This window comes from Gallinula chloropus, assembly GCF_964237585.1.
Source record: "Gallinula chloropus genome assembly, chromosome: 5".
Lineage (NCBI taxonomy): Eukaryota > Metazoa > Chordata > Aves > Gruiformes > Rallidae > Gallinula > Gallinula chloropus.
This window is the reverse complement of record NC_140090.1, coordinates 50,253,370-50,532,676: the sequence shown is the minus strand read 5'-3', so window position 1 is coordinate 50,532,676 and position 279,307 is coordinate 50,253,370. Positions and strand designations below refer to the sequence as shown.

Here is a 279,307-nt window from a genome sequence, read left to right as displayed (position 1 = left end):
TTTTAGTTGTAATTTGTTGACCTGTTGCCTATTTGAGGAAAGAATGCAGATACCCTGTGAAAATGCCAAGAAGTCACCGCAATTTAGAGTGTTATTTCCCTTTCACTGAAGTTAGTCCAACCTGTCTGTGATAATATCTAAGCACCACCTGCAGTAATGAGACTGGCATAGCATTATTCAGAGCACACACAAAGAATAAGCTGCTGTGTTTTGTCAAGAGCATATTACAATCTCTGCTGTAACTAAAACATTTCATCTTGTAAAATGACTTGAAAGTACTCCAGGAACAGAAGTCTATTCTCCACAAGGTCATACCAGAGTCAGAAGTGACTTTACCTAGGGTTCCCCACCACATCAGCTGCCCAAATCAGAACTGATACAGGAATAACCTATTCAGTGGCATATAGCTGAGTACTGATCCATTGAGGGCTTCTAACACTTGGACTAATGCCTTCAATCTCTACCCAAAGCAAGGGACAACCAAGGAAGAGCATATCACACACTGGGATTTTCTCCAGCATTTTCCCCTCCAAGTTAGAAAAAAAATAAACTAACCACCAACTCCCCAACAAGAGCTGCAGAACCATGCTGAGATGCATTGAGGTAGGGAAAAAACCTTGCCACCTATCTCTGAGGAGCCATTTATGTCATCTCCATCAGTACAAAAGCTAATTTATAGATAAGTAACTTCTTGCTTTAGCATCATATTAGACAAAGAGTGTGAAGTGGGTTGGATTAGTAAAAATTTTCTCCTATTGGTTTTAATTTAGCAAAGAACAAGAAATAAAAATAAAAATAAAGATGCTTTCTAATGTCAAGTGTTTGTTCTACCTTGTAACAGCAACAGTTTCATAGAAGCATAGAATGATGTTTCCACTTTTGAGAAAAAAAAATTTGGTAGAGAGGGAAAAGGGGAAAAAAAGGAAAAGGGGGAAAAGGGAAAGAATGTACCTAAAGACGTAGCAGCAGTCTCCAGAATTAATGAGTGGAAGACCTGCAGCAGGGTGAAATGAGGACACCACTCTCAGCTTCTCCATTAAAATGATTTTTAAGTTGATATCAAAGAATTAATTTATTCTTCTATTTTCCGCTGCTATTTCTTTCTCCCTTGCAACTAATTGAAAAGCCACAATTGAAGGCCACAAAGGGACAGCAGCAGCCCCTCAACTTTGAAGTTATTTTTGAGTAAAAAGAAGAAATCCTATGCTATATTTATAAAAAAAAAAATCAAAGAAGGGATCTTTACATATTGTGGAATATATTAAGTGGGAAGAAGTTGAAGAGCTCCATCACTGCCCTCAGTATTCTTAAGAGCTGACCTGTCCTTTAATTTAAGTTAACAAGTTCCACTTTGAAGAATTTCCTTTCCATTTCTAGAGCGGCTGTGGCAGTGCTAAGCTTCTCAAGAGACACAGCTCACTAAGAATATAAAAAATGCTGCCCTTTTCTTTCACACATAAAGGTTTTTTTGGGGGGGGACGATGGGAGTGGGGAGTTGTTTGATTTTGACTTAATACGAACTTCTTCTATGATTCTATGATTCTTGGAAGAAATAAAGTAGGCTTCACTGAAGGAAAATGCAGCAACCACATTTAGAAATATGTATCGCAGGTACTGGCAAAGGGTTTAAAAACAGAAGCCAGAGCAAAGCTCTGCAAAGTTGTTGTGCTGGTTGTTTTTTTTCCAAATTGGGGCTTAGAAGATCCCTAAGCACACTTCAGAAAGAGCATATCTGTGAATTTTAAACATACAAATTAATTGTTCTCCAGCCTGTTTTCCTATAGACTTTTGAAACAGACTCCATAAAGAACAATTACGTGGATCTGGATTTGCTATAGACATTTGAAACAAATAGACTGTATAAATAATGACATTTACACATACCCATATTTAAATTTCATCTATTTACGGTCTCTCTGGTCAGAAAATGCAATGCTTTTGTTATAGGAACACTGGAAAAGAAGTCAATGCTCTGCTGCTGGTAATAAATAAGTCAGGCTGCAGGCAGATCCAGGAGGAGATTTTGTTCTAGCTGACAAGCTTGCTGGCAACCAGAAAGTTGCTCGAAGCATCTTTATTCTACAAATTGCAAGAAGAAAAGCCCATTTTCTTTGTAACACACAAATTACTAAGGGCAGGTGACAAGAAAGGCATGCACAGCTCATTGATTATCTAGAACACAGCAGCTTACTAGTCTGACAACAGCAGTTTTCACAAGTTGCTTAAGCTTCTGCTGGGTGGTTGCAGAGGGTAATTAGATACAGCTCTTCTGTACCTTCTACAGCCCATTGCACGCTAATTTTGAACACAGCTTATCTTCCTCTTCTTCCAACCCCCACCCCAACCACGTTGTGGTGAAGTATGGAAAGCATTATGGGATATAAAAGGCTAGCAAAATAGTTAGGAATTTGGTTAGACTAAACATTAAGGACACGAAAGCAAGAATTAGATGAAAAGTAAAGCAGCAAATCAGGTATTTAATCAAAGAAATACTCCCTTCATCCATCATTCCCTGCAATTAAGCAGTAGATTGCTCGTTATACTTTTCTAGGGAAAATATGCAGAAGACAAACAGACTTTTAGAAGTACTGTAAGGTTTTGAGTTATGGTGCAATACATAAATCTGAATTCAGCTCACTGGTTACTATTGTTCCATAGTCCTCTTGTATCAACTGATGAAAAAGATTATGAAGCTCAAAGCTTTCCATGCAATTTCCAGAGTATATGGAAATAAAATTAAAAGGTAAAGAACTAAAATAATAACCAGAGAGACTTCTAAATCATTTCTTCACTTGGCTTCCACCAGAACTGTACGAGAATACTGAAGTCATCACATGGACACACCGTTAGACCAAAAAGATACTTTAAAAAAAAAAAAAAAGAGCAAAAGAAATTTCTTTTCTTCTCATGTAGTCCCATTCAGCTCAATGTTTTGGGTGGGGAAAAAAATAACTGGAGCACAGAAATATCTTAAAGCTTACAGAGTTTAGGATCAATAAAGAACTGTCATCTCCTGTCCTTCTCTACTGACACTCGTGTTTCTCTCTCATAGTTTCACCGTTCTCCCATGTAAACCCTGCCACACAGGGATCAGCCTTTCCCTGTGCCAGCATCCAGGCCCATCTCCTGCCTGTGCCAGGCAGAGATCCCAGCAGGTCTCTGCTCGGGAAACCCCTGCACATTTTTGGCCATCCCATGGGTAAGGTGGAGGGGAAGTTGGGTTTACCCTGTGGATTTGGCAAATGGCTCTCCCCTCCGCCCTGCTCCTCATGCATGGATGCTGACATGATGAGTCTCCTGAAGTAATTGAAAGTTGAGTTCCTGCAGCTGCTCTCACATGCACCCCAGTGACACCAGCAACTCCCAAGGCAAAGCTCCATTCACATCCCGGAAACAATGCTGAATTAAGCAGCAGCAGGCCCTGAGTATTTCCTTGTCTTCCTACCAGCTTTCAGAAAAATTCAGCTCTGATCAGGATCCTTTAACACTGGATCATAGAATGTATAAGGTTGGAAGGGAATTTTAAAGGCCACCTAGTCCGACCCCCCTTCAGTGAGCAGGGACATCTTCACTAGATCAGGTCACTCAGAGCCCCATCAAGCCTGAACTTGAGTATCTCCAGTGATGGGAGATGTATTTTCCACCACCTCTCTTGGCAACATGTGCCAGTGATCCACCACCCTCCTACTGGAGAACTTTTTCCTAATATCCACCCTAAATCTCCCCTTTTTGAGTTTAAAACTGTTACTCCTTGTCCTACTGCTCCATGCCCTCAGGAACAGTTCTTCCCATGCTTTCTTACGGGCACCTTTTAGGGGCAGGAAGGCCGCTACAAGTTCCCACTGGAGCCTTCTCTTCTCCAGGCTGAACAATCCCATCTCTCTCAGCCTGTCTTCACAGGAGAGGTGCTCCAGCCCTTTGATCACTTTTGTGGCCCTCCTCTGGACACGGTCCAACAGGTCCATGTCCTTGTGTTGAGGGGTCCAAAGCTGGACACAGTACTCCAGGTGAGGTCTCACCAGAGCAGAGTAGAGGGGCAGAATCACCTCTCTCCATCTGCTGGCTGCACTTTCTTTGATGCAGGCCAGGATGCGTTTGGCCTTCTGGGCTGCAGATGCACATTGGTGGCTCAAGTCCAGCTTTTCATCCACAAGTACCCCCAAATCCTTTTCCTCAGGGCTGCTTTCCAGCACATCATCTCCTCACCTGGATGGATAACAGGGATTATCCCAACTCAGGTGCAGGACCCTGCACTTGGCTTTGTTGAACCTCATAAGGTTCACCTGGGCCCACTTCTCCAGCCTGCTCAGGTCCCTCAGGATGGCATCCAATCTCTCTGGCACGTTAACTTCACCACCCAGCTTGGTGTCAAATTTGCTGAGGGTGCACTCAATCCCACTTTCAATACCATTAATAAAGATATTAAACATCACCGGTCCCAGCACAGACCCTTGAGGAAACAAGATCATCTCTAGGCACAGCTGACTCCCTCACCACTTGGCAGAATAGCCTAAGGCCCACACTGTTATTGCTTTACCAGCCGGAATCCTTGCACGTGCATCTACAGTCCCCTGGGAAGAGGGCAGCATCTAATGAAAAGCAGACGGTCAGTGAAAATTCAAAGCTTAGAATTAAGGGTATTGACAGAACCACAGCTTCAAGCCTCCATCTAAATTACCAGCCACACGAGCCAACCCGTGCACACAAAGCCAAACTGCAGACATGTTTGAGTTAAAAACCATCTTTGAACAGGCTGGAAAAGCATTTGGGGGGAAAAGAAAACAAAACCATGCAGAGGGATTGTGCTTATCTGCTGTTGTTAAAATTTTCTGAAGTATCAGAAAATACTGAAGTATCAGGGGTTTTTTCCATAATATCCATAATACAAGAAGAGTCAGTAAATCAGGATAACTTGGACTGAACTACTGAACTTTTCTAACCACAAACCCTGGGGAACAAGTGTAGCACGCAACTTTGCCATATATTTCCTCTTTTTTTTCTCATGGTTTTTGGCTCAATTGCATTTGTATTTTTATTACAGGTATATTTCACCCCTTTCCTTTTTCATAGCAAAATAAAAAGGTACCAAGTATTTAGTTTCACAGTTCTGGAAGTTATTTAGTAGAAATGCTGACTCACGAACACGCATTTCCTTCTTTACTTGAAGCAAAGGAATTAAATACTGCAGACTCTGCTCTACAGCAAAACCCCAAATAAACAGGGAGAGAGGGAAACTGCTTTACCCTATAACATCCATACGTGCCTTCAAGGTTCAGCCAAGCTTTCCTCCATGCCGCCATAAGTGCTAGTCCTATTCTTCCCCCAATTCATGTTAAGTACTTCAGCGTGCTTGCATCTTTGCTACAAGAGATGAAATAAAGCAATTAATGAGGAACAAAGCAGTCTAGGAACTGCTGGGGGTAGAGGGGAAAGATGGATGAGGGGATGCGGCTTCAGGGGAATCTGTGCATTCAGAATATGCCTATTAAATGCACTACTGCACAGCTCTGCAAGTAATTACAATTAAATTAAGTACAATTAACTACAGTTAAATTAATAAATACAGTTTGATTTTTTTTCCTGACAGTGGATTATGGTTTTTTTCAGGTTTCTATTTTATTCTACTTGTCTTGCCTGCATTTCCCACTCCCATCCATTACCTGGCATGAAATGAAAATTAAAATTATGTCTTCGCACCCAATATTACAGCCTTCAAGTAAAAAAAGCTAAAATACTTTGATGCTCACATCACACAAGCTTGTCAGTAAAAATACTTTTAGTTTCCGAGGGATGATTCTTCTATCAAAGACTTAATTTCTGATGGTTTGGGGTTTGATGACCAAGACTTGATGACAAAGGCTTTGGAAAACAGCAAATCAAATTTCTCACATACACCAAAGAAAACGATTACAAAAGGGGTAAGAGATTTTATTGGCATTCCTGATGATGTAAGGCAGGTGACATGAGCATAAAACAAAAAAGGTTTGCATTTCCTAACGGTTCAGAGATGAACTCATAACCTTCCTTCATGCTTCTCTCATATCAGTAATTATTTGGGGAAGGAACAGCCTGATGTTCTGACACGTTACAAAAATAGAAAGGCAATGCCTAATTTTAAGGTAGGGACCAGGACATATTAAAGGGTTATGTTCAATGCAAATCACAGCTCGGGAGTGAGAGAGAACAACGCTGACACCAAGTGGAAGAAAACGCTACCAGCTGCATCCACTGTTGCATCCTCTGAGATGCCTGAAAGTCTCTCAGCGCCATGAGTCTCAGGTTTAGGTGTTGCGGGAAACTTTAAAAACACCAGAGGAAGATCACAGAGGTTTTCTGAAAGCAGAAATCTGTATTACCCTAATGCATAAGATAACAGCTGACTAATTACAATCCTCTTCCTTGCAGCGTAGCCCATCTCAGTAAGCAAAGCAGCCACCCTGAGTACAGCGGGTGTTACTCTCCTTCAGGAATTGCACATAAAACTTGGTAATTTCCATGAACCTGACTCCAGCAGAGGCTTTTGAGATGCTCTGTTCGGAGCAAAACTGGAAACGGCTGTTTGCAGACTGAGAGGCATCAAAGGTGAGTCTCCCATTAGTGAATTTCTGTACAGCACACCACCTTCAAAGCATATCTCCCAAGCCAGGAGAGGCCTCTGTCAGGGACCAGTTTTAGAAAGACCTTCCCCTCCCACACACTTCATATCAGTATTGAATGTCAGCCACCGGTGTAATCAACTACTGTGATTGCCTGAGCACTGTTCTTATTGATTGCATTAGAGAAGGCAGGTGATTTCACCTGAAATCACTGGATTTCAGTCTGACCAGCTTCCCTCTTAGGTGCACAAGCTGCTCCTCATGGTAAAGCATAGGTTCATGTCACAGGTAACAGACCTTCTCCTGACAATATTCCCTCCTAGTGTAGCCTTCCCCAGACAAACACGAAATTAAATTATAAAAATCTACATAGCGGGAGAGGGGGAAGAGAGCAAAGCGGAGAGCAGCAAAACCCAGCAGGCCATAGTGCTGTCACACTGCGAGCCCTTTCTGTCCCAGAGCACTTGTACAGCACATTGAGAGAGACCCCGAGCAATGCTGGAGCGAACATTCCATCAGTGCCATTCCCTCCACAGCCGGCAGAGGGAAAGGAGAGCCGGCACGCTTGCCGTTTCCAAGTTAGGGATCTCCGGTACAAAGGAGAGGCTGCTGCAGGTCACAGGCACAGCACAGAAACAGCACCGCGCTCCATCCACACCCCCGTTCCCCACGCTGTCTGCAGAAAGACCTAGGAGTAGGAACGAGTACCCCAGCCATACCCACTTCGGTTGTTTTAAGTCATACTTGTCTAGGCTTCAGTGGTTTCTATCAAATCCTTATGCACAGAAGTCAGTAAAGTATTCCACACTGTTCTTCCGGGGGGGGGGGGGGGGAAACAAGTCCCAAATTCATAAGGGAAAAGAAGCCCATCCTTACAATCTATTGGCCACAACTTTTGTAGAGATCCAGGTCCTTCTTTGAACCTCAGCTGTACTGCATTTTTTTCATCCAGTCTTCTGGTTTGGGCAACACTCAAGTACAAAATTAAAACTTTATGTAGAACAAGTCTGTGCTTTAGCTAAATTCACAAAGATTAGGGAAAATACTTTCTCTGTGGAATAGGAAATAACAATAAGTAGTATTTCTATAATCTAACAACAATTCCTACAGAAACAATGACAAATCTCCCAGCAGTGCACATGGTATGCACAGGATCTGCAACATTTACCACAAAACCCAACTAAAAGTTATCAATGCTAAGCAAAGAACTTAAGTTAAAGAAAATAATGGAAGATCTGCAACAGTTTAAACTTAGGAAAAAAATTCTTAAGAGCCATAAATAGGAACTGGAACTACATTCCCCCGTGTAAGAAAAGTTTTGATGAGACAATTTGGTCTGAGCTGGAAATTTCAGTTTACTAGATCATGAGATAATATCTGTTAGCTTGTTCATTCTGAATGGTTTCAACTAATTCCACAAGCATTACCATGGGGTTAGCAAAGGAAAATGTCAGTCGAATTGTTACTGTCCTTGAAATTGAGGACAGCCCATTTGAGAGACTGCAATTCTTTTTTATGCCAACTTCTGATGAGACAAGGCACTATTATTTTTTTCTTCACAAAACAGGGTTAATGCCAAAATATCCTTCTCCTCCTTGAAAAAGGATAAAAACACAAGACTGACAAAGTTCTCCAGACCACAAAAGCCTTCCCGACAAAACCATAATTTGAGTAGATAAAGTTGCACTGTTCCAACTCCAAACCACACAGCTGTTTCAGAAATGCAGTCTGAGGTGTCTGTGGTCAACCTGCAGGTCCAGGATACTATCCAGCTCTGCTTTCCCAGCCCTCCTGGATCTCTGCAATCCCTTTACAATGGGGTTCCACAATTGTAGGGAGTAGCTACATGGGATCCAATGAATAGGCAGTCCCTGCAGCCTTTTATGTAGAATGCATAAAAGGACAAAGGGAGAAAAGAAAACAAAAAGTGAGACTCATTTCCTCAGCATGTAGGCTTTTCTTCTACTGAATCCTATGCTTTGATGGAGATGCATGCAATGGTTTAGAACCACAGAACCTCCTGAGCTGGAAGGGACCCGTAAGGATCAAGTCCAACTCCTGGCTCCACACAGTGCCAGCCAAATCAGAGCATGGGACTGAGGGCATCGTCCAGATGCTTCTTGAACTCAGCCAAGCTTGGTGCTGTGATCACCTCCCTGGTGAGCTTGTCCCAGTGGGCAACCACCCTCTCAGTGAAGAATCTCTTCCTAATACCCAACTTAAACCTACCCTGACGCAACTTGAGACCATTTCCTCTCACCCTATTGCTAATTACTTGGTAGAGGAGACCAACCCTCACCTCACTACCCCTTTTCAGGTAGTTTCAGAGAGCAATAAGGTCTCCCCTCAGGCTCCTCTTCTCCAGGCTAAAAAAACCCAGTTCACTCAACCACTCCTCATAAGACACATGCTCCAAACAAACCCTTTGCCAGCTTTGTTGCTCTACCCACTCCAGCACCTCAATGTCATTCTTGTAGTGAGAGGCCCAAAAATGAATGGAATGATCCAGATGAGGGGATTGAATACACCCTCAGTAAGTTACACCAAATTGTGTGGCAGTGTCCACTGGCTTGAGGATCATAAGGCTCTGCAGAGGGATCTGGACAGGCTGGATTGATGGGCTGAGGTCAACTGTGTGAGGTTCAACAAGGTCAAGTACTGCGTCCTGCACTTGGGTTGCGACAACTCCATGCACTGCTACAGGCTTGGGGAAGAGTGGCTGGAATGCTGCCTGGCAGAAAAGGAACAGCAAGTGTTGGTTGATAGCCAGCTGAATATGAGCCAGCAGTGTGCCCAGGTGTCCAAGAAGACCAACAATATCCTGGCCTCTATCAGGAACAATGTGGCCACAAAGTCACGCTTCAGTTTGTTTGCAAGACAAAGGTAGTGTGCGTAGTTCAGGAAGGATTTATCAAGGATTATTTGTGCAAAAAGGAAACTCTTGGAGTAGATGCAAAAAATAAAAATGCTGTAGTGAAGTTCCATCTAGAATATAAGATTCAGAAATGAGGGCAAACAGCACCACAAATTGCTGTTAGCCAGGTTTGGTTTATGATTTAATTCCATTACAGAAAATAAATTAATCTCCCACACAACTAGTCATACACTCCAGGTTAAACACACAGTAATGCTCCTGGCATTTCAAGAATCAATCTTGCCCATCTCAGTCTACAAACAACACAACTGAAGGCTAAGCCAGTGCCAGCTGTTTGGCATGCCTGACAAGTTAATATGGCTTTAATTTGTTAAAGCTCAATGAATTAGGGTAACATATATTGTTGAAGAAGTGGTAGAGGAAAAAAGGGCACCTGAGCAACAACAACAACAACAAATGTCACAGGAATTAAGTAGTCCAAACACAAGTATCTGTGTGACTGCTTTAAGTTATTTGATGAGCCAAGAAAAGCAAGTTTCATTTCCAGGAAGCACCGAGGGATCTGAGCCAGCTTTGCCATTTCACTTTTTGCTTGCTTTGCTGGAACCAGAACATGCACTTCTAACATGTTTAGTTTGTAAACCTAACTCTGATGTTTCCAGCACAGCAGACTTTGAGCAATTGTTATACTACGACAGATGAAGGGGACCTATCCAACGTGCTGGGTTCTCCTGCCAGAAATGACAAAAACAAGTTCAGCCGCAGAATACTGAATTCCCTCCTCGCCCACAGATGGGATTTCTTTCACAAGCTTACCTCAGAGCAGGAGAGTGCCTCATGGCTATGCCTGAACTGAGGTTTTTATTAAAGAACTGGAAAGGATCTTTTCAGCAGAATTCTCTCCCACATCCCCGCAATCTCAGACAGGCTGTGATATTTTGCAGAATTGCAGGGAATGAAGTTGCTTCTAAAACAAAAGCACTGCAACGGAAAGCCAAGTTTCCTGGTTTCTCTAATACCTTTCAAATTCCCTTTAGCTACTGGCACTTCCAGTTTTGCAAGCAGAAACAGATATCATAGGCTAGCTAACATATTTCATCTTGCCTGCTCACTGGAGCACAGCTTACAGGAATTCTCAAAGACTGTAGTGACATGGGACATCTTCAGAGGGTAAGGGAAGCCAGAGGCAGGAACTACGATACCTTTTTCGTGTGAAACAATCCTAGCTTTACATCTGGGGCCTTGTCCTGTAATATAGCAGGAATATTTCAGAAACACCCTTGTATCAGTGTATTCTGCTCTCCTTGCCTACAGCTGTAAAGGATTTGCAAGAGAGGTTCTAAGGAGCACTGCAGTCTCAATATTCACTTTGGGATATGTAATGTACCATAAATACTGAATTTGACTTTAGAAGTCTGCTGGTTTTCCTTAACAGAGGAACTTGGAGAAAGACACCAGGAAACGAAGGAGCTGCAAACACAAGCGGCGGCATCTGCCATGGCATGCAATGTAAAGCTCTTTCATAATCCTTCACCTGATCCGGCACACTGCTAGCAACTTAGGCATGAACTGCAAGGATGTGTGGCAACTGCATGGTGCACTACTAAAGTGTAGGTTTTGCTGTAACATTTCTTCCCTGTCTTTTTCTAAAAAATCAGTTTCAAGTTAAGCAGCAATGATACATCACATCACAAACTGAAAACAAGACTTACATTGACCCCCTCCTGAAATCACAGAATCACAGAATTGTAGGGGTTGGAAGGGACCCTGAGAGATCATAGAGTCCACATCAGTATTTGTCTACCATGTTTCTTCCACCAGAAGGTTCTTGACAAAAAAAAAAAAAAAAAAAAGAAAAAAGAAAAAAAAAGGAAAAAAAATGAACCAAAGTACTGAAAACCTTTAGAAAAGAATATGCCCAAGGAGAGGCTGAAACATACCATGTGAGTGCTGATGAGGTGAGAGGTGTTTCATGTTACCAGTTTTGCTTTCCTGCATCACCAATGTATAGTCACACACAAAGAAGTGCTTCCCTTGAGGAAAAATCCATTGGCTTTGATCTAACAAATCTCAGCATTAAGATATTTCAAACTGAAAAACTTGGGATTTTATTCTTGACCTTTTACTTTTACACTGCTTTTTTTTATTTTCAAAATCGAAGTTTTAAACAGTTATGCTTCCCCTCTAGCTTAGGCATATGATGAATATTTACATTTGTAGGTTCCAACCTAATGAAGCACTTTTGATCACTTGCTGAATCAATTAACATAACTTTCTTACCTGGAGGCCATCTGCTTGTCCCTGTGAGAAACAAGGGTTCAGGTCAGCCAAAAGCATCTCGTGATGTTGAAGCAAATACAGCAGGAGGCTGTTGTAAAGCCTTTGTTCTTCACAAGCCAAGGGACTGGCTGGGATCCTAAGAGGAGAGGAGATCAGGGAGCTCTCAGATCAGGGCTTAACAATAAACCACACAGGGAATCCCCTGGTACCCAAGATAATTCAACAAAGCAGCCAGTTGGGCAACTGGATAAAGCAGAGTCCCAGCCTCATGTCCAACAAGCAATTGTTGGGACAGAGACTGACTTAATCTGGTGGGTCCGCAGCACCAGGAGCCTCACAGTGACAGAGCCCCAGTTTGCTGCAGTTCGCAAGAAGTGCATCTTTGAGGCAAAATAGCTAGAATCTGACAGTAACTCAGACATGAAGTTCATAAAAACAGGGATGAAGAGGACAGAAAAAGCTCCAAAAATCTGCCATCATTCACTGGCATCTGGGCTGGAAAAGAGTTGGTTTATTCTAGCCTAGTTTATGAAGGTGACCTTTGATGTGTAGGTCTTATTGCCAGAACAGCCTGGAAAAAACACATAGGTAAGAAACTGCTATAAATGCCCGGAGGGCACATCATGGATGGGGACTTCCAGATGCTCCCATTGACAGGTTATTTTTTGGTTGCTTTTTCCTCTTACTCTCTTTTATTTTTTTAATAAACAGTAATTGAACTTGCACTATCCATGCCAGTAAACTAAGTTGCTGCAAATTGACAGAAAGAATAAGTGAGTAGAAGCAAACAGATGGTTGGCCAGCATCCTCGTGCTCTCATGTGATATTTACTTACTAGCAGCAGAAATCTTTTTACCAAGATGAGGTGTAAGAAATTACCCACAGAAACCCAAGTGACATCAGCTGAACCTCCGATAAAAGCAAAGCAACACATTCTCCTCGATATTTACAGAGACTCCCAGGACATGAAACATCTTACAAGAAGGATAAATGACAACAGAAATAGGAAGAAATCAACAGTAGAAGCTGATAGAAGAACGGAGATTAGCAAAAATGTCTAGGGAGTAGCCAGCCTGATCACTTGATCTGAGTTATATTTTTGGTTCCCTTACCTACAAGGGGGTGAGGACAAGAAAGGTGCATCATGCAGATATATGTTAAGACTTAAGTCTCAAAAGGTAAGATAAAGATGCCAGAGTCAAAAATCAAAAAGGAAAGCAATGTGAAAGGTGCTGGTGGAGCAACTTAACAGCAGTGAAGATAGCTTAAGTAAGTGTCATGAGTGAAGAGTAGCATGAGGGAGGAAGGCTGGCAGAAGAAATCAGAGGAGCTGTTCTGCAAAAAAGACTAAGGTAAACCTAAAACATTTTACTCAGTTATGCTTTTTCTGAAACATACCTTCCTTTCTTATTCCCACTTTGGGTCCCACCACCAAGGACAGGAAGCATAAATACTAATACGTACAGTTCAAAGAATTTGAGAGTGGAGATAAAGGAGTAAGTTATTCTTGCACATGCATGCATTGCACAGAAGCCCGATGCAATAGTGAGCAGGGCCTAATGGCAGAAGATTGGCAGTCAGTGCAGTCCTTGCTGAGTGAGTGTGGGGGGTCAAGGGGTAGATTTTTGGTCAAAGCCCTTCAGCATCAGTCTTCTAGCTGCATATGTTTGTTATAAGTACCACCACACAACTAATCCAGACACCAGGAAGTGCCTCATCTGCCTACGCTCGTTTACTAATTTTAGCATACAGATATTAATAAACTTGGGGTTTGGTTGTAGAATTGGTTTGTTCCATCACCGTTACTTGATATCCTCCACAGTGAAGCCTATTCTCAGTGGAGTGAACAGAATCATTTCTATCACACTACATGTTGGAACGAAATGATCTTTGAGGTGCCTTCCAACCCAAAGCATTCTGTGATTCTATGAATCCTGTGAAACCTGCTCTAGGTGATCCTGCTCTAGAAGGGAGGCTATACTAGATGATCTCCAGAGGTCCCTTACAACCCGTAGGAATCTGTGAATGTTGTCTGATTCTTCTCCCTATATATACTTTACCTAAAGCACAGATCCTTTTACTTATATAAGGTTACAAGCCGGTACGTCTGGTGATAAGCCCTCAGAGCAGGAAAGCAGACACAAACATAGTGACCTATAGAAACAGCAGCAAGGTTTAAGAGCATGCTTCCCCTACCCAAAGCCTGGTATAGCTTTTTAATATGCTTGATACCAATTTTGCCAAATATATACTTTTAATAACTTGCTTGGATTGCCATACAAAAAAGAAAAGAGTGAAAAATGACCAGGCTTTTTTTCTACCGCATAGAAAATACTAATTGTGAACATACACATTTTGCAAAGCGGCCTTGTGTTACAGTTCACATTAAGCTGGAGTGGCTCTGATCCACTGAAACAAAGCTTTACCAGTTTAAGACAAGAATAAACATTTTAACACCCTCTACTGTCAACATGAAGGATAGGACAAAGAACCAAAATGTTCCAGCTTCATGGGAAAACCCTCCATTGCTACATCACTCCAGGCTGTCCCTTCTCTCCACCTTGCCTTGCACAGCACAGCACTCCCACCTTCCTTTTTCAGCATCCAGTTAACACGTTGGCTCACCATCATCCCAAATGTACCTTGCCTAGTTTCAGCCAAGCCCTTACTGCTTGCAAGCTCACCTGGCCTCTGCTCAGATGCCAGCTTGCATCACAGCAGCAAGGGTAGAACGAGTTACTTCTCTTTCTCAATAGAGGAGAATCCTTTCTCTGCTGTTACAAGGTCAAAGTCAGGCTCAGCTTCTCACAATCAAGGCTCACAATCAAGGCTCACAACTAATTAGCCTCCCCAGGCAGCACTTAGATGGGTTAAGAAAAGAGCAGTTCTCATTCAAGATTTCTCTGTTCCACATGCCTGTTCTCTTCACATTGTTTCCTGCTTGAGGCTGGCCCTGGACAGTTGGTGCCTAACAGGATGACGGTGGTCAGCCAGCTCACAACCTGTCCCATCTGCCCATAAATCCCTACACAAACATGTAACTTCCAAAACGCTGCCCTTACTATTGAACATGCAGTTATGACCGAAAGCCTCACCGAGGCATGGCCTAGCAGCGCTGCTCAAGGTACCTAAATAGAGAGTCCTCACTTGAACAGGGCAGGTCCGAACACAACAGCTAGGTTTTCCAGAGTCATCAAATTCACTACACTTTTAACAGGAAAGCAGATAGGAACTGAAGAAGGTTCTGATGGGCTTTGTGCAGGCAGCTGAGCAGCCGTCTCAGGTTTGCTATGCATTCTTCTTGTGTGGATTTTGTGCTCCGGGTAGGGGGTGGAAATTACATAAATATTCCTAATGATAACACAGTTTCATCACAGGCATTATTACAGATCTGAGAGAAGAAACATTTTAAAATACATTAAAGCAAAGTAAAGAATAAATATGTCCTAAATAAAGAATTTGTACGTTATATCTTGACAATTTTCACCCATTAAAGGGTGCCATGGATTTTCCAGGTATTCAGTTTTATATATGCTACTTCTGCTATTCTTCCTGTTCTGACACAACCATCAAACACTTTCTGCTTTTTTAATGGAATTGCAGGCATTAGTCACGTACCTGAATCCTTAAAGCTGGTTTTAAAGACAATACAGTTGTCAGCCTTGACTCTCCCCTGAGATTTTACATATGCTGTATGATTCTCATTAGGAGGAATAAGAAACTGTACCCTTTCAGCCCCATATCATCTTCATTTCCTGACTAATTGGTCACTCTTAGTCTCAAAACATTTTTGCTCTATTAATATGCAACTGTAGTTACACAAGAGCTGCTTAAAAACCTAAATTGGGGACACTTAGCATTTTCTTGGTTCTCCTTCCTCAGAGAAGAATTACAGGACCAAGAAAAAAAAAAAGAGGGGGCATTCCCAAGCAACCCCATTTGATCAGCAACCCAGAATTAGTACAATAAAGTCTCCTGCTTTATTAGAACTGAGATGACAGTACTGCTAAATAAGTGGCAGCTGATGCTCAAATTTCCTAGAGATGCCCAGGACACATCTGAGTAGCTTTGATATTGTGAATCACATCCCTAAACAGCAAATTTAGCTACGAAAAACAGGTTTCATACAGGCCGAGACCCATAGTGCTCAACCTTTTAACGATAGGCATGGAAAAAAGGGTGGGGGGAGGAAAAAAATAAAGAAAGAAAGAACAAACAACAACAACAAAAAAAAACTCAGCAGGACTGTTCAGGGTAATAAAAGCTTGCAAAAAAACTCCAGATCCTTCAGCAGAGACTTCCATAGCATATGAAAATTACTTTTATCTTCTTTTCCTTTTCTTTTTTTTTGAGTGCTAAGCACAACCATAACTTGGCAGTCAGCAGACAAAGTTTGAGCAAAAGATATGTGTGATCTTACCTACAGAACCCACTTACTTGTATGCAAACACCACCTGAATTAGTTCTTACTCAAAAATCACTGGACAGAACTGTCCGACTGCATTGGCTCAGCCATGATAGACATGAATAGGGAATCAGACAGTGTACTGCTGTACGTCTTTATCTTGGCTCTGCATTTTTCAGTGCTTCATGGTGCTCCATGCACTGCTGTCCAAGATGACTACAAGAAAACTAGTAAAAGCACTAAATGGGAACAGGAATGTACAAAAAGCGTCCTGTAGACGGAAAAGTTAAGTACAAAGAGAGGCTTCAGCTTGGAAAAGAAAGAAGTGAGGCAGTGGTTAGGTAAAGGCACAAGCAGCATTACAATTTTAAAAATTAAAATGTCTTAGTGATGAGTAAGGTATCCAATTTAAAAAGAAAGCATGCATAAAAGGTATTTTCTGAAAGAATACAGGACTAGAATGCTAATGCCTTGTCACAGGATGTGGGGGAGTCCAAAAGCCTTAATGAATTCAAAAAAGGACTACAGACAAGTTCACAGAAGACTGATCCATAAAAAGCAACTAAACACCACTCTCAGATTAAGGTAACTTAAATGTTTGCTAATAGGAAGGTGCAAGGAACACGTTATTGTCTTGGTCAGAGAAAGGATGGAAGCATGGAAGGTGCTCATTCTGTACCTTGGAAAGTTTTTAGCAAACCAGTACAGATGATGTCTGGAAAAACAGCCACCAGCAGTTCTTTCAGAAAGAGTTTCAGGAGACTGGCCACAGAATCAGCATCTCCATCATAAGGTCTACTTTTTCTCCTTGATCGTATTTCTCCTTCAATTCCTTGATTTCATTTACTGAGCCACTGATTCAAAATATACCAATGTGCTGCAGACCCGTTTAAGAGAAGATATGAAACAGTGAGCAACAGTTACATTACCATGCCTGCATGATGAGGACCAGATCTTAGAAAGAGCTCCTCTAAGAAAGCATAACAACCATAAAAATGGACTTTTCAGCAGTTACAACTGAAAAGTACAGCTTAAACAACACAGCAAAACTTACCAAAGACTTCTAAGTACTCTACCAGCCGTGTCACACAAAGGGAAGTCCACATTGAGTGGCAACCTGCACGAGGGTTTCCAGAGAAACATCAAATGTGCTTCTTTCTTGGCTGAAGTGTAGATCTGGGGAGACTTTATTTGTCGTGTGCCTGATTTGAATAGAAGATTATGATGTCTGGGGAATAAAAACAGGCAAGCAATAAGGAGAAAGAGATATTTTAACTATTTTAAGGTCCACATAAAAGGACCCATAAAAGACCACTTTGACTTCGCTCTTCCTTTACCACTTAAAACACCAGTATTTGTAGAGCTGAGAAAGGACCTGCAATGGTGTAAAGCCTCATGAAATCCACTCACACCCACACTCAAAGGAAACAGGGAACTGGATGAAGGCAGACGCCCTGTTTAGGATGGGGAAGGACTGCTAAATCTCTTCTTCATGAAAAGCCTGGACAGTCAGGACAAAGACCGACCAGGCACTGACACACAGCCTTTCTTTCAGGCCTACGAAATACACAAAATTTCTACCCAGTTCACAAAGATAAAAAAGTGGCAATAGTCACGGAGGAGCCAGAAGTGGAATTTAAGCCACGGCACAAGTCACCCTATTATTGCACATTTTTCACCCCATGAACCAGTGCAACGACACACACAAAAGACAGTTTGAAAAACCCACACCTGGGAGCTGCTTTTGATCTTGTTAGGACAGAGGGGCTGCCCTGTATGTGTGCTGAAAGGTACATGGGGTATTGCACCGAGTGCCCCACCATGGCACGGCAGCAGGGCTGGGGGGCTCTGTGAGGAGAAGCGAGCTGCCCTGGGCTGGGCACAGCCAGTTCCGGCAGGTTCCCGGGCACCTCAGCCCCAGGAACAGCACCTCAGGAGGAACTGTCACCCCACACAAGGCGCCCTCACTCCCTTACCCTGGGTGCCCCCCTCTGCCCACCCCACTTTGCCTTCCGAGAAGGTGACGTTCGTTACCCGGTGAGCTACATTTTGCCTGCATTTTCCTACCAGGCAGGTTGCACTCGCGAAGGAGAGGGCCTGTTTCTACCACACATTTTTCACCATGCAAGGAGAGCAAAAGTCCAAACCACCTGGATTTACCTATTCCACATCAGGAGCGGTTAAACACTACCCAAGTTTCCTTTTAAAGGGAGGGGGGCTTAATTACTCATAGCATCCTCCAAACATGTTCTCCACCCAGCCTCCTCTTAAACGTTACTGCTCTGCTTTCCTTTTTTTTTTTCACTCTTTTTCCTTGCAGCTCATTCACTCTAGCTCAGAGGGCTGAGGTGGGTTTCCCATCCCACCTCCTCACATCTTTGCCATGGTCGTGCAGGTAGAAAGACAGGATGACTCGTGGGGTGTACTTTTTATAAGCTCTTTCCGGAAGATAGGAATGCTTACTTCTGGTGGCTGAAATTGTAGTCTGCACAGGTGGGCAGTAGCACATATCCTCTTTGAGTTGCCAGACCTCTCAGGACAACTTCTCCACAGCTGAGTCGAGGGAGAAGGAAAGGCTTTCTTCAAACAGACAGGGTCAGCCAGCCACCTTGTCCACTGTTGTTGCGTCTTCCTTTCCCCAGTCTATGATGGCCAGGGAGCTGGCATATGATGCTGGTGCACCACGCACAAACTTGCGTCACATGGTGGGGGGAACACCAGACCTCGTCAGGATCAGTGGGCAGCCGTGGGTCATCAGGATCATAGTAGACCATTTCTCTCACAGCGAACTCCCTCAAATACTGAATACCCCACCTCATGGTTGTCCACTTGCCTGTCCAACACACAACATCTTCAGTGAATGGGTACCTTTCCCTTACACTTGATAGAAGTTGCCTCCAGAGGCTGAAGGCTTGGGGCTTCTTTCCAGTCACCTTGTCAATGCCGCCTTCTCTCAACAGGGATCCCAGCTGCCCGGCCTCCCTGCCTTCTAATTCCAGGCTGCTGGCTCCATTATCCCAGCATCGGAGTAGACAGCTGATAATGTGCTTCCCTGGGAAGTGGCTGAAATCCTTTTTCATGTCCCTTAGCTCACTCAAAGACAAAGATTAGGTTATAACCTCCGGTATTGCCTCTTCCTCAGGTTTTCATGATGGTCCCGCTTCATCATCATCTTTCACAATGCAGACTGATTTCTTAGTGTATTTCTTCTTCTGCGTAGGGGCGACCGATACTGATACTGCCACCCCTGAAATGTCAGACCTAGGGAAAATCTCCTGGCAATATTCTTAAAACAATTTCTTTTAATACTTAAAACTTGAAGAACATTCAGGAGAATGAGCAACAGGCACATGCTAGTCTGAACATCCCAGGGATAATCAGAGTTCTTAAAGGCTGTTGCAACAAGTCTGAAGGAAAAAGGGGACGAGGAAGCATCCCCCCCTTTATTCCCCATAAATTGAGTGCCCTTATTAAATAAAACTACGTGGCCCCAGAGTTGGAGATGACAGACATGCCACATAGTGACGCTTTAGGGGCCTTGTTTAGCAGCTGTTGAGAAAGCCAGAGCAGTCCCCAGGTGCAGCCTTATTGCTCCTGAGCCTGCAGCTCTGCCAGTTGCTGAAGGGAAGGATTAGGATCCCTCCTAGGAGCATTACCTTCTTGCACCTTGTTCTCCTCTCTTAATCTCTCAACTCCCTCTTGGAATTCAAGCCTCCGAGCTGGGAGAAGAAAAACGCACATGCTGAGCAGGAATTAATTCCCGAAGCTTTGGATTTAATGCCTGAAACCAGATCTCTTGTATCAAGGGCTGGGAGCATCTCCCCTACCAGCAGGAAAGGCTGAGTGACCTGGCGCTACTCAGCCTTGAGAAAAGAAGACCGAGAGGGGATCTGCTCAGTGTTTATAAATATCTGAAGTGTGGGACACAGGGGGAAATGGCTAGCCTCTTCTCAGTGGTCTGTGGGGACAGGACAAGGGGCAATGGCCACAAGTTGGAGCGCAGGAAGTTCCACACCAATATGCGGAAGAACTTCTTCCCGGTGAGGGTGACGGAGCCCAGGGACAGGCTGCCCAGGGCGGGTGTGGAGTCTCCTTCTCTGGAGATGTTCGAGCCCCGTCTGGGTGCCGACCTGTGCGACCTGTCCTAGGGAACCTGCTCTGGCAGGGGGATGGGACGCGATGGTCTTGGGAGGTCCCTTCCTCACCCTTCTAAAAGAGCGAGGTGCCCGCTCTGTTTCCAGCCTCCCACCCTCGCCCTCTCCTGGGAACTGTCTCTGGGAGCCTCGCCGAAGGGGAGGTGCCCGGGCTCGGCGGTGGGGAAGGGAAGAAGACGCTGACGATTTCTGCAAGCACTTGTCTGCCGCATCGCTCGTGCCTGGAGGTTTTCCCGGCGTTTGACCGCTTCCCAGGGGCGTCCGGACGCATCTGCGTCTCTGCCTTTCCCTGCCCGCGCAGCTCTTTGCTGCGGGGCGAGGCGCCCCAGCTCTTTGCGGCGGCGCTGCCAGCAGCAGCCTTCTCCCGCCCCCACGTTTACCGGAGCGGGGATAAATCTTTCCTCGCTTTTCGCTTCACCCGGACAGCCCGCCGGGAGCGGAGGCGGGGCCGGGCGGGGCCTCCGTGCGGGCGGTGTCCGGGCCGGGCTGAAGGCGGGCAGGGCCCAGAGGCGGCCCGGGACGGGACGTCGCCTGGCAACGGGAGACGCTCCGCCATGCCCCGTCCGTCATAAACCCGGGTACGCGGACAGCTTAACCTTAATCCTAACCCTAACCCTAACCCTAGTTGGGGCGATTTGGTTGCTGGGGCCCGGGAGGACGAGGAGCGGGAGCGGCAGGAGAAGGAGAAGGAGAAGGAGACGGAGAAGGAGAAGGAGAAGGAGAAGGAGAAGGAGAAGGAGAAGGAGAAGGAGAAGGAGAAGGAGAAGGAGGAAGACTGCCAGCTGCCCGTCCCTCCTCTGCTCCCACGTCCCCTCCAGCAGAGAAGGTCCCCTGCCCCCCAGGCCCGGCCCTGTTCCCAGGCAGGGCAGCAGCCATGGCGCCGCTCAGCCTGTTGCAGACGCTGGACATGGCCATCGGGACACCCGTGGTCGGGTGCGTCAACTACCAGGAGCTCCACAGGCTGCTGCGGTCCATGCTGGGGTACCTGCGCCTGCAGGACCTGCCCACCCTGCAGCAGGGCCACGACCTCTGGGGGCACCTGCCCACCGAGGAGCACCCCAGAGAAGAAGAGGGACAGGCGGGAGATTTGGGCACAGGGCATGAGCTGCTGGCGCCCAGGAAGGACTTGCTCCAGGGGATGGCAGGCAGCTCCCAGATCACGGATGTGGCCGCCGACCTGGGGCAGATGAAGGATAAGATAGAAGAGAATGAGAGCGGCATCGCCCAGGTACAAGTCCCTCACAGTGCCCTCAGTGCTTCCCCGACAGGTGCCCCCTCCTCTGCTGCCCACGCCACCATCGTGCTGGCCCCTAGCTGGGGCTGGGCAGGACCCTGCGCTGTCCCTGTGCTCTGTGCAGACCATAGCAGGGGTAAAGGTCCAGGGCCCACGGGAGGCTGCCCTGGGGCTCACTCCCACCCCCCTCTCCTAGGCTATGGCGCTCTCCCAGGATCTTCTTGAGGAGGTGGGCGGGATAAAGGCGGCCCAGTCCCACATGGCAGAAGAGGTGCGGAAGATCCAAGAGGCGCTTGGCTTGGTGAGTGCTGTGGGGAGGGAGCTGAGCCCTTGCACCCCTCCCCAACACTCACCACATCACCCCCCGCAATCCCTCCGTCCCACAGCCCTGGGGAACCCCCTGCACCAACCAAAGTGATGCTGAGGCGCTGCCTGACCAAAGAGTCATCAAAAAAAAAAAAGAAACGGGGGAGGTGGGAGGGAGGAAAGACCAGGATCTGCCCCGTGCAGCAGAGCTACAGCCCTGCATCCCTCTGCCTGGTGCCCCAGTGAATTCACCAACACTCCTTTTCAATCCCGCTCCAGGGAGGCTTATCACCGGGATTGGAGGGACCAGGGACGCAGCCTGGCTCCCTCGGGCTGCAAGCAGGAGTGCAGCGAGCATCGGTGGCCCCTGAGCAGTGGGCAGGCGCTGCCTCAGGTCGGCCAGGGACATCTGATGCCGATGCCACCAGCACAGAGAGGCAGCCAAGGTCCCCTGGGCTCAAGACCACCACCCCAGGGAGTCCAACAGAGGCCCCCTGCACACAGACCAGCACCCTGGGATTGCAGCCAGAGTCACCCGGCAGCCGGACCACCAGCCATGGGATGCAGCCAGGGTCCTCCAGCACCAGGACCGGGACTTCAGGCCCCCAGCCACAGTCCCCAGGCATCCAGACCACCACCCCGAGGATGCAGCCAGCACATGCAGGGACCCAAGAGGAAGGAGCAGTGGCTCAGCCAAGCCACCCTTACGCAGAGCCCGACCTTCCTCCTCAGGAAGACAAAGTCCTGGCCGAAGCCACCCCTGGTGCTCTGGCAACGCAGAGGGATGCCAGAAGCACACAGCTTGCCCAGGCCGAGCAAGCAGCAGCAGGGACCCTCTGTGTGGAGACAGAGGAGGGTCTCCTACAGATAGGGCAGCTTGGCCACCTCTATGCTGCCCTGAAGGAGCAGGTGTCCCAGCTGGCAGCCACTAAACTGGACCGCAGTGAGCTTGAGAAGCTGCACCAGCCTACGCAGGAGGCAGGTGGGAGCCCTGGGGATGCTGGCAGGGGGCTGTTTGGCATGGGGACACCCTGGATCGGGGGCTCAGCATGCTCAGAGCCTGACCCTCAGGGCGAGACCCCCTCCCTGGCACTTTGTCCCCTTTGACCCTCTAGACCTGGAGAGCATCACCAGCATCCTGGCTGACCTCCAGGGCCAGATGGCTGACCTCCAGAGCTTGTCCAGGGACCTGCAGCGTGAGCAGGGGAAGGTGAGCCGACAGCAGTCCCCGAGGGGGCTGTGGGGTTGCCGGGGGGCGGATGGACACACAAGTCGTGTGGGGAGGGGGCATCCCAAGGGCCCCTGTGCTGGGAGGACATGGGGGGCTGTGCCCTGACTCGGCCACCGCCGCCATTCCCAGATCAGACAGCTGGAGGATGCCATGGCAAAGCTGGGGTCAGCTGGAGAGGACCGGAGCAGGGATGGCCGCGACCAGATCACTGGGAAACTCGGGTAAAAGGACGGGAGAGGGTTCCCTACCCCATGGCGCTGCCAAGGAGCATCAGAGCTTGGAGGGCGAGGGACACGACCCCAAGCAGCCCCATGGAGGCTAAGCCTGCCCGTGCCTCTGTCTCGCTGGCCAGGTCCATGCTGCAGGAGATAAAGAATGAGCTGAAGGAGCTCGGCGAGCAGCAGATGAAGACCAAGGCCACGCTGCAGCGGGTGGTGGGCCAGGAGACTGAGCAGCAGCAGGAGCAGGTGAGGCCAGGCTGGGTTCCCACCGCCCACCTGCTCAGTGGGGTTGTCCTGGCTGGCTGGGGCCACCAAACCTCCACAGCAGCTGGGCTTGTGGCTGCTTCCAGCCCATCCCCAAGGCGCTTCCTTCTCCCCTTCCTGCAGCCGAACGAGCTGAGGGTGACTGGGGAGAGCGCGGGGCAGGAGCCAGCAGAGGTGCAGGCAGCATGCCCTATCTGCAGCAAGGACATCGGGGCACAGGTGGGGCTGCTGCTGCAGCACTATGAGAAGCTCCAGGAGCTGGTGGACTATCTCATGTCCCGGCCAACGGTGGGCAAGGCAGTGAGGCAGCTGCCAGAGAGGAGCCAGGTAGGGAGATGCTGGCTTTGGGGGGGTTGGGAGGGTGCTGCTGAACCCCTTGGCTGGTTGTGCTTCCCTGTAATGTGGGGGAGCCCCTCGCCACGCCCCAGATTGGCTTGTACAAGTCAGCAGCACAGAGGGAAAGGAAGCTTTGAGACAGATTGTGCTGCTGACCCCGAGAACCCGCGGCCTGTGGCAGCGCAAGCCAGGTCTGTCCCCCAGGGGCAGCTGGTCCCCCCTTGCCCAGCACTGCCTCATGCTCTTCCTCCCTGAAGCAGGATAGGGAGCTGATGAAGTCCCTCCAGGCCACCGTTGTGCAGATGCATGCGGACTACGCGAAGCTCAGATCCGTCACAGACACCCTCCTGGGTGACCTTCACCAGAAGGAGAGAGAGATCGAGGTGGGTGGCAGAAGGACAGAGCACCCTCCAGGCAGACCCCAGGCTGGGGACTGCAAGGGATTTGTCCCACTGTCTCCCTGCTGGCAGCCCTGTGGAGATTCCAAACGCCTTGGCTGGAGGGTTTGGAGGGGAGTGGAGAGGCAGAGGGTGCTCGGATGGCCGGGAGGCAGCTTTGACCCTGCCGCGGCATCATGGGGTGCTTTCTGCATCCGCAGGCTCTGTTCCGCTCCCTGGAGAGGCTGGAGAAGGAGAAAGCGGACAAGGAGCAGCTGTTTCTGGTATGACCTCGAGAGGTCCTGGCACCTTGTCTCTTGGGTGCTCAGTGGCAAAACCTTTGGCTGGGAGGAGGGAGAATGTCCAGCCCCCTTCACCAGCGGGTCCCTCCGCTGGTCACTCTTGTCTTCCCCGGGGTCCCATCACTGGCCCAGTGCGTCGTGCCTCCATCCTTCCCCCACCGCTCTCCTGCCTTTGACCCTTTCTAGAAAGCCGACAGAAGCGCCCTGGCCAGCAAAGTCAGCTGTGCCCAGTTTGAGGCGTGGATGGAGCAGCTGAACAAGATGAGCCAGGAGACGCTGAGCCGGGTGACAGGCCTGGAGCAGGGCTCGACCCAGGTCCAGCAACAGCTGAGCCACAGGATGGACTCCAAGGTGAGGGGTGGCTCGTCCCCACCCTGTGCAGAAGTGGCACCTTCGGGACTTGGCAGCCTAAGGCAGCATCGCTCCGAGGGTCCTTGCCCCTAGCTGTACCCCCGGGCACCGCCCCGTCCCATGCCGAGGTGCTGTCTGAGGGAGTGTACCCGTCCGCAGCTGGACCGCGTGGAGCTGGAGCCTTTCTGGCAGGAGCTGGAGGAGCGCTGGAAGCGCAGTCTGGAGCAGCTGCAGGAGAAGGTGCTGACGACGGCAGCTGGCGATGCGGCAGGAATTAAGAAGTGAGTGCGATGGGTGGGGACAGCCTGGGGACGGTGCTCGCTCCGTTCCCTCCAGCTCTCCCGGCCGGTGTCCCCGTGGCACCTTGGCACGGGCAGTGTAGCCAGCGAACGGTGCCTCGTGCTCCCACCGGAAGTGGGGTCCCCGCATTCGAGGGGCAGCGAGGAGGAGGAGGAGGAGGCACCTGCGGGACAGAGCCCTCCAGCCCTTTTCTTCCCCACCCCCAGGCAGCTGCTGGAGCACTTCCACTGCGTGTCCTGTGACCGGCCCCTCAGCATGCTGGTGCCTGGCCCGTGAGTAGCAGCACCCGGCACCCGTGGGTGGGATAGGGGGGTTGGGTGCTGGTGGTTCCCCACCGTGCCAGGAATGGGGGTTTGGGTGTCCTCCTGGGGGGTCTGGCCCAGCCGAGCCCACTCGCAGCCCCACCTGGCAGTGAGGGCGACCGGAGCCCTCCCTGGAGGCAGTTGAAGGGGGATGCTGTCGGGTACCAGCCCGTGGGTTTTGGGGCACTGCCCCAGGCTGGGGTGGATCGTTTGTTCCCTGATTCTCCCCTGCGGATTCTGTCCTCCCCAGGAAGATCGCGTCCATACCATCCATGCCAGCGCTGCCCCCCCGCTTTCATGGCCGCCCCCCCACCATCATCGAGCTGGAGCAAAGCCAGCAGCATGGGCACAGGTAGGGGAGATGGGGACCCAGACCCCCGGGGTGCGGGGTGGCCCTGCCCCGGCGAGGGAGGGCTCTTCCCCGGGGCGGGACAGGGCAGCACAGTGGGGCAGAGGTGTGTGTGGAGGGTCAGCTGCACTTGCCCCAGGTCTGTGAGGTTTTGCAGCCCACCCTGTGCTGGCCCATCCAGCCCAGCTTGCTGTCTGATGGTGCCGAAGCCTTGTGTGATGAGTTGTGTGCGTTGTCAGCCTGGCCTTGGATTTTGGGGGCAGTCGGGTCCATCCTCTGAAACAGGTTGCTGAAATGAAGCACCCTGGCGTAGGGTGACGCATGAGGTGCTGCGGGGCCGAGCGCTAAGCGTCCCCATGCCCTGTCCCACAGGGAGCAAGCGGACAAGTGCAGGTACCCCAGCATGCCACAGCAGTGTGGGGGCCTGCACGCAGTCACCCAGCCACTGCCGCGCTGCCAGCGCTTCCAGCCTGTCCCGCCCAGCACCCCACGGCTGCACCCACCCCGTACCCTGCTCCCCATCAACACAGGGATCGTGCAGGTAGGAATACAGACTGAGGCTGAGAGGGTGATGCTGACCATTGGAGGGGGGCATGGGAGGGAGGGGATCCTTGCCTCAGTTTCCCCAGGGAGAGCTTTGGGGGCACTGGATTTGGCTCCAACGTTCAGCCAGCTGCCCTCTCCTTCCCAGCACCATGCGAGGAAGCTCTGGGCTCGGGATGGACACATCTACAGAGACCAGACAGACGGGCAGCTGCCTGTGCTCATGAGCAAGGAGGGTACGGACACGGCACACTTGGGGAGGGGATCCGGCTGGTGTTGGCAGGGAACGGGGTGGGTGCGGCCCTGGGGTGGGAGGGAGGGGGGTCCTGTGCCTGCAGCCAGGCAGGGTGGGATGGGGAGGGCAGGTGCCCCTGCTGCCTGCCCTGTCCTGCATGGGCAGAGCTGGCCACAGCCGGTGCCTGCCCCTCAGCTGCAGGGGGGATAAGCCCTGCCCCTTGCCCCCAGGTACGGATGCCTCACGGGAGCACAGACCAGCCTCAGCCGCCAGCCACCTCTTGGAGGCATCGGGGCTCCTCCAGGTCCAGCGGGCCGGATCCAGCAGCCCCCAGGATGGAGGTTCTGCAGTCACACCCCTGTCATCCTAGCAGCCGAGAAGGCAAGCGAGCAGCTCCACCAGCAGCAATAAAGGGCATATTTGGTTTTCATTTCCTCTGGCTCCTGAAGTGCGAAACTAGGGCCTGGTGTGGTGTTTGGAGCCACTGCGAGGTGGTGGCTCTGTCACTCCAAATGCCATTTCGCGGGAACTGCAATGAGCGTTTTGTCTCCAACACTCTGTGTGTTTGATGGCAGAACCAGTCAAGTTTTGGGAGCTGGCTCTCACCTCACAAGGGGCTCGATCCCACAAGCTTCTGCGGGGCGTTGGACTGGGGCCCCCATCTTCCCAAGGCTGCGTTGTAGTGTTGCGTGGCTGGGTTCTGGTGGAGAAGGGGGGGCTGCAGAGATGGCTTCGTCAAGAAGCTCTCTACGGACCCAACGGACCATCAGCGACGGTCACAGCACCTCTGGGAATCACATTTCAGAAGTAAAATAACACTGTCTTTCTTACTGAAGATGTAAGAAACTCTGTAAATATTCAGAAACGCTGAGCAGATCCCCTCTCAGTCTTCTTTTCTCATGGCTGAACAGCCCCAGGTCACTCCTCATGGTGGAGAATGATCTCTCCCTGGCCTTGTCTCATCTCCTAAGCCTCTCAGTATATATTTTCTCCCCTGTCCAGCCATAAAGAGGAGTGACAGAGTGGCTTTGGTGCGAATCTGGCCTCCTGCCATGGTCAAACCAGCACAGGCTGGAAGGGCCTGTCAAGTCTTGATCTCTAAGCAGCCTATCTGCCCAAGTGGACATGGTGCTCATGTGGGCTCCTCATCTGATTAAGCCATCTGGACGTTGTCCCTGCAAGGGCAGCCCCTCAGCCAGCAGCCATCGGGACAGACAGGATCCTGTCCTGATGCGACACAGAACAGGGACCAGCCAGCGGGGCAGAATTACACATAATCACTGAATCACAAGGTTGGAAAAGTCCTTTGAAGATCATCAAGTCCAACCATTCCCATCCTATGCTAAACCATATCCCTAAGTGCCTAATCAACCGTTTTTTTGAAGACACCCAGGGAAGGCGACTCAACCACATCCCTGGGCAGCCTGTTCCAGGCCCTGACAACTCTTTCATTAAAAACCTTTTTTTCTAATACCCAATCTAAACCTGCCCTGGCACAGCTTCATGCCATTTACCCTTGTCCTATCTCCTGTCACCTGGCTGAAGAGACCACTGCCCACTCTCTACAGCCTCCCTTCAGGTAGTTGTAGGTGGTGATAAGGTCTCCCCTCAGCCTCCTCTTCTCCAAGCTAAAGAGCCCCAGCTCCCTCAGCCGCCTCTCACAGGATTTGCCCTCCAGCCCCTTCACCAGCCTGATTGCCCTTCTCTGCACTCGCTCGAGGATCTCAATGTCCTTCTTATTGTTAGGAGCCCAGAACTGGACACAGTACTCGAGGTGTGGCCTCACCAATGCCGAGTACAGGGGCACAATTACTTCCCTAAACCTACTGGCCACTCTGTTTTTGATACAAGCCAAGATGCCATTGGCCTTCTTGGCCACCTGGGCACACTGCTGGCTCATATTCAGCCTGCAGTCACCCAACACCCCCAGGTCCTTCTCTGCCTGACAGCTCTCCAGCTAGTCTCCCCTTAGCCTGTAGTGCTGCATGGGGTTGTTATGTCCCATGTGCAGCACTCTACACTTGGCCATGTTAAACTTCATCCGATCCCTCTGAAGAGCCTCCCTACCCACAGGCAGATCAACATTTCCTCCTAGTTTAGTGTTATCTGCAAACTTACTGAGGGAGCTTTCAATCCTGTCATCAAGGTCATTGATAAAGATGTTGAATAAGACTGGACCCAGGCCTGAGCCTTGGGGGACGCCACTGGTGACCGGCCTCCAGGTGGATTTGGTTCCATTCACCACCACCCTTTGGGCCCGGCCATCCAGACAGTTTTTAACCCAGATGGGAGGGGAGAGGGCTGTGCCTGTCTCTTCAGGAAAGGGTCCTCTTGCATAGTAGAAAGGTCTACTCTGGTCACTGACAGCCAGATGGAGGATGCAGATGTCCTCTCTGACTGTGCTGAACACCCCCTGCTTCCAGAGGTTGATGCACAGCTCCCTCAGGGCCTTCTCCAAAGACTGGGGCAGGGAGAAGATCATCTCCCATGCGGCCAGGGCAGCTCTGTCAGCAGGGGTGCCTTATCTTATCCTCTGACTGCCAGGCCAAAGGAATACAGTAGGACGTTCTCAAGGAGCAGGGCCTTCCACACCAGCATGCTGTCCAGCCAGGCCTCCATGGGGCTGGTCAGGGGCCTGTCCCTCACCCTCCAAACTCTGATGCTCTTTGGCAGCGCCACTTGGTAGGGAACCCTCTCCCGTCCTTTTACCCGAGTTTCCCAGTGATCTGGTCGCGGCCATCCCTGCTCCGGTCCTCTCCAGCTGACCCCAGCTTTGCCATGGCATCCTCCAGCTGTCTGATCTGGGAATGGCGGCGGTGGCTGAGTCAGGGCACAGCCCCCCATGTCCTCCCAGCACAGGGGCCCTTGGGATGCCCCCTCCCCACCCGACTTGTGTGTTCGTCCCCTCCCCCGGAATCCCCACAGCCCCCTCGGGGACTGCTGTCTGCTCACCTTCCCCTGCTCACGCTGCAGGTCCCTGGACAGGCCCTGCAGGGAGGACATCTGGCCCTGGAGGTCAGCCAGGATGCTGGTGATGCTCTCTAGGTCTACAGGGTCAAAGGGGACAAACTGTCAGGAAGTGGGTTTCGCTCTCAGGGTCAGGCCCTGATCCAGGGTGTCCCCATGCCAAACAGCCCCCTGCCAGCATCCCCAGGGCTCCCACCTCCCTCTGGCGCAGGCTGGTGCAGCTTCTCAAGTTCGCTGCGGTCCAGTTCAGCCAGGATTTTGGCTTCCTGAGGAGGAAGGCTGGGGTCTGTGTCACGGTGGCTTGGCTGAGCCACTGCTCCTTCCTCTCAGATCCCTGCATGTGCTGGCTGCATCCTTGGGGTGGTGGTCTGGATGCCTAGGGACTGTGGCTGTGGGCCTGAAGTCCTGGTCCTGGTGCTGGAGGACCCTGGCTGCATCCCATGGCTGGTGGTCCGGCTGCCGGGTGACTCTGGCTGCAATCCCAGGGTGCTGGTCTGTGTGCAGGGGGCCTCTGTTGGACTCCCTGGGGTGGTGATCTTGAGCCCAGGGGACCTTGGCTGCATCTCTGTGCTTGTGGCACCTGGCCGACCTGAGGCAGCGCCTGCCCACTGCTCAGGGGCCACCGATGCTCGCTGCACTCCTGCTTGCAGCCCGAGGGAGCCAGGCTGCGTCCCTGGTCCCTCCAATCCCGGTGATAAGCCTCCCTGGAGCGGGATTGAAAAGGAGTGTTGGTGAATTCACTGGGGCACCAGGCAGAGGGATACTGGGGAGGGCTGTAGCTCTGGTGCTCTGCTCCCTCTTTTTTTTTTTTTTTTTTTTTTTTTGATGACTCTGGTCAGGCAGCGCCTCAGCATCACTTTGTTTGGTGCAGGGGATACATCTGCTGCTCACCGAGCTCTTTCAGCTCATTCTTTATCTCCTGTAGCACAGACCTGGCTAGTAAGACAGAGGAACAATGTCCACTTGGGCAGATAGGCTGCTTGGAGAGTAAGACTTTACAGGCCCTTCCAGCCTGTGCTGGTTTGACCATGGCAGGAGGCCAGATTCCCACCAAAGACGCTCTGTCACTCCCCTTTATGGCTGGACAGGGGAGAAAATAAATACTGAGAGGCTTAGGAGATGAGACAAGGCCAGGGAGAGATCATTCTCCCCCATGAGGAGTGACCTGGAGCTGTTCAGCCATGAGGAAAGAAAACTGAGAGTGGATGTGCTCAGTGTTTATAAATATCTCCGGTACCTGGCGTGCCTCATCCCCCGTCCCTCTTCACTGGATTTGTTGCCTGCAGAGTTTCAGTTGGTCAACGACTCCAGCCTTGGGTCGGCTGGTGATTACTGCATCAGTCCTGCAGAGAGCTTCTCACTGCTTCTCACAGAAGCCCTCCTGCAGCCCCCGCTTCTCCACCAGAACCCAGCCACTCAACACTATAACGCAACCTTTGGAAGATGGGGGCCCTGCTGAAGTTATTCCTCCCATGGTGCAGGACCCTACCCCTTTCCTTTTTGAATATCGTAAGATCACCCCTTTCCCATTAAACTGCTACATTTTTCCACTGCTATGTCCTGGTTCTGGCCAGGCCAGAGCCAACCTCCCCAGGCAGCCAGCCCAGGTGAGCTGAGTTAACCCAGGTTGCTTCCACACCACCTGAAATTACTCCCCCATAAAAGGGGCTGGTTGTGGAGGGGTGCTCCTGGGTGCCTCCAGAGCAGAACTGAGAGTGGCCAGGGTGTTGGATTGGTACTTGTGCTACGCAAAACAACTTTGTTTTATGCAAAGTTTTGTGTTATCAATGGCTGTTAGTGTTGCTGGCTGTTACTGTTCTACTTTCATGGTGCTTTTGTCAGCAAACTGGCCTTCTCCCAACCAGTAGAGCCTCTGTCTGTTTCTCCTTTGGGAGCGAGCAGGGTGTAGTGCTCAGCAACTGGTTGGTGCTGAACCACCACAGTGTGTCCTCCGGTAGGAAGCTTTTTTTTGTCCAGGTTCTGTGCTTGCATCAGAACAGTCTTCATCATGAGTACAGGCTGGGGGGTGATATGATGGAGAGCTGCCCTGCAGAAAAGGACTGGGGAGAACTGATGGATGAACAGCTAGACATGAGCCAACACTGTGCGCTTGCTGCCCAGAAGGCCAACAGCATCTTGGGCTGTACCACAAGAACTGTGGCCAGCAGGTCAAGAGAGGGGATTCTGTCCCTCTGCTCTGATGACACCACCCTGCAGTGCTGTGTCCAGCCCTGGAGCCCTCAGTACAGGAAGGATGTGGACCTCTTGGACCAGGTCCAGGGGAGGCCATGAGGATGATCCAAGGGCTGAAGCACCTCTGCTCTGGAGGCAGGCTGGGAGAGCTGGTTCAGCCTGGAGAAGAGAAGGCTGTGGGGAGACCCCTGAGCCCCTTCCAGTCCCTGAAGTACCTACAGGAAAGCTGAAAAGGACTGTAAGGGCATGGAGTGGTAGGACAAGGGGGGGATGGTTTAAACTAGAGCAGGGCAGGTTTGGATGAGACAGGAGGCAGAAGTTCTTCCCTCTGAGGGTGGCGAGACCCTGGCACAGGTTGCCCAGAGAGGTGGTGGAGGCCCCATCCCTGGAGACATCCAATGGATTGAAGCTCTGAGCAACCTGCTCTAGTTGAAGGCGGCCCTGCTCACTGCAGGGGTCGGACGGGGTCCCCTTGAAGGTCCCATCCCGCCTCACGCAGCCTGGGATCACGCAGAGATGCGCCGAGTCTACCCGCGCACGGCCGCCCCGAAGGGGCTCCCGGCCCCGCCCGCACGCTCCGCTCTACCCGGAAGCGTTTGGTCAGCGCGGCCGGAAGCGGCGGAGCGCCGGGGCCTGGCGGGCTGCTTGGGGCTGGAGCGCTTGTGCCATGTCGGCTGTGCCGCTGCGTGTGTGAGTGCGGCGGGACGGGACCGCGACGGAGATGGGGCGGCCGCAGGGGGCTGGCGGGGGAGGAGGAGGCTGCGTGAGGCGGGGCGGTGGCGCCGCTGACGTGCTGTGTCCCGCAGGCTGGCGTGTGGCGACGTGGAGGGACGGCTGGAGGCACTATTTGGGCGCGTCCGGGCCATCCAGGGCAAGAGCGGCCGCTTCGACGTAAGGCTCCGAGGGCTCTGGCGAGGGGGGCTGGGGTGCCGGGACACTGAGTGGGGCAGGTCCGCGTGGCCCTTCCGCACCCGGCGGAGCCTGTCGTGGGAGGGGACGGTGCGCGTCCCCCTGGGCTGTGGCACACACCGCCCCCGCCCCGGGCTGGGTGCGCGGAGGAGCCGTGGAGGAGCTGTGAGAGGGGCCGGAGAGCGCGGGAGATGTCCTTATGGGTCCCTTCCCACTCGGTACGTTCCCCGAACAGTTTCCTTGGCAAGTTGAAGCCCGCCGGCGTTGCTGTTACGCCTTTAACACTTGCTGCAGGCGGGCGTGTAGGACCCCTGCGCTCTACGCAACAGAGTGGTGCATCGTGGGGCAGGATAGCGGCTCAGTGCAAGAGCAGCATCGCGGGTCAGATGGCAACTCCTCTCACTTTTATCTGCTGTCTTTAGATGCTTCTGTGTGTTGGGGATTTCTTTGGCTCTACTTCAGAGACAGACTGGGCAGAGTATCGCACAGGGGCCAAGAAAGGTAAGGAAGGTGTTGTTGCTCCACATGCTGGTAGTTGTGCTGCTTCGGGACATGCTTTGGAGTCCAGAAGTCGCAGTTAAACAGTGTAATCTTAAAGTGGTTAAAGTGAAGTAGGAAAAACGCTATGCAGGAGGGAAAGACAGGGTTTTTTTGAAACAAAACTCCCTTCTGCCACACTCTCGGACTTGGGAGAAAAAAAATGCATGTGTCCAGGTGGCCTGGCCACAACTTGGGCATCAAGATCTGTGCCTGGGTCACCTGGCCAGCTCCTTTTACAGTCACAGAAGAGACAGAGGATTGGTGTCAGGGTCTTCTCTGTCCTTGCCTGGATGTCTTAAAACTCCAGATCTATTCCTACCATAACCTCCTTGCAGTTTCAGGCTGCCATGCAGGGCAGTCCTTGTTTTCTCAACCTGGACAGGCTGCAAACCTCTGTGTAGATGTTTGCGGTGTTTTGGTCAGCCAGCTCTGGGATTCCAGTGTGCCTGCCAGTGTGTAGCCTTTCTTCTGCCACTCCTGGTGCTTCCCTCGCAGAAATTCCTGTTTATGTCCTGCTTGTGCCCACCTCAGACCTCTCTGCAGTGTGTAGTAGTGCTCTTAGACCTCTCTGCATTTGTGCCCGAGGAGAAAGAGGGAAAGCAGAAGTGCTGGCAGGTTGAGCATCTCTGTCCTTCAGCTGTGGAGATCAGAAGGCTTTCCAAAGGACCAGGGTTTTCCCATTCCTCCTCAGTCCCTGCAGATCTTGTGCTGAAGAAATTTTCCCAGCCCTGGATATGGAAAGTTGTATGTGAGCTTCTTCGCACCACACGCCTCTTGTAAGGGAAGTGTTACTTCACAGGCATTTGTAGTGTTCCTCTTCAGTGCCGCTCTGGTTTTTGCCCCTGGTATGAGGCAAGCCAGAAAGGAGGTGGAACACTTGTCTTCTATTTCTTCTCTGCTGCTATGTCACTCCCCAACCTGTTTGTGTGTCTACATGAGCTGTCTTGAGAGAGCCAGTCCTGTTTGTGGCTGTGGACTTAAATATGATGAGATGTGCTGTCTTGTGTACCTGTTGCTATGAGAATACAAGGACAATTGTTACTGGTTTAAACTTCGCTCCCTGAGGAGTGAAGGTTCACCTGGCCAGGGTGAAAAGTGGGTGTTGAAGGCTAAATCTTCTCTGCACCTATGCATTTTTGCTTGTCCTCACTTGAATTGTCTTTACTCTTTGCACTATGGAAAAGAATCTTTGTCTGTCACGTAGATACGAACAAGAGTCATGTAATTTTGTTTAGGTTTTAAGCTGTTCATAAGGTTTTCAAACTCTGCTCAACGATGAGAAAGCAATCTCCTGTGTCTTCTGACTGTGGGAGCTGGAACTTCAAGCAACAGCCAGACAACAGCTGTAGCAGAGCTGCTGTATTGCTGCTGCTTTCCTTTCCTTGAATAGGAACCTATTGCTGTTTTTTCTTCACTGAAAAACAGGACTTGCTGACCAGGTGAACTCTGGACCAGTTTACTGGTGTACTGGTCTGCCAGGAAATCTACAGGTGTGTTTGATATTGGTCATTGCTTTTTCTAACTTCTGATAGCTTCAAAAGATTTGACTTGTGCTTTTATTGGTCACCTGGCCATAGAGAAAGGAAAATGGGCTTTCCACTGCTTTTTAAAACTTTTTTTAATTACATGCACTACTTCTAGGTGAAGTCATGCAGCAAGTTCTTCTACCAAGTGAATCAAAGAGCTGGTGAATGTGAGCTTTTCCCCCCAAAACATCAATGATTTGCGGTTTTCTATGTGAATATAGATCAGCTTAAATTGATCACCAGGTGTCTGTCTGCTCTGGTATTTACTTAGCATCACCCAAGGGAAGACTTGTGTTTCTAGGGCTAGGAATCACTTCAGAGCTGATCTTACGTAGGCAGTGTGGAGCAAGTTGTAGTTAAAGCAGAGGTTATTCTCTGCTGGTGCTGTACGCATCTGTGGAAACAGGAGGCTTGGGGACTTACTTTGAAGGAAGGTTTCTTCTGTGCTTATTGTTCCTTGAGACTGTGGTGGTTTGACCCTGGCTGGAGGCCAGACACCTACCAAAGTCACTCTATTGTTCCCCTTTTCAGCTGGACAGGGGAGAAAATAGATACTGAGAGGCTCAGGAGTGGAGATAAGGACAGGGAGAGATCGTTCCACAATCAGCATCATGGGCAGAACAGACTCAGCACAGAATAAAGGAAAGAAACTCTCTAATTTATGGCACTGCCCTGCAACCCCAGTGACACCAGAGTTGGTGATGAGAAGCGTGGTCAGATCTTAAAGCACCTCCCCCCACCCCTCCATTCTTAACAGGCTTCACTTTAGTCATGATTTTGCTCCCTTCTTCCCCTGCATTGTGGCACGGGGAGGGGGAAGGAACTGGGGGAATGGAGGTTTCAGTCAGTTCCTCAGGAGTTGTTTTGTTTCTTAGCTGGGGAGGGGGGGTGGCGTTCCTCACACTCTTACCCTGCTCCAGTGTGGGGTCCCACCCACAGGAGAGACAAACTTCTTGGTGCCTGCACAGTTTCTTACATCTTCTCACTCCCTTCTCTAGCAGCAAAAAGCAGCTGCCAGTGGTCTTTTACTTCTTAAATGTGATTCCCAGAGGCGCTGTGACGGTTGTTGATGGGCTCGGCCTCGGTCAGCTTTGAGTCCAGCTTTGAGCCCAGCTGATGGTTCCTCTGTGGGGCCTGCAGAGAGCTTCTCACAGAAGCCACCCCTGCAGCCCCTGCCTTCTCCTCCAGAACCCAGCCACGCAAAGCCACGAGAAGCACGCTGCAGAGGAATGGTGTTGGGGTCTGTAGGAATGGACGGGACCTGCTGCGATTCCCTGTAAAAGTGGCCTGAACTTGTACTAATGTGCTTGACTCCAAACAGACTTGGCACATGTGTTTTTTCCTTCCTCAGCTCCAATTCCAACCTACGTGCTTGGTGCTAATGACCAAGAGACCGTGCGCTATTTTCCAGACGTCAGTGGCTGCGAGTTAGCCGAGAACATCACATACTTAGGTAAGGCTGCAGGTGGTTTGTGGTCAGGGATGTGTATTAGCCTGGTGCTCCTCTATGAACGTTTTCTGATCTTCCCATTTCAAAGCCTTTCCTTTTTTTTTTTTTTTTCCTGGGAGTTTTAAGGTGGCATTGCTTGCTATTGGGTTCAGACTGGTGCTGATCTCCATGTTGAAAAGCTAGTACAATCTGTGATGTAAAATGGGAGAGACAACCCTGGTTTTTTTTTGGTTGTTTTCTAACTCTGAACTGGCTAACCAAAAGTAAGAGTGGCTGAAAGAAAATGTCTTATGCCCATAGCATGGCTGCGTGGGGAAGGTTTCCTGCTTGAAGTGTGACTTTTCTGTCTTGCTGTGAGGCAGTGCTGGAGTCATCCTCAAAGGTAATGAAGCTTCAGCAAAGCTAAAAGGGGAAGCCAGTTTCTTCCTACAATGCCACCTGACAGAAAACTTAATAAGTAAAGGCACTTGCAATTTTGGGTTTGTTTGGTTTTGTTTTTTTTTTTTACTCAGTCTTCATACCAAGCTTTTGATATGGATTGATTTTTGGGGGGGGGGATGGGTAGCAAGATAGTGATGAGAAGACTGGGGGTTGTCTGAACAACACCTTCACTGTAGGAAGGGTTGGGTTTGAGCCACTAGCGCAGCTTTATGGGCACGGAAAATGAGCTGCCTGTAAGGATAGTTTTGGTAGAAGTCAGGCAGGGTTGCTGAATTTGGTGGTGGCCTGTGGTGTGACTGAGAGGTTGCTCGCGACGTGTGTGTTTCAGTGCGTGCCCGTGTCTTAATGCAGGCCGCCGAGGTCTCTACAGTGGTACTTCGGGACTGCAGATCGCGTACCTGAGTGGTACCGAATCCCAGGATGAGCCAGCTCCTGCCTACAGTTTTAGTGCAAAGGATGTGGCAGAATTAAAAGCTTCTTTGTTATCGACCCCCAGCTTCAGAGGCGTGGATATATTGCTGACGTCCCCCTGGCCCAGAGACGTGGGGACTTTTGGCAACAGTGCAGTAAGTACTCTTGTTTTCTAGTGGAATAGGTTTCCAGGTGGATTTAACGAAGGATTGCCTTCCTGCTTGCTGTAGCAGTTTAGGTTATTGGGCCATCTCTGAGTGCTTGAGAAAGCTGACAGAGAAAAACGGTCAGGAGATGTTCTGGCTCTTCAGAGAAGGACCAGTGGGTAGGGGGATTTGTGAAACGTCAGGGTGATTTATCTGTCCCCACATGAAAATTTGGAGTCAGTCCCTTTTCATCTTTTCTGGGCACAAACATTGCTCTGTAGTCAGATGGTTGCAGTTTCTGTGGTCTGATCCTGCTGGTTTGTGATGTGGAATGCTGCATTCCAAGCCTCTTCCCTACCACTAATCATAGAATCATAGAATGGTCTGGGTTGGAAGGGACCCCAAGGATCATAGAGCTCCAACTCCCCTGCCACAGGCAGGGCCACCAACCTCAGGCCTGGATCTACACAAAGTTGCCCAGGGCCCCATCCAACCTGGCCTTGAACACCCCCAGGGACGGGGCATCCACCACCTCTCTGGGCACCCTGTTCCAGCCCCTGGCCACTCTTTCTGTAAAAAACTCCCCCCTAATATCTAATCTAAACCTTCCTTCCTTTAGTTTTAATCCATTCCCCCTTGTCCTGCCATTGTCTATCCTTTTAAAAAGTTGAATCCCCTCCTGTTTATAAGCTCCCTTCAGGTACTGGAAGGCTGCAGTGAGGTCCCCCCGCAGCAGCCTTCTCTTCTCCAGGCTGAATAACCCCAGCTCCCCCAGCCTCTCGTCGTAGGGCAGGTGCTCCAGCTTGACATTAAAGTCTTTCTTTCTCAGTCAGCTGTACTTCATGATCTCGTTCTCCCTCTGTATGGATGTTGCTTAATTTGTGTCAGTTTTTCTGTTGCTGATATTCCTCAGCAGAACTGACTTCCTGGTTGTAAGTTCAGGTTGATCTGAAACCTTGGAGAGCAAGGCCATATACCATGGCAAAGATACGCTTTCTGCTTCCTCTCAGTATCTTCTGACATCCAAAAAGAGCTATTATCGTCAGTCTGAAAGCATTAAGAACCCTCCCTTATCTCCCTCTTCCCCTCCCTCCCACCCATCTTCAAGGAAGCCAACCCCTCTAGCCTAGGGAGTTGGGGAGAAACAAGTTGTAGGGGTGTTCTGGCTTAAAAAGAAAACCCAGGTCTCAGATTCCAGTGGGGATTCTCCATTGTTCAGTGTATCATTCCACACTTGGCTTCCCTCAGCATGAGTTTTCTGAGCATGTTCTTGCTTGGATTAACAGAGAAATATTGATTATATAGTTGATTGTATTTGAACATGCATCATGTTGGAGCGTGTACTTGATCACCTGAGGATTTCAGTAACAAGTGTTTCCAAGATCCTGAAATACCACCCCGTATATCAGTACTGCTTAGGGGTGACCTGCTGGGACAAAGCTCTGTGGAAAAAGACCTGGGAGTCCTGGAGGACAAGAGGTTGGCTGTGAGCCATCAATGTGTCCTCATGACCAGGAAAGCCAATGGCAACCTGGGGTGTATCTGGAAAAGTAAGCAGCAGGTGGAGGGAGGTTCTCCTGCCTCTGCTCACTCTGAGGCCTCACCTGGAATGTTATGTGCGGTGCTGGGCTCCCTGGCTCAGGAAGGACAGGGAGCTACTGGAGAGGGGACAACAAAGGGCCATGGAGATGCTGAGGGGACCAGAACATCTCTCTGACAAGAAGAGGCTGAGGAACTTGGGACTTTTTAGCCTGGAGAAGAGAAGTTTGAGGGGGGATCTTATCAGTGCTGATAAACACTTGAGGGGTGGGGTCAGTCTTTGTTCAGTGATGCCCCCGGGACAGGACAAGAGGCGATGGGCACAAACTGGACAAGAGGAAGTTCCACCTAACCCTGAGGAGGAACTTCTTTCCTGGGAGGGTGGCAGAGCCCTGGGCCAGGCTGCCCAGAGAGGTTGGAGAGTCTCCATCTCTGGAGACATTCAAACCCTGTGATCCTGGATGCTGCCCTGTGCAGCCTGCTGGAGGGGAACCTGATCTGGCAGGGGTTGGACTGGATGATCTCCAGAGGTCCCTGCCAACCCCCACCAGATGTGATTCTGTGAAATAAAGCAGGAAGTCTGTGGGTTTCTTAGAGAAGGAAAAAAACCCATCTTGGATTAATGAAACAGCTGGATGCAAACCCTGAGTATACAGAATGGGATAAATGAGTAGGCTCTGGTAGGCAATGAGAGATTAAGCCCTTTTGACTTGTTTTTTCCACCTTCAGCAAATGGTGACTACGAAAGTCTGTCTTTGTATTTGCCCATCCAGTTCTGTATAAAACTGTTCTTTTTCATTGTGATCTGAAAGGATTTTTAAAATAAGAACTTGTTTTGTATTTTGTAGGGAGAAATAGATACCAAGAAATGTGGCTCCAAGTTAGTCGCTGATCTAGCTGCAAGTCTCAAACCAAGGTACCACTTTGCTGCCCTGGAGAAGGCCTATTACGAAAGACTTCCGTACAGGTTTGTAAGACCATGTAACCTCTCATTTATTTTCTAATAAGAGTTAATTTTTTAAAGAACGCTGGAGAACAGCTCTTAAAAACAACTTTAGGATATCATTGAGCACCAGCACAGGGAGCATTCTCAGATGCTTTCTCAGATGCATCTTCTTGCCGTAATTCCTGCTGCCTCAAAACCTGCCATTGATGACAACACTTGTCTGAGTACATTGCTATGAATCTTGATGCCAAGTTAGTTGCCCTTAATCACATTCAAATGGTATTTGGGGGGGTGGGGGGGAATCTCTGAAAATGTATCATGGAAAAATCTCTTCAGTGGTGGAAGAGACTGATGTCTTCAGTCAGGACTTTGTATGTAAAATGTGACTAGTGACGTAAGGTCGGTGTCAGAACAACCTGCAAATAAAACAGATGTTGTCATGTTAATGTTGGGTGAGATTCTCATCCTTGCCATGGGAAATGCTTTGAAGGGGTAGCTGTTTCCAGACCAGAGAATTGACCTCTCATCTCTGTATTTGGACTGCAGTGAGATGCTGTTTTAGTCTGTGCAGCTCTTTGCTGTTAGATTTCATGAGTGAGTCTGTCCTTGAGCCTCTGTGTTCTTGGCTGAAGACTGCATGTGGCAGACGTCCTGTCCAAGTCTCTTCGTGGGCAACACACGATTTTCACACTGTTTCTATCTTGCTGTGTACAGTCACATTTTGTTTCCTTATGCAGAAATCACACAGTGCTCCAGGAGACCCCACAGCACGTGAGCAGGTTTATTGCACTTGCTGATGTTGGCAATACAAGCAAGAAAAAGGTATTTATGCTCCTGAAGTCCGTCTTTTCTCAAGTAGAAGTCATAGGCCAGCAAGTCCAGCTTTGGCTAGCTGGGGGACAGCGTCGGTCATTTAAAAGCTTGACTGAAGCGGAGCTGTCTGTCTCACCCAAGTAACAGATACTGTTTGCCTGTTGTGTCAGAAGGGGAAGGGCTGCAAGATGTGTTCAGAGGCACTATCTGCCTGGTCAAATGGCTTGTGGCTGTGAAGACAGCTGCCACGGAAAGTAGTTAGGTAACTGCCATTTCTTCTTCCCCAGCTGCTTTATGTATTTTCCGTTTCATGGCCTGCTTTAAGGAAGAAGAGAAATTCCAAAGGAACCCTTACAAATCATTGGAAATAACTAACTTCTGGGATGGGAATGGTCTGGTTTTTTTGTTTTGTTTTGCTCTGTTCTGTTTTGTTCTCTTTTCTCCTTCAGAAAGGTATAGAATATCAGTACAGAAACACAGGTTGCTAGTGGTTAAGAAGGTGCAGTAACCAGGTTTGGTAACAAAAAATGGTCTAGGAGTTCTGGACAGATAAAAGGTGTGGAAACGGGCAAGTATCAGGGTCATTCCTTTTTGAAAAAAGACACACTGCTGCTTTTCAAAAAGATCTTTTCTTAATGTGAAAGGAATGAACTACATGGAAGCACTGCATAAACTCTTGGCTGCATGGAGTGGGAGACTGACACAGGGCTGTGTTTCTCATGTCCTGTCTTAGCTTAAACGTTAATTTGCTGAGTTCTTGGAGGTGCAAAGTTGTGTGTGTCTGTTTCAGTGTGGCTTAGTTCACTGCTGACCTCTTCAGTGTTGCAGTAATGGCAAAAGCTGCCTCTATTTGAGCCGTCTGTTTTCATTCTAGTATCTCTACGCCTTCAGCATTGTGCCAATGAGCTTGATGGACCCTGCAGAGCTGGTGAAACAGCCACAGGATGTCACTGAAAACCCATACAAAAAGTTGCGGAAAGAGGCACAGAAGAGCAAGGCACCCCTGTGTGCAGAGGTACTGCTGCATTCTCCTTCACATGTGCTCTCTGCTTATTCTCTCTGTGTTCAATTCTATATGTCCCTCAGGGGTCCATGCTGGGACTGGTATTATTTAATATCTTCATCAGTGCCATTGGTGATGAGGTTGAGTGCATCCTCAGCAGGTTTGCAAATGACGTGAAGCTGAGTACTGGATGATACCAAGTTGACACACCAGAACGATGGGATGTCATCCAGAGGGACCTGGAGAAGTGGGCCTGTGTGAACCTCATGAGGTTCAACAAGGCCAAGTGTGGGTTCCTGCACCTGGGTCAGGGCAGTCCTTGTCATCAGTACAGGCTGGGAGAGGATGTGATAGAGAGTGGCCCTGCAGAGAAGGACTTTGGGGTGCTGTTGGATGGGAAGCTGGACATAAGCTGACAGTGTACGCTCGCAGCCCCGAAAGCCAACTGTATCCTGGGCTGCATCAAAATAAGCATGCAGGTCAAGGGAACTGATTCTGCCCCTCTACTCTGCTCTCATGAGACCCCACCTGGAGTGCTGTGTCCAGTTCTGGAGTCCCCAACATAAGAAGGACATGGAACTGTTGGAATGGGTGCAGAGGAGGCCACGAAGATGGTCAGAGGGCTGAGAGAGTTGTGGTTGTTCAGCCTGGGGAAGTCTCCAGGGAGAACTTATAGCGGCCTTCCAATACCTGAAGGGGCCTACACGGAAGCTGGGGAGGGACTTTTTAGAAGGGCATGCAGTGATAGGACGAGGGGGAATGGTTTTAAATTGGAGAGGGGCAGATTTAGATTGGATATTAGTAAGTTCTTCACTACAAGGGTGGTGAGGCCCTGGCACAGGGTGCCCAGGGAGGTAGTGGGTGCCCCATCCCTGGAGCTGTTCAGGGCCGGGTTGGATGGGGCCTTGAGCAGCCTGGTGTGGTGAGAGGTGTCTCTGCCCATGGAAGGGTGTGGGAACTTGGTGATCTTTAAGGTCCCTTCCAGCCCTGACCATTCTGTGACTGTTCAGCATGAGACTAAATAGGACAATGTAGTGATTTGAGGCAGCTCTCCCAGAATTTTTTCTGTGGCTGAGGTTGTGTATCTAGGCAGGCAAAAGTCTGCTGCGTTACTGGGAGAGCTCAGGTCATTCTGTTACAGGGAATTGATGCTTTTGCTGTGGAAGCTTTTTGAAGTTGGTTACTCACCTCTCCTTGAAAAAAGCAAATTCTTGTACATGCTGTAACTCTGTGATGCAGTTATAACAGCCTTTGCTTTTCATTTTCTAAACAGGAAGAAACAGCTTGTCAGTTTTTCTTCGATTTGAACAAGCATCAGGGAAAGAAACGTCCCTCAGAGGGGAAAGAGAGAGGGAACTCCCAACCAAAGCAAGCCAAAAAGCCCCGTAAGTATGTGGCTGCTTTTTCCTGAGCTGTTCCCTTTGAGGCACTGGACCATCTCCCTCTTCATCTTTCTCAAAGTGTTGAGCTGTATACATCAGCTTGTCAGTGTGCTCTGTCCCTGTCCCCACAGCCCGTTGCTGTGGGAATACGGAGGAATGAAAGGTCCCTTCTTTCCTACAAACCTGATCATTAGTAGGTGAAAGCTAGTTGGATCTGTGGTGGTTGGGGTTGGGCTGATGCCATGTACCCTGTGAGCTAGAGTGGCCTCAACATGGCAACAGGCAGTTTCACAAAGATGTTTCAATTCAGAGGAACTGCTGGAGACAGGCCACAGTGCTGATGAGTTCTTGAAACACCACTTCAGTTCTCTCTGCTGTGAGTTCACGAAGTAATAATGAACTGAGAAGGGAGGAAGCCCTTCTGTTGCTTCTATTTCTGTGCTCTAAATCTCATTGGAGTTTGCCTGGTTTGAAGAAATTAACATGAAATGTGTAGGGGTCCTGACTTCTCAGTGACTCTTTACTGCCCGAATGTTTCTTGAGAGATGTTGGTCTTCGTTATAAAGAAATTTGGGCTTAATTGGCCTCCCCTTTCATTTCGGTGAAAACTATTCCCACTGCCAGTGGGTAAGAAGACATTGTTCAGAAATAGCTCTGGTAGACCAGCCTGGATACCCTTGTCACTTGAGACTGAGTTGTTCAGTTTTTATTTATTAGATTTCCAAAGCCTTTGTGCAGTCCTGGCACGCAGGAGTTGTGCAGTCTCAGAAAGAAGCGCAGGGTTGTTGCCTCCAGAGGCCAGACCAGCAGCAGTGGGAGGCAGGTTGGATGGAACAGCGTGCATGCGCTTTCTTGTTTCCCTGTATCACTTTGGTAGGACACATTCCTTTAAGTTCCAGAGTCTTCTGGAGTTTGATGTCATGAGAATGGAGCCTTGTCACGCTGGAATGGCTCAGGAATGAACCCCAGAAGGGGATGTTTGGTTTCCTGCAGTTCTTGGGGGAGCCCTGTCACACTTAGTGCTTTCACAACGCTTCTTTTCTGTTCTTGTACACAACCTGCAGAGGATGTGAATTGAATAGTGGGTTTGACCCTAAGCAGAGTCCTAGCTTATCGATACCATTGACTCATGCTAAGGGTCAGCTCAGGTATTGCAATTTGGGTGTGAATCAAGGTGTTTTGAATAGGCTAGAACTGATGAGCATTTGACAGTGTCTGTCCGTGCCTGTACCTATGCAGTAATGTTACTTCTTTTGGATTTATTTGCTTAAATTCGCTGGTGCTTTCTTATTAGTGAGCTGTAACCATTAAATTCCTGGAAATAGCGCTCTTCTGTTAAATTAGAGCACTCAGTGACGATGACAGTCAGCAAGGATGTGACTGCTGCCACCTCCTCCCTTGCTGTAGCTTCCCAAAGGCACCAGTTTTCTGACTAGATCCACTTCCAGGAGCCATGTTGTTCTGACATCTTCAGCACTTCACCAGCTGTGAAGGGTGGCTGGAAGTGACAGCTCTTCCGGATCTTGTTCCAATCCTTGTTGCTTGTCTCTCTTTCCTCTCCCGATAAAGCGCAGCCCACGGGGCCCTGCTGGTTCTGTCTCGCCAGCCCAGAAGTTGAGAAGCACTTGGTTGTTAGTATCGGCACGCATGTAAGTATGTGTAGCACATCCTTTGCTATGTGATGGCAGGGTAATATAAAATAGCAGTCTTCAATTTTAAATCCTAAAGAAACCTAAACAAACTTTATCTGAAGTCAAGTCTTGATTTTGGTTTTGGTTTCTTCACGTTTTCCCTACAAAAGGCATAAGTATATAGAGAAAATCTTTTAACAAACGAAGCGTGGCCCAGTTTTGCTCTGGTAGCAGAGCTGGATGATGGTGCCAGAACACTTTTCTACTGTGCCAGCCCTCATGGTTTGCCGATGTCTTCATCTGGCAGAACCTTTCCAGTGTTAACTGGGACCTGCTTTGGCAGCAGGATGCACTGGAGTTACACCAGATCTCCCTGGGATGACTGCTTCCAGTTTCGTTACGTATAGATTGAACAGAAAATAAGGTAGCTTTAAAGTTGGTATCTGGAAGTACATCTCTGGGATTAATTCAATGATTAGTATATTCTCTTTGCTCAAAGTTACTGCTCCAGTATAGCATAATCTGCTGCAAATTCCTACAGGAACAGGTTTGTCCATGGACTTATTTTAAAAGCTGTTAATGATTTTCAAGTGAATTTTCTTATCATAGTAAGAAGTTCTAGGCACAGTGGTGAAGTTCACTCAGTTGCTTTCCTGCAGACAAGGTGTTCTCTGGCATCCAAAAAAAGTGTGTGGGTTTTTTCTTTGGGGTTTTTTTAGGTCCTTTAGCAGTTTCCCTTTCTCATTCCTCCAATTAATAAATTGCTAATGAACAATCCTTAATAAGTGACATAGAGGACTTTCCTGTCCCTGAGGTGGAATTGCTAGGCTGGGGGAATACTCACAATGCGGTTGGAGAGTAAATTTCCACACACAGCATGGTAAGTATGCGTTGCTTGCAGTGAGTAACTGGTGTGTATTACTGTTATTTCACCCTAGTGCTATCTGGCGTTGGCCAAAGGTGGCTTATTACCTGATCACGTCTTGATTTTGCCCATCGGGCACTATCAGTCGGTGGTTGACTTGTCTTCGGAGGTGATGGAAGAAGTGGCCAAGTACAAGGCTGCCCTGAAAGAATTTTTCAGAAGCAAGGGAAAGAGATATGTCTTATTTGAAAGAAACTATAGGAGTCAGCATCTGCAGTTACAGGTATGGTTTTGGCATCACCCTGGGAGAACAGAAACTTGCACTTAGCTGCAAATGAAGAGAAAGCTTGCTTTAAAATTCCCCTCTTTGTTTTGTGCCTTCCCGGAGTATGGAGAGAAGTCATTTTACCCATAGATAGTGCCAGACAAAAAAAACCAACCCTCAAACCAGTGTGCTGCTTCAGCTGCAGTCATTTAATTCTTCCTGTTCCAGCAGCGCAGTGTTGGTTGTGTTGAGTGGGGGAGGAAAATGTTTTTTCTCCCTGCACAGAGCTGATTTAAAAGTCTGTGAGGCTTTTCAGATGAGTTGCAAGACTTTGCTTTGACTCTGGCTCACAGCAGCACACCAACTGTGGTGCTCACATTTGTAGCTGAAGTAGGCTGTAAATCCAAAGGTATCTGCAGAGTTCTGGTCCTTGTCTACCAGCACCAGCCCTTTGATTTGATTTTAGTTGCTATTTATTTTTTTGGTCCTTGTGTATCAGTCATTTAGGGGCTTCATGTGGTGGTTTCTGTACTTGGCGGGTCTGAAAAACTGCATCAGAGCAGCCCTAGAACACCACAGAGATCAGAAGGGAGAAGTCTGCGCTGAGAACTTTTCCAAGCTTTTAGTTCTCAGCTTTTTTTGTTCAGCTCCTACAGAAAAAAAAAATCAATCTCATAAGTTTAAGCCTGTCCAGACAGGTGCTACACCTGTCTGGTTTGATGATGCTGAACAGTACTGAGGAGCATACCAGCTCCAATGATGGGCTGATTGCTTTCTGCAAGCAGTTTGGTTTGGTTTGTCTCTTCTTCTTATGGAAACTTTGTCCTCCCTTACCAGGTGATTCCTGTCCCCTTGGACCACTGCAGTGCCGAAGACATTAAAGAGTCCTTTATTTCACAGGCGCAGGAACAACAGATTGAGTTGTTAGAAATCCCAGAGCACTCGGATATTGCGCAAGTATGAGATAAGATCATAGAGTCATAGAATTGTAGGGGTTGGAAGGGACCTCGAGAGATCATCGGGTCCACCCCCCCTGCCAAAGCAGCTCCCTAGGACATATCACTCAGATAGGCGTCCAGACGGGTCTTGAATATCTCCAGAGGAGGAGACTCCTCCATCTCCCTGGGCAGCCTGTCCCAGGGCTCTGTCACCCTCACTGTGTAAAAGTTCTTCCACATGTTGGTGCGGAACTTCCTGTGCAGCCATTGCCCCTTGTCCTGTCTCCACAGACCACTGAAAAGGGGCTGGCTGATTCCCCCTGCATCCCCTGCTTAAGATAGTTATAGACTTTAATTAGGTCCCCCCCTTAGTCTTCTCAAGGTTGAACAGTCCCAGCTCACACAGCCTTTCCTCATAGAGGAGATGCTCCAGGCCCTCAATCATCTTTGTAGCCCTTCTCTGGACTCTCTCCAGGAGATCCCTGTCCTTTTTAAACCAAGGAGCCCAGAACTGGACACAATATTCCAGGTGGGGCCTGATCAGGGCAGAGTAGAGGGGGAGGAAAGATTTCACCCCTTACTTGCTTTTTCCCCATCCTGTCTAGGCTGCTGTTTCCTTCTGAGGTTGCTTTGCGTGGCCAGGAGTAAGCTGTTGGGAGGCAGAGCATTGTAGAGTTTTAAAGAAATCTTCCTGTTACATCAGAGAGTCAGTAGTGACGTAGGGGGTTTTCTTAATTAGTCAGACACGTGCATGCTTGTTTCCCTCAGCCATCGCAGCTGCCGATGCCTGCTGTGGCAAGCTTAGAGGCTGAGCTCTCCACAAAGAAGAGCGCGGCCTCTTTGCATGCTTTTGCCCCTTTAGACAGCGAGCCCTGTTAGCACGGGTGCCGGAGCCTGGGATGAGGAGCACTGCCTGCCCTGAGCGTGTGGCAGCTCCGGGCTGGCAGCTGCAGCGCCCGGCCACACAAACACCCGGGCAGTGCCCGGGGTGCACCCTGAGCCCGCCGGCCTAGCAGAAGGCGGGCGGTGGCTTCACCGCCTGCTCCGCGTTAGGGCGCGGTGTCGGCAACCGAGGCGGTTCGGCGTCTGCGGGGTGGGCTCTGCCGAGCCCTTCTCTGTGGCGAAGGCCGTGCTGGCGGGCGGGGCGGCGTGGTGCTGGGGGCCGCGGCGGGCGCCCCCCTCCCGCCTTCTCTGACCCCCGCAGGTGGCGCAGCCGGGGACACCCTACTTCTACGTGGAGCTGGACACGGGGGAGAAGCTCTTCCACCGCATCCGCGGCCGCTTCCCGCTGCAGTTCGGCAGGTCGGTGCCTTGCCCCGTTTCTTCTTCCCCTTCCCCCCCCACCCCCCCATCCCCAGCGCTGGCCATGACGGCTCGCCCGGCGCGTGACGCCGGCGGTGACGGCAGCGGTGACGCCGGCTGTGCTTGCAGGGAGGTGCTGGCGAGCGAGGCGCTGCTGGCCCTGCCGCAGCGGGCCGACTGGCGGCAGTGCGCGGCGGAGCGGGCGGAGGAGGCGGCGCAGGCCCTCGCCTTCCGCCGCGACTTCCAGCCTTTCGACTTCGCCCTCCGGGCCTGACGGCGGCGCTGACGGCGGCGGCGGACGCGCGGCCATTGGCGGGCGGGGCGGGCGCGCGCGCGGTGACGCGGCAATAAAGGCGGAGTGCCGGTGGCGCCGAGTGGCTGCGATGGAGCGGGGCGCCCCCCCCGGGCCCGGCGGCTGTGGCGGAGGCGGCGCGGAACGGGCCCCCGGCGGGGCGGCGCTGAGGGGGCAGCCGGCGGGCGGCTGCGGGCTCTGGGAGATGCGCGACCGCCTGGGCACCGGCGGCTTCGGTAACGTCTGCCTCTACCAGCACCAGGTGGGGCGGCGCGGCGGGGCGCGGGGCCGGGCCTGGCGGCGGGCAGGGCCGGGCCGGGCCGGGGCGCGGTGGGGAGGGGGCTGACGGCGCTGTGTCCCGCAGGACTCGGGCGCCCGGGTGGCCATCAAGTCGTGCCGGCTGGAGCTCAGCGTCAAGAACAAGGACCGCTGGTGCCACGAGATCGACATCATGAAGAAGTGAGTGCGGACCCGGCGGCGCGGCCCGGGCCGGCCGCGGGGAGCCGGGCTGCGGGGGCTGCTCGTCGCCGGCCGGCTCCGGGCGCTCCCGGCCCGGCGTGCGGGCGGCCACCTCGGTTTGGGACCCGGCGACACGCGGACCCTCAGCGCTCTTGTGCTGCCTGGGCCCGTTGCTCCCTCCCCTAAGGAGACCTCAGCTCCTCCAGCCTCGGACCGGGCGGGGCGTTGGGGTTTCGTGCGGTGGCATCAGAGCATCCCGCTGTCCCGCACCGTTCATCTCTGACTTAGCGACCAGGGAGCGAGGAGTCGCTCTATTTATTTCCTCCCCTTGTCACGGCCTCACATGCACAGGATAATGTCTCCTAACGCTTCTTCATGAGAAACTCCATCCTGCCGTGTGCAGCCCGCCACCCCTCTCTCCAGCAGGTCGCTCTGGTGCACCTGTGAACCAGAGCTGGCCGGGTTTGTCTTTGTGGACGTGAAGCGGTAGTTCTCTGTGTCAGGGTCTCCTGCAGTTACATCCCTCATCCTGAGGATTCCTCCTTCCTTTTGAGAGAAAACCTGGAGTGTGAAATACACTGTCCCACGGGTGGGAGCAGGGGCGCTGCTCAGTTTCATTCTGAGTTGTTCTCACCAAGGCCTGCAGTGCCCCTGTTGCATAGAGCTTTACTGAGCTAACCTACCTTCTCGATACCCTTGCCTGCTTACAGTGTGCATTAACATCAGAGGAAACTACTTGCAGGCAGTCTGAGTTGGTAAGTCAGGGCTTTGGCATTGTTTTGCAGCGTTTTCCAAGTGTTTGTTTTCTGAACACAAGTAGCGAGCCACGCAGCTACAGCCATTCCTGTGGTGGCTTCCAGAAAGTGTACGCAGAAGTATTTTGTCTTCACGGTCTTTTGGACATGTCTTTTACCCAATAGTAATGTGTGTTAGAGGCAGTTAGGAAGCAGTTGCTTGAACTTTAATTGCAGGAACAGATATTTCCCAGTGTCTGTTGGCGTCTCCTGCCTGGCTCTACCTCCCTAGCCCAGTGACGTGAGTGTTAGCAGATTCCTCTGAAACCCTTGGGTCAGGGAGAAACTGTCTCTGTGGACAGAAACAGAGACACATAAGTACAGCTTTGCCAGGAAAGGACAGAACTTCTGGGGCTTGAGCCCAGATTCCAATCACCAAAGTCCTGTACTTTGACTTAGAGATGTTGGTTCTGCTCATCCTTGGGTTGTGTATTCCCAAGGTACAGTGTGCGTTTGGATATCGGTAGGCACCAGTTGAAGAGTTCCAGCTGGGAAGCTGAAGTTGTACCCAAAACATAAAACATGAAAACATGGTTGGCTGACAAATTTGTCATCTTGTTCTTCCAAAAGAAGAGTTTTCATCCAGCTTTCCACGTGCTTAGGTTGAACCACCCCAATGTAGTCAAAGCCTGTGAAGTTCCTGAGGAGATGAACTTTCTGGTTAACGACGTTCCTCTTCTGGCTATGGAGTATTGTTCAGGGGGCGACCTGCGGAAGGTAATGTCTGCTTTGCTTTGCAATACACAGCTAAATAAGTCGAGTTGTTGCTGTTTCTGTAACGGTGGTTGTCTGTGAAACTGTGTGTGTTTTGTGGTGGTTTTCTGGTGCGGGGAAATAACTGTAAAGTGGAAAAAGAAACGTGTGTGGGGAAATGAGGCTTGTGCTTTTGAAACCAGAGGGCAGAAAACAATCCAAGAGCATTTCCTGAAACAGCATGTCCTTCCCTGGGAACGCTTTAGTTTTGACGTGGTTTCCTGAGCCTGCTCACACCCAGCATGTTTGGCTTTGCTGCAGTGTGTCTCTGTTTGGAGTCTGACTTGGATTTGATTGCGTTGTGTCGTGCTCAGCAAGGGGACCCCTGCTCGACTGGGAACTGACTTCCTGTAAAGCTCTGACACCTGAGAGCCAAGGAATGTTTCAGTAGTTCCCAGGCAGTGGCTGCGTGACCCAGCAGAGTTCGTGCTCCCTTTCCATCACAGCTGGATTCAAGAAGCAGCTGTTTGTGCAGGGGTGAAGCAGCAAATCCCTGTTGCTCAAGGGTTGCTTAAAAAGTGCCCTGTCTAAGTGGTGGGGAAGCTCGTTTTTCCATTGCCTTTGTTACTGGTGTTAAACAGGGTTAGAGGAGCATAAGCAGGTGTCCAACTCGATACCTGCCTGTCCACGACACCCAGCGCCTCGGGAGCTTGCTGAGCCTCGCGTGATGTTTTGAGCTGCTCAGATCAATAAGGACAATTTTAAGGTTGGCTACCTAAGGCAGTGGGTACATGTGAAAATAGCATTTGGATGTTGCAAACGCGCACAGCTGACCACGTTCTCTGCAGAGCCCGCAGCCAGCTTGTTCAGGTGAAAGTAGCAGTGGTTTGGGGCCAGCTGGGCTCTGCTGTAAATGTGACCTCCTCTGTGGCCCACGTGGAAGTCAGGAGCTAACCTGTGGGCTTCCCTTCTCAGCCGTTTATCGGCGACCTGCGCTTGAATGCCAAGGGCTTTAGGTGCCTATCATTTCTTTTGCTTTTTTTTGGGACTCTGTTGGTTTCCCTCACTGGGGAGTTGTTCTTCCAAGCAGCAGTCCTGCTTTCAGGTATTTGGGGTGCTCCCAAACCCTATCAAGCCAGACTTCAGCGGATGAGGAACCAGCAGGTTCTAGGAGCCCCATTGCCTGCAGCCTCGTGGCCCTGCCTGCATCTCTTGCCTCTTGGCTTCACGATGGCTTTCCTGCTTTTGTGGTACTACTCTATCAGTCCAAATCTTCAGCCCCATCTCTTTGCAATGAATTTTTGTTTAATCCATGTTCTCTTTTTCCTCCACGCTTTTATTTCACAAAGCCAACTACCCGACTAAACTAGAGTTACACTTGAGCTGTGCCGTTTCCTGCCTCATGCCAGCAGGACATGGAAGATACTGTTCTGGTCTGTTGAACATTGCACTGTGGATCTAAACATCTTTTTCTTTATTGTAGTTGCTAAACAAACCAGAAAACTGCTGTGGACTTAAGGAGAGTCAGATACTTTCTCTGCTTAGCGACATTGGTATGTAGTGTAGTGCTTTAATTGTGGAGGGGGTTGTTTTTTAATTAGGTGTAAGGGCCTTTTGCAAGTTTTGAGCTGATCCTGAAAAGGGGACTAAGAAGAACAGGGTGTTAAAAGAGCTCAGGTGTCTATTTCAGAGGAAGGACTTGGTGTCCCAGCTCACCACAGACACAAGCAGTTTGCACTAACGGTGTGTCTGTGGAGTGGGATTGGAAAAGCTGTGGAGTGGTTGGTGGTGTGGTGCTTTGGAGCTGGTGGAAGCTTAGTAGAAGCTTGATAAGCCGCTGTTTGGCAGTAGTTTTAGGTCAGCTGCCTTCTCTCTTGCCTTACAAGCAGGAGGTGTGTGACCTACCGTTACGCCACGAGGTCTGAACTCTGTAGCAACTTCCATTTCTGCAGCGAATCAGAGCTAGTTCAGTCCTAGCCTAAATCTGAGTCAATAGTTCTTAATAATGGTGCGTTAAAATCAATTTATGCCAGCCCCAAAGTCAGGGGTGTTAGATTTTTATCAGATGTATCTTTAAACATGAGTTTATCTTCTGTTAAATCAAAACACATGCCTTTCAGGGTCTGGTATCCAGTATTTGCATGAAAACAGAATTATCCACAGAGATTTAAAGCCTGAAAATATTGTTCTTCAGGATGAAGGTGGGAAGGTAAGTCAGGTGGCCTCTGTCAGTGGTGTTCCTGTGTCATTTCTGGGAGTTGTTAGCAGCTTTGTCTTGAAAGAAAAAAGAACAAGTAGTTTTGCAGCATCGAACCAGGATGAAAACTGCACTGTGAATTCACATAGAGTTGAATGTGATTCACATCCAGAATGTGAATTCTTTCGTAGAACATGTTGGGTTGGAAGGGACCTTTAGAGGTCTTCTCATCCAACCCCCCTGCAGTGAGCAGGGGCATTTTCACTATATGAGGTCGCTTAGAGCCCCACCAAGCCTGACCTTGAATGTCTCCAGGCATGGGGCCTCCACCTTTCCGGGCTACCTGTGCCGGTGATCCACCACCCTCATATTGAAGGATTTTTTTTCTAATAGCCAACCTAAATCTTCCCTTTTCTAGTTTAAAACCATCACCCCTCCTCCTAGTGCTACATGCCCTTGGGAACAGTTCATTTTTTAACATAATTTTGAAGCCAGAAACCTTACTTTGCTTGTTCTTAAATCCTCAGCGTTAAAACCAAACGACTTCAGCTTCCATTCAAGAACCCTGCCTGCAACAGAGTATCAATGATACTAGTGGGTTGCATCACCCAGCCTTTGTGGCTTAGCGCCCCATGTGTGATACCAAGCTAGTTCAGAGTGTCAGCCTAATGGGTTTCATAGTGGAAAGTTGGTTTTTTACTTCTACTCTTACTCTTTAATAACATTCAGTTCCCAGATAAAGAACTTGAGAGTGTTTGGCCAGGCTGCTTTAAATAAAGTCATGTCTGAGTTGAGATAGGTGAAGAACGGTGGCTTATGTGGAGAAACAGGAACCCTTAACGCTGTCGAACACATGTTGAAGCTTTATCATGGAATTTCTCTAGAATTCATGTTCTGGCTTTCCCTCTTCTTTAGTGTATGATGTGGATGGCACTGCATGGACTTTGGGTTGCATGGTAGGATTTTTGTTTGCTTGTTTTCCTGAATTTGCTCGCTGATGAACTATTTAAACTGTCTGCAGATTGTTCACAAAATAATAGACCTGGGATATGCAAAGGATCTGGATCAAGGAAGTTTATGCACTTCATTTGTTGGAACATTACAATATTTGGTAAGGCTGATTTTTTTATTTGTTATTTTTCACGTATCCAGGTGATGTGGTTTTGCCAGTAGCATCACAGAAGCTTGTGTGAGAAGGAACATGCAGAACATGGACACCCCTTCTCCAGTTCCCTGCTTGCAGCAGGACTGTCACCAGCAGTAGGCTGGGACAGGGTGGTTTGGCCCAGCCAAGCCATGAAACCTCCAAAAATGGAGCTTTTGCACCTTCCTGGGATACTGTCCCAAGGGTATTCCCTCTCCAGGGAAGGATTGTTTCCTCATACCCAACACTGAACCTCCCAGGTGGTGATCTGAGGCTGTTGCCCCTCATTGTGTCACCTTCCAAGATGAGTATGGCCCCAGCTACCCCCTCTATCCCTTCCTGCGCCACGGCCAGGGACTGCTCTCAGCCTGCCTCCTCTCCAGCCTCCCCACGGCCAGACCCAACAGGCCCAGCTCCCTCTCATCCACTCATGGGGTGGGTACTCCAGGCCCGACCCCCGGGGCAGCCTGAGCAAACCTGCCTCAGGGTTCCCATGCCACTCCAGAGCTGGGGGCAGCCTTGTCTCTTTAGAAATGCAGAAAAATCGATGACCTGAAATACCACCTTCAAAATGTCCTCTTGTGATCCTTTTTTAGGCTCCGGAACTCTTTGAGAATAAATCCTACTCGGTTACAGTTGATTACTGGAGCTTTGGAACGATGGTGTTCGAATGCATTGCGGGGTTTAGACCTTTCTTACATAACCTACAGCCCTTTACCTGGTAAGACGCTTGTTCCACAGGCGGTGGTGCCATGGGGTAGGAGTGACAGGGAACCCCATGCAGCATGGGGACAGTGTGAGGAACCAGAATAAATCCCTTGTCCTGTGCTGAAGGCTGGTGGCCCACGAAGCTGTGCAGAAGCCATTGATACTTTAACAGGATCAGTGACAGCTTCGTTGGCTTCTGACATGTACCGTTGTGTTACTGCCAGCAGTAACACCCAGCAGCGCAGAGCGTGTGTGGTGGAGTAAACATGGTGTTTGTAAGTAACCGTTACAGAAACGGTGGTTGAAAGATTTGAACCTGGGTGTGAAGGTATCTGCTTGCCCTCTGAGGGCTACAAGGGGGGGCAGAAATGCGTGCTTTTATATTTTCACTTCTTGCCTTGTGCTATCGGGACTGTACATACACTTGGTTTTCACAAGGGGGATTCTGCAACAGAAGAAGAAATGTGAAACTTGCTTTTCTGTTAGCTTTGAAACATTAATGACAGGAGAAACTGTCAATTTGAGTTTCACATGTGTTGCCTTAAAAAAATTTACCATGTGTTAACAAAACCTGATTTTAATATGTTGCGGTAGTTTCCCTTTTACCTGCTACTTCTTGGGATTTTATCATTTTAATAGTGTGATATTTGTTTCTTTTTTTTTTTCAATGTGGAAGACTTGATTTCCTCATGTAAGTAACAGGGAGCTCATGCTTTTCCCTTGGTGTTGAACCCAGTAGCACGCTGGGTTTGTAGCACTTACTGGATGCTTTGCTCAGATCGAGGTGCAGGCGGGGGTTTTGCCAGATGCCTCTTGCTGATCTTACACCTCTCGGTAATGAGGAGGCTGATTTGCTGTGCAGGCTTGCTCTGCGGTCAGTCAATTGTGAGGCCCCATCTGGAGCCCTGTGTCCAGATCTGGGGCCCACAATACAAGAAAGATGGGGAACTGTTGAAGAGGGTTCAGAGAAAGGCCATGAAGATCATTAGAGGGCTGGAGCACCTCCACTACAAAGAAAGGCTGGGGGAGCTGGGCTTGTTCAGCCTGGAGAAGAGAAGGCTGTGGGGAGACCTCATTGCAGCCTTCCAGTACCTGAAGGGAGCAGAGAAACAGGAGGGGAATCAGCTTTATAAAAGGGTACACAGTGGCAGGACAAGGGGGAATGGATTAAAGCTAAAGGAAGGAAGGTTTAAATTGGATATTGGTGGAAGTTCTTTACAGAGAGAGTGGTGAGATGCTGGAACAGGCTGCCCAGAGAGGTAGTGGATTCCTGGAGGTGTTCGGGGCCAGGTTGGATGGGGCTCTGGGCAACCTTGTGTAGATCCAGGCCTGGAGGTTGGTGTCCCTGTCTGTGGCAAGGGGGTTAGAGCTCTATGATCCTTGGGGTCCCTTGTAACCCATACTGTTCTATGATTCCATCATCTTGCTCTGTACTGTCCAGACCTCCTTGCAAGCAGAAACAGATGTTCCCAGGATAGACTTAATTGCAAGGATTCCCTTCTTCCACACGGAGACGTTCTGGGTGGATTGTTTGGAAGTGCCATCTTTGCCCCGAAAGAAGAGCTTGTTATCTGAAGCTACTGGACTGCAGTGGTTCTTGCCACTGCCATAGGCAGTTGGCCCTTCACAAAAGTAACACTGCCAGTGTATCCTCAAAGGATTTTATTTTCTAGGCACGAAAAAATCAAGAAGAAGGACCCAAAGCACATCTTTGCTTCAGAAGAGATGAACGGGGAGGTTCGCTTTAGTACCCACTTGCCCCAGCCTCACAGCCTTTGTGGGTAAGTGTGTCCTTGTGGTTATGTGTGAGAATTCCTCTTCCTTTATCCAAAGCTCTGAGGAGGGCTCCTCCCTCTTTTACTGTTTGCTGTTGAAGAACAGCCCAGGACCACATCTTTCGTTGTTTTGGGCTTGTTTTAATTTGGCCCTGGCTAGGGGCCAGATTCCCATCAAAACTGCTCTATTGCTCCCCTTTGCAGCTGGACAGGGGAGAAAATAGATACTGAGAGGCTCAGGAGTGGAGATAAGGACAGGGAGAGATCATTCCACAATCAGCGTCATGGGCAGAACAGACTCAGCACAGAATAAAGGAAAGAAACTCTCTCATTTATGGCACTGCCCTGCACCCCCAGTGACACCAGAGTCGGTGATGAGAAGTGTGGTCAGATCTTAAAGCATCTCCCCATACCCCTCCATTCTTAACAGGCTTCACTTTAGTCATGATTTTGCTCCCTTCTTCCCCTGCATTGTGGCACAGGGAGGGTTAGGGTTAGGGATGGGTACTTGGGGAATGGGGGTTTCGGTCAGTTCCTCATGAGTTGTTTTCCACACACCCTTCCTCCCTGCCCCACTGTGAGGTCCCACCCACAGGAGACAGTCCTTCATGAACTTCTCCAACATGAGTCTTTTCCCACAGGGCTTCAGCTCTTCACCAGCTGCCCCAGCATGGGTCACTGCTATGGGGAGGAGTCATAAATCAAAGAATGTCTCTCAGGCCCAGACTGCTCCTCCCTGGGAGGACAAGTCTCCTCAGCAAACCTGCTCTGGTGTGAGTCTCAATCTCTCTCTCCAGAGGCTGCAGGTCCTGCCAGGAGCTTGCTCCAATGCAGGTCACAGTGTCTTCCATATGGCTCCACCTGTTCCAGCATAGGGCCTGTCCACAGGCTGCCTGTAAGGTCTCTGCTTCCCATCCTCTTCCATGGGCTGCAGAGTGACACCTGCTCCACCATGGTTTTCTCCATGGGGGCTGCAGAGGAATCGAGCACCTACTCCCCACCGTTCTTCACTGACCTTGGTGTCTGCAGAGTTTCTCACATCTTCTCACTCTCTTCTCTGATGGCACACAAAACTACAACAGGGCTCTGATGACAGTTCACCCTGTAGTTTGTGGGATGGTGGCAGCTCACCTCACAGCACAAACACTGTGTCTGCCTCCCCCACATTAACATCTGCCCGATAACCTGATGATACTGAAAAAACCCACATACTTGAGTTAGCTGCTCCAGAAAAGCAGAAGTTTCTAATACTTGCATTGGGAAAACTGCAGCAAGTCCAGCAGAGACCACAAAGATGGTCAGAGCCTGTTGGACAGGGTGTGCCAGGAGAGGCCCGTGTGAAGCACGGCTTCTTCAGTCCAGCCAAGAGAAGGTGATGGGAGGTGTAATTTTGTTTTCTATCTTTTGGGGCTTTGCAGTGGATCTAGGCTCTTCTGAGAAGGACCATGTGAAAGGACAAAGGGTGACAGTGCAAGTGACAACAGGGGAAATTAAATCTGGGCACAGGAAAAAGGTTTCCCTGTGCTAGTGATGTATCCCTGGGGTAGGGCCCCAGGAAATTGGGGTCCCCACCTGTGGGGACTCCCCAGACTCACTGGGATGCAGTCCCAAGCAGCCTATTGTAGCTATGACACTGGCACAGGGCTCAGACCAAGGACCCCCAGGAGGGTCTTCAGAGGGAATCAGTTGGCCTGTACCAAATCAGGAGTCAGATCCTGGTCATCTGTTACTTACGTGGGCACTTGTGTCCTTAGGTGTGCCCAGCACTGCAGTGCAGCTCATTGGCAGTGGCAGAGTTTTAGGACAAGTACTGAGCTGAGAATGAAACGAGCAGCTCTGTGCCATTGCTTTGGGCTTTGTGTGCTACGTACTGTCTTTAAAGACTTGGCAATACATTTCTGTGCTTGTCGTGTGGATAAACGTGGAGGAGAACCTTCTGGGGAGCTCTGCAGCAGGGGAATGATTTTTCTGTAGATGTGGCTTTGAAAACTGGTTTGGTGGGTGTCACGGTGGGAATTCTCATTCTATGTGTGCTTTCCTCCTTTTGCAGGCTTTCTCTGCTGTCAGGATGAGTGGCTGCAGTGAGGTTTAGGGGTTGTTGCACGTGTATGGTCTCTAACCAAAGAATTGTAACTTTACTGCTGCAGTGAGACCCTACCTTCCTCAGCGGTCTGAGTGTTGTAGAGTATCTGCCTTCTCTTTCTTACAGCCCTTCTGTTGTAGTTTAATTGTAGAACCAATGGAGAGCTGGCTGCAACTGATGCTGAACTGGGATCCCCAACAGAGGGGTGGAGGTTTAGATCCTGAGACCAACTGTCCAAAGTGTTTCCAAATAATGGATCACATACTGAATTTGAAGGTGAGTGAGGGCTGACTTGAAAGTACCTTGAGGGACAGAAAGCGCATTTGGTGGAGCAAAGCTATAGTCCTGGTGTCATCCAGCTGTGGGATCGTGAGGAATGGTTTTGTTTGTGACAGGAAGGGAGTGGAGATTATCTATATATATACATATATGCACACAATGTCTCCAGTACATATATGAAAGGAAAATATCCTCAGCAATATTAATCTCTGGCTTTGAACTTGTAGGAGAGGAATGGACCTGTATTGCTGTCTGTTATGTCAGAAAGGACTCAGCAAGACCAAACAATGCTTTAGTATTTGCTAATAACCGTTTTCCTGAACTCCACTGCTGATCCTGTGACCTCACGGTCCCTGTACTACCTGTAGTAAAACAGAGATTACATGCTCCTGATTCTTCCCTTCAAATAATTATTGGAGTTTTGAGGGAGTGGAACTGGCTGAGGCAAGCTTGTGTAGAAGCCAGAGGATGGTTTTGGCTGATCTGGAAGGATTCCAAGGGAATTAAAGTCTGAACATAAAGTATTGTGTTCAGACTTGTCAAAATCTGTATATCGTGGTGTGGTTTGGGTCCTACAGTCTATAGTTTTACTACATCCAGAGAGAGGGCCATGAGAGTGGTGAGAAGATGAGCACTGATGTGCGACAGCTCTTTTGTATGGAGGGATTAAAGTAAATAGGACTTTCTCTGGAGCAGTACTGGCCAGCATTGGAGGTGAGGCTTGGGGTGGCCTTTATGCTAGCTTCTCCCAGTTCCGTAGATGTCCCTGAAAGGCAGCATGGCTTCTGAAGGCTCTTAGTGCGTTTGATTGCTGTTTTCTCTGGCATTAAGTTGAAAGTTAACAGGTCTGGGCTTTGAGATTTATTCTGTGGGGCTTTACTGCTGAACTCTGTTACTGTAGTCATTAATGCTCTCAGTGTAATGTGTTACTTGCTACATACTCCTTCCCAGGGCTTTGCTTCCTTTGTCTTTTGGTAGCCAGTGACTTGTAATCAACTTGTGCTCTTCTTACAGATAGTACACATCCTTAACATGACTTCTGCCAAGATTGTTTCATTTCTCTTGCATCCTGAGGAAAGCCTGCATTCCCTTCAAAATCGCATTGAGTTTGAAACTGGAATAAGTACTGGCAATCAGGAACTGCTGTTGGAAACAGGGATTTGCCTGGACCCTCGGAAGCCTGCTTCCCAGTGTGTTATCGATGGCGTAGTAAGAACGATTTTGTTTGTTTAATGCCTTTCACATTCTCAGGGAATTTACAATCTTAAGGAACTTAAATCACCTTAATCTTTCCCCACTGGGGACAGTTTGCTTTGTGCATGTAACAAGTTGCATGGTCCAGTGTTATTTCTGTTCTGATATAACCAGGACCCTCTGAGTTAGTAGGAGCTGTTTGGGATCTCTCTTGTTCACGTTCTCTTTTCTCACCAGAGAGGCTGGGACAGCTACATGGTCTATCTGTTTGATAAAGGCAAAACTGTCTATGACGGCCCCTTTGCTTCTCGGAGCCTGTCTGACTGTGTGAATTACATCGGTAAGTGTGCCGGGGGGCAGCTGGGAACTGAAAGCACCACTGCTCACGCTGCGTGGAAGGAGGCTGGCACTACGGGTGTCTGTGCCGTGCCCTGAAGGGCACTCTCATGTCGAGAGGACTGTTTCAGAACGTGGGGCAGCCCAACAGAGTTGCTGTATCTCTGTATTTCGTAGATCTGACAGTTTGGAGAATTCATCGCCTGCCCCTTTGGGAACTCTCTTTACAGAGAAACTTGGGAATTAATTTAAGAATTGAATTCTGTATGCTGAACAGCATCTATAGGGCAGCGAATATGATCGGGGGGCTGGAGCACCTCTCCTACAAAGACAGGCTGAAATAGTTGGGCTTGTTCAGTCTGGAGAAGAGAAGGTTCCAGGGAGATCTTATAGTGACCTATAAAGGGATCCTACAGGATCATGGGAGAGGGCCTGTTCGCCAAGGATTGCAGGGATAGGACAAGGGACAATAGCTTCAAGCTGAAAGAGGGCAGGGTAAGTTCAGACGTTCTTGTACCATACATCCAGTGTCAGTGACTCAACCCCCTCCCTGGGCAGCCTGTTCCAGTGCCTGATCACGCTTTCGGTGAAGAACTTTTCCTAATGTCTAATACCTGGGGAGCTGTAACACAAAAAGCTTATATGCACTTAGGCATCATAACATAAAAATTGAGCAGATCTTGTGTCTTGATCCTTTAGTTTGGGTACCTGAAGTGGAAATTAGGAATATTGTAAGCAGTGAAGCTCTTTTTCTAGCGTCATCCTTTCATTTATGTACAATTATTTATCTATTTTTTTCTTGCATTCAGTACAGGATAGTAAAATCCAACTGCCAATTCCTCAGCTGCGCAAGGTATGGGCAGAAGCAGTTCACTATGTGATTGGGCTAAAAGAAGATTACAGCAGGCTTTTCCAGGGCCAGAGAGCTGCCATGTAAGTTATTACTCCTCATTCAGAAGATTCAGTATTGGGCAAATGCAGAGGCTGTTTGCATGGAAATGTAATTCCTGGTGAGTTTAGGTTATACGACATTTTCCATCCCTCTGCTGTAATGTATTTATATGTTATAAAACATATCTGCACCAGGAGCTTATTCCACTCCAGGAATTTTTCTGTGTAGTGCCTGACATTGCTAATAGCTGAAGGAGCTTGGAGTTTGAATGTAGTCTCCAACACATGGGATGGCTGAGATTGGTGGAGACCTCTTGAGGTCATCTGGGCGAACCCCACTGCTCAAGCAGGGTCACCTAGACCTGGTTACCCAGGACCATGTCAGAATGGCTTTGAAATGTCTCCAAGGAAGGAGACTCCACAGATTCTCTGGGCAAAGTGTGCCAGCGCTCAAGTCACCCTCACAGTTTCCTGCTGTTCAGAGGGAGACCCTCCCGTGTTACAGTTTGTGCCCATGTCCTCTGGTCCTGGTGCTGGGCACCACTGAGAGGAACCTGGCTCTGTCCTCCCTTTGGGTATTGGTATGTTTTGATCACTCAGCCTTCTCTTCTTCAGGCTGAGAAGTCCCAGCTGTCAGCCTTTCCTCACAGGAGAGATGCTCCAGGCCCTTAATCATCTTTGCAGCCTTTCAGCGGCTTTCTGCAATATGCCTGTGGCTCTGGTATACTGGGGAGCCCAGAGCTGGCCCAGGTGTGCTTCCACCCACACTAAGTGGGGAAGATCCTCTCCCTTGACCTGCTGGTAACACTCCTCCTAATGCAGCCCAGGATAGTGTTTCCCAAGCAGCAGAACTGGAGCTGTTAGTTATATTTGTCAGGTTGTGTCCTGTGATTGAATCACAGAATGGGCACTGTTAGAGATCTGGAGTGGTACCAAAGGGGCCAGCATTCACTAGGGCCACACACATGGCCAGATGTTGGAAACGCTAAGGAATGCTCTGCTCTGCTTGACAGAAAAAAACTGGGAAAGGAGGAAGGGCTTTCTCTTGCTCTCCACTGACCTGCAGCTTCTGAAGATGTGATACAGAGACTCCCATGTTCCAAGAAAATGTGTGGTTAGCAGTGTCTTTCCTTGAGGTAGTTTGACAGCACTGGCCACATCAGCCCAGACCTGCTTTTCAGCTAACACGTGCTGCTGTTGCATTTGTTAGGCTCAGTCTTCTGCGGTATAACGCCAACCTGATCAAAATGAAAAACAACATGGTGTCAGCATCTCAGCAGCTGAAAGCCAAACTGGAATTCTTTCACCAGAGCATTCGCCTCGACCTGGAGCGATACAGTGACCAGATGGCTTATGGGATATGTATGTATCTGTAATACTTGTCTGGCTGTCTTGTCTGATCCTTTATAAGCTCAGGCTGACTATCGTGGACCGGGGGTAAGAAACAGTTTAAAAGAAGATGAGTGCAGGAGCTGCTGTTGGGTTTTTCAGCATCTTGATGGGTAGGTTTTTGCTGGGCCAGGTGCAGGGAGAGTTGGGTAGAAACAAAGGGGAATAAAAACTGAAATGCTTTTAGACACCTTCAGTGACAGCAAACCTGGTGGGCAGCTGTTCCCCATTGAGACCACCAAGCTAAGAATGTTGGAGTATTAATGGTAGCGGTGATGCAGGTGTGTATGATTTTGTTTGGCTGTTTGTTTATTCGAAATCTGACTCATTTGGAATTGTCACTGAGCATACAGTGGAGGGCTACACTTAATGTACAGCAGAAGGGCCACTAACTGCCCACAACAGACCCACTGGCATGGTGACTGTAGGAACGCTATTGTGAGCAGCACGGAGGGAGCACTATGCTTGGTATCAGGGGATGGCGTGAGTCAGGATGAGAGGTGAGGTGAAAAAGCACTTATTTGTGGTTTTAATGTCACAGAAACGATTTGGACAGAAAGACTTGTGTTGTTTGGATATACAGCTAAAAACTGAAACTTGACTCAAAAATTAGGACTGGGCCAAAGGAGAATGATGGAAAATGGACTTTACTTGGCAGACTAGATTTGGACAGTCTGTGTTTAATCAAAAGTGGCAGTTGTTGAGCTTAATGGTGAGGCTTATATACTCAAATTCATTGTAGCATGGTGATAGCAAACAGTGAAATCCTACTGAAGGGTTTGTGTGTGAGTTGGGGTCGAGCACGGAGGTCTTAATTTGCAGCTTTGCTGTGGCTCTGATCTCTGGGTCATGACTCCCACTTGGAGACCCAGTGGCATGCTCTCTGTGTTCAAATTCAACTCATGTACGTAGAGTTTGATGCTTTATTTCTGTGTCTATACCTCCTCTCTTCTCTTAAGCTTCAGAAAAGATGCTCAAAGCCTGGAAGGAGATGGAAGAGAAGGCATCTCAATGTGCACAGGTAGGGGCTAGTAAAGAACCTCTGTGAAGGGGATCGTGACGGGAACTTACTGTCGTGTGTGCTGCTGCTCTGTCCCTTCAGTGCCTTTCCTATCCTGCCTGCTGTGGGATCAAAATCATCATTGCAGGTGACAAACAGTCCCCAGTTGTCAGGTTGTTTGAATCTAGTGATTTGAACAAAACCAAGACAAAAGTCGCTAGACTCAGTTGTCGCTGTAGGGAGGGAGACTATAGGGACGTGTTAGTTACTGCCAGAAACACAAGGTGTTGCTGCAGACAGGGAATCTTGATGGTTGAAGTTACTGCACACAAAAATTCCCAAAGGAAAAGCTGAAAATAATACCAACTGCTTACTGTGCAGTGATTTCAAAATTGCTTTACTTTGTTGAGGAGTACCAACATTAATTTGCATATTGGCTTGCAGAGTACCAGAAACCTGCTCTTAATAGAAGTCATCCTTAAGACATTTAGAACTAGAGCCAGTTCTTACTCTGAGTAGTTAACAGATAGTTAACAGATGTTTTCACTTGTGGTTTATGAGTAGTTGAGCTGACATAATGGTTTTCTGTTTCGCAGAGAGAACTAATTCTAAGAAAGGCTTCTTGAAATGTATTTACTGCTTAGAATTCGGATCTCTGTCTTCTGTAAAAAAGCATTTTAACATTACCTCTGCTGAAAATGATGAGGGACAGAGAGAGGCCTTTTATGACAGAGAAGAATTGTCCCTAGAGTTCTGTCCAGACCTTTATAGGGGAGGAATAAGCTTCCAGCTGTGAAAACTAGGGATAGAATTAGGATGATTGTAGTTTATTGTGAAAAAAGATTTCTTCTTTTTCTACCAGATGTTCTGAGTAAAGCTTGGGAGAGGGAGGGCTTTCTGGGGGGAGCATTCAGAAGGAAAGCAAGGAGAAAGCACCACAGTTGTAATGCATGTGTCAGAGTAGAGGTCTTTAAAATATCTCAAAACAGTTTGTTTTTTTAATCTGTGATAGTAGCTGGTAGCAGGAGTGCCAGGAACACGGCATGTTCTGCTCGCCAGGACTGTCGCGTGGCTTGCTGGGCTGATGTCTCGCATTTCTGCTTTCCTGGCAGGGAGTGTTGATGTTGGCACTGACACAGGTACAGAGCACAGTCATTAATACAGAAAAATCCCAGACACCAGTAGAAACACAAACAATAAATGACATTGCCTATTTTTCCTCCCTATGAAGGAATACACTGTGCAGTTCAGGCTCTGGGATGCGTTACTGTCTTCATCAAAGTCAGGAGGTTCCTGGAGCCTTGATGCTGCTTGCTCATAGGGTAGAGAGAGGGGAATCTGGAGTCCCATCTGGATTCCCCTGGGTTTAGGTCATTCAATTTGGGGCTTTTGTTGCTCCCCGTTAGGAAGCAAGAAAGATAAAAGGGAGATCGTTTTTAGCAGAGCAGCTCAAAGCTGTCACTGCATGTTGCCAGAAAACAAGGAACCTCAACAAATACCTTGCAAACCATCAGAATTATGTTGTGTCTCCAGCCTGTACAGTCCACATGTATAGTTGCACTGTGTCTGTTTATCAGGAAAGGAAAATGGTTTACAGTGTTATCTCAGTCTGTCTGGTGGACAGTTTAATTTCTGTGAACTCAAGAGATGTGGTTATCCTGTGTGGTGAGTCAGAGTGCTCCAGATAAATCCTGTTATCAAAAGAAATGGCATTACTTCATGTTTTTCTCACAATCTGATTCTCCTTTGAGTATGTGGCTTCTTGCTACTGTTTCTTTCTTTATTCTGTACCTGCAAGACCTGCAGATGTCCCTTTCTGGTCAAGGGGTCATATCCCATTCATATACCATTATACCAAGTTCTTCTGCAAGGGCTATCTTGTGGACAACGTTCAGTTTTCAGGTCCTACAGCCCTGGGTCAGAAAGGAAAAGCTGAAATATCTCAAACACTTCCTCGGGAAAGCAGATCAGTGCCCACACTCTGTAGTGTTAAGAGCTATTATGATGACCAGTGCTTTCTTAATCGCAGTGGGGAATCTCCAGTGTGTGTCTGGCACCACATGCTGTGCTCAGAAATGTTGTTGTTGTCTGCCTTGCCTAGCTTCCTGTGGGGACTTGGCATAAGATTGGTATCTTCGAGATAGCTTTGAGGAATCACAGACTGGTTGGGGTTGGCAAGGACCTCTGGAGATCATCCAGTCCAACCCCTGCCAGAGCAGGAGCCCCTCCAGCAGGCTGCATAGGGCAGCATCCAGGATCACAGGATCTGAATGTCTCCAGAGATGCAAACTCCCCAACCTCTCTGGGCAGCCTGGCTGGGGGCTCTGCCACCCTCCCAGGAAAGAAGTTTCTCCTCAGGGTTAGGTGGAACTTCCTCTAGTCCAGCTTGTGCCCATCACCTCTTGTCCTGTCCCCGGGCATTGATAAGATCCCCCATCAGTCTAAAATATCCTGAGTCCCTCAGCCTCTCCTTGTCAGAGAGATGTTCTAGTCCCTTCAGCATCTCCATGGCCCTTTGTTGTCCCTTCTCCAGTAGCTCCCTGTCCTTCCTGACCTGGAGAGCCCAGCACCACACACAATATTCCAGGTGAGGTCTCACCAGGGCAGAGCAGAGGGGGAAGATAATGTGAAATACTGGAGAAATGTCTGACCAAAATGCGTGAGGGAGGGAAAAATGTGAGAACACCCTCTGTCTGTACTGTAATGGTAGGAGAATAAAAATCTTTGCTGCTGGAATGTGCTGTGGAGCTGGAGAGTGTGTTGTGTGTGTCTGAGAGAGGCGGTGTATGAAAAAGCTCGTTTCCTCACCCAGAGTGGCCGTCAGAGATTGGAACCCAGGTGATGCCATACACTGAGAAGGTAACAGCAGTAAACTCACTGAGTGGCAGAGTATTTTTTACTCCTGAAGTCTGCATGGATAGTGGGGATATTTGACTACTTTAATGCTTTCCTCCTTTGATTGGATTGTACCTGCATTTCCCTGTTAGGCCGAAGATATTGGACATCTGGATGAGCAGATTATGGCTCTACACACGGAAATTGTAGAGCTTCAGAAGAGTCCGTATGCAAGGCGCCAGGGAGAGGTCATGGAGAGCTTGTAAGTCCTTATTACTTTGGTTGCACATAAATTGATTTTACGTGGTCTTGGTGTCTGAGGTGTTGGGTTTTTTCTCTGGTGATTCCATCAGCACTTTTGAAATGCAGTCTTTGTTTTTTGTAAACTGCGAGCACAAAGTAGTTTTGGTCATTTTGCTGGTAAAAGGGAAGATCCCGCCACTTGTGGCCATATGTGCCTCATAATGCTGCCATGTGATTGTTAAAACTTCAAGAGGAATAAAGCAGAAGAGGACAACACCCTACCCGAAATCTAGCTGTGCTAGAAAGCTTGACATTCAGTCACAGGACTCATCTAACTTATCCTGCAGACCTGGGGAAACATTGAAAACACAGCTAGGGAGGACAGGACAGGACACCTCTGGGTCGCTGACTATGAAACTTCACTTAAGAAGAAGGCAGGCCTAAGAGATATCTTGAGCTCAACTGAAAAATGCAGAGGATTTCTTTTTGCATTGGAGAAGAGTGAATTTTGTATAGTGTTGAGTAAGAAAATGAGTTTGCTGTAAAACCCTACTGAGTATCTTCCATGTTTTTTCAAACAAGCCTAAGTAACAATCAATGAATGCTTGAATATTCAGAAATGTGACTGTTTACTTTTTTAAAAAGTGTTATAATATGAAAGAGGTAAGTGGTCTGCTGATCTTAAGAAGGTGTAGGAAGCAATTGCTGTAGTTTGGGCTCTTGCTGAGAGCACAAGTCACAGTTATAAAAGGGCTGGATCAAATAGCTACTGTTCCTTTATGTTCCTCCCTCTCTGCAGAACTACATCTGCTGAATCCCTCTTCATCCATGTGTAGCTACAGGAGCAGCAGAACTGCTGCACGGAGGAGGAAGTTGTGGAAGGGAGAAACCACCTCTTGCAGCAGTAGCCCACATTTAGGGCAGCATAAACTAATCACAGAACCCCAGACTGGTTTGGGTTGGAAAGGACCTTAGTGATCACCTAGTTCTGCCCCCCTGCCATAAGCAGGGACACCCTCCACTAGACCAGGCTGTCCAAAGCCCCATTTAACCTGGCCTTGATCACCTCCAGGGATGGGGCTTCCACAGCCTCTCTGGACACCCTGTGCCAGGGTCTCACCACCCTCAGAATAAAGAATTTCTTCCTAATGTCTGGTCTAACCCTGCCCTCTTCCAGCTTGAAGCCATCGCCCCTTGTCTTGTCCCTGCACTCCCTGGTGAGCAGCCCCTCTCTCACTTTCCTGTAGGACCCCTTTAAGTATTGGTAGGCTGTTCGCAGGGTGCTTAAAGTGTGCCCTGAGCTGTTGATTATTCTAGCTAAAGCCACTCCTCTTAATGAGTGAAGTGGAGAACAGACAGACTCTCCTGCTGTTTAGGTTTTGGGCACAAGCTTAAGGTTTGTGCTACAAAGCCACGAGAGACACATGGATCCTGGGTGATGTCTCAGATTTCCCTGGTGCTGCTGAATAATTAACGTGTCCTTTTTCCCCAGTGCAGCAGGAGGGAAGAGCGCCTCTTCCCTTGTCCTTGGCTGATGTCGGAGTTTTGGGAGGGATAACTGCCTGGCACGCTAGAAATGCTGACTTGCAGCAGCAGCGTTTCTTTAATGGGAAGAAGAGGAACGTTCTCCTCTTGACAGCTGTCTCCATTTGCAGACTGTGACGAACATTTAGGCAAAAAATTGCAGAACAGAAACAAGAATCTCTCTGGCAGTTCTGCAGAAGTACCTGTAGCTACAAAAATGAAGTTCAGAATTAAGGATTCTATGGAAAGAAAACTCAGCTGAGCCATGTGAAAGTTTGAATAAAAAATAACCTCCCTGAGAAGAAAAAGCATAATCAGGGGAAAACAAATACAGCTTTTTGGGAAGAGTTGATTTATTCTAGCTAAAGAGTTGGCTTCCATCACAGAAAGACTGTCCCTGTGTTCCAAACGTTGTATTAGTATACTAGCAGTAGAAGAAGGTGGCAGCTCTGATGTATGAGGTTCAGCAGGGTGTAACTTAATTGCAATGCTTTTCTTCTTGAGTCAACTGCCTGTTGATACGTGTATGGTGTGTGAATCTCTCCTTTTTTTTTTCCCCCCTTCTCTTTAAAGGGAACAGAGAGCTATAGATCTATACAAGCAATTAAAAACAAGACCTCCAGGTATGGACGGACATAGTTTCACACTCATATACCATGAGTCATTTTTCTTAACTCGGGAAACACTGCTTAGAAGAAGGGAAATGATTATATTAAACAGACCCAAGTGCATACCTTTGAGATACTCTTTGCTGAGCCTGTCCAAATTCTGTAGTCCTCTTTCTCAGCTATGGGTTTGTCTTCTGGTTTTCGGTCTTGGAGCATCTGCCCTGAATGTGTGTCTGCCTTCTGGCAGTCTCTACCTTTTTTCCCTGCCTCAAGTACTATTGCTTTACTCCCAGCCAACATGGGAAGGTCTGTTCTTCCTCCAACCCAAAGACCATTTCTTTCCATCTTCTTTTCTCCCTTTCCTCCTCTCTCTTGATTATACTGGATGGACCCCCATGTTTGAGGATTATTATGTTCTAAACGTAGTAGCTGGTGAGCAGAAAGATTGGCTTACATGTGTGTTTGGCAACCACCTGTGGCTCTCACTGAAGCCAGTAGCTAGAAGGCAAGAGTAGCTGGAATCACTTAAGTTGCTGCAGATAGAAGAGACATTAAGGCAAAGCTGTGCCTAGTGAAAGATTGTGAGAGGCTTTAAAGAAGTTTCAGTTTGTTTGGCTGCGCTCATTAAGTCAGATCTTTCCTTGACTCCGAGCATTTGTGTCCAGAGCCAAGGACACAAACTTGGCTTCTTGTTGAAGAGCATTTTACTAATATGGTGATTGATGGCCCTTCCAGATCATGCCTACAGTGACAGCACGGACATGGTGAAGATCATCGTGCAGACAGTACAGAGCCAAGACCGAGTTCTCAAGGAGCTCTTTGGCCATCTCAGGTAAAAAAACAAACGGGAAAAAAACCCCAACCAAACCTAGAAGACCCTGCCAAACAGTGCATTTGTAGCGGGAAAGGAAAGAGAAAACTCTGGAGATCAGAGTCCAAAAGCTCCATCCACGGATATATGTTTCTCATATCAATATAAATTCTGCTCCTTTGCATCCACACTTTTTAAACCATAAAGCGAATGTGTTCTAGCTAACAGGGAAGGAGAGGAAAATGTACTGCTAGCATCCAAGAGTTCACTTTAAAATGAGACAAACTCTGCCAGTGTTTAGGTTGGGATTAAAATCTTAAGGGGAAAAAGAAAATATTCTTAACAGTTAAGAAGATACCAGAATGATTTCTTCATAAATTCACTGAACCTTCAAGTAGCTCTGAAGACAAGTCATTATGCTGATCTCAGTAGTCAGGAAAGTGTCATACGGTTTCGTTTTCATGAGTGGCTTATCTTAGTAGATCCCACAAAGAAAGTCATTAGGGATGGTATGGTCAGCCCGCAGAGACCAACACAGACCAGGGGAGATTAATAACGTACTGTGGTTGAGTTGCTGTGTCATCAGGATCAATTTCTGCATTTCAGATTGTAACTTACATTGTGGGAATTGACAGTAGCATCCACCTGCTCTTTGAGTCTTAACTGGACTTTGGAGAAGTCACGGGGTCAGTCCAGTCTTGCAGGTGTTGTACCTGCAGCTGTCACAGCGTGGTGCAGAGAGGAAGGGGTGTTTTCACAGGGGTTTCCTTCCATCACAAGGTGAGGATTTTGGTATTGCCACACAGGCTGGAAAGTAACTTTGTGTGTGTTTGTTTTATCATAGCAAGCTCTTGGGCTGTAAGCAGAAGATTATTGACTTGCTTCCAAAGATTGAAGTGGCTCTAAATAACATCAAGGAGGCTGACAACTCAGTGATGCAAATGCAGGGCAAAAGACAAAGGGAGATTTGGCATCTGCTGAAAATCGCTTGCGTAAGTAGTTTTTGGACTATATGTTTGCTCTTCCTTCCAGTGCCAGAGCCACGAGACATCAAATGAAACTCTGAAGGGACCAAAAAGGGACGACTTCCACACACAGTTGATTTGACTGTAGGCAAGGGAAGTTTGAGGTGCTAAAAGCTGATGCAGGTTTAGAAAGAGGGTAGAGAAATTAATGGAGAAGCAGCCCTATCGAGGAGTCCTCAGACCCAGTAAGCTATCAAACTGCGAATTGCTGGTAGCTGGAGTGTGGTGGACATGCCATGCACCTTGCTCTTGCCTTCCCTGAACATCTGGTGTTGCCTGCTCTTGGAGGGCATACACTGGGACAGGTATTAAACCTCCTGTGATTTTTAGCACTGCAAAAGCAAAATGTGTGCTTTCCTGCCTAGCTGAAGCTGTCTTTAAAAAGCAGCTGCTTTTTCTGCATCAGTTGTAGTGACTATACCACTGAAACAATCTCCTGATCTCCACATGCCTATGTTTGAGAGCAGCGCAGGAAGCCTATTTCTCTCCCCTATTAGGAGAACCGCTGCTGTGCCTGGCTCACAGTTTAGGATGTGGCACTGCCTCTTAATTCTTCACTGCAGAAGACATGCAGCATGCGGAGGCATTTGGTGCTGGCTCTTTGTGGATCTGTGGAGGGCTGTGTCAGCTGAGTTCCCAGCCATGGGGATCGTGTGTATATGTTACAGACAGTCCTGATGTTTAATTGCAGGTCTTGTGTACAGAATTATTGTAAGTTCTTCCTTTGCCTGTCACAGCAGATGAGTTTCTTTTTTCTAGACTCAGAGCTCCTCTCGATCACTGGTGAGCTCCAGCCTGGAAGGGACAGCCTCAACCGCGCCATCCACGTGGCTTCCACAGAGCTCCTCAGGGAACGTTCCATACCCTCTGTCATCAATGGCCACTCCTGAAGATGGGTAAGGGGCTATTGAGGAAGGAAGCTGTGGCAGAGAATTGAGCATAGCTGTTATTTTTATGCACGCAACTCGAATCCTGTTCTTGGCCGCTGGAGTCTTCAGCACTGAGAGGGCCCAAGGGACATGTCTTCACCACGTCCCATGCTGTGGTTTTGGATGTCTGGGCAGGGAGAGTCTTGGCTTTCTAGGCTGTCTCTGAAGGCAGCATTGTTCAACACCCAAGTTCTAGTAACTTACCTCTGGTAGTAACTTGTAGTAACTCTGGCCATCAGAGCGGCAAAATGCCACAGTGAGATTTTAAACCAAATCATGGTTTCTTTTCATGCCAAAGTTCTGGTGCAAGTCCTGCATAAACCAGACTGTACTTAATGCTTCTGACAACTTCAGTGATTCTTAAAAAAATGTTAATTCAAACGGAGGTCTGAAGTTGGAGTCAGTATGAAGCAGTCCATCTGGTTCAGTATCTGGGGGATTGGGGTTTTTTATCCTTCCAAAAAAAGAACATTTCAGTAGTTCGTATGTTCTGAAAGCTCTAAAATCAAGAATTAAGTTGAACTCTTTATCCAGAAACCTGCTCTGTCTGGTCCTGTGCTACATACCTCAGCTAAAAACACTGTGCTGTTTGCTTCTTGCATGTCGGTTGACTCTTTGTTGGGCTTGGATTTGGTCATTAAAGGCATCGAACCCTAGCTGAGTAAGTTGTCAGGAGCTGCAGGGTTTTCTCTGTTTGCTTCAATAGTAATTTTACTTCCAGTCAGTGTAACAGAAGGGGAGGTGCCCCTCAAAGACCGCTTGGTCCTCGAGTTGGCAGCATCACTGGGTCTGTGGGTTGTGAATGTCTACGTCAAACCACTTCGCTGTCTCTCTGTGTGGGCAGGGAAACACGTAGGTTCTGGAGATACACATTGTCTAAGCAGGCTTTTCCTGCGAGCCAGCTGATTTTTCTGAAACCCTGAAAAATTTGTTCTTCTATGTGCTGCTGCTGGGGGTTTTTGTCTGAGTAATCTGCGATGATCACCCTTTAAAAGGTGTTTTCCTGAGCCTCTGGATTTTCTCAGAGCTCCTCACTGAACCCTGAGCTCGCTGTATGAGGTGCTGTAAGAAGAGTTAGAGAGATGTAAACCTTACAGGGAGGGGGGAGTGGACAGTGATTTCAGGCCCCACGGACTGAGCTCGCTGCTTAGGTGCTGTGAAGGCTGAATTTCAGTGCAGTCTGTGCAGTTCCTTTATAGGGATGTAGAACAAATCCATGCTTCCAGGGTGGGGATCTGTAGGGTGCCACCTCAAGGCATGGTTTTGTGCCCTGTATGGTATCTCCTCTGGTGGCAAAGAACTCCTGTTGTTTGTGGGTTTTTTCATTGTGTTGGTTTGGGTTTTTTACTCCCTGGTGCAGAGCCTTTTGACGTTGGCGGTACTTTGTGTTTTAAATCTTTGTCATCTTATGCCTTCTCTTCCCTGCAGGGAAAGCTTTACCCAGTTGATAGAAGAGAATCTGAATTACCTCGAACTCTTTAGCAGTATTTTGCAGGAGGCAAGACAGGAGCAGAGCAACAGCATGGCGGTAAGTCTGTTAAACATCAGGTCCTTGGAGATGGATCAAGAGCTATGGCAGGGTCCTCTGTGGAAGCGGATAACGCCTTAAGTAGTCTCTCAGCCAGTTTTTTGAGGCTGTATTATATAACTATAATAATGAGAAAAGGGCATTTAGGTACATAGACTGACCTGTTTATAATGGGGAAGAGTCAGTACAGCTTCTGTTAGCGTGAGAGCCTCACAAATTTACTGCGGGTTCGTAAAGGTCTCCTTAGGGATAATTTCCATTCTTCGTGGGATAAAAAAGTAGAAGCTGTTTACTGGTTGTAACTACTGAAATGCCAAGGAACAGAGAGTTGGGGAAATGGAGGTGGTTGATGAGATAGAGATCCTAAAATTCTTAAACATTTTAATGTTTTTACATTTAAGAAGGATAGTAAACAGCAAACTTGAGAGTTTCTGGGAGTTACCAAGTTGTTTGGGATGGTGAAATGAAACCTCATCAGTGGGAGCTGCAGATGACACGCAAGGGATTGAGCAATATCAGTGGGGAAGTGAAAGTAGCTACTGATTAAGGCATAGTAATTAGTGGGGAAAACAGACTTAATTATGCATACCCTGGTCTTCATCCATGAGTTGATGAATGCTTTGGTTACCATTGTTTAGTTCTGGCAGGGTTGGTATCGGGTTGTGTAATACAGTTATCTTTCCTGACTTTTCTCCTTGCTGTGGCTGCAGCTGAGCATGAAGCCGTATGGCTGGCTGCTTAGTTATAATTAGGTGTCTCTGTCCGCTCCTGTATCTCATTCTCAGCTGCAGCAGATGTCTCTGGCATGTCTTAGCCCAGAGGGATTACCCATTGCTGTGTGATCACACTGCAGATCAGTGGCTGGTGTTTCCTGGGGTTTAGTTTCTTTACCCTTTTCCTTCCCTTTGGGGGACAGAAGTTAAGTATCAAAAAGCAGGATTTGTCCAACTGGGGGGGAAGAGAGAGTAAAATGAATTGTTACAAGAGCATTTTCTCTGTTCTTTCATCCATTTGACTCTGAGCCTCCCTTTCTCTTTTATTTCCTTTCTTGCACTACTGCTCAGTCCCCCAGTACAGCACTAGGATAGGTGGTAGGTTTGTGCAGACCCGAAAGGCAACTTCCAGAGCAGGTACAGAGTTGGCCCTGCCTGAGCACTGCGCTAAGAATGGGGCTTCAAAAGGTCGCTTTCCGTGTGCTAGATCAACACGCTTCTCTGGGAAGAGAGGCCTGGAGTCGCTGCCTTGGAAATGCGCATGCAGCAGCTGTGTCCTACCCTTCACCTGTATCCTTGCTTCTTTTTTTCAGAGTTTTGATTGGAGCTGGCTGAAGTAGCCCGAGTTGCTAATGCCGCTGCACTCCGCACCAGTGCTTGCGGGCGGAGGGGCGGCTGGGCGGCCTGTGCTGCGTTGGATACGGACGAGGGACGGGTCCGTCAGTTGCCTTGTGTTTTGTGACCCTTAGCGGAGCTGGCTGCGGCGGCGGGGACCTGCAGCAGCCGTACGAACAAGCGGCGGTACCGCCCAGCGGGTGGCGGTCCCCGGCCCTCCCTGCAGCCCCCGGCCCGGGGCTCCTGCGGGGGCGGGGCACTTGGGCAGGTCGCGGGCTGCCCCCGGCCCTCCCGCCGCTCGCCGCCACCGCTCGCGTGTGTAATATGAATGTATAGATTATACATATATATATATATATATTTTAAACTGGATCAAACGCAATAAATGCTGTGGAGAAGCGCTCGCTGGGCCTCGGCTCCTCAGGGCGTTGCCGGGCAACGGGGCGGGGGCGGCGCGCGCTGTGACGCCATCGCTAGGCGCCGGCCGGCGCCTGCTCCCTACTTCCCGCCTGCTCCCTCCCGCCCCCCCCCGCGCGCGGGGGTGGGGGCGGCGCGCGTGAGCGGGCCGCGGCGGCGGCCGCACGTGGGCGCGCGGCGGCGGCGGCAGGTACGGGGTGGGGGGGCCGGTGCCGGCGCGGTGCGTCACGGCGCGTCGCGTCGCGCCCCCCTTTGGTTCCGGCGGGGGGGAAGAGGGGGCCGGTCACCGCCCACGAAGCGGCCCGAGGGGTGGGCGGGGGCCGGCGGCGGGCCCGGGTGGGTGGCGGAGCAGCCTGAGGGTGGGCGCAGGGCGGCTGGAGCCTCCGGTGCGCCCGCGGGGAAGGGGGCGCGTCCCGGCTTCGGAGGCTGAAAGCCTCGCCGGGGAAGGGACAGCGACGGCGGCCCGGGCGGAGGGAGGGCGGGCGGGCGGGCGGTCCGCGGTCCCGGTGACGCGCTGTGCCCCGCAGGCGCTGCGAGGATGACCATGGCCCAGGCCGGAGCCGTAGCTGCAGCTGTCACCGGACTCCTCGTCTTTTTGCTGTACGCCTCCATCCACAAGGTCGAGGAGGGGCACCTGGCCGTGTACTACAGGTACCGCCCGTACTCCGTCACCGGGGGCCGAGGGGTTCCTCATTGCTTCCCTCCCGTGTTCCCCCCGGGCTTTGCCCTGCCGTGTGCAGGGCGAATGTGAGTTCTGGCCTCTCCCGACTACTTTCCCTCCCCTTTCCCGGGTGCCGATTTGGGTTTTGAAGCGGAGAGTGCCAAAAGTCTTGGCTCGTCCCGTCTTTTCCAGCCCCTTGCTCTCCCCCTTACGCTGAGAGCTGTTGCCTAGCCAGAGAGTCTTAGAGTCATCAGATACCTTAGGTGGGAAGGGATCTTTGAAGGCCACCCAGTCCAACCCCCTGCAGCAAGCAGGGACACCTCAGACTAGACCAGGAAAGTACCTGCTTTATTGTTGTTTTGAAAGGGGTCTTCTCCCCGGCCCTGGGGCCCGTAGCTGCCCTGAACAGTGTCTGCAGAGCGACCTGTTGTCAGTCCATAACAGCTCGCAGTGGTTGAGCGTTTGTTTCAGTTTTGAGCAAAGGAGCAGAGAAACTCAGCGCCAGCCGTTCCGTGTTTTCACGAGGGCTTCTGCTGGATCTCTTTCCTGTATTTTCTGCCCTTTGTCCTCGATGCCATGGGCTGGTTTCCTTTAATTCTGGGTGTTTTGCGCTGCACGGGCCCTCACGGGATGCGGCAGGAGCCCTGACTGCGCTACAAGGACTGAGCGCTTAGAGCTCTCTTCTGTCACCCGTCAGTCCCCACAAGCAACTGTAGATTTCCTTGGTGCTTTGAGTGAGGGACCGGGCTGAATGCCTTATGGAAATCCAAACTGTCGGCACCACGTCAACCCCTGGATTTTGCCATGGTTACCAGTGAGGCGTTTAGAGAGGAAAAACTGCGCTCTTGAAGCAAAACTTAGCAATATTATTATGAAAGATGAAAGAACTTAGCAATATCTCTTTTCTCTGGAAAAAAAAAAACCCAAAACACCTTAATTGCTCATAGGACTGAAGCAAACGATCATCAGGTTGTGGCAGGTAAGCGTTCATTCTGGGCTGACAGCGCTTTTGTAGGATAGCTGGTGGTAAATTTGCACTTTCATATCTGCGACCCCTCGCGGAGTTACTCACTCTTAAAGCCAGGGCTTAACTGTTTTCCAATTGCTTGAGCCTTTTCCCTGTTTTCCTCTCTCGCTGTAGGGGTGGTGCGTTGTTGACTAGTCCGAGCGGACCAGGCTACCACATCATGCTCCCCTTCATTACCACGTTCAAATCCGTGCAGGTTAGTAGCTCCTCATCTTGGAAGAGGGTGAGCAGGGCCAGATGTTGGTGAGGATATTGCTGGATGGGGGTGGCATCGTGTTCTGGTCTTGCCCCAGCCGAGAGCTGAGCACCATGCAGCTGGTCTCTCTCTCTAAGAGGGGGTGTGTGAAGGGAAGGGGAGGAAAAAGAAACTCAAAACAACCAACCCCCAGACCTCATGAGTTGGGATAAGGGCAGTTTACTGGGACAGCAGAGAGGGAAAAATAGAACAATAACAGGACTTTATGGCAAATTATGCAAAACTGGTGGTACACAATGCAGTTTCTCACCATACTGCACAGCTCCAGCCATGCTGCTCAGAGCTCCCCCAAAACCAGACTATACCCAAAACCGCACATCCTGGAGCTGCCTGCTCCTTCCCCCACCAGTCCCCCTTTACGTTGAGCATGACATAATTGGTATGGAATATCCTTTCTGGCCAATTTGGGTCACCTGTCCCAGCTGGGTCCCCTCCCAGCTTCCTGGGTGCCCCCTGCCTTCTGCCTAGCAGGACAGTATGAACTCCTGTGAAGTCCTTGGCTGCTAAACTGTCACCAACTAAACCATCGGTGTGTCACCAGCACTGCTCTCATTCCAACTCCTGAACATGCTGCTAGAAAGAAAATAAACTCTATCCCAGCCAAAACCAGGACCCATGGGCAACTGGTATTTGTGGAGGGGCATGGCAACGTGGCTGTGGGAGCAGCAGGTCCTAGGAAGCCTTAGGTGGGGGACACAGCCACGCACCAGGATTTGACCTTTCGGTGAAATCTCTGAATGTGTGTTGCTTGGGACAGGAGACATCCGAGTCTGAGAGGCCAGTCTGTGTTTGTGGCCCTCATTGTTTCTACAGGCTTTCACACTGCAGGAGCTGAACGTCTGGGAATTCTTATGGCTGACCTTCTGTCTCCCTAAAAGCAGTTGAAAAGAAACCTGTCTGCTGCCTGCACGGGGAAGCGTCAGCAGGGAGCCAGGGTTTGGTGGTGGGCTTTGGTTCTGGTGTCGTGGTCGTGAGGGTCTGGGCACAGCGTGATCTTCCTGGAGAGTGGGACAGTTTTGTGAGCACTGGTTGTCTTTTTATTTCAGACCACGTTGCAGACTGATGAAGTGAAAAACGTGCCTTGTGGGACGAGGTATGTTTTTTCCTTTGCATTTCTTCTGGCAACGTGCTGTTGTGTAGTCGTTCATAGTGATGTGAAACAGAGGCTAGAAAGGAAAGGCACGTACCCTAAAATTAGTCCTGGGCATGTAGACACGTACATCACACTTGGAAATGACAGAGCAGGAGTTATGGGAGGGAGTGCTCTTACTTTGACTAGAGCTAGTGCTCAGAGGGCATTTGTATTTACAGGGATGTTCTCTTGAGTTTTTCCTGTGGTTGCTTTCCTTGGCGGCCCATTGTTTGTGCTGTGCTGTGCCATCCGCTTTGCGGTGTTTCTAGTCTGAATCTCGCAGCTCCTTACGAGTACAGTGGGCAGAAGTAGGTGGTGGATAGGAATCCTTCTGATGGGAGCTGGGTTGTTTCCAAAACAGCTCAAGAAAAGGAGTCTCCTGAATTTAAGGATTTTTTTGGAGTTAATGCTTTGCCTGGTGTAAGGAGAGAGAGCGTGAGGGAGAGTAAAGAAGAATCCTACGTGTGGGTGGCACATTTACAGAATCACAGAATCGTAGGTGCTGGAAGGGACCTCCAGAGATCATCAAGTCCCATCCCCCTGCCAGAGCAGGTTCCCTAGGAAAGGTCTCACAGGTCGGCATCCAGATGGGGCTTGGGTATCTCCAGAGAAGGAAACTCCACACCCCCCTGGGCAGCCTGTGCCAGGGCTCCATCACCCCCACCGTAAAGAAGTTCTTCTGCATATTAGCACGGAACTTTCTGCACTCCAACTTGAATCCATTGCCCCTTGTCCTGTCTCCACAGACCGTTAGAGAATCATAGAATCATAGGGGTTGTAAGGGACTTCCAGAGATCATCACATTCAAGGGGCTGTTTGGGTTGGGGCACCTGCCTGCTCCGTAACTGTGAGCACGGATCCCCACGGTTTTGAGGCGCCGAGCAGTGACGGAAGGAGAGGAGTAGTTGGGCCGGGTTGCAGATCCTGTTGCGTTGGTTCATTTGCAAGTAAAAGTGATGACTGAATACATTTCTCTGGAATAAAACCAAACCCGCTGACCTGGAGCTTTAGGGTACTTGACAATGTTTCTGTTTCAAAAAATAAAAGATCTGCCTGACATGAATGGTGGTGTGTAAATAACCATACTTGAATGGTAGCTGCCTGCCTTGGCCGTGCTGTATGCCTGGGATTTAGGAGCTAAATACTCGGTTTAATTCCGTACAGTTGGTTCGTTAAGTTCCTGTTAGGTCTCAGGGTTGCAGGTTCAGTTGTGCAGCAAGGTGGCTGTGAAGTTATAAGTAATAACCAGGCTTTAAAACCCCAAACAGGTGGGGAAGCAGTGCTCGGTAAATGATTGAATGCAGTTGGGATCAAAGGTCCCAGCAGCCCTGTCTGTTTTTAACGTGGTACCGCCGGAGCCTTTAGATTTACTGTATTTGGAGTCTGAGCTCTGCAGCTGCTTCATGCTAAGGCTTTGGACCCATGTTTCTGTAATGAAATGTTAGTTTCTAAATAACAAATGGATCAAATCTGACAGGTCGCTATCCTGCTTCAGAGTTCATTCTGAGAATAGATCCTAAACCATGTATATTCCTGGAACACATTAAATTGTCAGATTTTAAAGGCTGGGTGTCTCTTCCACCTTGTGTATATTCCCATTGCCTCTATCCTCATCTACATTAGGAAGTTTCTGAATGGCTGCACGGGTGTCCCATCCCTAATTTCTGCCTTACCTGTCTCACTTCTACAAACCAGCATTAAGCAAATACATTTACTACAGGCTTTTAAATATACTTTGGCACTGGATAGCTGTTTTTTGTAAAACAACTGTCACCTCGGAGACAAGACCTGTTTCGGTATGGCAGGTACAATATACGTATGTGCTCTGAGCTGTGAATTGTTGGGAGATTTCTGTCTGTCTCCAGTGAGAACACATGTGCATGGATCCTCGGGAAGCTCAGCAGTTTCCTCGTGGCAAGTCTCCCGGTTTGCAATATCTGATGGAAAATTAGCTCAGCCAACTAGGTTCAGAAGAGCAAAGTATTCCAGAGGGTTGCGGCAAAGAGTCGGCTGGGGACAGATATACTCATGGGCATATTAATTGTGGGATACGGTAAACGGGTTGGAAGCAGTGTAGTGTAAATACTGCATGAGAGAATTGGGGAAGTAGTGTTTTTTTTTCTTGGAAACTTTACTGGAAAGAATCGTGCTAAATGCAAACGGGCTTTTACAAGGCTGAGAGACCGCAGACAGCCCAGGGCGCCCGGCAGTAATGCTGCTCGAGCGGTAGATTTCCGTGTGCAAGGGTGGGAGAGTCATCGTACAGCCAGGCAGATCAGATCTGACCTTTAAGCCCAGTTTTTACATGCTCCGATTGCCTAATCCGGTACGGTGTTGCCTGTGGTCAGCTTGAGCAGTAAACATTAAACCTTGGACTGGTTTGCAGCTCATTTGTGTTTTTTTTTTTATGGCAACATCCTTCAGCCTTCTGGCCTGGTGTAAGCTGGAGTCCCAAACCACGCGGGGCTTTCTAAGGTCTGCCGAAAAGCCCGCTCGTGTACATCCATCTCCCACATGCTTTCACCTTGTCCTGAAAAATCAGGCTGTATTGCTACCTAATTACACTTAAACTTCTCCTGGGTGCGTGTAGTCTGTGTGCTGATCATCCTTTCAGACGCCTTATGGGCTTGTTCCTCTTTCCCCAACCAAAGAGCCTGTTCAGCCCGGCGCGTCTCAGCAGCTCTGCCGTGAGGACCTTGAGGGGTGAGTGACCCTCATGGAGGGGGCAGGTGCTGGTGTAACGCTGCGTTGGAAACCTCCCCTGGGGCAGTCACTCCCTGCCTTGCGTTTGGCAAGCAAGGATGTTTTGAGGACGGAAGCGGCTCTTCAGAACGGGAGGAGCGCCGTCTGAGGCAGTGTTTAAACCATTGGTGCCACAGAGCGAGTAAACCACCCGTGGGCAATGAGGGGATTTGTGCATTTCTGGGTCAGCAAGGTGCATGATGCTCTGCCAGAGCAAAACTCAACTGCCCAGAGCAGTGTCTGCTGCACCCTGGGACTTTGCTAACATCTTCTGGGCCAGGTTGGTTGCAAGGAGGTCTTGTCTGAGATGCTCATGTGAAGAGGAGAGTGTTGCGGTTTGGTTGGGCTCAAGGGTTTGCAGCAGCACAGTCCAGATGGTCCTTCCCACTGGATGGTGGGAAATGATGATGGCTCCAGCAGTGGGGTGGGTGGAAAAGACACTCTATGTGCTTCATAGGCTTAGATTAAACTTGGTGGGGAAATAAGTGGCTGAATGTCTGCCATGAATATCTATTCTGCTGTCTTGTCTCTGTCTTCAGCGGGCAAGTTCAGTCCATCCCCAGTGATTTTAGGTCATAGCTTGCCAGGAAGCAGGCAGGTTAGGAGAGCAAACACTTAGAGACCTTTTCTAGGAGAGTACCGCCATGGCCAACTTCAGGTGATTTTTTTTTTCTGTGGACTTAGCTTGTGACTGATGGATGTTCAGACCTGCAAAATAAGAAACCGAGTTGGTCGTGGGGGTTGCGTTTGAGCTAAAGGACCAGAGAGACTGAGCCAGTAGGAGCAGAGGCTGGGATCAAGACCTGCGTCAGGACCCTCTTTTCTCTGCCAAGCTGGCAGCACAAGATGCCAGAGGAGAAGACTTGTCCACAGGCTTCTTCTGATGAGATGACCAGAGCTTCTTGATGGAGCAGCAGCCTGGGTGCATGTGCACAGTTGTGTTGCTGAAGAGCTGTTGAATCATGACTTGAATTAAAGTCTGTTAGGTGCTTTGTTCCCTCCGTTTGAACAGTCTGCTCAGTGTTCCTGCTCAAAGGTGCTTTCTTCTTGCTGGCTCAGGAAATGCTGAAGTGAAGGAAAAGCACTGTGGGGAGCTGCTGGGGCACGGTTGTGATGTGTGGACAGAGCTGGGGTTCGCCTCTGTCTGATGGTCAAATAATGAAGGAGTCAGGATCGGGCTGGGTGAGTCTAGGAGGATTCAGTAAAAGAGGGAAAAAGACGCCTTTGCTTTAAGTAGGGACCCCTGTCAGCAGCCCCAGGAATGGTTCACGAGCTGTCTTTTCCCTTACAGCGGCGGTGTCATGATCTACATCGACCGAATAGAAGTTGTGAATAAACTGGCGCCGTACGCAGGTATTTCCCGCCCTGTGCGAGGGGCGGCGCTTGCGTGCCCGTCTGCCCTCACGCTGCCGCGGCGCGCTCGCGGTTTGCGAGGCTCCCGTTTCCCGCCTCTCCTTATCCTTATGGTTTGCAGAGATGACAGTAAGTTAGAGGGTTGGTTCTTCCCTCTTTGGATAGGAATGTGACAGGTACTCAAGCAGCCCTGGCTCTGAAACTAAGCACATGGTGCAGAGCCCCCAGGGACTCTGTCAGCTCGGCCCCTGGGAAGATCATGGAATGAATCATAGAATGGCATGGGTTGGAAGGGACCCCAAGGATCATAGAGCTCTAACCCCCTTGCAACAGACAGGGACACCAACCTCCAGGCCTGGATCTACACAAGGTTGCCCAGGGCCCCATCCAACCTGGCCTTGAACACTTCAAGGGACGGGGCATCCACCACCTCTCTGGGCAGTCTGTTTCAGCACCTCACCACTCTCTCTGTAAAAAACTTCCCCCCAATACCTAATCTAAACCTTCATTCCTTTAGTTTTAATCCATTCCCCCTTGTCCTGCCATTGTCTACCCTTTTAAAAAGTTGAATCCCCTCCTGTTTCTCTGCTCCCTTCAGGGACTGGAAGGCTGTAATGAGGTCCCCCCGCAGCCTTCTCTTCTCCAGGCTGAGTAAGTCCAGCTCCCCCAGCCTCTCTTTGTAGGGGAGGTGCTCCAGCCCTCTAATCATCTTCATGGCCCTCCTCTGAACCCTCTCCAACAGTTCCCCATCTTTCTTGTATTGTGGGCCCCAGACCTGGACACAGTACTCCAAATGGGGCCTCATGAGGGCAGAGTAGAGAGGGACAATCACCTCCCTGTCCCTGCTGGCCACCCAGCAAAACCCCCATTACCTTCTTATTTGAGCAGCAGCCAAAACAAAGGCCCACATGCTATACCTTGCTGTGATTACTCAGCTCGGATGCAATCCCTGCAGCTCTGGTCGGGATGGGAGGGAAACTCCCCAGGTTTCTTTCCACACCTCCCTCCCACTAACAGCTGGCTTCCCACTAACAGCAGGGCAGCCATGGCTTTGGCTGACTGAGTTCTGGAAGCTCCCAAAGGTGGGAGATCCAGCTCCTGCCCGTCCCAGTGCTACACCATTTTTTTGGCCTCAAGCTGCACTAGGGCAGGTTCAGATCAGACATAAGGAAAAGTTCTTCACCAAAAGGGTTACTGGAACTGGGACAGGCTGCCCAGGGAGGGGGTTGAATCACTGATCCTGGCTGTGTTTAACAGCAGAGCAGATGACATGCCTGGGGGGATGGTTCAGTAGAGGACAGGTACGGTTGGACTCAATGATCTAAAAGGACTTTTCCAACCTTGTGATTCTGTTTTCCAACCATGTGGTGAGCAGTGTGTGTCTGTGGTGACCCATGCCAATCCTCTTTGTTTCTTCAGTGTACAATATTGTGAGAAACTACACTGCTGACTACGATAAGACCTTGATCTTCAATAAGATTCACCATGAGCTGAATCAGTTCTGCAGTGCCCATACCCTCCAGGAAGTGTACATTGAGCTGTTTGGTAAGTGGATGGGAGCTGGGCACAGCTGCTGCCCCCATGCTGGAGTTGCTGTCTAGAATTTGGCTCCTTGTACATGCAGGTGTCGCTGCCTCTGTAACTTTAATGAGTAGTGTTTGGCTTGTTGGGTTTTTTAACCTTTCCACATTTGCCTGTAGGAATTTATTTCAGTCCTTTTCATCTTCGGACTAATTCCTGGGTGCACAAAGTAGCCACTGTGCTCTCGTGCCTGCAGTTGTGCCCAGTGCCTGTGTTGATGCTTTTATCTTGTCTGCTTCTACTTTTAGGCTCCTGTTCTGTTGCTGAATTTATTTATTTTCCTTTAAAAACTTCCTTTTGGCCGATTTTAGCAATGGGTTTGTGGCAATGCTCTGATTTTTCCACAAACCCCACCTGGGTTGGTGTGCCTCTGGCTCAGAACGGGACAGACTGTTGCTGCAGGCAGGGAGCGTCCCTTTTGTTTGCTGAAATGCTGAACACCCTTTGCCCTTGGCTTAGATAACCATGAGTTCATCAATAGCTGAACCTTTCTGGAGAGCTAACGTGTGGCTCTCCTCTTGGGTATGTTTTCCAGGGGATGTAGGAAGGGGGGAAAAATGCACCTGATGGTCTCAGAAAGCCTCTTTATCTCGCATTGTAGAGGTACCTGCTCTCCAAGGCCAGCTGACTCTCTGCTGCACAAGTTGTAGGAGAAATGATGACAAGCTAAGCAGTCTCTCTCTTGTCCTCTCTAAACACAGATCAGATAGATGAGAACCTGAAGTTGGCCCTGCAGAAAGATCTCAATGTCATGGCACCCGGTCTCACTATCCAGGTAGGTTCATTCACTAACACTAACAAAGATTCTTCTGTTGTTTTCCACCTCTAATTTGGGTGCTTTTCACTAGATTGATGAGGTTTCTTGCTTCAGTTTTCCACAGAACGTGAAATAGTTGAGCCTTAACTTGAGGTTTATCTGCTGAAGACCATACATATGACAGTGACCCCTTTAAATAAACACTAGTTTTATTTTAAGGGAAGACCTGCAGGGTAGAGTAAAGGACCTTTTAGACCGCAGATCTGGAGGTATTGGATTTAATTTGCAAAGAGCAAGAAAACGTGTTGGCTTTCTTTGTGTAAAAAACATGGGGTTTTTTTCCTTCCCTTGGGGGGTTTTTTAGCTTCCCTTGGGTTTTTTTTTCCTTTCCTCTTTGGGTTTTTTTTTTCCTTTCCTCTTTGGGGTTGTTTTTTTTCCTTTCCTCAGTAATTTTTTTTACCTTTCCTTGTTTTTTCCTGTCCAATTACTTTTGGCACCCAGCAGAGCTGGGAGTTCCAATGTGCCAGCACAGTTCCTACAGGTAATTGCCAAGAAGTGAGATCTTTATCTTTTACGTGCCTGTACCAGAGAGAGGAAAAGATGTTATAATTAAGTGATTTTCTCTTAGAAAATCGTGTTTAATCTGAGCTGGGCTATGGGGTGTCCTGGCTTTTTGACATATTCAAGTTCAAGACAAATAACTGGGAAAGGAAGGCACGATAAGGTCTCCCTGGAACCTTCCCTTCTCCAGGATGGACAACCCTGACCCCAGAGAGGAGCAGCAGGTTCAGCACTAGATCTGGAGTGGAGATGAAGCAGGAGGGTTGTGAAGCAATTTTACAGCCATGGACTGCCAGTACACATCTCCCAGTGCTTGGCGATGAGTCGCAGAACATGCCAGTTGAGCTGGTCCTGCCTCTGGAGGGGTTTCCCTCCTGTTTCGGAGAGAGTCCTCTGCAGAGCAGCTCTGTGGCTGTCTCTGGGAGATGTGATGTCAGCCTCGCCGTGCCAGTCACTCTCGATGATCCGCAGTTCCCAGCTGCCGGCCTCGCCCAGCTGCTCTGCGCTGCCTTCACCGCTGTGTGTCAGTGTGTGGTCGCTCTTGCAAGCTTTTCTCCCGGATAACCCATTCCCGAGCTCACAGCTCCGGTTGGCAAGTCCTGCTCCCGTGGTTTAATTGCACTGGGTTTGTGAGCCCCTGTCCCGAGCGGTGCTTTGGGAAGCATCATCTGGGGATGTGTGAAGAGTCTTTGGGGTGGAGAACTAAGCTGCTGCTAACAAAGGCGGTAGAACTCTTCAACAGTCTGTTCCACAGCCCTTACCTGACCACTTAGCTGCTGTAGAAGGTGGAGGCAGGAGGTAGGAGTGTAGGGGAGCTTCCTGAGAGCGTCTGTGCTCAGCTGTCCTACAGGAGGATCAGGGACCATTACGTGTGATCTGGCACCAACGTGGAGATGTCCCAAGTGCTACAGCCATGCAAAGACACTCCTCCCTCATGCAGCTCGCATGGAAACGTGTAATGTGCAGTGCACTCCTTGCTTTTCCCCCACAGGCTGTGCGTGTTACAAAACCCAAAATCCCAGAAGCCATCCGAAGAAATTTTGAGCTGATGTGAGTAGCTGTACAGGAAACTGTATGAACTGGTTTTGTCAGGGCAGGTGTTCTAGCTTACACCTGGTGCTCAGAAGGAGGGGTGGGCTGTAGCCACTGTGTGCTTGGCTAGGTGTGTTTCTGCATGGCTCTGTTTCTGTAGCTCTTCCACCTGGAAGCCTTTTGGCACTTCACAGAGATGGGTCTCACATGTACAGGGTCCATATGGAGGACTGCTCCCGCTCTTAGATCCCTACTCCTTCAGCATCCCCCCTCTGCATGATAGAGCATAGAAAGCCTGTAGCAGACTTCTGAGGTCAGAGCTCAGGGGCCTTGGTGTCTCACCCATCAGCTCTCCTCCAGCAAACTCACATAATTGCAGACAGATTCTAGTCTGATACGTACCTATGGAGATCTCCTGTCTGAGCCCTTTCCCAGAGCAGGGCTTGTGCCACCGTGGCAGCAGGTTGCTGGGGGCTGAGTCTGGGTGAATTGGGGCATCCCCAGGGGTGGGGATCCCCCACCACTCGGGGCCTGATCCTGGGGATACCCCACTTGCACAGGGTTGGGCTGTTTCCTTTGGGCCTGGTGGGTTTCACGTGCTGGTGCCTTGGGGGCTCTGGCTGTGTCCCTCTGGGCAGTCTGGCCCTGGATTTCCAGCACTGCTTTGGGCAGGGGTGGTGATGGCATTGGGTCACTTTTCCCCTCTTCAACTCTGTCTAAGCAAGCCCAGCTCCCACAGCTTCACCTTGTATCATAGGATGGCTGGGCCCTCTGATCCCCCTCCAGTGCCACTGCTGCAATGGGCAGGGACACCCCCTACCAGCCCAGGGTGCCCAAAACCTCATCCAACCTAGCCCTGAACCCTGCCAGGGATCCAAGGGCAGCCCCAGCTTCTCTGGGCACCCTGTGATAGGGTCTCCCCACCCTCCACAGGAAGGATTTCTGTCTCCCAGCCCCTCTCCAGCTGCCCTCCTGCAGCTGAAGGCCATTCCCCTGTCCTGTCCCTCCCACCTGGTGGCACCAGCCCCTCTCTGGCTTTCCTGGAGCCCCTCTAGGGACTGAAAAGGGCTTGGAGTTCTCCCCGCAGCCTTCTCCAGGCCAAACCAGCCCAGCTCTCCCAGCCTATCTCCAGAGCAGAGAGACCATGGCCTCCTCTAGACTTACTCCAACAGCTCTATGTCCTTCTTGTCCTGGGGACCCCCAAGCTGGTCTCAGTAAGCCCTGGCCTCCACCCCACATCTGCAGTAGCCTTGCCCTGGACTAACCCCTCATTCTGAGGGCCTCAAACCATATATAGCCTCACCAGAGCCATGTAGCAGAGGGGTGATAATCCCCTTCAGCTGAAGACTGAGCTGGTCCTCATGGCTGTGAGGCCACGATGCTGGCAACTGGCCGGCTCCTTGTCCCCCTGGCCTCTCATCCCCTGGCCTGCAGAGCTGCTCCCCAGCTCCCTGTCCCTGTAATGACGTTTCTCACCCTGCAGGGAGGCAGAGAAGACCAAGCTGCTGATAGCAGCCCAGAAGCAGAAGGTAGTAGAGAAGGAGGCAGAGACGGACCGGAAGAAAGCGCTTATTGGTATGTCACCAGTTGGGAGTACGAGCGGACGGGGCCAGGCTGAATTTCCCTTCTTCTGTCCCCCAGTAAGCTAGGGTAGGACATTGTCCTGCATCACTGGCAGCTTCCTGAGTGAAGAGAAGCACAGCCAGGCTGCACCAACAGTCACTTAGAAAACATGAATGTTTGTGCTGCTTGTATCTATGCCCCACCTCCCTCCCCAGAGCAACCTCTGTCCTACAGTGGGGTTTCTGCTGTGGCAGCTCTGCCAGAGAAGCTGCCTAGGCTGGAAGCTCAATGTCCCAGTGCCTGGGAGACCCACAGCTGTACAGGGGCTGTCAGTTGGTGTGACTCCAGAAGCGCTTGTGCCGTGGTTTCTTTCTGTGACTGTGGGTTGGAGTGCAAACTGGCACCACGGGGTGTGGCACAGAGGGACCGAACAACGTGTGTGGCAGGTTCCGTGCCCAGTGCCGGGCTCGGGGTGCTGACACCTTGAGAATCCAGTGTCAGAGTTGGACCCCTTGTGATTGCAGAGGCAGAGAAGGCTGCGCAGGTGGCCAGGATCCACTATCAGCAGAAGATCATGGAGAAAGAAACGGAGAAGCGAATTTCCGAGATTGAAGGTAACCAGGCTGTTGGGGTCATCTTCCAGCTCAGGGTGGTGGCAGGTACAGGATACCTTGGAACTGGGCTCATAGGCATTGCCATCCTGCCAAAATAATAAAGGGTGCAGGAGCACAAGGTGACATGCTGAGGGGGAGGAGGGAGGGTTTGTTCCACCCCTCTGCAGGTGCCTGTCCAAGAAGCCAGCGTTGCAGGTACACAGCCAGCCAGGCTGTGCAACGGCACATGCGGGTCAGGTTGCTCCCATGGGAGAGAAGCTCAGAACCTCTGTGCAGTTGGGCTGTTTGCTTGCTAATGCTCCTTTTCCCATCTGTCTTCCCTTGCTGTGCTAGATGCTGCCTTCCTAGCAAGAGAGAAAGCCAAAGCTGATGCGGAGTACTACACTGCTCGGAAGCTGGCCGACTCCAACAAGGTGAGCACTCGATGGCTGGTCAGAAGAGGACTTGCTTATTCTTTTTCCTCCATGCAGGAGGTGAGGTTCAGGTGGGCAGCACTGGAAAAGTGCATGATGTAACAGCCCACGCCCCGAGAAGCAGCCACCTGAGGTGAGATCTAAGGATGCAGGGCACAGCAGGTTGTCTTTTACAGTCTCTGGTTTCTCCCTTTGTAGCTGAAACTCACCCCCGAGTATCTGGAGCTAATGAAGTACCAAGCAATAGCTGCCAACAGCAAGCTGTACTTTGGTGACCGCATCCCCAGCGTGTTTCTGGATTCCTGTGCCTTCCGGCAAGCCAGTCTGAGGACTGCCCAAGAAACCAGCCTTTCGTCACAGGAAGCCCCGGAGAACTCTGGAGAAAGCCATCTCAGAGCAGAGGAAAGCACTGGCTGACGGAGGTGGAAAGGTACCTGGTACAGCTCAGCAGCCAGCCCGGCTGTGAACAGGGATGTTGCCCTGCGCTGCGGTGGGGCGGATGCGGCACGTGGCTGGACATCTCTTGTACAGGCGGCCGTTGGGTTTGATTTTCTTCTAGCGACACGTTGCAAGTGCTCTGCCTCTTCCGTTTCTTCTCCTGTTAAATTGGTGCTTCCGAGTGAGGGATAATCCTGTACTAACACACCTGTACTGGAATATTAAAAGACAGACACCAGGAAAGCCTTCTGCAGTAGGTGCAATTATTTAGCAGGCATTACTCTGGAAGTAGGAGATGTGGCTTCAAGTACTATGTTACTGCACACCAGTCATTCCCCAGCCCTCGTTGCTGAGGCCAAGCGAAGAGGGTTCCATTGTCCTGTTGATGAAGCTTCACTTTGTGGACTCATAGGAGGGTTTCTACCGGTGCTGTCTAACTCTTCTCAAGGACTCCAGTGGCGTGGGCTCTCCTTAGCTGATGGTGGCTGCATGTTCCTGCTCAGGGCCAGGCCTGGTAAGGAGTGGTTTGGTGTGGAATAGCTTGGTTGACTAGGATCTGCATAGCCACAACCTTCCTTCCTCTAGGCAGCAGTGCTAGGTAACGACTCTGAGCAAGCCATCTCTAAGGGTCTTCTGTAACCCCCTCTCCAAGCGGAAGCCTCGTGCTGGCTGCCTGTGACCGACTGCAGTACATTTCAGCAGGGTGGCTGGGTCTTACCTTGCACCCTGAATCAGACGTTGGAGTGCACGGAGCACCTCCAAGCAGCCGGTTGGGAACAGAGCTGGGAAATCCTTGCTCAGCCCTCTCCAGCCTTCCTGGAGGTCTCTGCCGGGAAAAGGGGGCTGAATTTCCACTGCACTGCTGTGCTGGCAGAATGAAGCAGAAGAGAAGAGTGAAGGGACCCTGTTCTGCAGCAGATCAGATGTTTGACACCTGAGCCACAAAGTAGGTGAAGCATCACTGCTCCCCAGTGCAAAATCCCCTGTTCCAAGAAGTGGGACCTGACCTCTGTGTCCTTGAACAGCCACAGTGGGGAGTCTGCTGCTGTTTCTCTCGTCTTTGGTTGGGCTTTGCTGCATTGTGGGGCTTTGGACTCGCCAACAGTGCTGGCAGGATGGTGTTGTAATATATCCAATCCCTGCTCCCCACATCCCACTCCAGGGTGAGAGAAAGAGATGTGCTTGCTGGGGAGAAATCTGCTGATGTGACCTGCTTTCCTCTTTCCTCTGCCCTTCCCTTGCCTGTGAGGACGTGCTTGTTTCTAGGACCTGTATCTTGTCGTGTTCTGCCATGATCCCAGAAGATGATGGCTGGGGAAGCAACTGGCAAGAGCTGGAGCACCATTCCCCAGCTGGTAGCACCGTGACATTGCCTGACTCTGAACTCACTGCATGTTCAGAGGTCGCCTCTCCTCCAGCCTGGCGCATCCCTGCCTTTGTCCTGCTTTCCTTCATCCTGCTTTCTTGTCTCCACAACGTGCAGCTCTTGGCCCTGGGGCGCTTCAGCAGATGGGCTGGTTGGTGCTCAGAGGGTCGTTCCTGTTTTGGAAATCTGCTCCCGGCACCAGCTGTAGCCTCGTGGTGTGGGGAGGAACGGCCTTGGTGAAACGTTCAGCCCAAAGCAAAGGGCCTGAACTTCACCTCTGGGTAATGATTTCTCCGAACAAGTTGTGTGTGGGCTTCAGGCTTCCCAGTTCTGTTCTCCTGTTCTGCGCGGCTTACCCAGAAGATGGCAGTGCCTCCCCGAAGGAAGTTTGGTGACATGCGGTGCCTTACACAGCTGCCTCTCCACAGTTTCTGGGGCAGAGCGAGGATGCATTGACCCTGCTTCTCCTGCTGCTGCTGGGCCATTTTGGGTACCCCAGGAGTGTGATAGCACAGTGATTTCAGGTGGTCTTCCTTTCCTCTGCCTGTCTGCAGCCTCCCAGAGTCCAGCTGGTCCTCTGTTCCGGGATACCAGCTCCTCTTCACCCGTTGGTGTGGCTGGAGCCTGGATCCCCGCTCCAGCAAGAGCCCAGCTGAATGTGCTGAGCACCAGCCCTGGCTTCTGGGGGGTTTGTGTGTGAGCGGGCTTCCTTGTGCTGCGACTCTGAGAGGAAATGTGCTGCTGTTGCCAGGTGAAGAGCTTTCTTCTGTGTTTGCTGTGGGCACCCAAGTGCACGGGGGTTGTGGAACAGCCCTGTGCCTTGCAGGTCCTGCTCTGGTGACCACTGAGCTTCTGCATGGAAGGACTTGTGTCTTCGGCTGCCCAGGGCCTAAGCAAATGGTGCCATCCTGGCAAAGAGCAGCCTTGAAGGGCGCTGGTGGGCAGAGGAGCAGGAAAGACATCCATGTGTGTGTGGTGCTGGGCTGCCCACGTCAGGAAGGACAGGGAGCTGCTGGAGAGGGGACAACAAAGGGCCATAGTGATGCTGAGGGGACTAGAACATCTCTCTGATAAGGAGAGGCTGAGGGACTCAGGACTTTTTAGCCTGGAGAAGAGAAGTTTGAGGGGGGATCTTATGAGTGCTGATAAACCCTTGAGGGGTGGGGTCAGTCTTTGTTCAGTGGTGCCCGGGGACAGGACAAGAGGCAGTGGGCACAAACTGGACTAGAGGAAGTTCCACCTAACCCTGAGGAGGAACTTCTTTCCTGGGAGGGTGGCAGAGCCCTGGGCCAGCCTACCCAGAGAGTCTCCATCTCTGGTGACATTCAGACCCTGTGATCCCAGACACTGCGCTGCGCAGCCTGCTGGAGGGGCTCCTGCTCTGGCAGGGGTTGGACTGGATGATCCCCAGAGTGTGTTTTATAGCTGTGGCATTTGAAATGTCTCCTGGAAGTGCTGTTTGACTTGCAAAGCCCCATTTCTGCTGTGGACAGGGCTTTGAGCAGCTGGTGCAGTCACACCTCTTTGACTCTCCTTGCAGTAGCTGGCTTGCAGCAGCTCCTTTGGTTGAATTCTGAGGTGAAGGCTGTCGCCATGTGGTGCTTGCTGGGGTTGGGCACTGCCCAGTGCTGGCACGGACTGGATGGGTTCTGCTAGTCTTAGGGCAAGAAGCAAGGGCAGGAGGGGAAGCAATAACTGGGCAGTGATGGGAGCAGGGATCTCTGTGCGGGGAGTGGGAAAGCTGCTCCCCTTCGGGCCTGAGCCTCAATGCTGGCTTAACATCCTTTAGATGCTGGCTTAGCATCGCCTGCTCTGGGTGGGTGTGCTTTGGTCCCTCCTACAGCAGGTTCTGAAGGACACCTGGGGATGCACCTGTGCTTTGAAGTCCTGTGCAGTGCTTGTTTGGTGTCTTCTGCAAAAACCTACATCCCTCTGCGAGTGGGTGTGCAGGAAGAGGGAGCTTTAGCACCCTGGTCTGGGCTTAGCATCCTCTGTGCTGGGAGCTGTGGAGCAGGAACACGAGTGCAACCAGGAACGTGGGATTGGACTCTTCTCTACATCCCAAAGGCCTGTGAGCTGCAGGGGTCTGCCACTGGATCCACCTTCTTTAGGGAAACACGGTACCGTTCGTTCAGGTTTACATGCACAGTGTTAAGTGCTTTTGATAAAGCAGAATAAAATTATTTTGTTACCATTTCCTTAGTGACTCTGTGTCCTAGGGCTGGTGCCAGCAAGGGAATGTTGGGGGGACATGTGCCTCACCCCCCAGTAACGCTGCACCTAATTGTCTGGCCCCAGCCGCAGTGACTGCTGCCGTGGGAGCCCTGGCAACAGCCTGGGCTCAAATAAAACCATGGGCTGGTGGACCTTGCTTAGAGATCTGTGTCTCTGCTGTCCTCTGAAGCTCGTGCAGGAGCTGAGACCCTTGGGCCCTCACCTGTGGAACTGCTGCCCAGGCAGGCATGGCTGCACAGGGGCCAGGGTGCAAGCGTGAATCCTTGTCTTGGATCAGGATGATGGGGGCTAATGGGAGTCATATTAAGAGAGCCTTGGGTTGCAGAGCAAGCCTGGGGACTGTTTTGGCAGTTGGGGCTGCCAGAGGGTATCATGGGGCCCTACTGTTCCATCCTGCAGCCCCTTGCAGCTGGCACTAGGTGCTGCCCTTCAGCCCCTGTGGTTCCGGCCCCGTACTGGGGAGCTCAGTTCAAGCCCTTGTCCCACCAGGCTCTACCCCTGGCATATCCCTCCCAAGCAGCCCTTCTGCCAAAAGACGTGCTGTGACACCACTGCCTTCAGTCTTTATTGGTATAAAAACCTTCAACCTTAAGTATATCAAAAAGGGGGAGGCCTGGTTTCACAACAGGAGGCTCAACGTGGGTGCACACAGGTCATAAGTTAATAGCTGCAGTAAAAAGGCTCCCAGGAAATTCCATTTCAGGAGAGCAGTAACTCCAGAGAGAAGAAAGGAAGCCAGGCCTGGCTTGGACCTGCCAAAGCCCCTGGCGAGACTCCCCACTGCCTGACTGCCCAGCCAGGACAGTGGCCCCAGGGCATGGTCATCCTGTCCCATGAGTCCAGCAGCCAAGGCCAGGAGCTCCTTGGATGAGGAAGTGGACACATCGGGGATGCTGGGAGAAAAGGCAGCAGCTCCCTGGGTGCAGGACAGCCTGGACCAGCTTAGGGCTGGCTTCAAAACCAGAGCTGGTGGCATCCCTGCTTGTGGTGTCCTCACACAGCCCCAGCTGATGGCTCTCCCTGGGCCAGCCGTGAGGATACGAAGTCTGTTAAGGCACAACTCAAATATCTGTAAACACTGCTGCCCTCCCCGGGGGAGGCTCCAGCAAGCGATTCAAGTAAGGGTGGAAGCAAGAGGGCAGCCCCCGTGCCTGTGCCACCTGAGCGCCAGAGCCAGAGCAGCCATGGCGGTGGTTGGAGCATCCTTGGTCACCTCCTGGCTGGGGGTGGCTTCAGGGCCATCTTCGAGGGGACACTCCCCTGGCAGACTGAGGAAGGTGTCATCGGGGGGCGAGGGAGGGCTAGTCCTGGTGGTGCCTTGCTCTTCAGGGCAGGGAGAGGCTTGTTGGGTGGCTTTGGCTTCACCTGGGGGCAGGACAGACATGAGTCCCTCACCTGGGTGCCAGGGAGGGATGTGGGGGGAGGGCAGGGGGAAAAAGAAGGGCCCCCTCCCCACCAAGTCTTCAGTCTTCAGCCAGGTGGGATGTCCTATGGATGCGCCCCACACATGGGGCTGGTCAGGCTGGGGGTGTGGGGAGGGGAAAGTGTTGGAGAGCTGGAGGGGCTGACCGTGTTCCCTGGGGGACTGGTGTCAGGGTCAGCTGAAAATGGGAGTGAGAGGCCGCTCTCCCACCCATGCTGCTGAGGGCACCCTGCGCTGGGGCCCTGTGCAGCTCCCTTACCTGGGGGGCCGGGCGGCAGGAACTGAGGAGCCAGGCGTCCCGAGGGGCTGCTGTGCTGCTGAGCAGGCTGGGGTGGCCGATGTCATGCAGGGACAGATGGCGGCGGCGGCTTTGTGCCTGGCCACCCTCCTGGAAAAGCGGGTTGGCGAGGCCAGCAGCGGGCCCACCAGGTGTCCTCCTGTGGGGGGGCACAGGGACGATGAGGGGCTGCTCCAGGCACCCCTCGAGCGCAACCTGTATGGCTGCGGCTCAGCCCCACGGCGGGGCACTCGTGAGGAGAATTACCCTTTCTGGAAGTGCCACATCCCCCTGCTTCTGAGGAGCAGAACGCCGCAGCCGAGCAGGGTGCCGCAGAGCGCCAGCACAGCCAGCACAGCAGCCAGGACCAGGCTGCTGCTCCCTGCGGAAACCCAGCTGGTATCAGGCTGGCACCTCGATGCCAGGGCCAGCAGGTGGGAATGGGGCAGCCCCTGCTGGCACCGTGGCAGGGGGCTGGGCCCCTCCCCAGGCTCTCTGCCCCGCACATGCATTTGGCTGAGGGAGCCGGAGCCGGCCGCGCACTGCGGGGGAGCCATACCTGCTGCCACCCCTGAGATCTTCTGCTCGCAGTAGGGTGCTGCCCAGCCCGGCTCGCAGTGACACTCGCGCTTGTGGTTGCACACCTGAGGTGAGGGAGGGAAGCGTCAGGGTGGTGGGGATGCCGCAGAGGCCGGGGCCTGCTGCCTGGGGCCTGCAGCTGCTCCAGGAGAGGGAGGACAGTCTGACATCGTACCCCATGGTTGTTGCACTTGGCCGAGCAGTTCTTGTTGCCATAGACCAGGAGGTTCTGGCAGCGTCCGGCATAGCAGACCTGGGGGGGTAGGCAAGGGGGTTTGGAGGGTGTCCCAGGTCCCCGTGGCCAGCAGCCGTCTCCCCACCCCTGCCGCCCCAGCATGGCAGCCAGCATGCTCACCATCTCCTCTCCACACTTAGCACCAGTAGGCACCAGCCTGAGCTTTGCCACCACCTCATTGGCATCATTGCTGGCGATGACTGCCTTGCACTTGAAGCGGCCAAAGAAGAGGGAGTAGGAGCCGGCACCGAAGACAGGACTGGCGTTGTTGCTCAGGCACAGCAGCGTGCCGCATTTCACGTCCCTGTGGGAGAAGTGGCTGTCAGCACCGGCACGGGGAGGGGGGACACTGCTCAGCCCCCCCCCCACTCCTGCCACGCCACCTCCCCAGCTCCTTACTTGGGGCTGCAAGGCTGCTTCCCGTACTCAGTGAGGCAGTGGAGGTGAAGGTGTTGCTCGCTGTTGTGCTTAAAACAGATGTCAGGAGCCACCTGGGCCTCTGTGGGACACACAGAAAAGGTCACACGGTGTCAGAGCCCACAGCAAGCCAGTAACACCAGCACCGGTGGCCACGCTTCAGGGCCACCAGCCACGGCGCCCCAGTTAGGGAAGTAGGAGTTGGGGCACGCAGCTAAGCAACGCCCTGGGCCAAGGAGCTGGGGCTCCAGGCACGTCACCCAGCACGTGGGGTGAGGAGAGCAGGCAGGGTGGGGGAGCTGCTACCTGCACCCCAGAGAGCGCGGCACTGCTCGCCGTGGGAGGGGCAGGCCCCATTGTAGCAGTAGCCATTGCCATTCTGGCAGGGGATGCCATTCTCCTGGAAGACATCCTCCGGGCACTCAGCGCTGAGGCCAGTGCAGTGCTCAGGCAGGTCACAGTCGTTCTTGCTGGCCCGGCAGAGCACACCAGCAGCCTTCACCTGCACAGAAAAGGGGATGTTGGCACCGCCTCGATGCTCTTGCATCCTCAGACCCACAAGGGCAACGCCCTCCTGCTCCCCCCTCCCCTGGCAGCACCCTGGTCTTCAAAACACCTCCCCATGCTCCACAGATCAGACACCGCAGCTGGTGTCCCCCTGGCACAAAGACATTTGCTGTTGACTGAGCAACCACACAGGACAGAGATGCCATCAGGTCTCAGACTGGCTTCTCCCATAGCAGAGTCCCTCCCTGCAGGCAACACCTAGTGCTTCACTTCCAGTCTGGACTTGTCCCAGTGTCCTCGTCCAGTCCTGCCACCTCACACCAGGGTATTCCTTATGGCTCCATGCAGGAACCAACTCACACACACAGAATCACACGGTTGGAAGAGACCCCTGAAGATCATCGAGTCCAACCATTCCCATCCTATGCTAAACCATATCCCTAAGCACCCCATCAACCCTTTTTCCAAACACATCCAGGGATGGTGACTCAAGCCCCTCCCTGGGCAACCTGTGCCAGGCCCTGAAACTCCTCTTTCTCTTGGATTAACGGAGTGGGTTGGTTTCCTGGACCAGAAATAGACCTTGTTGACCTCTGCTGTAAAGTTCTGTGACAGCTTTCGTCCTGCACTTGACAGAGCCAGGGGACCTTGGCTCCAGGATGCCAGAACCAGTCAGACATGCTGACTGTCCATGTAGAGAGCATCCATTGGAAAGCATGATTCCCAATCAAACCATGGGGCACAACTGGTTCTGGGAAGGATCTGCTGCAGAGATCCTTTGGGCTACAGAGGCACCTTGCCTCCACCGGGAAGCTCCAGAGGAGCCCGGGGCAGGACCACGCACCCACCGCCTCCCTTTCCCGGCAAGCTGGTGCCCCCAGCCGGCAGCAGTACCTTGCAGTCCTGGCAGCAGTCCCCCCGCGCACACTCCGCTCTCTCTCTCAGCTGGCAAGTGCTGGCATTGCAGCAGCGGTCGGAGCACTCCTGTGAGACAGGGAGAGACGGAAACGCTCCCACAAGCTCCCCTGAAAGACGCTTTCCTTCCTTTCCGGGGGACCAGGAGTCCACGTGCAGCGCAGGCACCGCGGGCGGAACCGCAGGGCACAGCATCACCCCAGGCGTGAACCATTCCCGCTGCTCAGTTACCCCCACTACCAACACCAAACCGAAGGACAGGGGGGTGAGATTTTGTTTGTTTGTTCTGCAGAAGATGGGACCTGACCTGGGCCCCTGCTCCCTGGCAGCACATCTCTGGGAAGGAGAAAACAGGAGGAGCTCTGTGCTCTCTGCATCGGGTCCTTTCGGTCCCCGCTGTGACCCAGGGATTTATCCCGGACACGCTGCCCGGCTGCCTGTCCCAAACCTCCCTGCTGCGCCGCAGCGATGGGCTGATAAGGACGAGGAAACGCTGAGCACAACTCCTGAAAGGACAGTGATGTGCCATGATGTCCCCCTTCAGAAGGTACACTGGGGAGAAGCCCATCTTTCCTAGGCACACTCCTGCTAAAAGCACAGCTACATGAAGGGGCTGGGGGAGGGGCACATCTCCGAGCTAACAAATCTCCACGAGTTATTTTTCAGCAGGAACATCAGGAACGTAAGGAAGATGAGTCTGGCAAAACATGATGTCCAGGGAAGAGGCTTGCACAGCCTTTTCTGAGTCTGAATGATAAGTCTCAGGTCCTTCACTCCCACCCTCCTTCTTGGGCTCTCAGAGAGCACCCCTACCTCCGGCGTGCCGCAGTCGCACTGCTCTCCCCGCTCCACAAACTGGTTCCCACACACCGGCCCTCCGTACAGCTCATCTGCCCTGGGGACGTTCAGCAGACAGCTGGTCCTGGGGTCCCCGAGGAACTGCCACATGTCCTGCTCGCTGCAGTGGCTGAAGAGCTTGGGGTAAACCAAGCTGAACGGGCACAGAAGCAGAGAGTCATAAGCAGAGATGAACGTGTGAGAGCCCTCGCGCCCACCAGCCCAGGAAGAGGTCGGAGGGCCACCAACAGACTCAAGGGCAGCAACGGACTTTTGAAGTGCAGCTTCAAGTGTCCACCCAGACCTGACCGTCTCACAGGTTTCACCCCATCAAGACAGTACTGGAGGACACCTCGATTTATCTGCTGGGCAGGGATAGGGGATAGTCCCCTTTCTCCTTCACTCACCCAACACTCGCCGCCATGACACATCCTCCATCAGCTTTGGGGACAGGACAGCGGCAGCCAGCAACGTCTTCATCGTGAGACATCCCCAGGTTGTGCCCCATCTCGTGAGCCATGGTTGATGCAGCACCGATAGGATTCATGCTGTGATCCTGTTGGACAAGTGCAGCATGCTTCAAGTGCTCTCCACAGCATCTCCACTGGGATCTTAAACCACTCCATGCCAGGCCTTGCTGCTGGCTGCTATTCGTTCCCTAATGCTACCATGCTGGGGTAGGGGATGACAAATGCTGGACCTGGTCCTGTGGCCCCCAAAGACCCCCAGGCTGGGCTCTCAGGGGTGTAGGTGAGCTTAGGTATAGCAGCTACCCTGAAACAATGCTTTGTGGTGGTTCAGGACAGCCAGAGGTCCTGTGAACAGCCACACCCGCTCCAGCAAAGGATGCCCTTCCTGGGGAGGAATGAGGAGCACAGCCAGGATGGCCAAGTAGCCATTGCAAGCCAAGTCCCCGCCACTTGGCTGGGAGAAGCCCTGTGTCCACAGCTGCTCTGGAAGGCTCTTCAGGGCTCAGGTATGTCAAGCCCCTCTGCAGACACCCTTGGGGGTTGCTGCAGCTACCCTTCCCCTGGAGCCCTGAAACTTTTCTGGTGGTCGGTTGCTCAGAGATGCAGGGACCAGTGCCAGCCCTAAGGCTGTGGAGAGAGAAAGCTGGAGACCAGAGGAGGAGAAACTCGCTCTGTGAGGTACAATGCAGGGCGTGCAGACTGCTGGACTGCTGCTGCTCTCCCAGGGAGTGTCCGAGCAGTGGGACCCACCTGGTTGACACCGGCTGAGTCCCTGGTGCACATCACAAGCTTCTTGGCGAGCCCTACAGTCGTGCCATGGAAGTCTATGCCCCTGTGGGATTGAGATGCCACCATGACCACATGGTCCAGGCAGCAGGTGAGATGGTGGTGGTGATGGTCCAAGGATGGTGAGGTGGTTGCCCCCCTGTCCTTACGTGATCAGCTGGGCATTGTCGTGCGGCTTCCGCAGCAGCAGCTCTGCCTCCCGCCAGTGGAGGAAGTTGTCCAGTGTCACCTCTGGGTTGGGACTGACCACGATTTTGTCCTTGTGGCTCCACACCTCCAAGCCGATCAAGGCCACCCTCAGACGAAGAGGCTGATAAAGCTGGGGTGGCAAACAGTCCGAGCAGAGCACTTGGATTTGAGCTGCATAAGTGGAGGGAAGGTCCCACCTCCCCTGGGGAACCACAACCGAGTGCAGGACCCCACCTCAGCTGCTTCACCCCTCCTCAATAAATAACACAAGCTAGGGTGACCCCACAGACCCTGGGACCTCTGATGAAGGCTGGGGAATGCAGCTCCCACACTGCTGACTGACGAGCGCACTGCACCCCTCACTTCCCACTCATCAGCACCTGCTCCAGCTCAAGCACAGCTCTGGGACATGCTCCCAGGGTTTGCAAGGAAAAAAAACCCCACTTTCTTATCCTTTTCATTATGAGGGACCTGTGAGGCAACCATCCTACACTCCTGAGGGCCAGGGCTGGGCTGCTTGTCATGTCTGCTTTGCACACCCCACTGGCCGGGGGAGCGGGTCACCCTGCAGCAGCCCACCCCTGGGCCTGAGATGGGCTCCAGCTCCATCACCCTGCCAGTGCAGGTCTCTCCTCCACTGTGTTCATGCCTGTGCAGGGCACGTGAGGGAGAGGAGAGGGCAGATCCAGACCCCTGGAGTTACCTTGTCAACGTGGTTGACGATCTCCTTCATGCGGTTCTGCACGGTGCGCAAGTCCTTGTGTTTCCTGAACTAGGGGGAAGGACACAGAGGGATTTCCAGGCTGGCTTTGCATCGCTGCAGTGCGTGGCAGCAAAAATGCAGGGACCAGCTCAGCCCTGCTCCCCACCCCCCTGCCACGCTTACCTCCTCATTGTCCGCAACCAGGACCAGCTCCACGTATCGGGGACCTTTGTGTACGGGAGCTGAATTCTGGAAGGGAAGAGGAAAGTGAGCACAGGGGTCTTGGCTCCGCAGCTTCCCGAGCCCCGCAGCTGACCCTCCTAGGGGTTGTGCTGGATCTTAGGGCATCTTCCAATGTTATCCAAGGCTAGTGGGTCTTCTAGCTCTGCTTTCCAGTGTTCCTCTGACAGGGGTTTCAGACATACTGGGGAAAAACTTGGGCCTGCTCTTGGGGTAAGGCATGGGAGAGGCTGCGTGGGCATCGCAGTGCTCATGAGGGAGGAAGATGCTCCTGTTAGTGGTACAGGATCTGGTGACTTACTCCTACCAGGAGTCAGACCACTGCTATCAACTCATGTTTGGGTACCTGACCAGCAATGTGTGGGAGAGGAGCGTCTCCACGAGACGTGGTATGGCCCCACTTCTCTCCTGGACTTTACAGGGCCTCAGCTCTTGCAAACTCAGCTAGAGGAAGGAGAAGCAATGCAATGCTTAACCCAGCGGTAGAGCTTCATGGCCGCAGGAATTTTCGGCTCATGGTCATATTCCAGGGGGGCACCGGTGTCTTGGCACGTGCCGCGCTTTCCCCGCAGGTGGGCTGCTCTGTACAGGGCGTGCTGGCCAGCCACAGCCCCCTCCAGGGGCTCCAGCAGGAACATGGTCTCATTCACCCGGAAAAACCCACTGCCAAGAGAGAGAGGGCGGGCGTCAGGTGGGGAAATGTGCCACAGGACATGGACAGACGCTGCGTGTACCCCCGCAAGGGCCTGCAACACAAGCCATAGCTGCCAAATCCCAGCCAGGGAACCAACCCAGCCCTTTATGCCTTCCATGGGCAGCTTGGATGAGCTACAGACCACAGGCAGGATGTGAGACTCAGGTCCTTCCGGACATGTGGATGAAACCAGAGGTGCAGGGCGCAGGAGCTCACAGCAATGCAAGGGTCTGGGTGCCTCTTCCCTGCAGCCTCACCTGGCCCAAGAGCACACAGAGGAGGTGCTACAGGGGAGAGCTGACCTGGGGCACGGTTAGCTGTGGGGGTTCCTCCTAACCATGAGAAGGAACTTCTTTCCTGGGAGGGTGGCAAAACCCTGGGACAGGCTGTCCAGAGAGGTAGACCCAAGGCAGCTTTTGGGGAATTGTAGTGGGTTTGCAGGGCGAGGTTTTGGAGGGTCTGGGGCTGCAGGGGTGACTTCTACAAGGAGCTGCCGGGAGCTTCCCCCCAGGCCTGACAGAGCCACCAGTGATGGTGGTAGCACCTCTGGGGGAACAGAGTTAAAGAGGGGAAAAAAAAAATACACAAGCAGCTGCTTTTTGCCCCCAGAGAAGGGCATGAGAAGATGTGTGAAGCTCTGCAGACACCAAGGCCAGTGAAGAGGGGTGGGGAGGAGGCACTCCAGGCACCAGCAAGAAAGATTCCCCTGCAGCCCGAGGAAAACCCCATGGTGGAGCGGGTGTTCCCCCTGCAGCCCATGGAAGAGGACAGCCAATCCCCTCCAAACCTGCAGCCTTAGCTGCACAGTGCCGCATGTCTTTCCTGCTGGGCACCGAGCCAGAGAGGAAAAGGGACATCATCTGCTCTTCCTCAGGGGAACGCTGAGATCTCCCTCCATCGGTGCGTGGCTGACTGGTGTGATCGCACTGGCTCACCGCTGTGCCAGCAGCACCGTGGTCTGCCCCAAGGCCAGGCTTGATGCTGTCCTCTGGCCAGCCACGGTGACCCAGGAGAGTCGGAGATCCTACCTGAGCCCGTCACAGGTGCTGATGCTCACTGCTGAGTCAGTGTATCCTTGCACGTGGCCCTGATAAAAGCAGTGGTCCTGCCGCAGAGAGAGGAGAGAGGTGTGAAGTGGGTCTGCCCAGCAGGTCCCCACAGGAGTGAGGGAACATCTCCTCCCACAGCCAGACCCGTACCTGAACGTCCGGCTTCTCCGTGACCTCTGTGCCATCGGCTGAGTAGTGTGTCTCAGTGTAGTGCTGCCCCAGCAGCTCCCTGCGGGTTGCAGAAGGGCTGTCAGCAGTGACCCCAGTTTTGGGGAGATGATGGAAAGCTTTGGGGATGAGGTTGATTGCTTTGGGTATGGTGGGGATGAGGCTGATCAGGTTGGGTGTGGTGGGCCCATGACCTCCCTTGGGTCGGTTTGGCAAGGATGGGAAAAAAACCCACAACCCAAAAATTATATTTTGCTAGTGGAGATCTGGTCTGAGGGCTTAGACCACTGGTGTGGTAGTGCTGGACCTTGAGGAAGGGATGTTCATTGCAAGGGTGGGAAGCAAGCTCCCCTCCAACCATCCTGCTGTGCCCATCCACACTCACTTGTTCTTCTCCAGCTGCAGGAGGTAGTCCCTGCCTTCCGCATGCACACTGTAGAGGATGTGGTCAGGGTAGGTGCTCTGCATGAAAGAGAGATGGAACAGACCCACCGTCACCAGGAGTAAGAGCTGCAGAAGGGAGGATGTGCCCAGAAAGAGGTCTGCATCTGCCCTGCGGAAAGCATCTGTGGGACTGGAGGCATCCGGTAAAGACACAGGAAACCAGAAGAGCAGAAAGCAAGCATGTGGGCAACCACACAAATCCCCAGCACATCCTGAGACACAGAACAGGTCATCACCAATGAAAAAAGAGTCAGCAGAGTCTGATTTCCCGTGTCTGACACGTGGCAGCAAATGTCTGTGCCAGAAGCCAACCCATCCTACTCATCAGTCAAGGAGCTCCTTTTCTGGGGCCAGAGTTCAGCACTTATACTGTCTGAGCCACAAAAGTCCCTGGACCCCAATGGCTCCTATCAGCAGAGACTTCCTGACCTGACACACAGCATCACAGTTAGAGAAAAACCTTCTCTTGGTTTTCATCTGGTGCCGAGAGCAGATTTTAATGTGCACCACATACCTGTTCCCCTGAGCATCACCCTAGTGCCCATGGAAGGGGCCTCAAGGCCTCTCAAGTCCAGTCTCCAGTCGCTATGGCTAGGTCAGGGTGGCTGTGGCTCAGCCCGGCTGAGCCCTGAACCCTTGGGATGGACATTTCCCTCCAAAAGAAGTGTTTCCCTCTGGGTTGTCTTGTCATCTTCATCTGCAGAGGTTGGGCCCTCCAGAGGTCCCAGCTCACTGAGAAAGACGATCCCTTTGTGTGGTGCCCTGTACCAAGGGGCACCAGGGACACCCTTGGTTGCCTGTGCTGCGCAGCCACCTCTTCTGAGGGGACATCTTCTGAGGGCCACCTCTTACGGGCTCCCCAGGGCGGAGGCAGCGCAGGAGTCTCCCGCGGGGCCGGCATTCCTGCCGGGTGAGGCACGCGGCCGCTCCCCAGAGCGGATGACAGCACCTGCTGTCATCAGGCAGCTCAGCGCTGCCGGGGGTGAGAGGAACCACAATCCAGCGGGAGCTGGAGCAGAGCGAGCGGAAAGTCCCGCTGACTCAGCACCAGGTCACTGGGGCACCCTCAGCTCTACCCGGTTTGCATTCCCCATCCAGGGCGGCGGGCTTGGGTCACATCCAGCCCCAGCTGCGCTCATGGGTCCCCCCCAGCAAATGCATCTCCTGCCTGACGCAGCCATCCCATGCCACGTCTGCTGACCAAGCAAGGCTGTGCTATCCTTGGGAGCGCCGGAGCCAGAGGAGGTCTTAAAAAGTGGGTCAGGGACCGTCTCTCAGAGACGGCCACAGGGCAAATTAAAAGAAAGAAAGGAAGGAAAGTCACTACACAGCTTCCCTGAGTCCCCCCCTTTCCTACCAGCAAGGGCTCCAGCTGTGAAGGTCTGTGAGCGCTGGCAGCTGAGCCCTGCACCGCCTGAGCCCTGCTAACCCTGTGGCTGTGCTGAGCAAGTTTCAATTTAAGCAAAGCCAGAGGGTGGCTGGTCTGTGTCACACCTCACCTGGCAGACGCTCTACTGGACCAACTCCACGTGTCCCAGCTGCTCTGATCCCCTTGCACCAGGAACCAGCTCTTGGCCCACGCACATCCCAGACAGAGACTGTCAACGCAAAGCCACAGGAGGAGCTGGCTCAGAAAACGCCCATCCAACTACCTGTCTCCACTTCAAAGAGGGACATGGTGGTGGTCAAGCCCTGCTGAGAACCCTCACCAGGGAGAGCAAACCCAGCTTTCGTAGAAGAGAAGAAATGCGGGAGCCTTCATACCCTCAACACAGCAGGTTTGGGAGGTCCAAGGACCACCCAGTGGAAGATGAAACCCACATGCAACCCATGGTTTTCCCAATACCACAGCTCAAGGCAGATGTCTTCTCCTGTGCCGTGGAAAGCAAAGGAACCCCAAGATGGGTGAGGTCCCCTTTCTGGCGGGGATCGGTGCAGAGCCGCCTGGCGCGCTCAGCACAGATGGTGTCTCTAAATAGCCTGGGGAATGTTTATCTCATGGACAAGTTTAGGTTTCTAGAGCAGAGAAAACAGATGCTTTTGGGGAGTGTTTTTGAAGCTCGCTTATCAGAAGGGGTTTGAATCACAGATGAACGTGCTGCATGAAGAATTTACTAGGAAATAAATGTCCCCAGCCCCTCCACCTCATCAGGTGCTAAAGTCAGTCCTGGAAAATTAATCCCTGTATTTGGCTGACTTTCACTTTAAGGCAAGGAGGAAAGCATCTTTGAGGTCAAGGCCGTCATCCCATGGGCACCAACCCCGAGCAGTCAAAACTCCTGAGTCAAACCTCATTCCTTCCCCCAAATTACAAGGTTTCCCAAGAAAAATAACCCTGCCTTTCTTTCATGTGGCTTTCTGCTACTTTATGAATCTCGTTTCCTTGTCCCAAGGGCCGAAAAGAAAAACCAACAAAAAACAAACCCAAAACCCCCAACTCAGCAAACGCAGCGAGAAAAGCGCTTACAGCTCATTGAGGCTTTGCAAATCCCTCCTTAAGCAAAGACCAGATGTCACAAGATCACTGCAAGGCTGCAAGAAGTGGCACTGCTGGGTTATGTCTCTGAAGAAAGCATTAGGAAAAGCAGTCCCCGCCCAACCCACCCCCCCCACCCCCTGTCATCCAAGAGTCCATCCTGCTATCTGCTGTTCCTATTTTGACCCAAAACAGGCTGGGAAAGCTGATCCCATCAACTGCTTCAACATCTCCACCTTCTGGGATGGAGGCAACTCAAGACAATGGGCACCAGGTTATTCTTCTGGTCCAGGGCTAACAGGGTGCTGCTGTGAGCATGGTGGTGGGACCCCCTGCAAGACAGCCAAGCTAGTGTTGGGGATGTGATGATACTCACTGGTGGTCTAGAGAGGTCCCTCTTCCCCCGAGGCGCCGGCACCTCACGCGGGGTCACTGTGCTGTACTTCTCCACATGGGCGAGCCTCTCCTCCAGCCCAGCGGCAAAGCCTGAGAAAGGTCAAGGAGCTTTGAGCCAGGACACACAGAAACAACTGAGCTGGGGGGTAACAGAAGCAGCCATCACAGAGATGTGGGAAGGAGCCAAGACCATCAGGTCCTGGAACACCTGCTGGGAATGCAACTGTCTGGTGGGCTCCAGGGGTGCTCCGGCTGCCCCAGCCCCAGCACCCACAGGGCGCCCAGCATCACCCGCAGGACAGCAGGTCCCTTCCAGGCCTGGGAACCCCACTGAGACCCTGGTGCACCAAAGACGGGGCTTCCTCAGCTCGCTGCCTTGATGCCAACAGCGTGTGACTCGGAGTCTGGCAGCTGCTGGGGACTGTGTTTCGGAGAGCAGCTCGCATCCGGGCTGGCTCATCCCTCCTCCCTCTTCTCTTTTTGATGTCAGGAGGGAGACATTTTTTTAGAGTAAACCTTCGCCTTCCCTGGGGAACCCCAAACCGGGAGCTTTTGCTGCAGCCATGCCCGTGCTCCCAGGGTTAGACGGGGCCGGCAGAGCTCCCGGCAAGGCGGCAGCTGAGCGGGGTGTTCCGTCTGCGGGTGCCTGGCGGCCCTCGCCCACGGCACCGAGCAGGAGCCAGGAGCCTCGTCACCACCCCCTCGGCCGACTGAGTCACCAGTCCCCCCGCCACGCACGCCGCAGGCTGGCGGTGACAAATTTCCCCTCGCTCTCGGGAGCCTCCTCGCTGAGGTGCCTTTCTTTACATAACGGCGGGTGCCCCATCTGTGCGGGGTGGCGGTGGGGGCACGGCGAGGCGAGGGCGGAGGTCACCAAAAGCATCCGGCCGTGATGGGGCCGGCTGCGGGCAGAGCTGGGTGAGGGAGGCGAGCCTGGTTCCCAAAGCCCCTTTCTCCGTCCTTCGCCCTCGAGCACGGTTAGGGAAGTGATGCCGGCCGTACTCCAGCGACCTCCGGGTTCAGCCTGGCAGATGAAGCCACTGGAACCTCTCCGAGCGCTGACCCGTCCCAAAAGACCACCTCAAACCCAGCTCTCGCCTCACCCTTCCCCTCCCATGCCGTTTCCCACGCCTCCCCCCTAAATTCTCACCGGCAAGAGCATCCCCATCCCCCCGCCAGTACCTCCAACCCTGCCCCGGTACCTCCAACCCTCCACCACCACCCACACACACACGCACCCCCTTCCCCATCCGGCGAGCCAGGCTTTTGTCCCCAGCCCCCCAAACTTCACTCCCGTCCCGTGGGCGCGGCAGGGCTGCCGGCCGTGCCGCGAACCCCCGCCCGCCCCACGCTCACCGTGCACCGGCGGCGGCAGCAGCAGCAGCAGGAGCGGCAGCGAGAGCCGGCGGAGCAAAGCGAGCGCCGGGGCCATGGCTTAGAGGTGCCCGCGGTGCCCGGCCCCGAGTGCCGCCGCGCCGGCAGCCCCCGCCCGCCGTGAGTCACCGGCACTCGCGGGACGGGACTGGACGGGGAGGGACGGGGCGGGGATGGGGCCGCCTCCGGCGGGGGGCTCCGTGCGGAGCGGGGCTGGGAGAGGCGGGGGGTGCGTACAGCACAGGGGACTGTGGTGAGGAATCGGGGAGAGGCCGTGGGACATCGAGAAGGGGTTGGGAGGTATCGAAGGGGGTGGATGTGGAGCATCTTGGGGCGGGGAGAGGGGAGGGTGTCCCTGGCTTTGGGACATTGCGTGGCTTTGGGGAGAGTCCGAGGGGCACCAGGGAGGGTCCGCTGCCTCTAGGGGCATGTCCTGGAGTGTCCACAGGGCACCGGGAGGGATGGGGGGGGGACGACAGGGAGGCACCGGGAACCTCCACCGGCTCTGAGGTGATGGAGGGCTCAGGACCAGGGCGGACCAGGCTGGACAGCATGGAAGCAGTGGGGAGTGGTCCTGTGGGACACTGGGGATGGGCTGTCCATGGGGTATGGAAAGGTGGCTGTGGGGCACAGAGCGAGTCTGTGAGCTATGGAGGGGGTGTCCATGGGACACTGGAGGTGTCTGCCCAGCTCTGAGGCAACAGAGGGGCTGGGGGCATTGAGCAGTGTCAACTGGACAGGCGTGGCCTGTCTGGGGCATTCCTGAGGCAATGCAGGAGGTGTGTGGGACTTGGGGGTGTTGGGGGGGTGTCAGTGGAGCAGTGAGATGTGAATACTGAAATGCTGGAGGGGCTGGGGTCACCACAGGGGACTGAGCTGTCAAGTGGCCTGGGGGAAAATGAATCATTGGGGTGTATCAGGGGGTACTTGGGAATTTCCCTTCTCCCGCAGGATCAGAGGCAGATCATCCCTCCACTCTGCTATAGAGCTGACTGCTGTCTCCCCCTTGTCCATGGACTATCCTAAGTTGGAAGTGACCTTTGAAGATGATCAGGTCCATCCTGTTGTAGGGAAGGGAGCCCAGAGGATGTTCTCTCACCCCTGTCCTCTTAAAACCCTTTACCTGGACTCCACCGTGTCCCTGGGGAGCTTGTTCCAGCATGGGATTCTTCTCCCTGTAATGTAATTTCTTATGCTGAGATCAAACCTCTCCCAGTGTGACGCCTTGCCCCTTGTCTTCTCCACGTAGCAACTTGTGAGGAGAGAACCCCCTCCTGCAAACCAATTTGTTTTGTAATCTATTTCTTAGTGCTTCAGAGTGGGACCAGCCAGGAAATGCCAAATTTAACAAGAGGGGATGGGACACCAAACTGGGCTGTGGCAGGGCACCATCACCAAGGACAAGCTTCCTCCAGAACAACATGGAAGCCTGTTCCAGCAAACCCCCACCGAGGGTCTCCTCCCAAAACAAGGCCACATGGCAGCTGAGCCAAATCTCTGTGAGCTGACCAAACTTTAACCACCTAAAAGACGAATTTGCACCTGAAGTTCTGTTAACAGACAAAACCGCCCCCATTCATTTTTCTTTTTAATTACTTTACAACCCACAAACACATCACAACACAGCAAAAACCCAACAGCAACTTCACAAAAGCCTCTGGGAAGAGACAGATCCTTGCCATATGTGTCAGGAGACTGAATGTTCATCGTCTCTCTGGGACAAACCTTACAGTTCACTTCCAGCTCACACTGGGGACACAGAGGGTTGGAGCGAGCGAGCGTCCCGTTCTCTGCTGGTGCAGAAGGCTTCACTGGGCATGTACAGCCAGGTGGGGAAGCAGGGGAGATGCCTTCTGGCTGCGCTCAGCAGACATGTGCTCCAAGCGCTCTGTGTAGAATCCGTTGAAGTCCAACCTAAGAAGGAAAAAGAAATCCAGAAGTTAAAGTGAGCTGCTCAACGCCACCCAAGAGCAGCAGGCAGCCAGCTGAATGGGTAGATGAAGGGAGAAGGAAAGTGTGGGCAGCGGGTCAAGGGAGGTTCTCCTGCCCCTCTGCTCTGCCCTGGTGAAGCCTCACCTGGAATATTGCATGCGGTGATGGGCTCATCAGGTCAGGAAGGATAGGTTGCTATCAGAGAGGGGACAACAAAGAACTATGGAGATGCTGAGGGGACTAGAACACCTCTCTGATAAGGAGAGGCTGAGGGACTCGGGACTTTTTAGCCTGGAGAAAGAAGACTGAGGGGGGATCTTATCAATGCTGATAAAACCTTGAGGGGTGGGGTCAGGAGGATGGGGTCAGTCTTTGTTCAGTGGTGCCCAGGAACAGGACAAGAGGCGATGGGCACAAACTGGACAAGAGGAAGTTCCACCCAACCCTGAGGAGGAACTTCTTTCCTGGGAGGGCGGCAGAGCCCTGGGCCAGGCTGCCCAGAGAGTTTGGGGAGTCTCCATCTCTGGAGACATTCAGACTCCATGATCCTGGACGCTGTCCTGTGCAGCCTGCTGGAGGGGCCTCTGCTCTGGCAGGGATTGGACTGGATGATCTCCAGAGGTCCCTGCCAACCCCGATCAGTCTGTGATTCTGTGAATGTGCTGCCAAGGATCCCTGAGAGGTTGGTGCTTTGACTGCCACAGTGGACGTGCTCGTTGAGGCACTCAAAGACAGTGAAGGGATCCAAAAATATGCAAACTCTTTTACAGGGTCAGGTGGACTTCAGGACAAAGTTGGTTGAAATGAGGGCTGCAAAACAAAGCAAGTCTTGCTGTAGGAAGAGGGTCTGCACCCCAGCAGAGACCCCTTGAGCAGGCACCCTGCTCAGCAGAGCCTTGCTCATACCCAACCAATTTCTCAAATTAAGTTGCTCCAACACCAAATTAATGGGCACAATATTTGAGTTCCGTGTTGCTTAACAACCTCGCACAAACGGCAACAAATTGTTCCTTGACATTTTTTGGTGACTGTGGAAAACAGAGCCAGATGGAATTTATCTGTTGCTCTCTCCTGGTTGAAAAGCTTGCATCTCTCTCATCCTCTACACGCCGTATGATGTAAGCCTGACCCCAAGGCAGGCATCTTTACCAAACCTGACCCAAGAGTCGGGATTTATGTACATCCTTGCTTTGAGGATCTGTTCCATTGCTAAAGTCGCTTCATTCCAGACTTCCTGAATTGCAGATTTTGATCTGCTTCTCCCTCAGCCAGGTCTTTGGGGTTAAATGGTGGATTGGCAACTCTCTTCTAAGAAATTCCACGCTTACACTTCAGTTTCTTGTTTTGTGCTGAGAACTTTTATCTGACCGAGGTTTGCATCACTTCCTACGTCCCGCTGGCCTCGCTACCCTGCTTCCTCTAGAATGGTAAAGGAAGGGTATCAGATGAAAGCTCACAGCACTTGGTGAGTAAGATTTCTAAGTATCTGTAATTAAGCAATCCTTCCAGCAAAGCCCTCTGTGCTGTAATTGTTCTCCTTTTCACTACGGGGATGCGAAGGAGCAACTCAGGAGGCTTTGCCCATCCTCTGTCAGCAGCATCACTGACGGAGCCAAGGCACTCAGACAGGACTCCAGCACACTGAGTTACATGTGAGCTCCCCCTCTTTGAAGGAAGCCCTCTGGATCCCCATCTGCTGGTGTTCGGTGCTGCAAAGAGGATGGCCGTGCCTTGGTTGCTGAGTGCCATAAACTGAGCATTACCCATGGTTGAGTAAGTGCCATAATGATGAATAAAAGGGACATTTTGTCATCTGCCTCACGCATTGGCCATCACCCCCAAAAAGCAGGCACACAGACCAGCATGTCTTACAAACTCTTCTGTCTCTCAGTTAAATACAAGATTTCAGATGGCAACCATCTCCGCTCCGGTTCTTGGGTTCCTGTTGCCATAGAGTCCAGGACTCGATCCAATAATCCCTACAGGCTGAGAGCCAAATGTCACATCTGGGCACTGGTGGTGGGACTTCCACTCTTTACAGTGTTACCGCGCAGCCCGTAAGAGGAGAGAGACGTCGCATCGCACGGCCCGCTCACACGCAGCATGGCAGCTCAGCCAATGGGTACACCTGGTTTGCTGCTCAAGGACCAGCTGTGTCCCACATCTTGGTGAAGACTCACATAGTCCCAGAGAGTTCAACCTGGGGGATTTTATGGTGATGACAGTCCTGATGGCATAGACACACCGCTGCCATTCAGTGAGACGACAGGCTGGAAAGCTGGGCAGGGAGAAACCAGATGAAGTTCAACAAAAGCAAGTGTAGAGTCTTGCACCTGGGAAGGAATAACTGCTTGTATCAGTACAGGCTGGGGAATGACCTGCTGGAGAAGAGCTCTGTGGAAAAGGACCTGGGGGTCCTGGTCGATGACAGGTTGGCCATGAGCCAGTAGTGTGCCCTGGTGGCTAAGAGAGCCAACGGGATGCTGGGATGCATCAGGAGTGTGGCCAGCAGGTTGAAGGAGGTGATCCTCCCCCTCTACTCTGCCCTGGCCAGGCCCCACCTGGAGTATTGTGTCCAGTTCTGGGCTCCCTGGTATAAAAAAGACAGGGATCTCCTGGAGAGAGTCCAGAGAAGGGCTACAAAGATGATTAAGGGCCTGGAGCATCTCCCCTATGAGGGAAGGCTGAGTGAGCTGGGACTGTTCAGCCAAGAGAAAAAAAGACTAAGGGGGGACCTTATTAATGTTTATAAATATCTTAAGCATGGGATGCAGAGGGAAATGGCCAGCCCCTTTTCAGTGGTCTGTGGAGACAGGACAAAGGGCAATGGCTGCAAGTTGGAGCACAGAAAGTTCTGCACCAACATGTGGAAGAACTTTTACACAGTGAGGGTGACAGAGCCCTGGGACAGGCTGCCCAGGGGGGTTGTGGAGTCTCCATCTCTGGAGATACTCAAGACCTGTCTGGATGCCTATGCAATATGAGCTAGGGAGCTGCTCTGGCAGGGGGGTTGGACCCGATGATCTCTCGAGGTCCCTTCCAACCCCTACGATTCTGTGATTTACTGAGGTATGGAAACACCAGGGGGCAAAGGACTCTGGTCATCTTCTGAACAGCTAGTTGTAGCTTTGGTCACCATGCTGAATGCAAACCACTAACAGAAGCGTTTTGTTTTCTCACAACCTGCCTGAATCACTGTATTTCTCCTTTCTCCTGAAGCAGGAAGTTCTTCTAAATACTGACCTCTCCATATTTGGAAGAAAGAACTAGCTCCAGAGCTTCCATAGCTCAGGAGTCACCTCCTGCCACAGCTAACATTCACGTGCAGGCTGTGAAACACAAAGGTGGGGCCATGGCACCATGGACCCACAATCGAACAAGGCATGTGGCCAGTCTCCACGGTGCAGCATCAGCTTGTCCCACCACCCTGGCAGCAGCATAAAGCAGGGAGACAATGAGAAAAAAGGTGAACGTGTGGTGCTAAGTGGATAAACAGTGGAAGGAGGGCAGCCCCTGAGCTACTGCATGAAAAGGCTTTACACCAGTGTCTGGCATCCCACACGATACAGTGTGACAGAAGGCTGTAGGACGTGTTGTAAAGCTGGTGAAGGACTTGACATCGTTGACTTCTCGATTAAGCTGAGAACCAAACTCCAGCCTTGGACTGAGCTGGGTGATCCCTGCAATGGGACACCTGGTATAGAGGGGCAGCAGGCAGAACTTAAAGGTGGCAGATAAAGATTCTTATGGTTTTCCTCAAGATTAAAGGATAAGAGTGACCAACAAGAAGTACAGTTCATGCAGACCACACAAAGCCAAGGAGCAGTAAATCTACTCTTAAACAAAACAAAGGGAAAAGCACAATTAGGAGAAGACTGTCAGGGGTTAAAAAGAACTTAGTAATGATCTACTCTGTTCTATACTAAATATCAAAGGGGTTGTGGCATGAATCCCTAATGGCATCAAGGGATGTATGTCACTAACCAGTTATCAGGCACATTTAGGAATCAAATTACCTATTGCCAACAACTGATTCCAGCACCTCTACCATTAAAAAGCATTACAGCTTTAGGTGAAAACCGTCCTCGAAATTAGGGAGCACTCCTTGATAAACCACAGGTGAAAGCAAACAATTAACATTTAGTGATCCTAATTTCTGGCTAGACCTGTAAAGAGCTGTTTACAACTGCTTACTCAAAAAAATAAGGAAAAATGAGTGAAAATAAGGCCACACGGGCTTCCAGGGAGGGTGAATGGGTATCTAGCATGGCTTTGTCTTCTGTGCCTTCGCTAACAGCAATGGCACCTCAGGTACAGTCTCAAGCCTTGTGGGTTCACAACCACCCTAACAGTGCAAATGTGTCTACTGGGCTTACAGACACAGAGCACGTACTTTTGAAAAAGGGCTGAAGTACCATCTATTCCTGAAAATCTTCCCCTCTTCTAGCCATGCCTACATGCACTATATATCCTACCTCACTTCACTTCAAAACCAAGTCACTGCTCCACCAGCAAAGTCTTTTTTCTTAATATTTTTTTGGTTCTGTTCCTAAAGAAGTGGTAGCAGAGCCAGAGGGAGAAGCCTCCTGCTTGCACAGCACATGCATTCAACTGGGGATAATGCTCCCAGAACATTATGGGTGGTTCTCCAAAGCTCAGCTGGGCCACGGTAGGTGCCCCCTCATGCTACACCAACCTACACCGTGGCGAACAAGACTGGCAGTGCTAACTCACATGACTCAGAGCAAAAGCCAGTGTCAGTCTTTCCAGAGAAGGCCTTGTGCAACTCCTCTTGTTTAAAGAGGAACAGGAAGGGTATAAACCTCACAGCAAAGCCAAGACCTCTTCCTGCACCACACTGTGTACCCAACTTCTAGGTGTTACCAGGGGAATTTTGATTTCTCAGAAGCCAGTAAGTATGAACAAGGCCACGATAAAAACGTATTAAGGGAGGGTTATTTAAATAAACACAAGATGTGAGCTTAAACCAGCTGCCTGTGATCAATCCCTTGCATGGTCTTCTCACCTTGGAATGCTTACTTTCAGGAATCATTTTATCCACTGTCTGAACAGAGATACAATCCCTAAGAACACTACCACTTTCATTACATTTACAACACCGACAGGCCAACTGCATGTCATTCAAAGGAATGTGATGGGTGTTTTTCAAGCTTTGGGTTGAAATGCAAAGCAGCATTTCTTGTGATTTCCACGCTTTCCCTGACGGAGCAGACACACACACACAGCTACAGAGGCAACTATTCTTCTTGAGCTGAATTTGGGAACAGCAGGAGGGGAAGTTACAGAGGAAACAACCACTGGCTCACCTGTAGATGATGTTGAGCATGCTGTGCTCACAGTCGTTGGTGCTGTAAATGCTCAGTTTGTCCAACAGGTCTAGCAGATGCGTTGAGAAGTTGCTATCAAACTTGTTGATCGTTGCTTCAAAGCCAGACGTTAGATGGAGGTTGTCAGCATGCTCTGCTAAAAGCTGTCAAGACAAAGGCACAGCGGCCCCCCGTGTTGACGGTTCACACTTGCCAACCTCCTTCCCTATTTCCTAACTTACTCAGAAATACCACCATAAAACTTGACAGTTGCTCAGTCACTAAATCAAATTCATCAAACCATTTGCAAGGTCCTTGCAATGCAGTAAAAAATCCTGCTGTACCTGTCTGGGAGCACCCCTGAGACCCCAGGAGGGTTATCCTCCAATACACACTGCTGTTAATTATTTTCAAGCAGGAGGAAAAGCTGGCAAGCAGAAAGCAAGCGTTGCCCAAGACAGGCTGTAACCTCTGGAGCACTCTGATGGCCCTGCAGTGGGACGGACCCTACTAGCTGTGTGCCAGAGAGGGGCTTTCAGTGGGGCAGGAAGCGTCACGCTAACCACAGAGCGTGCCAAACAAACCACTTCCTACATGTGCGTCTCGACAGAGACAGACAAGGCAAATACACCAGGCAGGAGAGGGATGGGCTGGAAGCTGTCACACCTGATGGCTTATTGGCCCATCCATCACCAAATGCTAGCTCTGGAAACAAGAAGGTTCTTGAGCTGCAGGAACCCTGTGGGTGGGTACCCACTGCATGGCTGAAAATACAGCCACGAACTTAAAAACAAGTGCTGGGACTGCGGTGGGAGGCAGGTTCTTCAAACAGACCCTGAGAACACCACCAGTGTGACCTGTCCTAGGGAACCTGCTCTGGCAGGGGGTTGGACTCGATGCTTTCTGGAGGCCCCTTCCAACCCCTACAGTTCTGTGACTCTGTACTCCACACTGCCCTCAAAACTGTTCACAATCCTGCAAAGATTCTGCTTTTGGGGCCAGAGGTGCTCTAGAAACTAGGAAGATCTATCTACAAGAGGCAGGAGACAGCCACTCCAACCAAACTGCAACCCCAGGCAGCACACACAGAAGAAAAGACCCAGTTATCTATCCTGTGTCCCACCTTACTAGTCAGCTTCTTCTTTGCAGTCTCTTCAGCACGTTCCTCCTCTGTGGGTGGGCCCAGCATTGTGCCATGCTCTAAGGTGAGCCGGTCCATCTCATTATCCAGCTTCATGCTTTGGGTGAACCTCTTGGAAGGGCAGAGCATTGGGGAAATGGTTAGATCCTGTTTTTTCAGTTATGGCAAAACATGAGGCTGACTCAGTTCTGCTGGCCCTGCAGCTAACTCCCTCCCACGAGAGCTAACGCTGAGATTAAACTCACAGTGTTAACACACAAAGATCCCTAAACCCAAAGGAAGGTGTGGGGTTTTTAAAGCTACAGGTTCCCCAAGATGCTGGCTGAAGTGTACCAAAAAGATCAGGGTCCAGACAAAAGCAATGAGGATGGTGAGGGGCCTGGAGGGGAAACATGAGGAGAGACTAAAAGTCCCTCGGTTGGTTCAGCCTGGAGAAGAGGAGGCTGAGGGGACACCTCATCATGGTCTGTGGCTTCCTGATGAGGGGGAGTGAAGGGGCAGATGCTGATCTCCCCTCTTTGGTGATCAGGGACAAAACCCAAGAGAACAGCCAACAGGGGAGGTTTAGGTTGGATGTCAGGAAGAGGTTCTGTACTGAGAGGGTGGTTGGACACTGGCACAGGCTCCTCAGGGGAGTGGTCACAGCACCAAGCTTGGCTGGACGATGCCCTCAGTCGTATGCTCTGACTTGGTTGTCCCTCTGTGGAGCCAGGAGTTAACTTGATGATCCTTATGGGTCCCTTCCAACTCAGGAGATTCTAAGATTCTATGGTCTGAGGGCTGGAGCACCTCTCCTACAGGTCGGTCCCCGAAGGACCTACAGGAAAGTTGGGAAAGACTGTTTGTAAGGGCATGGAGCAATAGGATATGGGGGGATGGTTTAAACTAGAGCAGGGCAGGTTTAGATGAGACATGAGGAAGAAGTTCTTCCCTCTGAGGGTGGTGAGACCCTGGCACAGGTTACCCAGAGAGTTGGTGGAGGCCCCAAACCTGGAGACATCCAAGGTCAGGGTGGATGAAGCTCTGAGCAACCTGCTGTAGTTCAAGGTGTCGCTGCTCACTGCAGGGGGTTGGACTAGATGGCCTTTGAAGGTCCCTTCCCACCCAACAAAGTCTGTGACTCGATTCTATGATTCCATGGGACAAATCACCTGCCTTCACCTAATCCTCAAAAGACCACGTTAAAAAGCTACAGAGCCCTACAAATTACACCTCAAATTCTGCTGCAGGACTGGCCAAAGAGCGGTAAATTTGATTCATATGAACCTGATCCCAACACTGAAAAAGAGCACAAAGCATTCTGTGGAGGGAGGAGGGTCAGAATTGTCAAGATCTAAAGCCTGCTGGCAGGAGGAATGGGCTCTTCAATGTGCATCGAGGACAAAAGGGGCCAAGTTGAGAAGGACTGTCACAGCTGGCTGGCACACAACACACCTAGTAGTGACAGGGCCAACAGAGTGGGGCTGTACATACCTGCATGCAGTTTGTGAACATGACACAGACAGACATCAGCTTGGAGAAGATCTTGAGCAGCTCTGGGTTGGTTAGCATGCAGTCCTTCAAGCAGTTATCCAGGAAGCTGGTGTGGTGGCTCAGGACATCGTCAATATTGGATGCCTGTTGCAGAATAACGAACCAACAGTAATGAAGAAAACAAACCAGGACTCGTGTGGGCCAAAGGTCTAACCCAGCATCCTGCCTCTGACAGTGACCTCTGAGACGTGCTCTAGGGCATGTTAAGGTATTTCTCATGTTCCATCCAGCTCCCAGAAACATCACAAGGTGAAGACTGTATTTGCATTACCACGTTCAACGGTTTTTCACAGGCCTTTTCCCTCTGGTTTACCACATCACCTTCTCAAGCAAATTACGCTTTCCTTAACGATCCAAACCCTCCATGGGAAAGGAGGGGCTGGATGGAATTACCTGCTTTATGAACACCCCCTCCCTTTGCTTTGAAATCTGTTTGTCATGCCTGCTCCAAACTTCCCAATCCCAGCAAAGGCAGCTACAGGAAGTGGCAAAGAGAAATATAAATCAAAGAATCCAAAACGTCAGGAAGTTCAGGAGGCTTAAAACACAGAGGTTACTCAGAAAGCTGTCTGGTGGGAAAGGCCCTGGGCGTGCTGGTCAACAGCCGAACATGAGCCAGCAGTGTGCCCAGGTGGCCAGTAAGACCAAGAGCATTCTGGCCTGTATCAGCAATGGTGTGGCCAGCAGGAACAGGGCAGCGACTGTCCCCCTGTGCTGCCACCCCTGGAGTGCTGGGTTCAGGTTTGAGCCCCTCACTACAAGTACAATGAGGTGCTAGAGCAAGTCCAGAGAAGGGTAACAGAGCGGGGAAGGGTCTGGAGCACAAGCCTGGTGGGCAGGGGCTGAAGGAACTGCTAGTGGGGAGGTGTGTGGGGGGGCAGTTTAGGGGATTTAGTCTGAAGTAGAGGAGGCTGAGGGGAGACCTGATTGCTCTCTACAACTCTCTGGAAGGAGTGGGTAGCCAGGCAGGTGTTGGCCTCTTCTCTCAAGTACCAAGCGATAAGACAAGAGGAAATGGCTTCAAGTTGCACTAGGGGAGGTTTAGATTGGGTATCAGGAAACCACAAGGGTTGTCAAGCACTGTCAGAGGCTGCCCAGGGAGGTGGTGGAGTCACTATCCCTGGAGGGATTTCAAAGACACACAGATGAGGCTCTCAGGGACACAGTTTAGTGGTGGGCTTGGCCATGTTTGCTTAATAGTTTTGATAAACTTGATGAACTTGATGAAGTTCTTTTCCAACCCAAACCATTCTGTGATCTTACATTTCAGGAGCCCAACTAGGAACTGGCACATACAGCATTGGAAGGACTCTGTAAGACCTTTGTCCAGCTCTGCTACTCAATTGATCTGCCTCAAGCTTTTAATGACAGATTAAACCCTACTCCTTGATCTATGTAATTATGGGGCATGCTAAGAACATAAGTCAATCTTGGTCAAGAGCCACAGGACTAAAATTGCAAGGTACCCACACTGCTTCATCAGGATCAATGCCAAAAAACCCCAAAATACCCCATAACAAGGATAAATGCTGCTCTCTAATGCCACAAAGCTGCTAGTTATGTTGAAGACAGTGATGTTGTGAAGAGAGACATAAAGTTACCAGTTCTATTTTTAGGAAGAAAGTCCCTTCATTTCAAATGGAAATGCCCAAGGGAGAAGTCTGACAAACAAAAAAACAGCATAAGGCACTATGTGACACCAGTAAGGATCATCCTTTTTCCCTCATGAAAGGGAGAAGCCCTTCGTGTACAGAGCAACAGTAGGAATGCTTTAAAAATCACTGTGGTGGCCCTTGAGGTTTCAGAAATGAAGAAGTGTATGGTGAAGGCATGGACAGGTCTCCTTATTGTCATTCCATCACAGAAACACCCTTCCCAACTGCCAGCAAAGTCACTTCGTAGCCTCTATCTCAACATCTCTGGCAGGCTAAAGAGGATTGCAGGTGTTCCACAGTGAGGGAAAAACTCTTGTCCACTTGGGCTAGCAAAAACATTTGGTCTACAGGCATTTCTTGGGAACGGGCTCCTCTGAGAAAGGGTATGAACTGGAAAAATCCTTTTTGGAACTGAAATGAAAGTGCTTTAATATCATTGTATCTCTGAAGGTGCAGAGAAACTCAGTGGCTGAGAGACAAATCAGAGAGGGATCTTCAGACAGGAAGTCTCTGCAAAAAACTCCTGAGTCAGTAGATCATCTCTTCTGAACAGGGGGTGTTGTCAGTGCAGACCTGGAAAAACCCAGGACACGGTAACTTCCTCAAGTGCCTCAGTTCAAGTAAACTAAGCTGAGTGTTCTATTTTGCAAACCTAAACTTAAAATAAAAAAGCAAGTACACTTCTCTCAGATCATCCCAGAGCTTGACATTTAACCTTCTCTTGTTCAGAAAGCCTCACCTAGAATATGCAGAGATGCTCTCTGTCCAACTCGATACCTCCCGTGAATTCTCCAGGAAAAAGGATGACGGGGCATCAAAAAAATAGTTGGGTGACCCCAAAACAATTCCTTGGCAAAGAGTAGAAGCTAAGAAGACAGGGTCAGTTGATGTTGAAGATACACAAGGCTCAGCACTAAGTTGCCAAAAGAGCTGCCGTGCCTTAATACAGATCGGAGGAGTGTTGGGCTTTATGGTGGTAGTGGTTTTGTGTGGCTGGGTTCTGGTGGAGGACAGGGGGCTGCAGGGGTGGCTTCTGCAAGAAGCAGCAAGAAGATTCCCCCAGGCCTGACAGAGTAAACACCAGCTGGGCTTAAGGCTGGACCATGAGTGGTGGTCACAGTGCCTCTGGGAATCACATTTAAGAAGTAAAAGAACACTGGCAGCTGCTTTTTGCCGCTAGAGAAGGGAGTGAGAAGATGTAAGAAACTCCAGGCACCAAGGTCAGTGAAGAAGGTGGCCCAGGCACCAGAGAAAAAGATTTTCCTGCAGTCCGTGGAGAAGACCATTGGGGAGCAGGTGTCCCCCTGCAGCCCATGGAAGATGATGGGGAGCAGAGACCCCACCTGCAGCCCATGGAGGACTCCACGCTGGAGCAGGTGGAGGCACCTGAAGGACACTGTGACCCTGTGGAAAGCCCGTATTGGAGCAAGCTTCTGGCAGCAAAACCTGCAGCCTGTGGAGAGAACAACCCATGCTGGAGCAGGTTTGCTGGGAGACTTGTGACTCTGTGGGGGATTAGGCTGGAGCAGTCTGGATCTGAAGGTCAGCAACCCATGGAAGGGATCCACACTGGGGCAGTTGGTGACGAGCTGAAGCCCTGTGGGAAAGGACTCATGTTGGAGAAGTTCTTAGAGGACTGTCTCCTGTGGGTGGGACCCCATGCTGGAGCAGGGGAAGGGTGTGAGGAATGCCCCCCTGCCCCAGCCAAGAAGGAAAACAACTCATGAGGAATTGATCAAAACCTCCATTCCCTGCCCCTCCCTGTGCCACAATGGAGGGAAGAAAGGAGAGAAACCATGGATAAAGTGAAGCCTGTTAAGAAGGGAGGGGTGGGGGGAGATGCTTTAAGATCTGGCTGCACTTCTCATCACCAACTCTGGTGTCACTGGGGTTGCAGGGCAGTGCCATAAATTAGAGAGTTTCTTTCCTTTATTCTGTGCTGAGTCTGTTCTCCCCATGATGCTGATTGTGGAATGATCTCTTCCTGTCCTTATCTCCACTCCTGAGCCTCTCAGTATCTATTTTCTCCCCTGTCCAGCTGAAAAGAGGAGTGATGGAGCTGCTTTAGTGGGAATCTGGCCTCCAGCCAGGGCCAAACCACCGCACTGGTACATCAGATAAAGATTGCTCATGGTGCAAGAGGAAAAAGGCCTGATCACAGGACAACAAACAGAGGGAAGAATAACAAGGTGATGTATATCTGCTTCCTGTTCCCTCACAGTAGCTGGGGCACCCTAACCTCAGCCCCAACACAGCAGCACCACATAAAGGAAGCTGAGGTGGACCATGAGGAATGCAGCATCTGTCAGGGTAAGGAAAATGACTACAGCCATCACAAAGGTTGTGCTGCACAAACTGTAACACGGGAAGGTCCATCTTCACGTGAGGAAAGACTTCACTCTCCGAGTGCCCAAGTACTGGGACAGGCTGTCCAGAGACGCTGGGGAGTCTTCTTGTCTGGGGAGATTCCAAACTTGCCTGAACACTGTCCTGTGCAGCCTTGCTTGAGGTGACCCTGCTTTGGCAGGGGACTGGGTGATCTCTAGAGGTCCCTGCCAACTCTCAACAGTCTGTGATTATGTGACCTTAACTCTAAGTATGTCCCCATGTGAGATAATAAAGGCATCCCACATGCCATCACAAGGTAAAAATGAATTCTTGTGGGTTTTGCTAGGGCAAAGAGTTAACTTCTGGAGAAGTCACTGACTTGGCCTAGTAAAGCAGAAATATTTTGTAACAAACCTGGAAAATCCCACAGGTCAGGACATGACATCTCTGCGAAAGGAACCAAAATTATGCTGGGCATGTTTTGCCCAGATAAACCCTCACCAGGCATAAAAAACAGTGAGAAGAAGGCTTAACCTCTCCCAGATACCACCAGAGTGGAAAAGTTCTTCAGTCTCACCAGCCTGCGTTAGGAATATACACATGGAATAGCCACCGGTATAAGGATGGCCCTGTTTTATAACAGATAGTCCGAACATGACAGTCCTTGGCAGCTTCACAGAAGAGAAAGCACAGGCTTAGCTTTAAAGAGCACTCTAAATTGTCCAAGGAATCAACTGAAGATGTCTTTGTGCCCTGCATCCTCCTTCCTTTTCCAGTTGTATCTCTTTGGTGAAGTGCCACTTGGCAGAACACCACCGTTACGTATTGGTGTAGAGTGTGAGCTGAGCACAGATAGAAGGATGCAGCAAAGAGATATATGGCTAATGAAGCAGAGAGGTGATGCAGACCTGCAGCACTCTGCCATGTGAGAAGAACAGCAGTTCCCAGATACTTTAAGTACCTCCAGCAAAACGTTTAACAGCCACCTGCAGTAACTGCAATTAGATGGTTTGATTTTTCCCCCCCCTATGTTAAATTTGTTGACTTAAGAATTCTGATTTCTCTCGAGCACACACACTCACCAACTTCAGGTTCTTCTCCAGAATGTGCCACGTTGGCTCCATCACTTCAAACATCATGTAATACTGGATATTTTGCACAAAATTCAGCATCCGCTGCCGCAGTGTGAAAGCACCAGCAAACCTAGGGGAGAAATCACACCCACACAGCTCAGAGCTAGCAAATGCCACAGAGAACTATCACCAGGCTTGCACAGTCAACCAGAGCTAAATATTTCTGTCCTAGCAAATTCACTGCTGCAGCGTGAGAGGGATTATGAAGTTAACGCCAAGCGTCTCTCCTGACTTTCCACATATGCAAATGGCTTTCCCTCCATTACCAGTGCAGAGCTTTGGACCTGATGTAGAGCAGAGAATCTCCTGGAATATTTGCTTATATTCGACTAAAATTTCAATATTAAATATTAAATCAATTTTACTCACATAACTGTGTGGTGAGACAGGAGCTCCTTAGCAGGACAAAATTTACCAAGATAAATAGAATCGCAGACTCATTGAATGTGTGAGGTGGGAAGGGACCCTCAAAGGCCATCCTGTCCCACCCCTGCCATGAGCAGGTTGCTCAGAGCTTCATCCACCCTGACCTTGATGTCTCCAAGGATGGGGCCTCTCTGGACAACCTGTGCCAGGGTCTCACCACCCTCAGAGGGAAGAAATTCTTCCTGATGTCTTATCTAAACCTGCCCTGCTCTAGTTTAAACCCATTGCCCCTTGTCCTATCACTCCATGCACAGTCTTTCCCAGCTTTCCTGTAGGTCCCTTCAGAGACTGGAAGGGAAGAGGTCCATGTCCTTCCTATGCTGAGGGCTCCAGAGCTGCATGCAGCACTGCAGGGGGGTCTCACCAGAGCAGAGGGGCAGAAGCCCCTCTCTCAGTCTGCTGACCACAGTTTGTGTGGTGCAGCCCAGGATGCCATTGGCTTCTGGGCTGCAAGTGCACACTGCTGGCTCATGTCCAAAACAATTCATGTTTCTTTCCAGCCTTACTTGCTAAATGAACACTGAAAGATCTTCAGTACCTTGCATCAGTATGTTCAGGGGATCCAAATATTTAATCAAATCACCTAGGGAATTTTAATGGGATTTCACCTTAAAGACAGAATTGTGGGATTATATAGAGGTTCTTTCAGTGTTAATTTATCCAGACTGTGATGGAAAACTGCTCTCAGCAAACTGGGAGAGGTCACTGGAGGTGGGGAATCCCCACTGTAGGGGTTTCCAACCACAGCTGCCCCGTGCCCTGCTGATGGCAGTCACCAGGTGAGCAGGAGGCTGGGCTAGAGACCCTCACAGGTGCCTTCTGCTAACACCTCTACAACTACAGGAGCTGCAGAGCTACAGGTGCATCAGCTGAGGTCAGCGCCAAGGCAGCCCAGGTTACCTGGTCACAAGAAAGTGCCATTGGCAAGGCAAAGGTCCTGCCTCGCAATGCTGGGCTCTGCCTCACTCTCCAAACAGGCACCTCCAGCACCCAGAGTGCTGGATGAAGAGTGATCCAAAAGATCCAAAGGTGAAAAACGACCCTCGCAGATGGAACGAGACAGAACGATTTCCTGGGAAAACATCCCACCAATTTGAACTTATTCAATTTGTATCATACCAAAAGCCTGAAGAGCAGCCAAGGCACATGAAGGTCACAAGTCCCCACCAGCAGTCTGGCCAGAAGAGAAGGATGGTGCTGTTAAACTGCTGGGGTCCTTACTAATCTTGCTGACAACTAAAGTAGCAACCAAGACAGAGTGTGAACAGGCATCCTCTGCTCTGCTAGTTAGCTACTCTGCCCATCAGTATAATGAGCTAACCCTAAAGACCATCTCTTCCTTTTCAAAACTTGGTGCCAACAACGAGGAATAAGTTGGACAACACAAAGATTATTGAGTAGGCACTTCTTACTGAAGTCTAAATTGTTAAGATTTTGATCTCTCGGGATCTTTTTCATACCAAAATGACCTGACCCATGTCACGACGTATCGAACCATCGCACAGGAAAGGCAAAAGGAGACAAAAAGGTCATACCACTTAGCTGAATGCAGGGAGAACTGTTTGGCTGTCTTATTGCTGATCCAAACATTGCACAACTGCCTTTCCACGTGTTTGCAATAGAACATGTGTCTGAAAAGCATCTGGTATCTTGTCAGTGCTTTCCTGGAAAGAAAGGAGAAACCCATCCACATTAAGCCCTGTTCTGATTGACAGACTAAGCTGTGAAGGCTGAGGCTGCTCAAAGGCAAAAGAGACTTTACACAATATGTTCCTTACGCCTTCAGACACGCACAGATCCGTACTGAAACAGTCTGAACCGAAGGGAGAGGGGGAAAAAGAAGAAAAAAAAGAAAGAAAAAAAAAATCACATTTGTAACCATCCCAAAGAACGTGTCTCCAAGGAGTCCCTCCTCCATATTTCCTGCCAGAGGGTACATCACCAGCCTCCTCTTTCAGGTCTCTCAAGCTACCTGCAGAAAAGTCGTTCCCACAGGGGTGGAGAATGGAGGGCCACGAGCCCGTAGTCATGTACCCACTGCAGTAAAAGGGCTAGGAACACCAAAACCATTCGCCAAGGTTCTCAGGAAGACGAAGGAAAAGCTGTAACCAAGCTACAGGCAGCATTACCCCGCCAGCGATGCACTGTCAGAAGCAGATGGGGATGCTTATTTATAGCTTCAGGGACTGGATCTGCGTCTGCATTCAGACACTTCAGTGTAGGTTGTCTACAGAGCTCCAGTCGATACAGTTCATGGAACCTTAACAAATAGTATTGTCACTTCCATAGCTACCAACAGAGCTCCTGCATTCAGTCTGAAACAAAGAGAACTTCAAGAGCATCTCATCATTAGATGAGTTCTGCCGTGCCAACTGCTTTTTTTCAAATTAAGGAAATTAAGGGACAAACTCATTGCTGGCATTTAACCACTCAACACCTGTCTCCTTGCTCACATAACAACACTTGTCCCATTCCCGCTCGCCCGGCTCACAGCAGTAGGACTGACAGTGTTTCTCCAGGGAAATTGGGGGCGAATCCCTGTAGGAAAATGAACCCTTCAGTCCCTAAAAATTCAATTAAATGTAAAATAACTTGCTACATCAAGTACAGGAACAGCCTGTATCCTTCTAGTTTGCAACCAGGGATACCAGAAATTCCTTTTTTATTTTGTCCCCCCCATTTTCCTGCTCTCCACATCTGAGACTTTTGCATGGAAATCCTCTTGTGAGAATTCATATTCTCAGGTGACACGTTTCAGAAAACAATGGAGCAATCAAAACTGTGTGACCAGTCGCAACTAAAACCAGGAGCCAAGCTGAGAAAGCATCCTTTGGCTCATGTATTCCCACCATCTAAAATCAAAGTTTGACTTTCCAAGCATGCCTTAGGCAGGGCATGGTAGAGCTTTACAATCTGTACTCCGTAGCCTGCAAGTGGAGCAAGCAGGGTTCAACAACCCCAAAGCTTTCCCTACTAGCCAGCAACTTACAACATCACTTTAAATATACAAGGTGTTCCAGCATTTTGCTGTGTGGAAACATGCTTCAACACCACGCAAAAACTTGTGCCTTTTTTTTTCCCTTCAGTGGATTGACATGGAACTGTTGGAACAGGTCCAGAGGAGGCCACAAAGATGATCAGAGGGCTGAAGCACCTCTCCTATGGAGACAGGCTGAGAGAGTTAGGGTTGTTCAGCCTGCAGAAGAGAAGGCTCTGGGGAGATCTTAGAGCGGCCTTCCAGTGCCTACAAGAAAGCTGGGGAGGGACTTTTTAGAAGGCCATGCAGTGATAGGATGAGGGGAATGGTTTTAAATTGGAAGGGGGGAGATTTAGATTGGCTATTAGGAAGAAATTTTTCACCACGAGGGAACAGGTTGCCTCCAGTTCACAACTGGCACAGGTTGCCCAATAAGGTGGTGGCTGCCCCCTCCCTGGAGGTGTTCAAGGCTGGATTGAACAGTACCCTGAGAAGCCTGATCTAGTGAGAGGTGTCCCTGCCCTGGCAGGGTGGTGGGACTTGATGATCTTTAAGGTCCCTTCCAGCCCTGCCCATTCTGTGGTTCTATGATTCTATGATACTTTACCTGTTTATAATAAGGGACAGAGGCCACTTAACAATGTAGTCAAAGGAAAATGCTTCCAGACCGCTGAGGGTGAGTTCTGTGGGATCTGCACTGATAATGGCCTTCTCCTGTTTTGTTTCTATGGCCAATACTCTCAGGAGCTGTGTAATGAGGTCATGGGGCATCAGGTCGATCTGTAAAGGAAGAGCAGGAAAAAAATGAAGCCACAGGATATGCAGAACTATTGTGTAGCAACAGACGTGTGGCAGAAGTGCCAATCATAGGCACTCTCAAGTCTTGGTTTTTACTCCAAAGTGAGTACCCAAACTGAGGATAAGCACAACACACACCACAACTGCTCCGACCTTGTCACCTTCTCTGTGCTCACAGGCCAAGCAAGAAAACACAGCCCCTTGTCCAGGGTGGGTGCTTCCAGTTGCTACTCCAGATCTAAGAGGACTTACACCAGAGAAGGTCTACAGAAGGACAGCCATCAATTCTCTTTTCTTTCACAGTACATTCTACAGGGTCTTACAGGCAGAGACACCTTCCCAAACCATGACATTCTTACCTTCAAGTCGTCCTTGAAAGGATCTGTGTTGGCTGTGCTCATTCGCAGGGCTAATTCAAGCAGAGCCTCCAGCCTCGTAGTTATTATGTCATCTACAGGCTTCTTCAGTTCCTCTTCTGTGAGATCCATGAAGTGAACAAAAAAGTCCCCTTGATCCATCAGGAAATAGTGTTTTATAGACCTGCTCAAGAAAAATGAGGGGACAATTGATTATGTTTTTTCAAGTCAAAGTTAATTCCTATTAAATCTAAAGGAACAAAAGCAATCAGTCCAGCCAGCCTGCCAGGTCTGATCACGAAACATTCATCTTCATAAAGAACATGCAGTGATAAATAGCCCACGAGATGAGACTTTTATGCTGTCCCTTCCTCCCTACCAGCTCAGTCAAGATGTTTTTGTGCAGTCAGATCATGGCTACTGTTGTTCCTTTTTTTTTTCCCCCTTGAAAAATGCACCTTAAGGAAAACAAAGCACACACTGTGCCGCCGGGCTCATACTGCTACCCTGAAAACCCCAGCCTTCACCACGTGCAGATCCTTCAGGAGGCAGCTGTAGTGTTCCCAGGTTTGGAGCTGATACCTCTGCTTGCAGCTACAACTCTTTCAGACCTAGCAGAGAGCAGGCTCACTGCAACCCCATCCAGGCAGGTTCCTTTCCATTACCAATAGTGCTCTGGCTTCTATCTCCTGACAGGCATCATCTCGTGCGAGTCACTTGGCACACTCGTCCCGTGAAGCTCAGACCACTTCCTTCTGCACTGCGCCACTAGTCTGAAGCAGAGCCTATGGTACCAGATCTCAGCCCAATTACAAACTATCTTGCAACCAGCTACCAACTGCAATCTCCTGCCTATCTGTTGCTGTCTTGGTCTTCTGGGTAGTTCAGTTTCTCATTTCCAGTGTTTTCTGAAGGCAGCAGTAAACCAAAAGCTTGAGTCACGCTGGGTCCACATGCTAGAATGCACCTGCATTTGCTGTTCAGAATCATACAGCATCATAGAATGCTTTGGGTTGCAAGGGAAGTCAAAGACCATCCAGTTCCAACGGCAACACCATGGGCAGGGATACCCTAGACCTACTGGCTGAAGGCATTGCAAGAATCAAACCAGAGGTTATTGAAATGAACTTTAAAGAGGACAGTGTTAAGAAAAATCTCACACTGAATCTCAGGGTTTACCCTGTCCCTGTACTTAATGTGAACAATAAACATTGTATATATTCAGTGAGATGCTTAACATCAAAGTATTTCTCACTGACACGGAGCTTTTCTTGATCATACCAGATGATATTAGGAAATTTCTTGCCTTGGTGGGAGTGACACGCAGCTGTGGGAAGCCATGAGAGTGGTGAGCGAGGGATATCTGTACCTGAAGGTGGGTTTTGGGACTGAGCTAGACAAAGCCACAGTTGCCCTGACCTAGTTTTTCCAAGGAAGTTGGACTAGAGACTCCCAGCCATCCTTCCCACCCAGCACTTGTATGGTTTTGTTTTGAGAAAAAAACACAAATCTTGTTTTTTCAGGTCAACCTTCCTAATGACAGCAGAGAGAACAAACTGGTAACATCCTAAGAGAGACAACTACAAATACTTATGTTCACTATCAGAACCAATCTACTTAGTAAAATAAATCAAACCTTAGGTGGGCTACCAGCTCCTTCTCCTCCATCAGAAAATCCAGAAGAACTTTGCTAGCATAGTTATATGCTTTTTCTATTTGCTCCACATACGCTCTCTCCTTTAAGGTATAGATGACCTCTTTAGCCACTGGGCAGGTAACATCACGTCCACATTCTCGCACAACGTTTAAGTATTTCCCTAGAAGCAAAACCAAAGCAAATATGAAAGCATTCATACCTACTGTACACCCAACAGGGACTCTCTTGACTGCTACATTCAAGAGGAAGATAGGCTATGAAATGTTCACCCCAAGTTCTGCGGAAATCTGGGGAGGATTTAGACGCCCTTCAAAAGAGGATACAAAATTCTAAATCAGGCACCTACTGTCATGTTTAAGAAGAGATGGAGAAATGGTTTTGTTTACCAGTGGTGGCAAAACATCTCTGCAGATAGGCAGAGAAAACTTTGCAGGTCTGGTGCTGCCCTTCAGAAGTAGCTTTTGTCAGGGTTGTACTTATGGCACAGAACAATGGTAGCCATCAGGCCACATGCTTCATTTAAACACCCAAATTGCAGCTCACAATCACAGACTGATTGGGGTTGGCAGGGACCTCTGGAGATCATCCAGTCCAATCCCTGCCGGACCAGATGCCTCTCCAGCAGGCTGCACAGGGCAGCGTCCAGGATCATGGGGTCTGAATGTCTCCAGAGATGGAGACTCTCCAACCTCTCTGAGCAGCCTGGCCCAGGGCTCTGCCGCCCTCCCAGGAAAGAAGTTCCTCCTCAGGGTTAGGTGGAACTTCCTCTTGTCCAGTTTGTGCCCATTGCCTCTTTTCCTGTTCCTGGGCACCACTGAACAAAGACTGACCCCATCCTCCTGATAAGATCCCCCCTCAGTCTTCTCTTCTCCAGGCTAAAAAGTCCCGAGTCCCTCAGGCTCTCCTTGTCAGAGAGATGTTCTAGTCCCCTCAGCATCGCCATGGCCCTTTGTTGTCCCCTTCCTGACCTGGTGAGCCCATCACCGCACGCAATATTCCAGGTCAGGCCTCACCAGGGCAGAGCAGAGGGGCAAGAGAACCTCCCTTGACCTGCTGCCCACACTTTTCCTGATACATCCCAGGATGCCGTTGGTTTTCTTGGCCCAAGGGCACACTGCTGGCTCAGTACGTTCTCAGTTCTGTAGCTCCATCTAGCTAACTGCTGCAAAGCTGTGCCCATGAAACAGCACAGCAAGAGCGCCCCTCCATGCTACTGGACTCCTTCCCACATGCTATGGGATTTATAGGACTTAAAATCTCTTTTTAAACCTGATTCTTCTATTCCTCCAAAACATTTGGCTGGACCTCACAAACTGGCAAAGCATGACCACATTTACTTTATCATTACATAAAGAATGGCAACACTTGTCTCAAGACCCCTCTTCTATCAGAAGCACACCTTTACCTACCCGTGCTCAGTATTTTGTCAGCCATTTTCTGCAAGAACGAGGGAATCTGCTGCTGAACAACAGTGTATCTTTGATCCCAATACTTGTCATTATAGTCTTCCTGAATCTTCTCCTTCTGCAGCTCGTGTTCCTCCACCATGAACTCACTGAACAGTTAAAGCAGATGTTTAGAAGCAGGAAAGGGTACAATAAGGATTAGTTTTTCTGATGTGTAACCTGGCAATATGATCAATGAGGAGTAAGGTCTCAGGAGGATGCACAGTAAGCAAGAGCTGAAAGGAGCCAGCATTTGCAGCGCGAGGAGAAGCACTGCACAGTGTGTCTGACCATCTGCAAGCACTTACAGCACAAACAGGATCTGAGAGGTGCACAAACCAAGCTGAAACATTAACTGGATTTCAGGGTAGAGGTGAAGGAGCTGGCCTTTGCCCTCTTGCCATCGGGAAGGCATTACTTTCAACTACTGTAACTTCAGGTTTGGGGTCTGGAAACGTGGGGGACAGAAACGCTGCATAAACCATTACACCCAGTGAAATGTGTGAAATGATTACATGAAAGCCTCAAAACTTCACAGCATTTTTAGCTCCTATCAGATCATTAGTGTACTGCACTGAACAGAGACTCACTGGGTTATCATGCTTGTGCCCCATGAGAAGAGGGCTCGCCCCTGTCATGCACGTCAGAGAGGATGTGAAAGGAGACAGGCATGCCAAAGGTGGAATCCGAGCAGACTCCCTATTTGAACTGTTGTGCTCTTGATTTTTGCATAGAATTTCCTTGAATTTGGAAAAATAAAGCAAGTGAGTGTGACTGTTACACTGACTGTGTAACCACTGACACAAATAAGAAGCGGAGCTAAGCACGCTCCAGCAGCTCCCCTTCCTCACAACGCTGCCTCATCTGCCCGTGCTGCCAGGGCCAGGCCCCCAGGCTGCACAGATCCTGCAGGAGGGAGGGCTGGCTGTGCCCACTTTGGCATTCTGTTTTCATTGGTTAGCTGGTCTTTACCTGTACGGATCATTAATGATGCCTCGATATATCCACTTTTCCAGGATTTCAAAATAAGGCACGCTGGCTGCCTTGGTCAAATACAGGCAAAGCTCCTGGGCCTGGCTGTCCCCCGTGTAATTGAAAGTCTTGTCGTGGAGCAAGCTCAGGGTGGATCCTCCCATGCACTCGCCCTTGTCCACAGAAGTCGCTAAAATTTAAAAAAAAAGAAAGAAAGATATGAGAGACAGATCTGACACAGACTAACTGCAGAAGCTATGCCACTAAAGGTAACAAAGGTAGCAGTTGATTTGCTGAGTGCCCAACGTCACGGATGTCCACATCAGCTGCAGGCCTTGCCTGTGAAGATGCAATGCCATCCCACCACACGACCAAATGCTTATTACATCCTGAAGTGTCCTGAAACCAAAACCCAAATGATGCACAATCTAAAAAGCAATGACCAAACCCAACCCTCCACGGAAGGAGAACTGTACCCAGGTAGACACAAGATACATGGTGGCTTAGGGTTCCAAAGCCTCCTACACCGAGGGGACCCTGTACAGAGATCCAGCTTCCAGGAGGCAATGGAAGAGACACATACTTCAGCATCTTGGTTGAGAAACCTCTGAGCTCAGAAGCACTTTTGTTCTCAACTGTGGTTCAGTGTTGCCCAGGAACAGGACAAGAGGTGCTGGGCACAAACCGGACAAGAGGAAGTTCCACCTAACCCTGAGGAGGAACTTCTTTCCTGGGAGGATGGCAGAGCCCTGGGCCAGGCTGCCCAGAGAGGTTGGGGAGTCTCCACCTCTGGAGACATTCAGATCCTGTGATCCTGGACGCTGCCCTGTGCAGCCTGCTGGAGGGGCATCTGGTCTGGCAGGGATTGGACTGGACGATCTCCAGAGGTCCCTGCCAACCCCCACTAGTCTGTGATTCTGTAACTGCAACACAGAGGTTGTAACTCTGACACCAGGATTTAGGGAGAGCTGAACAAACCCAGAGACCTCAGCCTATCCTCGGACTTCCCCTCCAGACCCCTCACCATCCTCACTGACACTCTCCAATAGTTTTGTGTCTCTCTTGCACTGTGACACAAGAAGGGAAATTCCAGTTGGGAGATAAAGAAATATTCACAAAATGTAATGTGATGGAACAACTGCATTTTTGAAACTTACCAAGTGAAGCAAGAATCTCCAGGGTCCTCATTGTGGGCTGGATGTAAAACCAGAGCTTCTGCAGTGACAGAAGCCCCTGTCTCTGAAGATGTTCCAGCTGGGTAATTAGTATCATGTATTCCTTAATTAGAGTCCGCATAGCAGCAGCTAGAGCATGATTGACCTGTCCGTACTCGAAGGAAGACTTCTCCTCTATAAACCTGGAAAAAGCAAAATGGAAGCTGTTTCAATCTCTCATTTTCAGGGATTTTCTCTTCAGGACACTGCATAAGCACATGAGTAGATCATGTGTTGGAAAGTGGACCAGCCTTCAGCTGGAGTTTTGGGTTCCATGTTTGCTCTGTGTCCCCCCTGCCTACTTCCCATCACCAGTTTCCTAGTATGGAAAGCTGTGGGAAGACCTTTCCTCTCCAATTGCAAGGGAACTAAAATTATTTGCAAAACCACAATGGAAACAGTGAGAGCCAGGATGTTCAAGGTAATTGTCCTTGCATTTTACAGCAGACTGGAGGACAGAAAAAGTTCTCAAAAGGAAGAAACATGTGCCCAGCCATGTGGGGAATGCACTGTTGCTAACCTCTGACACCACATGCCACAACAGGGATTTATCTGACCAGATCTAGATGACTTCATAAATGTTAGTGGAGAGAGACAGATGCTTCTGAACACCAGTCATATCATCTGGAAAGAGACATGTAAAAAAGATTCGATGAATCACATCCTAAAAATGCTTCTTTCTCTTTGCTGATCTTTTAGGGACTCTGAATCAAATGCAGACATCTACATGACATGAGATGTGGTGTACCTCACCCCTTAATAATTATTTAAGGCAGCTACCAGAAACTATGCAGCAGTAGAAAAAAACCAGGAAACATGGAAAAACTCTCTGAAGAGTGGGAAGAGACAAGTCAGAAGCAGCAGACATATCCTGTTTGCCCTTTGCCTGCATGTACCAAGACTGAGTTTCAACAAAGCGAAGGTGAGGTGAGTGAAAAAGTGAACTGGGAGCACAGAGGAGGAACCCTGCAACAAGAAATGCAGTTAAATTTCAAATAAACTGTCATTCTTATTTTATATCTCCATAGCTTTAAATCAACCTTAGAAGCGAACATCTGCCCAACAATGGATTCTCTGTTCTGTGGCCCGGTGCTCAAAGGAGAACATCCTCTTCTAAGAAATGTCAAATTGGTACCTGGTGACAGCAGAGTAACTTGCTGCTACAGGGAGAATCCTGGTCACCAGCTCCTTGATGGACAAGTCCAAGTTCGGATCGACTGAAAACATTCGGTTCTGTCTGCCTACAAGAGCCTGTGCTGTGATGTATCTTCCATCCACACCAATCAGAACGTACAGCAAGTCCTCTACAATCATGGATTCTTGGGAGGCTAATGGCAAAGTACCTGTTTTCAAAGAGAAGGAGGAAAAGGAACACAATCAGAACATGATATAGTACTACCTGATCGTCCATTCGTATAAATGCAGTACCTGAAACTTGAAAGGAAGCCATACCACCATTCAGAGTGAAGAAAGGTCCCACAAAGCTGAATCAAGATATATAGAAATAAAGCTGAGTTAGGGTCAACTGCAAAATCATCTACCTTGCTTTCCAGGGACACAGAATCCTTTGTTCATTTATACTCAAAGAAAAACAAGTAGGCAGGGCTATGTATCTGTGGCCAAGAGAACATCACCCACAGCTTGTGCTGCTCATCCTTCCACCCAAAAGGGCTCAGTTATACTGGACCTGAGGAGCTCCAATCTTGTCAACAACTCCTCCTTCCTCCTGTCCACTAAAACGCTCAAATATCAAGGTAACAGTTCAGAGACACCAAGAAACCCCAGCCTAGCAAAAGCTGCAGGTGAATGGCAAACTGTAGGGTCTCCAAATGACTTCAGCCTCTCCTCCTAAGACTTACCCCATCCAGACCCTTTGTCATTCCCTTTGCCCTCCCCTGGATGCTCTCCAATATTTCCATGTCCCTCTTGTACTGTGGCACCCAAAACTGCACCCAGTACTCGAGGTGAGGCTAGACCAGAGCAGCATAGTATGGGACAATCCCCTCCCTGGACTGGTTGGCCAAGCCGTGCTTGATGCACCCCAGGATTCAGCTGGCACTCCTGGCTGCCTGGGCACACTGCTGGCTCATGGGTAACTGGCTGTCAACCAAGACCCTCAAATCCCTCTCAGCACAGCTGGCCCTCAGTGTCTGATCCCCCAGGCTGGATGTACAACCAGAGTCACCCCTTCCCAGGTGCAGAATCCAGCACTTGCCCCTGTTAAACTTCATGCTGTTGGGTATTGCCCAGCCCTGTCCAGGTCTCTCTGCAAGGCTTCTCCACCCTCAGTGGTGTCAACAGCTCCTCCCAATTTGATGTCATCTGCAAATTTACTTAAGACACCCCTTAGTCCTGAGTCCAGGTTGTTTATGAAAATGTTAAAAGAACTGGGCCTAAAATGGAGACCTGGGGAGCCCAACCAGTGACTGGCTGCCAACCAGACACTACCCTGTTCACTACCACCCTCTGGTCCTGACCCTTCAGCCAATTCCCCTCCCAATGCATTACAGCTTTGTCTAGTTGTTTGCTGCCATTTTGTCCAGCAAGATACTGTGAGACAGAGTATCAAAAATCTTACTGCAATCCAAAAAAATAACGGGGTTGGTTAGTTTAGGGGTTGGTTTGTTCATTGGTTTGGGTTTTTTTTTGAATCCTGCTCTTCACCTGAGGAGTGTGAGGACCCAAGCCGTGCTTTCATCCTGAGCATCACAACATCTGAACATCACTTACCAATAGGTACCGTTGTGTCAGTGCTCAAACTGGTGCCAATTAAGAAATCACCAATAAGTGCAGGTCTCTCATACACCCAGGATGGAAAGACTGGAATGGGCTGACCGGAATTCTTCTTGTTCTGCTTATCTCGGAGGATTTTTCGTGTAAGCTCAAGAGGCTGTTGGATAAAGAGAGAAAGGAGAGAAATAAAACAAGAGAGAGGGATCTTCCTAAGTCCAAGAAATAGTTAATTTTAAACAGAAATTGGCTGTAAACTGGTAACTTGAGAACAGAAAGTTGAATAGTTCACGTTTTGGTAGCACAGCATAGGACTTGGTCTCCCCAGACCATCTAGTCTGTTTGTCTCAGTGCTGCACAGGTGATTTTTTTAACACAGTTAGCCACCCTTTTATCAGAGGGTGTATCAAATGATGCCCTTCTGCACCCCTTCCCACCAACCCAGGCACTAAGGCACACACAGGCCCACTGGCTCTGGGTCTCTGACAGTAAAATAAATGGAAGGTGAGATTAATTACCCACTGGAGAGGGCTGCAAGGTGTACAACTTATGTGAATGCTTAGGGCCCCAAGTGCACAAAAATAGGGGCATATGCTTACGAATGCTCTTTCTCAAGCTCCACGGTTGCAAATGTGAAATGGGATGCACACAGGGTGTTTCCTCTCACAGAAAGCGTCAGAGAGAACTTGGGAAGGGAGCAAACATACAGGTGAGCTGTGCACCTTCACGAACAGTTCTCTTGCATGTGAGGGAGAGCTGATTTGCACTGAGGCTGGGCCCAGACATTCTTCATATTCTTGGAGCTGCCCAGTGCTGGGTCTTGAAATCCTTCAAAGAAGCATCAGCTGTGGGACCACTCCGCCAAGCAGCACCAGCTCTGTTCACATTCGCTGTAGCCTCACTGCTGTCATAACCCCAGTGCTATTGTCTTCAGGTCAGAGAGGCACCCCAAAGAAATGCTACCTGCTCAAAGGACCTCAACTCACCTCACTGAGGTGGTCCTGGTCTGGTGGGGGAGTTGCACTACATGATCTCCAGAGGTCCCTGCCAACCCCCGACCAGTCTGTTAGCCTGTAACTTCCAGAGCAGCACAAAAATCTAATATCATCTAATAAATTTGGAGATGTTTGTAAGTCCACTAGATGATAAAAAGAGCACAGCTATACACAAGTAGAAGGGAAAGATTTTGCACCCAGACCTCAGGAAGAGGCAGTACCTGCTGTACACTGGAGTTGGCTGCGACGCTGCCCAGCTGCTTGCGTAGCTCCTCCAGCTCCTGGAGAGATATCTTGGCAGTAGAGGAGGGAACAGAAAAGTTTGCACTGACACTGGTTGCTGAAGTTGCTGCGAGTTCCGCCCTTTCTTTTGCATTTTGTTGCAAATACTGGAGCGTCTGCACATCCAGCAAAAAGAAGAAGAGAGAAAAGATGTTGTGACCGCTGCTCAGCGCACACTAAAGGGAGAAATGTATGGCCAGAAGGCAGCTGTGCCAAATCAGAGCACAGGCCCTTCCGGCCCAGGTTCTTGTGTCTTAGTGGTTTACATCGAGAGGAGTGTAATTCTCAGGAGTGCTTAATTCTCAGGAGTGCTTTAATTATTAAGTAAGCGCTAGGAAGGGTTTATCTGTGGATTTCAACACATGTCACTGAAGACTGTCATCAGAAAGCATGTTCTGCTTAAATCACTGTGCTGCTTGCTACTCCTGAATACTTGTAACACATCCAGCTCTAAAGGAGAAACGAACCTCTTTGTCTTCTGTGAGTTTTGACAGCAGATACACCAAAGAATCTAGATGCCTCGTATTTTTAGACTTCAGCTCATCGTACTTCTTTAAAAAATCTTCAGGAGTTCGAGAAAACTCTGCTATTTTTACCTGTAAAACACCACATTATTAATAACTGTTTAACATACATTATTATCACAGCATTTGGGAGCATTGTGTGACGATGGAGACAAGGCACAGGCTGGTGCTGCTGCTGAAGCATGCCAGGGAAAGGAGTTTTGCCCTGAATGCTGCAGCATTGGTCTCCTACTAATAGTAACACTGGAGAAAAGTGGGGCGGGGGGTGGTCCTGGCACTGCAGGTGATGGAGAAGGGACTGCAGGAGAGGAGGGATGAAGGACAGCACAAGATCAGCAGCAGGGCTCGCTTCACACATGCTGTCTGAAGCAATGTAATTCTGTATCAGCCAGTTTATTAAGGGATTTGGCATTGATGAAGCTACATCTGGATAACGGGTCCACTTTTGAGAGACCCCACCAGTAAAAGAGACATCAGCAAATTGGACAGAGCCCAGTGCAAAGCCACAGAGACGGTGGGGCATACTGCCTGCTGACCAAAGGGGTTACGGACCCTGCTATGAGTGGCACAGCAAAACTACCACAGGCACTGCCACCAAACTGTGGCCTCAAAAGTCCCAGCTGGCCCCAGGGAAACAGTCCTTTCTGCAGACAGCGGGACCCTGGGACACAGCCAGAGAGATGGAGGAATCTCCTGGAGATCTTCAAAACACAGCTAAACACTCTGAGGTAGTAGCTGTGGTGCCGCTGCAAGCAAGGGGTTGCACTCCAGCTGTGCCTCCTACTTTACAAGGCTGCATAAAGGACACCTAAGACCCGGATTAGAGAAAACTTGCAGTTCAGGCTACAGAGATCTGAACTCTCTGACAAGGGTTAGCAATTTTCCAGCACTCACAGCTCGAGTGATGGATTGCTTTTAAAAACAACAATGAAAAGCAGCACTGTGGCCACAGAAGCACGTGTGCTCATGACAGCACCAGGCTTTAATCCCTAACACTTGGGTGACATTTGGAAAAAAATCAGTTGGGAATTGTTCATTTCATACAGCTGCTATTTTCCATTTGTTTCATTCTTCCTGGGGACAAACCTTCTCATTATAACTCAAAACAACCATCGCAGGCACAAAAACAGCTGATTCTTCAAGCTTCCCACCCCACTTCTAACAATCCTTCCCAGTGTCTTCCACCGATCTCTCCAAGAGGCAAGGATTTTATCTTTTTTCCTGATATAATCCTTCTACTTCCACACCAAAACTGAGATTCCGGATCAGATTGGCCCCTTATTTATTTATTTATTATTTTTACCTAAGTGAACATGATTTCACGGTTATTCTCAGCAAAACTGGGGACAGCGCCCCAGCGTGTGTCCAGCTCCACACCAACTGAAGTTGAGCTGTCTCACAGAGGAGTACAGAATCAGTAGTTCACATCGAGGAATCATGCCGAGGGTTGTTTATCTAGAATCCCTCCTTAGGGGGAACTGTGCCCTCAGAGACACAGGACCTCTCCCCATGACTGCAAAGCCATCTCAGGAGTCCCACCGGCCTCCCCGTGAGGTCCAAGCCCCATCCCGGCTGTGAGCAGAGGACACGGGTGACGCTTACCTTCGCGCTGTGCGCGGAGACCGTCGTGGTAACGTAAGGCGTCCGGTTCTTCTGCAGAAGGTCGATGTAGACTTCAGCTCCTTCCCCGCCGTGAACACGGAGCAGGCTGAGCAGCTCATTGACGTCGTGGTGAATGCGGAACTCGCTCATGCTCCCACCCACGGCTACAGGCCCCACGGGACGCGGCAGCAAAGGCGGCGCCGTTATTATTTTACTGCTGCAAACAAAGAAATATCCCTGCACAAACAGCGTTCCCCAGCTACATGATGAATCCACAGGGTATGGTGAAATATCCACCTGGAACAAAGAAATACAATCTAAGGGTAGGAACGAAGCAAAGCAAAGAGTGTAAGCACTGTGCCTAAGCTGGCACACGTGCTCGTACAAACCCCACCCTAACTGCAGAGGACTTCTCAACCTTAGAAACCACACTGACAGTGCAAAAGGTTCGGGCTGTCGGGAAAATGCACTGGTTCCTGCACGGACAGGCCACAGGCACAGCTGAAATCACCAGCTTCGGCAGCCTGCCCAAGCCCCCACTTCAGGAGTTATTCAGATGCAATTTTTCCATGTTTAGGGGGGAGGGAGCTTTGTGTTCTACCATCTGTTTTATTAATGGCCAAGGAACAGCTCCTGCAAAGTTACACCCACAATGGCCACAGAAGCAAGGGTGTGACTAAGGCTCCATAGCGTGACACCCTGCGCAGCAGCAGAATATTGAGTACATGGACACACGTTTTGTTTACCAAAATGATTTAATGAGATTGCCGGTGAAGAACTGTTCACAAGGGCATATAGCAATGGGACAAGGGGCGATGGTTTTAAACTAGAAAAACAGGAGATTCATAGAATCGTAATGGTTGGAAAAGACCTCCAAGATCATCTAGTGCAACCATCTCCCTGCACGAAACCATGTCTCTGAGTACCTGATCCAACCATTCCTTGAACACCCTGAGGGACGGTGACTCCACCACCTCCCTGGGCAACCCATCCCAATGCCCAACCACGCTTCTGGAGAAGAAATTTCACCTCGTATCTAACCTGAACCTCCCCTGGCACACTTTGCAGCCATTCCCTCTTGTCCTGTCGCTGGTTATCTGTGAGAAGCAGCTGACCCCCAGCTCAGTACAACCTCCTTTGAAGTAGTGGTAGAGAGCAATAAGGTCTCCCCTGAACCTCCTCTTCTCCAGGCTAAATAGTCCCAGTTCCCTCAGCCGCTCCTGGGTTAAACATCAGGAAAAAATTCTTCAGTATGAGGGCGGCAGAACACTGTCACAGGCTGCCCGGAGAGGCGGCAGAGGCCCCATCCCTGGAGACACTCCATGATGCGGGCTGGAAGGGATCTCTGAAAGCCTCGGTCTGAGCGCCCACCAAACCCGACTCAAACCGGCGCAAGGTTCGCAGGGCCCAGCCAGGACCGAGCTCACCCATCTGCGCGGGGTAACCTCGCCTCAGGCAGCCGGGAATCCCCCTGCGCGGGAGGGCACAGGCCGCAGAGGGGAACCCCGCCTGGCTCCGAAGAGACAGCTCGTCCCGGTGCGAAGGGTGAGGGATGCCCACCCGCAGGCCGGACGCAGCCCCCAGCGAAAACCCTCCTCCCGCGGGCACCGCGGAACACCCAAACACACCCCCACTCCCTTACCTGCCCGCCCGGAAGCGAAGTGCCCGCCCGGAAATTTCCTCCGCCTGAACCCGGAAGTGCTGGCCGCGCATGCGCGTTCCCTGTCAGACAGCCGCTTCCGCCCGGAAGCGGTCCTGGCGCGGCGGTACCCGCCTGCTATGCTGGCCCTGCCGCCCGGGCTGCGCCGCCGCCTGCGGGACGGGGCGTTCCCGCCCCTCGGGTCGCTCCCGGCCCCTGGGCCGCCGTCCCCCGGGCTGCCCTCGCCGCCCTTCACCTTTTCCCCGCGCCGGCTCCGTCTCGGCTCCCGCCACCCGCTTCTCGAGGTGAGGGGAGGGGTGGTGAGGGGCCGCTCTCCCGCGGGCCTGGGCCCGGGCCCTGCACCCCCAGAGGCCCGCGGCCTGCCCTCCGCACCCCCCCTGCTCCTGGGCCTCTCCCCGCCGCGGCCTGCCGCCGTGCAGAAGAGGGGTTTGCGGTGTGGAGGCAGGCCTGCGGCCCACGACCCCTCTCCTACTCTCTCTAGGATGGGGACGTGCACAGGCACCTCTATCTCCAGGGCGTCCTCACCAGCCTGGCCGAGGTGGCGGAGAGACCCAAGTAAGTGAGGCAGGGCCCAGGTGTGGCATGGCGATGGATCCGGGTGAGGTTCTTGGTTCAGGTGTCCTGGTCCGTTGTGATGTTGGTGTGTGGCACCACCAGTGCGAACCCTGCCTGTGTGCCTCATAGCAGGGTGAGGCTGCTCTGTCCCAACATGAGGGGAAAACTCCTTTGCTCCGTGGGTGCCTGAACACTATGGCAGGCTGCCCAGAGAGGCTGGGGACTCTCCTTCTCTGGGGACATCCCAGACCTGCCTGGATGCTGTCCTGTGTGACTTGCTCGAGGTGAACCTGCTCTGGCAGGGGTTGGGCTGGGTGATCTCTAGAGGTCACTGTCAACCCTGACCAGTCTGTGAGTCTTTAATATACTTGTTTTAAAACTCACTTTGGCATATAAAATCAAGGAAGTACTTTGAGGGTTGTGTGGAATCCTACAGATGCCTGCTGTCAGCATCTGCACAAAGTTTTCCTTGACAGCTGCAAGTTTTAAGTTGAAGCCAACCATTGCTGCTGGGTGTTTATTCTTAATCCAAAGCACCTCCTCGGAGGATGATAATCCATAGGATACTCAAGCCATAATGCTTGAGTTTCTGGTTGCCGGCACCCTTGTAATCTTAATTTCATTGCACCTCTCACGTGATTTAAGCAATATTCTCAAAAATAAGTAAAGTCTTCTAGATGGATGTATGCAGCTTCAGTTAAATTAGGACATGGATGTCCTAATTTCCCTGCAGGGTGTCTGAATTCAGCTGCCACATCTCCGGGTGCTGCCAGGTCTTTGACACGCTGGATGGCTACGAGCACCACTACAACACGCTGCACAGGAACGTCTGTTCCTTCTGCAAGCGCTCCTTCCCATCGGGGCACCTCTTGGACATTCACATCTTGGAGTGGCATGATTCGCTCTTCCAGATACTGGCTGAGAAGCAGAACATGGTGAGTTGCTGTGCCCAGCCCTTCGCTTGTGGTCTGCACACACGGCATGAGTCCATAGAGGCTGACCGGTCGGGGACGGCATCCCTGTGTTCTGCTGATACCGCTTGTCTTTCCCGGTTATTGTGTCTTCTTTTCTCCCCCCTGCCTTTCAGTACAAGTGTTTGGTAGAAGGCTGTGCAGAGAAGTTCAAGAGCAGCAAGGACAGAAAGAATCACTTGGTCAGCGTTCACCTTTATCCGTCTGACTTTCGGTTTGACAGACCAAGGAAGGTGAAAAGGTAACTGCAGAGCTGCGGCGGCACAGCTGGGTTTCCCTTAGAGGTGATGTTGTGCTTTGCTGCTGCTTTTGCTCCCTTCCCAGCGTAAGTGAGTTTGTGTTCTGAGAGGCTCAGATGTGACGTTGTGTGCTGCTTGTAAGAACAGGTAAAAAAACCCCAGGTGTTTGGCATAGAAGTTCGGGGGTCTGTTTAGCTTCACTGAGGTACAGTCAGGCTGTGAAGCCTCCCTGTCCCCCAGGGTTCCCTGAGATGCTGGCTAGAGTGCACGCACAGAGATCAGGGTCCAGGGGAGGCCATGAAGATGATCAGAGGGCTGGAGCACCTCTCCTGTGAAGACAGGCTGAGAGTTGGGCTGGTTCAGCCTGGAGAAGAGAAGGCTGCGGGGAGATCTCTGAGCCCCCTCCAGTCCCTGAAAGACCTACAGGAAAGCTGGGAAGGATTTTGTAAGAGCATGGAGCAATAGGATGAGGGGTGATGGTTTAAACTAGAGCAGGGCAGGTTTAGATGAGACATGAGGAAGAAATTCTTCCCTCTCAGGGTGGTGAGAACCTGGCACAGGTTGCCCAGAGATGTTGTGGAGGCCCCAACCCTGGAGACATCCAAGGTCAGGGTGGATGAAGCTCTGAGCAACCTGAGGTGTGTCTGCTCATGGCAGGGGTGGGAGTGGGTGGCCTCTGAAGTTCTCTTCCCACCTCACAGAGTCTGGGGTTCTGTGATTGGGTCTTCTGAGGCTTGCTTGGGTGGCCTGGTGTGAACGAGTTCTGTGTTATGGCCTGAAGGGCAGAACCTGGGTACAAAGCTGCGTGCTGTAACACACCAGCTCTGAGTACCTGAACAGAAACTCGCTACAGGCCTGTCCTGCAGCTTTCCAGCAGCCTTTTGGCTGTTCCCAGTGGTGTGTGCGGCCACGCTTGGCCCGTTTCGTTGCGAAGTGCCTTTCCTTGTGTGTCAGCTACTGAGAAAAGCTGTACTATGTTGTCTCTGCAGCGGCCCCAAGCATGTGAGCCCTCCCACAAAGCAGGGTGCCAGTGTGCCGATGGACGTGAGCACAGAGACATCGGAGCAATTCCAAGTGGTCCCTATGGATATAGGTCCTGGTGAGGACACGGAGCTGCCTCGGCCTCCAGCCGTCCCTGTCCCTTCAGCGCCGGAGAAGCCGCTCTGCAGATCCAGGTCAGTGCTGCTGGCCTCCGCCGGCACAGAACACTGCCAGAGCTGGGCCCGCATTGTCCGAGCTGCGTTTCGTGGTGCCTAGTGCAGCTCAGTGTGTTTCTGTGCCGAGGGTAAGAGCAGCAGAGTTTCCACGTGTGTTTTAAATGTTGTTTTCCAAAGAGGAGAAGCGTAAGGAGGGACAGGACATGCGTATGCTGTAAAAGCCCACCCGCGGTGCCTTCCCAGCTCTGAAGATGACTGTCCCAAAACACTCAAACTGACTTTCATTCTGGCTTTGTTGTTCAAGAATTTCTCTAAGCTTTGGGTTACTCTAGCCTTGCTTTTATTAACAACCCAGAGTTGGGCCATCACCTCGGTGAGTGGCAACCCAAATGTTATGTTTCTGATTTTAATTGCTCTTTTAACACAGTTATGTAATAGATGAAGCCCCCTGTTTTGAACAGACAAAGTCTCCTGGTTTGGGTGGCTGAAAGCCTGTCCTTTGCCTTTGTTGTCTTCTCTTCGGGTATCAGTGATTACTCAGTCTTGCTTCTCATTCGCATCTTAAATTCTGCCGATCCGCTTTGGTGGTCACTGCCTCCTCTTCTTTCCCAAGGTCTCAATGTTCCATGTCAAACATCTAAATCCTTAGAACTCTACTTAACCATAAATCACCTTACTCTTCTCTTAAACTGAAATACTTTATGATTTATGTTCTATTTGTGCACCTACCCCAGTCAGTCCTTCATTTGTAACTGTCTACTGGTTGACTTTGCTGAGGACTAACTCCTCCATGAAAAGGGCTGCACACAGGATGCTGAGACAGCTCAATAAGATTAAAACACTGTTTAAAAACACCTGCCACTACATGGCTGTGAATACTGTATCATTAATCCGATTCCTTCATGTCCTGGTTTCAGTTAGGATGGAGTTAATTTCTTTCCTAATAGTGAATAGAATACTGTGTTTGGGAGTTAGGATGGGAGCAGGGCTGATAGCACCCTGATGTTTCTAGTTGTTGCCAAGCAATCAGGTACTTTTTCAGTTGTTCATATTACCCTACTAACGAGAAAGGAGAGGACACAGCCAGGACAGGTGACCCAAACTGGCCAAAGAGGGTATTCCATGCCAGTTATATCATGCTCAGTATAAAGGGGGGCTGGTGGGAGGAGGAGCAGGTGGCTCCAGGATGTGTGGTTTTTGGGGATGGTCCAGTTTTTCCAGACAACTTTGGGCTGTGCGGCCTGAGTTGTGTGGCTCAGTGAAAAACTGCATTGTGTATCACCAGTTTCATACATTTTTTGCTCTGAAGTCCTGTTATCATTGTTATATCTTTCTGCTATTCTAGTGAACTATCCTTATCCCAACCCACGGGGTTTTGGTTTCGGATTTTTTTTCCCTTCCCTTTCCCCCTTCTCCCCCCAACTTCCCCCCCCCCTTACTTTTAAAGAACAAATGACTGCGTGGTGCTCGGCTTTCAGCTGGGGCAAAACCATGACACTTCATAATAATAATAAACTAACATACTATTTGTACAAAATTCTATTTTACTTGTAACATTTGTAACACTTTTCCTGTCCTGGCTGTGGTGGGGCTGAGCTGGTGCGTTTCCCTGGGCTCCCGTGCAGCTGCAGTGCGAGGCACAAAAGAGCAGGTGAACATCCCACCCCCGCATCTTAACTTTCGTTAGGCCAGAGCAGCACTGTGGGTTTGGTGGGGTTTTTTTTCTGATTTTTGGTGCTTTGGTTTGGTTTTTTATTTATTTACATGAAATCCTTAAAAAAAAAAAAGTCGAAACCTGGTTTTGAAATCCCCTTGGTCCTGTGCTGTAAAAAATAAAAGATAGCCATTGAAAGGGTGTTGTCCTCTTCCCAGCACCCGCATCAGGGTCACTGTGTTCATCACTTTAATTGTCTCTCAGCAGAGGTTTTGCCTGAGCTATTCCTGTTAGCAAAAGCAGTCCCGTGTTTTGAGCTTGCCACATCATCTGTTGACAGTGTTGGTGGTCTGGGAATGGCGTGATGAGCCCAGGACTTGTGCTGGAAGTGGGAAAACCCGCATCTGCCCTCGGCAACCTCTGCCTTTCACCAACCTCTCCTGCCTTTTACTGGTGGCAGCTCTGCCTCTGTGAAACGAGTTGTTGTTCCTGGGCTTTTTAATGAGTTGTGGAGTCTGAAAGCACTCACAGCACACTGCAGCAAAGGTTGGGTCTGCTCGTGTACGTCACGGCCTGCCTGACAAAATCCCCGCCGGCGTAACGGCGTACAGGCCGGAAAGACGCTCTGATTCTACAGGTTGTAAAGGAGAACTCGCTGCTGAAAGGCTGGTGCTGTTTTTACTGCTGCTTCTTACATTATATTTGGTCCCACCTCCCACCCACTGGTACAGAGAGGAGGGGCCACCAGAATATAAGCGAAAGGTGCAGAATAAACAGGAAAGCAGATGGGTATTTCAGCCGTTATCTGAAAGAGATGGTGTAGAATGTCCTGCTCTTCCCGCTCCGGGAGTTTGAAACGCTGTGCAAGGCATAAATCATCCTGGTGGTCCTGCCAAGAGGTGGGCTGTGTGTGTTAAGGTGTGTCTCCTTTTCCAGGATCCCAGCCACCGTTTGCTTTGGACAAGGTGCCACACGCGGGTTTAAAGGACCACGGAAGAAAGTCTGAAAGTCAGTGCACCGCATCTGTGCCAGGTGATTGTTTTGTGTACGCTGCTGCTCGCCAGCGCTCCCCGTGGCGCTGTGACCGAGCGGGGATGCTTGCCGGCATTGCCTGTGAAGACTCTGCCCCCTACGACGGCAGGTGGAAGGGCAGAAACAGGGATTGTGTGGCCATGGATTGAAATACATCGATGCCTTCGGAGGTGCTTTGCTACAGACCCTTCCTGTCTCTGTACCGCCTCCCTCTGGCAGCATTTCAGAGCTGCCCCGTCCTTCTGTTTGTCCTTGAGATGCAATGCTCTCTTTTCTTGTCCCCTCTGAAATCGTACAACAAATACATTTGCTTCCATGCTGTGGGTTTTTGTGCCTCCTCGGGTGCCAGGGCAGCTCTGGGTGGCACTGACTTTCTAGGTAAGATGGTAACATCTTGCCTGAGCTGGGAAATGCCAAATGCTGTTCTGTAATGGGGAATCACGCAGGTTTTGTGGAAGAACTTGCAAGGGACTGCTGTCAGAAATGCAAGGGGGCTAACACCGAGCAAAATAACTGCAGTGTTCCCTCTCCTTCAGGAAGCCCTGCAGCTGGCCTGGGGCAGTGCTGTGGGTGACAACAATTAATTCCATTCATTTAATTTCATTCTTTCTTTTTCTCACAGTGTTTGTAAAGCTCCCAGTGAGGAGCCCTCGTGACCACAGGCAGGCACGGGGCGGGTGGAACTCCGCATTAGTTGCTTGTGGAAAAGAGTTGGACTGCAGCGGAGCAATGCGACGTGGAGGTGAGGGGAAGTTGGCTGCTGGAGCTGAGACTACACAGGATTGGGTTTTTCTTTTATAGTTTCAACCTTTTGGGGGGTGGGGGGGGCATATTCAAGGAATCCCAAGGCAAAATCTCCTGACTGTATGGAAGCTGGAAACGCCAACAAAACCAAACCAAAAAGTGTTGTTCCCTAATTATGACCTTCTCTGTCTTGCTGGAGTCTGATCCATTCCTTGTTGTTTGCTCTGGAACCCCAGGAAAGGTCTGCCTGGGGCTGGAGAAGCATTCTGGCCCCCTGCAGCTCCTTTCCTCGGGCAGCTTGGTGACTTCTAGCAGATAAATAAAAGGTATTTTTACAAAATGTCTTTGTCGAGAATTTAAACGCTGTTTTGAAGCTTGGGCAGAGTTAGAGGTGCACAGTGAACCTCCCTTTTTCTCCATACACCCCAAAATATGCTTGAGATGGGGGTTAACTTTCTGCTGGAGCTTATTTTTCCCACTTTTTTTTTTAAGTCCTATCCAGAGGAAAATACTGCCTGGAAATCCAGCACGGGGTTCAGCACGCACCCAAACAGGTCTTGGGGTCCTGTTGAACCATGTAACCTACAAAACTGTCCACAAAGGGTAAAGAAAGAGGTTGCTGGCACAACATTTATCCAAGAAGCTTAGGATCTGTAATTGCTTTCTTCCTCCCCGAGGGGGATAAAAAGGGCTTTGAAAAATCCTTGCGGAGAGGAGGAAGGAATGATGCTTATGGAGATGTAGATGTCCCTGTGAGTTTCAAAGTGCTTTGCTCTTTTTTTCAGTTATTTTTTAAAAAACCCTCAGCTGGCTTATCCCTGTTTGGATATCAGTGCTAATCCTTGTTCCTCTGTCTCTGGAGACAGCTGTGTCGAGGATGAGGAGAGCGGTCAGCCCCGGGGAGGGAGTGGCTGGCAGTGCTGGGGGCCCTGCAGTGTCTGCTGCCAGGCCAGAGGGGCAGAAGGAGGGAGAGGGAGGTTCAGGTAGGGAAGGGGAGAGGAAGCAGGGAGCCACCCCCTTGCCCCCTCAAGGCACTCAGCCACACACCCCAGTGGTATCTGCCTCGCTGCGTCTTGGCGGCCACCATGCCGGTGCTCCTGGCCACCTAGGGACACCTGTCAGCATGGACCAGCAATTACCCAAAATGCTTTTTCCCACCCCCATCGCTGTAATAACTGGAGATCTGAAGCAGCCTCCACGTCACTGGAGGGACCTGCAACCTTTGGCACATGTGATGGTACAAAGATCGCGTAGAAGCAGCCCAGTCTGCTCTCCCTGACATGTTTTGGTCTGAAATTTCCACCTGGAAATTCCTCCCTCCCTTTTTCCCAGACTCCGTCTCTCTGCGTGTCAGCCCTCACTGTTAAGAAATAAAAATTGGAGTTTCAGCCTCAGGGCTCATGGCTGGCTTTGTGGGATTCCCAGCTTCATCCAGAGTCTGTGGGCAAGTCTTTTCCACCAAATGTTGTCTCTGCCCCTCCTTCCTCCTCAGGGGAGGTCTCCTCACACTCCTCCCCTGCTCCAGTGTGGGGTCCCACCCATGGCAGACAGTCCTCCACAAACTTCTCCATTGTGAGTCCTTTCCCACAGGGCTTCAGCCTGGTCCCCCATGGGGTCACAAGACCCCCCAGCAAACCTGCTCCAGCATGGGGTCCTCCACAGGCTGCAGGTGGTGTCTCTGCTCCCCATCATCTTCCATGGGCTGTGGGGGGACACGCACTCCACCATGGGGTTCTCCATGGGCTGCAGGGGCATCTTGCTTTCCAGTGCCTGGGGTGCCTCATCCCCCCTCCCTCTTCACCGGCCTCGGTGCCTGCACAGCTCCTTACATCTTCTCACTCCCTTCTCTGAGGGCAAAAAGCAGCTGCCAGTGGTCTTTTACTTCTTAAATGTGATTCCTAGAGGTGCTGTGATGGGCTTGGCCTTGGTCAGCAGCAACTCTGGCCTTAAGCCAGCTGGTGTTTGCTCTGTGGGGCATGCAGAGAGCTGCTTCAGGCTGCTTCTTGCAGAAGCTGCCCCTGCAGTCCCCCCTTCTCCACTCAGCCACCCAAAACCGTAAGGACTCAACATCAGATGGACATGCTGGCCGGATGTACGCATATGCACATGGCAGCAAGCACGAGCAGAGAGCGTGACTCGGGTAGCATCTGTGCACACACACCAGCACAACCCATCCTTGCAGAAGCTGCTGGGGCTTTTGGGGTGTGGGACCAAGAGCACATCCCTCCCTCCAGAGATACCTGTTGGCAGGAGGGGACAGACCTGCCCACCCAGCAGTGCCCATTTTGGGGCTGCCGGTGTTTTCCAAGCATCGCGATGCAACTGGGAGAACTTCCAGTAAGGTCACCGAGCTGCCAGGAGGCCACAGGAGAAATTCAGGCAGCCTGGGGTGCCAGAGTAGTCCTGGAGCTGTAAAGGGAGCAGGGGCAATCATGCTGGATGAAGCTCCTCTCCTTTTGCTGTGTTTATTGAAGCTGTCCTCGTTCGCCTCCATCCCTGCCAAGCAACTGCCTGTGCCCCAACGGCCTCATGGGAGATGCCTGTCTGTGCTGCAGGCATCACTCACCTCTTCTACTTCCTGCCTGGACATCTCTGTCCTTCCTCAGGGGCCTTTGGGAAGTCCATCTACTCAGAGAGGGCTTCAGCCCAGCCACTACCCCACCATGATTTGATTTCAGAGCGCAAATCCAGCTCTTCAACTTGACAGGTTGGAGAACTTGTGGTTTTCCCTGCATTTGGGCTAAGTGGGACAGGGCTTTGTCCCCAAGCCAGCAGAAGGTGTCTCTGCCTGTGGCAGGGAGTTGGGCCAGTTGGAATTGGAAGGTCCCCTTCTGGGAATGAAGGTTGCCTGGAGCATGCCTTCCTCCCTTCTGACACCCACGGCTTGCAAGGGCCCCGTTGTGCTGTAATAAACCTTACTGATCCCATGCCCTGTTTCTGCCATGCAGCGCCGCCGGCATGACCCGGCCCCAGCCAGCACGGCTGCACTGGGGCGTGTTGGCCGGGCGCCCCCGGGCGCGGCTGCACCCGCCTGCGGGCAAAGTGCAGGGCAAGACCCAGGCGGCTCTGCGGGAGGCAGCCATGGAGAGGTATGTCAGCGGGCGCAGGGGGCAGGCAGGGGTGGGCGTTGGGGTTCAGCGGGAGCTGTGGGTGCAGGCGGGGGTTGCAGGAAGGGACTGCGGGCACAGGCAGGTATGACAGGAGCTGTGGGTGCAGGCATGTGCTCTGAATCAAGCAGACCCCGTGCGCGCAGGGTGCGGGTGGGCAGCGATCACCATGGCTCTGCCAACACTGCTCCTCTGCCACCCTCTCTGCCAGCATGAAGTCCGCATGGCTCCGCAGCGTCATTGTCCTGCTGGGTGCTGCCCTCCTCCTGCCTGCTCCTGGGAGCACCAGGGTGAGTCCCACCTTCTCCTGCTGCCCTGGGCACAGGGAGACCCAGGGGTGATCCATGTGCACCTCCCCCCCACACACCAACCAGTGATTCCTTCTCTCCCCACAGGCTCTGAGTGACACCGGGGAGAAGGGCCTGGCCACAGAGCAGGATGTGGTCACCGTAATGTAAGAGGCAGCCGTGCTCCTTGGACCTTTGGGTGCTTGCATCTGGCTTGTAAAGAGCAACAAAGCAACACCCCCAAATGTAAAACATTCCAGAGGGCAATAACCCTTCCTTGTTGCTTTGTGTCCCCCCAGAATGAGGGGCTTCCAACACTGTCTTCACTCATAAATCACCCAAACTCCCTGAGCATTGAGCCTGGGCTGGTTTCCCTTCACTGGCACCAGTGGGGAGCTGTAGGTGCTGCGATGCCAACATCCCAACCCTACCCAGGGATAAGCCACAAAAAGCAACCTCCTGGGCGGGGAAGGGGTAGGAACCTTCACCTAGGTCCTTGCACCATGATGGGGTGGGATTCCCCTGGGGCTGGACACTATTTGGTAACGACGACGCACTGTAACTGGTCTTGCTCTCCTTTTCCAGCACCCAGGGCACACAAGCCATGGATGTGCTGGAGAAGGGCAAGGCCTCCGGAGAGGTGGAACCAGGTATAAAGGTCACCAGCGGTGCCTGGGCTCAGGCAGAACCAGAGGAGGACCGCGACCACCTCTACCACCCCCAGGATGATGCCAGGGAGGTCTATGTCCATGAGCCGCTCCGGATGCTGCCCCTGGAAGTGCAGAGCAGCCTGGAGGAGGATCGGGACCATCTCCACCACAGCTAAGTGGAGACGTGCCAAGAACTCGTCTCTCCCTACCTAGCCAGAACCTTCCTTCCCTGCCTCCTCCCCCTCAATAAACCCTTTCGCCTCTGCACATTGTTTTGGGGTCCTCATTGCTGCCAAAAACCCATCGTTGTGGGCAGACACCCCACATACCCCCTCCCAGGCTTGGCCCTGGGAGGGGTGAGGACGATGCTTCCCCTCCCAGGCTTGGCCCTGGGAGGGGTGAGGACGATGCTTTGGGGTAGGGGGCTCAGCACAGCACCCCAGGCTCAATTCAGGTGGGGCAGAGGCTGGGCAGACTCAGCACATGGGTGTGCTGCAGGCTGTTCCCTCCCCAGGGGACATGTGCTCTGTGAAGCCGCTCTCACCCAGTCCAGCGTCGGGGAGCAGTGCAGTCCTGGAAGGGGTTCTCGGTGAGCCCCAACACTTCCCAGCTCAGAGGGGACCCCCACAGCAAGGATGCCCCATCTCCCAGCAGCACCAGGAAAACCTTTTAATAACAGGGGCAAAGGTGCTCCCTGCTGCTGGCTGTCTCCTATCGCTCGCTGCAGGAACCCTCTGCAGGGGGATGCAGGGAGCTCACGGGCAGCTGGCGGCCACGGGGACCTGCAGTGAATCCTGTGCCTGGGATTAGCTGTCGGTGAAGTTCGCCTTGCGCTTCTCCACGAAGGCCGTCATCCCTTCCTTGCGGTCATCCTGCGCGGAGCAGAGAGACGAGGTAAGGGGCCTGTGGCAGCCCCACCATGTTCCCCTCCCCACCCCATTTGGGCCGAGTTCCCGACTCACAGTGGCAAAGGTGGCATAAAAAAGTCGCTTTTCTGTCCTGTTCCCCTCCGTCAGTGTTGTCTCAAAGGCTGGGAGCAAAGGAGAAATTGGGGAGACCCTGCTGCCTGGTTCCATGCCCCTGTGGAGGGGTTCCCGGTTGGCACCCCCAGCCCCTACCAGCATTGACTGACTCCTTTGCCATAGCGACCACCAGTTTGGAGTTGCTGGCGATCTTCTCAGCACAGCTGATGGCTGCGTCCAGCAGCTTCTCCACGGGAAAGACCTTGCTGACCAGACCTAGGACAGACGGTAGGAGGTAAGGGGGTGGCGGGGGGACAGCTCCCCACCAGACCCTCGTGGTGCCAGGGCTGGCCCATGGCCCTCACCTGCCTCCTTCGCCTCCGCTGCCGAAATCCGGTCGCCAGTGAGGACCATCTCCATTGCCAGCGACTTCCCTACCGCCCTGGTCAACCTCTGCGTCCCTCCAGCGCCTGGGGGCATTTGGGGAAGGGAAAGGTCCGGAGGGGGACATGTGGGGGTCCCCACTGTCCCTGTTCCAGACAGCATGGACCCCACTTGCTGGGTGCCCCCCACTCACCCGGGATGGTCCCCAGCAGAATTTCGGGTTGCCCAAACTGCGCCTTTTCCCCAGCATAAATGATGTCACACATCATGGCCAGCTCACACCCACCGCCCAGCTGGGACAGGGGAGGAAGAGAAAGGTCAGGGGGTGCCGAGGCAGAACTGGAAGGGGAGGGGGAGCGTGGAGAGGTGGCGGGGGACTCACGGCGTAGCCGTTCACGGCGGCAATGATGGGTTTGCGGACGGTGGAAACCTTGTCCCACCCGGCGAGGAAGCCGCCACCGTAGCACTCCTGGAAGTTTTTATGCTGCATCTCCTTGATGTCTGCGCCGGCTGCGAAGGGGAAAGGGAGGGGAGATGGGGACATGTGGGGTGTGTGCCTGTCCCCTGCCAACCCCCTCAAATCCAAAGGCCAGGGTGGGGAGAAGCACCCTGCCTACCCGCAAAGGCCTTCTGGCTGCCGGTGATGACGATGGCCCCAACCTGCGGGTCGCTCTCCAGGGTCTCCAGCGCCCGTCGCAGCTCCTGCATCAGCCCCTCGCAGAGGGCGTTCAGCGCCTGTGGCCGGTTCAGCTGGATCAGGCCCACGTTCTGCTGCGCCCCCGTCTTCTGCACCGAGAGGTACTGGAACGGGGCCCCTGCCCGCCGCCCCCCGGCACCGCCCCGTTAGTCAACGGGCTGCTGGCAACCGGAGGAGAATCTCTCCCCCCTCACCCCCGGCGCGCCTCCGACTCGGGTCCCGCCGCCGCGCTATTTTAAGGCGACCTTCGAGGAGGCGGGGCGTGCGCCAGCGGTCACCGGCAGCCGGCGGGACGTCCCGCTCGGGGACTCGGCACCGGGGCCCGCGGGGAGCCGCCGGCGCCCTCCGGACCAGGGACCTCCCCGTCCCGTGCCGGTGCAGGACCCCGGTGCACGGTGCTGGGCCCGTCCGCAGCGCCGAGCGGCGCGGAGGGCGGTGCCAGGACCCCGGTGAGCAGCGCGTACATGGCGCGCAGGGAGCCGGTGCCCGGTGTCGGCGCCCCCGGGATGCTCGGAGGCCTGTTCCCGCCCCGCCCCGGTGCCGCGCCGCGCCCGCCCCGGTGCCCCGCTCACCGGCGCTGCAGGCGCGCGGCCCCGCGAGGAGGCGGGGCGGCGGTGGCGGCAGGAGGACATGACGGCGCGCGGCAGCGGCGGCGGGGCGGAGGAGCGCGCGCAGCGAGGCGGCCATGGCGGAGCGCGGTGGAACGCGGCGGAACGCGGCAGGACGGCCCTGCCTCCGCGGGAGCCCCGCCCTCGCCCCGCGCCCATTGGACGAGACGACCCCGCCCTCCCGCTCGCCATCGCCATTGGCCGAGGCCGTGACGTCGTTGTGGGCGGGGCCTCGGCGAAGGGCTGGCCGGGTCCTGCGCCCCTCGGGACGGCCTGCGGCTGCCCAGAGTGCGGCGGGGGGGGCGAGGGCGCCGGGGCGGGCCTGGCCCCGTCTGGCCCCACGCGGCTGGACACGAGTGGGGCCCGAGGGGCACACTCAGAATCAGGGCGGGGGGGTAGTTAGAGGCGCCTTGGGACGGGCCCGCGGTGGCGGGCTGGTTCCCCCGGTTCTCCCGCCGCTGCACGCGTTGCCACGGGCGGCCCCGCGTGGGCGCCGCGGCCCGCTCCCCCCGTCCTCCACCTCCCTCCCTCCCTCCATCCCCGCCGCCGCGCCGTCCCGAGAACGCGGCGCCGCGCGTGGGGTGGGCGCGGGCGGCGCGAGCGCGGCGGCCGGGAGCGCGCGCGGGGAGGAGCAGAGCGGAGGGAGCCAGCGGCAGCGCCGGGCCCGGTGAGCCCCACGGGCGGGGGGGCACGGACGTGCCCCGCGGCCGCGGCGTGGCGTGGGGGGGGGGGGAAAGCGGGGACGGGTGCGCGAGGCGCGCGTGTGCGCACGGGCGAGCCCGAGGGGCGCGCGTGAGAGCGCGCGCCCGCATCCACGGGCGACCTCGCGCGGGGCCGCGTCCGGCCGGTGCGCGCGAGAGCGCCCAGCCGCGCGCGGCCGGCGCGCGGTTACTCAGCCCGCGAGGCGCCGCGCGAGAGAGACGCGGGTCCCGCGCGCGACCGCGGCGGGACCGGTGCCGGAGCGCCGGGGCCCTCCCGGTGCACGCCCGGGCGAGATGCGGCGGAGCGCGGCGGCGTGCTGGGCCCTGCTGCTGCTGGCCGCCGCCTTCTGCGACACGGCGGCCGGCAAGGGCGGGCGCGGCGGGGCCCGGGGAGCGGCGCGCGGCGGGGCACGAGGGGCCGCACGGGCCCGGGTGAAGGCGGCGGTTCCCCGGTACGGCTCGGCCGGGGCGGCCGTGCGGGTGGCGGCGGCGGCGGCGGCGGGAGCGGCGGCGGGGGCCGCCTTGCGCCGAGCCCGGTTGGCCGGCGAGCCGGATGGGGGTGACGGCGTCGAGTACCGAGACGGCAACTGGACGGCGGCCGCCTGGACCTCCGCCGCGCCGCGCCGGGCCCCGCCGGGCTGGGCCGTCCCCTGGCTCTGGCCCCTGGCTGCCGTCCTCCGCCGTTGACGGTTTTGGGGCAGGGGGGGAGAAACCACCCTGACCGTGCCCGGCGTGGCTGCCCACCCACCGCCCCCAGCGGCGGCTCCCAGCGCTGGCTCCCAGCGCTGTTCCCCATTTCCTCCCCTCACCCCCATTACCCGCCGCCCCGGGGCGGGACCCCGCGGGAAGCCCCACCACCTTCCCTGCCCTCCCCGTGCCCATCACCACCGGGCCGGGCTCCTTTCCAGCGCCCCTCAGTACCGGGGTGCGCGGAGACGGCAGTGCAGCTGGGCAGAAAGCAGGTGAGGCAGGATGCGGGGTGGGGGGCTCATGCCAGGGGCCACAGCCACAGCTCCATACCCACAGGAGTTTTATTTCCGGACAGAGGACCCTGAGGGGGTCAGTACCACAGCACGGGAATGTCTCTCCACGGGGGTTTTGTCTGGGCAAGGGGCAGCAGCTGTACCCCAGGTGCTCCTGGGGGAGCTGGGGCTGCCGCACCCCTCACCAAGAGCATCACCCTGTGTGGTGACAGCACGGCGGGGCAGCCACAGCCCCGTGCAGCATCACAGCCACGAAACTGGGGACAGCCCTGGCAGAGCCGATTGGAATTGTGCACCAGAGCTCCCCCACGGGGTGTCCCTGGGTGGCCAGGCCTTCACTCCCTGTGCAGGCGGTGCCTCTCTCCCGTGGGATAGGGCTCAGTCCAACGTCACCCTGCCCAAGTATCCGGCACGGAAATCCCGCAAGAACTCATAGGCAGCAGCTGGGTAGTTGAGCATCGTCACGTTGACATTCCCTGGAGACCAGGACACAAGTGCAGGAGGTGTCGGGGGAGCCTGCAGCCACCTCAGGATCCCCAAAAGCCTGTCCGCTTGCACCCCAAGCAGCAGAGTTACACCCCTCCACCCACAGTACTCACCCGTCCCTGTCAGCATCTTCACCTTCTGTGTTCTGCCCCGGGCAAGGGCCACACGCTTCAGGACAGGCTCAATGTCATCACAGGCCTCGGCCAGCCCGTAGCGCTGCACATACCTGCCAAAGGAGGTGGTGGCTTACACCCTGTGGGCATCACTTCTTCCCCTCCATCCCCCCACTTCCCAATCAGGGACCAGATGCAAGCCAGGGCCCTCTCCAGTTCCCTCACCGGCTCACCTAAACTGCTGCTGCTTGTTCAGGACATACAGCAGGTAGTCGGCCATGATGTCCTCCCCCACCAGGTGGTCATGGATGGCTCCTGGGGGAAAGGAAAAAAAAAGGTGAAGCCCCAGCTGCCCGCAGCCCTGCTCTGAGCCCTGGCCACCTCTCCTGCTGCCTGCATGCCCCCTGAGGGCACCCACTCAGTGCACACCAGCAACACACTTGGCAGTACCAGGTACAGCCAGGTCTCAAAGCCATGTCTGGGGAGTGTCCACCCCCCCTCCACCCTGCCTTCCTCACCACACAGCGCCAGCTTCATGCCTGTCTCCACATCCCCCAGCTTTGGGGGCAGCACACCAGGCGTGTCCACCAGGAACATCAGGGGCTTCTCGCAGACCTGGGGCAGTCAGGGTCGTTAAAGACATGTGGCTCAGTAATTAGCACTATGGATGCTGACACGGGTAATGAGCAAGGCGCTGAGCTGGACCCGGGACCTGAGTGATCCTTGGAGACCAGCTCTGTGTGCCTCGAGGTTTTTCCAGGGCTGCTGGGAGAGCACAGCAGAGCCCGCCCGGCACTCACCCAGCCAGCTGCACTGTGGAGAAGGTACCTGGATTTTGGTCAGCACCGCCTTGGTGATGCCTGGCTCTCCACCAACGATGGTGGCTTTTCCTTTGGGGAGAGGAGAGACATGGTCAGAGGAGCAAGCGGCGCTCTGCCCTGCCACCCACTCCACAGCTGCGCCAGCAGCTCCTCCCCAGCCCCAGGCACCGCAGAGAAAATACCCTTTTTGAGGTGCAGCCTGCGCAGGGAGTTGATGAGCGACGACTTGCCTACGTTGGGCACGCCAATCACCAGGATGCTGTACTCAGTGCTCTGGAAGCAAGGAGGACGTGGGTAGGGAGTGACTGGTTATCAGGCCCCCCGATGGTGAAACAACCTGGCCATTGCTGGTGGTTCTGACACGGGCGTGAGCTGCCTCGTCCCTCCAGCACAAGAGGCAGGTGACCCGCAGGTAGCCACCCTTGACTCCCTGCACGTGTGCTGGTGCTCTCGCCACTGTCATCCTCTCACCTCGGCCCTGTGGAAACGTGGGCTGCTGCCCACCAGCTTGGCGACCAGGGGAACAATCTGTAGAGGAAACACAGAGAAGGGTGTGCTTGGAGGACGCTGTGCCAGAAGGAGGTGCAAAACAGGGCCAAGCAGATGAACAGGGTGCCTTGGGTGAGCTGGAAACAAACACTGCTTGGGGCTAGCTGGCATCACTGCAGCAGGGCACTGAGGCTCCGTCACAGGGTTGGGAGATCAGCATGTGGCCCTCAGCTGCAACGAGCAGGGCCAGGCATGGGGCTATCAGCCCATTACCTTCTTGACGTTGACGTCGTGCTGGCAGTCAGCGAAGACAACATGCGGGCATCCCTGCTGCTTCAGGCGCTCCAGGATGGTCTGCGGGAACAGGCAGAGGCGTTGCTGGCACCCGTCTGCGGCAACCCGTGGGACCCCAGCCATCTAACCAGCCCTGCCATGGCACTCACCGGCTGCTGGCGAGGATCAGCCAGGTCCATCTTGTTCAGCACCAGGATGTGCGGGCGGATGCCCAGCACCTCCTGCAGCATGGGGTTACGGCCCGACAGCGGGATGTGAGTGCTGCTAAGGAGCGCGGCTACTGGTGTGGGAGTGGGCGCTGGGGGGGCGGCCGGGGAGCCGGTGGGGCTGGCGCAGCAATGGGGAGGGGTACAGGACGGGGGAAGGGGCGGCCAGGGTACGCGGAGGGGAGGACCGGTGCGGAGGCGGGGAAGGGATGGCGGGGCTCAGGCTCCCGCTGTGCCAGGGGACACCCGCAGGGCCGTGCCGGAGGATATACGAGCGTCGTGCACCTCGATGAGGCAGTCGGCGCGCCGCAGGGAGGCCCGCATCTGCCGCAGGCCTGCAACACAGCGCCGGGTGAGCGGCGCCGGGAGCGGGGGGTGGGCGGCAGCCCGCCGCAGCCCCGCCCCTCACCTTTCGCCATGTGCCCCGGGAACCAGGAGGCCACATCGCGACCCCCGAAATCGAAGCGCTGCCGGAACCGTCCCGGCGCCGTCCCGGCCCCGCTCACGGCCGCCCGCAGCGCTCCCGCCCACCCTCTCATGGCGCTGGCGGCGCACATTCAGCTCCGCCACATCCGGCGCGACGTGAGCGACTGGGCTCCCTGTGGGTGTTGCCACGGCGGGTGGGCGGAGCCGGACAGGCTGCGGCCGGAGCCGGCGGAGGGCGGTGCCAGCCCCCCGGCTGGCGGAGCCAGGCCCGATGGGCGGAGCAAGATCCAGTGGGCGGGGCGCTCCCCTCTGCGGCCGCCGCTGCTGGTTTCCCCTCAGCGTTATGGCAGAGGTGCGGCCTTCGGGGCCCCCAGCGGCGGGTCCCGGCAGCACGGCGGGTCCCTCTGCGGCGGGTCCCGGCAGCACGGCGGGTCCCGCCTCCCGAGCAGCGCCCCCGGCGGGGCCCGCCGCCCCCCGTGCCGCGGGGCCGACCCCTCCAGCCGCTCCTCAGGCGCCCCCAGCCCCTGAGCCCGCCCCTGAGCCAGGCCCGACGCAGGCCCCGCTGGACGACACCCGCTTCCTGATCGCCAGCACCAACTGGTACTGACGCCGCGGCCCCCTGCCCCGCCGGACCGCAGCCGGAGCGCCGCATCCATCCTGCCGGAGAGAGAGAGAGAGAGAGAGAGAGAGAGAGAAGCCTCCGCGCCCCGCCACCAGCCGGGTCTCCCAATAAAGCAGACTGACCGGCAGCGAGCTGTGGAGCACGGGCTTTATTTACCCTCCCCGCCCCCCTCGCCTCAGGCCCCTCAGAGCCCCGGAGCAGGGCTGGGCGCCTTGAAGAAGTGGTTGAGTCGCTCGGCCTCTCTCCAGCCCGACAGCAGGGCCCCATGGGTGGTGGAGTAGAAGGTGCGGTGGGTGGCCTCGCCGGCAAAGAGGAGCTGCAGAGGCTGTGGCAAGGGGTGAGGTGAGCGCTGGGGGTCTGCCCCCGCCCCTAACCCCAGGGGATGCTGGCTTGCACTAAAACCACCTGCCCTTTGACACCTCGCAGATGTATGACCTGCTCTGCAGACATGTAGGGACTGATGAGCGGGCGCCTTCCTTTCCTTAGAGACCCGCCCGTACCCTGAGGATGCCAGAGTGTGGTTGGGAGGAGCTAGGTGTTCCCACATTTTATGGAATGGAGTTCCCCTCCAGCCCTATGGAGCCCAGTGGGAGAAGCCAAAGGGGGTTGGTTGGTGACCCGAGAATCAGTGACCATTGAATGGGAGTGGGGAGTGCCACTGCCCCCTGCTCCTGCAGTGCCATGTTTCCACCCTGCTTCATCTGCCCCCACGCCTGGAGGGTCCTGCTCCCTGACACCATGGCAGGCTACATTCCTAAGGGCCAAAAGCAATTACCCTGGGGTCCTCGGGGTCCTCAGGCAGGGGCTGAGCCAGCACGTCGATGTCATCTCCTGAGCTGCCGACAGCCACATAGCTGTAGGACCCCCGGGTGTAGGGAGCGCTGTGCCATCGGGACCTCAGCACACTCCTGGGAGCAGGCAGGCCCGGGTTCCCTGCAGGCATGGGTTTTGGGTGGGATCCAGAAACCTGAGTGCTTGTTTCCCTGGGGTGGGAAGTGGGGCTGGGGTGATGAGAAGGGCAGGGGAGGTGACAGTACCTGTCAGTTTGCGGAGGACACATGTCATGGTGTTGAGAACCTCTGTGTCACTCAGTGTCTCCATGTACTCTGACTCCTTCCCTGCGATGAAGCCGCAGAGGACGTGCCCATGCCTGGGGGAAGGAAGGACAGTGCTGAGAGCTGCCTGCTGCCCTCCCTGCCCCAAAACACCGCCACATCATGGGCCACCAGAGAAGCTCCAGACAGGACATGTGAAGGTGCTCCTTCACATTGCCCGGAGGATGCAATGCCCCTTTGCTGACACTCCTGGCCACGTACTGCTCCGGTGGTTGGAGGACCACAAATCCGATGAGCTTCTTGAACCAGTTGGCTGCCAAGTCAGAGCTGGGCTCCTCGAGGGGTGATTCGTCCTCCCACACCACTTCAAGGAGCTGCTGCTGGGGTTCCCAGAAAGGCTGCTCAAAATCCAGGAAGATCTTGTTGTTGGTACCGAAACCCAGGTGGCGAATGGCCTCTGCTTTCCGCTCAGGCAGGGGAGGCTGGAAGAAGTCCTGGTGGCGTTCCTTGAGGAAACCTGTAAGCAGATCGGGCAAAAGATGGGCAGCTCTGTTCACTGGGCTCCTAAACGGGGTCTGAGATACTTTCCCCTCCCCAAACCTATTCCCAGCTTCCCCTCAGTGGGAGAGGGGAGGCTGTGAAGAGATTAGGGTGAGTCTGGAACAGGAACAGGCAAGGCATGGAGGTGTTGGTGTCCTCACCCAGGGGCACAGTGACGATGACGTGGTCAGCGAGAAAAGCGTCTCCGTCCTCGCACTCCACCCGGACGGGGAAATCCCTGCCCTTGTCCCCTTCCTCGTGGAAGGACCCTCTCCACTGGATGGTCCTCACTGCCTTGTTGAGCAGGATGGTGCCCTCTGGGAGAGCTGAGACCATGCGATCGGGCAAGCTGCTATAGCCACTGTGGGAAGAGGCACTGCTGGGGATGGGGTACCCCCCGAAATGCTTTTCACGTCCCCCTCCACAGCTCCAGGCTTACCCTGGGAAGGTGCAGTCCAGGCCGGGCAGGGAGACATACTCCCCAAAGGGCTCCAGAGCCACCAGGTCCATGCTGTGGGTCCCGCTGATGCAACACTCCAGCTTGAGGCAGGTGGCGAGGATGGCCAGCCAGAGCCGCTGGGCATCCTCCTCACCTCCCCCAAAAGTGGGGACCTTTGGGCCAATCTCGGCCCGCAGGTACTGTCCGACACTGGGTGCTGGCAGCTCCTTGGCCCCCTGAAAAGTGCGGGCGGAGGCCAGGAGGGTGTCGAAGAGGTCACGGGCTTCATTCACCATCTGAGGGCTCAGCACCCTCCCCGAGCTGCCGTAGGTGACGGAGGGCAGCGGGGGGTGGCCCCCTGCCTCCACCCGCTGGTTCTCTTCCTGGGCAGCCTCGGGGCCCAGCAGGTCGTAGGAGGTGGCCAGCTGAAAGATGGGGTTCCCCGGCGAGGGGCCGTGGATCCAGTGTGCCCCCATCTCTGCCAGCCCCGACGCTGCGGAAAGGGGAGGGAGATGAACGCGTGGCGGAACTCTCGGGAGGAGCGCCAGCACCCCCAACCCCGTGTATCCCCCGTCACCCCTGCCCTCTGCCCGTCACCAGCTCCGGTCTGCACTCGCCGCGCCCACAGGACCCCAGCCCCGTGCCCCTCCCGGCCCCGCGGGGGGCAGCTCCGTAGCAGCCTCTCGCATCCCTTCTTCCGTTCCCCCGCGTATCCCCCTCCCCAGTCCCCGGTGCCTCCCCCGTACCGAAGGGGCGGGTGTAGACGCGGCCCCCGGCGCGGGTCCCCGCCTCCAGCAGGCGGAGGCAGCCGTGCCCGCAGAGCCGCTGCGCCGCCCCCAGCCCCGCCAGCCCCGCGCCCACCGCCAACACTCGCCACCCGCCGCCACCCTCCATGGCGCCCGGCCTGACCCTGCCCGGCCTGGGCCCGGCAGGCCCCGCCCTCACCCGAAGCCCCGCCCCGCTCCCGGGGCTCGGCGGAGGTGGCGGGCCCGGCCCTGGCTTGCCCTGATGCTGGAGAAGGTCCGGCGGGGGAGAGGGGCAGCTCCCCGCGATAGCCCCCCTCTCCCGCTCTGCCCCCGACAGCTCCGGGGGCTTCCGAACTTCTGTGAGCGCGAATCAACCCCCTCGGCGCCCGGGCTGCCTGGTGGTCCCCGGCTGGCAACCTGCTGTCCCGGGGGATGCCACTGCCTTCCGGGTGGTGGGGTCCCGGTGTCCTCTTTGCTGGGGCTCCCCGGGGAGCCCTTGCCGCCCCTGCGCGTACAGACGGGGCGGAAGTGCCAGGGGTACCCGAGCTGCGGCGCAGGCTCCTGGAACCGATCCCCTTTGAGCATTTATTTCGGAGGGAGCTTCCCCGCCTCCGGGTTTCCAGTAAACAGCAGGGCGGGATGGCATGGTGAGGGGCACTGCACTGTCACAGGACGCGATGCCGGCGTGGTGACCTCTTCGCTGGGAGGCAGTGGCCCTGCAACCCAGTCCCGGCGCATTTGGGGCCACCAGCTCCCCGGGATGGGGCATGGGCATCAGCGCTGGTAGACACAGGTGTCCCCAGAGACCTGCAGCTGCAGGGCCCCAGGGCCACACGGTGAAAGCAGATGCTTGGCTTGACGCAGCTGAGTCCTAACCCCCTCCTCCCCCACACACACCCCTAGATGGAGACCTTCCACCTCCCTGGGGACCTGTCTGGGGGAAGAAGGGTACCCCGCATCCAACCTGAATTCCCCATGGCTGCGATCTGGGGCTGGGACCCCTCGCCGCATCACCTGCTCCTGCCGAGAAGGGTTTGGCCTCGTCTGTCCCCTCCATCCCTGCTCATGTGGTGATGGGGGGCTGCTCTCAGACCTCCCCATGGCCAGACCCAACAAGCCCAGCTCCCTTCCATCTCCTCACGGGTCGGGTGCTTTAATCCGTGACCCACCGGGCAGCCACCATTGGCATCACAGCAGGGTCCCTGCATACTCCTTGTGTAGCCTGGCCAGTGGCTCTACCATCACCTTTGGTCCTTCCAACCCAGCCAGCGGCTCCCGCCTGCCCCGATGCCTCAGCTGATCCCAGCGCTGCCGGGCCCGCATGGTGCCACCGGTCCTTGAGGAGTCCTCAAGCAAGGAGGAGGACAAGCCTGACAACCAAGGGATGCGCAGGAAGCACTGTCACCACAAGCATCTCGAGCCAGCAGGAAGGAGCAGCAAGGGATGTCCCTCCACCTCTGTGGGCCACCAGCATCTCCCTGGGGAGCTGCTACTCTACTGGGACCCCTCCATCAGCTCTAGAATATGGCTGTAGAGGCGTCCAGGGGCATCCATGCCCCAAATGAAGTCCCAGTGGTTCCAGTCATGGATGTGTTTGTAGGCGACAAGGTGGGCAATGCGGGGCAGCAGCAGGCGGACATCCCTGCAGTCAGCCACCCAGTCCTGCCCTCCTGACCACACCGCAGTGGGCACGGGCATCTCCTCCACCCGGTAGGAGGGAGGTGTCTCCTGGAGGGACAGAGGGGGCTCTGAGGAACTGCTGTCATGGCCAACTCCTGCAAGCCAGCCTGTCCCCCTACCACCTGGAACACCCCCCGGGCATCTTCAGCTGCCAGCACTCCCACCATGGCCTCCTACCTGGTAGTACACGGCTCGGTTTTCACTGCCGTAATCGAAGGCTTTGAATTCTCCCGATTTCAGCACCTGGAAGGAGAGGGTAGGTCTGTAGTGGGAGGCCATCAGGCCAGCCCTGGCGTCTTCCAGCCTCCCCAAAGGACCACATCACGAGAGGGTGCTTGCACAGGACTTTGCAGGAGGAGGTGGCATCCCGGCAAAGCCAGGCTTTCCACCTGTTTTCTGACAGGGTGATGATGCCTTGACCTCCAGCTCCATGTCTGTCTCAGCAAGTGGATGACAGACCAGTGTGTCACGCACATATCCTTGGCTGCGCTGCGGCAACGCTTGTGCCCTTGAACGCCCCCTTGCTGCCAGTAGTGCTGCATCTTCAGGATGCTGCCAGAGCACTTGTGTCAGTGAGTTTTCCTTCAAGAACCTGATCATACCTTAGCTTCTTGTGGCACTCTGAGCTTGGAGTACAGAGTCATCAGTGAGCCCGGTTATTCTAAGAACTGCTTCTGTGCTGGGGTGGAAGCTCAGATACCCTCACAGTAGTTGCGTTGACTGAAAAGACCTTTTCTGTCTTCCCCACTACATATAATTTGCCTCTGCAGGGAGGCACCAGCTTATGGGTCTCCAGCCTGACCCTGTCTCCAGCCTAACCCTGTCTCCAGCCTGGTCAGCGCCACAGCAGGTTGCTCAGACTGTCAGACTCTGGTTCTGGCATCTCCGGGACCCCTTCGGGTGGGGAGAGATGGCATTGGGTCACCTTCATTGCCTTCTCATCTCTGGATGAGCAGGTCCAGCTCCCCCAGCCTCTCCTTATATGCCCTGGCTTCTGCCCACTGTCACCCCGGAGGGACCAGGGCAGCTCATCCTGTGTCCCGCGTCTCTTCTGTATGCCTAACATCTTGCCTTTATTTTCCTGCTGATGCCCGGGATCCCCCTGACCTCTCACATCTGTCCTGGGCACACCAGACTCCCAGTGAAAGGGACTGTCCCAAGGGTGAAGCATCTGCTTTCAAGGGAACTTACCTGGGCCCAGTGTATTATGTTTTTGACAGAGGTCCTGTCCGGATAGTGGGATGTGTACACATCCAGCCGTGTCTGCAAGGAAACAAATTGAAGCCACGATTGCTTCCCAAGGGATGGGAACATGGGCAGCAGCTGCCAGGTGATGCGCTTCCCAAAACACCCACTGCTGAGTCACACTCCAGGAGAATCGGGTCATCTTCCGGAGCGGGATTGTCATTAAAAAACAAATGGCTCTGAAGCAGCTGCGGGAGGGGAATGGTGGCCACGGACGAGGTACCCCCAGCTGGTGGGACACTGTGTCTGGGGCAGGGTGCTCAAGACCTCAGTGACTGTCCCTGGGCACCCAGATGCTGCTTCAGTGGGCTTGACATAGGGTGGGCTGTGCCCCCGGGTGCTGGTGGGCAGTATGGCTGTTGAGGGAGGATCTCACAGACACGCATTGCCCCTGTGGTGTCTGCTTGCCTGTGGGTGATGCACCCCAGGGCTCCGGCTCCCTCGTCCCCGAATGGGGCGGTGCACCCACCGTGTTGAGGTTCTTCTCGTTGTAGCCGCCGAGCAGAAAGAGGAGGTTGGCGCAGGGCTTCTGCAGCAGCGGATGCCTGCACAGCTTGGGGAGAAACCTCCACAGCTTCCTCAGCCGCAGCGAAGCGTCTGTTGTGCCGAGCAGAAGCTGCACAAGTGAAGGGCGGGGTTGATTTCTTGCGTTTCCCTTCCTGTATGACTGCCCCTCCCCACCCACTATCCGATGCCATCCCCGAGGGCTGTCCCTCCAGCTGGGCCGTGAGGGGATACCCACCAAAAACCAAGCCCACTCCTCCTTTGCCCTCCTGCCTCGCTAAGATGCGTACAGCACATGGCAGGAGGCAATGCAGGTTGAATACACATGGGGAAATCAGTACTCAGCACTCTTTGCTTCCCCCTGACCTTCCCAAGCGAAGGATGCATTTCTCGCCGTCATTAAAATCAGCACGGTCAAGTTCAACAAGGGCCCCCCATAGAAAGACCAGTTTCAACACCTGAAGATCCTACCAATAGCAGAAAGGCACATGCTCAACACAGTGACTGTGCAATGACATGTCGAAATGATGTGTCCATGCCTATAGATCAGCGGGAACCAACTGTTTTCTGCCCCACTGGCTAGCCCTGGGGGCTCCAGCTGGGCCCAACCCCCGACCGGTGTGCTCAAGGGTGGGGGGGGGGGGGTGGAGGTGGGGGGAGAAAAGCATGAAGCAATCCCCTACCTGAAACATCTTGAATTGCCTGTCCAGAAGGAAGGACATTTTCAGGATGGGGGTTTTGGCGTGCTTGATTGTCACCACTGGAGCCAGGGCAAAAAACATTTTGACTTTCTGAGCCAGTTCTGGCATGGAGGAAAATGCAATGAATGCTGAGAAAACAGGAAAGGACAACTTGAGACTCGGCCGGTCATTCTTCAGGTGCTGAATCCGAGGGTTCGCTGGACCTGCTGTCTGGATCTGCTTAGCTGGTGTTTTCTCTCATTAGAAACCTGGGAACCTCTTGCCACCTTTATGCTCAACACTAAGTGCTACAGAATCACAGAATCACAAGGCTGGAAAAGACCTTTGAGATCATCAAGTCTAACCATTCCTGTCTATGCTAAACCGTATCCCTAAGTACCTCATGTACCCATCTGTTAAACACATCAGGGATGTTGACTCAACCCCCTCCCTGGACAGCCTGTTCCAGGCCCTGACAACTCTGCTAGAGGCACTCAAAAGATAACAATGCTGTTATTCCTACAGTTGGAAGCAGCTAATGAGGCAGTCAAGCAGCTACCACTGAGGCGAAGCCCTGCCCCATTCACCGGGTGAAGAGGCAGTACCGTCATCATCTTCCATCAAGCACTGCTGAGGGGTGGCATCACCTTGCACTCCTCAGGGCCCAGCTGGTGAAAACAGGCATCACTCATTTCACCCAAAAGCAGAAGCTCTGTGCAAAATGCCCTTGGCTTTGACATGGAGCACTGTGATTTTGTTTTCTAGGTCGAATTATAGTGGCAGCAAGGAACTTAGGTCACCGAGGGCTTTCCTACTACACTAGAAGCATGCCAGTCCTCCTGGACATCTTGCATGGAAAACACAGCCACTGTGGGACTTGCAGGAGACTGCTACCTATCCTTCCCACAACCACAAAGGTGGGACATCCACACATTCTGCTAACAACCACCAAAATGGATGTTTTCTAGATGTTTCCAGCAGCGCAATGTGCCACCCCTTCGAACGCACCGATTGTGCAGCCCTGGGAGTAGCCAACATAATATATCTTCTCCTGCCCAGTCTTCTGCAGAACAAAGTCAATCATGGCTGGGAGGTCATATATCGCCATTTCATGAAAGCTGCAACACAGGAGCAGGGGGTTGGTTATGAGGTAACACCAGGAGAGCAACCTTACCTGTGAATTTTGGCCGCCTTGCACTGCTCGGGTACTGAAGGGCTTAAGAGCTGTGGCTGATTTTCCAGGAGAAAATTCCCATGGGCTAGAAGAGCCCTGTGCTGGGTGAACCTGCAATGGCCTCATCCTCCCCTGACAGTAGCTTGTTGCAAAGAAACTGCGTGAAGCCTGGCTAGCTGTGCCTTCAGGTGCAACACTCCGCAGCTCTGCAAGCCCAGAGCTGGCTCTCATCGGGGTTACACCACCAACTAGAGATGCTCTTGGCCAGATGGGTTCCTGCCCGTGTGCTGTGAAGCACAGACCCACTTTGGTATTTATTTTCCTACTGGAGGCATGTTTATGAGCTTAGGAAACCCGGGGGCATGCTGAAGATCAGGTCTAGAGAGGCTTAAAAAGCCATTCTTGGGGATGAGGTCTCTGTGGACACAGTCTAGGTGAAGGGGAGGTGGCAACAACTCTTGTGGACGCCCTGCTTGGACAGAAAGGTCCCTGCAGAGACCCCAAGGTAGGATTGATGTCGCTGTGGGACAGGCAGCAGTGCAGGGAGGTGTTGGTCCCTTGTCAGCAGGCAGGTCTGTGCAAGTTTCTCCATCCTCCCCCGGCACACTGCTGGGAGGTCTGGAGGAGGCCATACCTGGGGATTAGCTGCTCTGACTTGCCTGCTTGGAGGCACCGACCTCTGCTTGGCAGGCGGAGAGGTTTGACATGCTTTGGTAATTTGCTCCAGCCCACCTGAAATCCCAGAACTCAACCTGGTCAGCTGAAAGGTGCTGGTGTCTCCGGGACCAGCTTGTCCCTCGATTGTTTCCCAGCCAGACGTCGTAGCCAGAGTCTGCTAGGATGAAGCCAAGGCTGTTGTTAGCCAGGTTTTCCACCCAGTGGCTGCCTTCTCCGAGTAACCCGTGCTGGAGAAACACGACGGGCCTGTCACCTGCGTGCGAGAGGAACAGTGTGTTTCATTGCAATGGGATTTCTCTACTTAGCCCAAACTCAGGCTGACAGAGCCTTTCTTTTGCACTGCCAGAGGACATAAAATGGACATTTTAATGTCATCTCGCTGTGAAAAGACCCTTGCCATGGTTGTCTAGTGGTGGTTGCCCTTGTTGTCTCAGGCTGGAGAGCTGTGGATGTCCCTCCCAAGCCTTTCAAACCCCAGGTTGGTTGGTTTGTTCTTGTTTTGGTTTGATTTGGTTTGGTTTTCCATTTACCTTGTGAAATGAAGCCATACCTTTTTTCCTCGGATTTTCCCTCCCGTAAGGAATTCTGTTCAGGCTGACGTAGTAGCCATCAGGAGTCAGGACTTCATACTCCTCACTGGGGTACCCTCTGTGGCAGATTATTTGGCTCTGGGGAAAGGAAAACCCAGGTAGAAACCTTTTAGTAGCCGAGCATTCACCTCAAAGAGCTCATCCCTCATCTGCTGTGACTTTGCCAAACCAAAACACCGCAGCAGTGGGGACATCACTTTGCCTGGGGACTTTTTCTTTGAGAGAAGATGCTGTGTCTGCATCTCACGCTTAATGCCAGGGGGAAGAGGAGACACTGAGCTGTGAGCTCGGGGTGACTCCTCCAAGAAAGCAGGAGGGCACCTGGTGGCAACGGGGCCCTCCTGCAGCAGCATATGCGTTTCACATGCTTCCAAAAATGGGGATTGAAACTGCAAGGATTTGCTGGCAGCTGAGGCCAGTGGCAGAACATGTCGCATCATGCTCTGAGCAGATACGAGGGGAAGATGAGGTAGCGGGGTACATCAAACCTGCTGAGCTGGGCTGACTGGAAGGGCATAGAACAAGCCCCATAGGAATTGTCGCAGGGCTCCTGAGGCTCTGCCAGAGCATTATTTATGCCAAAAACTGCATGGATTGGGAAATTTCAGTCTGGTGAAATCCATTTGTGATCCTGCCTACACATGGCTGTACGCTGACTTTGCCACATGTTTGATGGAAGAGATTAATTTCAGCGGTTTCATTGCCCACGTCCTGGGTCCATCTACATCCACCTTCAGAGACTTCACCTGGACACAGTTCCAAGCAACCTGCTGCAGCTGAAGGAGAGGAGCCTGCACAACTCTCTAATCTTCAAGAAGATGTCTGGCTGGGATTCTCTAACTGCCCTGCCGATAATTGCACTTAATACTGCTGGCAGGAAGAGGGCTCCTTCAGGAAGCGTTGCTCGTTAACTGTGGTATGGAGGCAATGTCCTATCACGCTGCTCAACAGAACCAGCATGCATGGTGACCCGAACCCCCTCACGCATAGACCCTCCAGCCCTTTCTTCGCCAGCCAAACATCTGTAAATTTTCAGGCAGAACAGGAATACAAAGTTCTCCTGACTTACAACGTTCATGAAAGTCTCGGGATTCATGGCCTTTTTCTGCTTGCCGGCATCTTCTGAGTTCATAAGTGCGTGTGTCAAAGCCAGGATTGCTTTAAGCAGCCACATCTTGTGTCTGTGTAAAACATAATTATTATTATTATTGCTATTGAATGTCTCTTTCTACTTGGTTATGATGGGCTAAGATCCTTATATATTCCATGGATTGGACTGGGGAAGCAGTAGGGATTCCCAAGCCCATCTTCCATTGTAGTCCACACAAGGCTCTCAATACTCCTCCATGCAGACTGGTTCTGGCACTGGGCAAGACCCGGTTTTATATTTTTAATGGTAAGAAGAAGAGAAACAGCTTTATAATTCAAGAATTAAAGCTATAGAAATTACAATCACCCGCTTGTCTCGCAGAGGGAATTAACCTGAGGTAAGAGCTTGTGCTATGGAAGGAACATGTTAAGGTTGGTTGGGCTGCAACTACGTCGGTACTTTTGCTGTTTCTCTGTTGTATACCTTTTGCACCCAGAAGCCGCTGCTAACAGAAGCATCCTATGAACTGAAATTTGTAGAGCCTCGCAGGAAGACTATTTATTAAGTAAGTGTAGCCTGGAAAAAAAGCAGAAGCCTTTTTGATTGCCTTAGAACCTTCTGACCCAAGCCTATTTTTAATACACACAGTTAATATTATATACAATTTCCAGTGCTTTGCCAGGGTCTTAAAAATTAGAGCTTTGCTTCAGCCCAGTGGCATGAACTGGAAACCTTCTCACCAGCCATCCGGTCACCCTTTACCTCCCTTCTTCCTCTTCCCAGTGGGTCTCCCACACCGTGAGACATATCTGCCCTCTGAAATACTCCCAGTAACCCTCTCTATGGTATTACCAAAGGAAAAAAGATAAATCAATCAATGGTTTCTTTCACCCTCAGTATAGCTGCAACACAAATCTGGACTACGCAGAGGAGAATACGTTACCAGGCAGAGCCCACTGTCGTATCTGATCAGGCTGGTGGTGTGAATGGTGGTGGCTCTGTCATCACCAGTGTTAAAAAGAGCGTGTTGTGTCAGAGCCCTGCTACGTTGGCATCATGCTGGACTACATGACGTGTCCTCCAATTAAGCGATGTGTGTGCTGGTCATGTCTGTGATAACTTCCTCTGCTTGGCCATGTGGTCATGACTTTCGTGCTTGTGAAGGATTATGTTCCCCGAAGCAGCTGGAGTGGTGCGGCAAGGAATTTCAGCTATGGAACTGCACTGTGAGCTTGTGATAGCCCCAGTAAAGTTAAAAGGTTTTCTTTGTAAAGGGCAATTTCTGAACTCCTGAGCACCTGTGGGAATGCCTCTTAGAAGAGCTGCTGGGGAAACAAGGAGACTTGGGCACCATCGTCTTTCACAAGGACTCAGGAGTTTGCTGACCTCTCCACAGATGCACCAAGGACTGGTCAGGCTTCACTGGCAGCCTTGGTGGGAGGCACTTAGTGATGACGCTGCCATTCAAAAGTGATAGTGGCCCAGGCAACCTCCATGTAGCCCTCACACCCGAGCAGCATTGTGTTTGCGACTGGCAATTTGCAAAACCTCTGCAACATTTTCTGGAGAAGCACCAAGCTTGGTGCAATGCTGACGGGCGGCAGAGTAGAGCAGACCTTGTGCAATGCCCCAGTTTGGCTGAAGCGACGGGTATTGGTCAGAATAAATGTGTTTCTTCTCTACCTCCAGCCTGTGACCTTACAACCTGCACTTTTCTGTAGCTGCTTGGTAGTTACCTAAAAGACCGAGCCTTTGGTTGGCGACCAGGTGCTCTGCTTGAGTGTATGTTTACTGATCATGGATTAGCTTGACTTCTAATGTTCATACCAGTCACAGTCTGTGAGCAGTATGCAGGTTGTGAAACACAGCCCAAAACACACACGTGTTATTCCATCCACCAGACTGTAATTTTCTATCAGTGCTGCAACTGCTGACACAAAGGGACTGTGTGTGTGTGGGCGCTATCTTCCTGAAAGCAGGTGTGTCCAGAGCCTCCTCTCTTTCCTTACCATACTTCTGCCCCTGTGTCTACTTTTGGGCTTTTGAACATGTCTTCCCGCTCCTGTGAGCACAAAAATCCCACTACATAAGATGGACTTCACAGGTTGAGTAGAAGGCAATGCCAGTGTGCATCCCAAGAGGATGAAAAAACATGCTATGGGTGGAGAAACTGCTATGTGGCTTTTGTTTCTCCACTCCAACGTCAGGTTACCTTCAGCAGCATCAAGACAGGCCTCACCTTCTACATGCATGGCTGGCTACTTCATCCACTGTCAAGTCTGCCGACTTCTACCTCCACTGAGGAGACCAGGGTTAGGTATTTTGGCATAGAGGTGCAAGTTTAGGTGGAAAGATCAATACCATCATGATACTGCTGCCATTGTACACTCAACAGAGTTGTAAGTAGTTGCTAATATTAACCTATGATGTCAGGACCCTGTAATACATGGTAGGGTATACAACCAAATATTAGATAGACTGTAATGGGCATCTTAAAATGGAGATGTTTTTAGGGTATTGTTGCGGGAACCAACATAACAAACATCCCTACCATTTAGAAACAGAAAGATATTTTATTTGACCTTCTAACCAAGCAGTGTACCAATCAGCGCTCTCAGATGCACATTCTCAGAGGGGACAAAATGAATGTATCCAAGTGGTCTGGCTAATGTCACCTGAGTGTGACTTGGAAGGCAAGCTTCTGCATCCTCCTTCTGCTTGAGACTCAAAGGCCAAATCTTTCTTAGAGTCTAAAGTCCTTTAGGAGTCAAAAGTTGTTATGATGTGATGTTTTGCTTCTGTATCTTGTTACCTTGCCATCTAGAGGAACCTTGACAGGCTTGAGAGGTGGGCCGATGAGAACCTCATGAAGTTCAACAAGGCCAAAGGCAAGGTCCTGCACATGGTTTGGGGCAATCCCAAGCATGACTACAAGCTGGATGGAGAATGGATTGAGAGCAGCCCTGAGGAGAAGTATTTAGGGGTGTTGGGGGATGAGAAGCTCAACCTGTCTTGGCAATGCGTCCCGGCAGCCCAGAAAGCCAGCTGTGTCCTGGGCAGTATCACCAGCAGTATGAGGTCAAGGGAAGGATTCTTCCCCTTTGCTCCTCCCCTGCAGTGCAGAGTCCAGCTTGGGGGTCCCCAGGACAAGAAGGACATGGAGCTGTTGGAGCAAGTCCAGAGGAGACTACAAGGATGATCCAAGAGCAGGAGCACCTCTCCTATGAGGACAGGTTGAGAGAGGTGGGCCAGTTCAGCCTGGAGAAGAGAAGGCTGTGGGGAGACCTCTGAGCCTCCTCCAGTTCCTCAAGGCGCTCCAGGAAAGCTGGAGAGGGGTTGGTGCCAAGGGTAGGGAGGAACAGGACAGGGGAATGGCCTTCAGCTGCAGGAGGGCAGCTGGAGAGGAGCTGGGAGGCAGAAAACCTTTCCGGGGAGGGGCGAGACCCGGACACAGGGTGCCCGGAGAAGCTGTGGCTGCCCCTGGATCCCTGGCAGGGTTCAAGGCCAGGTTGGATGGGGTTTTGGGCACCCTGGGCTGGTTGGGGTTGTCCCTGCCCATGGCAGAGGTGTCACTGGGGGCCGTCTGAGGGCCCTTCCAACCAAACTAGTCTGGGATTCTGTGAACTTTATGCTTCATAAATATTAAGCAACATTGCTGCTGGTTGTCTTTCATTTTCCTGTTTGAGGTATCATAGGACTGTAGCCCATCCTCCTGTTGGCTTTAAAGGAAGAGAAACAGCCCATGATATGTGTGGTATCTCCTCTGCTGTCCTTCTGTTGGTGCGGGTCTGCTGATGAGTCACCTTCTCTGTGGCACATCACAGTGCAAGCAACACATTCTTCAGTACTTACCAGTGTGGTTGGTGTTAATCATATCCTCAGCTGTCAATGGATGCCACTTCTCTAAGTCCTGCTCTGGTGTTTCTCTGGGTGCTTTCATGTGTGTACAAGCCACCAGAATCAGACTGTATGCCCAGGATGTCTTGGGTTACATTCCATGTGTCTGAAGCAGGGAGATGCTTCACTAGCTGTTGTCTGTTTTTGGCACCCTGAATTGAGAAAGAGAGTAGTATTCTGATCTTAGCAACATGGGAGCATTAATTCTTGTGTAACCCCTGCCAAATAGGCATGATTCCCTTGCAGTAACCTTGGAGAACCTTGCTCAAGTAAAGAACCCGATAAGGAAAGCAATGTTAATCTGGTTGTACCTCTCCTCGTTTAAAGCCCCTCAGCTAGGCTGGGGTATGTTCAGCATCTCTGATTGATTACATGTTTAGCAGGGGTTTTAGTCTTGCTAGAGCGTCATAGTGAAGCTTGATGAAGCAACAAATTCTTTTCACAACACCTTGCTAGAATTGTTCATGCAATCGTTTTATTCACAGTCATGAAACTGAATGGACAAAAGCACAGTCCGTAGGAAAACAAGGACATGGAGCTGTTGGAGTGGGTCCAGAGGAGGCCATGAGGATGATCTGAGGGCTGGAGCACTGCTCCTATGAAGACAGGCTGAGACAGTTGGGCTGGTTCAGCCTGGAGAAGAGAAGGCTGTGGGGAGACCTCTGAGCCCCCTCCAGTCCCTGAAGGGGCTTCAGGAAAGCTGGAGAGGGGCTGGTGCCAAGGGATATGGCCTTCAGCTACAGGAGGGCAGCTGGAGAGGAGCTGGGAGGCAGAAATCCTTCCCGGAGAGGGTGGGAGGCCCTGCCTGGCACTGGGTGTCTGGAGAAGCTGTGGCTGCCCCTGGATCCCTGGCAGGGTTCAAGGCCGGGTTGGATGAGGTTTTGGGCACCCTGGGCTGGTGGGGGTTGTCCCTGCCCATGGCAGGGTGGAAGGGGCACTGGGGGCATCTGAGAGCCCTTTCAACCCAAACCAGTCTGGGACTCTGAGATTCTGTAACTGTTCCTAAACGTTAATGGCAAAATAACTGAGATGTGGTCATTGGTGGCTTGTCTCAGTTAATTCTTCTCATTTCTCTGTCCAGAAGACCCCAGAGCAACCCTGAATGTCTCATACTTCTCCCATTTCTCTTTGTTATATAATTTGCTTTAAAAATATTTTGAAGGTGAAAGAGTCTGGTCTGTTCATAAACAGACTTGAGCCAACTTCAGCAAACTTTCCCAACGAATGCTAATGTTTTTCAGATTTGGTATCTTGGTTCTCACAGGCTTTTTTCCAGTGTCTGGAGAAAAGCTTTTTTAGGGTCAGCTTAGACATTGATCTGGTCAGGGAGCAGAAACATGTCCCACATGGCATAGTCCAGGATCACAAATGGAGACTAACAGAGGCTCATGAAGAGTGCTGTAGGTAGTTACATCTGGTTGTGATTTTGGCTAACCGTAACTTCCCATGGCCTCACACCATTCCCAGCTCCCTCAAGTACCAATGTGCAAAAATACAAGTCTCAAAGGCCAGTTACTGGGTCTCTCTCTAGCAATCTCAGAGGAAAATATGGACATAACGTAGGGAAGAACACAGAAGTTGCTGTTAGTTCCTGAAATAAGAAAGGAATGTGTCTGCAACTGAATAAAACTGTGAATCTACTCAGCAGTGCCAGTGACTGCTGGGAACTGCTGTTAGGTTCGCTGCTAAGGAGTGAAGAAACTTGAAAAGGCAGTACATCATCTGGCATAGCTGGATGGAATCTTATCCCAGATTAACCCCGGCACAAATCAGTGTCTAAATAACAGTGTTGCGTAAAGCAGGCACCAAAGTAATCCTGCTGTTACTTACAAAAGCACAACTTGACTTTAGGCATGTGCCTCATGTCCTCAAGCAGGAATGATGCTGTGGTAGACATGTTCACCACCTCTCTGGTGGGGACACATCCTGGAGCTGACCGTGTACTCCACAGCTCATGGAGCAGACTCTGTGCCCCACAGCTCATGGAGCGGACCGTGTGCTCCACAGCTCATGGAGCAGACTGTGTGCTCCACAGCTCATGGAGTGGAGTGTGTGCTCCACAGCTCATGGAGCAGACCGTGTGCTCCACAGCTCATGGAGCAGACTGTGTGCTCCACAGTTAATGTGTGTGGTGCCTTTCTCTTTTTTTTTTTTGTTTGGTTGACCATGGTGATGACAGAAAATTACAGGTCAACACACATGGTGCAACTGCTGTATTTTGAAGGCCATGTGACACAGATTTAAGCCCTTCTGGCCTTGTGTGCCATATGCAAGCAGATCAATAAGGGCTCTGCATGAGCACATCTGGAAGAGCATTAATTATGTGGCTGAATGACCAACATCTGTCACATCCGTAGGAGTATGACTGAGGTGGGTTTGCTCATGCATGGAGAATAAAACTGGAGCACTGCTGTGCCATGAATACACTCTTCAAGGTGGCAAAGGTCTTGTGCCACATTGTGAAGTCTAAGGATGAGAAACTGTTGGGTCGGGATAGTCCTTGTTATCCATACAGGCTGGGGGGTGATGTGATGGAGAGCAGCCCTGCAGAAAAGGACTTGGAGGTACTGACGGACACAAAGCTGGGTGAGAGCCAACACTGTGCATTTGCTGCCCAGAAGGCCAATGGCATCCTGGGCTGCACCACAAGAACTGTGGCCAGCAGGTCAAGAGAGGGGATTCTGTCCCTCTGCTCTGGTGAGATCCCCCTGAAGTGCTGTGTGCAGCTCTGGAACCCTCAGCACAGGAAGGACATGGACCTCTTGGAGCAGGTCCAGAGGAGGCCACAAGGATGATCCAATGGGCTGGAGCACCTCTGCTCTGGAGGCAGGCTGGGACAGCTGGGCTGGTTCAGCCTAGAGAAGAGAAGGCTGCGGGGAGATCTCTGAGCCCCTTCCAGTCCCTGAAGGACCTACAGGAAAGCTGTGAAGGACTGTAAGGGCATGGAGCAATAGGATGAGGGGCAACGGTTTAAACTAGAGCAGGGCAGGTTTGGATGAGACCTTAGGAAGAAGTTCTTCCCTCTGAGGGTGGTGAGACCCTGGCACAGGTTGCCCAGAGATGTGATGGAGGCCCCATCCTTGGAGACATGCAAGGCCAGGCTTGATGGGGCTCTGAGCAACCAGCTCTAGTTCAAGGTGTCCCTGCTTACTGCAGGGGTGGGACTAGATGGCCTTTGAGGGTCGCTTCCTGCCTCACGCATTCTACGATCTGGCATCATGGGCTGATGTCCCAGCCTGATCTTGGACCTATGCCATAACCATAGACCTGCCTGATGATTTTTTACTTGCCTGACAGACTTGTGACATGCAAGGACTCCAGCCCCACCAAGAATAACATGGCTTGCTGTGTAACTCAATCTGTTTGTTGATCAAGGCAATCCCAGGTGTCAGAACATCACAAAATTTATGCTACAAGCCATTCGATTATTTACTGTTCTGTTTGCTTCTGAAACACACAGATTCAACCATTCTTGAGCTTTTAACAAGGGAAGGTGGGGAAGTACCAGTGCCATGGGGAGCAGAGGGCTTCCAGAACCTGGTTTGGAGAGATCTTCACCGAAATGCTCAGTCACGGGAGACGGCCAGTGCAATACAAGATGATGTGATACAAACAGCACGTCAGGCAATCGCAGAAACATTATGGGGAGAGCTGAGAAAGAGGCGACTGAGCCCTGCAGTTCTTCTATGTTTTCAGAAGTGAAAAGTTAATGCTTTTGAACAAAGATTAAATAAGCTTTTGCGAGTTCTTCAGAAGTCTGCTGGCAAAACATCTTGTGAAGCTTTGTGTGGTTATTTGAGAAGACAGAAAAGGCTTCTTGCATTTGTGCTGTGGCATGAACACAGCATAGTCCTGTAAGAATGCTGCTCCAGGGCAGAGCCCTGCGGTAAATAACTAATCACACAGAAAATGATGTCATTACAAATGTGCTAAGCGAGGTAGCTACTGGCTGTCACTCAGGAGAGATCCTATCTCACCTGTAGCCTAATTCTTACACCCTGAGATTACCTCACCCCCTCTGTGGTCAATTCCAGCTGAAAGGATGGAAAGTGAAACCTCCTTACAGCCAGTCCTCTCTGATGATCACTCAAAGATTGCTTGCTGCCATTGTCCTACAAGGACAGGCACCAACAGCCGCATCCCGCCATCCGCAGGCATTTGGGTGAAAGCGTGGCTAAGACCCATGGTTTGCCTCTGGAGAGCAGCTGTGCTGAGCTCCATACCCCTCCTCACCATCTTCTGTGACCTGCATCTTCCCCACAGGGCACGGGGGGGGGGGACAGGCCTTGCATTGTAGGCGTCTGCCAGTGTTACAAGCCACCCATAGCCACCCCTGAGCAGTGGGAGCATTGGACAAGCAGCTCTCCCTTGCCCGGACGTGGTAAGAGTTCTGTGCTGGAAGCTCATGTTCTCCTCTGGAGATTTAAGGGAGGACAACCACACAGAGCCCAGTGGACCCTATCTTCCTTTATTATTACTGTCATTAGTGTTACTGTTACTATTATTTGTACACCTTGGTGGAAAGAGGGCCTTATCCTTTGCTCTGCTTGCTCCTAGGATGTAGTTACACAAACAGGCAAATTCACAATTCCTCCCCTAAACAAAGTATCATTAACAAGTGTAATCCAGGAACTGAAAGCAGAGTTAGACTCATCACTGGTTTCCACCAGACTCTTCTTCTCTCTCCCACATAGGGAAAAAAAAAAACATTTTCTGCAAGTCAGCATAAAGTGACCTTTCCAGCTGGGTTTATGCATTGGGAAGGTGGCTTTAACTGGTGTGAAAACGGTGTTTCCTGGTAGAACTTACTGAAAATTCTGTCGTGTATGAGTGACAATGGCGTTGTCTGAATCAGCGTGAGTTTGAGAAAGGTGTTTCCCGTGTTACCGAGGTGTACAGCTCTCATGGAGGGCAAAAGAAAAGCCCAAACAACATGAGCTCTTTTCGTTGTCACCAGGAAGAAGGTTTCCAGCTCCTAAAGCAAAGCAGTGAACGTCTGGATGTCTGTGTGTGGAAGAGTCACTGGAAGGTGGATAAAGCTACGCCGGCAGGATCCATCACTCTACCCACTGCATGGTCCCATCCAAGAACCTACTCTTGTGAAATACCAGCACCCAGGAGGGAGCCGAGCTGCTGCCCAGGTGTTGGCAGCTGGAAACCCGAGCACAGGGAGGCCAGAGCCCACAAAGGTGACCAGAAATTCCACCAAAATTGCTTGTTGCTGGAAAGCCATGTGAGTGAGGCACTTGGGAGACTCGGGGTCCAAGGCCCATGCCCAGTTTCTGCAAGGACCTCAGCCTGTGCCTCCTAAATCCAATGTGCTCCCCTGATCATTGGATCATTGGCCCATTTTCCTCACTTGACAGAGTAATATCAATCCCAACCAAGCGTAGCAGTTTGGTGAGCTGTTTCCCCTTCTTTTTTTCTTCCCAACTCCCCCATCCTGTCCTGTCCCCCCAAATAAAAGAAGCCACAGAAGTCAAATGAGAAACCAACAATTCCTGCCGCTGGTCCAACTCTAGGCTGTCTTCTTCATCAGTTCAAGAATTTCTTTATACACTTGTTCATACACTTGCATCCCCCAAAGGAAGTCGAAGTGGACGAATTCGGGGATGTACTTTGTGTAGGCCACGTTGGTTATACGTGGCAGTGTGATGTTTACGTCTTCAGGGGCTGAAATCCAGTCCTTGCCACCATACCATGCAGCAAGCGGGGCTTTCATATTTTCCAGCTTGTAGAAGGGAGGTGTGGTCTGGAAGACAAGTAACGTGGCTTGAGGAAGGAAAGCCAGGGAGGTCATGGGAATGTTCAAAATGCAAAGTATTTCTGATTGAAATTCCTTGCCTATCCTGGGATATGGTACAGAAACTATCATCACAGGTGCTGGATGTGCCTTGGGATCCCACATTTTTTATCAGAGGGTCAAATAGTCATCACTGAACAACATCATAGACATCTTTTTTTTTTTTTGTAAGAAAGGTACAAATGTGTTTGACCTTAAATTCCATAAATACCATAAAATTCAATCTCAGCCACTGCAGTATTTTCATTGTAATTTTCCCTTCCCTTCCCTTCCCTTCCCTTCCCTTCCCTTCCCTTCCCTTCCCTTCCCTTCCCTTCCCTTCCCTTCCCTTCCCTTCCCTTCCCTTCCCTTCCCTTCCCTTCCCTTCCCTTCCCTTCCCTTCCCTTCCCTTCCCTTCCCTTCCCTTCCCTTCCCTTCCCTTCCCTTCCCTTCCCTTCCCTTCCCTTCCCTTCCCTTCCCTTCCCTTCCCTTCCCTTCCCTTCCCTTCCTTCTTTTTTAAAGCTGACAAATGAGAATGGATTTCTCTTACCTGGTTGTAATGAAGCATGTTGTCACTGCCATAATCATAATATTTGAATTCTCCTGTCTGATACATCTAGAAAAGGAGGAGAGCTCTGTTTATTGTCCATGCACTAGAGGGGACCATAGGAAAGATAAAAGAGGTGATGGAGGAACTGCACTGCTCCCTCCTGTCACCAGTCCTCAAGGATGTGATTTGTAACATGTGATACTGTCTTTTGGGAGGAGAGCTTAACCACCAAGAAGATCTCAGTACGGCCTGCAAGATCTCCTGGCATCAGTCACATCTTTCATGCCTCTTCTCTTGGGTGGTTGGCAAGCTGCAGAACCTACCTATCCAGAGGCTGAGGCCCTGGAAGCCCACAGTGGTGTAGAATCAAGAGATAGCCTCAAAGAAAGCATGAAGGCAAGTGTCCTTTGTCTGTCATGATCAGTGTCTACAACAGAAGGACGAGTCTGTGCATGTTTATAATGATTAGTTGCATGATTAGTTGTCTCTGCCAACCCTCAGCTCTTAGCCTTTATTTAGCATCTCCTGTGCTCATTTACTACCAGTTTTTACTTCTGTCTCCATCTCCTACCAGCTCCAAAGGCTCCTGCTCATCTTTAGTTGAAAACCTTGGCCAAAAGGACCACACCTGCACCAGTGTTTCCTGCCAAATTTCCCCTTTCTCTCTAACACAGCTCTGCAGGGAGAGCAATGGAGAATTATACTCAAGCACTGAGAAGAGGTCCTTGGCAGCTGAGGGAAGGGAAGGGAAGGGAAGGGAAGGGAAGGGAAGGGAAGGGAAGGGAAGGGAAGGGAAGGGAAGGGAAGGGAAGGGAAGGGAAGGGAAGGGAAGGGAAGGGAAGGGAAGGGAAGGGAAGGGAAGGGAAGGGAAGGGAAGGGAAGGGAAGGGAAGGGAAGGGAAGGGAAGGGAAGGGAAGGGAAGGGAAGGGAAGGGAAGGGAAGGGAAGGGAAGGGAAGGGAAGGGAAGGGAAGGGAAGGGAAGGGAAGGGAAAAGATGGTGCTTGTTTTTCTGTGCAGCAGGAAATCTTACCTGGCGCCAATGTAACATGTTTTTTGAGGATGTTGAATCAGGGTAGCGGGACAGGTAGACATCTATGCGGCTCTGCAAGAAACCATTGGAGACAGTTATTCTCTGCATGGGAGGGAATCACTTTAGAAATTAGAGGGGTCAGACTGGAAACCTCCACCCTGGTGCCTCCAGCCTGAATATTTCTATGACTCTGTGCAGTGGACTACAAGGAAAGTCAGATTTGGGGATAAATATGTTCCAAGGGGTGGTAGATTGAAGAGTCTGAGGGTCTGCCTCTCCAAGCAGTGGATCAAAGGGAGACTTTGTTCCACAAGAGCCTGCTTTGTTATGAAAACACAGGTGAAGTTACAAATGATGCTGTGAAAGAGTAACCCCAGGAGCCCTCAGAGCCCCGAATGAATTTCTGTACTCTCCCCTTCAGCGTCATCCCTCCCTGAGCAGCAACAGGCCTGGTGGGCATGAGTCCTTGAGTGCACTCTGGGCTTCCCTCTGGTGCCAATCCAAGAGCATTGCAATGGCCAAGGCAATGACTGGATTGTCATGTGCCAATACAATGCTTTAGGTTTTCCAAGACATTGAAGATGCAAAAGGCCAGGTGAAGGCAGCTAATTGACAGCTCAGGCTCAAACAATGGGAAACTGGATCACCTGAAAGGTCATCTGGAGCATACGTACCACATTTAAGCTGTCGGTAAACCCACCAGGCAAGTAAAGGACCAAACTGCAAAGGCTTTTAAAGATGGGGTAGCTGCACAGACCAGAAATCACTCGTGGCAAGATCTCACCCTTATCGAAGACGATTGTGTGTCCTAAAATGAGCTGCAAAAGTCAAAGGCATTAATCAGTGTGTTTTACTCCAGGTGCTCGCCCCTGAAAGCTGCTGTCTTCATTGCCACAGCTTTGCTATGCTTCGCAATCTTGGCTTTTCAGAAATGGCCATGGGTCTGGAGGAGCCCTTATCCTCCTAGAAGAGGTTTCTCCTGGGAGGATAGAGCCAAACCCGATATCTAGAGATAGCTCTTTGATTAGGGCTGGACTGGAGGGTGGTTTACACTGGGTTTACTGCCCCACAGGCTCAGGAGTGTAGGCACAAATGTATGTGCTCAAGGAAGGCAGGGAAATGGAAGTGATGTACAAGCACAGCATGTCTCTCCTGTTTTCCCCTTCCCCTTCACATCAGATAAGCATATGGCAGGGACATACCTTAACCATCCCCTCGGGAAGGTCAAACACCCTCACCAAGGGTGTCTTCATATTCGAGCTTGCAGTGATAGGAGCCAAGGCGAAAAACATCTTGATTTTGCGATCCAGCTCGGGAATGGAAGAAAACGCGATAAAACCTGCAGGAGGGAGGGAGAAGGAAGCAGAACCTGTGCTGTTTATTTCCCAGCAAGTCGCTGACTCCCAGGCATGTGTGCCCATGAGGTGGCTCCAGCAGGTTAGTGACTTGACCTGAAGTCTTCGCTGCTGATGCATTCCAACTCCCAGCTTGCCTGCTCGGCCTGGGTGCAGGTCCCACAAGCCCTTCTCGGGGTTCTGGCAGCAACAAGCACCATACGGCAACTGCTTTTGGGCTGTCACTGCTCAAAGCTGTTCTTTTGGAGTAAACAAGGGTTTTTACGTGCTTTTACCCTTCGTTGTTTGGACATGTCCAGATGTTACCCTCCCCATCCAGGCTCACAGGAATAGACTCACAAACCGGGGGGGGGCGTGCGCAGCTGATGTCAGTCTGCTCTTGTCCTAAGTACCTGTGGTGGTGCCTTGAGAGTAAGCCACGTAGTACAACTGCTCCTGTCCAGTCTTCTGCAGAATATAGTTGATTGTTGCTGGAAGATCATACATGGCCATCTCATGAAAGCTGCAATGGAGATGGGCACATGACAAAATTGCTGTTTCTGACCTTGAGAACGACAGGCCGGACATGTCAAGTAGAGCCACGACCATCTGGGGAGCAGGCACCCCTATGGCATCTTGGTGGTGTCAGTTTATGCTCACTGGTGTCTAGATGGTTCGACTGCCAGTAGCCCCGCTTCTCCAGCCTACAGAGATTGCTGAGGTTATCAGGTACCTGCCCGCCCCTCATAGTCACCAAAAATACCTGTAAGATGAGTATTCCTGGTGGTGGAACTCAAACTCTTTGTGCTTTCGGGACCAGGTGTTCCCGCGGCTGTTTCCGATCCAGACGTCATAGCCCGCATCGGCGAGGATGAATCCCAGGCTGTTGTTGGGCAAGTTGGTGACCCAGTTGCTTCCCTCCAATACCAGACCATGCTGCAGGAGGACTGCAGGCTTTGGAGCTGAAGAAAGAAGAGGAGGATCGTTTTCTCTGGTGACTAGCAAAATCGATCATTCACATCCAGCAACCCCCTGGGGAAAAGTTTCCAGTGCGGGAAGATGGTCACCTATGTTATGTTCTCACCATCTTTGGAGGGGTGATTTTGAAATAGTATCTTTGGTCATCTCAAGGAAGAGCTCCCAGGAAGAAAGAAACCAAGCTGCATGCCTGTCTGGACACTGACTGTGTCTTTTGCATGGAGACCAACCTCCCCATGGTGCCTTTTGCTTGGGTCAGGTACTGTGGGTCTGACCAGAGGACACTGGAAACTCGGTAGAGTCTAGGTACCTCCCACAACAACAGTGAACACCATGCTGGCCCATTGCAAGAGGCACTGGAGGGGTCAGGAGCATCTCCTCCACCCACTTCTGCTCACTTTAAGCCACATGGGCAAGTCTGAAGTGCTGCAGGAAGTGAATGGGAGGGAGATAATGGAAAGGTTTAATTTCGAAAAGATCTCTGGAGGTCTCTACTCTGCCCCCCTGCTCAAAGTAGGTCCAACATCAAAGGCACAACAACATCATCACAAGGATATCTGAATTCATATGGCAGGGTGATGACAGGTCACAGCATGAAGATGTTGGAAAGTTTTTTCTGTTTCCCCCCCCCCCCCGCGTGTCTCCTCTGTTTTTGCCAGTTTTTAGACCCTCAGTATAACACTCATATTTCCACCCTGGACAGATGAGGACAAAGCATCCTGAATGGAAATCTAGTTGGGTTTTTTTTTCATATACTTGCCATGTTCATATGCCAGTCCTCCTGCTTCCCAGGAGAGGGATGCCCAGCCAGCCAAGAACTGGGCATCACCCTCTCCGCCCCGTTTGAAACAGCAGTTAAAATGAACAACAGGAAGCAGCTGAAATGGTGAGATGGGGTTGGATTTAACATGTGGGTTGTGGGGTTTTTTTCTGACAGACAGCTTTTTGCCTCTCCACTGGCTGGCTTTGAGCTGGGGTAAAACCTGGGGCAAGATATCTCTGTCTCCTTGTCTTTTCCCTCCTCTTTGGAGCAGATCGTCTCAGAACAAGGCTGGTGTGGTGGGCACCAGAATTTCTTCTGCTCCTGGGGCTAGTCCTATGGTGAAGATTGTCTCCTTGAGGACCCAGCCCATGATGAGGCAGCCCTGCCCATGGCTTACTCCATCCCAGCAAAGCTTTCAGGATTCCTGGGCCAGATGGACCTTCTTATGGCACTTACTGGGGCAGAACATGCTGGAGCCCTGTGCCTCTGCTTCATGGGAGGTGCTCGTGCTTCCCAGGTTGTCTCTGCCATGAGGAATCCTCTGTACTGTGAGATAATAGCCATCATCTGTCACAACTTCATGCTCCTCATAGGGGTACCCATGGTAGCGGACAATTTCACCCTGTGGGAAGGGAAGGAGAGCATGGGACGGGTGCCCAGGGAGGTGGGAGTCTCTGTCCCCGAGGGTGTCAGGGCTTGGCAGGTGGAATAGGGTCCTTCCAAAATGCCTTCCACCAGCGCTGCAATGAAGCCATGACTTCAGCTAAAACTTTTGGCAGGCGTGAGTTTCCTGATCAGGTCTGGTAAAGAAAGGCCCATTGTCACTTTGCGTGTTGCAATCAGCGCTTGCGAAGAGCAGGGCAGCAATGACAGCGAAGCTGCGGGACTGACAGCTGCATTAACCAAACCTGTTGATTCGGGCTGAACTCCCCCACAAAGTCTTCCATAAGTCTGTGTGTGTGTGAGCTCTAACAAAAGCCTGGTACAAAACCCTGGTGAAGATACACCTGCAGAGACCGTTGGTCCTGCCCAGACTGTAACAGCACAGGTACTTTGCACGCCCAAGCAGGAAAAAAAGGGAGAGAAGTCAGGACTTACAACATCCATGGACACCTCAGGGCTCGCATCTAACTTTTCGCTCCTGCACATTAAGTAAGCGATGGTGATGAACAGCCACATCATGGTGCTCTGCAAAACATTGTCAACATGATCGTGAGAGATGTTGATGGAATGGACATGGAAGCCAGGGACTGCACTCCCTTCACTCAGCCTGTGCTACACTTCTGTTAATGCACCAATCTGGCCACTCAACAGGCAAAATAATCATAAATTTGAAATCCTCTAATTGGCTCTGAAAATGGCTCCTTTTCCTGATCTTGAACAATGCTGGAGTCAAAACTCCATCCTGTTTTAATTATGCCTTCATCAGACCCTTGTGCTCAGAAGAACACGTGTGTACGTATACAGCTACACCCTCCTAGGTGAATCTGGCCTTTGAGGGGATGACTACAGACTATTCATTTAAAACTACAGCTTGGGTAGTCAGAAGAATAGATTATTTGTTTAATCAGATTAATCAGGAGTAAACTCTGATTGTGTCTGCCATGAGGAATCCTCTGCACTGTTAGATAATAGCTGTCATCTGTCACAACTTCATGCTCCTCGTAGGGGTACCCATGGTAGTGGACAATTTCACTCTGTGAGAAGGGAAGGAGAGCATGGGATGGGTCTAGGAGACCGTTAGTCTGGTCTCCAGAAAGCAACGAGAGACCAGACTAATCAGGAGTAAACCACCCAATTTTAAGTTTCAGGACGAGGGAGGTTTTGATCTTTATTTGAAATCAAATAACGTGATTTGGCTGGGCTCTCCTTAGGGCCGACAGACACTCCAGGGCACACTTGAGTTGTTCTTGTTAACTCAAGTGAAACACTGTCCCAGGAGACCTGCTGTTCTTCCTGGGAAGGGATTTGAAGCATCTGTTTTGTCATGTTCCTACCACAAACCCTTTTAATATCGATTTACTTGTTGGAGACAATAAATTTGTAACAGAAATGCTGCCTCAACTCTTGTGACTCTTAAACACTTTGCTTGTGTGGAGGCCTGCTGAATCCCCACCAAACACACGTGCCTGTGCTGGCTGGTGTGGAAAGCAGCAACCATGGCTGGAGACCAGCACCAGGTATCTTGCATCCAACCCCATTTATTACCTTCCTGGGGAAAGCCGGGAGGTGGTTTTGCAGCTGAGGAGAAGAGAGCCTGCTCCCTCTGCTGCCTCTGGAGCAGGTACAGGAAGATCACACTGCAGCTCTACACTGCTGACGGGGACATACCTTGTCCACCTCCCTGCTCTCAGTGGAGCTTGGCCCAGCAAAGCCAAGTCCTCCCCTCCCAGGACAGTGACAACCCACCTCCCATGGCTGAGGGAGGAAGGGTTCCCCACCTCCACTCTGAACTCCCTGGGCTGTGATTTGGGGATGGACCTCCTCCCCCTTTTTGCATCACTGGTTGGTGCCAGCATCCCTGCTGTGCGGCAGGGCTTTTCTTTCCTGGGGGAAGGTGGCTGGGGTGCTCCTAAGGAGCATGCAGGGAATGGGGACAGAAGTGGAAGGCACAGCAAGGACAGCAGCCATGCACACCCAACACAGCCCTCCTTCAGCTGTCCTGTCCACAGACAGCTCTGGTCTCTGTACTTTCAAGTCTGAGCCTTTCAGCAAAGTGAGGAGAGACAGAAAGTGTGTTTGTGCAGCAAGATCAGAACAGCATGCAAGTTCAAGGGAAGAGCCTTGAACTCTCTACAGCCAACATGCAAATATATTCCCTCTGTGAGGAGTCCCTCAGCTCAGCAGACCCTGAGAGCTCCTGGTGGCCTCTGAGAGGTGCAGCAGGGTGAAACTTCTTCCACCAGCAGCATGGTCCTGACCCCCAAGCGCTCCCACTGCCCCTCCCGCAAGCAGAAATTACCCTCCTTCAGAGCCAGGACTCCGACAGAAGCCCTGTCATCCCTTCTGCAGGGCCCTTCAGCGACCTACTGCTCTAACCTGCTGTCCTGGGGACAGCCCCTTGCTGGCAGCTTGTGCAAGGGCAGAGGCACCCAAAGAGGAAGGATTACCTGTCTCAGTCCAGGAGCTGCAGCAGGAGATGTGTGGGTGCCTTTCTTCCTGATGCCCACCAAGCAGGAGGTCCTTGCTGCCTGAGCACGCCACTTTCACCCACCATGGAATTGACTATTATTCCCTCTGCCCCACATATTCAGCAGCGTCATGGGTCGCCACTCCCTCTAATCTTTGCTGCTGCAAACATGTAATTTACCTGAGGGCTGGAGTCTGCGCTGAAAGGAGACACTCCTACCTGGGTGTGCTTGGGAATGTCTTCCTGACACTACAGAAGAGTTGGGAGCTGTAGCAAATTAGTTATTTCCACTTAATGCACCATGAGGTCATCTGATGTTGCCTGTGACCTCTGAGGAGTGGAGAACATGGAGTCTCTGGATGACCACCTGCACTGGGGCTGGCATGGGTGCAAGGGGCTGTGCTGGTGCAAGGGTCTGCTGGTGCAAAGGGCTGGTATTTGTGCAAGTGGCTGGCGATCATGCAAGGGTACAATCTTGCACCATCACCAGCCCCGTGTTGGTACAAGGGGCTGGTGTTGGTGCGTAAGTCTGGTGTTGGTGCAAGGGGCTGGCATTGGTACAAGGGGCTGGTGTCGGTGCCAGGCCCCGTCAAGGTATGTGGAGCTGGTGCTCAGGGTGCTGCAGGGTGCATGGGGCATGGTGGGGTGCAGTTGGCAAGCCTAGCTCGTCACACCAAGCTATGGGAAACCCATCCAGCTCTTGCTGGCTCTTCTCACTGCCTGTGAGTGTGTAACGAGTCACTGTCCCGCAATGCAAAGCCCCATACTGACTGCTAGGAAGGTTCTTTAAAAACATGGAAAAGAAGCCCATCTCCAGGGTGGGACAAAGCTGGGAGCGAAGTCACCTTTTGGTCTCATGGGCCATGGGGTGCATTTTTGGTGGGAGGGTGTATCTTTTACTGAGCATGAAGCCTGTCTGAACAGTAAGACGGGCCTTTCTCTGTTGGGTGTCTGTGCCCACCCAGTTTTCAGTTACACCTGCCTGGTGAGTTACCTCCATGTGCGTTTCTCACAGCCATCATTAGGTGGGTTTTCTTGCCCACCCTGCACTTCCCCCTTGGACTTGCCCTCTCCCCAGCTAGCATTGCCTTTGTACAGTTGCCGCCCAGTGGCTGAGGAGCTCCCTGCAGGGACAGCGAGGGGTGGTGAAAGCTGTGGGTGTCATTTTTGGCAGCATCACCTTCAAGGATGCCTCTGTGCTTGCTGCCAATGTGCCCACATGCTGGCATGCTGCAGTGCTGGCTTGGCACCCCGTGGGATCCTGTCACCTCTCCTGATGTTGATACCTGCCAGGTCTGGCCTGCTGAAATGCAGGTGAGCATTCTTTGGAAAGCCTAAATAATCCCACCCCAGTTCAAAGCAGTAATGACTGGTCTTTACTAAAGACTAGCTGGAGGCAGTGCCAGAAACCTTCTGAGCCGGGCTCACCCACATGTGAGTGGTGACTCAGAGCCCAGTCTGATTTTTTCCCTCCAGGGAGAGGAGGAAAGGTGGAAAAACAGGATCAAATGTGCCGAGACAGGCGAGCACTCCTTCCTCCCAGCGTATATTAACACCACCATAACATGCTTTCCTTGTAGGGCCAGGACATCAGAGAGGCTCTTGGTGGAGCTGTGGCCATTCCTGGTCCTTACATCAAGCCTGGCAAAACGTTGCTTCCCCTGTTGAGTGGGATGCAGAGAGAGAGGAGCCAGAGCTGAGCCTTCAGCAGGGTGCTCAAAGGGATTTCCAGCATGCAGACCAGGACCAGGGTCCTGTATCTGGCTGTTGCCAGCGCTGCAGGCCAGGGATTCTCCATCCCTCTGCTGCAAAATTGGGCTGGGATGCCCCAGAGTGACCTCAGTTCAGGGTGAATTACCACACAGACTATTATGGCACGAGCAAATTAGGAAAAATGGCCAGAATCAGTTTTCAGTGCACCAGCATGTCCTTGCTATCCATGGGAGAGAGGCCTGTGCATGCTATGGTCTGCAGCTGGTGGAACATCTGGACTGTGCTGGTGTCCCCAGCCAGGCAGAGGGCTGCACAAGGGGTTTATGTTGAGCAGCTGCAAGCTCAGGCTCTGAATGGGGAAGGGCTGCAGCCTGCAGCACATACCAACTACCAGCTAACAAGGAAGAAGGTGCAGGGGGGCTTGTTAGACTCAGCACCACAGCAGAATCCAGGCTGTCAGGCTTGAAAGTGAAGGTCGTTCCTGAAGAAACAAGTCTAAAAGCACTTTAAAAACAAATCCATTGAAAAAATTGGGATAAAAATTAACAATTCTGAGCTTAAAAGCCAAGCTTACTCCATAGGTTTTGGAAGTTACTCAATTTTTCTCTTGCAACACCAAACACCCACTGAACAGCAGAGAGAGAAGAGGAGATTACTTGAAAGCAACAGCAAGGTGAACCATTGGACTGCTTTCTCATTGGTGCTGCTGTGATTCCCAGATCCCAACAAGACTGGAGTGAACATGGTGTGAGTCACTGGAGTGAGCACCCACCACCTATGGGTCTTACCTGCCCGTAGTGCTGGTGGGGACGGTGTCTGTCTGGCTGTGAACCAGTGAACCAGAACTTGGTGTTCAAGGGAACATCTGAAGATGTTGCTGACTATCAGCCTGCATGATGGCAGGGGAGAGAGAGAGAGCTTTGGGCTTGCTTGGGTATCGAAATAGATACCTGCTGGGGTGCCAGAGCAGACAGGGCTTCCATCCATGCCGGTGGTGTCTGAGGGCCCTTGGGTGCCAAACCCCCGCAGGGTGCCCCAGCCACGGGGAAGGGCTGCTGCTGGCCAGGCAGGCAGCACAGGCTGGCTGGGCCTGCTATGAAGACAGGAGCGATGGCTGGCTGTCATCTCTGCTCCTTGCCCCAAGGGCATCCTTGGGCTGCAGGGGTGGGTTGCAGGATGCAGAAAAGTCTGCAGGAGCTGGGGTGCTGGGGGGTGGGGGATGGGGGATAGACGCAGTGTGGTGGTGCCTTGGTCCCTTCTGGCTGGTGGCTGCTAAGGACTCTCTGGATGAGGCAGGGGGTATCTGCTACCCGTTGCCCAGCCAGGACTCCAGCACAGAGGAGTTCTTCTACAGGCCATGAGAAGCCTTGGGAGGCACAGGCCTTGTCCTGAGGGGAGAATCTAAGTGCCCAGCCATTGTCTGCTGAGAATACCACATTGGTGTGACAAGCAAGGCCTGAAGGGTGGGGGAGAGGACTCATCTGGTCACGAGCAGCCAGGGAGCCAGCGAGGACAGATGTCCTCTGAGGCTGCCTATCTGGGAATAGAGGAGGAACAGTGGGGTGGGATGGTCCTGACCACAGTGATGATGAGATGATCGAGTCCCTGGCTTGCAAATCTCCCAATCGACTCCTCTGTGGGTGTTGGACTGACTAAAGCTTCTGCTCAAGTGGCTTCCACATCTGTCTGCCAGCCCTCTGGCTAACAGTGTGTTTATGTGTCAATCAATATGTGCAGCATCTCTCCTACTGAGCTTCTGCTCTTTAGTTATCTGCAGATGCATGTAGTTTAGGACAGATCTTGGAGGTTTCTGGTAAGTCACAAAGCAGGGTGATTTTCCAACTAGATGAGGCTGCTTAAGGCTTTGTGCTGTCCAGTTTCGAGCATTTCCAGGGATGGGCATCCCACCAGTAATCTGGGTACCTGTTCCAGTGCTGAATTACATCTGTTGAGAATATTTCCCCCCCTCTAAAATTTTGGCTGTACTGCTGGTCCTTTCCCCAACTGTTGTTCTTGTTCTGCAGGGCTCTGGACAAGAGATAATTTATTACATTAGCCTTTCCTGAGACAACACTTTAGGAGTGTTAATACAGGAAATACCATTCCTGTAATGCTGTAGGGCCAGGTAGAAGTCATTAGAGTACCAAAGTATCTTGCCCCAAATGGGAAGCTGTTGTGAAATCTTCCCCTTCTCGGCATTCAGTAATTTCTTGCATGTCTTCTGCTGTAGCAGTCGCATGATGGTGGCTTTCTCTGCCATGTCTTTACATTTTACTTGTGTTTACACGTGTTTACATGGGTACCTGTGGTTGAGGCTTTCAGTGCAGGGTACGACGTCTTGCATTAAAGGAGCCTTGGATCTTTTTCTTGGTCAAGTTGATGACTAAACACCTACTTTTTTACCATGGCACTTCTTTACATGGTCTTCACTCTCTTTTCTTGCAGGAATGCCCATCTTTGCCTTGTCAGGTCCATGCCTGATGCTGCCTAAATGATCACATAGGGAAGGGTATTCCTAGCCCGGTAATTTGCCATCTCTATGTAGCTGTTTTCAAGGCAGGAGAGGTTGCAAACATGTCCAAGCAGGAGTGCAATAAGCAGCAAGGTCATTGGCAGAGACATTTGTCAGTGGGTTCTTGCAAGTCTACTGCTTATGCTTCCTTTGGGATTCATTACATTTTCTCCAATACCTCAGGTGACTCAAAACAAAAACCCAACTAGTTTTGCACTGTGTCCTCTCCACATTTTTCAAAACACTAAACCTCCTCTGCTGAACATGCTGCATCCACCTGAAGCCCTCGAGATGCATGCCCTAGTTTGCACGAGGCACTGCAGGAGTTTGGGAAAAGGCTATGGGACAAGCTTGTAGGTAATTAAATGCTGCCTTTTGGACTGCTTGGACTGTGCTATCAGCACCGTGAGCCCCAGATTTTGAGTCCTGACATTTGTGCCCCAAGAAATGCTGTGTGAACGGTTACAGCCTTGCACCGAGCTACTGATTCAGCCTGCTTCCTCCAGAACCTCAGCTGGGCGTGGGGAATGGTATCCAAAGGCCCTGTAATTAAACAAAGTTCTTGCAAAGTGCCACTTCCTGCTCTTTCATGTGAGCATTTACATTTAGAAAAAACAAACAAACAATAATTCTGTTGGTGAAAACCACAATAAGCCAGAGGCCTCTTGCACTGACAGAGGAAATGTTCTGCTCACTGGTGATACCCTCCCAAAAGAGTCATGAGCACTGTGCGACCCATTCTGTCTTCTGCTGGGCTGATACCCCAGCTGGACATTTATTTCTTGAGCTCCTTCAACTGAGGTGACACAATCATTCCTTGTCTGTGGATGAGCTTGGTCTATGGAAGACAGAGCAGGACATCTCTATGGTCCTCAGTCACCACCTCAGAGCAATGTGGTACAAGAGTAAAACCTTGTTTTGTCAGCGCTGGACAAACATTTCAGTCAGCAAGCTGGAGATCCTCCCATTGCATGGCAACAGGCTGCTCTGTTTCTCAGGAAGGTTGGTGGTGTTTGTGCTGGCACCCTAATTCAAGAGGAAGTAAGCATCCATGGAGAACCAGCTGCTGCCATGTGTATGACACGTACATCTCCTTTGTCCAGGGCAGCTCCTTGTTTCTTATGCATCCAGCTGCAGGAAGAGCAAGCTGACTCAGGCAAACCAGCCTTAGACCAACATATAGGAAGCCACTGGCAATAGACCCATCACCTCAGGTCTTGCTGCACGAGTCCAATTGCTTTCCACAGTGATGTTCTTGAATAACGTCCCAGTACTAGCTCTGCCATTGAGGCTCATGAGTCACAACCCAAGGAAGAGAGCTGCAGCTGGTGTGGGTCCTGGTCTGGGCATTCCTCTAACCCAGATGACCTGTTGCAACACAAGACTTGAAGCTGCCTGCCAAGAGCCTGACTTGCTGGTTGTCCTGCAGAGACATGGTGCTGGCAAAATGCATTTGTTACTTGTTCAGATCAAGGCACCGACTGGGAGTATCCGGTCAGACTTGCGATTCTTGGGACTTGTATAACTCATGGGCAGGAGAAACCCTTCTTACTTACTTACTGTCTTTGCTGCCATGACAGTCACATCCAAAAGCAGTTAAAAACCAAGGGCATATCAGCATGACCGGGGCAGACATGTCTCCAGATGTTGTTGGCATTAGATGCCTGGGGAGAGGACTTTCAAAACAATGTTTATGCCCAGTTCTTCAGATCTTATTATTTATGTTACATGCAGGGAACACAGTCAAAGGCAATACTTTCAGGCATGTGATCTGTGATCTTGCAGTCCCAAGGCTTCACCATCCCTGGCTTTGCAGCAGGTGCCACTGTGCTTTGGTCTGTGCATCTATACTCACATCCCACCTGGAGAAGAGGGGGTCACAGGTTCTCTGCAAGCTCTTGAGAGCCCATGGAATGGTGTAGGGATGGGAGGATCTGGGCTGTGACCTTGTGCAGATCCCATGTTGACTGTCCTGTTTTCCCTAGCTGGTAGAAAGTGGAGACGTACACTTTTTCAATCATGGGGGATATGGGAGAAGTACACCAAAGTGGGACTCCAGACTCTCATGGTCAGTGAGCCCTGCACAGGAGCTGGGAAATGCCATGTAGACCAGAAACCGTTAATGTATTAATTGCTTGCTCATGGATGATTACCCCATATGCCAGGCTGGTTATGCTTGTTTTCCTGGATGTTTAGTGGATGCTTCTTTGAACTCATATGTGTCCACCTCAGTGAGACAGAGCCACAGCTGCTGGCAACAGTCCTGCCATGAGCAGGAGGCTGGGATGCAATCCTCAGCGGTCCCTTTCCATTGTCATTGCTCGCGTGGAGAGAGGAGAAGAGATGAGGCTCGAAGACCCATGGTAGAAGGGGCCTGTGGATGCAGAGCCTCCTTCCTTTCAAGCTAGGCAGTGTGGTCACCCCTGTGCCTGCTGCCGACGTGCAGAGCTGATACACAATGCCAGTGGGTAGCCACACCAGGTAAGCCAAGCGTGAGCAGATGGTGACCTGTCCGGCCACCCCAGAGCACCTTGCCCGTCGTATTACGGATGAGGCAGATGGGATCCCGCTGCAGAGGTATGAAAAATATGCAACACCCAATTGCAGGATGCCACAAGACCTGGGTGTTCCTGGTGATGGGGACATTACCCAACAGCTCGTTATCTACCTTCAAGGTGCAGTGCTTCGCTGTTGAGCTCCCTGGGGTTCAGGATGCCCTGCCTGAATCATTGGGCAGGAGAGGAAGAGCACGCAATGTGATTGGAGAGGGACTGGACTTTCAGATGTTGACACACGAGTCCCAACCTCTCCATGAGCCTTTATAAGCTGAGAGGATGGATTTGCTCAGTGTTGCCGACTCTCCAGACTGCACCGATGGGCCTGGATCAGCAGGTCAGGTTGAATGTGTCGTGTGTGCTCTCCTTCTAACCCAGGCTGTTGCTGGAAGAAAGGATCCCAACCCAGTCAAGAGGCTTTTTATTCCTCCAGTTGATCATTTTAAGTGTGGAGTACTCAGGTGTTTTGGTCACCATCGCAAAGTGTCCTCTGAAAGGTGTGCTCTGCAGTTCTGCATCTGAGATCCTTGCTTTTTGCAAGCACGAGTGCTGGTGCTTCCCAGGTTGCTGAAGGAGTGCTGTGAATCTTCCTGGATGTGGTTAGCCATTTTCCTGGGTCTCCCCAGGAGATGGGATGTCCCTGTAGTCCTATCTTTGTCTTGACTGGATTACTCAGGGCTGAAGTGTGGGGAATGGCACCTCTGAGAAGGAGCAGAGACCATTTCTGCTCTTCTCCATCCTGCTTACCAGTGCCCAGGGACTCACAGCTGAGCGGCAGTTTGCCACTAGAGATGGTGGTTCTGGGTTTGGATGGTGGAATGTGTTGCAGTGTCTCTTCTGAGGAAGGCACTGTTGGGCTCTTCTCAAGTTGGTTGATGTGTTCTGGCACATACATTGTCGTGGTGCCTGAGGCAAGTGGTGAGAGGACCTGAAGCTGAGGTGAGTGGCCCCAGGGTCTGGGCCCAGTAGTGCTATCAGGCAGTACTGAAGCTCTGATGTGTGGCAGTGTGTGGCTGTGCCAGCTGGAGGTGGGCAGCTGGGGGGTGGAGATGCCCCACTGTAGTAAAGCTCTGTGGAGGTGAGGCTTGCTGGGCTGGCTCCAGGCTGCAGCCCAGGGATGGACACAACTCTGATGACTTGTGTGACACCAAGGCTTGGGTGCAGGAGGCCAGGACTGTCCTTCTGGCTGATCTTTGTGTGTGCCTACTATGTTTTTACAGCAAAAGCTAGGAGTCTATTAGTGCTTGCTGAACGCCACAGCTATGCGCAGCAACTAGTCCATCCTCTTCTGCCACAAAGTCTTTAATCTCCTGGGATACCAGAAGGACTTGATTCTTTAAGTGGCTGAATGCTTGTCAGTGCTCTTGTTGACATCATACCCCTGGCAAGAACTACAGACTGCGTGGAGAACGGATGGAGAGGAGCCCTGAGGAGAAGGATTTGGGGGTGTTGATTGATGTAAAGCTCAATGTGACCCAGCACTCTGCACTGGCAGCCCAGAAAGCCAGCTGTGTCCTGGGCTGCATACACAGCAGCATGATCAGCAGGCCTGACAGGAGGATCTGCTTCTCTGCTCCAATCTGGGGAGAACCCCCCTGCAGTGCTGCATCCAGCTCAGGGGTTCCCAGGACAAGAAGGACATGGAACTGTTGGAGCAGGTCCAGAGGATGATCCAAGGGCTGGATCACCTCTGGTCTAGAGACAGGTTGGGAGAGATGGGCTGGTTCAGCCTGGAGAAGAGAAGGCTGTGGGGAGACCTCCGAGCCTCCTCCAGTTCCACGAGGGGCTCCAGGAAAGCTGGAGAGGGGCTGATGCCAAGGGCAGGGAAGAACAGGACAGGGGAATGGCCTTCAGCTGCAGGAGGGCAGCTGGAGAGGGGCTGGGAGGCAGAAATCCTTTCCGGAGAGGGTGAGAGGTCCTGGCACAGGGTGCCCAGAGAAGCTGTGACTGTCCCTGGATCCCTGGCAGGGTTCAAGGCCAGGCTGGATGGGGCTTGGGGGCACCCTGGGCTGCTGGGAGGTGTCCCTGTCCATTGCAGGGGTGGCACTGGGGACTCACCCACACCATTCTATGACTTGATCTGTGGGCTTTGTGGCACAGCTTTTTATAGGTCATGGCTACCATGGTGGTGTGGTTGTGAGCCAGCACGTGCCACAGAAACCACAGCCTGTGGGATGTTGCCAGTCATGGGCCAGTGGAAGGTCATTTTGTGTGTGATGATGTGCAGGGCTGGATGCAAATGGAGGGGAAAAGGTTAATGGGGTTAAGCAGGGATGGAGACCTCTCTGCTCAGTGAGTGGGGAAAGGCCAAGTCCAGCCCAGATATGGTTTTTTGAAGAGGAATTGTGCAGACCTCTGATCAGAGCAGGACCACTCTGGTGCTAACTTGGGCCAACCCTGATTTTGTTCAGCCAAGCCTTGAAAGCCAAGGTGTAGACCTAGGGAAAGAAGCTGTTTCCCAAGTGACATGCTCATTGAGAAAATGTGATTGGTATGAAAACTCAGGGTGGGTTTTGCAACAGAAAAACAGTGCTGGGAAGTAAATTGTCATGGGCAGGGCCCCTCTGGCATCTCCTAATTGCTGTTCAGGCTTGGATTCTTGGTGTCTTGTAATCCACAGAGCCTACTGAAGTGTCTGTTTCAGTAATGTGGTCTGTCTCTGATGTCCCCAGGCATGGCCTACGTCTTGCCTGTGTCTGTGTGCAATTGAGCCTGGTGAGAAGGTGGCCACTGTAATTGCTTCCTTCCTGCTGTCCTTCCTACCTTCCTTCTGCTTGCAGTTTGGAGGGGATACAGACTGAAAGCGCCTTAAAGAGGTGATTTACACCCGCGGATCCAGCCTGCAGTTGTGGTCACCAGTGTCAGGCAGCTGGACAGGACAAGTGCCAGTAGGGGAGATCAGGTTTGGTGATGCTGTGATCACAGGGGAGTCTTGCCTGTCCTTCTACCCACCATCACAGTATTTTAATGCCAGAATGTCCTCACCTGCATAGGCACCCAGGTGTTGGTGATGGACTTGAACACTGAACCAGACTTGAGTTAACATTTTGTTTTAATATGTGGGATGGAGTTTTCTCTCTTGCACACATGGTGCTGTGTGGTTAGGTGTCACTGCTTTCCTGAGCAGCCCAGGAACACCTTTCCATGCTGGAAGTATTCTGGGAAAATGTGCCCAGACACCTCTGGCAAAGAGTACAGAGCCTTTTCTAGCTCCTGCAACTGGGTCACCAGGGAAATGGACTTAGCTGGACCTGGATCCACTTGTGCTGTGGAGCTGGGGATGGCAGGGCACACTAGGAGCACACAGTGAGGAACTATAAACCATCCAAGGCAAAGATGGAGCAAGGGAGACCCTGCAGAACAGAGCTGTGACAATAACCCTCCTGCTTGGAGGAGGATGCTTTTGCCAGAGAGGGGGTGGCGGGAGGCTGCTTGTCCTACATGTTGGTTACAGCTGGACCAGGGCCAGGTGGGAAGGGTCAGCAGGACATGCTTGGGGTGGATTCCTAACTGCACGGGGGATTCTGAAGCACTGGGACATGGGAGATAATACTGACATATTAAGACACCTCTATGAATATAAAGCTTAAGCCTCTGGCTCTCCACCTGTGTGGTGTGGATGTAGCTCTCAGACGGACAGTGGTGTCCAGGTGATGAGCGGCAGCACCAGTGGGCTGGTCCCCACTCAAGGTGGGCACTGTAAAAGCAGCTCTGTGGGGTCAAGTCAGGGCTCTAGGTAGCCTCTGTTAGTGTCTAGAGAAGTAGTCCTAGGGAAGGGCAAAAGAGCAGGACAGCAGCCACACAAGTGGCTTTCCCTGAACCCCTGCCAGTTCCCGCTGTGCTCTGCTCAGGTTTCCCCCAGACCTCTTTCCATTACAGCCCCTGGGGACCCCCAGCCCTTGCCACTCATGTGCCCCTTGGTGTTCTTGCTTAACTCCCTTCAACCAGATCTGCAAGGTGCTGCTGAGTGCCTGGTGCTGGGCAGAGGGTCTCATATGGTGCCACAGCTGGCATGGTTTGAGCTCAAAATGCCTAAGACGTTGCAGCATCATGCATCAGAGGTGTGGGTAGAGGTGTTGGTGCTTCATGGTGTTTACTTGTGCCTCCAGCACACCCACATCCTGCTCACCCCAACCCTGTTATCCCACAGGTGCTGTGGAGAAGCAAGATGTGGCTGCTGCTGGTGGCCCTGTGCCTGGCCCATGGGCTGGATGATGCCTTCCCACACACCGGAGTGAGCCATGAGAACCCTGAGCAGTTCATGAATATCGTAAGTGCCAGGGGGTCAAACCCACCTGCCATGGGACCTGGGCTTGCCCAGGGTGGTGTGCCCAAAGTCCTCCCTGAGGGACCTGCTGTCCCACATCACTTAACCTGGAGTCTTCTGGGAGGCCTGGGGTACCAAGAGTTTCGTGTGTTTGCATGGATGTCACTCACTTCATGCCCTTAGCTTGAGGTTGGCCTCTCCCTGGCCTTCCTCTAAAGTAGGTGGACCTTCAGATCTCATGTGTGCAGGTGGGGGTGACACCAGAGAGGGTGGGCGGTGAGAGTGGGTGTTGCTGGGTCAGCTGTGGGGTGATGAACACCAGTGGGTCACTGTCTCCCTTTGGACTGTTGTCCCTGCAGAGCCAGAAGATCCGTTTCCATGGGTATCCCAGTGAGGAGTATGATGTGCTGACAGAGGATGGCTACTTCCTCAGCCTCAACCGCATTCCCCACAGCAAGGGGCGTTCAGGTGGGCTTGGTTTCACTGAGGGTGAAGCAACCGTGACCCTACTCAGAGCTGAGGCAGTGTGCAAGGGGAAGCCAGTGTAAACATCCATGCCTTCAGACACAGTTTTGGCAGCTGGAAGAGGGATGAGAAGCTTTTTCCCAGATAACTTGAGCTGCCCTTGGGGATGCAGGAGCTCAGCATTGTGTTTCATTGCATCAGAGATGGGGCAGGGTGACCTGGTGAGCTCCAGCTGCTCCTTCCCAGGAGCAAACCCTTGTCCTGGTACAAGGTTTCCTCATAGCTCAGGGCCAGGGTTGGCAAAAATCCTTCAAACAAGCAAAAAAAAAAAAGCACCAGCACAGCCAGGGAAATCGTAGGAGAAGGGAATGTTAAAGATGCAGCCTCTGAAGTACTCAATTTCTCCTCTTTCAGGATCCAAGTCACCTGTGTTGATAGTGCATGGGTTCAGTTTAGATGGTGGTGACTGGGTGGACAACCTCCCCAAAACCAGCCTGGGCTTCATCCTCGCAGACGCAGGGTATGACGTCTGGATTGGAAACAACCGGGGCAACAGCTGGTCCCGACGGCACCTGAACCTTTCTGTTGACCAAGAGGAGTTTTGGGATTTCAGGTGAGGAATGGGGTTGGGATGCAGGGCCACCAGTGCCAAGCACCTGATGTCCATGGGAGGCTGAGATATGGGCATCTCCTCCGGCTTCTCTTCTTGCTCCCCAGCTTCCATGAGATGGCTGTGTACGACCTGCCTGCCATGGTGGACTTCATCCTAAGGAAAACTGGGCAGGAGAAGCTGTTCTACATTGGCCACGCTCAGGGCAACTCTCTGGGTGAGTGAGGAGGAGGAGCAGGGTGCCGGATGCTGTGGGAGAGGCCCATCCACGTCTGCCCCAAAGCAGAGGCTGGTTGGGACAGGGCTGCATCAGCCCAAGGGGCCACTTCTCCTGCCTGAGTTCTGTATGGCAGAGTCATACAGAACTTGTCTTGCCAGCTGTCCTGGGCTGCGCTCACACCCAGGAGTGCTGCAGCTTCATTTTGTTCAGACCCTGTGGCTCAGACAGGGGGTCTGTGATGCGAGGAGGGGATTCGTGTGCTCGGGTCCACGTGGCAGTTGCTTATAGGGTCTTTACAGTCTCTTGTGTGTTGGTTTCTTTCAGGTTTCATAGCATTCTCGAACATGCCACAACTGGCTGGAAAGATCAAACTCTTCTTTGCCCTGGCCCCTCTCTACACTTTTCATCATGCCAAGGGCCCTGTGTTGAAGATAGCATTTTTACCAGATGTGGTGCTGAAGGTACATGAAGTCCTTGTGTGCAATTACTCCTGAGACCCAGGGGCTTTTGGGAACTTGCATCCCTTGTGGTGCTGCTAAGCACCGAGCCCATGCCTGCAGCAGACGTGGGAGATGTGCGGGGAGGTGAGGGACCCTCATGTCCCAGGGATGTCCCTCTCTGCCCAGTTGAGCATAACCAGATTTCACTGTTTAAAATATCCATACTTGTTTGTCACCCCCTTGTTTGTTTTTGCCGACTCACCTCACCAGGAGGTGCTCAGAGCAGCCCTGCACCACTGCCATTACACCCTGTGCTCTAGCAGCTAGTAAAGGGCTGGGAGGGGAGCTGGTACTCTCCTTGGATACACTGCATCTGAGGACCATCTGTCAATGGAGGTGGCAGATGAGTGGTATGAGTTTGACCATCCTAAGCTGAGCTTTGGAAGCTGGTACCTTAGAGATGATGTGCCAGAGGTGACAACAGCATGGTGTGGAAACAGATGGTGATGGTATCATGCTGCTCTCAGAGTTGGGTGTGACCATGGGTCAGCCTCGAGAGGATGACCAGCCCAAACATGTCAACAACCATATTGAGGAGCGGCCTGACAGTGCTGTCTGGAGACAAGCAGGTCCCATGGAGGGGACATGTGCTGTTGTGACCTGTTTCCTTGCCCCCTTGTAGGCAATATTTGGGATGAAACAACTGACTCTGGTGGGGAGGAAGGAGAGGGCCATCCTTGCGAAGACATGCAGCACCTCGCTAACAGCTGAAGTCTGTGAAAATGAGATCTTCCTCATTGGCGGGTACAACAAGAAGAACTTGAACGCGGTGAGTACATCCCTCTCTGGGTCACAGCAATCTCAAGCTTTCCTAGACACCTAGAGAGAGCTAATGAGATACAAAAATGAGTAAAAAACCCCACAAAATAAGGTGTGGAAAGCACTGTTCCAGGCAGTGGCTATTCAATGATTTCTTTCAGTGGTGTTGGGGTGTTAAACCTTGTGGAGGGTTCAGTGGGAAGGACTTACTTGTGGTCTTGTTTGCGAAGGAAAGGTAACTCCTGCCTTGGTTTCTGCTGACCTAAAACAAGTTTACAGGAAGAAAAAAAATACTATGATTGGATCAGATGTGTCTCCATTTCAAAGCAGTGGTTCACCTTTAAGAGCTGCTACTAGCTGGGAACGGGATAAAGCTGCTGGAGAATATAAAGTTTATATTGTAGTTGTAAGACAGAATGATTTTTTAAATTTTTTTTTCATTTTTCCTAGGCAGGTTTTCACCATTCTGAACTCACTCAAATACCTTCCTTTTCCCACAGAGCCGACTGGATGTATACCTAGCTCATTTCCCAGACTACACCTCAGTAAAAACTCTTCTCCACTGGGGACAGGTAGAGATACTGGTTTTATCATGACTGCAACCAATGCCTTTTCTTTCAATCTGTGAATACAGTACTTTACAGTGCTGGTTCATTCACCCTGGAGACGGGGAAGGAGGCGTAATCAAAGCAAATAAAAGTTATTTTAAGTTATTTTGGCTGGCCAAGGCAGAGCCACCCAGATGTCTGTCTCCATCCCAAGTAAGGACCCCTTGTAGGTGTGTTTTTGGACTCCATCTTTGCTCCGGCCTGTGGGATGGGCACCAGGGCTGTGCTGGGGCAGAGACTGCTCACCTGGACCCGGCTGCTTGCCATTGGGCTGATGCAAGGTGCTGCCTGCACGGGGTTAACCCTTTGACTCTGCCTTCCAGACTGCCAAAACTGGGGAGTTCAAGCAGTTTGACTACGGGGAGATGAACCAGGAGAAGTACAACCAGGTAAATGGGCATGTGTCGGGGGACAAGCAGAGGATGGGGCAGGCTAAGACCAAAATGGGGGTGGCTTCCTCTGATGCCCAGTATAACCAGAGTGTGCTGAGGTGCCAGGGGAAGTGCACCCCGTCCATTTGTGCTATTAGTGCCTGTGAATAACCGGAGTGTTTCCCCCCTCCCAGGCCACTCCCCCCTTTTACAGGATAGAGGACATGACAGTACCGACCGCCCTGTGGAGCGGTGGGGAGGACTGGGTGAATCCCCCACTGGAGACCCAGCGTTTGCTCCCCCGCATCACCAACCTCGTTCGCCATGAGCACTTCCCTGACTGGAACCACTTTGACCACCACTGGGGTCTGGATGCCCCTCAGCGCATGTACAGGCAGATAGTTGCTCTGATGGAGCAAAATCCATGAATGGTCCATGTGCTGCCCAGGGACAGAGGAGCCACCCATTCCCACATGTCTGGGGGCAAAGGGGTTTGTGTGAGGGCTACCAAACTGCTCTTCCCTTGTTAAAAATGTCTCCTTTCTCCCTATTTCACACTGATTTAATGCCTTAGATGTAATGGTGTAATTTCTACCTGCCCTCTGTGATTAGAGATTGCAATAAACTCTTGTATCAGGTCCAAATTCCAACCCTTTGCTTGCTATAGCTTCACCAGGGCTATATTTATACACCCATTGCTGGGACAAGGTGCACAGGAGACCCCTTCCAACCTAACACATTCTATGATTCTATGAACTCCATCCCAGCCAGACCCAGTACAGACCCAGTACAGATGTTTTTAGACTCTTGGAAGGTCACATCTAACAGCTCTGTCCATAATATTGTACAGCAAAGGGTTGTAGAGCTTGTCTGGCATGTCATCATTCCTGAAACAGAAGATATGCTAGGGGGAATCCATTTCAGAGTTCAATCTTCCCTTGCAATAACCATTTCTCTTATAATAAACAAATAAAATGGCCACTGCAATGTGAAGCTGGAAACTTTCTTTGGAGTTATCAATTAAATCACCGTATCAATGGAAATCACCTTTAAAGGTCCAGAGTTTGCATAAACAGAATTCTGGGCAAAGAGAGAGACCTGTGGGATCAGGAAATTTGGACCAGGACCGCTGCAACCACTCCACAGCATTGACAAGAGATTGCTGCTGAGAATGCCCCTCTTGTGTCACCCGCAGCTCTTCCCCTGACTTCAGAGCCCTTCACAGACCTCCACTGCTCCCCCAGGGACCTCAGGATTCTGGCTGATTCAGCAGCAGCTCAGCTCCACCTGAAGCAGGCCATCTGAGACTTGCTTTTCCAGGAGCTGACATGCCCAGTGGCAAAAGCCTGACTGGCATCCTTTCATTTGTCTGTCAGCCAAGAGACAAACTGCTGACTCAGCAGCTGGTGGAGCCTGGCACGAAGCCTTGCCAAGCTTCAATTGCACCTTCCCACTCAAAGAGCATGCAATACAAGAGCACATCTTCTGCAAAGTGGCAACGGCCTCAAGGCGGTACTGGTGCCGACCCAGTGGTCCCAGCAAGGGGCACTGTGCTTCCCAGCTCCCCAGGCGACCACCAAGCACATCCCCACCGGAAGGAGATACCCACATCAGCAGGTCACTGAGGGCCATGTAGGGGCATCCCTGACTCCTGGCCGAGGGGCTGTGCCCGGGATCTCTGGTCCCCCTCTGTAGAGCTGCTGCCCTGGAGAAGGATTCAGGAGTTGTTCCTTCATTTATTTATATACGCGACCCACACCCAGCCACGTGTCTCATCTGTGAATGTCTCCTACTGCTGGGAGCTGATTTATTTTCATTTCAGTGAGGATTTGGGTCATGGCTTTGTTTCATGGGGTTTAAAAGCGAATGAAAACGTTTGGGCAGAGGAAAAGGAGACAAAACAATCAGGGAAAATCCCTTTTGCACCTATGGCAAAATATGGAGGGAAGATTCATTCTCACTTTTTATTCGCTTCGGGCAAATTGTTTCTGTGTAACTGGCAAGAGAATTAAAAAAAAAAAGAAAAAAAGATGTGTTTAGACAGGATTAACTTACACAAGAATTTGTACTGCTGGAAGATGCTTAGAGAATTTCTTCAAGATAGAAAAGTAAACAATTGCCTAATCCAATAATCTGATCATCCGATAAAATTTTAAAAGTCGTTTTTTTTTTTAAAGCAACAAAAGTATTTACTGGAAACAGACTGTCTTGAACAAGCTGATAAATCTGATTAGGTAAAGAGCATTGCCTCAAAAGACAGTTTTACAGAAGGCTTCTTGGAACGAGACAGAAGCAAGACACTTAGGAAGAAAACAGGGTGAAAAAAGAATTTAAACATGAATTATTTACTGCAACCAACGTGTCCTCGTGATACGCCAGGAAACCATAGTGAACACAAGTTTCTCTTCACAAACAACTTTCATTAAGCTTTCATAACTGCTTGCTGACTTTGTTCCTCAGAGAAGAAAGGCTTAGGGCAGGACCATGAAGAAAGCAGCAGCAGGACAAGAGCATCACCACCATGCCACAGCCATGGGGTTCTCTTGTGTTTTTCATTAGGAGTCACTCTGGGAAGCTTCTTGCCAAAGGATGCTGCAGGTGCCAAAAATGTACATGGATTGATAAAACAAGTGGGAAACAACTTGCGACATTCATCATGGAGCACTTAACAGTATCACAGCTGGCTTGGGAGGATAGGAAATCCCTGTTTGCAGGAAGAGTCCTGACCAGCTTGCTCTGCTGGAGGTATGATACAGGGTGCAAGGAGCATTCCAGCTGGCACAAGAGTAGCACCCTGAAGTGGCCTGCACAAGGACCCTCCAGCATCAGAGCGCTACAACCGTCGCTCGCTTTGATTCCTAGTCAGGAATACTGTCACCAAAAATAACCCACAAAAGCCCTTGGAAATTCTGTTCGCCACCTAGAATTATTTTACATTTCCTCACCAACCTACTATGCCTTTCATGGCTACTTCTAGGTGATGCAGACATCCTAGGAACTTTTAAAGGAAGCGTGACAGACATGACAGGTTTGGCAGTATCATAGAATCATAGAATCATAGAATGGTCTGGGTTGGAAGGGGCCCCAAGGATCATAGAGCTCCAACCCCCCTGCCACAGGCAGGGACACCAACCTCCAGGCCTGGATCTACACAAGGCTGCCCAGGGCCCCATCCAACCTGGCTTTGAACACCTCCAGGGACGGGGCATCCACTACTTCTCTGGGCAGCCTGTTCCAGCACCTCACCACTCTTTCTGTAAAAAACTTCCCCCTAATATCTAATCTAAACCTTCCCTCCTTTAGCTTTAGTCCATTCCCCCTTGTCCTGCCATTATCTGCTCTTTTAAAAAGTTGAATCCCCTCCTGCTTATAAGCTCCCTTCAGGTACTGGAAGGCTGCAATGAGATCCCCCCTCAACCTTCTCTTCTCCAGGCTGAACAAGCCCAGTTCCCTCAGCCTCTCTTTGTAGGGCAGGTGCTCCAGCCCTCTAATCATCCTTGTGGCCCTCCTCTGAACCCTCTCCAACAGTTCCACATCCTTCTTGTATTGGGGGCCCCAGATCTGGACACAGTACTCCAGATGGGGCCACTGCATGACTTCGAGCAATTTCTCCTTGAAATATTGCCACACCTCAATACTAGAGTCTTCCTCCCTGAAACAAGCTGCCTCTGCTGATGTTCACATCATTAACACTTTTATCAGAGTTTTCCTGATGAGCCTTGGAATTTTGGCTGGCAGAAACAAGGATGTGGTTATAAAATAACTGTTCTTCCTCCAGGCTAAAGAAAATGTTGTCAACACATCACAGCATCTTGGAGATCACCACTTTCTCTGTAACCACCATGGTGCAAGAGATGCAGCACATGGGGCTTCTCACTTGGGTCCCCACCCGTTTGGTTGGTCTACGGACACATGCTGAACTGAAGGAAGATGTGAGACCACTCAGGGTAAAGGAAATGGCCAGATCTGTGAGTGCAACCAAAAATAGTGACAGCTCACAGACACTCCATAAGGGACTGGCTGGAACAAAAGTCGGGAAGAAATTTTCAATTCCCCCTAAAAGGGAACTACAGCTGTCCCCAAGGAGCTTTCCACACCACAGCAGACCCTCGTCTCTCTCTTGTTGGGGGAAATGCATGCAAAGACCTGCAATCCATCAGGGGACGTGTTGTGCTGGGGGCAAGCAGCTAGGTTGAAGTATGATGTCTTTCTGCACTGAAGGTTTAAAAAACATTTCCTGCACAAGGAAAAATAACCATTTTTAAAGAACAACCAGTCAGCATGATACTGGTGGCCAGAGAGCATCCCGCTGCTGCACAGCCCAAGCAGGCTTCTATGTCACAGCAAAAGGCAGGGGGACCTGTTGCAGACAAGACCTCTTTTCTTTTGGTCCACGTGCGTCAGTTAGTCTAAAATACTGCCAAAAAATGGGAAAAACAGTCACTGCTATGCTTAACATTGAAATTCAAGCCAACTCTTGTTCTAACTAAAGGTCTACATGCTGAGTTGAAGAGAGGAAATGCAGATTTTTGTTTCATGTGAGCTCGGCCGTAACAGCTCAGCCTCTATTTTCCACCTGTGCAGGGAGATGCATCTTCTCACACGCTTGCCCATGCAAAGAAACTCTGGTGTAGTATTGTCCAGAGAAAACACTTGGAACCTTTCTACACAATTTGTCCCAAAACTGTAAAGACACAACAACGTAGGTGTCCTTTCTTAAAGCAGCCAGACTTTGTCTTATTTCTATGTGATGTACCGATATTGATACTTATATTCATTCCAGCGTAGGCTGAGCCCTCTGTGCCTGGTCTGCCGCACAAATGATGTGCTGCCAGGGATGACCTTTTCTTTGCAGCACTGCTTGGCCATGTGTATGCACCCTGGATTTGAAGAAACCACTCTGGTCCGAAAATACCCAACGCAAATTGAATGGCTCAATCCGACTACCACAACATCTCAGATAAGCCCTAAGACACGGGCACCCTGTAAGTTCCCTAAGCCCCTCTTTTGATTTGGATTTTGCACATTGTGTACCAGAATCAGATGCTGGGCTGCCTTTCTTGTAATTACTTTTCAGGATTTTTTTTCTTTCTTGATTCCTCCTTTTTGGCTTCCCAGTTGTGAAAAGCGAAAGCCCCCACCCTCATTAAAAAAGCAGTTAGTTACAATTTTTATCGAATTTCAAAAACCCCACTCTGTATTGCCTCTAAGGAGATGGATTTCTGCTGGGACTGTCATTTCCTGCTGTATTTTCACTGCAGACATGTTAGATCTCTTCCCAATCCACACTGGTAGTCTTAATGGTCCAGGGGTAACAGTGCCAGCTCCAAGACAGGAATAGCGAATTTTGCCTCCAATGAAGCCAGGAATCCTGAGTTATGAGGGGGTCCAGGCTGCCAGGTCTCAGTGGAACCAGAGGCACTATAAAGCTAACTCCATGGGAGAGGCTACATGGGATCTGCTGTGTGTCAGAGACCAGATTACAGAGGTGTCAGTCCTAATGAAATCCGGTTTCCTCATCTGCGTTTGCCACGCTTTGCAAATTAATGTGGCTGATGAAGGAAAAAGAAATAATTAAAAAAAACCCCAAGAAACAGCCCAGAAAAAAGGAAAGAGGGGAAAGAGAAAAAAAAAAAAAAGAGAAAAAGAAAAAAAAAAGACAGAAACGTAAAGAAAAAAGGGAGGGAAAAAGGAATAAGAAAGGAAATAAAGGGCCAGCCAGGAATAGTGTAAGGGCTCCTCTCCCCACACTGCCACAGCTCCCATTAAAAGCAGAACATTTTAACCGCCTGCATTTGGGTGCTCCAAATAATGAGAGATCTCAAGACCCTTTAAGCTTAGCATGAACCGTACAAGCCACATCACCACAGTGTGCCAAAGCCCAAACCAGCCATGTTACAGATGCCTCTTCATCACGTTGACAATTTCCCAGTACAAAAACCTCTGTTGCATCAAGGCCCAGAAGTAAACCAAGGGGGTTCCACTGTGGAGTCACTCTGTGGTGAACCAGGTGCCTTGCCTGGGGGAGCAGAAGGGCAGCATCCTGGGCATCAGCCAGGCAGTCTGCTCCACCACTCCAGGCGGCTGTTGGCACCTTCCTGTTCTTCACGTTGTAGAATGGTGGATCCACGGGAAGCGATGGAAAGGGAGGGTTTTGCAAAGGGGAGATGTTGCTACAGTGCAATAAAATATGTACCATGCAGGAGCAACCGCTCTTCTGTGGGAATTGGGGTGGGGGGAGGAAATAAAATTGGAAAGGTTTTCTACAAAGAAGAGAAATTTTATTAACAGTTGTGTTGTTCTTGTGCTGCAATTTAATGCGCAAATTAAATTGGTAAATTTATTTTAAATCAGACACTGCAGACAATTTGATCAACTTTGTTGATCAAAGGCAAAACTTTAGCTGCCCTGGTCTAGTGCTGGTAGATCATCCTGCTTCAAGGCGGTGGCTGGACCACAGACCTCCAGAGGTCCCTTCCAACCAGCGCTGCTGTGGCTTGTGGTTATGCTTCACGCAAGCAATAGACTTTCCTTCAGCTGGAAGACTCTCCTTCATCAGGAAAGCCTTCAGAAGCAAGTTCCTGAAAACAAGACCCATCTGGAGGGTCGCTCTAGCACAACACGATGAGAACTTGCCATCAGCTGGGGAGGGGGAGGGCTGCCGTGCCCACCTCTGCCACGCATGTCCCTCAGCAGGGGCTCGGCTCCGCGCTGGGGCTGTGACCGAGCTAAGTAGGGCTGGAGCGGGAGGGGCGCCCCGGGCAGCGCGGGGTGCAGGGGCCGAGGGGGATCCCGCGGGTGGGTGTGAGCACAAGGGTGGGCATGGGCGGGCCTGTGTGTGCGTGTGCCCGCGCGTGCGTGCCCGAGGCTGTGCGCAGGGGCGGGCACGAGTATGCGTGCGTGTCTGTGCATGTGCGTGCACGGGTCTCCACGCAGGGGTGGGCAGGGATGTGCGTGCGTGGGCATGCGTGTGCGCGCAGGGAGCCTGCGGGGCTGTGGGTGCGGGGCGAGGGGTGGCGCGGGCGGTTGCCTGCGGGGCTGGGCTGGGGGTGGGGAGGGTTGCGGGCTCATGCGCCTCCCCGTCCCCGTCCCTCGCGTGGGCGGGGCGCGTCGCCTCGGGGGCGTGTCCGCGCGGGGTTTGACGTAGGCAGCCCCGCCCCGCGAGGGGGCGTGACGTGGCGGGTCATGGCGCGCGTGCTGGTGGTGGGCGCGGGGTTAACGGGCGGCGCCTGTGCGGCGCTGCTGCGGGGAGCGGTGCGGGGACGCATCGTCGTCTGGGACAAGGCTCGCGGCGCAGGTGGGCCCGGTAACCGGGGGGACGGGGGACGGGCAGGGACGCGTGGCGTGGCGTGGCGTGGCGTGGCGTGGCGCGGCGTGGCGTGGCGTGGCGGGACGGTCTCTGACTGGCTGCCGCGCAGGGGGCCGCATGAGCACGAGCCGCAGCGTGCGGGACGCCGCGTGTACCGCCGACCTGGGCGCGCAGTACATCACCTTGGAGCCGGAGAGCGCGGGGCCGCGCCGCAGGTGAGCCCCGCCCCCAGCCCCGCCCCCGCGGCTCGGCCCTCTTTCGAGGAGTCCCGCGCCCCTCGGGATCCCTGAGCGCTGGGCGGGTGGCGGGGAGCCGGGGGGACGCGTGGCGGAGCAGGGGCGGCTGGCTGGGGGCGGGAGGAGGGGTGTGCAGAGATGGGCAGCGTGCGCGGGAGCCAGGGCAGGGGCCGGCGCGTGCCCACCCGCCGGCGTGTTCTTGCGTGGCGCGGTGCCGATGCGGTGGAGTAACTCCCTTACGCGCCCCTCTGCAGGCGGCCCCGGAACCTTCGGGTCACGGCGCTGACGGTCCCTGTTACCGACACGGTGGGTCGCCTTGGTCAGCCCCCCGGTAAAACAGGGCGGGAGCTTGGCTTTTGGTAGCTGCGGTTCGTGTTTGGGCACAGCCGGGCTTGAAACCGGTGGCTTGAGGACATGGAGAGCTGTCCCCTCGGCTCAAGTTCGGCTGGGCTGGACCACAGCTATGGGACAGGAGGGTGCAGAGAGGTGGGAGACGGTCTCTTCAGCCAGGAGATAGGACAAGGGGAAATGACCTCAAGCTGCACCAGGGCAGGTTCAGATCAGATGTTGGGAGAAAGTTTTTCACTGAAAGAGTTGTCAGGGCCTGGAACAGGGAGGGGGCTGAGTCACCATCCTTGGATGTGTTTAACAGAGGGGTAGATGAGGTACTTAGAGATACGGTTTAGCATATGGTTGGACTGGATGATCTTAAAGGTCTTTTCTAACCTTGTGGTTCTGTGACTTTGGTCACCGAGGATAACGACAGCAGCTGTCTGTATTTGAGCACTGTGTTTCCATCTCTGTGCTGTTTGCTTCCTTTAAGCTTCTACGAGGAGCTCCTGTCTCACGGCATCCTGAAACCGCTGACAGCGCCTGTCGAAGGGATGGTCGTGAAAGAAGGCTCACACAATTATGTGGCACCCCAGGGCATCTCCTCAGTTGTCAAGCATTACTTAAAGCAGTCAGGTAAGTGTTTAGGCGCCATTGTGTGATGTGAAAGGCTGTGATGCTGGCATTTTGTGATGGTATCTTCTCCAGTTTTGGTCCCCGCTGAGTATGTTCAAGTGTGTCTTCAGGTAGCTTAGGTGGGTAAACATGTCTGCAAGGCAGGCAGACTCCTCACAGTCCTGCAGGCTTCTCCCCGACTTCAGCTGCGCTGCTGGCCTACAGAAATCCCTGCGCGGGTGTCATGCCCACCGGGTCAGTTGCTGAGCTGCTGGTCACACCGTTGTTGTTAGCGTGTGTAGGTCGGACCTGATGGTGATAGGACATAGGACAAGGGGGAATGGCCTCAAGCTGCGCCAGGGCAGAGTCAGGTCAGATGTTAGGAAAAAGTTCTTCCCTGAAAGAGTTGCCAGGGCCTGGAACAGGCTGCCCAGGGAGGGGGTTGAGTCATCGACCCTGGATGTGCTTAAAAAAAGGGTAGATGAGGTGCTCAGGGATATGGTTTAGCATAGGACAGGAACAGTTAGACTTTATGATCCTAAAGGTCTTTTCCAACGTAGGGTTCTGTGATTCTGTGATGAGGACAGAGATAATGAGGCAAGAGTGAGATTATGATCAAGAAAAAAAATCAAGTTGCAGCTTGAATGAAGCAAGTGTTGGGGTGTTTTTTCCTGTCTCTGTACTTAACTGTGCTGGTCAACCAAGCAGCTGGGCTGAGCTCTGTCCTGCGTATTGCAGAAATGCCTGTGCAGTGTGTGAGCCTGCGATGCTGAATGCCCTTCAGAAAAGACCGAAGATCACCTCCTAGTTTAAGCTCTGTAACCACTGCGTTGGGTGTGAGGTGGCAGAGCTGCATAGTGACATTAATTTAACTCTGTTTTCAGAATGATCAGTTTAGTGTTAACAGTTTGGTGGCATTTTTCTGGCTTGAAAAATGTTAGCTTTGTGAGCAGTCAGGCTTTGCTCCTTTCATGTGATCTGGTTTTGACTTCTTTTTTTAATTATCTTTCTATTTAGATCCTAATCTCACAAATAATTAACTACATTCCCATCCTCTTATATATGAGAGATGCTAAGAGGGGCATCGCTTTCTTTTTCAGCTCCCAGGGGTGCACTTTGATTGCTTAACCTGTGCTGCCTCTTGCAGTCACTGGATTTTTGTCTGAACTGGTTCAGATCGCTAAAGCCACAGTAAACTAACCTGACAAAGAGAGCAACTCATGGCTTGTCACCTGTTTACTGCACTTAGTTGTGTTGGAGAGAAAACCCAAGAGTACCATTACCAGGGAAGCTGTGGGATCTTTTCAGCTGATGCAGGTCCCTTCTTTTGGTGTCATGAACTGTCTGTTTAATGGATTCAACCTCATTTGTAGAATTTTGCCCTGAAACCGTGTGCTTTGCTGTTTGCAAGCCATCCAGTTGCTAAGGGGAAACTACTCAGCTGTTTTCTCAGTGGGATTCACTGTTACCTGTACTAAACAGCTTCTCTTTCCAAGCAGGGGCAGATGTCTTCTACGAGCGGCATGTAACTCACATCTGTCTCCGAGGTGGGAAGTGGGAAGTCTCCAGGAAAACGGGACCGCCAGAACAGTTTGATATAGTTATTCTCACAATGCCTGTTCCACAGATTCTTCAGCTGCAAGGTGACATTGTAAACAGTAAGTTCATACCTCAGAACCGTCAGGGTGTTTCAGCGAGACTAAAACCGTATGAGCTGTGGAGAGGAGGAAGCCCAGATCAGAACTCTTTGGTCTCTGATTTGTAAGATGAAGGCCTCAGGCCCTCCAGCTTGTTGGTTGTTTTCAGCTGTATTCCCCAAACCCCAGTAAATCTCAGTTATCCTCTGGCAAATTACTGGGGTGATTTAATGCATTACAAGTGCTGTAGAGGCTTGGAAGGAGCAGCTCAGTACTGAGAAAGAAGTGTAAGTTCAGGTCTGGACAGGTTTACCAGCTTAGGCATGTCATCTTGGGTGTGAGGCTTGGAGGACCAGCCTTTCTCTGAAGTCAGGCTGGCAAATCCTGCTCACCCACGCCGTACACAGTCAACATCCAACCTTGGTGGGCTCCCAGCTGCATTGTTAGAGAAGGGCTGGTTAGCTGAGGTGCTTCTGAGCCCCTGAGCACATCTGATGTATTTGCCATCAGGCTCTAGCCACTGTGAGGATTTCCAGGACAGAGTTGTTTTCCTTCTTAGCTGGGGGTGAGGGGGGTGTGTGTGCGTTCCTCACACTCTTTCCCTATTCCAGTGTGGGGTCAGTCCTTCATGGCTCCACAGGAGAGAGTCCTTCATGAACTTCTCCAATGTGAGTCCTGTCTCATGGGGCTTCAGCTCCTCGTCAGTTGCCCCAGCATGGATGCCTTTTGTGGAGTGCCAGCCTTCAGGCTCAGACTGCTCCAGCCTGGTCCCCCACACAGTCACAAGTCTCCCAGAAAACCTGCTCCAGCATGGGTTGGTCTCTCCACAGGCTGCAGGTTTTGCTGCCAGAAGCTTGCTCCGATATGGGCTTCCCATGGGGTCACAGTGTCCTTCAGGTGCCTCCACCCGCTCCAGCGTGGGGTCCTCCAGAGGGTGCAGGTGGGGTCTCTGTTCCCCATCATCTTCCATGGGCTGCAGGTGGGGTCTCTGCTCCCCATCATCTTCCATGGGCTGCAGGGAGACACCTGCTCCCCAATGGTCTTCTCCACAGGCTGCAGGAAAATCTCTGTCTGTCTGGTGCCTGGGGCGCCTCCTCCCCAACTTCTTCACTGACCTTGATGCCTACATAGTTCCTCACATCTTCTCACTCCCTTCTCTGGTGGCAAAAAGTGGCTGCTTGTGTTTTATTTCTCCTAAATGTGAGCAGTCATCTTCTCCTGTCCGTGCTGACATTGTCCTGCTTCTCCCTCCTCTGTCAGCACCAGTGTGTGGGCACCATGCTGGCAGTCCCCTCTGCTCCCTGTTTTGACCCAACCCCCGAAATTTGTTAGCTTTTCACTTCAAGGTGATGTGACGTATTGAGTGACTGCCAGGTCACTGGTGTTAGCCCACACGTATGCTGAGCCCGCTTCCTTGCCCCTAAAGCGGTTGGGTCATCTGTGTGCTCTGGCCTTCCGCATCCAGGGGCAGATTTGGTGATTCTACTGGAAAACACATTTGTGCATTTCCAGTATACAAAGGGGCGTTTCCAGCAGCTTCTGGAAGGGGAGTCTCCCGCTCCTCATCGCAGACTTTCTCCTCTGTGTCGCTCGGGGTGGGAGGGATCATTTTGCTGAACAGAGGGATGTGCAGAGTTGGAGGAAGGGGAGGGATTTCTCCTCCTAGCCACAGCAGCCCATGGGGCCAGCTCAAAGGTCGTGTGTAACTACTCAGAGGCTGCTGGCAAGGGGCCTGCAGTGAAGTGAAGCAGGATTTGGGAATGCAGCTACCTTAGCTGCTGATCTTAGAGGCCTTTATTATAGAGGAGGCAGACACTGCAGCCAAATGAAAGATGTGGCTTGGCACCTTGTGTTCTTATCAACCCTCTGCCACTGTTGTGATTGGTGCTGAACAGTGATGGTGGAGTGAGCTTTGGTCTCTTCCCCCCAAAACAACGGTTTTTTGACTGTAACTAGACTTTACTGCGCGCCCTCCTTTGCTTCAGTGTATCACCCCAGCTTGGATAGCTTCTCAGTTAGGGGCAGCTAGTTTAAAGATCTTCCATATGGTCCATGAATTCCCTCCACTGCCTTTCCCATCTGAGGCTGCTCTCTGTGATGCCTTTTCCTATGGGTTTTGCTGCATGCTGGAGATCGAGCTGCAAGCTGTGAACCTCTGCCAGCTTCCATTTTAGCCACTTAAGTACAATCGGATCCACTAGTTCAAAGCCAAATGAAGTTTTAAGTGGAATTTAATGAGGCATTGTTGCCATTAATATATAGAGGAAGGCTGTAGAATAAGCAAAGGAGCGGCTGTGTGGAGTAGGCGATGCTTTGATCCGTTGGTACACGTTGGTGTTAGCCTTTGATATTGCCGTGTAAAAGAACAGAGAAAGGCAAAATGATGAGCCAGAAGTGGTAATTCACCCCTCCAGGAACTCGCCATCTTCCTGTTTGGGCCTTGTGACTGACTCTGTCGTGCTGGTACTTGTCCTTTGCTTGAAAATACGGAACCGAATGTATTAGATCGAAGCAGCATTCCTGTGGATGATTACCATAAGCATGCAGGATGTTTCTTTAGTAACCAACCAGTTTTGATACCCATGCCCATGTTTTTGGAGATGTCTCCTGAAATTTTGGCTCCCATGTTTGTGTTTAGGTGCTTCCACACCAGCGTCCTGCACACGTGTGTGCTCCGAGTCCCTCTTTGTCGCAGACCTGGTGTGTGTGCCCACACTGGACTACACGAGTGGTTAGCTCCTGGCAATTGAGTTACCTTGATGCTGGTGCCTTTGGGTCCAGGGACTGAGCTGCTTTTTGGTTTGCAAATGTTAGCTTGTATCTTTGTTTTGGTGTCTTCAGGATGTCTTTATTTAGACACCTTCAATATCCTGTTGCAGAAATCAAATGAGAGGAGGCTTACCAATTTGAAACAGACAAAACGGGTGCCTTCGGTGAGATGACTTTCTGGTCCTTGGGTTTGTGTGCTGTCTTGAAGAATTTCCATTTGTTTACATGGTCTTCAGAGAAATAAAATTTGGGAGGGTCATTATTCCAAGAGGTTATGTTTGGCAGCAAAGTTTCCATTTCGGTACTTAAATCTCTGCAGAGAGTAAAGCTTTCCTTGAGTTGATTTATTAGTTTGTCTCTTTCCTGTTCTTTAATTCTATAGATGAGCCTGAACGTTCTCTCATTGTGAAGCTGTATAGGAGGAGGCAGAGTTAAGTGGCCTGTGGTGACCAAGAATTATAATTTTAAATGGACTGTGTGAGGAACGACCATTCCAGAATTACTTTTCTTAGGCTAAAGCCAAAACTGTACACAAACCTTTTAATATATATATGTGTATATAAAATATGTATGTGTATATATACGTGTGTGTGTATTTGCATATATATAAAGAATTCTGTTCTGTCTACTTGTGTTCTTCTGTTCTGTTTGTATTTTTCGAATGGTGCCAGCACTTATCAATTCTTAACTGAAAGGGAGCAGGGAAGGAAGTGACTTGCCTATGTCCGGTCTTTTTACATTTTTTTCCCCATCTTTTTTTCATGTTTATTCATCTTAATTTTCAACCTTTTTTCATTCCTTCTATTGCCCAAATAGACATATCAGTTATGTATTTAGCACCAGCAGAAGTGGAAGTAGCGATAATGCTGGTGGAAGTCCGAAGCTTTGAAATCTCTTAAAAAAACTCATCAAATGGGTAGTCTGTGAAACAGGCATTCCTTGGGCTCTTTGATACTTGTATCTGATGAAATCGCACCTCGCTGTTTTGATTTGGTTGGTTTCCATTCAGAAATCATTTGTGTCCTGTAAACAAGTTTCGACGGAATTGCCAAACAAAATTAAAAAAGGAATGATATAATTTTCCCCCTCTTTTGATTAATGTCTTCATTCTTCCACTGCTTTCCTTTCTTTTCCTAACATAAGTTTTTAAAGTAGTGCAGAGTCCTGCACCTGGGTGAGGGCAATCCTTGTCATCAGTACAGGCTGGGAGAGGATGTGATAGAGAGTGGCCCTGCAGAGAAGGACTTTATGGTGTTGGTGGATGAGAAGCTTGACGTGAGCCGACAATGTGCACTCCCAGCCCAGAAGGCCAACTGTATCCTGGGCTGCATCAAAAGAAACATGCAGGTCAAAGGAACCGGTTCTGCCCCTCTACTCTGCTCTCATGAGACCCCACCTGGAGTGCTGTGTCCAGTTCTGGAGTCCCCAACATAAGAAGGACATGGAACTGTTGGAATGGGTGCAGAGGAGGCCAGAAAGATGATCAGAGGGCTGGAGCACCTCTCCTATGAAGACAGGCTGAGAGAGTTGGGCTGGTTTAGCCTGGAGAAGAGAAGGCTCCAGGGAGAACTTATAGTGGCCTTCCAGTACCTGAAAGAGCTACAGGAAAGCTGGGGAGGGACTTTTTAGAAGGTCATGCAGTGATAGGACGAGGGAGAATGGTTTTAAATTGGAGAGGGGCAGTAAGGTGGTGGCTGCCCCCTCCCTGGAGCTGTTCAAGGCCATGTTGTACAGGGCCTTGAGCAGCCTGGTCTGGTGAGAGGTGTCCCTGCCCATGGCAGGGATTTGGGGCTTGATGATCTTTAATATCTCTTCCAGCCCTAACCATTCTGTGGCTCTGTAGTTGAGGAGGAGTATTGGGTTGAGGCAGAAGGAAATGGTCGAAGCACCTTGCAGCATGTGTGGCACAACAATAGGTGGCAGCAATCAAATGATGTTTAGGACATTCGGTTTAAGTAACTCAATTTAATTTAGTGCATGTATTTGTGTTTGGGCTTTACGTATTTTGTTAGCAAATGCTGTGGGTATGCAGGAGGTGAAAAGAAGAAGGATAAATGTATTCCCACGGGGTTTTTTTTGTGATGTAAATTGGGTGTCAGAAAAGGACAAATTTGCTTAAAAGCAGGATCTTTGCAAACGAAAAGATTAGATTTTGCAAGTGTTCATCATCTAATAAATAGTATTTCAGGTGTGCTGGCTGCCAGTGTGCGAAAAAGCCGAGGCTCATATACCGGCTTCCATATGATCACCAAGCAACGCGGTCATTTTATGGGCGCTTTCAAATCAGATTGGTGATCGTATTTGTTGGCTCTGTTCTTAGTAAGACTCTGGCAGCGCGGTGGTTAAAGATTGCAATAATTTGCAGTAGTTTTTATCTGTGTGTTCAGCATGTTTTCATTAAGTTGCTTCACTTGGAATTTAAAATTACAGTTCCGCATGTTTCATCCGTTAATAAAACGGGATGGCCTGGCTTTTGTTCCAAGCCTGACCTATTTATTCTCTCTCTTTTTTTTTTTTTTCCATCTGTGCAAATGTCCCACATGTTTTAAATAATACAAGCTGATGAGAAGATACAAGTAAAATAGGACTCTTATTTACGTAGCGAGTCTTTATAATGTAAATGAGGGAAGCACAACTCTGGTAGTTTGTCATCAGTCCAGAGTTCTTGCTGAGCGCTTTCTGTGTGCGTGTTTGGTTTTTGGGGGAGGACCGTGATAAAGGCTGGGTTTTGTAGTTCCCGTTCCAAGTGATTTTTAACAGGGCTTATTTGGGCTTTGAGTTTGCTTTCATTACCTAACGTATCTAAAATGTCTCGTGTAAACATGTGCAGTGATTTGTTAGTTACTTATCAGCCCTTGGGAGCCGAGGTCACATCATGCAAATATTTGTGCTTTCTGGAAATACAAGGAGTTTTTCACTTTGCGTGAGAAGAGCTGTTGGTATTAATGTGGTCCTTTTAAAAACCTGCCACTCCTTTCAGATGGAAGCATCCCAATGATGACTGAGGATGTGGTAGTGGAAGCTACGTGTTGGTGAAGCTGGGTGATTCCGCACCAATATGTGGAAGAACGTCTTCATTGTGAGGGTGATGGAGCCCTGGGACAGGCTGCCCAGGGGGGTTGTGGAGTCATCTTCTCTGGAGATGTTCAAGCCCCATCGGGACGCCTCACTGTGCGACCTGTCCTAGGGACCCTGCTTTGGCAGGGGGGTTGGACTCGATGGTCTCTGGGGGCCCCTTCCAAACCCTGTGATTCTGTTGATTCTATGATATGTTCCGATAGAAGTGTGGGGTTGATAATCCGTTGTCTGGATATCAGTGCTGCAGCAGAACCTTGGGGTGGTTTGCTCTGGGGTGAGACCCTCTGTCCTTGCCCATGGGAAGGGCTGTTCGCGTGATGCTGCTGGACAGAATACAGCTCTCCTTCTCTGTACCTTAACAGCTAACGGCAAGCAGTTCTCTTGTTTTGCTCCTGGCTGCAAATTCCGCTTGTGGCTCATAGAATCAGTAAGGTTGTAAAAGACTTCCAAGATCATCTAGTCTAAACATCCTTCTACTACCCATATTACTCACTGAACCATGTCCCTGAGTACCCTGTCCAACCTTTCCTTGAACACCCTGAGGGACGGTGACTCTACCACCTCCCTGGGAAGTTACTTCTGACATCTGACAGATGTAATTCAGACAGATCTGGCTATCTGTAATTGCTCTAACCTGGGCATGCTTCCCTTCCTGTCCCTGCTTCCTGTGCTGATTGGCAGAGTGCTTCAATACTGGGGGGGCCTGAACACAGAACTTCATTTAATGCTGTTTACCCTCTTTATGTCGTTCTGGCAGCAGATCTCAAAATAGGGAATGGGACCCCCAAAATTCTGGATCAGCTAAACACAAGCCCATGTGCGTATGCGCGCATTCTCTTTTATTTCATTTTTCTAAATAATAAAGGTGATGGTATTTGAACACAGGACATACTTGGAACAGAACAAATAAATGCTCTAAAATTTGTTTATCTCAGCAATAAACAGATACCTCTCGGTTTTTCCCGGCAGCAGCCAGTCTTTGGTACTCGCCAGGGATTGTGTTCAGCTACAGAAGTCTTTCCCAGGCTGCTCTTTGCCATGAGCCTGAAGGAATAAAAGAGGACAAAGTCCCTACCAAAAAATGTGACCAAACTGAGCAATTCTGAAACTTCCTTGTCTCGTGGGATGCGTTTAGTGAGTTGATGGTTTCTGTGATGTGAGGAGCTTGGGGGGGGTCTGCTAACAAGAACTTATTCTTCATTATGTCTAGAAAGTTTTTATATCAGACTTGACTTTTTTTAGATCCAGAATCTAATTGGGAAACAATGATAATGTATATTTTGCCTTTCCTTCTGTGTAAAATCCTTTATGTTTGAAGTTCTGCTCTTGCACTGGGTTGGGGGGCAGGTGGGGGAAACACCCTTAGAAAAGCTCTCCCTCCTTTCCCGTTACCACACCTGTTCAGCAAACTTGGGGGAGAGATGTGTGAAGGTGACCAGAGGCCAACTTTGAATTTACGGCCTTTGTTTTGATGTAAAATCTGCAGCTCAGGGTATTGCTTTTACAGAGTTGAAAACCTTTGAAAAGCCTGGTGCAGGTTTGCAAGCAGTCTTCACGTTTAATTGCTTGCTTTGGGATTTTTTTTTTTTTTAATTAGTCCTGCAATCAAATAAGCAGACAGAAGTCTTCACCAGACCACAGTTGTGGGGGTTTTTTTAACGCTGTGTGCATTTTAATGCATTCTTGTAGCTTAGTGCCTCTAGAAGGGATGGGTTTTCCTGAGTTTCTAGGGCATTTTAAGAGTTGCTGGCCACTCGTGCGACTGTAATTGAGACTGTTCTTTATAAAGATCATCTTTGCCTCCCAGAGATACGTCTGCAAACTTTTCAAGTTTTTTTTTTTTCTGTCCACGTCTAGAGGAGTGTAGGGGAAAAAAAACCCTGTAAACTGAGCGAGCTTGTGGCTCCATTGAGTCAAATGGAAAGTTTGCATCGAGCTTGCAGTCAGCTTTTCCCACTTGGTGTTGTGATTTCCAGCAATGCTTGGTATGCTCTTGTGTTAACCCCCCAGCCCCCTCCCCAGGAATAACTTGTCCTCTGGCACTTTTTGTAGAAACTGAGTCCTGTTCCTCTTCCTGTGCCATCAGGCGAGATGATACAGATGGTAGAGAAGCATTGCGATGCATGTTGTCAGCCTTCAAGAGATGGGTCAGCTCACTGATGTGGCTGACAACTGATGGAACTGCAGAACGATGGGGGTTGTCAGGGACCTTTGGAGATCAACCCCTTGCCAAAGCAGGTTCACCTTGAGCAGGTCGCACAGGATCAGGTCCAGGATCGCAGGTTTGGGAGTCCCCACCCTCTCTGGGAAGCCTGTCTTAGGGTTGGCACCCACAGAGTGAAGAAGTTTTTCCTCATGTTGAGATGGACCTTCCTGTGTTCCAGTTTGTGCCCGTTGCCTTGTCTCTTCTTTCAGTGACTAGCCTAGTCCTTGTCTCATTTCAAGACAGAATCTGCCTCTGTAACCCAGTATTTCCGAAGTTACTCATGGGTACCTCTTCCTTCAGACTTACTGTTATTTCCAGTACTGTGTAACGTGAGTTGTCTTTAAGAGTTTGCTAACATTGGTGGTAGGTTTGACGGAATGAGCTCTGTTCCAAGACTTGTAATCACAAGACCTGCTCTGCTGCTCTGACCCACGCGAGTTTCCCAGATGACCGTGGGTGCTCACATGGTTGTGCCTACATCAGATGACTGGGAGCAGAGCTTGGAGTCTGTCTGAATGAGCGTGCTGTATCGGGTGGCGTGCCTGGAGGTAAGGTCTTGCGTTGGTCATGTACCTTAATAGTTTGTTTGAAAGCCATAAATATTGTCTGAGCTTTCTAATGAAAGTCACATGTGAGACTTCCTAAAGGTCTTTGGGTCTTGAGCTCATTTATCTGAGTTTCTGTTTTCTTTAGCAGCTGTTTTAGTATCTGCCAGCAGATCTTCAGCTAGCGGTGTTTTGATGGGTTGGGAATTTTGTCACATGTGGTTAGCAGAGCAACTTTTAAGTACTGCTTTGAGTTTTGGATTTCTTTTTAAAATTTATATCGTTTGTAATGGCTGCGCTACCTAATGAAAGTATAGTGATTGGATGTAGTGAAGCTCAAACATCTCCTGTTTTCCCCACAGGTATTTTGGGCTTTGCTTATTTTGTTGTCTGAGTACTGAAACTATGAGAATCATCAAATGATTAAGATTGGGAAAGACCTCCAAGATCATCTAGTCCAACTATGCCCCTGCCACCCATGTTACTCTCTAAACCATGTCCCTCAGTACCTCATTTAACCTTTCCTTGAACACCCTAAGGGACGGTGACCACCTCCATGGGCAACCCCATGTGAACTGCATGAAGTTCAAAAAGGTCAAGTGTGAAGTCCTCCACGTGGGTTGGTGCAGTCCCAAGCACAGCTATGGGTGGGTGGAGAACAGATGGAGAGCAGCCCTGAAGAGGACATGGGAGTGTTGGTTGAGGTAAAGCTCAACAGGACCCAGCTATTTGTTCTGGCGGCCCAGAAAGCCAACAGTGTCCTGGGCTGCAGCGTGAACAGCATGTTGAGGGAGGGGATTCTGCCCTCTCTGGGGACATCCCTCGTGGACATCCCCCCACACCCCACCCCAAGCAGGAAGGACGCGCTGCTTTTGGAACAAGTCCAGACGAGGCTATGGGAATGATCCAAGGGCTGGAGCACCTCTGCTTTGGAGACAGGCTGGGAGGGCTGGGTTGGTTCAGCCTGGAGAAGAGAAGGCTACCTCTGGGGAAACATCCAAGCCCCTTCCAGTCCCTTGGGGGCCTCCAGGAAAGCTGGAGAGGGGCTAGTGCCAAGGGCAGGGAGGGACAGGACAAGGGAATGGCCTTCAGCTGCAGGAGGGCAGCTGGAGAGGAGCTGGGAGGCAGAAATCCTTCCCAGGGAGGGTGGGTCCCAGAAGCTATGGCTGCCCTTGGATCCTTTTAAACTTTTAAAAGTACCTTGTGTTTGAGAGGTGGTGAGAATTTGTGAGTTTTTATATGCAGGAGACATTTCTTCACCTCTATATTGTTAACACTTTATGCACACTAGCTGTTGCCAAGTATTTTTGTAAGGCATGGCATAATAGGTGACTTCAGATGTCAGCGTAAGCCTGTTTGCATCACGCTGGCACGGCAGGACCCTGGAAGGTTGGGGTAAGTTAGAATAATAAATCACCTATCCGCGGTGCTGTCAAAAATCCTTCCAGGAAGGCATTCTAGTCTTAATTAAGACTCATTTTGCTTAAAATACTGTGAGAGGCCATAATTTCAGCACGCAAAAGAGGGGAGCACTCTTTAAACTTCAGATCCTCTCAAAGTGTTGCCCCTTTGTTCTTTAGAAGCACATGTGGTTTTCCTGGCGCTCTCTGATGGTGACAGTCACAGTGCCCTGTTTTCCGCCTCAGACACCGTGGAAGCAGCAGCAACACCATCAGGTATTTGAAAAATAAATGTAACACATCACTTGGTTTTTTTTTTTTCCTTTTCTTCTTCTTCTTTTTATTTTAAACCCTTAGGAGGTGGTAAAATGCTGAAGTAATCCCACAGGGAGGAAAACTGCCAGTTCCCTGTGCACAACTTCGGTTCGGGGTTTGCTAGGGAGGATGGTTAGCTTTCGCATCTCGTGGGTGCTCCAAAGTGCTGTGGGAGCCTGGGGTTTTGGAGCCAGGTCGAAGTGAGGTGCTCAGGTGGCTTGCTGGCCTCAACTGAGGTTTATCTCACTACCAGTTTGAAGGGGTTTGGCTTTGTGGGTTTGTTTGTTTTTGTTTTTTTTAAGACCTCCTGAATCTGGCAGTGAAACTGTGCTCCTGAGATGAGTGTGTTTGTAAGCAAGGAATCATCCAATCATTAAAGCTGGAAAAGATCTCTAAGATCATCTAGTCCAACCATCCCCCTACCACCCATATTGCTCACTAAACCATGTCCCTAAACACCACATCCAGCCTTTCCTTGGACATCCCAAGGGTTGGTGACTCCACCACCTCCCTGAGCAACTCCTTCCAATGCCCAGCTGCTCTTTTGGAGAATAAATTTCTCCTCACTTCTAACCAATTCTATTCCCCAGTTTCATCTCCCAGTGAGATACATGCTAGGTTGGTTTCTTTTAAATTAGCCCTTGGGAGGGTTTCTCTCACGTAGCATTGGGGTAAATGTTATCTTAATTCTTTTTTGTTCTGTGCATCACCCTGGTGGTACCAGTATTTCGCTGTGAAGTCCTGTAATACCAGATATTTTAACAGTTTGTGGGGTTTAAGGCTTGATTTTCAGTGAGTACCTGCATTTTCTTTTTAAATGGTATTTGCAGGGTGACAAAGTCTAGGCAGCATTTGATGGGATTGGTGTTTCTGCCTTTTTTGCCCTGTCACATTTAGCCACTACACTTGACAGTCACCACTCATAGTTGAAAAAGGTGTAATCAATTTTCCAAGAAATGGTTTGTGGCAGGAGGAGGGGGAGAGTTTGCCTTTCCAGTTCAGCATTTGGTATGATGTACTAAAGGCACGGAACGTAATTTATTTATTAGTGTATTTATTTATTTTCCACCTAGTACCTTATTTTTTTCATCTGTGCTCTGGTAGGTTGCAGCTGATCTGTCAGTAACTTTCAAGGAACCGATTTTCTGTCTGCACTGCGTTACGTTTTGAGTATTAATATTTCATAACAGTGGTCTGTCTTCTTACAAGTGGGGGAAAAAAACCTGGGGAAGCAGGTTTTTAAGTTGCTTACTGGGTTGTATGTTTAAAATGGTTTAAAATTGCATGACATTCATGCTCTTAACTTGCGAAAGTCGGATAAATTATAGCGGAGAGAGGCCGTTTGCAATCAGGTACGGCTTGCTTAATTCATCTGTGCTCTTGGAACACGTGCTGTGCATACTTGGTTGCATGTCTAAATCCTTTGAAAAGCCTGAGATGAGAGACAGGATGTAAGAGGAAAGAATGTGTGATAAAACAAAAGTAAAAAGCAGGGAAGACACCCAGAACGTGTGATATAGCTGAAGCCACATGAAATAACCTACTGGTTGCGAGTGAAGTCTTACAAATGTGTTCAGCTTTTAATTTACTTTTTTTTTTTAGCTATTTTGTGCTCTTTTTTCTGTTAGCAGTTACATTTTAGGTGCATCTGAATGCTGAGTGAGTAAGTTGATTAAAAAACCCCCAAGCAACGCCTCTCCCCCCTCCCCACTTTTAATTAATGGCACAATAGTCTTAACAGCAAATGTTGTCAGAGCATGGATCTGTGAACTCTCTGGTGCCAGTGTGGTTTGCACGGTGGCGCCGATGTCAGCTTTGAGGAAAGCTTAACTTCTCTTTCTTGGTGTCTCAGCCCATGCAAATGGAGGTTAGTGCTCACCCCACAGATAAACACTGAGGGTAGGGGAAGAAGGTCTGACTGAGACTCAATTTTGAGACAAGATAAGCCTGTCTGGTGCCTCTCTACTCTCTAGCTCTGCTAATGAACTCAGTGGTGAACCACGGTAAAGAACACGGAGATCACAGACTGGTTTGCATCAGAAGGGACCTCAAAGATCATCTAGTGCCAATCCCCCTGCCATGGGTGGGGAAACCCTCCACTAGCCCATGTTGCCCAAATACCCATCTACCCTGGCCTTGACCACTGCCAGGGAGGGGGCAGCCACAGCTTTTCAAATATGATGAAGAGTGATTTAGCAGTTTCATCTGCTGGTACCCTCAGGACCCACAGATGCATCTCATCAGGTCACATGGACTTGTGCACCTTCAGGTTCCTTAGGTGGTCTTGAACCTAGTCTTCTGCAGTGGGCAGTTCTTCATTTGTTCAGTCCCTGCCTTTGCCTTTTGGAGATGTAGCATAACATTGACTAAAGCACACAGCATTGGCTGAACATGCTTGTATTAATGTACAGCAGCACTTCCCCATGTATGATGCTGCAGCTGTAACTAATTTTTCCATTGTTACACGACTACAAGCATATAAAAACCCATCGCTCTAATTGTTACCCTTTAATTAACTGGTGAGGTGTAAAAAGGTGGGGGAAAATAATTACTGCAGTGATAACTTTCTAGCCAGCTTCCTATGCCTGCGCATTATCTAGGACTAGCCAAGGAAAGAAAACCGCTCACCAGAGAGATCGCTGTGTAACTCAGAATGGGAAATTAAATAGCTTGATAGTACACCAAGAGGAGTTAGGGCATTCCCCCTTTGGTATGTGTCGCTGAATGAAATTGCGATACAAGAAAGAAAAGAGGTTGGTTTGTCTTTGTCTGGCATGTTCTGTGGTAGCCTGCCTCCTTTGTCACCAAAGCACGTATTTTAGAAGAAAATAAGGAAGGAAAAAGAAAAGGGAAATATTTCAATTGCACGTCAGAGATGTATTTTGCAAAGCATTGCAGTGAATAATACAAAAAAAATGTTAATTGGCCTTTTTAATTGGTTTTGATTAGGTTTCATAGTGGTTTTTTTTTTTTTTTTTTGAGGAGTGCTACACAGTGTGTCGCTGAAGTTTCCCACTGGTAGGACAAACTGCAGGGCTTTCAAGCCAACTCGAGGATAAATCTGGTGTTAATTCGGTTACTTTTACTGGCACAGTGCGCTGGGGCTTTTTTCCCCTCCCCATCATCAGGAGGTGAGCACTCTGAAAGTCTGTCCGGAGCAGATGCTGAGACCATCAGGTGTCTGTCACAGGTACCGGTTAATTCACAATGGCTTCAAGTCGGAAAATAACCCAGGAGACCAAATCGTATAGTTCGTGTTCAAACAAAGTGTCTCACATATTGCCCTCCAGGGAAATGATCCTGTTATTGATTAGTTTCTTTGCATTGAGGTCTGCCCCTGCCCTTCCTGCAACATGCGGCAGAAGGGGGAAGAGATGAAGAATCTCCTCTGAGGAGCGTACGGTTTCACAGCCGTGAGGTTCGTAGGCAGGGCTGGCTTGCGTACAGCGCTCCCCCTTTAGTATGTGTCGCTGAAAGAAGTCGTGATACAAGAAGCAAGGTTGGTTTATCTTTGTCCAGCATGTTCTGTGATAGCCTGCCTTTGTCACCAAAGCACATATTTTAAAAGAAAATAAGGAAGGGAAATTTTATTGCTCTGCAAGCAATAAACTTCTGCTACCTGCACTCACGTTTTTAGGTAAAGCAAAAATAAAAGTGCATAGAAGTAGATGGAACTCGATCAAGCAGTGTTACTTCGGGAGGATGGGGCAAATTAACTGCTGTACAGTGGAAACAAACTTCTTAACTGCAGACATACTTCTCTGCATGCCAGCAGGCTCTTTCTATGCGCAGAATAATGCCATGTTTCCATCAGAAAACTCACTGACAATAGATGGGATGGGGGGGCTTGGAGGAGAAGGGAGAGTGGCAGGAGTGCAAATGCCACGGTGTGTGCATGGACAGTGAAATCTGTCCTTAAGTGAACGTATTGCTTGGGGTTGGGTTTTCTTCTGCTGCGTGATGTTTGAGTACTAAACTAAAAAATAAACAAAATACAGTAAATAATAAAATAAATAAATTACAATAATTAAACAAAAATGAATAATAAATAAACTGCAGCCTCTTGGCCTGATTACATCCAAATGACTGATAGCATCTCTCGTTGCTGTTAAAACAAGTGTTGGGGTTGTTAGGGCTGGGTTAGGGTTTTTTTTAATTTTTTAATTTGATGATTTAAAAACTACTTGGTGTTCATGTTCCCTTTTCTGCATTCTTTAACTTGTTCATCTGCGACAGCTATGATGGAAAAAGGGAAGTACAGATCTTTCAGATGCAGATGTTAGTCTTAAACTTGACAGCATATTATTACAGTGACGGTTGCACGCTGTTGGATCGTAGTGGTAGCACAGGCTCTATCATGTACCCCTGTCCTCCACAGATTGTTCTTTTTTAATTTTAATTTATGAATACAGGCATTGCTGATTCATTAAAAGTGAGTAGAAAGAAATGGAAAGCTCCCAGCTATAAGCATCTCGGTTTTATTTCTTTCCTGCAAATTTCTACATTTCTGTTGACTCCTTTTCCATGCCTACAGGCATGAGTCTTATCCTGGTCTTGCTGGCTCATGTGGAACAGGGTCACGATTTACTGTCTCTGTGAAGGTGGGGACTTTCTGTGGTACATCCCCATGAAGGCAAATGGAACTATGGTCACATTCCAGACAGCAGATTCTTGCTGCTTCCCATGCAGTGGGGACTCTATTTCTGCATGAAGACAAAAGCCTTTGTTCTGCTGAGTCACACTCCACAACAATAGCTACAGAAAAGTTGGTACACTTTGTTTCTAGTTCCAGTTTTGACTCTGTACTTGCTTCTCGCTTCCTCCCCCCGCCTTTTTTTTTCTCTTTTTAATGCTAGAGTTGCAGTATCATCCAGCATGCACCTTCCTGCACGTATTTAATGAGCTCAGTTATTACTGTTCTGCCTTTTGGTTGCAGAAATCGTCCGTCACACCGTCTGCAGGTTTTGTCTGCTTCACTTAAATCCGCTTTATAAAAGAGGGAAGTGGAAGGTGGTTGTGAGCTTTCACGAGCTCAAAGCACATCATCTCCCAAGGTGATGAGTAACAATAAATTGTTATTTTTGAGGTGCCCAACTCACCGATGGCTTTGAGGTGCGGCTGACAGCTCCTTGAAATGTATTTGAGGGATGCAGGTTTGCAGCCAGTGGGGTGTTACAGGAATAACAGGATATGATCCGTGAAAAAAGCTGTGTAACGTAGATGTTACAGTATGGCTGGAGTCATCGTGAACTGACACCCTTTGTTTCTTTTGCAGTGCTGCTAAAAATTAACCACGATTGATTAGTAAATGCATTGGAGCTGGTGAAAATGTCAGTGTGTAAATGTGGCATTGTGGAAAGGGCTGGAAAGGAGAGGAGAGGGAAAGGAAGGGCCCTGTGGGTGTCATCTCGCTTCTGCACTGAGTAACAGTGGGAGAGGAGGACCTGCCATCTGTTAAGAGCTGTGGAGTCCAAGCTTTGGTTTTAGAGAGCATAGTGCTGACTGATGCTAGCAGCAGGATCACAGGCGTGCGTGAAATTTGTGTGATGCTGCAATGGGATAAATCCTTCTCCCTTGTAGAGTAATGGGGCTGCTGGTAGTGTGGAGAAAGTGCCCGTCAACCAGCCTGAAATGGGAGGAGGGTGGGAAGGAAACCCCTAGTGATCTGAACCCCATGATTAAGTTTTACACTCCGTTGCTTAATCCAGTGTCTGCCTGAAGCAGAGCAGATTGCAAGCTTTTCCCAGGGGAGATTTTAGTGGGGTTCTTGAATGCTTTAACAATTTCTTTCTGAAACTTCCAACACGTCACCTTTTGTTTAAGTTGCTGCTGGCAGCTTTATAATGTTACATAGAATCGCAGAATCATTAAGGTTGGAAAAGACCTCCAAGATCCTCTAGTCCAACCATCCCCCTACCACCCATGTTACTCACTAAACCATGTCCCTGAGTACCTCATCCAGCCTTTCCTTGAACATCCCAAGGGACGGTGACTCCACCACGTCCCTGGGCAAACCATCCCAATGCCCAACTGCTCTTTAGGAGAAGAAATTTCTCTTAATGTCTAACCTGAACCTCCCCCTGTGCAACTTGCAGCCATTCCCTCTTGTCCTGCGAGAAGAGGCTGAGCCCCAGCTCACTGCAACCTCTTTTGAGGGAGTTGCAGAGAGCGATGAGGTCTCCCCTGAACCTCCTCTTCTCCAGGCTAAACAGCCCCAGTTCTCTTAGCTGCTGCCCATCAGACCTGTGTTCAGACCCTTCACCAGCCTGGTAGCCCTTCTCTGGACATGCTTCAGGGCCTTGATGTCTTTCTTGTAGTGAGGGGCCCAGAACTGGACACAGTATTCGAGGTGTGGCCTCACCAGAGCTCAGCACGGGGGAGTGATCACCTCCCTGGACCTGCTGGCCACACTATTCCTGACACAAGCCAAGATGCCGTTGGCCACTTTGGACACTTGAACACGCTGCTGGTTCATGTTCAGGTGAGTGTCAACCAACACTCGCAGATCCTTTTCCTTAGCACAGCTTTCCAGCCATCCCACTCCATGTGTATAGCTCTATGAAAATCTATGCTTTGGGAGGTTTTTTTCTCCTCTCCATTAACATTATTAGTGAGCTTTGATAAGAATTATCACCAGCATTGCACAATACTAATGGGCTAAGCTGTTTGAAGCTCTGTGATTCAAAAGACAAGGGGTATTTTGGGCTGCAATGAAGAATAGTGATGTGTGGTATGGTTGGGAAGGGATTTTGAGCCTTTTCCTTATGCTTTTGTTGCTTCCTCACACTTTTTAGCATATCTTTCCCTGAAAAAGCACTCTGAGAGGTTTGGTACACATTTAGCTGCAGTTGAAGTATGTGAATTTGTTTTACTCAAAAATATGTATTTGTCTTCCTCAGTTAAATTTAGTTGCTTTAATTGTACACGGGAAGTGTGAGGTCATGTTGGTGGTGGAGAGCACTGACTCAGTAACTCTGGATTCCTGGTTTTAGGTAACGATATTGGGAGAACTTTGGTAAATGAAAAAAAAAAACAAAAACCAAATTCAGGAACTGTCCACACACACACACACAAAAAAGTCCCAACAGAAAGAAAAAGAGGAAATAAAATGTGGAATCCCTGAACTCAGGATTAGAAGGAAGAAGTGAGACGTGGTCAGAAGAAAAAATGCTGGTTCTTAAAATTGGTGGAAAATTTGAGCATCTGAAAAAAATCCCAAAGGATTTACCAGTCTGTGCTGGATATTTACATGGATATGCATCACCACGTGCCGTCTCAAAACCACGATAGAGCAGTGATAAGAGAATCCTGGAAAAGCATGCAGAAAAACTGTATTTACTTTTAAAATGGTACTGTCACAAATTATGTATTGGCAAAGAGAATACTAAATCTGATGGTCTGCTCAACTCACCCCATTAAAAGTGGATAGCTGAGTTTCCATTGGTTCTTTTACTGTGCCTGGGTTTTGACTTGGTCGCATTCTTCAACCTTATTGAGTATTGAAGGATGCAATTGCTTCTTTATCCAAGAAAGCCAAAAAATGAAGTAAGTTAGTTTTTGCAGAGAGCGGTAAAGGAATAAATAAATCCAGCTGAAGGTGGGGATGGAAAAAAAGATGTTGATTTTTCCCTAGGAAACAAGTGGCTAAATTATAGTCTGAGGCAGTGTCCTCCCATTCAGCCTTAGATGTGATTTAGGCTCTTGGTGCTGCATACAGGATTCATCCACCTCTCACCATAAAAAGTTATGTCTGAAGCGCCTGGGCTGCTCTGAAGGTCTTGGTTGTGTCTGTTACAGGCAGAACACTGGCAATATTGAACCCGAACCCGAACATTGCTGGCATAGCATCCTGCTCTGTGGAGGCACTGCTGTATTTCAGTCAAACAGTTGGAAAGAGAAGGTGCTGGATGCCCGTGTAGTAAAAGGGAAGATCATGCATGAATTAGTCTCGCAGAAGAGAAAGATAATTACTATCAACCAGCTTTTTTTCTTTTTTTTTTTTTTGTTCCAAACTGTTACTTGATTAACATAATCAAGTTACAGTCAGAGCAATTGCTCTCAATTAGTACTTAGTTTGCCAATTACTGCTTCTATTTCAGGCTTGATAAAGACAGGCAAGGTTAGCGAGCCTGAAAGTATGTCTGTCTTGCCTGTGCAGTATCTGCTGTGATAGGAGAGAGTCTGATTCTCCACGCAGCGCGTGCCAAGCTTACACCCTGCAGGGTTCAGAGGCACACCGACACGGTTAGGTTTCCTATCAAAGAAGATACAGCACTTTCATGTCTTGGCACAGTTACGGATCTTCCCTAAAAAAGATATTTCAGAGTAAATAAAAACACTAATTTAGTAGCGCTGATGGCACTGGTACAAAAGATGAACTGATTTTGAAAAATCCCTTAAAAAGAAAACATACACACTGTAATTCTTAGTATTTACTAGAATGAGCAAGTTCCTTTGCCCCTGTACTCAGCCCTGGTGAGGCCACACCTCGAGTATCGTGTGCATCCCTGGGGATGTTCAAAAAACATGTAGATGCAGTGCTTCAGGAGATGGTTTAGTAGTTAACGGTGCTGTAGGGCTAACAGTTGGACTTGATGATCTTGAAGGCCTCTTCCAACCTTGGATTTTCTATGTTTCTTTCATTTTTTTCATACAAAAACTCCTGTGTCGCTGCTGCTGATTGGCTTTTTTTTCACATGGGTGAGGTCGACACTGTCCTTCCACTTCATCATCTCAGCCTCTGTCCTCAGTCCTTCCTACATTTCCACTGCAGCTTTACCCCAGGTAAGACTGAAACATGTCCAGCTGAATGTCATCTCTTTGCCTTTACACAGTGCTGTGGTTGACTGAGACTTGTCAGGTTCACGAGAGGACTCGTACCAGTCTGTTTGTCTTGGGCACCGCTCTGGTCAGGCCTGAAGTAGAGCCCTGCAAGACTGGGCCATCTACACTCCCTCCAGAAGTGGTCTACTGCTGGGTGGTTGTGGTTGTCAAAGTGCCCTTCTTCCTAGGGTTATTTTGATGCTGTCAGTGCAGAACAACTGTGACTTGATATTTGCAAAATGACCTGGGATTTTCACCTGCTCTTCTGTTCATCCCTGGTGATGTTGAAGGCACAGAGTGTGGTACTTGACAGGTCTCGGCACGGCGACATGACACTTGTTCTGCTGATCATCATCTCTGCCACCATTGCCTTGGTGCCAAGAGATGGGGTTGCCATGTGCTCTGACTTGTCTCTTGTGAAGCAAAGAGAAGATGCATCTTCTGTGCTTAGGTGTCCAACAAGATACAGAGAGATGATGCTGCTGTTCTCTTAGTCTTGGTGTTTTCAGTCATGGGACTTGTTTTTTCTCTCTGCAGAACCTACTTCACCTTACTTCCAGTAAAGCTTTTTGTGTCCTCCAGTACCTTTTGCACCACTGCCAGAGGGAAGACAAATAACAAAAATTTCAGACCATTTTTTGCTACTAACACTTCCCTGCTCAGTGTGAAAATGGTTCTGTCTCTGCACTGAGTGTTCCTCTCCGAAGTCCTAGCTTGTAGTAGAACTGCTGGTTTTTGTTAAGTGGTCTCCAGCACCAGTCTTTGAACTTGGCCATGGCATCTTGGTCTCTGTGCTAGGGCTCCTTCACGTGCTTCTCTCAGCCAGCCACACTTCGGATTGCACATACCCCGCGACTTCCAGAGGTGGTGTTCTTTGTCTCTGTTACTATTTGCGTTCGCATGATGCGATCGGCTGAAGCTTAGGGCTTTACTCAGCATTTTAAAAGGCCTCCTTTGGCTGGGTGGGTGCTTTCTGCGTTTGCTGCTGCTGTGCGGATAACTGTGGGGTTATTTCCTGGCATGAACCTGGGACTGAGATCGTTCGGTCCAGCAGGCCTGAGGTAAAAGTCTTCAAAATCTGGGGGACTAAGATTTTTTGCTATTACAGTGCCTTACAGTGAAGTGAAATGCCAGTGCCAAGATACTGCCAGTCGCACTTATCTATCCTCAGCAGCAAACAAAAAGTGGAGGCGGAAGAGTGAAATAAAAAAAACAACAACATATTGTTCAGTCAAGATAGATTAATAGTGTAACACACCAGCCACGCTTCCTCATTGGTTATATCAGTTCTTTGTATTTTTGTACAATCTAAAAAGAAAATGTCCTTCCTTGCTTTTTTTTTTTTGTTTCCCGTTTGGGGAGACTGGAGCGAGTGTTCCCTTTCTAGGGGAACAGCTGGTACCAAAAATGCTTCGTTTCGGTACATAAAAATGTTCATTTCAGGGTGGTGCTCCATGGAGTCTTAAGCTGGGTTTGGCTTTTTTTCCCCCCGGAAGTGGCGATATCGTATGCAGTAGAGAGCAGCAATGTCTTGAGGCAATGGCTTCAAGTTGGAACATAGGAAGTTCCGCAGCAACGTGCGGAAGAACTTTTTCATGGTGAGGGTGACAGAGCACTGGGACAGGCTGCCCATGGAGGTGTGGAGTCTCCTTCTCTGGAGATATTCAAGACCCATCTGGATGCCTCCTTGTGCAACCTGTCCTAGGGAACCTGCTTTGGCAGGGGGGTTGGATTTGGTGATCTCTTGAGGTCCCTTCCAACCCCTACAATTCTGTGATTAAATCACTCAGCTCACTGAGGTTTGGTGTCCCTGAAAAAACTTTGCTGAGCTTTGCGTGGTGGCTGCTGTAAGAAGTGTGTTTAGGGAATGAAGGTTTTGCTCTTCCCTTGCTACATCAGCTGTTGTTGTATAAAATGAAGACATGTGTACAGGTGGCTGCAGGATGAGTCCCGGATGGCTTCCCAGATGTTCCTGTTTAAGTAGGAGCTGCGTTTCTGAAAGTTTCTTTTCACTGGTGCCAAGTGATAGGATGAGGGGCAGTAATATAAACTGGAACATAGGAAGTTCCACCTCAACACGAGGCAAAATTTCTTTACTGGGAGGCTGACAGAGCACTGGGACAGGCTGCCCAGAGAGGTTGTGGAGTCTCCATCTCTGGACGCATTCAAACCAGCCTGGATGCGTTCCTGTGTGACGTGCCTTGGGTGAACCTGCTTGGCAGGGGGTTGGACTAGATGATCTTTAGAGGTCCCTTCCAACCCTGACGATTCTATGATTCTATGATTATTGTAGAGGGAATATTTTAGTGTCATGCTTGTGGTGGAATGGAAACCTTTTGCTGAGTTCTCATCAATAACTTTTTTTTTTTTTTAATTATAGGAACCCTGGTAATTCAGACATTTCTAATTAGCCCTCATATCTCTGGTTCTATTTTTGGAAGGCAGTTGGCTAGTTGACAGTAAGTGGGCATAATTATCATGCCAGCGCACCGTTGGCAATGATTTTGATGTCAGCAGTTTCACTTACTGAGGCTACAAATCATGAGTCATTAATTGTATTAGGATTAGAAATCTTGTGCAAGGTTTGAAGTTGTTAGCTAGATTATTTGTACTTCCTCTGAACGTTTTGGAACAATGAAGAAAAATGTTGCATGTTCTTCGTGTGTGCAAGCATAACAGAGCATTCTGGAAGCTAGAGCAAACATCCCTGGTGACTGGAAGAAGGGCAACGTTGTGCCCGTTTTTAAAAAGGGAACAGATCCTTCTAGAAGCTATGCTAAGGCACATGGAAGACAGGGAGGTAATTTGAGACAGTCAGCATGGCTTCACGAAGAGCAAATCTTGCCTGACCAACCTAGTGGCTTTCTACGATGGGGTGACTGCTTCAGTGGACACAGGAAAAGCAATGGATGTAACCTGTCTGGACTTCTGTAAAGCCTTTGACACAGTCCCCCACAACATCCATCTCTCTGAACTAGAGAGATACAGATTTGATGAGTGGACTGTTCAGTGGATAAGGAATTGGCTGGATGGTTGCATCCAGAGAGTAGTCACCAATGTCTTGAAGTCCAGATGGCGATCTGGAGGTGGTGTACTTCAGGGGTCTGTACTGGGACTGGTATTAATTAATATCTTCATCAGTGACATTGACAGTGAGCGTGAGTGCACCCTCAGCAACTTTGCAGATGACACCAAGCTGAGTGGTACAGTTGACATGCCAGAAGGATGGGATGTTGTCCAGAGGGATCTGGACAAGCTGGAGAAGTGGGCCTGTGTGAACCTCATGAGGTTCAACAAGGCCAAGTGCAGGGTCCAGCACCTGGGTCGAGGCAATCCTTGTCATCAGTACAGGCTGGGAGAGGATGTGATAGAGAGCAGCCCTGCAGAGGACTTTGGGGTGCTGGTGGATGGGAAGCTCAACATTAGTTGACAGTGTGCAGTCACAACCCAGGCGGCCAACTGTATCCTGGGCCGCATCAAAAGTAGCATGGCCAGCAGGTCAAGAGAGCTGGATCTGCCCCTCTACTCTGCTCTCATGAGATCCCACCTGGAGTGCTGTGTTCAGTACTGGAGTCCCCAACATAAGAAAGACATGGAACTGTTGGAACGGGTCCAGGGGAGGCCAGAAAGATGATCAGAGGGCTGGAGCCCCCCTCCTATGAAGACAGGCTGGGAGAGCTGGGCTGGTTCAGCCTGGAGAAGAGAAGGCTCCAGGGAGATCTTATAGTGGCCTTCCAGTACCTGAAGGAGCTACAGGAAAGCTGGGGAGGGACTTTTTAGAAGGGCATGCAGTGATAAGATGAGGGGGAATGGTTTTAAATTGGAAAGGGGCAGATTTAGATTGGATATTAGGAAGAAATTCTTCAATACAAGGGTGGTGAGGCCCTGGCACAGATTGCCCAGGGAGGTGGTGGCTGCCCCCTCCCTGGAGGTGTTCAAGGGCAGGTTGGATGGGCCCTTGAGCAGCCTGGTCTGGTGAGATGCATCCCTGCCCATGGCAGGGGGTAGGAACTTCATGATCTTTGAAGGTCCCTTCTAGCCCAAACCAGTCTTTGATACTATGAAATATCTGCTTTTATGCATCACTTGCATGTCCTTGTTTTCCAGACAGTAGTACACTGGGGCTCAGTATCTGGATCAGATGGCTGATGTGACACTTCACACAGGGCGCAGCAATGGACCGATGCTCCATCAGTCTTTATTTGTGAGCATGGGGTTGGACCCCTCTGTGTCCCTCAACCTTTGAGCCCTCAGCCTTGGTAAGAGTTGTGCAGTTGTGCAATCTGGATGGAAAGCTGCCTGCTGAGATTGGCTGGTCAGGCTGTTGGAAACCACATTAGTAGAGAACTAGGAATGCCCCCAGCAAAGCGGAGCATGCTGTCTGTTTCAGGGAGAGCCTTGGTGACACAAATCTGCTTTTGCACCCAGCGATCGGAGCTTGGCAGGCTCCTTAAAGCCTTCCTCTGGCAGCACGCTGATGGCTGTAAATGCAAAGACTTGGAGAAAGCCTGGTTGATCTGTGCTAGCTTTAGGAATACTTCAGGTCCATGTGGTTTTAAGAGAGTGCGTGTATGTGTAGGTGTGTATGCATGTGTATTTATATATCACGGCTCTATAATTTTGGGTGGAAACATCTGGAATGTCAGTAGTTTCTCATAGAAGACTGTCCCTGGACTGATTCCTCACTAATTGTTGTACACAGCATCCTTTCTCCTTTCCCCTTATTAAGCTGCAAGGTAACAAGGAGAAGTTCAGGTTTGTAGCAGCCAAGTTAAAGCGAGGGAGGGATTCTGGCTGCCCAGTAAGCCAAAATCTCTTCTGAAAAGTTTTCTGTTATTTTAATTCCTGTGTATTAATTAATGTGGTATAGCCAGGGGAAATCCCATATACTGTTTGATAAAGCAAGTTCTGTCAATCCCAAAACACAGAGTGTGCTAGAAGTTGGTTGGTTGGTTGGGTTTTGGGGGGGGGCGGGTTGTGGGGTTTTGTTTCTGGTTTTTTTTTTTTTTTTTTTTTAATTCGTGTTTTGATCTGGGAACTAATACTACTGTTTTGCAGCTGGAGCTTGGAATGTCTTTAGCCCCAGGATGAGCTGAGCTGTTTTGCTACAGCATTTTGAGATTTTTCTGTTCAGCAGACCAGGCAGATACTAATTGGCTATTGCTTATCATTTGCACAGCATTTTAAATTAAGTCCTGCCTTCAGATACGCCCTTACTACAATGAGCTGCGCTTGTAACTTTTGCTGGGTAGCGCAAGAATGACAAGAGAGGAGAATCCTGCCTGGTATTTTGAAGGTGGAGTCTATCTGTGGCTTTGGTTTTTGCTGGGGCTTTGTTTTCATTCTTTTAATCAAGCTGGTAGGATGCAGCTCTGGGCTAAACCCGGCATGTAGCAAGATTCAACTGAGGGAATTTTGCACCAACTGCCTGAAGTTTTGGAGTGAATCCAGCGTGACGGGATCAAATCATATCAGGATGGAGGTTTCGTTTTAGAAGCAGCTACCCAGGGTCCATAAATCAGCGTCAGAGTTATTCATGCAACCTTTAAATACGGGCCTGCTTGGGCAGGTATAGCAAGAGCTTTGCACCGCCTTACTGTTCCCTCCATTGCCTGTACGCAACTTGATAGCAACTCGAAAACTGTCTGTGTTGTACGTGATCTTTCAGGTGAAACATTGCCAGCTGGCATGCTCATCCCAGCGGTGCCAGAGCTGAGGTGCAGCAATGTTACCTGGGAGTGCTGGCCTGAAACTTTAATTTGCAGTTGATGATAGTACTGCAGGTAGCACACAGAGGACTCGTCTGGGGAAGCCCACGGTGTTTTATTCAGGTAGCCCAAATTATATCCCTAGTTTTGGGCTTTTTGTCTCCTTGTTCACAGCCAGCTGGGAAACTATGGCTTAAATTCCTCTCCCTATAAAGTGAAAGGAATTCTGTGAGTGTTCGGCTTTTAATACCAGTGCATGAAATATTTGAGACTTTCCCCCTCCAATATCCTCCATGTGAGCTCACAGTTTGCAAATCAGGGAGCAGGTTGAGTCTCTTCTCAAATTTAAGTCCAGCGCAAGTTTTTATAAAATCCTTAAAATCAGGGTTTTGATGTGATTTACACCTCTTTAAATGCTTTTTTAGATACTTTCTGTATTTCATAACAGCTGGGAGGAGGTAGCCTGCTTTAGTTTGCTGAATGAGAGCAGGTGTTCTGCATCACGTGAAGGTAAGGGAGGGAGAGACTTGGTGGCTGGATCCTTTCAAACCACTTAACCAGAAAAGTCGTATACCCACCACAATTCAATTGATCAGCAAAGTGGTGACCTCCAGAGGACAGCGAGGCTGGCAGTTTGACTTGACAGACAGCTTCTCCACCTGGCAAACATCCTGGAGCTGATGGAGGCTGGGGCTTGTTCAGACAGACCTTTGTGGGCTGAAAACAGCTGGTAGAGGGGCCTGAAGCATCCTCCAGCATCTCTGTGGGAGGCTAGTAGTGTCACGGACTTGCCAGAGTACATGGATGCTCTAGTTTCATGTCTGTGTCTGCCCAGCACTGAGGGTTGTTACAAGTTAAACAGTAATGCAGGCAGAGTCAGCACGTTTTGGTTTAGGTAAGAGATTTTTTTGGCCTCTTCCATCTCCATGACCCTGATCTTGCAGAGGAAGTATGTGCCCCAACCTGTGGAGCCATGAGCAGGCTCCCAGACATGACACAAAGGTGGGAAACCAAACTTTGCTTCCACTCTGCCCCCTTTCTTTCCGCTGTGGAGGCTCGGGTGAAGCAAGACACCATGTTTTGGTGGCCCTTTTCCTTTGCAGAGGTAGGGCACAAGGGTTTTGTTGGGCTTCCTCTTCCACTGAAAAATTCAGACACCTACCTGTGGGGGGAGCTTAGTGTGTCAGCTTTCAGGGGCTAGGCGAGAAGTACAGCTGCCCGTGGGGGAGCCCATGGTTCTGCTGCAGGATGTTTTTTCTAAGGTAGCCCAGAAAGGTGAAGTCTGAGATGGAGAGGGACAAAATAAGCCCTGACCCAGTGACCAGCTGTGCTTCCCCAGGGAGTTTGTTCAAAATTTGAGCATAGCCCGATGGTGGAATCCCCCATCCAGGGACTCTTCCAAATCCTACAGTCTGACAGCAAAAGAAATGTCCCTGTGCCATCAGGCTTCTGAAGGGCAGCAAGACCCCCCCCTCCCTGGCACTGTGCCTAGCTCCATGGCTGAGCCTGGTCCTGGTTTTAGGAGGTGCAGAGACCCATAGCTTGCTCTGTGAGGTGATGACACCACGTGGTTTTCACGCTGACACACTCCCCACGTAAATGTGGTAGGGGCGATGCGGACATTTTTACTTCCTTCCCTGATATAACGAACCGGATTTATTTAAAACAGGGGTTTAGGGTGGTTGAAAAGTGACATTTGCACTTCTCTCTTTCAAGGGCTTGTTATTTTTTGTTCCAAGTTCTGGAATTTCTAATTGAAGGTGAGCAGAGCTCACAAGTCTTAAACCTGCTGTGGGGACCATGGGTATTTGCTGAATGTGCCGTGACTTACCCACACAGGCTGCTTCCGTTTCTCTCATGCTAACCAGAGCGAGAGAAAATCATTATGTAGAATTAAAGTTACAGTAGGTTCATTATTTTCCTTTTTTGAAATGCAGACGAGTGTTTTGGGGAGTGATTTGTATGACTTTTGGTTCTAGTTTCTCTTAGTTACAGTAGTTATGGCGCAGGAAGTTTGTAGTCGATGGGAATGTCAGGTTGACCAAGTGAAGGGTGGGAATTGTCCTGTCACAGAGCTTCACAGGGCTTAAAGCTGACATGCAGAAGACATGGAACATCACAAACTTCAGCTTGGGTTACTATTCCAGTCCCCTGAGCTATTGCTCTGAAGAATCCCAACAGTAATAAGCTCATAAGGTGTGTTTTTGGTTTCTTAAAAATGTACGTTACTTTCTGAACTTCTAAACAGTGTGCATATGTGCTAGACACGCCTCTGCCATAATGTCACAGTCTGACCTCACCGAGCTATTTATTGTTTGTCTGGCTGTGGATATGCTCTTTATCTGCATACCGTCCTTTCATGTTAATTCTGAAGGAGATCTCACTCATGAAGTACAAGCACGAGCAGAGTAAGAGAACGACAGTCTGTCTGGAGCACTGCACTGCTGCCTACCAGAAAAACTTAGTAACCACATGTGCAACTCTTGGGGGATAAAAATTGGCCACTTGATATTTAATGAACAGAGACCTGCTTAACGTATAAAAAGCAGGAGACTGCTGATTTCAGATTTCATGTCTGCTAAAAAGATAAATTGCCCGAAATTTGGAATTAGCCTTTTTTTTTTTTTCTCCATACAGTTTCTATCTGGGCTGTGAAATGTATTATCAAAATGTTCTTTGCTATTTCTTTTTGGAGCCCCCTTGGGCAAACATGAACAAATGTTTAGTTTTGTCTGTTTTTACTAATGAATTTGATCATTTTACCGTTACTGCGGTTTTCCACTGGCCTAGCATTCTATCTGCTGTTTCTTTAAGTGAGCTGGCTTTCTGTCTGCTATTTCTTTCAGTGAGCTGGCTTTCTATCAGTTATTTCAAAGAAACACGCAAGAGCATCTTTTGTCTGTTGATCACATGGAGAGTTGGAGAGAGACTAGGTCATTACTGGCAAAAATGTGCTCTTGGGTCAGGTAGGTTTATTATTATATATTATAAAAGTCTACCCAGGCTTTTGGCAGACCTGGCCACCGCTCTGCCAAGCGAGAGGTGTGTTGAAATCGTGATCAGCACAGCAGTGTCAGGCAGGTAGAAGAGCTGCTTGGCCACCTCCGCTCTGGCAAACCCCCAAAGAATTAGAAGTGATCGGAAGCAAGCTGGAGCTGGTTAAATGCTGAACTGAGGGACCATGCTCAGACATGTTTATTTTTTAGTTCTGTCCCCATTTTACACACCAGGATTTGTCAGCGGGATGGAAAGACCTGGCATGTTCTTAAATATGATGCCACTAAACCCAACACAAACAAATATGTATCTCACTCCCAGGCTTTGGAGGGAAACTGGTAAATGGAAAAGGAAAATCTAGTGGTTGGCTGAGGACCAGGCCATCTTTACTCATCCCAAACAAGTAGAATTACTGCATTTTCTCAGTAAATCTTAATTGTTTGATCCTCGTTATGCGTCTCTTGCTGTGTCATCTGATGAATGCCGTGTATTAAATATAGTACATTCATTTAAGCCACCCACAAATAGTCTTTCCTCCCTATCTCATCCCAGCCAGCTTTAAAAATAAGTGCTATGTGCTTTTATTTACCACATCCTGTGCCGCATGACACTTGCATGGATGGAACTGAGGAGAGTACATAGCAGTCCTGTTCCATGATTGAAAATTAGATTACAGATGAGGAAACCCAAGGAGACCACTATGGCCAGATAGAAGAGGCCCCGACAGGCCATAGGACTCTTTTAATTTGGGCTGATCTAGAAAGAAACATCCCATCTTGGCGTAAACACTTTCAGTGATGGATGATCCAAGCGACACTTGGTATGTTTTACTGGGGTTTGCTCCGGCTTGTGATTTTTTTTTTAATTTTCCTTTTCAGCTTTTGGGAAGAGCAAGAGGTCTTCCATTCCTTTCCTCTGATTTATTTCTCCCTTTATGTCATGCCTTGAAATGCGTCTAGATTTAGCAAGCCCATTAGTTCTTATTAGACTTGTGCCTGCCAAAGTGAAAAGTCCTTTATCGAATGTTTGTTTCCGACTCTTATGCAATCACAGTGGGATTAAGTTGTTCCTTGGCCGCCTGTCTGTGGGCTGGGCAAAGAGCAGTCTGCGAACTTTTCATTAGCAGACGTGGTTTTCTGTCCCGAGTCTCTGTATATTCCTGAACAGGGCTCCTTGCATGTGCTAGCGCTGCATTTCTTGTGCTGAACAAACCTGAATGTCAAGGTGTAAGCTGTATTATGACTGGCTTTCTTGTCACAAAGTATCTGGCACCCTGTACTCTCCTCTAATGTTTTTCTGGGAAGACCCGATGCAAAAGGGGGCTGGTGGTGGGGTCATTTACTGATGCACAGGTGGCATTTGCAGAGATTGAGGCTGTGCCTGCATTGAGCCCCGGAAATCAACCCCCAAACCCCACACAAAGCTGCTTACAACTGTCGGTGTCCAGGGATGCCATTGATGCAGACTCAGCCTTTGGTGCCTCCTTGAAGCCTGCCTTAACCAAACCTGGGTGCAAAAGCCCTTCTTTCCTCAGCCCTTCCCCTGCAGTTTTGCAGCAGCATTGAGGTTGTGACCAGGATCGCTGGCGTGGTGATGCAGCGGTCTTCCCACAGTTTCCCTAGGGACAGACAAGTTCTTTTGCAATTAACATAATTGACTGGGAAAGAATCCTGTTTGCCTCGGGATAAGGAACTGTGGGATTAAACCTAGACACATGGCGTGCATGCCAAGACGGAGGCCGGAGTGAGATGGGAGTCGCTGTGCTCTGGGAGCATTCCTGCTTGGGATAGGCACGCTGTATGTGTTTTACACACAGGCTCTGAACTTCTGTGATAGAAGGACACTAGGGCTGTACATCTGACTCTTTCCACCCCGATCTGTTTCATCAGCACGCCACAAATTCCTGTCAGAAAGCATCATTTTTGCTAAAGGTGTGGTTCTCTGGTTTACTTGGGTTAAAACTTGGGCTCTGAAGCCATCGGCAAAGCTTCCTGTGACTTCCGCGAGGGCAAGAATCCACCCAACGTGACAACTCCGCGAGGCAGAAATTACTGCCGACATGGCAGCACCGCTCCTTGCGATGTACACAATGGGTCTGAGCCAAAGCTGAATTAGATCTCAGGCCCGCAAGTCTGGTTTAAAGGCCCTTTTTCATTTCCAGCAATTCCTCAGTCCACCGTGGGAGCCGTTGGTGGTTTTAAACTGCCGCTGGTGACATTTCGCTGCCGTCTCACCTCTCTCGCTCTCTGTCAGGCGCTCCGCGGGCCGTGCAGCGGGACACACGAGTGATCTCGGTCAGACAGCTTTGTCGACAGTGGGCTGAAATAAAAATGCTTAATGTGAAGGTCAGCGAGGGCCTGATGTTCCTCGCAGAATCCGTTTGTTGTGTAAGCAGCTCTGCTGTTGTGGCGCCTACTTTAATTAAGGCCCTGACAGTATTTCCATAATAAACCATATTTTAAAAGGGTTTATTACTCAACTGCAAGATCTGCCGCCGGCTGAGACTTGGGCAAGGGGAAGCTTCAACCTTACAGTACCATAAAAAGCTGGGTTTTTTAAATATGACCACAAAGAAATTCTCTTCATGGGAATAGGTAAAATCATTATATATCAGAAGGGTTTTTGGTCTTCTAAACAATGTGTATTTGAGTGGCCAGTATTGACTGTGCTGCTGTCCCATTAAGGACATTCTGTAATTTGTTGTAATTTGAATACCGAAGCATCTTTCACTGTTTGTGACATGGTGTAAAAAGCCTTGTTTGGGACTGGGACTTCATATGCTCGATTGGTTTCCACTGCAAGCAGAGGGAGTTCCAGCCCTTCCAAACCCTTCCCATGAGTCACACTGGAACGAGGGTAGGAAGGGGCACGCATTATGCCAAGCAAATGGGAGAGGAAGTAAATTGAGAGTTTTACACATATTTAGGATACACTTGCTGTGTTTCGGGGTTGTGTTTTTATTTTAGCCAGCTGCATAAGTAGAAAACAGAGCAGGTATGTTTCAGCAAGGCAGGTGGGTTATGTATGAACTCACGGGGCGGGCCATCTGTTAAGGTCCAGGAGATGATTTTTGGAAAGAGTTGCTTCTGGATAACTGGACGGTTTTCCTTTGTTTTGTTGTGCTGCCAGGTTTCTTGGTCATGCTTTGTGTGTGTTGGGTTTTTTTCCCTGAATTTTGGTTAGTTGAGTGAGAAAATGCTCTATCAGTTTCCCACGGAAGGGGGCTGCGCTGGAAGTGATTTTCCTGTCAGCAACGGGTTGTTAAGAGATTCTCTTAGGGCAAGAACCTGTTCTGGTAGGTTTTTAGCAGAATGCTCTGAGGTATAACAAGGTTTTCCTGGGGTTTTTATCCCTCCAAAAGAAGCTTTCTATTTTTGTTTGCCCAAGTTGTAAAACACTGCTGTTATTTACTATTAATGTGATAACATTTAGCTGCTTATTCTGGGTTACATTTAAGCATACACGACTTGATCCAGGGAAGAGATGCAATCCTCTGTGAAGCCTGGACCACTGTTGCCTTTGTGACAAGTCCAAGTTCCGCAGAACAAAGGGATTTGTCCAAAATAAGTCATTTCCAGCCTTGGTGGTTGAGAGTGAACCTTTTCAACGGTAGCCTGAAGACATAGTGCCAGTTTTACTCAGCTTTAAGTGCCTTAATTGAAGACATTTTGAATCTTTGTTCATTACTAGATATGAATTAGCAGCATTGCTAAACATCACACGAGGGCAGAGTCAAATGTTGCCCAGGAAATGATCTGCATTGCCTTTCCCAGTGAAGTGGCGCTTCATGTCACGGTGACTTCGCAACCCTGATGTTATTTCAGCGAATAGTTGGGCCCAGATAGAGTTCCTGTGTGCATCGGTGGGACTTCTGCTGTCAGCCAAGATATTTGGTCCCAAATTTGTAGCGTTTGATCAGGAACTTGCTCTTTTTTTTTTTTAATTGTAATTCTCCTCCACAGAACATTTATTGTAATCTGCCAACATAATCCTGCTTTTATTCTCTGTGTTATTTTTATTTTTTTTCCTGCCATGACTTTGTTACGATGTGGGGCAGGGGAGCTGCAAGAGATTTTCCTCCGACAGCTTTTGGCAGGGAGCTTTGATTATGTCATACAGCTATTCAGAAACAGAAATAGTGTTTTTCAACAATCATGATAGCATTTTTCATGTGGTTACAGTGGTATCAGTTTTATTCTGCAACATAGGGTGGGTTTGGTTTTGGTTTGGTTTTGGTTTTTTTTAAAATTCAAAGTTAGAATCACCTTAAATTCTAAGCTTCCTTGACCGTGGCTGAAAAGTTAGTTCCCTACTCTGTATAGCTAGTGAGAGGAGTTTTAATGAAAACTGACAAATTTTAAAATGAAAAATAATGAAGAAACAAAGGAGGCAAAGAGACCTGCAGAGCCCTGCGCTTACCTTGGAAGCCTGACCCAGGAGCTGAAGCCTGGTGAAGCTTCTGCAGCAACGTGATGCTTCGTGCGGCATCACTTGGTCCCTTCCCACGTGGCCATGGATGTTGAGGATGAGAGGAGGATAATGTGTGCTGCCTCGCATTCCAGAGATGCCTTTGGCTGATGTTCGGCGCACTTGCAGCAGATGGCAGTGCTACCAACCAGAGCTACCAGTGCTTTGGGCAGAGGGCCGCATCCTGCGCCCTGCTTGGTCCCCGGCTGCTTGTGGGCAACCGCCCAGCTCCGTGTGTCCAGCTGGGAGATGGTAAAGCAGAAGTAAGTCGAGGTTATGGGTGCTGGGGAGGAAAGGAGGGCCGTGTTGAAGTAAACTGTAGCGCCGCGACGGGTTGAGGCTGTTGCTGTTCACCTCCACTCCTCGCAGCCTGCAGTTTGTTCCTGACACGTCGTCTCATACATTGGGCAACCTGGGGCAAACTTGGGTGTTTGATGGGGTTTTTTGTTGGTTTTATATTTTAAATTAAAGGTATTTTCTCCGCTCTTTCCTCTCACATCGTCTCTAACGAAGTTTGTATAAAACTAGGACTTCTTTTCAACTAATGTTCTGCTGGCCAAACATGATGACCAAACATGGCCAAATTTTGAATGCTCGCCCTCCAATAATCTCTTCCTGCTTTGATGAGGTTATGCCTAGGTGAGTAAGGATGGCATTCCAAACTCATGGAAATCTGTTCACTGTTATCAGAGGCTAGTGTTTGTGCAGGTCTCACGCTGGGTATAGTTGGAAAGGATCGACTGGAGGATTTGATCGGTGTCTGCTCGTTGGTACGTTACAGGCTGTCACATTTCATCCAGGTACCTTCTGTGTTGAGCTCAGATGACAAGAAAGCCAGACCGGGGTTTCCCTCTGTCTCTTCAGTAGAGAAATTCACTCTGGGTTTGTAGAAACCGTCAAAGATGAAGCACCTGTTAGGTAACAAACTGATTTTGAAAAGTTTTCTTTCTAGTTGTTGGCTCTCAAAGTGTTTCTCTGGGGCCAGCTGCAGATTCTTCTAGTGACAGACATGCTTTGTCTGGAGGAGTGCTGAGTTTCTTTAACTGTCTCACCTCTTGGACACCTTTTCCTTCCAGATCCCTTTTAGGATCAAACACAGCATTTCAGTATGCATCTGACACATATTGTAGGTGAATTCAAGCTCTCCTCCTGCTTGCTCCTCTGGCTTCCTGCATGGTGATGCAGATCATGCATGATTGCCCACTCCAAGAGACTTTGTGCCATTAGCAAGTTCTGTTGCCATTAATTTTTCAGCAATTAAGTTGTTTGTATACTTTTAAGCTCCTTACCAGTCTCTGCAGAGACCTGCTAGAAACACCCACTGAGAGCTGCGCCTTGCGACCTGTCAGCCCACCGGTTCCTGACCCATTTAGTGTGTGCTTTATCGTTAGGGTCTAATGCTCTCTTTTAAGTACTATGCCATACGAGGTTGAATTGTATATCTTACAAAGATTCCCGTGTTGCCTGTATAGAGTTATATCAGAAATAGTGTGGCCAGCAGGTCTAGGAAGGTAATTGTGCCCCTGTACTCGGCATTGGAGAGGCCGCATCTCAAGTGCTGTGTCCAGTTCTGGACTCCTCACTACAAGAAGGACATCAGGGTCCTGGAGTGTGTCCAGAGAAGGGCAACCAGTCTGGGGAAGGGGCTGGAGGGAAAACCATATGAGGAGTAGCTGATGGAGCTGGGGATGTTTAGCATGGAGAAGAGGAGGCTGAGGGGAGACTTTATCGCTGCCTACAATGACCTGACAGAAGGGTGTAGAGAGGTGGGAGATGGTCTCTACAGCCAAGTGACAGGAGAGAGGATATGGGGAAATGGGCTGAAGCTGCACCAGAGCAGGTTCAGATCAGATGTTAGGAAAAAATTCTTCTCTGAAGGAGTTGTCAGGATATGGAACAGGCTGCCCAGGGAGGGGGTTGAGTCACCTTCCCTGGATGTGTTTAACAGATGGGTAGATGAGGTACTTAGAGATATGGTTTAGTAGAGGACAGGAACGGTTGGACTTGATGATCTTAAAGGTCTTTTCCAACCTTGTGATTCAGTGACTTAACTTTAATCAACCAAATGGGCAGAGGGATTAGATTTGGTTCAGAATAGGTCAGGGAGACTGATTTTGGAGTCACATTGCCATTAATTCTGCCATTTTTATTAAGTTAGCTCTCCATCAGATTTTACTTGCTGTGCTCAGGGACTGGTTAGCTTTTTTTCTTCCTCTACCTGACTCTATTCTGTTTGTCCCTTCGACAGTTCTGCCATTTCCTCAGAACACCAGGATATGTTAAAAATCTCCATCAGAGAGGCCCCAGACAGATAACCCGGTTGGTTTAGCACTTTTGAGCGGAAACTACCTATTATTTGTTGCTCGTCAAGTCATTACAAGTGACAACTTTCTCAGCACTGTATTTCTGTGTTTGAAGATGCTCTGTCATCCACCCGTATGTGGTGTAAGTCCACTTCCTTTTGTTCTGTATTTGTACAGATGACCACGTTTCGGTGTCTTTTCCCAGCGTGCCAGTGGGCCTGAGCCATTACTCAGGTTTATTTGTCATTTTAGCCTTTTAGTTTGTTTTTTTGAACATGTAGAACAAACTCAAGACTAGTTCAAGACTGCTATGCGTTCAATTATAGAATATAATATTTCTTTACAGTACTTTATGGTAGAGAGATCTGGCCTGGCGTGGTTCTGCAATTCAGAAGAGTACATCACGACCCACAGAGCATGTTTGGGAGAAGAAAAGCAGCAGACTAGATTATTACTTTCAGCAGTCACAATGGAAATCTTTAAAGAGTTGTTTAAGATGTGGCAATGTCTCCTGGAACCTGAGGTATTCCCTGTTGGGGGTGGAAATTTTAATTTATGTTTGGTAACCAAATGCTAAGTTATAGTCAGTAATTTCAAAAAAACCCCCCACCAACAACCCAAAAACCCAAAAAACCTTTTAAGAAAAGCTTAAACCAGTGAGTGTCTTTGGTAGTGTGTTGGTAACCACAGACTGCAGGTTTCCTACAAAGTTTGCATCACTAAGTAGCAACCTTTAATTTGCTCAGACAGTCACCGGTTTTAACCCTGAGCTGTAGAGATGGTGACAGCTGCTCCACCAATGTCTGATGGACAAGGGGCATCTGGTATAAAGGCCCCTAAAATTATTTCGCCTTTGAGCTCTGGAAGGGGGAACGTACCTGGGGAAGCAGCCCTCAGCAGACACACTGGTGTTAACAGCAGCAGCACGGGCTGCTGTGGTCCACTGAGGGCGTGATGTCTGGTTTTCAGCAGTTATGGGCAACCCTGCATTAAATGTTGGGTCCAGTGTGGTCAGCTGAACTCGCCTGAGTCATGCGAGATGTTTTAAAAGCAAAGATTCTGCCTTTTCTTTAGACAAAGTTAACTGCAGAAGCAAAAGGAATTCCAGTCGTCTTTTTTTCTTAAGGAACCAGTGACATCTGCGAACTGCACTTGGACAGAATCACTGAATCACGTAATGTCAGGGCTTGGAAGGGACCTCAAAAGATCATCTAGTCCAAAACCCCTGCCAGAGCGGGATCACGTGGAGTAGGTCACGCAGGAACGTGTCTGAGTGGGTTTTGAATGTCTCCAGGGAAGGACGACTGCATTTGGATGCCTCCATTTGGATGGGCTTCTGTCGGTAACAATCCAACAAACTACATTTATTCCACCAGCACATCTTTAGTGTCCTTTATTTCAGCATTAAATGTTGCCTGTTTAAATTTCAGTATGAAAACAGTGGTAACTGAAGAACCTGCCCACTGATGTGGCTATGGTCCTGGCTTGAAGAATGTGCACTGAACCCTCCAACTGTACAACGAACTCAGAACCAGTTTGGGACCGCTGCATGTTCAGTTATAGAATGTAATAATAATTCAGGAGTTTGGAAGAGTGCATCATGACCCTCCGCAAAGCACCGGGGAGCTGAAGGAGGACGCAGAAGAATGGTATTAGCATAAGCAGAATCTCCAAAACCCACATTACCCACAGTGTAGGTACCAGAACAAGGTCAAGGCTTTCAGACATTCAGCACCAGCTAAAGCAACTTTAATTCTTGAAACCACATAATCAAAAATAAATACCCTGCCAGTTCAATGAAAGGATTCATCCCATTGCCTCTTCTAAATTTAGGGAGACAGAACGTCTGCCATGGAGGAGGCATGAACATGCCTGTTAATCACAGAATCACAAGGTTGGAAGAGACCTTTGAAGATCATTGAGTCCAACCATTCCCATCCTAAGCTAAACCATATCCCTAAGTACCTCATCTACCTGTTTTTTGAACACATCCAGGGAAGGTGACTCAACCACATCCCTGGGCAGCCTGTTCCAGGCCCTGACAACTCTTTCAGTAAAAAAATTTTTTCTAATACCCAATCTAAACTTGCCCTGGCACAGCTTCATGCTATTTCCCCTTGTCCTACCTCCTGTCACCTGGCTGAAGAGACCATCGCCCACCGCTCTACAACCTCCCTTCAGATAGTTGTAGGTGGTGATAAGGTCCCAGTTGTGAACCTTCATTCTGCTCAGCCTCGCTCTTAACCTCATTTCTGTGTTCTCCTTGTTTGGTCCACGTTTCTCTTGGTTTGTCCCTCACTTTCTTTTTTGAAAAATGATTGTCCTTAAACTTTTTTGTCTGCAAGTCTGCTACCTCTACCATGTTTTCCATTATCTTCCTGCCTGGTCGCCTTATATTTCATGCTGTCTGTCTGGGCCCACCTGATACTTTGATTCTGTTTCTCTCCTTGCACTTCTTCATTCAGTCCTGGTTTCTTCTTTCTTCTCTCCTTCCTGTGCCTTCCTGTCTGCTGCGTCAGATCCTTAGGCTTACAGTGCTGGAATACATCAGAAATGATGTTTTCCCCTCTCCCGTGCCCTTTTTAGTTACTGAAATATGCACATAAGAATTCAAATGCGCTTCTAAAAATAGCAAAAGGATAAAACTGTTTGTTTCAGCTTTTCAGCTTTTGCTTTATTAGAACTTGTGGGAGGAAAGCCCCAGAAAGTCTAGAACTAAATCAGCTGCTGGGAGAAAAATAAAAGCAAAACAAAAGCCAGGAAGAAATACAGCCGCGACCTGTTTGATTAAAAATAACCAGCCCTCAGATCCCGTGTGCGCTCTACCCATGGGCAGTGTCAGCACAGCACGTGTAGTTCTGCATGGCATTTTTTTTTATCCTGGGGGTGGGAGTGTTTCTTACGTGAAGCGAGGAGGGTGGGGGGGGGCTCACTGTGTATTTCCCAGTTCTGGTGGTGGCTGTTAAAGCTAATGTAACTCGGCGTGAGATTAAAAGATCGTGGTTTATCTGGGGCGCTTATAGAGAAGATGTGAGTAATGTCAGTCCTGAAAGTTGTGGTGAATGAGAATTTCTTCCTGCAGGAAACATCTGCAGTTGTGAAGCCTTGGCAATTCCCGCCGTCCAGTAGGCTCTTCCCCCAGCAAGTGGGTTTGCTTTATCTTTCACGACTGCTTGGATGTTTCTCAAAGGAAAATAAATAGATTTGGTGTATTTTTTTAACATTTTGTACACAGTTTTGTGAATATCAAGCCTTAAATTCCATCTAAATTTGGATCTGTAGATGTTTGAGACATGACTGTAAAGACTATCAGCCCTGCGATGCTCCAGCATTATGTAGGTTTGTCTCGAGGTGTGGATTCCTGAAACCGTATGGCCCAAATTCTGTTGAACTAATTATTACAGAAGTAGGCAGCTTCTAAAAATATTTTTTTTCATTAGATATTATTTTATAATTAATTTGCTCTTCAGAAAAGTGTGTTTTTTTTTTTTTTTTTCCTGAAAGAACAAAGTTTATGGTTTTATTTCCTTCCCCACATCGCTGCTGAGGTGGGCAGGTGCATTCACTGGCCACTTCTAAAAAGCGCTGGGGGTGAATTAAAGGCTTCGTCAAAATCCTCTGAGACAGGGAGCAATTAGGTGTGATTAGGCAAAAGACTGATGCTCAGAAAGCTGCCGATGCTGGGTGGTGTAAGCCCAGGTATGGGCGTTGTGTTTGCACAGTCGCACTGGCAAGTATTTTTTTTTTCCGTGGTAAATGAGGTAAGAGGCTTGTGTCATCTCTCAGAATGACTCTCTGCCTCATGCCTTCCTCTCCCCCTTCCCTTGAAATCTAGTGCATCTCCCTACCGCTTGTAAGTGTATTGGCAAACCCAGCACAGTTCCCTCAGTCTTGCCTCAGTCGAGCCCATCCCCTGAAATGATTTGTATGCCTTTGAAAACATCAACTCGAAAGCCTCGTTGGGAGCTTAAATTACATTTAAATGTATTCAGTGTTTAAGCTCGTGATGAGAAGATTTCTCCCAACAGTAGAAAATCACAGACTTCCTCCGAATATAATTTAGTCCTTTTCTCTGCAAATATTTGTGTGTGATTTGTCATGAATTTTCTAGCACCTCGATCCTGGCATGTCTCTGTGCCAGAGCCGATCCTCCGCTTCTCACTGGCAGCTTCGTGATCCACTTGCCTTCTAGTTAGCGGACGCGTTCCTCAGCAGGTGGTGACGTAAGCAGTATGAGTCGGTATTTCTTGGGGGTTTCAGCTCACCAATCCAAAGGAGAGGACAGAGCTTTAACAAATGAGGAAAACCATCTCCCTGCAGCAGCTCCACCTCTCTGGAGTGGTTTCAGGTCTTGCCCTACTGTGGTTGACTTCAGAATCCCTTTTCACTTTCTGCTGTGCTACTTTTTGGTTGCTTCTTTGCTTTAATACTGGTCCCAGCTTCGCGATGGTGGAAGCAGCAATCAGGCAGCTGATTCCTGTCCTGTCCATAAGGGAACCTTTCTTTGCAGATTGAAAAGCCAGCACACCACATGATGCTCATATCCCTGATGACTGCTCCATCATAGCTTATGTCTATCTTGGAGAAGTCCTGTGCCCGTCTTCCTTCAAGGTGTTGCAAAATCAGGAAATAGAGTGCACGTTTCATCAGCGAAGTGACCTCGTGAGGTGGGTGTGACTGGGACTGTGCTTGGCCATGCACCAGGACAGCAGTTCTGGGAGAGCGTCGCTCTTGTGAGGTCCAGCACCCTCCTTTCCCAGGGGTGTATCAGGCTGCAGTGAGGTCCTTGTCGGCAGTTCCAGGTTCACTGCAGTAAAAGAGTGGGAATTAGCAGATCTGTTAGGTGACGTATACAGGCAACTCCAGGCCGAACTAATGAGAAGAAAAGAAGCAGCTTGGAAACATTTAAGCTAATTATGTGGCAGATGGTAATTAATATTAAGTTCATGGTCATTAGTGATATTTAAGAATATTAATATTAAAGAAGGGAGAGTGTGTATGATGAATCGAGGAAACAAAACATAATACTGATAACTAATGGTAGAATCTCCAAAAATTCCCTGCAGATGTGTGGGGTCACGCAGTTCCTCAGTAACCATATTCCTTAAATAAAGCAGCAGGCAGATGCTCCAGTATTTTAACACAATCCTTCTTTGCCAGTAAAAATAAATAAATAAATATGGAAACTCTTGTTGGTACACAGGAGGAGGGGATGGCAGCAAACCACTTCTTGGCTGCATTTTCAGTTCTGCTACAGCTACTGCTTAGGAAGGAATTTGATCGATTAATTCTCACAACATTATAAGAGAGATCAATATAATTACTCTTCAGATTTCATTAGTCCAGCAACCTCCCATTTGTGTTTGGAAGTACGAGGTTTTGCTGAACTTGCAGTACAAAAGTGACAGCCAGCTGTGGTGCTAGTGGTGGGCTGGGACGACACTGGAGGAGGATTAGCAGAAGGTTTGGGGAGGGTGAGACCTCTCCCTCTCTAGCATTGTTCTCTTGATTGCATGGTTCTGTTGTTGGCTTACACCAGCAAGCTTGTTGGAACATCTTCTGTAGGTATTCTTCCCTTCTGCTTTCAAGATGTGTGTCAGCCCGGTGCTTCCAATACTGCCAATTCTCACCATGGTTCACCAGCTTCATTCATGTAGTAGTTTAGGTGAATACAGACACCGGTCCCTATCACCTGTCCTGGTCTTGTTCACAAAGGGCAATGGTTTCTTCTGTCCCACTTTCATTTTGTGGTCAGAAGTGCAAATATGTAAAGTGATTGGCAAAATGAATCCTCACATCATAGATAGAAACAGAGACCTAATCTGACCAACTCCAGTGAGAGCCTGAGGTCAATGAAAATGCAAGCTCATCTCTCCTAGGAATGTGAAGGAAAACCAGATGCTAAACATGAATTAAATACAGAGAGAACAGGAGAGGGGGGTATCACACTGCTTCTAGACACATCCTTGGTGTGCCTTCAACTCCACTATTGCGTGGTGTTGTGTTGTCAGCATTCAGAAAGCTTTGGAGATGCTGACAGAGTGAATGGCCAGAAGGCATGGGGTGGCTTTTCAGTGAGGGAAGACTAAGTAGCTTGGGCTTCTTCAGCCTGGAAGAGGCTCTGGAAGTGTAACCCTCTCTTCCAGCATGAAAACTGGAAAGCCTGCTAAAGCTGTTTAAAGTGATGAGAGAATCAAAAGAGGAGAGGTCCGAGCAGAGGTACTACTGAAACTTACTTACAAGTCTGGCCTGAAAAGGGGGGAAAAATCACCCCAGGAGGGTTCTTATAAAACATGAACACAATTCTTGTATCTTTGTGATGTCCACAGCTGTATGCTGTGCATCTGCCAGGTAATAACCTAGACACATAAGTTGGCTTTGAAAAGAGAGGGAAATATGTTAATTTTTTTTCTTTTTTGATCTTAAATGGAGATGTCCAGTGGCGGCCAGCTGAATCCTCCCTCAATAGTTAATGCCTGAAAGCACTTTCTCTAGTACTTCCTTAAGCCACAATAACTTTGCTGTCCATTATTGTAAAGCTGCCTTTTGTGTAGATCCAGGCCTGGAGGTTGGTGTCCCTGCCTGTGGCAGGGTGGTTGGAGCTCTATGATCCTTGGGGTCCCTTCCAACCCAGACCATTCTATGATTCTATGATTCTATGATTCTGGGAGCAGGCATCACCATCGCTGCCTGGGCTTGCATTACAGGTATTGACTGGACTTAGTAAAGGGGGAGCTTTGCAAGGTGTTGGGCTCTTCTGAGACCTTGTGGATGGGTTGCCATGCTTCAGCTTGGCATGCCATTAAGGGTCTTCCACCATCATCAGTGGGGAGCTGCAGCCTAGAAGCCAGACACATCAGTCCGATCTAATTCCATTTATTTACGCGGTTACCCGGTCCCTGGCTGAACACAGAGCGGTAAACCAGTGTCTGTCTTTGCTGCCTTGAAAAAGCTTTTAATGCTGTTTCGGCAGCTAGTGTCATACTTCAAGAAAATAAATCCTCTCAACTTCGTTATTCAGCTCAGTGCCGTGTACAGTAGGTGCCTAAGTTACTTTGCTAAATGTTTTATGATGAAGATTATGTAAGTAATGAGCTTTTACGTTTTGGCACCCGAGAGTAACAGAACTGTGTGCAGTGCTTTGTGGCTGGGTGTAGGAAAGATGCTCTTCTAAGTCCTCTGTAACTATACGGCACAGCAAGAAGATGAATCTGGATTAATTTGCAAAATAATCCAGAGGAAATGTGACAATGAGCTTTATTTATTTATTTATTTATTTATTTAAGCTAAACTTTTCCAAAGCTCAAAGATAAGATCTGAAGTCTATACAGAGTGCTCTGAATTAAATCAGATTTTCTCAAAGATGATTTTAGCATCAGTGCCAGCTGCAGAAATGAAAAACACCTAATAATGCTGGTGAGAGTTATGTGGTGGCATGTATGTATCCCATGTCATTACCCGTAAACGATCACAAAGCCGAACTGGAGTGTACATGTGTATTAGCATTTGTTATTCGGACTTTGCTGACTGATTTCTTGGCATTTTCTTGTAAGTGACTGGAATTTCCAAGCATGTCCCAAAGTCTCCTGGAAAATCCTGGTAGGTTCATGCCTTGCTGGGAGTCGTCAGTCTGTCCCACTGGCTGCACAGAGGCAAGAGGGGACAGAGATTTCCCAGCTAAAATATGGTATTTCTGTGGTGTTTTACATTTGGGAATTGCATATGCTGCGGGTTTGTGTGCCTAAAATGCCGCATGCTGTCATCGTGCACATCATCAGGGGCCGTGTCACTTCCAGTGCAATCACCAAGGAAATTATTGAATTTTGGGTTAAAGAGTCAGCCTCTGTGCTCACTGCCCAGTCACCCAAATAATGATCTGACAAGATGTTTTCACAGAATCACAGACTGGTTGGAGTTGGCATAGACATCTTGGGATCATCTAGTCCAACCTCTGCCAGAGCAGGGTCCCCTCCATCAGGCTGTACAGGGCAGCATTTGGGATCACAGGGTTTGAGTGCCTTCAGAGATGGAGACTCCCCAACCTCTCTGGGCAGCCTGGCCTAGGGCTCTGCCACCCTCCCAGGAAAGAAGTTCCTCCTCAGGGTTGAGAGGAACTTCCTCTAGTCCAGTTTGTGCCCATCGTCTCTTGTCCTGTCCCTGGGCACCACTGAACAAAGACTGACCCCATCCTCCTGACCCCACCCCTCAAGGATTTATCAGCATTGATAAAGATCCCCCCTCAGTCTTCTCTTCTCCAGGCTAAAAAGTCCCAAATCCCTTGTTGTCTCCTTTCTAGTAGCTCCCTGTCCTTCCTGACTCGGGGAGACAGCACCGCAGAGTGAGCAGAGGGGAAGAAGAGCCTCCCTCAATCTGCTGCCCACACTTTTCCTAATACACCCTGGGTTGTTGTTGGCTTTCTTGGCCAGGAGGACACATTGCTGGCTTATGGCCAACCTGTTGTCCTCCAGGACTCCCAGGGCTTTTCTCACAGAGCTCCTTCCCAGCAGGCCACCCCTAACCTGTACTGGGGCATGGGGTTATTCCTCCCTTGGTGCAGGACCCTACCCCTGTCCTTGTTCAATGTCATAACATCCCTCCCTGCCCAGCTCTCCAGCCTGTCAAGACCTGGCTGGATGGCAGCACAGTCCTCCAGCGTGTCAGCCCCTTCTCCCATTAATATTAATACAAAACCTGTGAGTCTAATGTCAGCATACACATTAAATCCACGTGCAAATCAGTCACTGAGCAATCAGGCTGATGAGAGAAGCACAGACACCCTCGGCATGCAGGAAAGGAGCGGGGTTAAGGGACTGGGCAAGGGGGAGAGGTGATTTGAGTCCTCCAGGAGACAGGAGCTCATGGTGTTCTGTCCTCCTGCCAGCCTTGTCCCCCAGCCTTGAAAAAGCAGTGTGGTTTCATGTCTCTGTTGATAGGGAACGTTGACTCGAATGCAACATGCGGCGCTGCCAGGGGTTAACGTAAATGTTTCTTGTGACAATTGATGGAGGCTTTGGTTTAATAGTGAGAGGATTTCTAACTGTCTTGTCAAGTGCAGCTGGTCGGCAGGTATTCAAGAGTCATTCTCAAAACCTTAGAGTCTTTGTAAAATGTTACTTGTAGTGTCTTCCTCCCTTCTCCTTCCTTCTCTCCCTGCCCCGGCATCTTTCTTTTCCACTTAATCATCTACATTTCTAACTGTGCCTCTCCTTCACGTGCCACGGACTTCATCTAAGGGAGCTTTCCGCCAAGTCAGCCAGGACGGTGGTGACTGGAAATCATGATTTAAGTTGTTATGGATGTTGCATACACGCAGGAGTGAGCATCGTGTTGGTCCCAGACATGATCAGTCAAACAAAAGCTGAGCTTAATAAGAAAATCAAGATTATGTGTTTGGTTGGCGTTTCCACGCAGATGTTTGACTGTTCTGCTGCCTTTAAAAAAAAAACAACAACAACAAAAAAAAAAGAGTCCTGAGTCATTTGATAAGGAAGCTGAACTTAAAAACGCAGCCTTTCTCATAACCTCTGCTCCCTCCTACGCAAAGGCAGAAGCAGGAACAGCCTGCATCTTGAAACGGTCAGTGCGGTGGCAGAGGGCCAGCAGCGCGGCGCGGTGTCGGCGCTGATGGCTGTGCACGGGGCGGGGGGAAATGCTGGCAAAGTCTGTCCTCTGTCGCCACTTGACTAGAAGGCTGAGGGAAAGCTCGGGGCTGTGGCTTCTTGCGCCGGAGAGCGGTAGGAAAGGTGCCTGCACGTGCGCCAAGGAAGAGGCAGTTGCCTTCCGAGGAGGCTTCGTTGTGTGGAGGTTACGATAATGCGCTTGTCGTAGTAATTCCTCTCCTCGGCAGAGCTGTGGCAGTGACAATAAACTCTGTCTCCAGGTACTTAGCTGAGCTGCCTGTTCTGCTGGGCGAGCTTCTAGCTGAAATCTCTTGACTCGATATCTAGGCTAAAAATACCTTTGTTGCCGTTTAACCACAGAGTTTCCTTTCTAACTTCTGACTTGGTGGCGATCGCCAGCCGCTCACACATACTGTGTCACTGACGACTTTCGATCGACGCATTTAGATTCGGTGTCAGCATATCAGTAAGGCAAATGCTGTGAATGAAATCTCCAATCAAAGCAGTCCAAGGAGATAACAAAACCTTCAGGGGCATAGCATCAGCATGCAGGGTTATCGAGGGCATGGCTATGGTTTCTACTGTATGGTTGTAGCAGTGAAGTATGGAGAAAATGAAGTAGGTGGAGAGAAACTTTCCTAGTCAAAGGCCATGTTGGGAAGTAGGGGATTACAAGGGGGTTTGTGCCCCAGATCATCCATCTGCCGGAAAACAAGCCTCACTGACCAAAGCTCTTTGTGAATTTGTCAGCTTTTTTTAAATTGCTACGTCTGACAAAACTTTCTGGGGAAAGAACAAGAGGAAACAGGGTCAAGACGTTTTATTTTGTGGCATCCCATGGCAGGTGGGGACTGTGAGTTGGGCAGGGCTGAGTTTGTGTCTAGAAGAGAAACCTAAGGTCCCAAAAACTGGGGGGTGGCTGGGCAGTGACAGAAAATACCTGTTTTTTTCCCAGGTGGAGGGCAGGGGGAAGCATCTCACTGTCTGACCTTGATGCTGAGCTTTTCAAGAGATGAAGGGGATATTTTGTTTGCAAAAAAAGTGGGATCTGGTACTGAGGCACTGCTGGCAAAGCTTCAGCCAAAGTTTTTGCCTGCTGAAATTCAGGCAGAGAGGAATAGAGGGTAACTGTAGAGTCACCTTGTTTCTCCTGGGGTCTGTTTCCTCCTTTAATGGTCTCCTTCAGAGTGTTTTGATTTTTCCTGATTTCTTACAGCCACTGCAGGATTGTTGTGCTGAGCAGAAGCCACCAGTCCCATCAGACAGCCATGCCAGACCTTGCTAGGAACCTCTTAAGAATGTCTAGATGTCTCTAGGTTTACAGTTACCTTGGCTGTACCAAGTAAGCAATTTTGGTCTTAGCTGGTGATAGCTGTGTGTGATAACCCAACCTGTTATATGTTGGCTTCTTGGGAGCTGCTAGTTGGCAGGACGCAGCATCCCCTGTGCCGCTCAGCAAGGCTGGATGGTGACACAGAATAAGAGTGTTTTCCCTCTCATCCTTGGAAGTCTTTCAAACAGGGATCGTAATTTGTTTACCCAAGTTTGCCCACACATCCTTATGCGCATGCAGGAGTTGGACATGAGCATCTGGCTGAGCTCTGAAGTCATGCAGTGACTTCACAGGGAGATAAGTACCCGCAAGCTTGTAGAAGTACCGAATTAGGAAAAGCAGAACTTTCCAAACCAAGTATTGTTTTACACGCATCTCGTGTTGTGTCACCTGCTTTCCCCTGCAGTTCTGGGTGCGGGATTTCCCTGTCCCCAGCAGCTGTGACCTGCAGTGATGGCTACATGAGACTTGGCGTGAAGTTACGGGTAACCTACCCACTTCAGGTACCAGGCTGACCTGAATCCTTTACCAATCCGTTGCGTGTGTGTGTGCGTGTGTCTCTTGCCCATCTTTTCTTGCTCAGTGTTGCAGTTGCAAATCTGGCCCTTGTTGGAGCCTCTGATGGCTGCCATGAGCTGGTGGTGAGCAATCCTGGTCCCTTGCTGCACATTGGTGCATATTGCACCTTACTCGCTGGCGAGTGGCTAAACATCCAGGACGAAACCTTGATCGTCCTAGTTGGTTCTTGGCCATCGGAGCAGCTGGGTTTATTTTTGCTTCCATGGCCTCTGTGATGGTAGGCTGGGCTCAGTCCTGACTCCTGAATGGCACCGTGCCCATGCTGCCAGCCCGCCAGCTGACGCCTTGGCTGTCCTCTCCCTTGCTGGCCCTAATGGGATCTCTGGGTCCTCTTCTTCCCATAGCATGAGTGAGGCAGCGAGGTGAAACGAAATTACTGGAACAGCAGATAAAAGGTCCTTACTATATTAATTGAGTGCTACAGATAAGTAACCCACTCTGCTGTCAGCGTCCAGAGAAACAGCGAATAAAGTATACATGCCCCTTGCTTTGATGTGATGAAATCTCCAGGGGACATTTAGTTCAGTGGCGTTCTCAGTGCAGCTGTAGCTGAGTTTTTCAGTGGAAAACATAAGCTTTTCATGTCTTTCTGCATTGCTTTCAAAACCATCACTACGGCTGATTCTTGTGTGCCGGATGATTCCATGGTCTGAAAGCTGGATTTTTATTTGTTTTTTTCCCCTGCAATGTTGTTGAAATAAGTTTAACCGTTTTTGTTGGAAGGGAAAAAATTAATAGTTATTTTGTGGTTCCATCCACACCATTAAAAACAACAGTCTGGTTTTCATTTGAACCAATAAAAGTATGGAAATTCAAAATGAAGGCCCTCTCCATGTCCTTAGATCAACTTGTTGGCGTTGCTAAAGCACGGAATGGATGGAGCAGGGGGGGGGACTTCAGCCTTACAACCCCACAGCATTGTTTTCACTTACAGTTCATATTTTAATTTTTTTTTTAAGCTTGATGTTACTTTGTTGCCTCTCTCCTCAAGGTATAAAAACTTCCTCGTTTTTGTAAATTTGCAGCCAAGTTGCATCTGGTGAACCGCAAACGTTATTTAAAAAAAAAAACCCTAAGCAATGATTAGGCAAATTGGTTAGCAAATGTGTATCAGTAATTGAATTAACACGCTTTCAGATTTTGAGATATGAACCTGGCTGCGTGGAACAGTGGGTATTAGTCACTTCTGGTCTCTGGTGTGCATGGTCAGAAGGAGACCAAAGGCACCGGCACGGGAAACCCCGACCAGCCCCAAGGAAACAGCCTGTCCCAGTGTGAGTGGGGTGTCCCTGGGACTGGGCCTCGAGCGGTGGGGGATCTGCATCCCTAGGGATGCCTGGACTCAGCCGCCAGTGACCTGCTGCAGCAGCCTCACATCAGAGCCTGGCCTTGAGTCCAACAGACTCGTGTGTGGGGTGGGTGGTGTCGCAGTGCTGCCCCTCTGCTTCCATCCTGGCGGTTCCCTTCCAGCCCTGGGTTACCCATGGACAGGGCAGGTCTGACTCAGGAGAAACTCCTGGTGTTTCTGGGTTCACTTCTCACTGGTGAGCAGCCTGCCACTGTCCCCAAAACGCTGGCAGGTGCTGGGCAGTACTGCCTGGAGTCCTCAGCCTGTGCCTTATTCCATCTCCTCAAGGCTTTGGAAAGCAGCTTCTTCCTGAAGCTGTTTCTTCCCTCACTGCTGTGAACCAGCCGCCCTAGCTGCTCACAGCCCTTTGATCTGTTAAGTTGCAGCTCTGTCACTTCTGGCTGGTGCCCACAGCCTGGAAGCTGTTCCCCTCTCCTGGGGAGAGGATGTTGCTCAGCTGAATTTGCTGCCCTCCTTCATCCCCTTTCCCAGTATCCCCGAGCCAGGCTCCATGTGTCCGTGTGTGCTCACACCTTCTGGAACTTTACAGCTTGTGAAGACAGGTCCGTAAAGCCATGTTAAGTCTTAAATGAGGTACTTCAGAGCCAACTGGCTGGCTCGGCTTTGGCAACACCTCACGTTGTGAAGGTTGTACCTGCTCAAGCGCTCTGTGTAATGAACCATTTGGCCTGAGCAAATTTAAACTTGCCGGTCCCTTCCCCTGCAGCAGTCTGCGCAGAGGCAGGGTACAGGCTTGGGTAGCTCTCCTCCATCTCAGATGCCTTCCCACAGCGCAGAGGTTTCCGCCTGCTGATCTTTGCTGGGGGAATTTGCTTCGCCGGCTGGAGGAGGTCTTGTTTGTTTTTCCTTCCCCCAAGGGGAAAGGAGTTGCCAAAGCAACGTGGACAAAGACCCACGATTTAGATGGGGTGTTGTGGCTTTGTTTTTATTTGCTTGTTTATAGGACTTGTATATTCTGTTGAAGCACAGCAAGAATGTGTCACGCGTTGTGGTTATTTATTGTGGCTGTAAGAAGAGGGCCTGGTAGTGATGGAGATCTCAAACCCAACTTTACCTGAAAGAGGACGGGCACTTATGGACAAGATCCGTCCGTGCGTGTTTAGCAGCAGCTCCGTATCCTGTCCAGGCTCTTCTGGTCTGCCAGGAGGAACTGGGACAAGCTCTGCTGAAATCGCTAATGTTGCCATTCAGACTTGGCAGTAACAAGCCCCTGAGATGGTTAGCGGATGCTGGCACTATAGAATGATAGAATCATAGAATGGTCTGGGTTGGAAGGGACCCTGAGGATCAGAGAGTTCCAACCCCCCTGCCACAGGCCTGAATCTACACAAGGTTGCCCAGAGCCGCATCCAACCTGGCCTTGAACACCTCCAGGGACGGGGCATCCACCACCTCTCTGGGCAGCCTGTTCCAGCCCCTCACCACTCTCTCTGTGCCTGCACTGTTGAATTCACGCTTTGAGCCACGGTGTTAGCGCTGGCCAGGGAATGTTTCCATTGGGGTGGGATGTGTGAGGTCCTGTCACGCCAGCATCCTTTCGTCTGGGGCAGTCCTGCAGCCCGACCTGCATCCTTACTTAATCCTCTCTCTTTCCCTCATAGTCTCAGTCTTTGCTATGCCATGAGATCTCCTGGTCCTGGGGGTTGCAGAAGCTGGAGAGAAGCTGTGGAGAGGGCAAGACATGACTGCCTACAGAAGACTTGTGCCACTGGGGGGAGTCCTGCCAGTACCCGGGTCACTGCAAAACCTTGGAATGGCCCGAAAAGCTAGGATGAGGCCCAGCATCCTGCCACAGCCCCAGGCAGATGCTCTGCCAGGCTGCACAGGAGGTTTGGCATGGAGCCCTGCGTGCCCAGGAGCCCTGAGGAGCAGCCTGGCCTGAAGGGAGGCAGAGCCAGTCTGGGCAGGGTCCTTTGTACACTGTGGCTTTCAGAGCTGGGCAGCACATGCAGACAGGAGGAGGGTGGGGGGCGGTTCACACCACATCTAGAGTCCTGGGGTGATATGGGAGCCACCAGTTCCTCAACTGGGGCATGCTTAGGGTGAAGCAAGAAGAAATGACCACTGCGCCCTGGTTTTCCATGGGGCACATTGTAGGGGGGGTGTTCTTCCATAGAGAGCATGTATGTGTGCTGCAGAAGCATGTTAGAGGCAGTAGCATAATGATGTCATCCTCCATGCCAAATTGTTCCTGAGTTTTGGTCACAGAACATCAGTATGACAAACGGGAACACTGTCATGCTGTAACTTACATGGAGTCAGCTTTGCCAAGGGAAGGTAACAGCAGAGGTCAAGAGGTCTTTGAGCCAATGCTTAGAGGAGTTCCTGAGGTCCGTGGAGAGGAGTGGATCCTGCTTGAAAAGATCTAGGTGCAGGGGCAAGGTAAGAGGCAGTTGGATCCCCTCAACACCTTCTCAGAGGGGGCATTGGACTGGAGAGGGAAAGGGAACTTCTTCAAAACCCATCGTGCTCAGCCAGTCCTACCTTCCTAGGGCATGCCTGTCCTCTTGCTTCCTCTGTCAGGCAGCTCCACCATCACCACCCCTAGTGCCAAATGCCTTGCTTCTCCTTCTTTCCTCTCCCCAGCTTTCATGGGTTGATAGGTGTTTCTGTTCACCCCCCACCCCCCTTCCCTGTTCCTCAGCACACTTGTGTGAAAATTTGTGATTTTTTTTTATGGGGGTATTTCAAGGTTTATTTCTCAAGGGATTTGAGATGGAATCTGACTTGTGATCCTCTGGTGATCAGATAAGGCTTGTGTGGGTGAGGAGGTCATGATGGGGTGAAGGAAAACAGCCAGTACCCCAAGTTAGGAGAGCACTCTGTACACGATGTCAGTGTTTCAGGAGAGAGGGCAGAAAGCAGCCTCTGAAATCAATCTTCTCCAGGATGTGCAGAGGAATAGACTGGAGAGACATCATGGAAAAAATACACAACTAGAGAAACAACAGAATGGGGTAGATACCTCTGAGAAGCCACATTAACTGTGTCCCTGCATTTTTTGGGAGGCTACATGGCAATGTTGCCAGAACAGACCAGTCATGACAAGGAGCTGGGACTTGCACAGTTGAAACCATCTCCCACAGGTTGGTAAGAGCTGGGGTGACAGCAGCCCTCCTCTCCACCAGGCCTGACTCAGGAATGACACTGTCCCCTGCTCATTGTCCTTTGCATGCAAATAGACTCTGAGCACAGGCAGTCTTGACACTGTATGAGAGGGAAGAGTGCCAGTAGTGGTGACAGGAATGGATGTTGGTGCAGGCTGGTGGTGTGTAGGCTTTATAGGTTTAGTGGCGGTGGTTACAAGGGCTGAATGTGCTCTCAGGTGCACACATGGCTGGAAGATGCCCTGCCAGTGCTGCTGGACCCCTGTGCCTGGCCAGCACTGCCTGACTCAGGAGTGCCTGTGTCACGGAACCGGGAAGAGTTTTAATTTATAGCCCTGGTTCCTAGAGTCTCACCTTGGCACAGCAGGAAATAACAGTTCTCAGGGAGAAAGCATGTGCTGGTGGAGTGAGTGTGTGATGAAGCCATCCTAGTTGCAAGTTCTGAGGAGTCTTGTTAGTCATGACAGTGAGGTCAGTCATGCCAGCTTTTTTCTCTGAAGCGTGTTGAGTCGCACGGAGGTGGCAGTGGTGTGGGCAAGGTACATGTCCCACCAACTCCAGCTGGAGGCACCAGGATGGGGGGTCTGCATCCTAAAACTGCTCCCAGCAGGTCCTGCACCGCAGGTGCAGCAGGATGTCTTGGGTTGTCTTGACTTCTGCTGAAGTCCTGCTGAAGATACCACTCAAGCACCTGGACTCCTGCCTGTGAGATGTGCCACAGTGAATGCTGTGGCACATCAGCTGCTCCTTTCTTCATACAAGATGTTTATCATGCCGGCCGAATTTTGTATTAAAAGGAAGCATGTTGGTGGTTCTTCTTTGCCTCTCAGTATCAAATCTCCAAACAGAGCATGTGGTTTCACGTACAAGTGGGAGACAGCTGTAATTCTGTCTTTGCATGTCCTGCTCCAGCTTGCAGAAGCATTGACTGAGAGAAATTTAGGAGACTGAGAGGGGATCTGATTAGTGCTTATAAATATCTGAAGTGTGGGAGACAGAGGGAAATGGCCAGCCTCTTCTCAGTGGCCTGTGGGGCAGGACAAGGGGCAATGGCCTCAAGTTGGAGCACAGGAAGTTCCACACCAATATGCAGAACTTTTTCACAGTGAGGATGACAGAGCAGTGGGAAAGGCTGCCCAGGAGGGTGTGGAGTCTCCCTCTCTGGATATGTTCAAGCCCTGTCTGGATGCCTCCCTGTGCGACCTGTCCTAGGGAACCTGCTTTGGCAGGGGGAAGGGACTCGATGGTCTCTGGAGGTCTTTTCCAACCCCTACAGTTCTGTAGTGTCCTGTGACTGTTCGGTAGTACAAAGAGAGATCTTGCTGTAGTTAGAAGAGTTAGTTGCAGGGCAGAATGGATTTATATTTGCTCTGAAATTTTCTAAACTGCTTTAAAAGGAGCTGAACTTCCCTGTGAACTGTTTGTGTGCTGAAGTGTGGAGTTTTCTTCTTCCATTTGAACTGCAACACAGAAGGTGCAGGGCCGTTTTCCCCCAGGGATTCAAGAGTCCCTGTGTCGATATGTGCAGTCACTGGGGTTCTGCAGGCTCACACAGCCGTTGACTTGATGTGTTAGAGGCAACCCGAGCCTCTCATTCCCGTTTATTCACCCTTTGAGAAAAGATTTGGAAAAAAAAGTCACTGGTCATCAAAGTTTTGAGTCAGAGGTGACGAGCAGAGGACTGGAAGATAAGCCACCAGCAGATGGGGGAGGGTTGCGTGTGAAGGACATACTCTACATCACGCGCCATTAAAACTTTATGAAGAGGTGTCCCAGAAAAAAATACTGCAAAGCACTAGGCTTAATATTAAATTCTTAGTTTTAGCAATCTGGTCATTTTCAAAAAGGAATAATCAGCTTAACCACAGCGTTCACACGTTCAGTGTTCCAAGAGGAGAGGGATCGTCTGATTTTTTCTTCTTTTTTTTTTCCCTTCCACAGTAATTAATGAGAGTCAAAAGCAGCAACTGGAAGCTGCAAGCTACTCATCCCGCTACGCTCTGGGACTTTTTTATGAAGCCAGTACACGGATTGATGTCCCCTGGGCTGCACAGTACATCACCGATAATCCCTGCATACGCTTCATCTCCATCGATAATAAGAAACGCAATATAGGTCAGTGCTCCCATTATTTCCCTTAAACACAGTGACAATAGAGGGTGTAGATCATGAGAAATGCTGTTTAATTGAGTGTTGCTATTCTGAACAGAGCAAGTATTTAACTCTGAGCTGCAGAGGATAGCGTTTAATGTCACATTTGGCCTGTAATAAAATACACAATGAAAGCAGGAAGGTCCTCAGAAAAATCACCACCCAGCACATGGTTTACGTTAACTGCGTTTATGAAACCAGTGTCAGGGGATTTGAGACATCAAAATGTTGCTATTCCAAGAAAGAGCTGGAGATCCTTTGTTTAAACATGGGTTCATACACATGCCAGTTTATCTCCCGTCATCCCCTGCTTTACAACTCCTTTCCACTAAGTGTGCTTGGAAGTAGTAACGAGTTATATAATTGAGGCAGTTCGGTGTAATTCAGAGTTAGCCAACACGCTTGTATAATCGCGGAAAATCCTTGAAATGGCGCACATAGTACGGCTGCTCGGCAAAGCTTGGAGAGCGTCCCGCAAGGCAGACACTTCTCATCTGTTTCTGGAAGATGGCAGTCAAGTAAGTGTATGTTTTACTTATTAAATGCATTTCATACACCGAGAGCTGTGTGGCGTAGAATAACTCAAGAGTATCCGCTAGCGTTTGAGTTTAATTGAGTTCCTTAAGAGCTGAACGTGCTTCCCCATTCTGCTACTTGCTCACACTGGGACAACGACCAGGTTTGACCACATCTGTGAAGTGGGGGTGAAAACCTACCCACCTTTGTGGTGACTTACAGAGCACTGTGACTTGCTGTCACGGAATAAGAAACGATTAGAGAAGGCTGTGGGGAGGTCTCCAAGCCCCCTCCAGTCCCTGAAGGACCTACAGGAAAGCTGGGAAGGAATGTTTGTAAGGGCATGGAGTGGTAGGACAAGGGGGGATGGTTTAAAATAGAGCAGGGCAGGTTTGGTTGAGACAGGAGGAAGAAGAAGTTCTTCCCTCTGAGGGTGGTGAGACCCTGGCACAGGTTGCCCAGAGGGGTGGTGGAGGCGCCATCCCTGGAGACATCCATGGTCAGGGTGGATGAAGCTCTGAGCAACCTGCTCTAGTTGAAGGCAGCCCTGCTCACTGCAGGGGTGGGACTAGATGGTCTTTGAGGGTCCTGTCCCACCCAACGCATTCGATAAGTCTATGATTTTCATAATCAGCTGCTGCCTAATACATACTTATCAAGTATTACCAAGTTCACTGCGCTAAAACATGTTCAGATTTGGACCTGGGAGACTTCTGTTTCTGATCTTCCTTGTTCAGTCAGGATTCCTTGTTTCTGCCCACAGTCTGTGGACATCAGTTAGTACCTTCTGGGCAGGACATTGCAAACCTTGCCCTTGTATCTATACTCCATCCTTGTGCTAGCAAACAGCCATAAGTTTGAGTGTGCCCTTTCTCTCTTACCCGTAAACACAATGATGGCTGGTGCTCCCTCACAAGAGCTTATTACATTAAATCGCATTTATGGTGTAAGTACTTGATGTTTGATAGCACCTGTTGGTACTGTCCATCCCAGCTGCCCCATTCTAGCTCCACAGCAGAGGAGACGGCCCAAGGGAGAATTCACCCATCCTCATCTGCTTGTGTATGTGGTCTCAAATCGCCAGCACTGAGAATAGTGAATATTACGGGATTGTAATGGAATTAGAAAGTACAATGAGGGAAATGGAAACCATATTATTTGGGGCATTTTTTTACAAAGAAATAGAAACTACCAGTGTTAACATGTACCTTCCTCATTGAAATTACCCTCATATTGTGGGAGAGGTCCGTTTATATGAGTGAGTTTTTCCAGGAAGAACAAACTGAATACCTTCACAGGGCTGGGACAAGCTGGGGACCAGCAACTGAAGATGATTTCTCTCTGTCAAGACCCTCCTTGTGACATATAAGGTCAACCAGCCACCTTGTCTGTGCTGTCTTTCCCACTGAACTTGCATTTTGCAGATCTTCACTTTGTTCCAGGAAAAGTAGCGGTAGGGAGAGAGTGGTAGATGTTAGCTGAAGCGGTATTTCTGGCTGATAGTGCTCAAGGATACTGCAGCCAAAGCATTTGAAGTTCCTTTATGCTTGTTTTAGCATGTAGGCAAGCATTTTGCATTTGTATTTTCCTTTCCATGGTTCTCACTGACCTCTGGAACATTTCAATGGGCACGGCAGCACTTTGCTGTCCCTTCTTTGACGCCTGGTTGGTTTTTTTTTCCTATGTGCACCACTGCTGATGTCTTAACACCGTTCTCTGCTCACTCATCATTCTTCCTGTTCTTCCATTCTTCACCCTCGATTGATCGTAATTCATCTGAAGAGGATGATGGTGACAGTGAAAAAGCAAGTGTTCTGAGAGGGAAAGCAGGAAAGCTCAGGCTGAGTTGTGCGTTCGGTCTCCTGATTGAAGCATCTGAGGTCTTTCAGGACAATCATCCACCCCAAAAGGCCATCACCTTCCCCAGTTGATGCCTGAATGGTCCTGCTTCCATCATTTTTCCTCTATGATATACGCTGTCCCTCTGTGTTCCATTGCGTGTTATTTCTCAAGCGTCCGCATGCATCCCTCCCTCTGTGGCAGGAAGTTACATAGGAAGATAGCCGTGCTGCCCATCAGACATGGCTGCATGTGTCCTCAGTGGATAGAGGGGCATGGCCCCCATTCTCTAGGCATAGGTGAAAATGATTAATGGATCAGGCACCAACAGAAATCTGATTTTTCTGGTGTTTCTATACCTGCTTTGGTGTAGCCATAAGTTACGGAGGTTTTATCTGACCCATGTTACCACCTCAGATGGTAACACTTCAGTAAACGACATTAAGCCACATAGACCCTAAGGAAGTGCTTCTAGCTTTCTGCTGATTGCTAAACAGGTCGTTATACAGAAAACAGCTACTTGTGTGTAAGGCCTACTTAAAAGAAGTAGGCGAGCCCTCAAAGGCCAGAGGACAAAGTCTCACCCTCGCTAGGAACGTCCAAACTGTCCTTTACATTTGTGTGAGATGTGGTAACTCCTGCTATGACCCATTCAGTAAAGCAGGCATGTAAAACTCTCTCTCTTATGCAAGTTTCACATTTTACCAGTGAAACACCTGAAACAGCCATGTTATAGGTATACAATAGGAAGGGCCTCAGCGGAGCCAGTGAGCTGCCATCTGTAACTCCGTAAGCCCTAGCCATTGGTTGCTAGCCTCTTCTTGCTAGGAGACACGGCGGCATCCCCTCCCTTTTTGTGTTCTCCTTAACTCCTTTGTGAGAACTGCCCAAGGGTTGCTGGTTCTTCAGACATTGATGGCATAGTGTTGTTATTTAAATCATGGCGTTTCATTCAGCGCTACTCTCATCAGCATGTCCCCTGGACCTCCGTGATGCAGAGCAAGCTGGGTGACCATGGTGCCTTTCTGGCAGTGCAGGTGGGTGAGACAGAAGAGCATGACTTCTCAAGAGTTTGGTGGTTGTCTGCACCGCTAGAGAGGAATACAGTCTTCTGTGATGGACTCGCCCTTGCTGCGATGGGGAGGAGGTACCGAGCCTGACACGCACATGGCTGAGTCTGCTGGGGAAGGCACCAGGGAGCCCTGGCAGTTCTTCTCTGCAGCACAGCATGCTACCTTGAGTTGGTTTGATCATGACCTAGCCCAGTTCCTTACTGATAATGATGCATGACATCTGTTTTCTTCCTGATTTATGTGGAAGAGTCAATAATAAAGCTGTTTCTCCAATACCACTGGTACCGGAGTAATCTGCCTCTGAGCAGGAAGGCATTCTGCATCAGCAGAGGATGTCAGCTGCTGTTCATGAAATCGTGTCTCCATCTGCAGAGGTAATGTACTCCAACGTTACATAAGGAAGAGCCTACAAGAAGTGTATGTTGAATTCCCTGCACGGTATGTATGAATATTAAATATTTGTGTGATTGGCTGCCTTAAACACCCCATCAATATTTATAACTGGTCGGGGGGACAGTGGGAATTCTTCGGTATAAATTATTTCAAGCCTCATTTCTGTAGCACTGCAGTCTTTGCATCTCTTTGCATTCTGGAGGACTAAAGATAGATGACATAAAAATGGAAGCAGTTCCTTTCTTTTGCTTCAGGATTGCAAGGTTATATAATTTAAAGGGAAGATTCATCTTACAGGTTTTCATTTTCAGGATCTGTGTAATCTTCAGTGTCCTTTGTAATTTTAAAATACAGATTATTTTATCTTCTCAGTACTGAAATAAGAATTTTAGAAATATGGAAGAGTTAAAGAGTTATTTGGGGTTTTGCTTCATTACATGGCCAACTGCTCTGTAATCCCCTGCCTGCCCTGCCTGCCTTTTAGGAGACTAATCAGAAACTCCGTGTAAGCCTAGTGAAATGTTGAATTTCTGAATCTAAGAAAAGTTAGCACTGTTATTTACATAGACTCTTCCAAAATATGCCTTGTGAAATAGAGGAGGTCTTACTCCAGGGAGAATATGGGACTTTAGGAACCACGGGAACTGCTGGGGTAGCTCAGGAAGCTTGCTAAGCCTTTGCCAAATACCAGCATGGCATTTCAAAAGCAAAGCTCTATCTTTCTTGCTCATTTGCCAGGTGTGGTAAAGTTAGGCATTGTTCTTTTTTTTTTTTTTTTTTCCATTTTAGATAGAATTTTATGTGGTCTATGTGTTGACTTCTCTTCCGGCAACATGCCAGTCCCTCCCAGGGAGCAGGGATACAGTTCCAGCCCATCTGAAGGTGTCCGGCATCTCTGCTGCCGAGCAGCACTTCCTTTGGAGCCCAGCTTCTGGTGTTTGCTTGGTGTGGCAGTGATGAAGCCCTTCCCAGGACTGCAGCCTATGCTGCCTCACACTTCCCCACATTTCAAATGTGCTTCAGTCCTGGACCATTGCAGTGACTTCTAAGGTGGAGGCCGGTGAGCCCCTCTGAACTCCCCATCCTTGGTGGGCAGTGTGTCCCTTGCAGTACAGGATTCCTTGCTTCATGATGGCCCGCAGACGTGATTTTATTGTTTGGACAAAGCCATCTGGCTTCTGCTTTCTTGGAGATAGTAGGATAAGCTATAGCTACTTCTCCCCATTTTTGCCAAGTCTCTGCGGTTTGCTGCATGGGCAGTGTTGAAGGGCAGATGGCCCTTCTCAGAGTACCTTTTGCCATTAATATAGAGCACTGTGCTCTGTGCTCTTCTTGGCACGTTGAAATCTATGTTATCCCCCAGTTCCTCCTCTTCCACAGTTACTTTTCGACCTGTCTCTCCCAGAACAAGACAGATCCCATCCTGACTGTTTCCCTAATGAATCCTATGGCTTTTGTCAGTGGGTGAATTTGCCACCAAGTCTTTTCATCCCACCGCTACACTTCTAGCCTGAGCAGCTTCACCCAGAACACCACGCTCTTCCACCTCACTATTCTGCCCTACATGAGTTATTCCAAGCTGGAAGCCACCTTTCTGGCACCAGATTGCTCTTCAAGCCACTGTGCTGGGGAAGTGGCCCTGGCCTCTGTTCTCTGTGATCTTCTCCAGGGAGTCTTTTATTAGCCACATCCTTTTTCTGGGAGATAATACTCCTAACAGGCTTAATCCCGCACAAATTCCCACTTGTCAGCAGGCTGTCCTTCTCTTTGCACAGCCTGTGTGATTCCTCCATCTGGGAATTAGTGACGGGTGTGGAGGCAGTTCGAAAATGTTAAGAAGCTAATGGCCACCTTCTCCTGCTCTCAACCTAAACACCTTTCCCCTCACTCCCAGGTCAAGATCCAGCTCCCCCAGAGAGTTCAACTTGGGGAGACTTTGCTAGTGCTTAATTCACAGTCAGAGCTTGCTGAAGTGCAGTGCGCAGTGAGCTTTAATTGCTTTCAAGCGGGCTGTCCTTGACACCATTTCCAGACAGCTGATGTGTCCTCTACCTCTCTCAGCTTCTACTTTGTGCTATTCAGTGTTGTCACAGGCTTACGCAAACCCAGAAGGCTCCAGCTGGAGGCACCAGGTTGGGGGTCTCTGGACTGACTCTACTCCCAGCAGAGCAAATGGCACAGCTACAGCAGGTGTTCAGGCACAGTCCATGAAGATGGGAACTCCACCACCACGCAGGGTCCCATCCTAGGGGTGCCCTACTTGTACAGGATGGGGCTGGATTCTCATGTCCAACGGGGGTTGTCCTTTGTTGCCTTTATGTCCATTGACTATTGTCCTGTTGCTTTGAACTTCTAAGATAAATCTGTTTCTGTCATCTCTGTCACCTTCCCTTTAGGATACAGAAGATGCAGCTAGATCATCCCTTTTCCAATCCCAATTTAATTCTGCATTTATTTAATCTCCTGTCTTTTCAATTCATCCATTTTCCTTTTCTATTTACTTGGTTTCAGACTCGCTAAGAGGGGAAGACACTGTTGATCAGACAGACAGTGCAGCTGGACTTTGGTCTGAAGTGCTTTGGTGTCTCCCATAAGGTCTTTGTGGACTAGGCCTGTCTCAGAGGGGACTGGTGGAACTCTGTGCTTTCAGACAAAAAACCTGGGATTTGCTCATCCCTACTACTCTGCTCAGACGTTCAGGCTGCTCAGGATAACTGCATGTAGATAGCGATGGTGGCCAAGACGTGGTTGTGGCCAAGACATCCCAAGGAGGGTGATGGTGTTAAATCTGGGACCCACATTAGAGCCTGGCTCAGCCCCTCTTTCCTTCCCCACCAGCCAGTTGCTCCACGGTCTGCAGGGTCTGCGCAGGCAGGGGTGTAGCAGCTCCTGTGGAATCTTTGCCATCGTGGACAGGATGCTGGGCTGGATGGGGTGATGCGCTAAAGATCTTGCAGTTCTTTTCTGTTTATGTGGAAACAAAATGATTCTTGAAAGGAATGTGTTTATCCTCACGTTCATCCCTTCACATTCACTACCTGCCTGTGTCAGGCCTGTGCGAAGCATCAGAGCAAAAGAAATGAAGGGCAGAGTGAATAGAACTTAGCACAGAAACAAAAGAAACCTGTAGTTATAGTGCTGCATCTCAGGGAAGAGGAGAGCCTGAACCTCAGGCACAAACCGCGTCAGTCAGACTGCCGCTGCTGTACAAGATGACTCTGGCACTTTTCTCCCTGGCCGCAGCCTTAACAGGGTCTCAGCACAAAAAGCTGCTTTCCTCCTGGTTATTGGGGTTAACAGAGGCAGACTGGAGGGGATGGGGGACCAGCACCCAGCGCCTGCAGCCAGTGTCACCGCTGTGGCAATGCAGCAGCATGCTCGGGACAGAGGAGAGCGAGCTGGGTGTGAGCTTGATGCTTGTAGGTTTTCAGCGGGGGTCCCTCAGCAACTGCGGATGCTGAGGGCACTGCCAATGCTGGCAGAGTGGCTCCTCGCTCATTAAGTAGGTATAAGCTTCAGCCAGCTCCGCCGTCTCACTCCAGCTCTGATCTACCCAGCGTCTTACGGCTGCCACCGCATCAGCTGATCGGATTAATAGCTGTGCAGCTGGGATGAGAGGGGGAGAGAACTGGGAGCAGATGAAAGCTTTTATGCTGCTTCCATTTGCCCTCAGATCATTACCCCGAGCATTGACGAGCATTCCTGGGCTTGCCACATCTCCCGTACTACTTCGTCATCTGCTAGCATGGCCATGGACGGCTCGCATCCTTGCCACAAATAAAGGATATAAAAAAATATCTCATGAGGAGCACTGCCAGAAGCCCTCATTTTTAAGCTAGACGCCTCTTGAAATGTGTGTGGAGCAAAACGATGGGTTAACTCCTGCAGCAGCTGAAGAGTCGTTCATAGCCAGCTCATCAAGGCTGAGATGCCCCTATTGCTTTCAGGGAAAAATCTATTTTAAACTCCTTTCTTAGCCAGTGTTTTTGCAGAAGAAAGAAAGGGCTTGAGGCTAAACTTGATCCTCGCAGGCTGCATATTTCAGTACTGGAAGGCTGTGACTCAGTGGCCTCTGGAAGCTCTCCAAGCTATGAGTAGCTCAAAGGAGGAATTAAAAGCTCAACGAACTGCCTGTTCTCCTGAAACTTGTTTTGTACATGCTATGGAAGAGATGAGAGATTTGAAAGAAGGCGGTCCTGTCCAAGAATCATTGGCTATAACAAGTCACAGCAAGCAATGAATATTTATTTTATTAAAATGCTTAGACATCTTTTAATGAGCCTTTTTGCCAAGTTTGTGTGGAAGAATTTGCCAAATACCATGTACACTATAATAAATCCCAAGGTACCTAACGAGCTTCTCCACTTGGTCTTCTGTCCCTGACAGTCTCTATGTAGAAACGCCAGAAGACCTGTTTTCTCCCACAAAATGGAAGGGCAAGGCTGAGCAGTGCTCCTGATGTTTTTCCAGACAGTTGGAAAAGCTGATGTGAGTGGAGATACGTCCTATGAAACCAGGGGGTGGTAGGAAGAAAATCCCAGGAAGGTGAGTCTGAGGCTGGGTGTTAGACTCAGGCAATGTGTTCCTCAGGGATGAAGGTTGTCCCTTTGGCTGAGTCTTTGCTGCTAGGCAAGAGCAGTCCTTGTTTCACTCTACAGTCGCCATCCCTAGATCTGCCTTATCCCCATCCCAAATCCATCTGGGAACCTCTCCGTCCCTGATGATTAAGTCTTGCTTTCAAGCCCAAAAACACAGGAGAGCAAAATCAGCATCTCAGATGAAAACAGGAAACTAACTCAAAAGTTTCTGGACACTTCAGGAACTCACCGAGGAAAAGAGCTCCAGTACTTGCTGAAAACCGAGCTTTGCAAGCACAAGTGGGTGAAGTGGGTGACCTTCTGCTTGTAGGAGCACTTCACTTGGAAAAGGAGCACTTTGAGAAGAGGCAGCACCATGGCTTGGTCCCTTCCGACATGGTCTGTCAGGGTACATTCCTGACCACAACCAGGAAACATCTTCCCACCTTTTTTTGCCACATTTTCCCAGTTTTTCAAAGAAGGGCTTGGCTGAGCTGGCCCACCAAAGAAGGATCCTTCCAACTGAAGTTAAAGCCGTTGCTTTCATGTTTGCTGTGGGTGCTAGGACTTGGTGCTGCTGCACCTCAGTAGGTATTCTGAAGTGATCAGCCCAGGACAGAAAGCTTATTGTTGCCTTTGGAAAGCTGGAATTTCTCATTTTCTCAAATGGGATCCCCAGCAGGATGTGCTGGACATCTCTTCACCAACTCAGCAGAGAGAAAGATTTCTATCAGGTTTGGTACTTAACAGCCAGAACTGGTCAGAAAGTGTTCAGTTGCCCCTGTCTTTGTGGACTTCTTGGTCATAAAGTGCTCTTTTGCTGGAACTATTATTTTTTTCTAGGATAATTCAAACAAAGGTTTAGCCAGGAAAGTCCTTCTGTGTCTAAAAGAGGGAATTTCTGGTTAACAGAGGGAGAGGAAATCACTTAATTTAACAATCAGATCGGTGAGTTTTGGGTCCCAACTGAAATATAGCAGAACCCAGGTTGCGTCCCTGTTCCGGCAAACGCATCCTGCTCATTGGAAACGGAACAGACCCAGCAGGAACACAAGGATCTGCTATCTCCTCATCATGCCTTGGCATAGGGAAATTACCGAGCCTGAAAAATCCCCTATTCTAGGCAAATTATATGGCTGCTAGTTGTTGGCTGTCCCAACTAAGTCTGTATGGTGACAAGCCTGAAGTCCCTTGCTGCAGAGAACCTACAACCAGCCATAGCCATGATGAACCCACAGCCAGTCATAGCCGTAACGAAGCTTGGCCATTTCCAAGTCTGTTGGGATGAATGTCAGCACTTTGGCTGCCTTCAGTTCCTCCCTTGGCACTACACTCTGGTTGATTTTTAAGGTACAACCTACAGAAACGTAGAGTTGTTTAGGTTGCAAAAGACATTTAAGATCATCAAGTTGAACCAAGTTGTACTGCAAGTTCACACTCCCCAAAACATGCATGTGGACAACCACACGTGGGCTTCCTGGAAGCTGCTAGAGCAGCAGTCTTTGGGTTGAGTTCACTTGTGCAGGCCAAAAAGAAGCGCTGTTTTCTCAAGCCAACCTGCCCTGCCTTTCGTTCCCCTTCTCCCCCTCCATAAATATGAAGCATTGGTTTCATTCTAGCCTTTCAGCTGTGTGAATACTTTTGCAAAGCCAATATGCAACCAGTAACAGAGGGAGCAGATGTTTTTACAGTAATGCAACAAACACTCTTCTTTTTCTGTCTTTTGCCTTAAAGATGACTTCTTACCTTGTAGTGATTTTATGTTCAAGTCTTTTGCATTCTGGTTTGCAGAGACTGTCCCCTTAAGGGAACATCTATTTCAGCCACTCAAAGGAGGAAGAATATAAATTAGCCTGATACAGGTGGGTGAGAAACGGGCTGCGGTGATGCAGCTACTCACACTTCATGGCTGTTTGGACAGAGGAGGTGACTTGCTGGCAGAGCTGTGCCATTGCTGGTGTGGTGGTTTGTGTGTGTCAGGCTTACAGTGCCTGTGACTGTGATTTGTTTGCTTTAAACCTGTTGGGCACTGCTGGGCTCAGAATCACTTTGCGTGTGTTCATGAAGCCCCTGGAGATCGATCCCACCAGTGGCACCATTTGATTGCCACAAATAATCTTCCATCCAAATAAAAAAAGGTGCATTATCCAACAGTGGAAGGATTATCACGCGGTTGGGCAAGCTTCAGCCTTTGGTAAAGGGTTTCCCCTTAGCCCTTGCCAGTGCCAGCATGAGTCCCAGCCACAAGCATAGCTCTTTAGGAAGCCTCACTGTCCTGATTCTGGTCCGGCCAGAGCCAACCTCCCCAGGCAGCCAGCCCAGGTGAGCTGAGTTAGCCTGGGCTGTTTCCATGCCATGTGACATCACTCTCCCATAAAAGGGGCTGGTTGGAGGAGTCTGGGTGTGACCAGGGTGTTGGGTTGGTCCTCATATCTTGCAGTACTCTGGGTTATCACCATGTGTGAGTGTAATTTGTGGCTCTGAGTGTGGTGCGATTGTAGGGACACCACTTGTTGCTATATGTGGACTGCTGGAAGAATTCCTAAAAAGCCCTGTTATGTGTTTCTTTTTGGTGTTCTCTTTTGCTGGTTTGTTGCTCTCCTTATAGAGCCTGTTGACCAGGAGTTTAAAAAAAAAAAGGGTGGGGAAGGGTTTGCTTCCAATATGTTCCCTGCTCCTTCTAGCTGCTACTTAGAGAGTATGGGAATGCCTTGAGGTACCTCCAGGAGACCTATGTGGAACTAGGGTTATTGCAGTGGGAAAACTGTGGCAAATTGTGCAAAAAGCCTGGATTTCTTTGCTGTGCTTCTTGTGAGCAACTTGTGGTATTATTCCTTGTGTTCTTTTCCAGCTGGAAGAACAGGGTGGTGCCACGGATTTTCCTTCTTAGTGATTCCTAAGCTAGAGGCATGAATGTCAGCATGTGGGGAAGGCAAGTCCTCATGAGTGATCTTTCAAATGCATCTCTCTTCTTTATTTCAGAGTCTCCTGAAATAGGTCCCTCGGTCGTAATTCACACAACAGTGAGGTTTGGAAGCGAGCACCTGGATTCAGACCCTGCAGAGGTGCAGCAGTTAATTCTCAGTCACCTGGAAAGGATTTTGCCATCCCTGCCTAAACCAGCCAGTATCAAGTGTCAGAAATGGAGATACTCTCAGGTAACTGGCAGTGGGACTGGTTAGCTGGGAGGATGCCCTGTGTATCGCAAGACACAGGATATCCTGCGACCCAGTGGTTTTCACACTCGGGGAGCAAGAGTAAAAGGGGATAGTTGCTTGATGTACACAATACATTCCTTCACGTAGCCATGAGCAGCGTCCAAGGCTGGCCAGTGACAGCCGGATTATTTCTAATCATCTTTTTTTATGCAGTGGACCTGGCTCAGGGGTAAGCTACGCAGCACGCCCAGTGAGAAGGGGCAGGAGCAGTGCACAGGAAGGAAGTAAATCTCTCGTACTTTGGTGGGATTTTCGCTGGTATTTAAAAGCATGACTCAATCTGTCTCTTCTGCATCCGAAAGTATGTGATATTATTAGCAAAGTTCCCACCCTACCACAGCGCTGCAGAAGTGCTTGCCTTCGGACATACTAATTGTCACTGTTTGATTTGGCCTAGTTCAGTTTAATAGCACGTTATGTGAAAAATATTTTCAAAGTAAACTACCTAAGGGTAATAATAGCAAAATGTGTATATTTTACAGACCTCTCTTAAAAATCCAAGGAAATTGTTGGCGATTTCCTAAAGCATTGGAGTGTATCTACATGTTTACCCAAAGCCTCTTAAGATAAATTACATTGGTGAAATTGAATGTGGAAGCTGATGCAAACTATTTACTTAAAGCAGTCCCCTCAAAACTTTTCCTCTTGTGAAGTCTGGAAGAGTTATACTAGGTGGCTGTTGTGAAGCCTGATCATAGCCCTTGACCATAATCCAATTTAGTAACCTGGTCTCGTTAGCACAAAGTTTATTTTTCTGTGAGTTAAGCATTGGTAGCTTGCAAATTGCTTTCCAGTTCATAGTATTTATTCTCAGTTGTCATATAAATGTCCTCAGCATAGGTTTTAGTGTTTCAGATGACTCATACAAAAATCATGGTATGTTTTACATGTTCCTCTTTATCAGTTCAGGGTGGGTTTTTTGCTAGTAGCAGTATATCTGTACAGTTGTTACTGTTAAGGCATCTTTTTCTGGTTGTGACTTCTGGCTTTTCCTTCTGCATAATCTGTTATCTTTCTGCTTGAAATCACTTGTGCTCACAAGAGCTGCAGGTGGTAGGGAGGAGAAGAATGGGATCTGTCTCCAAGAGACACCTGGTTGACCAGCTCTGGAAAGAGCTCCCAAAACAAAGTGGAAGTATTTTTAAACAGGATTAATACACCCTAGATGCTCTGCTACCACAGAGTTCTAACAAAATTTGTCAAATCCAGCTACTTTGGTTTTGTGTGCACAGAGAAGGTTTAATGTGCATTTTCCTTGCACTACTTGCACGTTTGGCATAGTGTCAGAGATGGTGTATGAGCATGGGCATAACATACAGCCTGTTCTGATTTATTTCACCATCAAAATGTGGATAAGAGGGGAAAAGAATGGCAGCAGATGCTTTACTACTGAATAATTTTTGAAGTCTCAGTTGCATTCTACCAAACAACTGTGCTTTTTGAATGCTGGCAGAATTATGACCATACAGGATTTACTATAACCTTGTACCTATTGCTTCACCTTTTAGAGGTAGGTGGAAGGAACTCTTTATTTTCCACAGTTGTTTCAGAGTTGTTGTCCTCCTAAATCACTAGGGCTGTGTCCTATTTAAAAATCACATTCAGACATCATGCTGCTGGATGATGGTCTCTAATTTTCTCAACCACTGTACAGTTTCCTGCTTTCTTCTCTTGCCTCTGCTGCCTGTGATCAACCAAATAAACCCCACTGGCTTCAGCAGTTGCCTGTGCTTTATGGCTGTGTCACAGGAGGAATTATCACCAGTCCTTAATTCTGTGGATGGATGTCAATATGTCTTAGATGATTGCAAATAAGTCAGTGTAGGTCAGATCTCTTATCTCAATAAAGAGATCTTTATTGCCACCCTGTAAAATAATCACTGCTTAAATTAAATATCTGGGCCAGAGCTCCCTCTTTCTCTTAAAGCTGTCTTTACTTTCAATTATAATAAGCTCTTGCCACAGTAAGCAAAGAGAACTGATAAGATGGGTGCATCTTTCCCCTGACTCTTTTAGATGGGATTTATCCTACTTGTTAATTAAATCCGGCTGTAATGTCCTTCACATGGCCAAACACAATCCTGGGATTAAAATGCAGACATTACAGTTATCCATGGCAGATAAGGGATTAGGACTTCCAAACTTCTACTGACACCACTCAGCAGCACAGCTGCAGTTCTGGATCCCCTGCTTTAATTATGATAAGATACTATTAGTGTTCAGAGCCAACAGCTTCCCAAACCCACCCTGTTTCCCTGACAGAGTAATTTTATATGTATATGGGATACTGGGAAAACACAGAATCATAGAAATGGGACCACCTCAGAGGGGACTTCAGAAAGGACCTCTTCAGTACCTCTGCTCAGAGCAGAGCTATTGACAGCACTAGATGACCTCAACCAAGACTTTGTCTAGCTGAGTCTTGAAGTCTTTGAGGGTGGAAATCCAATAGGCTGTGCCATATAGCCATGGGCAATTTGAAATTTATGTTGGACGACACTTTCAGAAGAATTTGAAGTGGGGGGAGGGGGATTGTTCCATACCATAGTCCCCCCAGTCACTATGTCTAAACTGAGGCCCTTTACTATGTTGAACATGCAATCTTGCCACACAGGTGGAAAGATGTAGACTGAGACATGAAATATTGATCCAGTGATCAGTATGGCAAACCAGAGGCTGGTTGTTAGGGCCAGCATCAATAAGCACTGGATGATCAAGAGGAAAGGACATTCTGAGAGCCTCTTTCTGCTAAACCTTTCTTCATTGTTCAGTGACCTCGACCTGTAAGAAAAAATTAGGAGTAAGTACTGACCTAAAATTAGTCTGAGAGAGATGATCTCTGTCTGGATTTACTATGCATCACTCTTCTGTTAAGCTGAAAAATGGAGAATGGGTTGCAATTCTATGAGCTCGTTTCAGATAATTACCTCCTTTACACAAATACAGCCAGTAACATAAACATGGGTGTTCTGCAGCTGATCCAAACTTGGAAATGGCAGATAATGGCATTGCCATGGCTGGGTGTGCATTTGAGTCAGTGGAGAAGTCCTCTGGCCAGAACAGGATGCCTTGGGCTTTAGGTCTTGTTCGTTGAAGCCAACAGTTGTGCGATGGGTTACAGTAATGGAATCCAAAACTTCTTTGGACCAAGGGCAGAAAGTCAAGAAATTACAGGAATAAAATTGTGCTCTGTGCTTTATGATATCTGTGGTTTGATCTCTATTGCTGCTCCACTGCTGTGCTTCTGTTCCCTTTTTTTCTGATTTGTTTGGGTTTTTTCCTTCTCTCTGGCTTTCTAGATAGTTTTTCCTCTTTTTCAACATTGTCTTTATGGGTCTTGTTTTGTCATTCCTTTTCGCAGACTATTTCTTCCCACCTTCCTCCTGTGGTCATCATCAAGCTGTCCTGCATCTTATTACAGTCTTTATGCCTTCTGCCTGAGCCTGCCCTGCTCTCATGTTTGCCTTTAGGATAGTAGTGCTGCTGCCTTGTCTCCATTTGAAGATTCTTTGGTGCTGCTCTGGGATGCACTGATTTAGTACAACATGGGCACTCAGGCTTTATATGTAGGTTTGAAACAGGCTAGAACAACATGTGACAGCCATGTGTGGTAAAAACACCAGTGTTCTGTGTTTTTACGCTGATGTTTGACACACATTGGTGTCTGTCATAATTTGCAATACCAAAACAGGTCTCGTTCTCCCTGAGAGTTTTAGGTAGCTTCACATTAACAACTGCTGGCCAAAGCAAAGTCTGTTCATCTTTAGAAACATTACACAGAGATGTTCAAGAGCTGCCACTCCACAGATACAAGTTAAATTTAGGGTATAGTGCCAGGGAAATTATATTTAAAATGGATACAATATGTGCATTGAGAATTACAGGTATTTATCAAAGCAGCCTTATTCAGAACTTGTCCCGTGCTACTTACAAATAAAGTGTTGATTGTATCTCTGGGAGCATCTAAAAATTGTTGTGCTGCTCAGATGAAAATGGAGGCCAGTGTAGCAGAGCTGGAGACAGGGTAGATTGTCCCAAGGCTGTACACATGCTGGAGCATGAAGCATGGGCAAGTGATCATGACAGTTGTTATGCCAAGTCCACCTCACTTCCCATCCAGGAAGGTCTCCTGGTCAACCCAGTCATGTTGCAGGCTCCCTTTCCGTTGTTGAATAGAAAGGGTGTTGCAAGCCCACCTTTGGTGATGTCAGATGATGTATCTTCATGCCTTTTGGCTTAGAGATCTCCATGCATCATCTGTCCAGGGTCAGGTAATTCACTTCTGAGGCAGACTGAGAACAAAACAGGAGGTTGCCGCAAAGTTTATCAATATCCACAAACAGGAACAATTGCAATTATCTAACTCTAGAAGATAAGTATATTACTATGGTACTTTGATAGTTAATGCTTGGACCAGTGATCTGGAATGGGTGCTTCATATGAAGGCATGTTTCTCAGCAGGGAACTCAGGTAAACAAAATACTTTTCCATCTCCTTGTATGCTTTTCTTTTTCAGGTTACTAAAGCTGTACCAAATTTTCCAGGACAAATGATTCTTCATACTCAACCTCTCCTGATTTGTGGGGGTGATGGATTTACTCAGTCCAACTTTGATGGCTGCATAGATTCTGCTATGAGACTTGCAGAGGCTGTGAAGTCTCATTTATAGCAATTTCCAAGTCAGCTGCTAAACACAGTTGAGATTTATGATGAACTTCACTATTATGGCTTGAATTCTGGATTAGCCTTAATATCACTGGCTTCTATCTTGCAAAATTAAATAAAAGAAGATCCATTGGTGTGCTGTAATAATTGTTGGGAGGGAATTGAATTTTCCAGGATCTGTACTGAGAGTTGTTACTTTCCTTGAAGTAAAGCTTTTCCTGGCTCTAGTCTGAGGCACCGAGCTCCTGCAGTCTTGCCAGGTCTCCTGATACTTTTACAGGGCCATGAAAATTATGTCAAGGAGAGGAGCCTGACTTGAAGCAGCAAAAAAAAAACCCCATGGAGCTGCAGAATTTACTCCTCCTCTGAGCATTTGGAGCTCTGGAAGTGACAGAAGGAAGATGCACAATTGATCCCAGAGCTTTCACACATACATGTGGTCATTTCTTCCAGTGCAGATCAGACCTGG

General features: G+C 50.4%; 15 protein-coding genes across 16 annotated transcripts; 8 read left to right on the top strand and 7 right to left on the bottom strand.

The window, feature by feature from the left end:
* Positions 1–32,470: 32,470 nt before the first annotated feature.
* CWF19L1 (CWF19 like cell cycle control factor 1) lies at positions 32,471–48,289 on the top strand. Its single transcript, XM_084264466.1, has 14 exons — positions 32,471–32,511; positions 32,628–32,712; positions 33,153–33,231; positions 36,148–36,249; positions 37,039–37,253; positions 39,632–39,750; positions 40,467–40,551; positions 41,417–41,557; positions 42,819–42,930; positions 44,497–44,576; positions 45,497–45,706; positions 46,526–46,645; positions 47,831–47,928; positions 48,058–48,289. Exons 1-14 carry the CDS (start codon positions 32,489–32,491, stop codon positions 48,200–48,202), a joined length of 1,614 nt encoding a protein of 537 aa, XP_084120592.1. The 5' UTR covers positions 32,471–32,488; the 3' UTR covers positions 48,203–48,289.
* A 22-nt stretch (positions 48,290–48,311) lies between these two features.
* On the top strand, positions 48,312–74,394 carry CHUK (component of inhibitor of nuclear factor kappa B kinase complex; the record flags this gene model as incomplete). Its single annotated transcript, XM_084264465.1, has 21 exons — positions 48,312–48,482; positions 48,585–48,679; positions 50,076–50,190; positions 51,650–51,719; positions 52,287–52,375; positions 53,385–53,474; positions 54,104–54,228; positions 55,889–55,996; positions 58,214–58,349; positions 59,367–59,561; positions 59,784–59,886; positions 60,692–60,815; positions 61,984–62,135; positions 63,122–63,183; positions 66,150–66,259; positions 68,338–68,387; positions 69,108–69,204; positions 70,028–70,175; positions 70,968–71,104; positions 72,566–72,665; positions 73,972–74,394. 21 exons carry the CDS (start codon positions 48,312–48,314, stop codon positions 73,996–73,998), a joined length of 2,304 nt encoding a protein of 767 aa, XP_084120591.1. The 3' UTR covers positions 73,999–74,394.
* Positions 74,395–74,550: 156 nt separating this feature from the next.
* ERLIN1 (ER lipid raft associated 1) lies at positions 74,551–88,783 on the top strand. 2 transcript variants are annotated; one of them, XM_084265143.1, is made up of 13 exons: positions 74,551–74,600; positions 74,938–75,061; positions 76,213–76,294; positions 77,401–77,447; positions 81,520–81,581; positions 83,001–83,126; positions 83,864–83,937; positions 85,472–85,530; positions 86,996–87,087; positions 87,600–87,689; positions 88,023–88,102; positions 88,301–88,532; positions 88,662–88,783. In XM_084265143.1, the coding sequence occupies exons 2-12, from the start codon at positions 74,949–74,951 to the stop codon at positions 88,517–88,519; spliced, it is 1,044 nt and encodes a 347-aa protein (XP_084121269.1). In that variant the 5' UTR covers positions 74,551–74,600; positions 74,938–74,948; the 3' UTR covers positions 88,520–88,532; positions 88,662–88,783. The 2 variants fall into 2 exon arrangements, with proteins under 2 accessions (XP_084121269.1, XP_084121268.1); XM_084265142.1 differs by having other exon boundaries at positions 88,301–88,783.
* Positions 88,784–92,753: 3,970 nt separating this feature from the next.
* Positions 92,754–106,378, bottom strand: ADAM8 (ADAM metallopeptidase domain 8; the record flags this gene model as incomplete). The annotated part of the gene is made up of 21 exons (XM_084264716.1): positions 92,754–93,506; positions 93,824–94,001; positions 94,109–94,223; positions 94,401–94,485; positions 94,596–94,673; positions 94,776–94,959; positions 95,055–95,154; positions 95,379–95,574; positions 96,474–96,563; positions 97,308–97,485; positions 97,739–97,887; positions 98,552–98,633; positions 98,737–98,906; positions 99,480–99,548; positions 99,663–99,728; positions 100,196–100,382; positions 101,442–101,518; positions 101,613–101,691; positions 102,016–102,092; positions 104,927–105,036; positions 106,303–106,378. The coding sequence occupies 21 exons, from the start codon at positions 106,376–106,378 to the stop codon at positions 93,351–93,353; spliced, it is 2,502 nt and encodes an 833-aa protein (XP_084120842.1). The 3' UTR covers positions 92,754–93,350.
* A 1,551-nt stretch (positions 106,379–107,929) lies between these two features.
* Positions 107,930–137,630, bottom strand: TUBGCP2 (tubulin gamma complex component 2). Its single transcript, XM_084264792.1, has 17 exons — positions 137,348–137,630; positions 135,689–135,817; positions 135,161–135,337; positions 133,945–134,104; positions 132,350–132,557; positions 131,158–131,357; positions 130,001–130,190; positions 128,993–129,138; positions 127,563–127,743; positions 125,930–126,110; positions 125,380–125,552; positions 123,331–123,459; positions 121,319–121,439; positions 116,194–116,337; positions 114,703–114,831; positions 113,580–113,743; positions 107,930–108,234 (listed from the first exon to the last, which is right to left on the bottom strand). Exons 1-17 carry the CDS (start codon positions 137,495–137,497, stop codon positions 108,129–108,131), a joined length of 2,688 nt encoding a protein of 895 aa, XP_084120918.1. The 5' UTR covers positions 137,498–137,630; the 3' UTR covers positions 107,930–108,128.
* Positions 137,631–137,999: 369 nt separating this feature from the next.
* ZNF511 (zinc finger protein 511) lies at positions 138,000–145,666 on the top strand (the record flags this gene model as incomplete). The annotated part of the gene is made up of 8 exons (XM_084264598.1): positions 138,000–138,017; positions 138,803–139,291; positions 139,489–139,562; positions 140,296–140,497; positions 140,650–140,774; positions 141,762–141,947; positions 144,520–144,615; positions 145,238–145,666. 7 exons carry the CDS (start codon positions 138,000–138,002, stop codon positions 144,587–144,589), a joined length of 1,164 nt encoding a protein of 387 aa, XP_084120724.1. The 3' UTR covers positions 144,590–144,615; positions 145,238–145,666.
* A 2,739-nt stretch (positions 145,667–148,405) lies between these two features.
* Positions 148,406–149,670, top strand: LOC311192372 (uncharacterized protein). Its single transcript, XM_084264833.1, has 4 exons — positions 148,406–148,448; positions 148,678–148,756; positions 148,862–148,920; positions 149,339–149,670. Exons 1-4 carry the CDS (start codon positions 148,441–148,443, stop codon positions 149,577–149,579), a joined length of 387 nt encoding a protein of 128 aa, XP_084120959.1. The 5' UTR covers positions 148,406–148,440; the 3' UTR covers positions 149,580–149,670.
* A 387-nt stretch (positions 149,671–150,057) lies between these two features.
* ECHS1 (enoyl-CoA hydratase, short chain 1) lies at positions 150,058–152,170 on the bottom strand. Its single transcript, XM_084265044.1, has 8 exons — positions 152,019–152,170; positions 151,367–151,564; positions 151,132–151,259; positions 150,943–151,042; positions 150,731–150,835; positions 150,522–150,641; positions 150,366–150,433; positions 150,058–150,275 (listed from the first exon to the last, which is right to left on the bottom strand). The coding sequence occupies exons 1-8, from the start codon at positions 152,131–152,133 to the stop codon at positions 150,210–150,212; spliced, it is 900 nt and encodes a 299-aa protein (XP_084121170.1). The 5' UTR covers positions 152,134–152,170; the 3' UTR covers positions 150,058–150,209.
* An 879-nt stretch (positions 152,171–153,049) lies between these two features.
* Positions 153,050–153,442, top strand: SPRN (shadow of prion protein; the record flags this gene model as incomplete). The annotated part of the gene is made up of 1 exon (XM_084264536.1): positions 153,050–153,442. The coding sequence occupies one exon, from the start codon at positions 153,050–153,052 to the stop codon at positions 153,440–153,442; it is 393 nt and encodes a 130-aa protein (XP_084120662.1).
* Positions 153,443–153,768: 326 nt separating this feature from the next.
* On the bottom strand, positions 153,769–156,686 carry MTG1 (mitochondrial ribosome associated GTPase 1; the record flags this gene model as incomplete). Its single annotated transcript, XM_084265444.1, has 11 exons — positions 153,769–154,214; positions 154,338–154,450; positions 154,571–154,652; positions 154,856–154,952; positions 155,166–155,227; positions 155,341–155,431; positions 155,630–155,686; positions 155,921–156,001; positions 156,091–156,195; positions 156,418–156,482; positions 156,557–156,686. The coding sequence occupies 11 exons, from the start codon at positions 156,684–156,686 to the stop codon at positions 154,117–154,119; spliced, it is 981 nt and encodes a 326-aa protein (XP_084121570.1). The 3' UTR covers positions 153,769–154,116.
* A 656-nt stretch (positions 156,687–157,342) lies between these two features.
* PAOX (polyamine oxidase) lies at positions 157,343–160,123 on the bottom strand (the record flags this gene model as incomplete). The annotated part of the gene is made up of 7 exons (XM_084264537.1): positions 157,343–157,520; positions 157,971–158,128; positions 158,233–158,345; positions 158,512–158,767; positions 158,952–159,151; positions 159,230–159,722; positions 159,976–160,123. 7 exons carry the CDS (start codon positions 160,121–160,123, stop codon positions 157,380–157,382), a joined length of 1,509 nt encoding a protein of 502 aa, XP_084120663.1. The 3' UTR covers positions 157,343–157,379.
* Positions 160,124–161,469: 1,346 nt separating this feature from the next.
* On the bottom strand, positions 161,470–167,700 carry LOC311192174 (lipase member M-like; the record flags this gene model as incomplete). The annotated part of the gene is made up of 9 exons (XM_084264597.1): positions 161,470–161,703; positions 161,833–161,898; positions 162,847–162,918; positions 163,370–163,516; positions 164,088–164,233; positions 165,093–165,202; positions 165,991–166,189; positions 166,487–166,604; positions 167,596–167,700. The coding sequence occupies 9 exons, from the start codon at positions 167,698–167,700 to the stop codon at positions 161,470–161,472; spliced, it is 1,197 nt and encodes a 398-aa protein (XP_084120723.1).
* A 9,331-nt stretch (positions 167,701–177,031) lies between these two features.
* Positions 177,032–186,080, bottom strand: LOC311192173 (putative lysosomal acid lipase/cholesteryl ester hydrolase; the record flags this gene model as incomplete). Its single annotated transcript, XM_084264596.1, has 11 exons — positions 177,032–177,265; positions 177,846–177,911; positions 178,876–178,947; positions 179,550–179,693; positions 180,078–180,214; positions 180,623–180,732; positions 180,973–181,171; positions 182,407–182,572; positions 183,049–183,138; positions 183,573–183,647; positions 186,075–186,080. The coding sequence occupies 11 exons, from the start codon at positions 186,078–186,080 to the stop codon at positions 177,032–177,034; spliced, it is 1,299 nt and encodes a 432-aa protein (XP_084120722.1).
* A 9,948-nt stretch (positions 186,081–196,028) lies between these two features.
* LOC311192172 (lipase member M-like) lies at positions 196,029–200,088 on the top strand (the record flags this gene model as incomplete). Its single annotated transcript, XM_084264595.1, has 9 exons — positions 196,029–196,130; positions 196,487–196,604; positions 197,007–197,205; positions 197,310–197,419; positions 197,747–197,883; positions 198,545–198,691; positions 199,182–199,253; positions 199,613–199,678; positions 199,855–200,088. The coding sequence occupies 9 exons, from the start codon at positions 196,029–196,031 to the stop codon at positions 200,086–200,088; spliced, it is 1,185 nt and encodes a 394-aa protein (XP_084120721.1).
* Positions 200,089–206,845: 6,757 nt separating this feature from the next.
* Positions 206,846–279,091, top strand: RNLS (renalase, FAD dependent amine oxidase; the record flags this gene model as incomplete). Its single annotated transcript, XM_084264869.1, has 7 exons — positions 206,846–206,957; positions 207,079–207,184; positions 208,029–208,171; positions 209,650–209,808; positions 262,348–262,521; positions 273,938–274,113; positions 278,690–279,091. The coding sequence occupies 7 exons, from the start codon at positions 206,846–206,848 to the stop codon at positions 278,840–278,842; spliced, it is 1,023 nt and encodes a 340-aa protein (XP_084120995.1). The 3' UTR covers positions 278,843–279,091.
* Positions 279,092–279,307: the final 216 nt, after the last annotated feature.

Coding starts and splice junctions, on each gene's coding strand:
- CWF19L1 (XM_084264466.1), top strand. CDS start 32,489: ATGTCGGCTGTGCCGCTGCGTGT. Junction 33,232..36,147: donor TCGCACAGGGGCCAAGAAAG/GTAAGGAAGGTG, acceptor TTCCTTCCTCAG/CTCCAATTCCAACCTACGTG. Junction 45,707..46,525: donor GTCAGCATCTGCAGTTACAG/GTATGGTTTTGG, acceptor CTCCCTTACCAG/GTGATTCCTGTCCCCTTGGA.
- ERLIN1 (XM_084265143.1), top strand. CDS start 74,949: ATGACCATGGCCCAGGCCGGAGCCGTAGCTGCAGCTGTCACCGGACTC. Junction 77,448..81,519: donor AACGTGCCTTGTGGGACGAG/GTATGTTTTTTC, acceptor TTTCCCTTACAG/CGGCGGTGTCATGATCTACA. Junction 87,690..88,022: donor GCGAATTTCCGAGATTGAAG/GTAACCAGGCTG, acceptor TTGCTGTGCTAG/ATGCTGCCTTCCTAGCAAGA.
- TUBGCP2 (XM_084264792.1), bottom strand. CDS start 137,497: ATGAGCGAGTTCCGCATTCACCACGACGTCAATGAGCTGCTCAGCCTG. Junction 121,440..123,330: donor TCCCTGCATTCAGCTAAGTG/GTATGACCTTTT, acceptor TTTCTCCCCTAG/GTTTGCTGGTGCTTTCACAC. Junction 114,832..116,193: donor TGTTCACAAACTGCATGCAG/GTATGTACAGCC, acceptor TGCCCTTCCAAG/AGGTTCACCCAAAGCATGAA.
- LOC311192372 (XM_084264833.1), top strand. Junction 148,757..148,861: donor CTGCTCCTGGGAGCACCAGG/GTGAGTCCCACC, acceptor CTCTCCCCACAG/GCTCTGAGTGACACCGGGGA. Junction 148,921..149,338: donor CAGGATGTGGTCACCGTAAT/GTAAGAGGCAGC, acceptor CTCCTTTTCCAG/CACCCAGGGCACACAAGCCA.
- ECHS1 (XM_084265044.1), bottom strand. CDS start 152,133: ATGGCCGCCTCGCTGCGCGCGCTCCTCCGCCCCGCCGCCGCTGCCGCG. Junction 150,836..150,942: donor TCTGCTGGGGACCATCCCGG/GTGAGTGGGGGG, acceptor AAATGCCCCCAG/GCGCTGGAGGGACGCAGAGG. Junction 150,434..150,521: donor AAAGGAGTCAGTCAATGCTG/GTAGGGGCTGGG, acceptor CTTTGCTCCCAG/CCTTTGAGACAACACTGACG.